Source organism: Paramisgurnus dabryanus, chromosome 21 (assembly GCF_030506205.2).
Source record: "Paramisgurnus dabryanus chromosome 21, PD_genome_1.1, whole genome shotgun sequence".
Lineage (NCBI taxonomy): Eukaryota > Metazoa > Chordata > Actinopteri > Cypriniformes > Cobitidae > Paramisgurnus > Paramisgurnus dabryanus.
In genome coordinates, this window is record NC_133357.1 from 21,502,413 (window position 1) to 21,717,527 (window position 215,115).

Sequence of the window (215,115 nt, forward strand, 5' to 3'; positions counted from 1 at the left end):
ACACCAAATGGTTTATTGACTTTAATAATTGGCTACACAAAATACTTTTACAATTTTTGCTTAGAGATTTTTAGTGGACCCTCTAGTCTAACTTTCTGGACCCCAGTTTGAAAACCCCTGTCATAGATGAACCATTTTTGGCTGTATGCATGAGAAAGGAATAATGAAAGTCTATAGAGTCATGCTTTTATTACTCATTAACATGTGGTTATTTTTCAGCACCTAATTTAATGGGAGGTAAAGGGCACCATTTAAAAGCATGTGTGGGTAAACTACATAAATAGCGTACTTTTAAGTTTATCTTATTCTTTGACAGACCATTAACTCTGTGCATACATTATATTTCTGAAGACTGTGTGTATCTTATTTGTTTTGTTATAAAGAAGGGCAGTCTGTCAATCATATGATTAACTTTCAAAGATGTTTTGGTGAAAGTAAATCAATATTAAAATATTGTTTTTAATTTCTACCTAAATTAAATAAAAACAATGCAATAAAATGTGTCATTTTGTTCACATTCATATTCAAGACTGTAGGCTACTTTTCCACTTCAGCTTCTCATCAGATTCCAGTATGTGAGGTCATCTAAATGCTATTGGCTCTTTTTAAAGGGGGAGGAGCTACTTAGTAAGCCCTGCCCTAACTTTCTTTATCAGTAGACATTACTTGAATGCATTGAACAAAGCTGTGCATTTAAAGGCCCTTCAGTGGGTCTTTATTAACTTACAACAAGGATCTCTGCGATCTTCTGATTTAAATGCAACAGTACAATTTACATCTCATTCCTACCAGGTTATACTGTAACTCAGTTGTAAAGTATTGCATTAGTAGTGCAAAAGGTTGTGGATTCGATCCCATTCTGATCAAATGTAGGCTACACCTTGTATTTTGCTTTGGATAAAAGTATCTGTCAAACGCTGAAATGTAATGCGTTTTGTATAATGACATGTCTAACGTACTGAATATAATATATGAAACATAAGCATTGAATGAGAGAGATTTTTGCAGCTAATGTTTGGCAACATTTCTACACCCGCAAAAACAAACAGCTGCAGAATTATTATGCGATCACCACCACACAAATCCTCTGCCTTGAATTACAGCCAAACTAATAAATCCATCATATCCACGCGCAATCATTGGCCGATTCTTTCTGTGAAATGACAATGGTGAATAATATCAACTGGGATGTTGGAGAAGAAAAACAGACATGGAATATATTTTCTGATAGGCCTACTTTTCCTGTTTTAACTCCATTAGTCTACAGATGAAAAACTGTTAAATGCATCTCTGGTTATCAGGACTCTCCTCCAGCACGACACATGATTTAGGCCTTATAAAGCCAATTAGTTCAGTAAAGGCCCATTAGAATGAGTAAATCATGCTAAAAATCTGCAGAGTTCACAGTACACTTCTTAAATTAACAGACTAAAATGCTTGGGGATGGCGTTTTATTCCTCTTATTGCTCTTATCTTGAGTCATTTCTGCTGGTGATTACACAGCAAACGCAGGCGATTAGGTAGGCCTAGCTGGGCGTTTGAGATAACCACGGTTCCTGTCTTTGACAAAACACACATAGAGGTCTTTCAGATACTGCTGATGAGATCATTTTAGTTCACCTCAGAACATAAATCGTTCTTAATAACCTACTTGAAGGAATTACAATGTCATCAAAAACACTTTTCATCTAAAAAAATCTGAGACCTGAATAGGGAACGATGTACAATAGCGACATCTATCGATATGGTAATGTATGCAGTTCTTAATGCAAACTGCAGGTGGCACTGTTTTGCTAAGTATAAGCATGGATTACATAAACCAGAATGGATCATATACATCTGCTTTTGTTTCTAGAAGGGATTTCCAAACTTTTCAGGTATGATCTATCTGAAATATTTTGAAATAGAAATGTAAAAGGTAAATACGCATTCATTCTCATGTTGTAGTAGGGATGTATTTATTTTCCTTGTGTAATTGCAATAACAAACTATCTTATGGTATGATTAACTGCATTTTTTTTGTCATTCACCAAAACACCTATGTAACTTTGCATGACCCAGCTTGTGGTAATGTGAGACCCACTGTAAGGTGTAATATAATGTGTTTAGTCTTGTTTCGTTTAGTCTTGTTTCAATGTGACAGGATCTTATGCGGCGCTGCAAGAACCGACAGCCGGATGACGTCAAAGCACTGCGAGAACGATTCGAGAAATCATACGAAGTATAATTTAGTCTCGCGGCATTAATTAAATGATTAAAAAGAAGACAAAACAAACATTAAAATATACTAAAAAGGCCCCTATCTATCACCGCGGTAAGTATTATTTGTACCTAAAGGGGCAGTTTCTCGGACAGGGCAACTAGTCCCAGACTTAAATTCATGTTTGCTGCTTTAATTTAAAAACAACTTGTCTTGACTAATTTTAACATATATCGGAGAATTGTTCTCCACACAGGCCTACTAAAGGGTAAATGAACAATAAATGAGGGAGAAAAAAAATTAATTAAATCTGATGCTGCACAAAAAAAGCATTATGGGGCGGTTTCCCGGACAGGGATTAGACTAGTCCTAGACTAAAACATTTTTAAGAGCTGTCCAAACTGAAAACAACTTGAACTGACATATCTTAAAATACACCTGTGCCCTTTGTTTTGCCTCAAAATGCACACAGGTAATGTTTTTAGTAAGGCATGTTTGTTTAAACTAATTATATTTCCTAATTAAACTAAAGCCTAGTCCTGGATTAAGCTAATCCCTGTCCGGGAAACCGCCCCTATATGTTTTTACTAATCTTTGACATGCCCAGAAAATCTAGTCCACAGTTACTTTTTAGATTAAAAATCAGTCTTTTTTTCCCAAATCAGTGACATCACTTATGAACTTGGCAATTAAAGAGTTAAAATCATGGAGTTTTTGTAACCATTTGGTAGTTTTGATCAGTACTGATCACGGATTTATAAAAAATAAATAAATAATAATAATTATCTGTTACATTTTTACAGCCATTTAATTTAGTGGATGTGTTCATCCACGAACAACATGAAAGGGTAAATTTGAACAATTCACAAGGGTTAAATGACCTAATATAAATAAGGCCGAATCCTGGCTTAACCCAAACCCTGTCTGGGAAACCACGCCAAAGAGTTCATATTAGTACCTCAGACATACATATTGGTACTAAAGAGTGCATATTTGTACCCCAAAGCTATTGGCACCAAATGTGTACATATCTGTACCTAAATGGAACTTTTTCTGGCCCTGTGACAGATTTTTTCTAGACCAAGCTCTAGAATATTTTATTAGGAGAAATCTTGAGTGTTGGGTCTTCAGATATTGTTGTGGACAATGGAGACATTGAAGTCAAAGAGGTTGAGATTCACTGCTCTACAGGCTTGTAAGGCAAACACAAAATGTATTATTTCCTTTTCTCAGTACACATGACACAATCTTATATATAATCCAACTATTATTTATTCAACAAACTGTCCGTCTAAGGTTAGGATTAAAATGTCAGTAAGAACGCGAAGGTGTGCTGCTTCAATGGAATTTAATCTTATAAATCTTGTTTTCGTCTCCAAGACTCTTGTACCGAATGCAAATGATGCAGGTTATTTCACTCTGCAATTCAAATATTTTGAAAAGATCATTTATGCTGCTTTCTAGAGCTGCTGTAGATTTGCAGACTGATCTAGGGCTCATATAGTTGAATTATGCAGTATACACAAGATAACAAAGCGGCGCTTCAAAAACATACAGTACACAAAAGCCTTGTAACTCTAATTTATGTGTTAATTCTCATGTATCCCTGTGTAATTCTCATTCAAATCGGCACTGGTTTGTAAAAAGGTTTACTTTTCATAAGACTCTGAGAGCACAGAGGGATTTGTGTCTCATGGCTGTCTCATCTCCGTCTCGCCCTTGTAGGATGCCAAGACCTTCAGGCAATAAGCACAAGCAATAAATCATGAAGTTTTAGCCTCACCTTAACGCAAGTTGGATATTTTCAAAGTGTATTGATTTTGAGGGCTGCCACGCTGTCATTCATGATAAGGGAGAGGAAATTGCCAGGTAAGCAAAAATACACCTTAAATAGCAGCATTTCAAAATCTGAGACCCACTTGTTGAAATTTGAAAAGGTAATATGATTTATTATCAAGTACAGTATACATGAGGAGAGTGACTTATAACACCAGAGGGGTAATAACCTGAACCAAGATTGACTTGAAGTTTTGTGCAGTACTTTATGTTCCAGATTATTTGGGGTCTGTTTTTGTTTCATTTATCTTTATAATTTATTATATTTTTTATTTCATTTTTGTACACTGTAAGACTGATTACTTGTTCCAGATAATTTAATAGACTGTTAGATACTGTGAGATCATTTAATAGAACGGACATCAGTGGCATTTAAACAAAGGACCAAAGCATGACATATACCTTTGACTTTATTGTTAACATTTTACAAAGAGTTTGTATATGTTAAAGGTCCAGTGTGGTTTTTTAAGCGGCATCTAGCAGTAAATTGCAAACTGCAACCAACAGCTCAGTTCACAGTCCACCCCTCAATTTCAAAACGCATAGTGAAGCTACGGTAGTTGCTAGTGATGCCCGGGTCAGGGTTTTTTCCAACCCACGGGTCTAGCTTTTATGAAATATTTGCCCCCCCGACCTGCCCCAGACCACTGTAGCCTATCTATTTTTACAAACCCGCCCCACACTTGCGACCATTAAAATAGACATACTAAGCATTTGTAATGTAAATGAAAAGAGGCTTTATTTCAGACTAAAAGTGCTTGGAAACCATTAGATTACATTGCCCTGTAAACTGGCAACAACTTACACTTATGAACAATAAAAAACAGCATTGTCATATTAACTCTTTCCCCGCCATTGACGAGTTATCTCAATTAAGAGAAAACATTTGCATAAATAAAGTGATACTGATGAATTTTTATGTTAATCTGCAATACCGTGATTATCCACCAGATGCAGCTCTTACTCAATTTATGAAAAAACTGAAGCCAAAAAGTTATGTACTAATTTTAAACTTTGTGTATGTTTTGATAATCGTTGAATGTGATTTCTAACAAAATTCCTTCACAAAAATGCAATTATTTCAGCTTTTTGCTAAAAAAATATTTTTGAAGAAAAATACCAATATTTAAGAGTTTATAGGCAGAGAAAAGCACTGTGATTGGTCCACCAGAACCACTGCCGTCAGGTAAAAAACTGCGTCATAGGTATTTCCGTTTGTGACTGTGGAAACAAAGATGAGCCAAGTTGACGAGTGATTTAACTCAAACTGCAACAAAAGTTTGCATCATTGCTGGTCTTCTCAAAACATACACAACAAGTTGCTGTTTCTTCTTCGTTTGTGGGTTAACTTGCCATGGTTCTTCTTCATTGACGGTCACGCTGCTACTGTGGTTACACGCGTGGATACTGCCTACCAGCGGTCTGCGCGTGTGTTTGTACGCGTCGCGGCTACGCCGTAGGACCTACGCACAACTTTAACGAGCCCTTAAATTGGGATGCACCCACTTTAGTGACATAACGCGCTCTCTGAAACCGTTTGTCCATTTAGGGCTACTATAGAAAATGACAGCGACCTCCATTAAAGGGGGCCCATATATGTAGGTAAAACGTCTCATACTAAGGTAATAAAAACAATACAGTTTATTTTGTAAGGTCTTTATACACCACTGACAATATAGTTATGTATATTCTATTGCATTTCTGTCAAGAGATCCTTCTAAAAGTTACACATTGCACCTTTAACATTATAGCTAGTTTTTCAGCATTTATTTATCTTTGTTAATGCCAATCAAACTATGTAAACATAAAAATGTAAACATACTGTAGCCTAAGTTACAATACTGTAGTCCCATTTGACATCCATCAGTAATGGTAAAGTAATGAAGAGTTTAATTACATAAAGATAGTTTTGGGCTTACATGTACCTGTAATGTTCCTGATTGAAGCTTCTTTATTTAGTAGTCAGATCTGTTGATAGGTGAAAATGAGGTGTAAATTTTTCTCCACGGTGTCCAGTCATTAGCTCACTGTCAGACTTCCTCTGTCATCACAGAAATGAGTGAAAAAAAGACTATAATATATAGGCTGTAAGACAGAACGCTCAGGTCTCATATGCAAAGTGGAAAGGGATAAACATACAAGCAGACATATTAGGGAAGTTCAGGTATCTTTTATAAGATAAGCATCATTTCATTCTTAATAGTATAAATGCTGTCAGAATCCTGCCGGATCCTGTTGGTATTTTAGTCTAGTTTAGCATGGCAGGGTCCTGACAGTACATATGTTCTATGTGGGAAGTGTGTGGTTGTAGTATTGGTTTATTTCGACCACGCATTTCCCGGGTCTCGTCACTTTTTCCCCGATCCCTTACTCGTGATTATTTTCAGCTGTATGTAATTTACTTTCTCCCTATTTAAGAGTCCTTGTGTTTGTTGTCCAGTGCACGTTCGTCTTGTTTTCATGCCTTGTCCCATGCTTGTTTTTTGCCCTGTCGGTTCCAGTAAGTTTGTGTATATTTAAGTCTTGATCTGTTTTATGTTGGAAAAGTTTAATGTTAGTATTGTTAGTTTAGTGTCAGTTTCGTGTAGTGCTGTTGCCCTTGTCTTGTTTTGCCCCCTCGTGGGTTTTGTTTTCCTGTTTTTCCCCTGTTTTTTGTAATAAATTCCTTTTTGTTACGTCCGCATCTGGGTTCGTGTTTTGTGTTCCCCGATTCCTGACAGAACGAACGTGCCAGAAAAGAACCCAGCGGACCTGTACACCGGTACTCGCCTGGCGAGACGGGGAAAGGGTTGCCGCCCCTCATACGAGTCGGGTTACGAGTCTTATGACCCGCTCGTATGCGGACCCGTAGCCAACGTCAGGTGGAACCCGACCCGAACCGCCGAACCCCATCGACTCCCGCCCATCCGGGAGGGAAGGACCGTCGGGATGTGGGGGTTCGGCGACCCTGAACTCTCTCCTCTGGCTCCAGAGAGCCGCTCCCCGCCTCCGTCCCTTCGAGGGAAGCGTGAGAGGAGGATCTCCTGGGAGTCTTCGTCTGGGGGGTCCTCCTCCGACTTAAGAGCACCACCACATCCTCTATCTGCTCCGCGACCTCGAAGGAAGAACAGGAGGAAGGGGGATCTTACCCAGCCACCAGAGCGCCCAGAGCCGTCGACGCAGCCGCCAGAGCGTCCAGAGCGCCCAGAGCCGTCGACGCAGCCGCCAGAGCGTCCAGAGCGCCCAGAGCCGTCGACGCAGCCGCCAGAGCGTCCAGAGCGCCCAGAGCCGTCGACGCAGCCGCCAGAGCGTCCAGAGCGCCCAGAGCCGTCGACGCAGCCGCCAGAGCGTCCAGAGCGCCCAGAGCCGTCGACGCAGCCGCCAGAGCGTCCAGAGCGCCCAGAGCCGTCGACGCAGCCGCCAGAGCGTCCAGAGCGCCCAGAGCCGTCGACGCAGCCGCTAGAGCGTCCAGAACGCCCAGAGGCTTCGACGCAGACGCCAGCGCAGCCCCAGCCGTGTGCGCCGCCCGCGCAACCCCAGCCGTGTGCGCCGCCCGCGCAACCCCAGCCGTGTGCGCCGCCCGCGCAACCCCAGCCGTGGGCGCAGCCAGCGCAACCCCAGCCGTGGGCGCAGCCAGCGCAACCCCAGCCGTGGGCGCAGCCAGCGCAACCCCAGCCGTGGGCGCAGCCAGCGCAACCCCAGCCGTGGGCGCAGCCAGCGCAACCCCAGCCGTGGGCGCAGTCAGCGCCACCCCAGCCAGACTTTGCCATTTTTGGCCATGGTCATCCCTGGACTCTCCCGAAGTCCACCCAGACTCTTTCCCCACCCTCCCACCATGGACCACCCCCTATGAACTTTTGTGTTCCCCCACCCCCCCTCCCTTGTTTATTATTTTTATTGTCCCATCCCAATCCAGTCATTGTTATGTCTTGTTTGCCCCTAATGTTATTTGTTATGTTTTCATGGTTCATGTCATGTATGCAGTCCGTCTTGTCCCGTGTTTAGTGTTCCCCCTTCGAAGGCGTCTAGTAGCCGCCTTTTGGAGGGGGGCGTACTGTCAGAATCCTGCCGGATCCTGTTGGTATTTTAGTCTAGTTTAGCATGGCAGGGTCCTGACAGTACATATGTTCTATGTGGGAAGTGTGTGGTTGTAGTATTGGTTTATTTCGACCACGCATTTCCCGGGTCTCGTCACTTTTTCCCCGATCCCTTACTCGTGATTATTTTCAGCTGTATGTAATTTACTTTCTCCCTATTTAAGAGTCCTTGTGTTTGTTGTCCAGTAGTGATGCAAAGTCCGATTCATTTTCGCGAACCGGCTCTTTTCGGACTGTTCGGCTCATTGAACCGGTTCAAAAAGCCGATTCACCGGTTCCTGACGTCATCAAGAAATGACATTACTATACGCATTTATTGTATCAATGAAACATTCAAATAAAGTCGTTTGTGTCAACACATTAAAACATTTAAATAAACAGTTGTTTTTGTGAAGGCATAGGTGATTTATTGCCTTGCATTCACAAGTTAGTAATGTTTGTGGTCACAGTTTAAATCGCGGATCATAAATAATAAATAAATATTAAATGCCATATATAACTGACCAGTTTTGACAAGCCTACAACTTGAATAAGATTCCTAAAAGACACTGCATGCACTATTGCGGATGTGTGTAAGTATAAATAATAAATAAACTTGTGTGTTAAACTCATTGGTCTTCCTTAAACAACTACAATATGATTTGCATGCAAAATAAATCGTATCAAAACCAATAAAACAAGCATATCAAGAAACTAATAAAACAAAAAACTTCGCGAATCAGGCTCGTTCAAATCCTTGGTGATTCACACGCAGTGTCAGCAACTCATTCATGAGAATCGTCGGCAATCCTCGCCTCGGCAATCATCGACAAACTTCGTTCGGTTCTATGAGTCCGACGTGCTATTTCGGCTGTGCGTCCTGCGTCATCAACCCGGAACCTGTGCCCAAAACTAAAGTTCGATTCAGTTCGATTTGCGAACCGGCTCGACCGGTTACTTCCTGAGAACCGGCTCAAAAGAACGATTCGTTCAAGAACTTAACATCACTATTGTCCAGTGCACGTTCGTCTTGTTTTCATGCCTTGTCCCATGCTTGTTTTTTGCCCTGTCGGTTCCAGTAAGTTTGTGTATATTTAAGTCTTGATCTGTTTTATGTTGGAAAAGTTTAATGTTAGTATTGTTAGTTTAGTGTCAGTTTCGTGTAGTGCTGTTGCCCTTGTCTTGTTTTGCCCCCTCGTGGGTTTTGTTTTCCTGTTTTTCCCCTGTTTTTTGTAATAAATTCCTTTTTGTTACGTCCGCATCTGGGTTCGTGTTTTGTGTTCCCCGATTCCTGACAAATGCAAGATATTAAACATGTATTTTGTTGATTAAAAATGAATTAGTTTTCTTAACTGAATTCAAGTTGTTTTTATTTTTTCATCCAGTTTTTAAATAATGATAATATTTTTATTTGGAATTTAAGGGAAAATGTTGTCAGTAGTTCACACAACGAAACAAAACTGAATGTTTTACCTAAACACATACCTATAAATAGTAAATTCAGAAAAACTGAGAATAATTTTGGAGTGGTCTCGTAACTTTTCCCAGAGCTGTATGTATAAACTACCAGGCAAATGTTTAGGATCACTTACTCAGTCTTTATTTATATTTTCAACATTACACACTGTAAAAAAATGCAGCATGTCGGAGCCTATGGTGTAGTGGGAAGAGCTCAACATGTGATGCTTTCGCACTTTCAGCGACCCGAGTTCGATTCCCGGCTTGTAGTAATTTGCCGCTTCAATACCCCTCTCTCTTCCCTGTACTTTCCTGTCCTCTCCTCTATCACTGTTTAAATAAAGGCAGAAATGGCCAAAAAATATATATATAAAAAAATAAAATCCAGCATGAAGTTAAAACAACTTGGTTTTGCAAGTCCATTCATCCTAGGCTACTATTTTTAATTTTGGCTCGTGAAAATTTGACATAACTTTTAAAAACAAGTAGAAATTGTTTAACTTAATTTTTTAAGTTAGAGTAACATAAAAATGTATGTTGATTTAACAAAAATGCTGCATATTTTTTACAGTGCAGAATAATAGTAAACTTATCAAAACTATGTCATAACTCTAAAGAGATGCAAAATAAATCAGATCTCTGTTATATTTAATATTCTTCAGTGTAGTCAACCTTTGCTAGAATTTGCAAAATCTTAATCTTGACATTTTATTAAGCTGCTTCTTGAGGTTTCACCCTGAGATGATTTTTAAAGGGCACATATTATGCCAATTTTTACAAGATGTAATATAAGTCACAGGTGTGCCTAGAATGTGTTTGTGAAATTTCAGCCCAAAATAACTCGCATATCATTTATTAAAGCATGTCCAAACTAGGGATGGGCACGAGTACTCGATTGCTCGAGTACTCGAACGTGGCAACGATGATCGATCACGAAAACGATGATCATGTGGGTTTATTTATTTATTTATTGTGGATATGGATGTCTGGTTAGCATTACAAGCGCATGTGGTAGTAAAGACTGGGTCTGGAGATGCTTGTTTGACGTCGTGTCAAGCTACGCAGACCGACGTATGACATCAGTAACATTACCATGCGTGATTCAAAAACAAACAGATAATTCCGCACGACCGCACTGCAGAAACCCGCCGATCCACGCAATGCGCGGCAGCCCGCCAGCCCCCCGATCCCGTGAAGCCAGCCACAACTCACATCACTGAGGCACTATGGTTTAAAAGGATGTCGTGATATTCGGAAATACAGTCAGTCAGGTGCAAAATGTACAGCGCCATCAAAAGTTCAATGGGTTATCATCTCATATTTAAACATCAAATGTCAAGAGATACAGAGAGCCATACGAGCATTACCATTACATCTTGACTGAGGTAAGAGGACGACACGACACAGCTAAACGCGCATGATAGCAAAACACTTAGCTGCTTAATGTTATGAAGCTTGAGCTTTGACTGGACGTGTTTAAAAGTGCGCTGTTTTTGATGCACATCCACAAAGGGAGTTAAACTTTCTTTTTTTTTTGATAACTTAGTTGAAACCTTAGTTGAAGTCTTGCATTTTATGCAGATAGATGCACGTTGTACATTTATGTTGTATAAAGGCTTAATATTATGCAGAGTGCGTCAAATAGAAAGGGCTTCGGTTTGTGTTTATTAACCCTTTAGTTTCACTTCATCACGCAGCTTTTCCTGTTAGAGGTTTCTGTTAAAAAACATTTGATTAATTAGGAATCTAGTATGTGTTCATTGTTCTGTCGTAGTTTCTTCAAAATTAAGTTTTATTTGAGTGTTTTAATCAAAATATTTTCATTTTCACCATGACGTGTACGCCCCGCCCCTTTGATTGCCCCGCCCCCAGTTAATCGAGTACTCGTTCTTCAGACCTATGGATTAATCGAAATGAAAAAATGACATAAATGCACATCATTAGTCCAAACTGCCCCTATATTTGGGTGGGAGCAAAAATGAGACTCTCATTGGTTTATTGCACGTTACAAAACACTCCCATTACTCATTAAAAGAATAGGAACAACACGCTCGGCGCACAAACCATTTTTCCCCTAGTTAAATGAGCAAAAGTGGATTATTTTCCTCTGTCCTCAACAGCACTTTCCACCCCATGTTATTTATATATATATATATATATATATATATATATATATATATATATATATATATATATATATATATATATATATATATATATATATATATATTAGTGATGCACCGATGTATCGGCCGCCGATATTTATCGGCCGATTTTTGATGATTTTGAAACCATCGGCATATCGGCAATAGCATGAGAAAGGCCGATACCGTTTGTTTATTAATTAACTGCATAAAGGCAATGAATTGCATGTCTGTTTTTCAATTAAAATGATTAAATGTTCTGGTGTGCACTATACTTAAGCACCGACAGAAAACCTTTGTTGAGCTGGCTCAAATGTCTTAGACAATAAAAGAAACAGACTGCACTTTAGTGGGGGAAAAGAAGTCCAACTTTTTTTGAAGTAGCAATATTTATACTCTATTTAAAGCAATAGTACTGGCATTATTTATGTTTATTAAAGAAATCCATTATATGTAAAAAAAAAAATAGTTAATGTTGTTAATAAAAGAAATGCTGAATAGCAAAAACCACCTTTAAAGGTTGTCATGTTGTCTTATTATATTTGTTTAGCTTAATTTGTGCCTCTCTTATTATGTTGGTCAGAATGTTAATCAGATCCAATCCATGTTCAGTAAAAATAATTTGATGCAGAAATAAACTAGCTAATAGACCAACTGTATAGTAGTGTATACAAGTGTTTAATATCGGTATCGGTATCGACCAGAAGTTGTCTGTTTAAAATCGTCATCTGTATCGGCCCCAAAAAAATCCTATCGGTGCATCCCTAATATATATATATATATATATACAGTCTTGTTCAAAATAATAGCAGTACAATGTGACTAACCAGAATAATCAAGGTTTTTAGTATATTTTTTATTGCTACGTGGCAAACAAGTTACCAGTAGGTTCAGTAGATTCTCAGAAAACAAACAAGACCCAGCATTCATGATATGCAGGCTCTTAAGGCTGTGCAATTGGGCAATTAGTTGAAAGGGGTGTGTTCAAAAAAAATAGCAGTGTCTACCTTTGACTGTACAAACTCAAAACTATTTAGTACAAATATTTTTTTTTCTGGGATTTAGCAATCCTGTGAATCACTAAACTAATATTTAGTTGTATGACCACAGTTTTTTAAAACTGCTTGACATCTGTGTGGCATGGAGTCAACCAACTTGTGGCACCTCTCAGCTGTTATTCCACTCCATGATTCTTTAACAACATTCCACAATTCATTCACATTTCTTGGTTTTGCTTCAGAAACAGCATTTTTGATATCACCCCACAAGTTCTCAATTGGATTAAGGTCTGGAGATTGGGCTGGCCACTCAATAACATTAATTTTGTTGGTTTGGAACCAAGACTTTGCCCGTTTACTAGTGTGTTTTGGGTCATTGTCTTGTTGAAACAACCATTTCAAGGGCATGTCCTCTTCAGCATAGGGCAACATGACCTCTTCAAGTATTTTAACATATGCAAACTGATCCATGATCCCTGGTATGCGATAAATAGGCCCAACACCATAGTAGGAGAAACATGCCCATATCATGATGCTTGCACCTCCATGCTTCACTGTCTTCACTGTGTACTGTGGCTTGAATTCAGAGTTTGGAGGTCGTCTCACAAATTGTAACCTCTTCTGCACATGCCTTTTTTTAACAGAGGGACTTTGCGGGGGATTCTTGAAAATAGATTAGCTTCACACAGACGTCTTCAAACTGTCACAGTACTTACAGGTAACTCCAGACTGTCTTTGATCATCCTGGAGGTGATCATTGGCTGAGCCTTTGTCATTCTGGTTATTCTTCTATCCATTTTGATGGTTGTCTTCCGTTTTCTTCCACGTCTCTCTGGTTTTGCTCTCCATTTAAGGCATTGGAGATCATTTTAGCTGAACAGCCTATCATTTTTTGCACCTCTTTATAGGTTTTCCCCTCTCCAATCAACTTTTTAATCAAAGTACGCTGTTCTTCTGAACAATGTCTTGAACGACCCATTTTCCTTAGCTTTCAAATGCATGTTCAACAAGTGTTGGCTTCATCCTTAAATAGGGGCCACCTGATTCACACCTGTTTCTTCACAAAATTGATGACCTCAGTGATTGAATGCCACACTGCTATTTTTTTGAACACACCCCTTTCAATTAATTTAACTAATTGCCCAATTGCACAGCCTTAAGAGCATGCATATCATGAATGCTGGGTCTCATTTGTTTTCTGAGAATCTACTGAACCTACTGGTAACTTGTTTGCCACGTAGCAATAAAAAAATATACTAAAAACCTTGATTATTCTGGTTCTGGTTAGTCACATTGTACTGCTATTATTTTGAACAAGACTGTATATATATATATATAAGCATTTTTTTGTGGTAATAGCTGGGATGTCTCCCTTTTAAACATCACATCCTGTCTGATAAAATGTATAATGCCAACTATAGACCATTTTGCAAGATGGTTGAGAAGCATTTCCATTTTGTATTAATATTAAGAATAACATGTTGTTCAGTATTAAAAAACTAAAACAGGAAATGGTTCTGGACCAGTGTTGTTTACATCTTGCAAAACGATCTATAAAAATATAAACATTTTATCCCACTTATGTAAACTACCTTTTAATACCTCAATGAACAATAACTTTAGTTTTTTTATTTCCATCTTCTTAGGCATATTCTTGCTATCTTCTAAGGAAAAGTTATGATTAATAAACTTTAATTGTCTGAGTTTTTAAATTGTAAAAACTCCTTATAAAAATCCGAAAGCGTACAAGCTTATTTATTTTTAGGCCCAAGTCACAAAGTTCAACAGATACTACAGGAATGACCCAGAACTAAAACAACCCAGTCAAGCAGATTTTGTGGTTTAGAAATGTTAATAACACGCAACATTACTTAATAGCTGCATGTGGAAAACCAAAAGAGCAATTTAAACTTTTACACATGGTTAAATTTTAGTATTTCATTAACTTAAGGGCTCAAAATGCACCACCTGTTCAAAACTACACCACTAACGGTAGCAACATTTACATCAACAGATACCTCGATCTTTCAACAGTGTTATGACTGATCTAACTCCATTTTCCCATCCACTGCTTTTGTCTTGGCCTTCACATAAAACCTTCATTTCTGTCTGTGCGCCTGCAGGATGATCAATTATTTACTTCTCATCACCGTTCGTTGTCCAAATCTGATCATCGCTATTATAGCACGCTGGGAAAAAATCTCATTAAACAGCTTTCCCATCAGTAAGAACATCATCCTGTCAACTGGCTGACTGGTCCGCAGGCCGCGGGAAATTGGATACATCGGCACTTTTTCAACCAGACACAATTCCAAACCTATTTCTCCTCAGTTATGGGACTTTACCTTATGAACAACAAGGTGTAACGTTCAGGGTTCTTTTGAAACATGTTAACTTTTTTGGTACGAAAATTCAACAATGATCTCTAAAAAATGAGACCCTGATGTTCCTCTGCAAACCTTATGTTAGTATAAAGCCTTTTTGCTCTTCTCAAGTGTTTGCAGCAGGTTGCACGTTTCTTCTGAATTACATGAGCATTGTTACGAGAGCTATCAGTCCAGAACTCATTACGGCGGATATGATCTGACAGTGCGTGTCAAAGCACAGACACCGCACACAAATAAAACTCAATGTGCTGCCTCAGCAACTCTCGTTCTCTCTCCTTTCAGAAAGCGAGCTGACTCAGTAAACGATAGAGCCATGGGTGGAATTAAAGGCCCTGTATTCATCTTCCAGGCAGGTGGACATAAAGACCAGTAGCCATACACAGCTCAACCATTAACCATGGTATACTGTGTGTGAAACAAAGAGTAATTAAGACAAATGAATGCTGCGGGCTTTCACTTGGGGCTTTGTATCGTTTGCCTTTTTTGTTCTGCCTGAAGATGCTACTGATGGTCCTGCAGAAGCTTAAATGAATGATGGGGTGATTATCTGAGATTTTACATTGTGTAAAATAGGATTCTTGAGGTTTTCCACACTCAAAAAAACAAAAAAATCATTAATAATAATCATTGTTTATTATTTATTATTATTAAGTTATTATAATGGGATTAGGAAAAAAAAACTATCCTAAAACCATAACAATCCCTAGAATTATCATTGGTATTACCATTATTATTGTAAATACTATTATGACATAATATACATGATATTATATTTATTATTATTATTATTATTAATACTACCCAAATATGTATTATCTGTTTAAATTATTATTACTATTTTTTTGTCTTATTATTATTATTATTATTTTGCTTATTATCATTGCTTCATAACAATATTATCATCTATATTTCCGTTTAATTTATTATCCATTTATTTACTATATCATTGAGCAGAACAAATCATTGTCACAATTGTTGTTTTTGTTGTCTGTTATGTTTTCGTTGTTTACTACTTAACTATCTGTTGTATGTCTGCACTTATAATAAAAAAAAAAAAAAAAAAACATGGTTGTTAAACAAGACCCATTGCAGGGTTTAAATTAACCTAACCTGGATTATTTCAACCCATGGTTGAGTCAAGTATGACATTTTCTAGGTTAAAGGTGCAGTCAGGAAGTTTTAGGGTGAGACTGTGAATTGCAACCAATGGCTTAGTTCACCTGTTCATTTCAAAACCCATAAAGAAGCGACAGTATGGTAGCTACCACAGGACAAACACGCCATCATCTGAGACAACATAGGTAGGGACGAAACACACTCTATAAAACAGTTTGTCCATTTAGGGCTACTGTAGAAACATGATAATGACTTCAATGTAAGGGGACCTGAAAAGTAGCATGCGCCAGGCCAGTAGTTGGCCATGCCACACAATGTCTGAACACATTGTATCTGTTTATACAAATTCACATTTGTGTTGTGTATATGGAGACAATGGCTGCATCCGAAAGCTCTGCCCTGGAGGCAGCATTCCAAGGTATAAAGACATCAAGGCACATCCGAATCCAATGTTTGTTTTACTTTCTGTCTCCTGGGATACCTTCATCTGATCGATTTTCGAAGGTATTCCCGAGCTGAAGACACTGCCTCATGAGGCAACAGATCGACTACCTAAGCTTCTGGACCCAGACAGTATCTGATTTCTAAAATATGCATTTTGAAACATTAACATTTATGCACTTAGCAGACGCTTTTATCCAAAGCCACTTACAAAGATAAGGAAACCAATTTTTACTTTGGGTTTCTGGCCCTCAAAACACTGTTGTCATGTAAATAAATGACCAAAATGTATAACGAATTTTTCATATTTAGTTCAAAACAGTGATGTGTAAACAGCTCCTTAAAGTAAGGCTACTGTAGAAACATGGCGGCGTCTTCCATGAAAGGAGACCTGCGGTGTATGCAGATAAAAATGGCTCACACTAAGGTAATAAAAACCATACAGTTTATTTTGTAATGTCTTTATACACCACTGATAATATAGTTATGTAGATTATATTGGATTTCTGTCAAGAGATCCTTCTAAAAGTTACACAATTGTTACAACCAACTGTTGGCTTTGTCCCTGTTTTTCCCAACAATGGGTAGAAATAACCCAGCAAAGCTGGGTACCCACCACAACATATTCAGGCTGAATTTCCCTCTTACGACAAGTCCTGATTGTCTACGTGGTTGCACCGATTATCTTAACAGATTTTCCTGTGGTGCATGGTGTGTTAAGAGCGTCTGAATCTGCTTGGAAGCATGTTGGATACGCTCCAATCGCAAATCGTAAATATTCAACATGTTGAATATTTACGAGCAGAAATCCTGTTGTGTGGGGGAAGCCCCGAAATGCAGATGAAAGATAAAACCATAACAACCACATGGTGCAGCATCCACAGTCCAAAGTGAGATGAACATTAGAGATGTAAACAAGCAGTCCATTGTATTAATTACATTTCTTTATGCCCGTTGTTTGTTTTCAGTAAAGTCACATTTGGACGCGAGAAACATCGCAAGATCTCCTGTGTTCTCAGCTGACTCACATTGTTTGTGAAGTTAAAGTGCCCATATTATGAAAACTCACATGCTGTTTTGAGTGAAATACAGGTTTCTGAATGTCCTCTGCCTTGAGTCTCAGATTGCATGGTTTCAAAATCAGCTCCGTTGTGACGTAACTAGCCATGTCGTCACATTCCGTTTTAATTTTCCTGCCCACCACTTCACTACCCAGGTCTCCACCCACCAGGTAGCTAGAGAGCAGTCACTTCGCTTATATCCTCCATGTTGTCACTGTGATATCCTACATATTGTTATCATGTCTCACTGAAATAACAGCGCTGTTTGGATATTATGGATACGTATTATATTCCCGCCTATTTTTAAAAACAAAGTTTTTATGCGTGTTTATGTGTTTAACGGAACCTAAAGTGTAATCTCATATACAGTGTTACGACGTAAATAGTTCTCAGATTGTATATTATATTCTATTACAAGACGTTCATGCGAATGCGCATTTGTGGACAAAAATGGTCATTGGATGTATTCTTATTTGACGGTTTTCATGGATTATTCACACATCTGAAACAGACTGGATTTGATTTGTGATCATTATATCAACACAAAGGTAAGAATTCCCATTTATATGTTGTCATCTGGACTTCTGTCACAAAATACTACATTTATGATGCTAGAGCATCTGTATCTCAAAACAGAGACCATACACTAATGCTTAACCCGTAAGTTATACATTTTAAACGATGTATAGCAATGTTAATATTAATAATGTTTGTAGACAGTAGGCTATATAGATATTGTTAGCAGTGTTAAAAAAAACTGACGTCATCCCGCCCACGAATCGGTGCACGTCAAGGGGGTGAACGTGTGTGTGTGTGTTTTAGCAGTCATTTGCCATTGAGAACGTGGTGGCTAACCGCTATGCTAGTTAGTTTGCAGTGTGGTTTCTCCTGCAAAGCCAGTGACCAGCCACCGTACTTATAGAAAATTATAAGAAATATTTAACTGCTTTATATTACAATTCTAAGTAGTAGTGTTTTGACAAATTCAAAGTGTTTGCCAAACTAACCAGGACCGGGCCTTACCGACACGGCTTTTCCGACAAGCCTAACGTACCCCCAAATCTCTATAACTTCCCAAGATACGGCAGACCTCCCGCTAGCTTCTAGCAATTAGCATGCTGTCCACAAGCAGTATACATCCCCCGGCTCTCCTGATTTTGCCAAGTGGTTGATGTCCTCAGGGCAACATTATGTGGACCCTGGGACAACATTTCAATCAACCAATCAGATTTCAGAAATATGTTTACAGTTTGTTTTAAGTTTAAGCTAACAACCAGGATAAGCTGTTTCTAGACCATTGTTTTTCACTTATCATGTCCCTCTAATTTTAGGGTTTGGTTATGGTTAGGGTTGGGGTTTGAGGTGGGTTTAGGTTTTTATTTCGAAAAATGTTGTCCTTGGGTCAACATAATATGATGCCCTGAGGACTTCAACCACTTGGCAAAATCAGTTCGAGCTACATCCCCCACCGGGTCTTTTCTGTAATTTGCGAAAATAATGCGTTTGAAAATGTTTTATAGCCTAACGGGAATATGTTAGCGTTGTCCAGGGCAAAACAAGTGTATTGTTGAGACTGCTGCATCTCAATTTACTCTTGAATCATTATGTGTCATGAGTTTCTTCTCCTGGAATGTACTTAGTGATACTTTTTTGATACAAATAATAATACAGTCTGCACTGCTCGCAATAACATTGCGCATGCGCACATGAGGTTAGTAGTGGGGTGTGGTCAAAGGAGCAGTAGCTCATAAATATGTAATGACTATTTCAAAACGGCACAATCTGAAATGCACTGAAACAGAGGCTACTAGAGATGGGTAAGAATATTTTCCTACAAGCTATTTCAAGCAAACAACTTTTGAAACATGTTTTATGGAACTCATACACCTATTTAACTTAAAATAGGCACAATATGGGCACTTTAATGTGATGTGCATGATGTGCTGTTATGACCACATAGCGGCACTCCACACACTATAGGAACAAACGTGTTAAATTGTCAATTTTTTCATCATGTTTGTGGTCTCTCACATTTTGAAAATCTGATAAGATTTTTTAAATCTTTTGGTGTGTACCCGGCCGGCTTAAAACTAAAAAAACATTGCCAATGCCAAATATTAGGCTGCTTTATCTTTACAGCAGGTTGTGACTAACACTGCCATGCATTTTTATATGAAGTATTTCCCCCAAACAGTGCATAAAAGCTGAAAATAGTGTAGGGTTGCCATGTCTCTGGTTTTCCTGTGGAACTGGGCTATTTCTAAACCGTTGCAGCAGGTTATTTATCCAGTGGGTTGAAGGTGGATGGATTTTGGTTATCAGCTGTCCATCTTAAGGCATGATGATTTTATTTCTTGAAAACAGGTTGTGTTAATGGATTTTTCAAGTAGAAATTAGGATGAATACATTGACGGTAAATTATGTATTTTAGGTATACAGTATGAGGGGCATATTTTGAGTATTTGGGGTCATTCAGCGATAGTTTTGACTGGCCATTGGACTGTTTGTGTTTACCAAACCTAACAAGTGGCCACCGAGTTGGATTGTAAAATAAAAGTTGGTTCAAATTAAAAAAGTAAGTTACCTGGTTGCCTTAAAAATGTTAATGTGTAAGTGTGTATAAGTACATATTAACGATATGCAAAAGGTACCTACCTCAAAGTAAACTACACAACAAAAGTTGTTGGACAACAACAAACACACGAATTGTAGTTAACAGGTTACTTCCTGGGATTGGTGATAAAGACCGACATTACCATTCTCCCCGCTTCGGATCCACAGCATGTAAGTTAACTCCTGTTAGCATTGCATTGTGACCAAATCTTTCAAACATGGTAACGAGCGTCACATTTCCAGCTGACGTCAGAGGTATTCAGACCAATCACAACGTTCAGATTAGCTGGCCAATCAGGGACACAGAACTTTTTAAATCCGTGCGTTTCAGAAAGAGAGTGAAATCTGGAGCAACAAAAATGTCCCCTATGTGGAAAATATTTTTTTACCATAAACCAAGCGAACACTTTGTATTATACCAAATACACAAAATAACATTTTTTAGCAATGAGATAGGTGCACTTTAAGTTGAATCAACTCAAAAGTTTAAGGCAACCAAGTAACTTACTTTATTAAGTTGAACTAACAAATCTTTTTTTACAGTTACTGTACACACTGGTCAGATATGGGCACTGCTTATCCAGAAAAAGCAGCAAGGTGGACCAGACTTTATGCGAACTGAACAAACAAAGGTCCTCCCATTATAATAGACCTGCTCATGTTCACAATAGCGCTTACAGACTGTGACATTTGAATAGTGCTCCTGCGATGAGTTACACGCAATGAACAGGTTTCAAAGCCTCTCCTGTTGCTGCGCTCGGCTACTTTCTCTAAACCCGCTGTCACCTCTGATTGTACAAATTAACTACTGGAGCTAAAAATCTGGAACAAAGGCTTAAAACGTGATATAGGGAAGGTGATAAAGCGACAGGCTTGCGGAACAAGATGCTCAGCTCAGATTTAATACACCAGGCACATCACACTGCCAGAAAATCACACCTCATAGTGAAAGAGAGAAAGAGAGAGTGGTGGTGACATATACTAAAAATAACCTGAATGTTAAATCGTAGCCTCATGGCTCAGGTATTTATTTATTCATTTCTCTCTCAGTTCAAACATCTGTTAGCTTTGCATCAACAGACAAAAGCTATAAATGAATCAATAGTAATTTAGAGCAGACCTTGAGGGTGTCCTCCGAAAAAGATTTCAGGATGCAGGTCTGTGAATTTAAAGAGTCTATTATTATTTGAAATCATAGATTCAGTGTTGCATGTGAGATCGTATATATAGCGTATTATGACTCAAAGATCGATTTTAGTCGCCCTGCCATAGCTGGATCTCACCTGGACGATTATCTTACTATCTGTGGTTGGTGTGACGCACATTCATTGCTTTTCGAATGCCGGTCATTTCTCAAGTATGATTACTATCTTCTGCAAAGGGCAAACGATGAATTGCATTTATAAAATATGTATTTTGTTCTGCAATGGTATCTTGACAGTGAAGATATATAAGATATACATTTCATGGTGGCAGAGTAATTATTTGTCTGGTGCTACAAAACATCAATCCCACTTCAGAGCTGTGATTTATTTCTTGTGGTAATTTAGAGATTTTTTAAAGAAATACAGTTTACTTAATAAATGAATGAAAGAAATGAAAAGCGTGAAATTATACATCTGTGCGATTTTAATGAATGGAACAACGTGAAACCATCACAACAAAATGAGTCGTGTAATGCAATACATTGTTTAAATAAAAATAGCTGTGTTTCCATCAAAACGTAAAGCGAATCTTTTCACAATAAAGATAAACAGCCCTATTTGGACAGGATTAGTTTTACAGGGGGACCTCTGAGAAAATCGTGCTTCTCAGAGGTCCTTTGTGTTTTATATATATATATTTTTTACTAACGCACGTATATTGTATTTCCCGAGTCCCATTCATTCAGATATGGATGTTTTTTCCCATTCGGCGAAATAGAATAATTTAGGGTGACCATACGTGCCATTCTTCCCCGACGCATCCCGTCCAGTATTTTGTGTTCGTCTTCCGGAAGTCGTATTTGTCGACCGCATACGTCATAGAGGATTATTATTATTATTACAGAAAAGCAACCGTTACATTTCAAGGTAAGAATGAAACTACGATTGTATATCTTATGTTTTTAACTGAATGGCGTATGTGGTCAACAAATACGACTTCCGGAAGACGCACTGAAATCCTGGACGGGATGCGTCCGGGAAGAATGGCACGTATGGTCACCCTAAAATAATTCAATCAAGACGAGCTGAATATCAAACACTGTTAAGACTGGCCAGTGTAAAATCAGTAACGTTATAAGGTAAGAAACACAGTTCAAACTTGTTCAACTCCGGAATGATAATGTTAATTAATAAAGATAATAAATTGTTATTAATAATTATTTCTTCATTTCTTTGGGTTTAAAATAAGCAGACAATTATATAAAACATGTAGGCTAACGTTACTTTAGTAGGATTTGTATATTTTATTTTGATTTGTTAAAATTAAATTAATAAATTATATGTTTTGTAATAATTTTACATTTAAAGCAAAATATTAGGCGAGGTTTGCCGCTTGCAGTCGAGGGAGGAACTGAAGACGGAGCCGTCAAGCCGGACACCTGCTGCTTGCCGTAGTGACGTGTGTGCCGTGTTTCCTTGTTTTTAATCGCAAATGAAGTGAATTAAAAGCTGAATTTGATAAAAACAAACCTTTTAATAAAAATTTGCAACCAGAAACATTTTATATCTAATATTTTAATTGCTGCTTATACTGTATACCCGAAAATAACGGGAAAGCCTATATTATTAAAATACCAATAGAGTTTGTTATTTTCATTTTTATTTTAATACACGACACAATATAACATATTTTAGCATATTAAAGTGTTTTTTCCTGTTTTAAAACATGAATTTATAACGTTTATTAGTGGAACTAAAGGTTGGATTAAACTTGAAACGCACGTGATCGTTGTCATCAGTGAGGCGACCAATCACGTAAAGCTGTTACGTCATCACAACTCCGGGCAGCCGCTCTGGAGAAGCTGCACCGGCTGAGCTAGCCGGCTACTCTCGAAACACTCTCGCGGTACTTAAAAACCATATGACACAGTCACGTGCATGCAGCGCCAGCTGAAGTCGGACAAAAATACTAACCGGAATGCACTGCTTCAAGTCAGCCGCCGATCGGTCTGCCCAGCGCCGCATGAAGTCGAACACACCTATTAACAACACGCGTTTTCATAGCACGTGATCTTTATAACAAACCAAACCATTTGAAAATCAGTAGAAAATTTAGCACGTTATGGTTATTAAAAGTACATGCACCATTAAAACACAATGCTACAAGTGAGCAAGCTGCCTGAGACAAGATGCCCACCAGGTGCGGATCTAGCCTTTATTATACATATCTATGGTCTCAGCAACCAGCCACCTCAGCTTTACCCACGTCCTGCCTCTTTACCCATTTTCGGTAATCCGTGAGTGATTCGCGGTGATGTGCGGACAAGATGGCGATGGCAGGCACCGCCTACTTTAAGCTTAAAAAATGATCTTATGGGTGACGTCACGGACACCATGTCCATCTTTTTTACAGTAAGAGCTATGTCCAATTTTTATAGTTTCTGCTAATGTGACAGTTAAAAGCAAACCAGAGTTTTTTAAGAGCAATCACGCTTTCATACTTGGGTGATTCTCACGAAATCCAGACTTAGAAAGTGTCCAGCATCAAATTTTTGTAAAAAGCGATTGAAGCCAATTTTTTTTTGCACATGAAAACTTACTATAACCATTATTTTAGAGGATTTCAAACATATTTCCTATAGAATTATTTACATTTTTTAGATTATCATTATCAAAAATGATCATTACCGCAACATGATATTACATTAAATATATGTATTTACAAACTCATATTTCGGTAATGAGAACTAAAAAGTTGTCTAGGTACTATGACAAACAAATTTTCAACTTTTATTTGGAGAGAAAAAATAAGAACTGCTTACCTGGTAGCCATCTTGAGTGTCACAGTCAATTATGTCCCTTCCAACAATTTTTGTTTTTGAAATGTTAGTTCCTTGAGGGCTAAAACAATGATTGAAAATTGTTGCGGAGGATCACCAAATACCACACGTTTCTTTACTGTAAATGTTTATAGTATAACATGCACTGAAGCTTTTTATTTTTTAGATTTTTTAATTATAAAGATTTCCATGTCAAAGAACCCCAAATCCAGTCATGGACACGTTGCGGTAATGCAAATTTTCTCCTTAAATTTGGAACAAAACAAAAAAATTGGTTTGTATGATGTCATTTGAAATCATTTTGATACTCTTACTTTGCATTAACTTACATCAAAATGTTTCATGACACCTCATTAGTCTAGTTTCTTGAGAATCACCCACTTGACTACCAGGACTGATTCAGTGGTCACCTAGCAAGATAAAAAATGCAGCGCACTGCTCTATATATACACAGCAAGTAGCACAATAAAATCACAACAACATAATAATAAACATGTTTTGATAAATTTTTATCGAGTTATCTCGTTTCTGAACCAAACTCTTCATATATTCATTCTTTCTGTTTTCAGATCATCACATCCTCATCATTACTTCTGCAAATGAAGACAAAAATGTCAACGTATAATAACCAGCATTATGAAAAAATTTGAGAGTTTTTCCAGTCATGATAGAAAAGGGTTCATGCACCAGACTTTTAATATTCCCCAGCATTGATTTAAAACCTAAAGAGCAGTTTTAAATTACGAACAGAAACCCTGAGGGTTACGTGCACTGTTAACTTTGGACCGAGAGAGATGTGGATATGGCTTTTTGCCTGTTTCCATCCAGGTCACACAGTTCAGATATATTTCAGGTGTAATATGTTCTCTGTTAATGATGCGCCACGAATCCAGACTCATTCGTTTCCTTATCTCTGGGCTGGGCAGGGATGCGAGTTGTGTTTCAAATGGAAACAAATGTCATGTTAATGACAAAACATGGACTCTGATAAGCTGAAAACATTTCTGTCCTGTTTCCAATGCTGATACAGTCAGATGATAGAGTTGTATGACATGATGCCAATTTAATTACATTCATTTGTACATGCATGACGGCTGAGGGTACGTTATCGTATAGGATTATTAATGGTGCTTAAGTATGTAGGACATTACACTTGCTACAGACGTAATGAAACCTACCTATCTGTAGCAAGCAATAGATGTAATTTCACCGTCTAGGTTAACTATAGACTCCATTTGGCCCATAGACATATAGATACTGTATGAGAGCTTTGACTAGTTTCTGCGTTATGTCAATTAACACGTTTACATGAACCCTTATAATGCGATTATTATGGGATTTTAGCAATATTGCGACTATACTGTACCTAATGTAAACACAATACTTTAATAAAAATAATGCGATTAAGCTCATAAATGGATATATGAATTTTCTTGGTGAAGGCAGCATATCTCTATAATGTGGCCAGTTATGCAGGATGCAAAGGTGATATGAGGGAATACATTGTGTACATGACATGTACAACAAAACCTGTCACAAAGAAATACTGAGCTGTGTTTGGTGGGTCTCATACACGCCATGTGAATGTGATCATAAACAGCTCTCTTGTGTGGATGAGCATGGATCACAGCACTGACCTCTTTAAACCCTCGGTTTAAGTGCGCAGGATTACCTGGTACTCTACAGCCATATGAGACAATTGATGAAAGAGGAAAAGAGATCTCATTCCTCATCCACCTTTCTACTTTACTTTCTTTTGTTAATGCAGTCAGTAATGCATTACTGACCGATTGTGTTCATTTTGAACGCGTGCCAGCACTCGCGCTACATTTGGGTTGGAGAGATTTTTTGGCACAGTGTGAGCGTGTTATCGTGAGAGCGCAACAATTTGTATTGCATTCATCTTGCGCTGTGAGTTAGGCAGCCTGCAATCTAAAACTCATCAGTTGTCAAGACTCATAAGACATGCTTAAAGGACTCAGGAAAATAAATTGAGGTTAAACAAGCATACCACTGGAATTCAACCACGTTAAGCATGCTACAGTAATTAAAGCAAATTAAGCATGCATTTGGTGATGAGATGCTTTGGATGTAACTACAAGATATCCAATCTAAATGCATTTATATTTACTGTAAAGCAAATTGATGTTTGATAATGAATGCAGTCAGTTCAAAGACAAAATTGCGAAATAATTTCGGTTTCACATATTTTCTCCGTCTTTCATTGTTTGGCCAAAAATATAGGCTGCGTCCAAAATCCCATACTGTGACAGTAGGTACTGAATTGGATTAAGTACCTACTCACCGACCATTAAAACAGTAGGTACTATATAGTATGGCTCTCCTGATTTTGCCAAGTGGTTGATGTCCTCAGGACAACATTATGTTGACCCTGGGACAACATTTCAATCAACCAATCAGATTTCAGAAATAAGTTTACAGTTTGTTTTAAGTTTAAGCTTAAAACCAGGATTAGCCATTGTTTTTCACTTATCATGTCCCTCTAATTTTAGGGTATGGTTATGGTTGGGGTTTGGGGTGGGTTTAGGTTTTATTTATTTTTAGAAAAATGTTGTCCTTGGACCTTGGGTCAACACAATATTTTGCCTTGAGGACATCAACCACTTGGCAAAATCAGTTCGAGCGTAGTTATAAGTACACTGGCTCACTATAGATTGGGACAACTTATTGACGTGACTATTAAAACACGTTGTGAGATATCACCACTGATATTTAAAAGCAGCATGCAGAAACATCTCTATGACTTATTAAAAAAACTGGTTACAATATAAAACACTTCATTATTCTGTTTTATGTAGTACTGACAAGAACAAATCCAGTAATAAAGCGAGTGAACATACAGTGGTAAGATTAAATGGAAAATCAATAGTATAGAAATATAGTTTTATAAACGTTAACCTCGCGCCAAAACAATAACAACACAAAAAACACTAAATGTGAATAAAAGAAACAATGATGTGAGTGTATGCTTAGGGATAGTTTGGATGAAGTCCAGGAACTTTCTGAGCCTCCACAGAAAACGATGCAACTCACAACTTTTAAGGCCCAAAGCAGTCCCTCCAAAAAAACGGGATTATGCAATCGCATGATTCAAGCATAATCAGCCAAAGTCTGCATATTTATGCGGGGCTGCATTTTTTCAAATACGCCGCACTTTCGCAGAATAAATTGCATGATTTCATAACCAATAGTGAAGTGATTATGTGACGTGAACATCACTGAAAAGCTGCAAACAGTTTTTATAAGTTCCCGCAATTTTTGCAAGTTCTCACAATTTCATTGCATAAAATTGCATAAATATCCCACATATTCCATTGCATTTACGTGCCGCAAGATCAAGGATTTTTGCCCGCAACAATCACAAAAAAACTCTGCGTTTTTCTGGAAGGACTGCCAAAAGATTCATGAGACCAAATACTGCTGGTTTGTTAAAACCTAAAACAAATAAAACCTAATTTTTGACCATCAAACATGGATACATCAGAGCCAGTGGAACATTATAAGTGTCCGAGATCAGGCTGTGGTCAGCGGAGTGAGCGAACACTGACGCCCGCTGCCCATGTCTGGATCTCACGTCCGAATCTTTCTAAGCAAATGTTCAAATAGGTGCTGTCTTTACTTATCGATTGCAGATTTGGATATTATACATATATACTCTCGACTGAACTAATCTTAAAACTACACTTTGTGACCAAGAAACGGTAATATTGAGAAACAGCTATTCCGTCTAGGGTTATTAGGACATTCAAAACAGCTGAAAGTGTTACCTGTCATTCTGAGCTCCAGATCCGTGGTGGAAGAAAGTAGTTCCCCAACAAACAGACTTTTAAAATCAATCGTTATTGTTTTCTAGTTTTTTTTTTCAAACGTTTGCCGTCGAATCACTGAACTGCGGCCTCGTGCCTCTGCCCTAATCACAGCCGTGATGATATAGATATTGCTTAAATATATACACAGTCATTTTGCAATGATGACATGTATTGGGATATGATTTTTTTATTTAATCTGCCAGGATTGTTTGTATTTATATAACACATTAGCAAATAACACACCCATTAATTAATTACATAATATAAAAAACACACAAAACAGTCATTATCACATTTTTACACAAGTACAAATGAAGAGTTCAGATGCAAAACAAGTGTGTCTTGCTGTTAATTAGCATTTTTTATCAGACTCTTAATGGATTCTGCCTAATATGGTTTTTCTTAATGGCCTGAAGGCGGGATAGACGCGAAAGTATTTAATGAACATGTGTAGTAAGTGTCAAGAGCTCTCAGTCAGTAACAAGCATTCTCTCATTTTTGACGGAGGTGGCATTTAGCGACTTTTGCATCTAAACTCAAACAATCAATTTATATGACGAAACAACGCAAAAATCGCCACCCTCTGTAAGTCTCAGATCTGGTGTACTCGTTCAAAAACTTTTCTGAAAAGAAGCAAATATGTCATCTTTGATTATAAAATTATTATTAAGTAAATAAGTATGAGGTGGCTATGAATTCGCATGATCTTTGTATGATTTGCTTTTGACCAGTGACGTTGGGTTTAGGGCATGGTTAGGGGTGGGATATAATTGTTGTTGTCAATAGACTGTAAAAAAAGATGGACGACGCGACGTCGCCTCCCTCCATTGTAATGAATTGAAGCCAAAAATGTCTGACCATGGTTGTCTCCATGTTACGTAAAAACTTCAGTTTGGAGCCAAGGCATGCACAGAAGGAATCGTCCGTGGAGCCAGAGGCAGAGCCGCAGTATCAAACTTCTGCGCGCCCAATTCAACCACACCAATCATAACTACATGCCCCATTTCTATAGCATCAAATTACTAGCTAAAAGAGGCTTCACTTTTCGAGACTTATGAGGCACACCCATTTTTGTCAAAAAAATCTTATGCTTTCATATGATTCAGTTTGTACGAATTCATGCTAATTAGGGCACACAAACAAAAAACAGAAATTTCACATTTTACACACTTTGGGCTCTATCATCTTACACCCGGTGCAATGCAGTGCAATGTGCGACGCAAGTGTCTTTTGCTAGTTTCCACCCTGCGCAATTATTATTTTTACGTTTAGCGCCACGTTGTTTAAATAGCAAATTCATTTGCGCCCCCTTTTGCGCCCATGGGCGTTCTGATCTAAAAACGAGGTGTGTTCAGGCGCATTGTTGGCGCGTTGCTATTTTGAGGCAACTAAAATAGACTACGCCATTGACCAACAAAAACCTGCTCTAAAGTCTAAAGTCAATGGCGCAATAAGTTTTTTGTTATTTAAAGAGCGCATTAGTAATATGCGCCTATAAACGGGACGACAACGCGGGTTTGCTTATCACACACATGGATGCGCAGCAGCACAAAAATGCTTTACATATGAAAGATTAAAGGATTGAATGTAAAAGATTATTATTGAGTCTCTTGGACATAAATGAGGACAGATTATTAGACGTTAGAAGACACAAAGAGCTGCTTCACCTGTAGCCTGGTAGGTAAATAAATGCTTTGCTTTAAACAAATGCATCTACTTTTAAATCTTTTTAAATAGTACCCCACGGTATATTGTATATGATGACACTGTTCCTGTGGATATGGTAAGATGAGAAACATTTTAAGTAATGCTTTGTAAAAATCCCATGGCGCTGTCCAAATGCTGAAACGCTCTAGCTCTTTGCACGTTTGTTTGTCTTTATCTCTTGTTTTTATTTTTAGAGTACAAACCTTTTCTTCCATATTTGCAAATTATTTTATGAGATTACATTGATTATAGGATATCAGTACATTTACAGCAATTAAAAGCCTGCTATTTGTACTTCTATGACTGAAAGAAAAGGCTTTTTAAGGTTTTAATAAAAACATACAATTTCAATAAAAATGAAAACAACACATTTTTTAAAATTATTCTTAAACTGGTGGTCTTCTTCCCCCGCTTAGTTTTTCAGTTTACTCTCATTGGTTTATTGCACGTTACGCCCAAAACACACCCATTTCTCATTTGGAAAATAAGTACAACCCTTTTCGACCGTGCTTTAAATTACTGTGCACCGTGCGCTTTAGACGATGCGCTTAGATTGTTAAAATAAGGCCCTTTAACTTTTATATTCTGAGACACACATTAGGTGTAATTGAATATTTTCATTATCATATTTAAAATGGTATTTTTAAAGAAAAAAAAGAAGAAATATATATATATTATATATATATATATATATATATATATATATATATATATATATATATATATATATATATATATATATATATATTTCTTTTTTTACTTCCCCTAATGTAATTACAGATAACTTTCTTTTATTCAATTGGATGGGTTTTGAATTGAATACAATGGTGGTTTATTATGACTCAACTTTTAATAAAACACAGCCTTAGTAAGAGTTTGACACTGATCATTTTTCAAGGACCATCATTTTATAATATAGTCACAATTTGAATAGATTCAATAGATATATTAGAAGGAAACAAGTGCATATGGTACTTTAAAAAAGGAAGATAAAATGAGAGCATATTGAAATATGCTTATTAAAAGGCAAAGTGTCATTCATCACATTTGTTCTGGTGTGAATTCTTGGCACTTAAGTCACAGTTCTGACGCTTCCAAAAAGTGTGAAGTCTAAAACCTTTCACGCACTCAGGAAATCGTGGGCAATTAATCCAATATGTGCCTAACCTCTTGTGCATGACCTTTAAAATATCATTCATGGAAACAGTTGCTGTGAATGGCTGTAGTGGGCTCCCCCAAAAACAGAACATCATTTCTATTTTTTTATCTTAACTTCAGTTCAGATGTGTGCTGTTGGCTTAATGGTTTTACTCAAAACAAATATTTGTCACCAAATTCAAACTGTGTTTGATTTTACAAAAAGAGACGAATAGAGATGAATATGGTACACATGCCCTAAGATCACAGCTGATATTATAGGACACTACATCAAAACAAGATTTTTACTTATTCTTACCTTTATGGCTCCTGTCTGCACAAAACTAGTAGACCAATATGATGTTTTGGGTGGTTGTTTACACATTTCAGTGCAGTAAAATTACAGGAAAGGTGGAAAGATTGGTTCAAAGCTGTCACTGGGGCAGTACCCTTTTGAAAGGGTCCTAATATGTACCATTTAGGTGCAGATATGTGTACATTTGATGCCAATATGTACTTCTGAGGTGCTACGCTTGAGTTTGTCCATATTTTACCCAGCATGCTTTACAGTGTAACTTCTGTCAGAAGTGGGTCTGTTCTCAAACTCCAAAAGTTCAACTCATACAGTCATATCTAGATGTTTTTTAAAACCATATAAAGATAAGCAGTGGAGTGAGGTATTGGAGGTCTGAATGGTGAGCATTCACTGTGCAGGCAGATAACAGGGTGCTAAAGCACTTACAACCCTCAAGATGAGAGGAGATACATTCATTAGTCCGTGACCTGCAAGGTCCTTCCGTGTCACAATTCCCTCAGATCCAAATCTCGCTTTATTGAATTCTACTCTGAAAAGCAATAAGCAGCATCCTCTTTTGGTGTGGCTGGGGACACGGATGTTAGACAACACGCCAATAATAAAGAATCACAGCTGAAGTAAATGAAATTACGGAGCCTCTTTCTTTGCCAAGAGTCTTCACCGACCAAACAACACAATGACCTCCTCCATTTTAGCTTGGGTGCATTTTCTGCTTGTGGTGCGGTGGAATTACAGCTGTAATGCTCCTCAGAATAAAAGCTTTGAAGAGTAAAAACACAAGAGAGAGAGGAAGACATGATTTTAGGACATGAATGATGACGGACGGATCAAGCACAGAGCAATGGGTTGTTTGAGGGTTAGGGTAAAGATATTTAAGTGTTGTTGTGGTCATTTAATGGTTTTGAGCTTGTTAGGTCTTGGAAAAGCATTTCTTATAGACTTTTTATTTTGCTCAAAGATCGATTTTCAGAAGAGAAGTGGAGAAAATGAACAACGTTCTTTCATTTGATTACTGGTCATTTTGACATCAATAAGTGCCTGTGCTCATTTGTTGGTTTGAATCTTTTGTCCTTAAAGGTCAAGTTCTTTCTGATCCTATTTTTTAAACCCTAGTTAGTGTGTAATGTTGCTGTAATAGCATAAATAATACCTGTAAAATGATAAAGGTCAAAGTTCACTGCCAGGCAATATACGAAACACATCTTGAGCTTTTTTGAGGAGACTAAAGTCCTGAAGTCATTCGTAGGATTTCATTTTATTTAGGTTTAAGAGATCCTGCAGTTTCCTGCTATTGCTCAAGTGGAAGGGGAGTTTACCCTAAATACTTGACACTTCAGCTTATACTTTTATACTGTTTTTAATACTACATAGTTTCCTGTATTTTCTAATAAAGCGACTGAGAAATAATTATATATGATCACTATAACATTGCAAAAACAACAAATCTAATGGTAGCATGGTGGCCTAAGACTTTTGCCCAGTACTGTATATTCTTGTATAAAGTTGGTACATCTGTTTTTGATATTGTCCTGCTCTTTTTTTTATCAGAATTGTTGTCTCTTGCAGTGTGTTTTTCCCAGCATTCAAACATTGTATTTGTATCGGTGAAGCATCTTATGAGAAATTTGATTTGATTTCAATATTTCTGGAATTGTATATGCTTGTTACGTACCACTGAAGTGTTGTCATAGCAATGATATTTAAATTCCTCAAGGGGAGATTACTTTTGACGGGTCGGTTATAATGCGAATTAGGTAAACCCACACAACACATGTATTGTGAGATAATATAACAATGATCTAACCTTTATCCTCCCAGTGATTTCTTTTCTGGCAGATTGTGTCTGTTAACTTTAAATCTCGTGTCTAATGCTGATCTCATGGGGTTTTCTTTACTCCAGTACTGTACTCTCCTGGGGGACAAACTTTATTTTTCGCCCTGTTTCTTCAGAAATCTCATGAGCTGTAACGGTTTCTTGTATAAATATTCCCCAAGACTCCATAGCTTTGGTATGTTAGTCATCATCTTGTGTTAAAATCCACCTTATTTACTTTGTTAATAATACGTGTTTATGGATTTATTGTGTATGATTCATTTGTACTTGTTATTCTGAAGAAAACTTTGACTTTCTTCAAAATAGAAACATGCATTCTCTCTAAAGCTGCTTTAAAACTATACTGAAAAGCAAAATATAATATTAAATAAAGCAATAAACCCTCGCGAAGCAGTGGGTTACCAGTGCATTTTATAACAGCTAAGGGGCGTTGTGCCTAAAACCCCTTAGCTGTTATAAAATGCACTGTAACCCCACTGCTTCGCGAGGGTTTATTGCGTTTATAAAACGGTTACTTTAAAATGCATAACGTTAGCGGGATTTTATAAAATAAAACACAAATAAGTTGTAATTATATTATTACAAATATTACTCTTCCGCCAAACAAAGTAGTTCCTCAGAATCAAGTGTGACTGAAACAGAGCGCAGTTCCCAACCAACAGAGATGCAGTATAGACACAATGAAAATATGATTTAAGACTGTGGTGTTTATTTTATAAACCAACATTCATGTAAAATATACATTAACATTTATATTGTGCAACTGTTGAAGTGATGATCAAATATGCTTGGAAGCATGCTGAACTCTTTCCCCGTCAGCGTTTTTTTTTTAAGTTGCCACCCAGTCTTTGACCCAGTTTTAGTTTAATGCCTTGCAGAAAAATTATCTTCTTTAAATAAACATAAAATATCAAATGAAAGAACAGACCATCCGCTTTCAAAAAAAACAAAAAGGTTTCATCCTACCTTCATTTGTTCTCTTATCACCTCTCAAATTTTTTAGCTAAAAGCGGAGATAATTCAATTTTTGTGAAGAACTTATGTAAGAGGTCAGATTCAAAGCCATCAAAACTTACACGGCTGTGTTTTCAGTGTTGAGTGAATGCGTCAGTGTTTAAGTTGGGTAAGATCGCCACCCAGTGGATAATAGCGGACGTATGAACTTGACTTATAAACTCCTCAGACAACGTTTTGTCTTTATCGACGAGATGACTCAACAATATTTATTGACATTTATCTGGAAATCGCCATTAATTGTGCAATTGTAGACAAATTAAAAATATGAGCCAGCAACAGTGGCGCAGTGATACTTATGTAATGTGGTCTGAACCATAGATATGTATATAAAGGCTAGATGGCTCAAGGCGGAGTCAGCTGTGTCGTCACTTGGCGGCCATCTTAGGTCAGTGCTGCCATAGTGCTGCTCCCTGCTGCTGTGGACGGAAGGTGAGTGACATACGCCAACTAAAATGCTCGTAACTTGCTGAATTCTTGACGGATTTACAAACGGTTTGGTTTTTTACAAACGTTATTAACGTGGCTATAATTATAGATGCTTTAACATGTTTCATGAATTTTTTATTTATTTTTAGTATACGTATTCAGTGTCATAGGTACATCTTTGACGTTTATAACAAACCAATCCGTTTGAAAATCGGTAAAAAATTAAGAAAGTTATGGTCATTTAAAAGTACCTGCATCATTAAAACTCAATGCTACGAGTGAGCGAGTGCCCTGTCCTAAGATGGCCGCCAAAATGCGGACGTTCAACTCAATTGGCCATCAGCGCGGACGAGCCATCTAGCCTTTATATACATATCTATGGTCTGAACCGTGAGGTTACCGGTGTATTTTATCACGGCTTAGAACGCATTTCAACCAATCAGAAAGAAGAACCAGAACTGCCCGTTTTATAACAAAAAATATTTGGATTCATTGTTAAAAATGTTTAAATTAAAAATTAATTTGAGATTATACATGTATTTTTAACTTTAAAAAAATACACGTATAATCCTGAATACATTCCGTTGTATTTTATTGTTGAGATTTTCACCATAAAATATATCAAAAAACAAACATTTTACTTTAAAATTTTACTGTACAATTTAATGTAAAGTTTTGTTAAAACTATTACAGTATTTAACTGTATATGTCAAGGTTTTTATTAACCAATTAATGGGTTTTTACGGTTAAATTTTCAATTTCTTCTGTCAAAATAACACAATAAACTGCAAATTTAAATTAAGGTTATGTCAGCTTAGTTTGCAGATAATTATTTTTATAGTTAAAATTGACATTTTTTTTTGTGAAATAATCCAATAATACCATGCATTCTATTTGCATACTTTAAAGTTTTTCCTTATTGTCTTTAGTAATACACATTTACTGTTAAGCTGCTTTGCAACAATGCACAATTGTAAAACAAATTATAGGAATAAACTATCAGGTCTGGCTACAGTTTTTTATATGTTAAAAACCCAATTAGCTCATGCATTATTTAAAACTGGTTTAATAGTAAAACAATAGATGAAAAAAAGCATCTGTCTAACTGGTGAGGCCCATTACACAATAACACTTATGCATAAGCATCAACACATACACACACAACATTACACTATAAAGTAGAGACATGGATATTGCAGATGTTTCACGTATGAAAGAGATAATGTTGAATTTATCAAGTGAACCACAGAGCAAAGGATAAAATCTGCTATATGAAAGCCACGGGTCATTTAGATCAGGACTCGGGAGACGTTTTTAATTGAAAAATTTGATCTAATAAGGCTTTGCTGCTTTCTCCCTTTAAATCACCTCTACGTGTGCCAAGTGGTTGTAAAATACTCGGTGCAGATATTGATCTGAAAGATTTACTTAAATGCCAGGTGCTTCTAGAGGCCGCTGTCATTGTTAAATTTAGTGAGACTCTTCAATAAACCCTCGAGGCATTTTCCTCACATAGCTCATTCCTATGAACTAATTGGATGGAAATGGAATGCAATGAAAACATGTGCATATATAATAAATTAGGTCATTTTTTAAAAATCGGTCTGTGAAATAACATTTCATTTTATATTTAGTGTGAAATAGGCTAAGGCCGAGGCGCTCGATATTTCCCAGGGTTCATGAATGTGTTCATTTCAGTACGGCAAATTAGAAACAAACAGATTGGCCGAAATGGCGGGCATGTTTTTTGGCTGACACGCCAAGCGTATCGCCATGGATAATGCTGGAGTTTGTTTGTTTGTTTGCTTTCCCTGTGACAGCTGTTTCAGATTCCACCACACGGCAATTTATGGGGCCACTATAGACGGTTTATCATAGACAGGGCACAGAGCATACAGCATTCATCACAGGAAGAGCCAGGACACAGCCAAGAGAACAAATCCAGGGGCTACCGGTTTGCAAGGCACCAAATGAATCAATGCCAGAGCAAATGCACGGAGAGGAATAACGCTTCAAAAAATATAGTTCACTCCAAGATACATAAAAAGTCACGTTGAATAGACTGCAGTAACTCTCCTGTACATCCTGGCATTTGAGAACGACAGCACGGGGGTAATGTAGAAACACTGAATACATGCCGCACGCCAGAGATCACGTCTATTAAAGATCAATTATAGTAAGAGTTACGACCCTACCGCACAGCTTGTGCCTTACTGTATAATCACAATCAACTGTTTCATTCAGATTAAAGCATTGCTGTTTCTGTTAAATAAATAGCTCCGTTCTTCTGAAATCTATTAGTGTTGCAAATAGCTTAAATAAAGCATTATACATTACCTCCAACTGGTAAAACATTGAAACAATGGCCAAAAGACAAATAAACAGAAAACCAGCTAAGGTGCAAGGGTCATGTTGTTGTCATTTCAATATCTGATGAGTATTTGAATAATATCAAACACTGTTAAATAATGAAGTCTTTTCCACAACAAAACGCAGTCAAAAGCAATATAATTATTAAGTGCTGCACTCATTTAACAATTGCTCATCAGGGTCTCTTCTGCTTTAACAACTCTTGAAATGAAACAGCAGTTTTAGGATCAAATCTTGTGAATATAACACCTGCAGGATGTGCTAATGATGTTCATACTGTGGCTTTCCACTGACTTACTTAATAATGCTTAAATAATAATAATAATACCCACAATAACATATAACATAAAACATGTGACTTAAAACACATAACATAACATAACATAACATAACATAACATAACATAACATAACATAACATAACATAACATAACATACTGTAACATAAAACACATAACATGTGACATATGACATAAAACATATAACATTTAACATAAAACTAATATAACAAAACATATAACATGTAACATATAACACATATCATATCATATCATATCATATCATATATGTTATGTGTTATTTTATATGTTATATGTTATGTGTTATGTTATATTTTATATGTTATAAGTTATGTTATACGTTATAAGTTATGTTATGTTACATGTTATGTTTTATGTCATGTTACATGTTATGTTATAAGTTATATTATATGTTATGTTATATGTTATGTTACATGTTATGTTATAAGTTATGTTATTTTATATGTTATGTTATATGTTATAAGTTATGTTACATATTATGTTATGTGTTATGTTATATGTTATGTTACATGTTATGTTATAAGTTATGTTATATGTTATAAGTTGTGTTATATGTTATATATTATGTTACATGTTATGTTATATGTTATGTTATATGTTATGTTACATGTTATGTTATATGTTATGTTACATGTTATGTTATAAGTTATGTTATATGTTATTTTATATGTTATAAGTTATGTTACATGTTATGTTATGTGTTATGTTATATGTTATGTTACATGTTATGTTATATGTTATGTTACATGTTATGTTATATGTTATGTTATATGTTATGTTACATGTTATGTTATATGTTATGTTATATGTTATGTTACATGTTATGTTATATGTTATATGTTATGTTATAAGTTATGTTATATGTTATTTTATATGTTATAAGTTATGTTATATGTTATGTTATATGTTATGTTACATGTTATGTTATAAGTTATGTTATATGTTATAAGTTGTGTTTTATGTTATGTGTTATGTTATATGTTATAAGTTATGTTACATGTTTTGTTATAAGTTATGTTATATGTAATAAGTTGTGTTATATTTTATATATTATGTAACATGTTATGTTATATGTTATAAGTTATGTTATTTGTTATAATTTGTTATATTTTATGTTATATTTTATGTTATAAGTTATGTTACATGTTATGTTATAAGTTATATGTTATAAGTTATGTTATATGTTATGTTAGATTAATTTTTATGTTAAATGTTATATGTTTTACGTCATATGTCACATGTTATATGTTTTATGTCAAATGTCACATGTTATATGTCACGTGTCACATGTTTTATATGTTATTTCCACAGTAGAGTATAGACTGATATTTTTCTGATGTCTAAACTCTATCATGAAGGGTTAAAGAAAATATAAACAGATGGTTCAATATAAAAATACTTTCAGATAAATTATTTAGTAATTTTTTACTTAAAATGCAAATTCCATAATGCAGGCATTGCTCATAACATAAGATAATCCTGACAGGGAGAACATGAAATATTGATTTAATATGTGTTATTAGCAAGAAATGCAAACCTAGTGGCTTTAAGCCAAGAAACATTCAAACAAGTTCAAACTTTTTTTAAATACAATCTCATGTTAATAAGTATGCATATTTAAATTTCATTGACTTAAAAGTATTAAAGTGCACCGGTAAAGATGTATCACAGTACCTGGATGAGTGGTTGTGTACTTTAATTTAAGGTGTCACTGTTACATACATTAAAGTAATTAACAACATGGGGCCTATGGGTTAGGATTAGTTGCATGTAAGTATGCATCATTTACTGTTTAAACATACTACTATATTATTATAAGAATTACATGTAACATAACAAAGGCACTGTAAAATAAAGTGTTACCACGGTGAATTATTAGTCGCAGGCTGTTATGGGAATAACAAATTTGTCTTCTAACCAATCAGAATCAAGCATTATAGATCTCTGTGTAATAATGCAATCTAATACATAAGACACATTTCTCAGGCTTTTGACATAATGGAGGTAAATCTCCAATAAGCGATTTTATTAAATTTTGTTTTAGAAAATGTACACACATTAAACAATCAACATGCACAGCGTAACTATACACAGTGAGTCAAAATCTTTCCAATATGAAAACAGTATTCTGATCAAGTACATCATCTCACAGAGATGAAAAGCAATGTATTAATACAGAGATATCAAAACAGCAGGTCAAGTGTTGTTACACAGATGAATTTAACACATTAAAACACAAGTTCATCTTGAACGTCTCATTATTTTAACCAGAAAAAGAGAAAGAAAAATTAACTTGACTTTTTTGCAAATCAAATTTCTGTTTTTGTTGTACCCAAAAAAGCCTATTTTGCACAACACTTGACCCTTTTTAAAAACAAAAAAGCCATTACAATGTTGATGAACTCATACAACCAAACAATACTTACAAAATACAAATCACTTTTTCTTTTTTTTAAGCAATCACATAAACCAATGAATTATTTTTAATCTATCTTTTTTATACATTTATAATAAGCACTTAAGGATCTCAGATGAAAAACTCTGAAGCAACTCTGAAGACAAAATATGAATAATATCCACAAAGATGGTCTGACGATCCAGAACAAAATACACAAAAGTCCCAACAGGCACCTAAATGTCAGCAGCCATTATCAAAGGTTAAATCAAAATCATGCAGCAGCCTTCATCCTGGACACAAAAGCATCCAAGAGCTTCGACAGAGTTTGATGTGACATCTATATTGTACGGCAAGTCGACGCGGACAATGCGACTTTTCTCTCTCAAAGACGGCGTGTTTTCATTTCCTTTCCTCTTATGCTCCTTTATATTTGACCTTTTAATTCAAAACCGTGGTCGATTGTGCGAGTGGCCTTGAACATTGCCCTGGCGTCTTCTCTAATGTTCGTAAGTGAGTGTCTTACAAATGCGCTTAAAGTGTACTTCTGGTCTCCAATACAAGTATGACACAGAAAATAGTGAATAAAATAAATGAGTTTGACATGCTCTTCATCTAACATCTATCTCTAGTCTGTCCTGATAACTATTATTACCTTGCAGATTTGGTCAAAAGCCCCTGCAGGGTGACCTATCAGTTAATAGGGCGGTTAATGGCTTCTACTTCAAGGCAAGGATCAGTCAAATCATAAAATGACTTAAAAGAGACCGAAGCGTTTCAGGTTCCTCATTTTTCCCTTCATGTGTTTTGGCAAAAAAATAGTTAAGCTGTATGTTTTTTTAATAATTGTGCTGTGTACAAATTAATAGTTTGTTCCTAAAGCATTTCTCAACATTTCAAGTGCTTGTAAGCAGATTTTCGCTCCAAAGTTTCCTAAACACATCCGATTCAGCTAATAAAGACCCTGAGGAGCATCTGGTAAGTGGACTCGAATTAGTGCCGCAGCCCACACTGTAATTCTGCGTTTACACCAGCCGCGGTAGAGGCGGCAAGCGCGGGTGATTTACATGTTAAGTCAATGCAAAGATGCGATTAGGCATCCTGTGGCGCGGTACACGCGGTAAGCGAATTGAACTTTGGCGGACTTCTGCGCCGCGTTAACCAATCAAGACCTTGCTGTAGTAGTGACATGATTACAGGAAGTGAACAGAGTAGCGGAGTCTCAGAAGCCCCTCCCATGACGCAAATTTCCGCGTGAATTTCTTGAATGACTAGAATTTCACGTGTGAATAAAGCGAGTGAATTCAAATGTTCTGTTTTTGCCGCCTCTACCATGGCTGGTGTAAACGCAGCATAAAAAGTGATGTCAAATCAACATATATTTTTAAGTTACTTTAACTTCACAAATTGAGTTAAACAATTTCAACTTGATTATATAAGTTATGTCAACTTATCACAAGTGAAAACTTAAAATAGTAAACTTAAAAGTCCAAAATGCACATACTGTCAACAAATAAAAACAAACTTTTGGGGTGAATGTGCTAAATATTTGCACAAACATTTTCGCAAATAACATTTAAATATATATATTTTTTAATTCAGTTCAGACACGCATCTGAAGTAGTCACGAAACTATTTGAAACTATAGTTCTGTTTTTATATAGCCTTGATATCTTCAAAGATTTAAATCAATGAATTAAACTCCTAATATAATCATTATGTGGCATTCACACCAGACGTGGAAGAGGCGACAAGTGCGAGTGATTAACATGTTAAATACGCGAATAGCCATCCTGCAGCGCGGATGGTGCGCTCCTAATGAATTGAACGTTGAAAAATCTGAACATTGGTGAATATTTGCGCTGCATTAACAGATCAGGAGCTTACTCTAGTAGTGACGTGATTACAGGAAGCGAGTGGAGTCACAGAAGCCCCTCCCATGACGCGGATTTCTAGGCTTTCATGCGCAAATGAAGCGAGTAAACTCATAATGTTCAGGTGTCCAAATATGCACAAATAACGCGTTTTTGGCAACTCTACCGCATTTGGTCGGAATCCAGCATTAGATTATGGACGGTTAAAAATATCCAATCATAAATGGTGGTTAAACACCCTTTCTGTATTTAAAAATTGCTGCGGTGGGGTGCTGTATAGTCCAAAAATAGATGGTTAAACTGTGTACAAGTTGTGTTCAGGGGTGACTTTATAGGCATGTTTATGCTATTAGCTAATTTGCATAATTCAAACAACAACACTTCCAAATAAACGGTACTAACAGAGGCCGCATTGCTTTCCTATTCCCATTCCTATTGACTGATGTTTGCCAAATAAACATAAAATACAAAGCAAAACTTAAAACATAAAAAACATAAAAACTTTCAACAATCACAATAGACATGGGGAGATGCATTCAGCAAACATTTAGCATTTTAAGTGTAGGATGGAACAAACATTTGCAGCATTCAACACACTTATGCTATCCACCCTATGCCCATGAATAACAAATAGGGCTGCAATTAAATCTCTACTGGTATCTGTATAACGCACACAGAAAGACCAGCATCAGGTCGACTTTTTGTTAACAGACAGCTCATTCATCTACTGTAGATCAGGGGTTCTCAAAGCAGGGCCCAGGGACCTCCCTTAGCCAGGGGGTCCGCAAACTCATTTGATTTGTATTACACAATTGTGCTTTATTATTAAAAAGGTCATAATTTCTTATAGGGACCATCTGCTAACTATGAGAGTCTTGCTTCTAGAAAAGCTTTTAAATTTGAAAAGTAAAAAGTAGCAATTTTGAGTCAAAATATAATTAAATTAAATAACCCTCTGAAAATTAAAACACACGTGGAATGAAGATGATTAAAGCTGAAATGTGTTTTTGTTTATCAGTAAAAACAAGTCTGAAGTATTCAGGTTGCAAATTGTGGTAAGCATATGCTGAATAACTTTTATAATTGTAAGGGAGTCCCTGACCCCAAATAGTTTGAGAACCTCTGCTGTAGATAATAACAGAGGAAAATAACAACTTGCATCCAATGCATTATCAGACATAGTAAACATAAAGGGGTGGTTTCCTGGACATGGTTTAATGAGACACTCCACTTTTTTTGAAAATATGCTCATTTTAGCATAGTCCATTGAATCTGATTAGACCATTAGCATTGTGCTAAAAAATAACCAAAAAAACTTGACTCTTCTGTAGTTACATAGTGTATAAGGTCCGACGGAAAATTAAAAGTTGCGATTTTCTAGGCAGATACGGCTAGGAACTATACTCTCATTTTGAGGCTTAATAATTAAGGACTTTGCTGCCGTAACATGGCTGCAGCAGGCACAATGATATTACGCAGCACGTGTTTGAAGCGTATAGCGTGTGTTTTCGAGGCAAACGCGCCACCCATATCGAGTCATTCGCATCGCCCCAAGCGAGGACGCGTCTGATCGCGTCTCTGCATTGACTTTGTATGTAATCTACTCGTGCAAATCGTTGAATTCGCATCTGGTGCGAACCCACAATAATGTACTGTGTCACATAATAGATGTTGTTAACAGCAGAGCTAACAGATGATTAAAATAAAACCAGTGCACTAAAATGTGGTCTTTAATTTTTTTGTGATTTCTACATAAAATCATCAAAGAACATTCAGTGAAAATATAACCTTGATATCTTTAATATTGACTGAATAAGATCATGTCAAAGATTTAAATCAATGAATGAACTTTGATGCTCAAAATCTCATCATTAGCATCATTAGATTATGAGACTTTAGCCTGGATTTCACAGACAGGGTCACATAATACAGTACTAGACAGAACCTGGAAACTGCAGGACAACATATGAAGTACTTCATATGAAAGAAAATCATAAATAACAATATTTAATATTTATATAATAAAGGAAAAGTAATGAAATGTTAATTAAGGATTTAGATAAAAATCTTGACTTATGATAAAAAAACTCATGGGTCATTGTAATTTTTTCCTCAAAGTCTTTGAAATTATTAATCTTAGTTCATATTCATGTCAGCATTAACTAATACATTCTGTAACATTAGTTAATGCACAATGAACTAACACAAACAACCGTATTGGCATTAACTAACATGAACAAAGATTAATAAATGATAAAAACACTATATTGTTCATTGTAATGCATTTCCTTGTTAAAAAGTGTTACCTAAAACTCTTCACTTATCTGAATTTAATTTTTTTCTTGTGTTATTAATTCCCATGACTCATAACACACTAATAACAGATGCCAAGCCTGTGCATACCAGTGGTGTGTTATATTTATGCATGTCGAGATCCCAAAAATAACCATCTTACCGCCTCCTGCTGTTAACACGCTTGTGAAAGGCATAAACCAAAACACACAATCTCCATAATGAGAATGTACCATTGTGACAATCTTAAAGTACCAGCGGCTTGTAGCTGCAACAATGGTGCCCGAAGCAAAGAAAGACAAGCCTTACGTACACTTAAACATAGATAAGGCACATAGACTCTTGTACAAGAATGAGTAAGCAGAGGCTAAATGTTATTAAAGACGTACTAATGAAGTACAAATCATTCACGACAAACAACTTAATACTGATCCTAACTACTTTGGCATGTACATGGAAATAAGGCATTTGTTTTGAGGGATTGGAGATGAAATCTCAGTGCAGTAATATGAGTCATCCCTCCTCGTTCAAAAACCTTCGGATAGACCTTGTTAGGGTCTCGGATCGTTTGCAAGAAGACAATGATACACCGTAGTAACATGCACACGAAATCCAACCGCTGTGACGTTGTTGTTTATCCGTCACGCTCCTCAAATGGCTCGCCGGCCATTGGCTCCGATAACTATGGAGAGATGGATCAATAATCTTGCCTCAGAAGCGTTTCGCTGTCTTTCTCCCATGATCCCACAGCGAGGAAGAGGACGGGCAATCAGACCTGGTTGGGGGATGTTCAATTCTTCAGAGTGTTAACACAAAGCCGGTCTCACTGTCGATAATGCGATAATGGAAAGCAAGGAGATGGGGATGGTATTGGCTCGCCAGGCTCTGGAACCTCGTACACTCATACCTGTAATAGCGAGAGAAAGATTTTAAGGCACTGGCTTTTTTCAAACAGATTAACTTGTGATTTATGAATACAAATAAACTAGGATACATAACGGCAGTAAAGGGGGCATCGCTGGGAATTGAGGGATGAAATTAGCCCTGTGATTTTATCACAGTTACTGAATATCAGTGTTCGGCTGTAAATCAGCGTACTGTACTGGACAGCCCGCTGCTTTGAGCGGATTTACATTAACTTCCCAGTAGACGCTCTGAGATACTTTTTCTTTCTAAATTACTCCAATAAATAACTGGATTTTCAGAAGAAAATGTGAGAGGAGCCTGTTCTCCCTTGCCATGGCGCTGTGGGTACTCGGGTGTTGCCATGCAGTAGTTAAAGTGTTCTGTGTGGTTACTAGGGCATTGCTATTCAAGGTTTTCTGGTGGGTTCTAGAGCATTGTTAGGGAAGTGTTTGAGGGGCTGCTACTGTAGGGCACTGCTCCCGTGTTCCGAGAGGTTGTTAGGGTATTACTAAGGTTTTTTTGAGTAGTTGCTAGGGCATTGCTATGTTAGGTGTTTAAATGTGTTGCTACGGCATTGCTAGGGTGTTCTGAGGGGTTGATAGGATATTGTTAAGGTTGTTTGAGTAGTTGCTAGGGCATTGCTATGGAAGGTGTTCTGACATGTTGCTAGGGCATTGCTAGGGTGTTCTGAGTAGTTGGCAGGATATTGTTAAGGTTGTTTGAGTAGTTGCTAGGGCAAGGCTATGGAAGGTGTTCTGACGTGTTGCTAAGGCATTGCTAGGGTGTTCTAAGTTGTTGCTAGGGCATTGCTAGGGTGTTCAGAGGAGTTGAGAGGATATTGTTTGAGTAGTTGCTAGAGCATTGCTATTTTAGGTATTCTGATGTGTTGCTACAGCATTGCTAGGGTGTTCTGAGTTGTTGCCAGGGTGTTCTGAGGGGTTGACAGGATATTGCTAAGGTGTTTTGAGTAGTTGCTAGAGCATCGCTATTTTAGGTATTCTGATGTGTTGCTACAGCATTGCTAGGGTGTTCTGAGTTGTTGCCAGGGTGTTCTGAGGGGTTGACAGGATATTGCTAAGGTGTTTTGAGTAGTTGCTAGAGCATCGCTATTTTAGGTATTCTGATGTGTTGCTACAGCATTGCTAGGGTGTTCTGAGTTGTTGCCAGTGTGTTCTGAGGGGTTGACAGGATATTGCTAAGGTGTTTTGAGTAGTTGCTAGAGCATTGCTATTTTAGGTGTTCTGATGTGTTGCTAGAGCATTGCTAGGGTGTTTTGAGTTGTTGCTAGGGCATTGTTAAGGAGTGTTGAGTTGTTGCTAGGGCATTGCTGGGGTGTCCTGAGGGGTTGACAGGATGTTACTAAGGTGTTTTGAGTAGTTGGTAGGGCATTGCTATTTTAGGTGTTCTGACATGTTGCTAGGGTGTTCTGAGGAGTTGGCAGGATATTGTTAAGGTTGTTTGAGTAGTTGCTAGGGCATTGCTATGGAAGATGTTCTGAAGCGTTGCTATGGCATTGCTAGGGTGTTCTGAGGGGTTGATAGGATATTGCTAAGGTGTTTTGAGTAGTTGCTAGAGCATTGCTATTTTAGGTGTTCTGACGTGTAGCTAGAGCATTGCTATGGTGTTCTGAGGTGTTGCTAGGGCATTGTTAAGGTGTGTTGAGTTGTTGCTAGGGCATTGCTAGGGTGTTCTGAGGGGTTGACATGATATTGCTAAGGTGTTTTGAGTAGTTGCTAAGGAATTCCTATTTTAGGTGTTCTCACGTGTTGCTAGAGCATTGCTAGGGTGTTTTGAGGTGTTGCTAGGGCATTGTTAAGGTGTGTTAAGTGGTTGCTAGGGCATTGCCAGGGTGTTCTGAGGGGTTGACATGATATTGCTAAGGTGTTTTGAGTAGTTGCTAGAGCATTGCTATTTTAGGTGTTCTGATGTGTTGCTAGAACATTGCTATGGTGTCCTGAAGTGTTGCTAGGGCATTGTTAAGGTGTGTTGAGTTGTTGCTAGGGCATTGCTAGGGTGTTCTGAGGGGTTGACATGACATTGTTAAGGTGTTTTGAGTAGTTGCTAGGGCATTGCTATGTTAGGTGTTCTGATGTGTTGCTATGGCATTGCTAGGATGTTCTGAAGGGTTGACAGGATATTGCTAAGGTGTTTTGAGTAGTTGCTAGAGCATTGCTATTTAAGGTGTTCTGATGTGTTGCTAGAACATTGCTATGGTGTGCTGAGGTGTTGCTAGGGCATTGTTAAGGTGTGTTGAGTTGTTGCTGGGGCATTGCCAGGGTGTTCTGAGGGGTTGACATGATATTGCTAAGGTGTTTTGAGTAGTTGCTAAGGAATTCCTATTTTAGGTGTTCTCACGTGTTGCTAGAGCATTGCTAGGGTGTTTTGAGGTGTTGCTAGGGCATTGTTAAGGTGTGTTAAGTGGTTGCTAGGGCATTGCTAGGGTGTTCTGAGGGGTTGACATGATATTGCTAAGGTGTTTTGAGTAGTTGCTAGAGCATTGCTATTTTAGGTGTTCTGATGTGTTGCTAGAACATTGCTATGGTGTCCTGAAGTGTTGCTAGGGCATTGTTAAGGTGTGTTGAGTTGTTGCTAGGGCATTGCTAGGGTGTTCTGAGGGGTTGACATGACATTGTTAAGGTGTTTTGAGTAGTTGCTAGGGCATTGCTATGTTAGGTGTTCTGATGTGTTGCTATGGCATTGCTAGGATGTTCTGAAGGGTTGACAGGATATTGCTAAGGTGTTTTGAGTAGTTGCTAGAGCATTGCTATTTAAGGTGTTCTGATGTGTTGCTAGAACATTGCTATGGTGTGCTGAGGTGTTGCTAGGGCATTGTTAAGGTGTGTTGAGTTGTTGCTAGGGCATTGCTAGGGTGTTCTGAGGGGTTGACATGATATTGCTAAGGTGTTTTGAGTATTTGCTAGGGCATTGTTATTTTAGATGTTCTGAGGAGTTGCTAGGGAATTGCTAAGGTGTTCTGAAGGGTTGCTAGGGCATTGTTGAGGTCTTCTAAGTGGTTGGTAGGTTATTTAGAGAGGTTCCAGGATTGTAATATAATTATAAAGTCCAAATAAATAATTGACTACATTTACAGTCTTTTGGATGTATAAACCTAAAGAGAAACCTTTTGAGTTTAAATGTATTCGAACTGCAGTAAATCTCTAGATAAATCTGAGAAAAATGGGATTGAATGTGAGATAAATAAAAAAATGAAGAAAGCAGAGATAAATGAAAACAAAAATCTGGGGCCCGCTTAAAGCCTAATTTTCAACCACCAGGAAAAATGGCACAACTTTCCTTAAGTGGCACTATTTTAATTACTCTGGTCTGTAGGACAGTAAACGGCAAGCAATGTATTGAAGTTGAATACTATGTGTTCCAGGATTGCCCACAAACATTTCTTGTTAAAATAAATTTTATTTTCGAAAAGCAATATACAGTCATGAGGCCCAGAATGCCTTGCTATGGCCTGCAGCACCACTACAAAAGATACAGTGTAATTGGTAATTGAAGTATAATGAACCAAGTAGTTTTCTATCATAATTATATTAGTGTTTAGCTCTAAATCAACATACAGGTGGATAGTCCAGCTTTCTGAATGGCTTTACATTAACTCCCCAGCAGATGTTCTCTGTGCTGTGAATATTACTCCAATAAATAAGTAATTAAAGCTAAAAGAGGCTGTGAAACCTCGCTGTCGGCGCTGCTAATAATTTCCAATATTAACAACCAAGAAAGCCATTGTTTTTTTTATGAAAGCTAGACATTGCAGACCACCGGATGAATAATGTTTATAATAAACCACAGAGAAAGGCGTCCTCCACCGTTGTGTCAGTCTGTAACGTTGTGTTCACGGGGGAGCGGAGACGAGCCGGCAAAGATAGATGGCCAGAGCTCGGGCTAGTTAATAAAGATAAGACTGCTTAGCCCAGTGGAGAATAAAAGGTGCACAAAGAGGACACGTCAAGTCTGTGAGAACTCATTTAGAGATTCGCATTAAACTCAGTAACCGAGCATCCACGCCGAAAAACTGCACCTGCGCCATCGGCACGGGGGAACGAGAGGAGAACATTATGAGGTCAACTGTGCATTGTTTATATTATACAGGCCCGTGTGTTTAATGTCCCTTCGGCACTGGATATTTATCTTTTACGTCATGGCGATGGAAATAAGAGGGCAGGATACACTTTAAACGTGTCGGCGAGTTGATCGATGCATGGAAAATGTAATATTGTGTAATGATGTAGACATTAAAAGAAAAACAACAGAATGGTTTGTTGTTAAAAATGATACAATCAATTTTTATATTTATTCATTATGCAGGGCTATTAAATTGAGGTGCTTTTTCTCAAGGGCATTGACGAAATGACGAAAAATAATAAAACAACAAATTTTATATTATAAAGAAATCAAAACAAACTTTGATTTTCAATAGCATTCAACCATTATTATATTACACACAGCACGTTACGATCACTCTCTCTGCTGCCATTGGTCGAAATAGCAAACATCCACAGTCCAAATTCACACCATTGATCCATTAAATTTATGAATTTTGCAGATACTTGTCTTTTTAATCATTATGTGTGTTCAAACCCATAACCTTTTGCGCTGCTAACCCAATGCTCTACCACTGAGCAAAACAGTTTGGCCAACTTTGTTAAGTCTTCAGATTGCAATACTATGTGGTGCCACTAATGGTGCCCAGCTGAAACGGTTGACGTGTAATTTCGCAAGAAAAGTGAAATCTTACTAAGCTTATGGATGTTGATGGGTTCAGTAGGGGTTCCCTCTCCCCCGTCGCTCAGCGCTCGGATCTGAATGATGTAATCATCATCGGCGGGTAAGGTGAGCTCCACCGAGGTCAGGTTTGTTGATATCGTGTTAATTTCTTTATGTCGGTTCCTCCTGTAAGACACCTGGAAAGAACAAATAGGAAAGGTGTTAACAACCACACGCTATTTCAGTCAGTAAGGGAAGTAAAATCAAATTATCATACACTGTAGGAGACCACGGTGTTTATTAGCACAGCTGTACCGTACAGCATCTATTTTCCGGATGCCGTGTAAATTCGTTTATTTTTAATTTCTGTTTCCTCTAAACTGGCTGATATTACAATGCACAAGAGAAATAATATATGCACTTTAATGTCAATGTTTTCCTAAATGCTCGAGGGAACCGAACCAACTAATACGGTTATGTGAATATAATGCCTTATAAATTGGCGTGGAGGATTACATTGCTGGGAAGCACTTACCTGATACCCAGTAACCTCTGACTCCATTTCCAGCGAAATGACGGGTTCCCAATGAACGGTGAGCTTGGAGCCAATCAGGTTCCACTCCACGTTCAAAGGTGGCTGCCCGGGTGCTGAGGGGGAAAACGGTGCACGTAAATAACCGACTGACTTCATTGAGAAAGCCAGCAGAGGCGCCTGGCTGTCTTTTATTTGATCTCGGACTAAACCATAAGTTTCCTACTTAAAGGAACCGATCGGCAACAAAAATGATGTCATGTGATGTCATCGCGCACCCTCATAGCTATACTGTAATGTTGTTTATAGTTGAATATTTAAAAAAGAAACACATATTTAGCTCAATGCTTTTAAGCGAATACTCACGGGACTTTCTGGTGGTCACGTTGATGGTGGGTGAGATGGGGCCGGTGCCCGCCGTGTTGAAAGCACTCACAGTCAGGAAATACTGAGTGAATCCTCTCAGGCCACTGATGTTAACCTTGTTTTGATTGGCAGACACTCTGACTTTGCCCATGGTCTCTGGTTTTGTATCATCCTCCCAGTACATCACCTGATTCCAGTAAAGGAGAGAAAGCACCGGATATATTACACCGTGTTGCCATTATGTCCAATGCAGCAAACAATGCAGTAGGACTTTTTTTAACACATGGTAGAGTTTCAGAGACAAATGTGCTGTGTAATGTGTTCTCCGTGTCCTTAAAAAGGACCACGAGAAGCCATTTGTATCATGCTGCAGTGAGGGTCGCCCATGCATACGGTACAGGACACCCTTTTTGATTTTCGAATGGAGCGTTTCCATGGGTACGGAGGGAACTTTAGGTGCAGCGTGGGAGATGACAGGCGCTGACAATACACACGATGCATTTCAAAACCGGACCGAGAGTCATTTCCATTTAGAAGAAGGTACGCACCTCGTAGCCCAACACTCTTTCGGGGGACGAGGTGAGAATGTGCCAGATCACTTCAATTTCAGTGGCAGAAATGCTTCTGGCCCACACGCCACCAGGAACGCCACTGGGCTCTGAGTGAAAAAGACAAGAGAAGGAGATGAATACAGAAGAGAAGAGAGAATAGGATAGGGAGAAGACTAACAAATATGTTATTAGAAGAGAGCTGAGAAGATGACAAGAGAAGGAAAGCAAAGAGAAAAGAAGAAAAATTCAGACTTTTAAAGGAAGAACTAAAAAAGATGGAGAAGTCCTCAAAAAAAAAAGAGGTAAACAAGTACAGAAAAGATCAAAACAGAAGAAGGGGGTCTTAAAAGAATAGTTCACAGAAAAATGAAAATGGTCTCAGAATTTACTCACTCCATCATGCCATCTTAGATGTATATGGCTTCCTGAAACTGGGGGGCACGAGATGGTGCCAGGGGGGCTACTAACCAACAGCACTACATTATAACATTTAATATGTTTTGTTTATTTTAAAGGGCACCTATTACCTTGCAAAAAACAACGTTAATTTGTGTATTTGGTGTAATACAATGTGTTTGCATGGTTTAAAAACACATTATTTTCCACATAGTGTACATTATGGTTGCTCCTTTATGCCCTGCCCCCCGAAACATGTTGCTCATCGTTTTGAAAGGCACAGTGTCCTTCGACTTGCCAGCTAATCTGTACATTGTGATTGGCCTGAATACCTCACTCAGCTGGAAATGTGTTGCTTTTTACCATGTTTGAAAGATTAGCTCACAATATTGCAATGCTGACAGGTGTTAATATCGTCTTTACTACCTTATCAATACAAAGCGAATCTGAGCCAGAAAATGCAGGTGACCAAGCTGATCGATCAACTTTGCCTGCGCGGCTTCTAACTCGCGTCATCGTTTACTTTGGGATTTGTACCTTTGCATATCCTTAACGTGTACTAATGCACACCAGAGGAAATGTAAAATTGTGAATTGAATAAGGTGCTCTTTAAATTCTTAGTTTGAGGTAGTTTTATGTCATATGTTTTTTTTGGGAGGAAAAAAGTTTTAAAACCACTGCTTCAGTTAACTCTTTCCCCGCCACTGACGAGTTAACTCATCAATTAAGGGCGCACTCACATTATCCAAACCAAACCATGCACCAGCGCGATTGTCACCCCTCCCCACTCCACAAGATGTACGCACTCACACTTTACTTTTTATCGATCCGAGTCCGGGCACGGTTTCGTCATTAAGATGCGATTGTTTTTAAAAAAGCAGGAAGTAAAGCTCTCTCTTAACACTGGAACCCACCGTAATGATAAGTCTGTGTTTTTTATTCTGAGTCGTTTGGTGCGCAATTACAGATGTCATCGGCCCTCTCACATGTCATCATATTGCTTAATTGATCTGTCACGTGTGCAGCTCGGACATTCACGTAACCCCGCTGCTCGCATCAAAAGGTTTTTACGGAGGCAGATGAAGGTGAGTGGTCGCGCAACTGACGTCTTCACCTTTTGAATCGCGCTCAGGCGCGATTGCGCTAACACCACAGCCTTCCACGCCTGAGCCCAAGTGATCCGCGCTCCAGCCCACCTCTGCAACCCGGCCGCGGCGCGAATAACCAATCCGCGCTCGGGCGCGGAACAGAGCGATCACACTAGTCAAACAAACCAGGCTTTGGGGGTCAAACGCGCCCGAGCGTGGTTTGGTTTGGATAGTGTGAGTGCGCCCTAAGAGAAAACGTTTCCCTGCCAATGACGAGTATTTCCGGCTTTCCGCTATAGCGCTATTATCCACCAGGTGGCAACTTATAAAACCCGGAAGTATAACCTGTATGTCCGTGTAAGTTTTGTGGATCGCTCTGCATCTGATCTCTATCAAAAGTCCTTCACAAAAAGAAAATTATCTCAGCTTTTTGCTCAAAATTTTGTGTTTTTAAAGAAACTACCCATCTTTGAGGGTTGATAAAAAAGTTTTTTGAAATCAAATGGTCGGTTTTTTATTTGATTTATTGTATGTTTATATATTTTAAGAAGAACATTTTCTGGAAGGTATTAAACCTTTGTGAAAGTCATGAAAAATGCTGGTACTGGCTGGCAACTTTAAAAAAAAAGGTTGCCGGGCAAGGAGTTAAACACAAACTGGATATGTTCACAAAATTTTTATTTTTTAAACACCTATACAGCCCAAAATTGTTGAAGTCTTTTCAGATTTCATTGGTTCAGGTGCCGCCAATGTTGAGTTTTAAGCTCAGATCTGCTTGCTTTGATTTTAAGTTGTTTAAGTCTAAGTTGTCATAGACTTGGTCACATTTGGATTACATTTATGATGAATGTATGTTTTGGAGACGTTTTTGGACCCACTATTGGTGTATATAAACTGACAGGTATTTATTTAAAAACATTGTGTTGAACTGAATAAAAAAAGGAAGTTATATACATCTGGGATGGCATGAGGGTAAGTTTTATTTTTAGGTGAACTATTCCTTTAAAGTTGGCAGACAATGAAGACAGGAGATGGATAAGAGAGGGACATCACACTTTTTCTACAAAGCTGAATCTCAAGTGCACAAATAAGGGTGAACGTTTTTATCTAAAACTGTAAATGACTGGTCTTTATGGTAATGGGTTAGTGGAGTGACACTAAAGAACATTATCTGTACAAAATTCAATTAATGCTGTAGCTTACTGACAGACCACTTTCTACCCGTCGCTCCATTGAGTAATAACTAATATCAAACTGACAATAAAGAATCCCATCTCATCCTGACCAGCTAAAAGATTCCCACACTGCCACTTTAAATGCCGAGCGTGCCACTCACAGGTTTCAACGTTAAAATCATCTGACATTTACAAGCACAACATTACATGCAGCTATTACAGTATGTCCTTTCATTTGTAATTGCTAAAAAGAAAAAATGTTTCTCGGACATTTCGGAAAGTACAAAAGACTCGATTTGTGAAATGATTTCAGGTGAATTGCGGCGAGTGTCAATGTTAAAAGAACAGAAAATTGCCACTCATGATTTCAGGAGAACCATGCTGGGTCACTTGTGGCTTTGGGCATTTGTCAGTGTTGACGTAGGTGTTTCAAACTATAAATGAAAAAAGTGTTTAAGTCACAATGAAAAGGAAGTAGCGATTATCTTATTTTTCTGGTGGTGACGTATATCTGAGTGAAAGGCTTTTGAAATGAAAATAAAGTAGGGCTGGAGCTGAATTTGTCTTTAGAGAATTGATTGGATTGTTGAAAGTTGGGTAATTACCTGGGATCCGCCATACCCCATGACCAGAAGTTAAAAGTGATTGTTTCGAGGAGGGGAGGAGATTTGCATATTCGATTAAAGTTCATGAGTTTGCATTAACATGTAATCAATACGGAATGAGATAAAGCATTTTTGGCGTGCTGTCCAAAGGGGAACGCTCCGAGCTTGGAATTATAGCCCAAACCCGGAGTACTCCCCCCACTTTAACTCAGATAGATGTACTAGCTTTAACTGGGATAGATGTACTAGAGAATAAGGCGATGGGGTGGAGGAGGGAAAAACTGTTATTGGACAAAAGTGAAGGACTGCTATTTATAGACACCTCTTCGTGCTGATTGGTTGGATCACAAGACCATGCTCTTCTCAAACTAAGTTAAATAAACTTCATATTATGAGGACACATGGATTTTTTTTAAAATAATGAACCTTACAGAAAAGTAATTCACAATAATTTATAATAAATAATACATATTTTTAAATAAATAAATGTATTTATAATAAGTAATTAATAATAAAGTTTTTAATTTAAATTTCACCATGACTTTAACTATTTCACAGTGACTTTAAGTATTTAGTGTGTAAAATAAAGCTAAATAATTAAATGTATATACTTAAATAAATATTTAATAAATATTAAATATGTATGTAATATTTTTAAATAAATACATGCATTTATAATAATAATAATAATAATAATAAAAACAATAATAATAATTTGTTACATTTATATAGCGCTTTTCTGCAGACCTCAAAGCACTTTACATATGAATGGGTATAAGTAATTAATAATTAAAAAAGTTTTTAATTTCAATTTCACTTTGACTAAGTATTTAGTGTGTAAAATAAAGCTAAATAATTTAATGTATATATTTAAATAAATATTACATATCTATTTAATATTTTTAAATAAATAAATATATTTATAATAAGTAATTAATAATAAAGTTTTTAATTTCAATTTCACTGTGACTTTAACTATTTCACTGTGACTTTAAGTATTTAGTGTGTAAAATAAAGCTAAATAATTAAATGTATATACTTAAATAAATATTTAATAAATATTAAATATTTATTTAATATTTTTAAATAAATAAATGTATTTATAATAATAATAATAATAATAAAAATTTGTTACATTTATATAGCGCTTTTCTGCAGAACTCAAAGTGCTTTACATATGAATGGGTATAAGTAATTAATAATTAAAAACTTTTTTAATGATTAATTATAAATAATAATTTAATGTATATATTTAAATAAATATTAAATATTTATTTAATATTTTTAACTTAATACATTTATTTATAATAAGTAATTTATAATAAAGTTTTTAATTTCAATTTCACTGTGACTTTAAGTATATAGGGGCAGTTTCCCGGACAGGGATTAGCTTAAACCAGGACTATGCCTTAATTTAATTAGGAAATATAACTTGTTTTAACAAACATGCCTTGCTAAAAACATTACTTGTGTGCATTTTGAGGCAAAAACAAAGGGCCCTGATGTATTTTAAGATAGGTCAGTGCAAGCTGTTTTCAGTTTGGACAGCTCTTAAATTTATTTTAGTCTAGGACTAGTCTAATTCCTGTCCGGGAAACTGCCCCTATGTGTGTAAAATAAACCTGCGTACACTGCAAAAAAGTTCAACATCAGGTTGAAATGTAGATATATTCACTTATATACTAGTCCAAATTTGAAGTGGACAAAAAGTTCATCAAAGTTGCCCTAAGACAAAAACAGGAAATTGGGTATTGGTTTCAAGACAACTTTTATGAATGATTTTGATCCACTACAAATATTGACAAGTGTGTTTACACCTTACTCACCATTTTCAGCTGAAAACACGATTGTTACAGGGCTGAACGGTCCCTGGCCTTTGGTGTTGTAGGCACCGACTTTCACATTAAATGGAGAGAAGGGAGGAATGCTCTCATTACGGTACACAAAGCGAGACTGTCCCGGCGCAGAGGTGACGGCGTGCGTCCAGTTGACCTCCCCCAGCGGCCGGAAAGCGATGATGTATCCGAAACCGTCTCCGTTTTGAAGTTCTTCAGGCACAGGCTAAGAGGGAAACATGAAACTATAGTGATATTAAAACATACAGACCAGATTCAGCCTCGGGTTCACACCCAGTGCCATTCCAAATCCTATCCGCGGCCCTTCGAGAGCGCAAATGAACCTCGTATGATTGCGCAATCGAATCTGAATTGAATGCCATTACGGGAGTGAAGGGCCCAGATGGAAAACAGGCTTGGCTTTGACTCGGGTAATAAACACCCCCATTCAATTCCATTTAATTAGCCCAAACTATTACCTCGCGCAGAGGGAGTGATAATATAGACAGATGACTTACCTCCCATGTTATCACTAACTCTGACTTGGAGCCGCCCCCACCTCCGACATCAGCGGGGGCAGTGTCGGGAACTGTGTGCAGGAAAACAAAAGAAGAATGGCAATGTTTTTGAAACATGTGTTCTTGTCGCTTTCTGTTTCTTTTATCCAAAACTTCAAATGAAACAAAGCTATTGCTTTTGTGGGCAGCATCTGAGTTAAATGGCGTTCAAGAGTCTCTTCACAGTAATGCAAAACACAAATTTAGTTCATAATACACAGAGGCACTCTAGCATTAAACGCATTAAAATTGTATCACGTTTGAGAAATATGAGCACTTAAAACATCGATAGACACAGCTTTACACGTCTCGCCATTCACTGTGATCGAATGTAAATTACCTTCTCAAAATGGCAAACTCCAATATGATTAGCTGACTTTACACCTTTTATGAGAACATGGGTACACAGGGTTTCTGATCAGTCCAAAATTTCCAGGTCCAGGTTAGCGACAGCAACATTGAGAATTATTCAGAGCAAGTAAGCAAATAAAGTGGAAACTAACATTTCTGCTCATGGACATCTGTGGTATGTCTGTATATAGCTACTTTTGAACAGTAAAAAATTATAAAATTATAAAATAAATGCATAATTTCTGTGACTTTACAGATGTTTTCTTGGACAACCATTGAGTCTGCTGCAGCATGCTAGTCTGATAATGTGGTTTAATTCATTACAAATAAACCTCACATTTCACAAAAAAACAAAACCGATCAAAAACCCCATTATGTCCATCAGGCATGCTTTCCTGCCTACGTAGATTTACACGACAACAATGTACTAAAATTGAAAAAGTTTTCCTTTAGGTTTTTTCCAACTGAGGCTCACTTGGCATATGATCCTCTGCCTACATTTCAGCATACGTTTCTCCTTTAACATATAGCTGCCTCCTGCATTGATGGAATGTCCACTATAGACATTACGTTCCTGTCACGGTTAGACGTGTGTTCTTTAATGTAGTGGGATGGTATGCTTTGGGTGATGTCATTATAAAGCCTCCTATGTAAGTTCCGCCTGCATACGATAAAAGGCGCGTCGTATGACGTAGACCGCTTCTCACACTGCGTTGGGTGATCAATAGCGTTGGGTGATCAATATCGTGTATGCCACCGATTTGTCCTGGATGTCTTGCGTTGTTTGATGTGGGTAGGTTTCTATCCTTTCTATATGTACACGAGATGCTTTTATTTGAGTGTATGTAATGCACGTTTGTTTTACATGCAGATATAGACTCTGTAAAATAGCAGTGCTTTGTTGGTAGGGTGCTGTTGGGTTAAGCTCTGTATTGTGCATTTTCCTTTCTACTTATCCATTGCATGTGAGGCTTGGATGATGTTTGGGGTAGGTGGCATTCATGATGTAAAGTTTGTTTGTAGGAGCTGGTAAAAGACCCAATAAGATGATGTGTGTAATATGATACTTTCTGTTAATAGCGAGAGCGGAGGAAATAACTAAGTTGTACAAGACGCTATATTAAATTTCTGCAAATGACTGTTTGTGATGCTACATCTCCAATGTAATGGATAGGAATTAAGGTAATTCAATGTTTGCATTTTTATAATTCTTTTTGTATGGAAGTGTTTATATAATAAATAAATATGTTTTAAATACAATGTATTAATCATGTAAAAGTGTGTTTGACAGAGTTAACTTGCTTGCCAGCTTGTAATGGAATGACCACTGTTTTTCCCAGTATTATAGAGTGTATGAATTGATTGTATTTCTTTTCTTGTACTTGTACTTGTATTTTGATGTGATTTGGTTTTGTTTGTTTTTTTATTTTTCTTTGTCTGGCTCGTTAACGGGACAGAATGATGTAGTTCACTCCGTGAATTAATACCAGCGTGGATTTGCTTGTAAACACTTAGGGCCCTATTATAACGATCTAAGTGCATGGTCTAAATTGGCTTGTCCAAATCCACTTTTGCTAATTTAACGACGGGAAAAATGGTTTGTGCGCCGAGTGCACGGTCGAAAAGGGTTGGTCCTTTTTTTATGAGTAATGGGAGTATTTTGGGCGTAACGTGCAATAAACCAATGAGAGACTTATCTATCATCCCCTTTAAAAGCCAGTTGCGATGACGCTATGTCTAATCCCTATTTAGATGACGGACTTTGTAAACTGAAAAACTAAGTGGAGGAAGAAGATCCCCAGTTTAAGATTAATGTTAAATAATTGTGTTGTTTTTCACTTGTAATGAAATTGTTATTTTTTTATTAAAACCTTTAAAACCCGTTTTCTTTTAGTCATGGAAGTAAAAAAGCAGGCTTTTAATTGCTTTAAATGTATGGCTATCCAATATCATCAAAAAATAATTTACAAGTATGTAAGAAAAGGTTTGTATACTCTAAAAATACTTTATCTGTAACAAACAGGAGATAAAGAATTTACAAACGGCTCTCCGCACGTTTCAGCACTTGGACAGCGACATGAGGTTTTTTTAAGCATTACTTAAAAATGTTTCTCATCTTACCATATCCACAGGTACAGAGTCATCATATACAATAAATCCGTGAGGTAGAACTTAAAAAAACATTTAAAAACAAATGCATTTGTTTAAAGCAAAGCATTTGTTTACTTACCAGGCTACAGGTAAAGCAGCTCTTTTTGTCTTCTAATGTCTCATAATCGGTCCTCATTTATGTCCAAAAGACTCAATAATAATCTTTTACATTCAATCCTTTAATCTTTCATATTTAAAAGCTTTTTGTGCTGCTGCGCATCCATGTGTGTGATAAGCAAACCCGCGTTGATGTCCCGTTTATAGGTGCATATTACTAATGCACTCATTAAATAACAAAAAAACATATTTTATATTGCGCCATTGACTTTAGAGCAGGTTTTTGTTGGTCAATGGCGTAGTCTATTTTAGTTGCCTCAAAATAGCAACGCGCCAACAATGCGCCTGAACACACCTCGTTTTCAGACCAGAACGCCCATGGGCGCAAAAATGGGCGCAAATGCATTTGCTATTTAAACAACGTGGCGCTAAACGTGAAAATGATAATTGCGCAGGGTGCAAACATTGCGCCGGGTGTATGATAGAGCCCTTAAAGTGGGTTGTGTTTTGATAGATGTGATTATAATAACACTGCTGAGAGTGACTAGATTTTATTCAGAGACTTGCCATCAATGACTAGGCCCGTTATTCTGGTTGCATTTGAGTATTCGTGTAATGTTTGTTTAATTCTTTGTTCAGTTTTCATTAATTTATTGTCAAACACTTCTACCACAAACAGTATACTTGCTGTTTTAAATTTTTTCTAATAAGAACAAACCGTGTATTATTACACGGTGTAATTGTTCATTTAATTGAACCCCTAGTGCGGGCGTAGTGCCCTTTTGAATATCTGGACGGAGGTCGAAGCTGACCCATATTTGCCATTTGTTACTTATTTAAAACCCCTATTATTCCTGAAAAAGGCTAAAAAATGCCTAAAAAGGACACAAATTGTACCTGCTGTGTTAAAACGGTTTACATCATTCAAATCACAAGAAGCTTTCCAAAGATATGTGAAATGTTTAGCTTTTTGTTTTTGAGTTGTTGTATTTGATGAAGTTTTCTGTCAAATAATGTACCCTGAAATTTTAAGGGGTTAAAGAGCCAGTAAGATGCCAATTTTAAGCATCATATCACTGCTTATAAGTCCCGGACAACAGTTTTTAATGCATGCAAGGTCAAAAAACACTGTAATTTTCTCAAAATATAAATTTAAAATTACCCCAATTATTAGAGATCCCCAAACGATTCGTTTGAAGCCGTTCAACAACTCAGTCTGCCTAAACCCCAACTTTCAATGCTCTGATTGGTCAACTGACACAGTCTCCACACAGACCACAGATCAGTGGCACAGAACAACAATAGTGCATGATGTATTGACCTAGTGCTAACATGATTAACTGAGAAGACATTATCGACATCAATACACAACATTCATAATTAATCCAAGCAATAAAAAACGATGACAGAAACTAACGTTTTTACACTCATTTAAGCATTTATGTAAGCTAACTGGGCCATAGCAAAAATGTAAACACTGAGTTAGTGCACATGGGTTAGCCGCTTGCTAACGTGACTCTCTGACAGTATATTAAGAGTTTAAACACCGACATCAATACACATCATTCATCATTAGTCCAAGAAAAAGTAATTTTAACCACTGATTCTTCACAGCCAAACGTTTAGTAAATCCCTCCTTGAAAAAGTATTTTTAACCACAGATTTCTCATATCTTCATCCTTTGGTAGAGAAAACAACACAAACTTGCATTTACAGCTAGTGTCTTCTATGATGTTTACACACTAACTAGCTAAAGTATCTGTAGGGAGGTCAAAGTTTTAGTTTCTCCAGCGGGCAAGGCTGTAGGCGGAGATTATTATGCAAAGTGTTGTAAAGTGTGACGTGGGTAAAGTCAGGCAGGAGATTCAATCCATATGACGACTCATTTCAGCAATTCAGAGTCGACTCCCTACTTTAAAAGCCAATAACTTTATTAATCGTGCACTTTTGGGTTCAACTACTTTGCACATTGTTTCCATTGATGGACAGCTACATGACACACTGCAATACAGGTACTTTTCGATTTTGGATCTGTGTGGCTCTTTAAAGTCATATGTGTGCAAATGCGTGTGCATGCCTAAGCAACTTAGGGGGCGTGGACACCAAATCTTTTACACCTGCAGCAAACGTACTGTATGTTTTCAGTTGTTTCCAATGGAAGTGCAGCGTTTTTCAAAAAAGCCAGCAGCAGTTCCACCTCAGTAGAGGATCCAAGCTAGCCGTACTTATACCGAAACATGACGTGTAAACTGCAGATCAATGATTAGTCAGAAACAAAAACGTCACTCCAGCGTCATTGCTAAATGCAAAATTTGCATACCGTTGTGCACAGTCACACAAACCAAGTGATGTCATTATCTGTGCTTTGTTGTACAAGTTCTCAAACTCCCTTTTAGTGGTGAACAACACCTGCAAAAAATCACAATCACCATTATGTCGGCATGCTCCATTGCTCCCGTGTTTTGATCATTTGTTTGTATTACGTTTATGAAGATGTCACGGCAGTAGAGGCGGCGCAACTGTAATGATAAGTCTATAATCCCACCCATTCTGAAGCAGCACTAAACTCTAATCCAGTGGTTTCAACTCCAGTCCTCGGCCCCCCTCCCAGAACATTTTAGATGTCTCCATATGAAGAGCTCTTTTCCAAAACGCTATAAATCCATTTCAATAGTTTTCAGAAAAAGTACATTTTTTACCTAGACCCACACATTTTGTGAATATTCAATTTATGCTGTTATAATGGATTTTTTGCTCAATCTGAACATGTTGAATAATGATTATTAAATCAAACAACAATATTGTTGATTATAAATTCAAAGTTAATTTTATTTTTTTTTCAAAACGCTATAAATCCATATATTTTTTTCCATAAATGTATATTTTTTCTTTAAAAACAAAACAAAAAAATAACAGAATATGCAACATATACTCAGGGACTCTTCATACTATAAATGAATAAGTAAATTATTCAGATTGTGATATACATTGGAGCCAGTATGAAATAAACAGAATTACACATAACTAACTTGCTATTACTCCCTCCACCATTTCAGTTTTCTCTTAAGCAGGGCGTTAGGAACCTCTTTTGCTTAATATATTTCACATCTCTCTCTCTCTTTCTCTCTCTCTCTCTCTCTCTCTCCCTCCCTCTCTCTCTCTCTCTCTCTCTCTCTCTCTCTCTCTCTCTCTCTCTCTCGTCTACACACAGTTGTATTAACCTCACACGCACACACAGCGAGCTCCCCTCGATCTGCTCTCAATGACATACCATGTAACAACGCGCTCATAATGTCCAATCCAAAAAGCAAAACTTTACAGATGTCCCTGCATTGTTCACTACCCACATTTTGTACTTTTGCACGACATTTGTCAATGTATCAAACGCCAGTCTGTCTATCAGCAGGCTATCGAACTATTCAGTACTTTTCATGTTACGTTAGCAGGCTTCTTCACAGGAAAAAAACTTTATCGCAAACGTACAAAACGGTATTAAACGAGCCAGTTCTGAAACTTAATTTGTACATACCAAACACTTTGATGAAGATCGCCTTGCAAACGGGTACCTTCTCCGGGTGCATAACATGACATTAATCCTCATTTTGAGTAATGAATGAACATAAACAAACATCTGTTCAGAGCGCCGCCATTGGATTGCGTCGAACGCTCATCGAGTTCTGATTGGTCGAGAGGATAAATCGCGTTTAGGCTAAAAATAGGCTCGGCGCTTATCGCGTTTTGGAAAAGAACGGCATCTTGTACCTACATTTTAACAAGGAAATGTAATGATTTGACATAAAACATTCATGGAGCAGTGAATAGGTTCAGTACACAGCCAAATGACATGACAAACTCATTTTTTTTAAAAATGGCGTTTATCGCGTTTTGGAAAAGAGCTCTTCATATATAAAACACCTGATTTAGTTCATCAGCTTGTTAGTGTGTTAATTAAGGAAACCCAAGGACTGGAGTTGTGACCCATTGCTCTAATGGAAAAGCAAACAGAGTCAAAGTTAAGCGAGCCGGGCCAAGCCGCGTGTTACTGAACTGCGTTGTACCACACAATAGAAAAGCCCCACATAAGTTTTTGACATACTTCAGCCGAACACGATCAATTCTGATCAGACATGTGATTGGCCAAGGACAAAAAAGAAGGAAGAAACCCAACACCATACAATAAAGAAAACAGCTCACTTTAGCATATTTGGCACTGAAAAAGTCTAAAATTGCTTACAAAATTGTTACAAACACGTGTAACTGATAAACTTTCTACATTACATTATTTGTGAATTATGCTTATTTGAGCAATTAGTGTCATGCACGATTTTTCTGCTTTCCCACAAAAAAAAAAATGTTGTCTCTTCTGACTGGGAGGACCAGCCATCTGTCAGCATCAGTTAATCAATTTGTATTAACTGTATTTGATGCAATATTTTGCAGTTTATGCATATTTACGTATTTATAGTAGGCTAGGAAACCGATGTGACAAGAGGATGTCTATCATTTGTTTTAAACCATTCCAAAAAAAAAAGAAAATTTGTTCACTTTGCAATGTGAGTCTATGTATATATGTTGTTTTATTGATATCAGAATTCTAGTGATTGGTATTACAGAGTTTTGTGTCTTATACTCGACTGATGACTTTACGTCCAAAACGTACACTGTAAGCCCGGATAAGTTGAATATACTTAAAAAAATGAAGCAAACTTGTTGCCCTAAAAACTTTAAGTAATGATTACTTAAACATATAAACTGTTCTAACAACAATTTCAAGTTGAATAGACTTCTTCCAATATTCCTGCACTCTTAACCCAGATTAGTTGACATTACAAAAAATTTGTGAGGAAACCCCTTGCATATAACTATAGTTTTTATCACTTTATATTGCTTTTGATGTTATAAATGGTATTATAACACAGAATTGATGACTGATTTTAAGTCAGTCATTGAATAAACGTGATTCTCCACAGAAACACACACAAAACTGTGTTTTTGACATGCATTGTCAGTACTGTGGAGAGAAATACAATAAAGGGTTCTGAACAGGGTTCATGTACGGAAACACTGATCACCTGAACGGTGACTTTACAAAATTATAATTTACAACAAAACAACATCAATAATATAAGAGCTTAAACCTTTATGACATTTTATTAACAAATATTTAAGTAGTGAAAGTTCTTATCAGTTTTTATTCTGTGAAAAAGCAGAAAATAATCTAAGTATTCAGGCACAAAGGATTATGGGTATTCCTCACAACATAAACTAATAATTTTAAGTTCATTCTACTTGAATGTTTTAGTATAATGGATTTTATAAGCTTAAAAGTTAAATCAACTAAACTTTTTTAAGCTTTGGCTTCAAAACAGAAAATATTAAGTGATGTTTATTTGATTGTTTAAGTAAAGACAATATCAGGGTTAACAGTGTAGTCGATATGCGTATCCTCAACAAGCATGTGTACGATTAATAACGCAGAGAAGACGGATGACATCAAAGTAGATGCGCAAAATGTTTTTTTGTTATTTAATGAGTGCATTAGTAATATGCACCTATAAACGGGACATCAACGCGGGTTTGCTTATCACACACATGGATGCGCAGCAGCACAAAAAGCTTTTAAATATGAAAGATTAAAGGATTGAATGTAAAAGATTATTATTGAGTCTTTTGGACATAAATGAGGACCGATTATGAACAAATCGGAATCAGACTCCTAATGATTTCTCGAATCACTCTCATGGTACTATGACGTTACCTCCCTGTCGGTTTTTGTCAAACAAACCTAATGTCAGGCTGACATTTGTGTTGAATGACGGTGAAGTGTGCATCTACAAACAGCGAGCCTCTACAAACAACGCGCGCATACCCCCTGACATCACAAAAATAAAACTTATCAGATTTACGTGATTAAGATGTCATCCCACCGAGGTCAGAAAATACGGAAATCCGTATTTGTACCGAAAAATCACATCCCTGCTGATGGTAAAGACATCAGATGAATCCACTAAAGTCACACAAGTATGAACTAAAAAATGTACTCCAATAACATTCAGTTTTGTCTGCTTTGTAACCTTGAATGAAACCGCATCAAAAACAGAGAAAAAAAGAACCTCCAGTAGACACTCCAACCAAAAAATGCATTGATATGTACCAGGAGAAACGTATTTTCCTAGGTAATCTACATGTGGTTTATTTTGGTTGTTATATAAATATACAGTTTGTTGTTTTTTATTCTTAGCGGAGATTACCAGAAGTTACATGTTTTCCACAAAAGCTGCTTGTTTATGTTGTTACTGCTGAAACCGTCTTATGTTTTTGTAGTTTACACTGAGACTATGAAGGTGTAGTTTAAAAAAACTGGGTTTTCTGGCCCCCAAAATAAACGGCCAAAATGAATCAATCGTTTTTAGCGACTCCTAAGTGGACGCCGTCAGCCAGGAAAGTTGCAGCATGGACAAGACTTTAGTCAAGTGACACTAAAGCATCGGTGACTCACCTGCATCTTCAGTCCTGGACTTAAGAGAAGCTGGACTTGGCTCGCCTACACCAACGCTATTTCTGGCCAGGACTCTGAACTCGTACTCCACCCATGCATTCAGATCCACCACTGTTGCTGTCAGGGTATTCCCGTCAATCACCTCCGGGACTGAGCGCAAACAGAAAAGCTGCGGCTTAACCACAATGACCTGGCTTACACAGTAAAGTCAACAACAGAAGCCTCATCCTGAGCCAATGTTTATAGTAAGCTTGGTATGTCACACACATATAAAATTGTTCAATTCCACATCTTATTCCAAGGTGGGATATTGTTTCAATGAATTCACATTGCCAGATCCAGATTAAGTCATTCTGCGTTAGCACTTACAGCTCCTTATATATACTCTAAAGCAAGCATAAGCTTCTTTTAAAAAAGCAGATGAGACCCACTATGGTAATTTCAGTCTCTCGCTGAATTGAAGCTTCGCTTGACTAGCTTTAGCTAATCCTGTATTGTTACCCGTGTTCACCGCCTGCCAGCCCACAGTGAAAGCCGTCTTGGCCTGGATGATATAACTCGTGATGGGGCTGCCGTTATCCTGGCCCGGTCTCCAGGAAAGCTGAGCCGTGCTGTCCGTGATCTCTTCCACTGTAATGCCATCCGGAGCTCCCGGGGGACCTGATCCAATCAGGCAATTAAGAGCGAGTTAGCAATTAGAAATGAAGTTAGCTTCAATGACGGGTAACCTTGTTCACCTCCCTGCAAGGAATCTTTTTGGCCGACCTGAGCTGTGTGGTATAAGGCCGATCTCAAAAAGCTGGTATTACAGATTTAGAAAGGCGAATCGTAGTAAAGCTGGATATCCAAAGGTTTATTTGTATGGGACTGTTTTCTTAACAGCTAAAGCACGACAGATTGCAAAGAACCAATTACAACGTGCAGAGAAATGCTAGACATGTCTTTGTGCTTTAAACTTCTGTACGCATTTAAATCCTGCTGGGGGAAAATATAAAAACTGAAGCAGGTTTTATCATGTTTAAAAGTCTGACAGGGTTTTTATAACATTATAAAGAAGAACTCGAAGCATGTCAATCTAATTTCAGTTAAAAGGTATTGATCTCTTTAAAACACATTTGATAAACAGCTTTCACATGTTCCTCTGTTTAACCTAAAGGGAACATGTATAAAGGATTGATGTAGTTATAACTTAGGTCGGTTCAATATATCTATATATTCATTATATATTTGCACATGATGAAATTTGGCATAGATTTTTTTTGTGAATTAAAAAAATAGTATAACACTTTAGTATGGGGACCCATTCACTTTTTAACAAGTTGCCTATTAGCTTTGGCTGTATATTAGTTTTTATAAATCACATATTAATGCATGACCATATTTTACATGCCTTAATCCTACACCATAAAAGCTACAACAACTACCATACTGAATATTAACAAGAATTAAAGGTGCAGTGTGTAATTTTTAGAAGGATCTCTTGAAATGCAGTATAATATACAAAACTAAATTATCATGGGTGTATAAAGACCTTTTTATAATGAATTGTTATGAAGATTGTTATGAAATGACATGTTTTTCCGGTGGCGGCTTCTGTAGCTTCTCTATGCATTTCAAAAACGAGGGATGAGCAGTGGGCTGATAGCCTAGAAATCTAGACGCACCCTAGCGCCGCAAAATATATTTGCTGCCAGGGTTTAGTCTAGGCACTCACAATACACTTAACCGGTCCAAAAACCAAAATTTGGTCAGGCCAATCACATCGTGTGTAGCGTCTGTGGGGCGGGCTTAACATGATGACGACAGAGCTGCAACGGTTCCTACTTGATAACAGAGAATGGCTGCTGCTGCTGGCGAACAGCTATCTTTTGAAGCGGCTTTGGCCGCGACTCTGGAGGACTTAGACTTATGTTTTTCTTTGAGAGAAGAGCAAATAAACCCTACTGAAGTCCTTTTTAAGCAAGAAAGATGTGTTTGGAGTTTTGCCGACTGGTTACGGTAACTACGTCACCTTCTTCGTTGCTCTGATCCGTCATAGCGCTATCCTATTGCGTGCAGAGGCATTTTGAGGGACAACCTTATATCCCGCCCCTTGCATTGAGCCGTTTGTGTGAAGAGTTGCCAGACCTTACATCTTGATGTAGGTCTGGCTAACCAGGCTAGTGGGCTGAGCCATTTGTTGAAATTCGCAACCTCACCACTAGATGCCGCTAAAATTTACACACTGCACCTTTAATTTTTAAGTTTCTTGAGGCAAATGTATACTCTGCAAGCCCGGGATACACTGCACGATTTTTGACGAGATAGAGATGCCTGTGTAACAGCAATGATGTACACATAAACACTGTACACAAAATTGTCAATTGTTTATACTGTATAATGGCAGCAAAAATTATTTAAAAGAATTTAAAAACTTTTTAATCACCTACTTCACTGTGATGTCACCGCTCTAGCTGGAAGCAAAACATATAAGTAGGAACTATTTGTTTTTCCTTGTTTCTTTCTTTGAACTATTAACAAAAATAGAAAAATTGTTACTTGCTTCTTTTCTAAATGTTTATGTCACAGTTTGTACCGATATTACATTTATATAATGTATATAATGTTAATACTGTGACCTTGTACTTTGTATTCTTCACTGTTTTCAATAATAAAAAAATAAATAAGTAGGAACTAATAGCAGGTGCGCTAAAAGTTTGAGGTTTTGACTTTAAAATGTCTTCTTGTGTTTTTGGCTGCCAGAATAGAAGGAACAGCACTTTTGATTCAAAACTAAAGTTTTACCGGATCCCGGCAGACATTCCTTCACAGACATCAAGAAGACAATTGTGGCTGAATGCAATACGGCGTACAGACTGGACGGACACGATCATAAATAATGCTCGTGTTTGCAGTGCACACTTCATATCAGGTAATATAATCTATGCATATGTACTGGTGTGTTGATTTTATATAGTACAAATCAGCAAGTTTCTGTTTTATATGTGAAATTCATAGACAGTAAAAGAAATGGACACAGCGACCCCATTGAATTCAACGGAGACAAGTGAAGTCAATTAGAAGCACGCACTTCCTGGGGGTCGAGCGTACTGCGCAGACTCAAACTGAGCTCAATGACGTAGATGTCACGTGAGCAACCTGTCTGACAATTGTAAGTCTTCTAATAAACGTGCCACGAGAAATCTGAATCACCCACCGAATCTTGCAGAGACGGCGAGCGTGAATAGGAGGACATTTTGGTAAGTATTCTGATTAATAATCTCCCTTGACTTTATGTCTCCCTTGTACACTGTACCCAGTGGGGAAAAAAGTGAGCTGATCCGACCCAACCTGTGGGGTACTGTGCAATGGAAAGGACCATTAGGGGTACATATTGGTACCACATAGGTACATATCTTTACCAAAATATATATAATAGGACCCTTTAAACTCTTGAATCACTTTTCCTAAGATGGTGAATATGTGTTCCCCATACTGAAGTGTCATGTATGCATCCTCATATCATTTCAAACACAACTGACTTTATACTTAGTTTTCCATCCAAATTCTACTAATACATTTCATCAAATGGGCACTTACCTTTCACAATTAAAATGGCTGCAACCGACAAACTCTCAACATCTGTGTCGACCACGCAGACATATTTTCCAGCATGTTTTAGTTGTATATTTCGTATCATCAGATCTCCAGATGTGCTCTACAGATATAAACACACACACACACAGAAATGCACATTACCATCCGCCTTATCAAAGAGGACTTGAAAGCGCCACTAAGAAATGCGAGTTGTTTGTAATGCTCCACATCAAGTGACACAGTAAGCGTGGACATCCCACTGGGTTTAGTGAATAAAGATGTGGCTGAACTCCACAGCTAATGGGCGACTTTTGGCAAAGCCTGTTTGAAACGTCCGTCATGGATAAACATTCCCTCCGGCCAACCCTTAGGCTTCTTTAGCACTGCACAGAATCTACAGTAGCTTACAAACCTACTGACTAATTGGCTAAATAGAGCTTAATTACATTAAAGAGGTAGAGGGATTGGATTTGGTGTGCCGACACCCTATGATACCGAAGCGGGGATGTGATGGAAACAAAATCTAAATACTGCAATTAATCTAATAAAGGAGGAAGAATGTTTTGCATTAAGATGAGGAACTTTGAAAGTGGAGCAGAAGCAGTAGTATAAAAAGGCAAGTTATTAAAGATATTATCATACTCACATATTATCATAATATAATAACACCTCTAATTATAAAGTTATGCAAGAAAATGTATTAAGACTGTGAAAAAAATAAATATAATTTTAGGCTAATTTATTCTTGAATCATATGTACGGTACAGCCTATATGGCTGTGCAAATTTTTTTTTGCGTCATTGATGTAACCCACAGTATCAATGCAAAAGCCGAAGAAGCAGCAGCTTGTTGTGTATGTTGTTGGAAAAGCATCAGCAGTGATGGATGTAAATAATAGACAGTGACTTTTATTGCAGCTTGAGTTGTTAACTCTTTCCCCACCAGCATTTTAAAAAATAGTTGCCAGCCAGCGCCAGCATTTTTTATGATTTTTAACCAGGTACTCAGGCCAAAAACATGCAAGTTAGGTGAATTGAATATACCAAATTGACCCCAACCTGTGTATGAATAAACTTGTCTGAATCAACTTGTGTATGAATTAACCGGTTCTCCGCATGAATATAGCCATAGATGCTGGAATGGCGTAAAGAATAAATAAAGAAAAAAAGAAAGAATGTATCAAATGAAAGTACAGACCCTTTGCCTTTTAAAAAAACAAAGTTTCATCCTACCTACATTTGTTCTCTTTTATCACCTTTCAAATATGGAAAGGTTTCTTCAAAAATAATTTTGAGCAAAAAGCTGACATAATTGCATTTTTGTAAAGGATTTAAAAAAAAAAGATCTGATTTAGAGCGATCCTCAAAACATACACAGAGTTTGAACTGTTTGCCCTAGGGGACTACTTCCAGGTTTATCCTGGTGGATAATAGCGGAAATACGGATTGTTGGAAAACTCGTCATTGGCAGGAAAGCGTTTTCTCTTAATTGACAAGTTAACTCGTCAATGGTGGGGAAAGAGTTAAATATCGCACATGCGGTGTGAAACCGGCATTTCATTTTTAGAGAGGTGCGCATCAGCTACGGTACTAATTACTTCTCACAAATAGTAACTGAGTTAGTAACTGTGTTGCAATATTATAAAACTAACTAATTACCAGGGAAAATAATTATTGCGTTACTTTAAAAAAATCCCATATTTCGAAATAACTTGGATGCCCCAAATATTAAATATGTTAAATGACTAAAATGGATACTAAAGAGAAATCACAAATTTTGTGGCAGCATGTAACAATGTGAGGTGCTTTATTAGATCAGAATTACTTGCCACAGACGTGGAAAGACATTTTCTTCCTGGGCATAAGTTGCACATTACACAAACATTCTTGCCTTTCACCTCAACAATGGAAAAGTAGTGCTTTTATCATTTGTGTTCGCGACCACTACCTTTGAGCTCGTAGTATTTGCCATCGAAGACCGGGCTGCCTGTCAGTGCTTTGAGATGGGGCACAGCAGCAGCACCCGCTTCTCGTTGAGAAGAGAGAACGACGCGTGTTTTTATGTCATTCTACGAAAGTCTCCAACCACGCCAGAAAAGATAGCTAGATTTGTCCTAGTCCCTTTTTGAAATAAAGTTGCTTAAGTGATAGAAAGTTGCTAAATCTAGCGACTAAGTGACCAAGTTGGCAACCCTGCTTAGACTTTTTTTTACACTGCGTGTGTGCTTGTGTGTGAACTCTGCCTCTGGTTGGCTAACGATGGAGATTAAGCCAATCATCATCAGCTATGTGGTTGTCCCACCTCCTCTAACACACACACACCAGTCATCATCAGTTATGTTTCTCCCAACACACACACAAGAGAAAAACAGTGTCTTGCTGAGAGAGCGAGCCTTACATGGGTAAAAATCACTTCAATGAGATCAATTTTAGTCACGCACAGCATTGTTATGTCAGTAACGATAACAGCGCTATAATGGGGGAAACAGTAATTGATTTGATTACTCGTTACTGAAAAAATAACACTGTTAGTAACGCCGTTTATTTATAAAGCCATTATTCCCATCACTGCTGATAACATAGGAAAATGTATTTTTACATATTTGCCTACTACTGAAGTTTGGGTTGCTCTAATGGTTCTTCAAGACAATCTCTTAAAACATTTTAATCAAGCCAAAACATTAAACCTCTTGAAAAGCACCCTCACTCTGGCCCAAACAATGAAAAGACCTACTTTCACTAAAATGGTTGTTTTTACTAAACCATTTAGAGTATAAGCATAACTATGGTATCATTAGGAAGAAGACATTTTGAGCTTCATTTTCCAGGTTTCAAAATTATTTTAAGTTAAAAATGAAAAATGTTAGAGTGGCAGAAGTACACTGGAATAAAACTTTTTTTGCATAACATCTTTTTTATTACTAAAAAACTTAATGATAAAAATGAGTGTGAAACCTAAAAATCCAATAATGCCAAAGCCAAAAGTCTAAAAAAGTTATGTTTCATGTTTCAGGTCAATAGGCCCACAAATGAGGTTCTTGGAAGGGTTTTTGTAAGACTAGTGCCTTTTCTAAGTGCCAGTCAGCCCCAAAATAAAAGTCTTTTGTTTACATGCATACACGTTCGTTCTTATTATTATTTATCCCTATGTAAGAGTATAAAATGCAGTTCCCTTTCAGTCGGTCACTACGACGTCACGTCGTGACCGACGAATTGGGAACTCGCTTAGAGAGACCAATCTGCTTCGTTTACTACAAAAACGCCAATGAACTTGGCATTGAGATATTTGCATAATGCTGGCGCCGCCCCGCCAGGTGCCTTTATAAGCAGCAGATGCAAATAGGGAAATTAGCTTTTTCGCTTCGAAAGCCGGCTTTATCTGCTACTGAGAAGCTACTCTCTGCTCTTCTGGGAACGGTTGCTGAAGTTGATTGACAAGCAGTACTAACACAGCGGACGCTCGCAGTATTCCACGGCTCTGCATCTTTTTTGTTTTGAGTTTAGTGTGTGCGTTGCCTTCCCTGTGCGCATCATCAGCTGAGCACCTAAAGAGTGATTTCCCTAAAAGAGTGATACGTGAGAGCTCTGTGTCTTTTTAAAGGCAGCCACTCTCTCGTATATGCGGAGATCAGCGTCCTTTTCAGGATAGCTTTTCGCCCGTGCGATCTTGGATGCGAGAAGTATAAGGGTTCCAGTGACGGTCACGAGCGCTGTCTTCGTGCTCAGGCATCGAGCACTCCGGGGCTGCGTTCGTGGAGAGTTTCTGTTCTCTCTGTGAGAGCATAACCCTCTTGGATTGCGGAGACGACTGTCGTTTCTACGGGAACGCTGTCCGCGCCTTTGCAGTGCTGACGCCGCCATGGTGCGGCTGTCAAGCGCTCGCAGGGCGCCCTTCGCGTCACTACGCTGAGTAGGACGGAGGATGCGTCCTCCACCTACCGGCCTTCTCATCCTCAGCCGGTTGAGGCTCCGGTGGAGACTGCAGAGTCGTGTTCTACGATGTCTGCCGAATCCATTGGACCTCCTTCTGGTCCCGTCACTTCTGCAGCATCAGAGGGGTGTCCATTTTTCCTCCGAGGCAGAGTCGTTCCGGAGATGGCGGCCGTGCCCGCGAGCGGCGGAGACGGTAGAGTTGGAAAGGTTAACCCCTCTCCGCCCGAACCGTCCCGCCCACATGATTGGTACTTCGGAGCTGCTCGGGCCTCTCGGTCCTCTCCTCCTGTGCCTTTCTTTCCCGCGGCACGAAGAGCTGACGTGATTTGCGGCCGTCCGGCCGTTCAGCTTCACCCCTCACCTCCCTCACCAACGGAGCCGCTAAGGGCGGGGACCCCTTCAGTGGAGCGGGATGCGTTCCTGGAGGGACCACCCAACCCTTTCCTCCCGTGTTTGTAGACAGTCGTCCGGTTACGGACGCTGCCCATCAGGCATGCCGGAGAGGCGGCTTCGGCCCTGCACGCAATAACGTTGCTGCAGGCTCACAAAGGATTTACGAGGGAGGCCGCGACCTTCAGTCGTGCGATGTCCACCACAGTGGTTCAAGATCGCCACCTTTGGCTGTGTCTGGCTGACATGACGGACGCAGACGAGAACAACTTGAATGCTTCTGTCTCACAGACCGGCCTCTTCGGCGAGCCAGGGGAGTCGTACAGCTCCGCTGCGCAGACTGAGGCGATCTTCTAGGTCATGCCCCGGCGGAAGAGAGCTGCCCTTGGTCCACCACGCCAGCTCCTCAGTCTGCCTCTCGCCGTCAGCGTCCTGCGGCGACCACCTCCGTTCCCCTCCTCGGACCCCATCTCGGAAGCACAGGGGAACCGGTCGTCAGCAGCTCGCCCCGCCCGCTTAGCCGCTTCCCGTGAAATTCGGGAGTTTAAGTGGCCAGTGAAGGGCGACCCGGATTGGCAGAGGATCACTCTTCAGGAGTTGGAGCTCCTTCCCCCGATAGAGGGTCGGGTGGAAAATCCTTGGTTTGCATATGTTCCACCGGCTGTTCGGCCGGTACCCACTTAACCACACATAAGAGTGCATTCCTCTTCCCTCTCTAGGTCTCCGGAGGATCGAGAGAGCCGTGAGCGGGTTCACACCAGCTCCCCTACCTCTCCTCTATCGCCAGCGGGTGACCTGAGGAGTCCGAGCGCTCCGCTGAGGAGACCGGACCACCAGCACCCTCATCGGAGTCTGCGTTCTCCGTAGAGGAGACCAGACGACCGTTACCCTCAGCGGGCTCAGGTCAGTGTCACACACACATACTGTAGATGTTTATGCTGTCACAGCAGACGCACCGGCAGTCCCACCTGTCTCGCTTCGCTGCCCCACCGCGGGTACTTCGGTAGTGTTGTTATTTCTCCTCGTACGGTGCCTGGGTGCTTGGCTTCAGTTCCCAGCCCGTTTCGTTGGGTTTCACGCACGATCCGCCTCGGTTACGAATCCGGCACTCCCCAAAATTCGGGCTTTCGTTTCACTGTGGTGAAAGCGTCCGATGCACATGTACTGCGTGCAAAAGTCGATATCCTGTTGGCGAAGGATGTTCGAGCCGGTCCCTCTTACCGAGATGATGATGATAGGGTTTTTCCAGCCTGTATCTCATAGTACCCAAAATACGCGGCGGGTTACGATCGATTTGATTTACGCACCGGCTCTACGAAGGTGTTCTTTTTGGATGATAACGCCGAGGCTCGTATTTCAATATTCAGATCGGTTTGCAGCCTTAGACCTGTAAGACGTGTACTTTATGTGTCCATCTCCCCTCGCTTTAGACCGTTTTTTCGCTCTGCGTCGGGGGGTGGGCATATTAATACTAAGTGCACCATTCGAGCTGTCTCTCTCTCTCCGTGTCTCCATAGTCACGGCTTTAAAATGTCAGAGAGAGAGCGTTGTTCGCATTCTGCTTTTAGCTACGTCGACTTATAATAGCCCGTTCTTGGCAGACGTGCGCGAACACAGAGAGTTAATGCTTCGGCATCTCGCTCGTTTAAGTCTTCAGGTCGACTGGGAAAGAGCAGCTTTGCCCCGTGCAGAGGATCCTTTTTTCTCAGTATGGAAATAAGACTCGATCGACTAATTGGCGTGTTTAACAAGAGCGCGCAACCAGTCAGTTCTGACTTGCCTCGGTTTAATTCGAGGGAAGTACGCGGTCCCTCTGAAACAATTTCAGAAGCTCCTGGACATATGACAGCATGCTGCGGCTGTGACTCCGCCCGAGCTGCTTCATATGAGACCGCTTCAGCGTTGGCTTACGATCGAGTCTCGAGGAGAGCGTGGCACACCGACATACACCGTGTAAACATTGCACCTGCGTGTCATTTCAATTTTTCCCCGTGGTAGACCCGGCATTTCCGATAGAAGATATGCCCCTGAGGGGTCTCCTGGCATTCTGTATATTGCAATGCCCTCAGCACGGGATGATCAGCCACGTATGACGGGCTTGCAGTCTCAGGGGTGTGCATAGCACCCCAACTGCCGCGAGCGGTGCGCTGTATATCTGGGACTTGTACGCTCCGCTATGGAGATGCGAGGGAAGGATGTATTAGCCGACACCAATAACATTGCGACTGTTGCGTTATTTACCGTTAAGGCGGTTTTGCGCTCTCGTCACCTGTCGCATCTCGCTCGTCATCTCCTCCTTTGGAGTCAGAAGCATCTGAGGTCCCTTCATGCCATTTACATCCCGGGTTCGCTCAATACAGCGGCAGACGCGCTTCCCGAGCTGCGCCCCCGGCGAATGGCGACTCCACCTCCAGACGGTCCAGCTAATTTGGAAGAAGTTCGGTTGTGCGTAGATAGATCTGTTTGCGTCGCCGGACGATACCCACTGTCGCCTATTTTATTCACTAACCGAGGGCAGCCTCGGCGTGGATGCGTTGGCACACAGCTGGCCGCGGGGGGTGCGTAAATACGCATTCCTTCCTGTGAGCTTTGTTGCGCAGACACTGTGCAAAGTCAGGCAGGACGAGGAGAGCCTTTTATTAGTCGCCCCGTACTGGACTACCAGGAATTGGTTTTCAGAGTTAATGCTCCTCGCGACAGCCCCTCCCTGACGATTTCCCCTGAGGAAAGACTTTCTTTCTCAAGGAAGGGGCACATTATGGCACCCGCGCCCCGACCTGTGGGATTTCCATGTATGGTCGTTGAGCGCGCGCAAGGTTTAGGTGATTTATCGCAAGCGGTATCTAACACCATCGACGCGGTTCGAGCACCGTCCACAAGACGGGCTTACGCGCTTAAAGAAACCTTCTCGTCACCCGGTGCTCTTCGCAACGCGAGGACCCCAGAGAATGCCCATTAACATTGTGCTTTTATATCTTTAACATAGGTTAGATGGTAGGCTGTCCCTCCGCCATTAAAGTTGATATCGCCGCTATTTCTGCTCATCACTCTCTTATCAACGGCAGATCAGTTGGCCAGCATGATTTAATTATTACATTTAAGAGGCGCTCGCAGGCTAAACCCCTCGCGCCCTCCCTCTTTCCTCCTGAGACCTGTCCATGGTGCTGAAGCCTTCAGGTCTCCCTTTTGAGCCTTTGCAGTCTACGAGTCTGAGGTTTTTATCAATGAAAACTCTGACCCTGATAGCATTGGCCTCCATGAAGAGAATAGGGGATTTACATGCATTCTCTGTTGACGATTCGTGCTTTTAGTTTGGTCCTGCTGTCTCACTGAGACCCAGACTAGGCTACGTGCCCAAAGTTCCCACCACTCCCTTCAGAGATAAGGTGGTGAGCTTGCAAGCGCTGCCCCCGGAGGACGCAGACCCAACCATGGCTTTGTTGTGCCCTGTACGCGCACTGCGACTCTACGTGGATCGCACGCAATGCCTCAGGACCTCAGACCAGCTCTTTGTTTGTTATGGTGGCCAGCAGAAAGGGAAAGCTGTCACTAAGCAGAGGATGTCTCATTGGATAGTTGATACTATCGCCCTGGCTTATAATCTTCAGGGTATTCCTTGCCCCTTTAATTTGAGAGCGCACTCCACACGGAGTGTTGCCTCATCTTGGGCTTTAGCTCGTGGTTCCTCGCTAACAGACATCTGTAGAGCTGCTGGTTGGGCGACACCTAATACGTTCACTAGATTTTACAGTGTTCGTATCGAGCCTGTATCCTCTCGTGTTCTTTCCTCACCAGGGGGAGCACGGAGAACAGTCTCGCAGGTCGGCTTGCAGCCTCCAACTGATGCTTCAGAACTGTGTCAGTATGGAAGGCCTTCAGAACAAAAATACGTAATGGTTTGAATTGTTCTTCCTCCGCTGCCTTGGCAGCCTTTGTTGCGGAGCATTGGCTGTCAGCCTTTCACTAGCTGTATCCTCGCGAACCTACGTGTCTGGCTCGGGCTCCACATTGTGTCCCACCGGGTTCCTTTGTGAGTATTTTTCCGTGGGGTTAATCCTACCAGCCCACGTTTCCCTTAGCAGAGCACTGCTTTGCTTACACAGCCACGGCTGTCTTTATTCCTCAACTACGGTTGACTTTCGCCCACCATTAGCCCTTAAGACGGGTGGTGGCTTCCGCAGCGTTCCTATCTCGCTCAGGTAGGGCGCTTCCCAGTCGCTGGCACTTCTGTGGGGTTAAAGGAACATCTAGTGCCCGGCCTTCTGCCCTAAAACCTATCTCCTCCTCCTTAAGTGGAACCGGAGGGCTTTACGCAGACACTGGAAGAGGTCAGCCCTCAGTGGCGTTTTGGTAGGGATTCCCAATTCGTCGGTCACGACGTGACGTCGTAGTGACCGACTGAAAGGGAACGTCTAGGTTACGGATGTAACCCTCGTTCCCTGAAGGAGGGAACGGAGACGTCACGTCCCGTCGCCACAGGGCTGCTCCCTGCTGTTTATCGACCGGTCACTTTCTCCCGGCTTTCTCAGCGAAAAGAAGCTAATTTCCCTATTTGCACCTGCTGCTTATAAAGGCACCTGGCGGGGCGGCGCCAGCATTATGCAAATATCTCAATGCCAAGTTCATTGGCGTTTTTGTAGTAAACGAAGCAGATTGGTCTCTCTAAGCGAGTTCCCAATTCGTCGGTCACGACGTGACGTCTCCGTTCCCTCCTTCAGGGAACGAGGGTTACATCCGTAACCTAGACGTTTCCACACCAGGAAATAAAACGTCACACAAAGAACGTTGGATTCGTTATCTAACTGCCTACAAGTTCTGTCTATCAATATTTTCCATGAAGGCATTAGAGAAACGAGCGAGTCACATGACGTCACGATTTTTGACAGCGCTGTTTGGATATTATGTATTATACTCCCGCCTACTTTTACAAACATTTTTTAATGTGTGTATGTGTTTACCGGAACCTAAAGTGTAATCTCATATACAGTGTTACGACGTAAATAGTCCTCAGATTGTATATTATATTCTATTACAAGATGTTCATGCGAAATATGATGTAAACAACAGACAATATATCTATATTTCACAGATTCTACGCATTTGTGGACAAAAATGATCATTAGATGTATTTTTAGACGGTTTTCATGAGTTATTCACACATCTGAAACAGACTGCATTGGATTCGCAATCATCATATCAACACAAAGGTAAGAAGTCCCGTTTATATTTTGCATGTTCTCATATGGACTTATGTCACAAAATACTACATTTATGATGCTAGAGCATCTGTATCTCAAAACAGAGACCATACATTGATGCTAAACCCTGTAGACCTTTTAAACGATGTATAGTTATGTTAATATTATTAATGTTTGTAGACCGTAGGCTATATAGATATTGTTAGCAGCGTAAAAAAACTGACGTCATTCAACCCCCGAATTAGTCTGCGTCGAGAGCTAAAGTGTTTAATTGGAAAAAAGAAGCAATCTGGACAGCTACAAATATTCTTAACTTTGTTGTTATTAGTTGTAATAAGTTGCTTGCACAAAATCAAGTAATTTTTGGAGAGGACGGCTCAATAACTGTATCTACACTATAAACAAAAAAATCTACAATTTTTTTCAAAGTTGCAACATATCACTTTGTTTTATACTATAGTATATTTCTTTAAAATATAAAATGCATCAATTAAACTTATGTTTTCAATTTGGTGGGTTAAAATATTTTACAGTGTACATTTAATATAAATGTCGGTCTGTAATTCTTAAATGGTCCAATTGTCAGATTGCATGTTTTCCTTTGTTTTTAGAGTGTTAAATGATGTCTGTGCACATAAAAGATCTGTAAAGTTGCAAAAATTAAAGTTTCAAATCCAAAGAGATATTCTTTTTAAACGTGAAGCCTCATCCACGCCCACCTAAAACGGCTCGTTTAACACGCCCATCCAGTTTGACGTCATACTGGTTTGAAAATTTTCATAACACCGCCCTCATATATACGCAAAGATAGAAGGTGTAACTTTCAATCACGCTGTAGTATTGTTTTTTCCGCCATGTCGAGCAGACGCTGTGTTTCGTTGCAAAACTACTTTGGTTGGCATTCCAACAGAGTAAACATTAAGAAACCAGTGGTTAGGTTTTATTTACAACACTGTTTCAGAACAGTACAGCCCAAATGTTCAATTGTGTGCTGCACATTTTAAGGAGGATTACTTTCTAAACATCGCGGAGTACAACCGCTGGATGTACACAAAGGCTTTGTCTAAACAGTGGAGCAATTGTAACTTTGCAACTACACTGACATCCTGTAGGTAGCCGATGTTTTCATATTTAATTAATTTCCTCACTGACGATTCAAAGACGAGTTTTGAGCAGAGACGCGCCTGTGTTTTAATGCATTTCCTAATGATGATCCAAACGCGAGATTTGAGAGCTGCAGATTAGTGCTTGTTTGTTGTTTCTACGTTCACAAATGCAAACATGGTTTATGTTTTAGTATCCTTACCTTACCATCTGTTACGTTCTGCTCACATCGCGCTGGTAAAGTTGATCTATTAGCTTAGCCATCCGTGTTTTCTGGGTCAGATTCAGGCTCGTGTTGATAAGGTAGTAGTAAATACGATAGTATCTTGTGGCTTTCACTATTGTTTTGGGAGCTCATCTTCCAAAACTTGGCAAGAAGCGTCATATATCCGATTACGTTACTGAGGTTTTCGGCCAATCACAATGCACTGGATAGCTGGCCAATCAGTTCACACCCGTTGACACTGCGCTTTCTCACAACAATGAGCTTTGTACTAAACGAGCTGTTTCAGATGGGCGGGACTTAGAGGTGCAAAAAAAATGTATGGTATGTGGAAAATAATGATTTTTTTTAACCATAAACCACACGAACACATTGTATTACACCAAATCCACAAAGTAATGTGCTTTTTAGCCCTATAATATGACCCCTTTAAAAGATTTTATTGCTGTCGTTTGTTGAATGTACTGTACACAGATTAATTTGGATGTTAATTGTGTCTATACTCAGGACTGGTCACAGCTTTACTGAAGCATTTGGCATGGAAAGCCACACTAATTTAATAAAAAGTGCTTAGATTTCAAATCAATTAAATGACGACGAGATAAGATGTGTGTTCTTATCGGAGGGTGACACTGTGGTTAGCAAACAATAGGTAAATCTGCTATTTCAGCAGTTCGGATGTAAGGCTACAAATTGAGCTACATTATGAAAATGAGTTAATCCATGCTATGAACTTCAGGGCCGTAATCCAAAATGACAGGCGACATCAGAGAGTTCAAGAGAACTGGAATGTAATTACTTAAAACAATCAAAGGCTTAAAAGAAGGCTGTGGGTGTTGTGCATGTGTTCAAAACATTCTCAAACATTTATTTCATCAATCTAGTAGTCTTAAATGATTTTGCTATCACAGTGCAGCAAACAGACTCACAACCAATCCCCCCATTTCATTTCCTAAAATGCATTACTAGGATTTGAACGAGAAATGATCGTTTCGAAGGGTTTGTGGATTGTGATTAATGAAACCATTTCAGGACTGCTCCGTTAAATATTGCACATCCAATATTGACCAGTCAGTCCTCATTAGGGCATTCTCGCCGTCTCAAAAGTCATTACCGTTTTTAGAAAGCACCATTACTTTCCAGAGAAATGTGACTTGTGATGTGAGATCTGACCATTCGAAAGTCACATGAGGACATCACACTTTAGATGGTTGAAGGTAGAAGTTGCGGTGTATTGATTTTTTACTCTGTGAAAAGGAGCTAAAGAGGCTCAAAGTAAATGTGCAGGGCTGTTAAGCAATGGAAACAACAGCTAAAAACCTCAAAAAGGAGGAATGAATTGATCCATGCCCAGTCTTCAAGCTTTTAAATGTGGGTCAGGCTTACAATATAATAAGAGAGGCATTATACAGTGGCCACTTTCCATCAATGTGGTACAAAATACGGAAAAATTATCAAAAATGAACATGCAAAATTCACGATATGCAGTTTAAAAACATAATCAGTTGCTCATTGCGTTAGCAGCACAAAGGTTATGGGTTTGATTCCAGTAAACACACGCACTAATAAAATGGATGGCTTGAATGCATTACAGGTCTCTTGGGGTAAAATGTGAGTTTGGGACCCAAACCATAATGATTTCCATAAACAAAAATAATTTGTTGTTAATATTTATATAGCATTAAATGTATAATACAGATAGATATAATATTTAAAAAATAACAACTAATGACTTACCCCACCCACATGCTCATAATGTTGGTCGAGTGTGTTAAGCAGCTGCCCATTAAAGGCCCAGGAGAAAGAAACATCCAGAGCAGGGTCACATGAGATCTGACAGGGCAGGACGATGCTCTCCCCCACAATGATCTCCATGTCCACTGGACCCTGGGTGATCTGAGTGGGATCTGTTCAAAATGATATGCATTTTTAATCAGTGACCTGTCATGACGTTTTTACATGAAAAATAAAACACATGCAGATCTTTTGATTGATTTTCATGCATTCATTACATCTAATTGGAAGACATAAGGTCTTAAGGGAGATTTTTCTTCCTTGTAGCTGTTTCAGCAAAAGAAAACATTAAAAGCATTATAAATTAGTTTTTCATCATCATCTCTGACCCATAAGCCTGACATGGTTTTTTATTATTATTGGTCCTATACTGCTGCTTTTTCTAATGTTATTGGTTGGCGGCATAACTGGCAAGAGCTTTTGGAAAGTAGCTTTTTGCTCCGTACTGACAAGGAATCAGTTTTCCTGGTGATAAAAAATAACATTCTAGAATTTTTTGTATATAAATTGCAGCACTTCATAATAAACCACCATACAGTACCACTAACAACATTTACAAGAATCAATGCATGAATCAAATTTGTTTAGAATGCCAATAATTTCTGACACATTTTTTTATTTTATCATTATATGTGGGTAGATACAAATCATATATTAGAAGGGAAATCGCTCCAAGCTACATTAACTTTTCTGACTTGCCAACGCTTGACTACAGTATTACATAAGGTCACGTAAGCTATGCTGTCTACACTTTTTTGCACTCAATTACACTGTTAAACTCTTTTTAACTTTGTTGTTTCAGTGGACATGCCCTAGTCCAAAGTCGATCTAGGTTGCATTTCCAGTACAATGACATAACTCTCTACTTAAACACCACACTACGATGTATCGCTGAAGAAACTAACAAGCTTTTCACAACTATTTCCTAAAAACATAGTAACTTTGCTGCACATCCGTCATTCCAACCACGTTGGGTTAACAACATAGTTAATGACATCATATGCATGTTGGAGTAAAATGTCAAACAATTAATCAGTTCGAGATCTAATTCAGTGATTTCCAACTGGGGGTATGCGTAGCCCAGGGGGTACGTGAAGAGTTTCCAGGGGGTACGTGAAGAGATTTAGATTTTGCATTGATCTCATTTACTTTTAATAAAATGTCTTTCGTTTGTCCAGTCATTGAGCTAAGATTGATTTTTGTGAGGAATGCATTGTGAAAAGGACTAGGCTACTTTAAATGTAATTTTAATCTTATCATTAATATCATTAGCCGTCGTGAGTAAATGCGCTGCATGCTCAAAACGCAATAGCGATGTTCAACTCAAGAACGATCTGATTATTTTCAATGAACCTGAATAGTTTCTAAAGACACAAAGTTTATTAAGTAAGGAATAATTGATGATGGGCCATTGAATTATAAGAAAATAATGCACACCCAAGGTGCAATGCGAAGTGGAGTGCCGTTACACCGCGGGTATGCATTATTTTCAAATAATTCAAAGGACCGGAGTCAATTATTCCTCTTATACCATGGTTACCACACACATTGCTCTGGTGCCTATTTTTAAGACATTTGACAAGTTAGGTGTGCGGTTATCAGAAATTAATGCATACCCACGGAACATTTCTCAGCCAATCAGAATACAGCATTCAAGAGACCCGTGGTATAACTATAAATAATGTTCAAATAATGATATTCATTCCCGCTGCCATTGCATTTTCAAATGACGCAAAAAAAAACCCATTTGCATTGTTTTTGGCTAAAATAGCCTATTTTGTACCGTATGATGTCTTTTGTATTTATAGTGAATGTATAAACACATTTTGTTTCTCTTTATATTGAACAATCGTATTTCTATTTACCATCACTACAGGGTGCCCCCGACATACTAGAGAGCGTACGCATATGTGCACTCATCAAAACCATCATATTAAAGGTCCAGTGTGGGTTTTAAGTTACTAGTGGTGAGATTGCGAACTGCAACCTACCTCAATTTCGAAACGCAAAGAGAAGCTACGGTAGCTGCCACATGACAAATATGCCATCTGAGACAAAATAGGGATGAAACATGCTCTGTAGAAAAGTTTGTCTGTTTAGGGCTACTGTAGAAACATGATGGTGTCTTCCATGTAAGGGGACCCACGGTGTATGTAGATAAAAACGGCTCATACTAAGATAATATAAACAATACAGTTCAGTATGTAAGGTCTTTATACACCACTGATAATGTAGTTATGTATATTACATTGCATTTCTGTTAAAAGATCCTTTTAAAAGTTATAAAATGCACCTTAACACAATAATTCTCTTGACAAATTTATGTATATTTGGAATGATGTATATTAAATGTATTGCTTATTTTACTCAATAGTGTGATCTGTGTACATCTGCATCTCATACTAACACAGAACTATGCTTCTAACCACAGCTCGAGATCGGTTACAACCCCACAAGTTTGCACTGCAGTTTCCAAATGTTCACTGGAACATGGTTTCGGGAAACATCCGAATCGTTGAACTGTGCTCTAAGAACCGACATGCTTCCATAGTTGTCTAAAGATGATTTTGGGAGACACACCCCAAATTGGTTGAATTCTACAGGATTTCTGGGAGACATGTTACGTTCTTTAATTTAAGAAACATGGCTAAAAATGTGATTGGTTGCTTTACGTGTCAGTCAGACAGCCTCTTGGGTGGCCTTTGGCTAATGAAACCTGCTATGGAGTCCAGACCTTCTGCCATCAGTCTGATGCCCAAACCTCATGCCATTGGTCGCTGTTGCTTATGTCATTGGAAATCACCATGGCTCACTGAAAATAACTTGCTCTTACTTTGTTGCTAAACGAGAGCATCAACAAAACTTTCAATTTAGATTTTCAACCTGATCTCACGGGAAAAACATGACTCTACGTAAGTTTTTGTAAATTAAAATGTCAATTAAGGAGATCCAAGGTATTTAAATAGGACCGCTTTATTGCAATACAAATATAGGCATTACAGTGACCTGAGTGATTTGAAGCTTTTCATCCCAAAGTTTCAAAAAGTTTACTGAAGTACAGTATATTAACAACCTTAGAGCTCACGGCAGGTCTGTCTTAAAAGGTTTTTACGTTATCGCTAAAAATCAATTTCTCTAGAGAGAAAATTTATGGACTTTTACTTCCAGAGCCATAATGTCATGCTCTACTCATTACAGTAAAGTTGTCATTGGAAGAAATGTGGAAATCTGTAGAGGATAAAAGAAATGTTTTACTGTAAACTATCTAGGACAGTACAGTTTTATTCACACCAATAGACTATTTCTCTCTTTCTCTGTGTTTATGGTACAGATTGATTGATACAATACCTTGTTTCTAAAGTAGCAGTAATGTTGATACAGTAGGTGTAACTGTATACTGTGTTGTATGAGCAGAATTTTTGTGTAAAAATAATTACCATACTACATTTATCGTATCAGCAAGATGGTTGCCAGATGGTGGTTGCCAGAGACTTTGACATGATTTGTATGCTGCCTGTAGAAAGTTATCTTAAAGGGATAGATTGCCCAAAAATGAAAATGAAACCATGATTGACTCACCCTCAAGCCATCCGAGATACATGTGTCCATCATCTTTCAGATAAATGCATTTTCACTTATTTTAGAAAATGTCCTAGCTCTTCTAAACTTTATAATGTATGAAAAAGGGGTCTAATACCTTCAAGCCCAAAGAATGTGCATCCATCCTTCACAAAAGTAATCCACACGGCTCAAGGGGTATGAATAAAGGCCTTCTGAAAGTAATCGATGCGATTTTGTAAGAAAAATACCCATATTTTTACAAACGAAAAAGAAGGATGGATGCACATTCTTTGTGTTCGTCTGAAAGATGATGGACAAATGTATCTCAGATGGCTTGAGGTTGATTACATCTTGGGGTAATTTTCAATTTTATGCAAACTAGTGCTTTAAGGCAGTCGCACACTGTAGTACAAAGTCGGGTCTAGAACAACTGACACCACACACTTTAAACATTTTTTGCTGCCTTACATTTTTTGGTTGAATCAACTCATATTTACAAGTCATTTCAACTTACTATTATTTTTCTTGACTAGAGATGAGTTGTTATAACTATGGATGAGTTGTTAAAACTTATAAAATGAAGTTGACTTTTTCAACTATATGTTATAAGTTATAGCAACTCATAGTCAAGATAAATAATTAGGGGTGTAACGATACACTAAGCTCACGTTTCGATCTGTATCTCGATGCTGGGTTCGCGATACGATACACATCACAGGGTTTTTTAGCAAATGTAAAAAATTTAAAGGCGCTCTATGCGAATTTGCGAGACGTCAGTTTTTGTTGATGTTTGAACTGTTTTCAAACAAACGGAGCGTAGCTAACTCCTCCCCCTGCGTGCTTTCATGAACGCGCCCAATCCCCACCCCCAAATCCTTTTTGTCGTTTATTGGCTGGAACACTTAGTTTTGTTTCGTGGTGCTAGGTTTGGCCACTGTGTTTATATTGAAGTTTGTGGAGCCTGGGCTGTCTACAGAGATCGCGTTTTTTTACAGTTTGATCAGCGGACAGGCAGCAAGCAGATAGTGAGGAGATGTTTGCTGTATGTAACAAAAAAAATTTATGGTCTAAAACGCGTGAATTCGCTTAGAGCAACTTTAAATTATTTAAATTTCAGATTAATTTTCATAATATTAACAATCGCAGTAACGTTTTTGTTGTACATAAAACTTAATAAAGAATTTTAACATTTTAAGGCTTAACAGAACCTTCTGTACTGCAGGTCTGTCACTGAAATATGGAAATTTTACATAAAATTAGAATTAAGGGACTGTGCAGGGGCGTTGTTAGACATAAAGCTCTACTGGGGCACAGGCCCCCTATTTTTCTGACTTTTTTGAAAACTTCTATACAATGTCCTTTGCTTAACCCACTATTCCTACATGTATTTACAAATATTTCCGTATCATGTAGTGCTGCCACTAACGACAAATTTTCTAACGACTAATCTTTCGACTAATTTTTCGAATAGTCGACTATTCTAAACGACTAATTAAAAAAAATTCAAGTGTTTGTTATTTCATTGTGTCCATTTTATTTGGAACCCACCGGTGTCATAAACAATATGAATAACTTAAATGTTACCAAATAAAAAATTACAATGTAAACAATATAAATAATAATAAAAACTTCCAGTGCAAAGTAGATGCTTAACAGAAATATGAAATGTTTCACTTCTACTCTTTGATCTTATATTGCATTTTAACACAACTGAATGCTATTTTACATATTATCTGTTCTGTTGTAGCCTATAAAATAGTGACTAAACATGACCCATCACCTCGTTTTTATCCAACCAGCTGTTTCTTTAACTGCTGCTAAAATCCTGATTTAGATATGCAAAAATCACCATACAACATTGTAGCTTTACTGCTGTTGCTCTTCTCATAATTGTTGTTGTGTTTTGAGCCATTTCTTGATTTTAAATGCGAGTGATATAGCGCAGACAATTCGGTGCAAATTCAGAAATATAAGAGAATACACTGTTGTTGTTACATAGACTACAGAACACGGCATACAGCATCATAGGGAGGGAGAAAGCTCGCACACAGACTCACACTACTGCTAATCTTTCCTCAAGTCATGTTAACTCGATCAGTCGTCTTTGTCAGAGACAAACTTTGGGTTCAAGCCAAAAAGGGCACAGGAGAAAGTAAAGTTGAGTTCAGATGAGCAGTTTAAAGAACCTAAGAAAATCTCTTGATTTCAGACAAAATATTATAACAGTTATCAGCAAAAAAGCTGTGTTCGCATTCAGTGAAATCTCTCCCTCTCTTCTCGAAGAGCATTGACAAATAGAACACTGAAGAAAATGTGAGTGGGGCTTGCAGTGGCAATACTCAGCTCACAAAATGTTACAGTGGTGTTAATGAGTCAAAAGAGCCCACCCCCATGTCTCTACGATGTTCTTATGCAGAAATATACAAATGCAAAAATGGTTGATAAGGTATTCTCATTGTTTGCTAGGGAGTTAATTGGAATGCACCAATGATTATACTTCAAACCATTAAAGGCTTAATCCATGATGACTCAAGGTTTTAGTTGTACTGTAGCAGTAGTTTTAGGCAAAAAATACCATAATTCTATCTCAAAACCACTAGGTGGCGCAATGACGAAATTGTGCATGCACTCTCAGATCATAACTGTGTTGCATCTAGTTAGTTTTATTAGTTTAGTGAAGAAACAGTTGTATGACCATAGAGTTGCTTGATTTCAAAGGTTTAGTTTAATTATAGGGCCAACTAGTGGTGCAAGCATACATTTTTTTTGTGTAGCCTCAAACTGTGGTCATACATCAGCCTATCAAATCTGGTGAAAAAATCTCTTTGCTTTACGAAGTTATAACCGTTAATGTGTAAAAAACACAAAATGTAAAGGTCATTTTTAGTTTTTCGCAAATTTCGGCCATTTCTGATGAAAATTTTAAAATAGCGCCAATAGAGGTTTTTGTTCAGAAGGTAATGTAATGTTCTTCCTATGGCGTTTTCGAGTCGATCAGAATAACGCTCATGGAGATATTCACGCATGTTTTTTAGGCGCTATTTTGCTGCGTAGGGCTAAGCGTAAGGCAAAACCTGGCATGTTTAGTATCGTTGGACTCGGCAACATTTCAGGAATACAAGGTAACAAGTCCCACTAAAATATGTCGACCGCAGCCAAAGTTATAGGCATGTAAACATTTGTCTGACCACTAGGTGGCGTTGTGACGAAACTATGCATGCACCCTCAGGTCCTGACTGCCATCACAAGTATCAAGTCTCGTGTCAACAGGCTTAAGTTTGGCGAAGATACAGCCTCAAATCCGTTTTTTAGCGTTCTACGTAAAGTTGGTTGACACGGTTTACGGAAACAGATTGACGAATCGACATGAATTCCATAACTTTTTGCATTGAGGGTCTATAGATGCTACATATCGATTTTCTTGACAATCCGGCAAAAGCTTTAGGACGAGTTCACAAAAGTAGGTTTTACGAATAATTCAAAATGGCGGAAAAATGTTCATGACGGAAAATGACGTCGTATGATCCATTCAAATTGTCTTGAGCCAATGAAACAGAGGAAACCTTTTGTTTCTAGGCCGTACGGATCAGAAGTTATAATTAAAAAACGTAAGTGCAACTTTGGACTGTTGGTGGCGCTAGCGTGTTTGATATAGAGACTCCAAATTTGCTGTGGAGACTTTTTGGACAGTTCTTTATAAGCATGCCAAATTTCATAACTTTCCTATGTACGCTGCTATGGGCTGCCATAGACGCATTGGCGGAAGAAGAAGCTGGAAGAATAATAAGAAAACTAACGAATACAATAGGGGTCTTCGCCCATTCTGGGCTTGACCCCTAATAACTTTTTTACAAGAATATTTTTACAATAACACTTTTTTAAGAAACCAGTCATTTTATGACTGCTATACTAAAATAATCTCAGTCATAGTTACTGCCAACTGTGTCCTACAGCTATACACTAAATATTAATTTCATATCTAAAAATACAGAACAGTATAACACATACATGTGTTGATTTTTTCAGCAACAATGCAATTCTATAGACTTGACAGAGGTTTACTTGAGATTTTTCCTCTAATGTTTGAGACCTGACTGGGTGAGGATTATTTATTTCTTTATTTTCAAGGATAACTCCTTGAGATGAACCATCTCATTTTCAAGGGGGTCCTTTACACTAATAAACTCCTTAAACTCATCATCTCTTATTTCTGCTTCCCTTTCCCTTTGATTAAGATTCCCGTTGAGTGACATGAAAACAAAATGTTGCCAGACGTTGGATTTAAAAGATGACGGGGCATCATCTATATCAATTTCTGTTTCTACCGAAGTCATGTTGCTGACATTCAGTTCAAGCTGCAGGTGATTCAAGAGATGTCTGTGTGACTGCGATGAAGCACAGGTGATGCTGGCGCAGAGTAGATCACGTGTTGACCGGTCAACTAATAAAATTAAAAGAACGTCATCGTATAAATATACCCATCATGCTACAATGCACACCGTGGCATTTTTATTTGTATCGCAAAGTATCGTACAGCGAAGTATCGTTACATCCCTATAAATAAAAGTGGGTTGACATGACTTGTAAATCTGAGTTAATTCAACAAAACTATTTAAGGCAGTAAAGATTTTTTACCGTGCACACTCTTGTTGAAACAACAACAACAACAACAAAACGACATGGATTTATGCAATTCATGGATTAATGCAGTCATCCAACCAATGTAAGAAAATAGTGAAATTTGTAAAGTGTAAAGTGGGCAGGCTGCAATTTACCTGGGTAAAGGTAAAGCTTATGTATGGGGAACAGTTAAACCGTTAAACAGTTTTTGCAGGCGAAATAGTTAAGTAAACCATCTTTCAATAATTGTTTCATTGCAAAGCCTGTATTAAAATGTTTCATTTACACAAAACCGACACACTGAAATAAATAAAATCTGACATATATTTAGAAAATGTTAATGTGGGCAGCCATGTGTTACTAAACTCATGTTTGTGATATCAGAAATCTAACAGTTTACACTTGGGATGCGGTTTGTTTTCAGTATGCTTTCATAAATGAATAAATTCTTGCATTTCTAAAGATCAAAGCAAAACATGCCATGACCCCTTTAAAAACTGCATCAATAAAACACTAAAAGTGCCTAATTTTACGAACATCTGTTGTATTTTGCTCAACATGCAGGGTTACTTTCATTCAAATTCATATTTAAATCTGTTGAAAGCTGCAGTAACACAACGTGACTGTAGTGATCTCAGCAAAACCTGGAGTGCAAAACCAGCAGTCTAGATTTTTCTTTGTAAATTGTGCACGCTCAACCTATAACCTGCACCCCTCACACACTCCATTAATGTAATCCAGGGTAATTGCAATGCCATAAGCGAAGCGTGAAAATGGGTAATTACAATACCACACAAAAACCCACTGTATCCTATCCCTGTTGAATTGAGCTGACAGACCAAACCTGCCAGTTGGAGAGCTGAACTGCTCGACTCGTCGCATTACACTAGAAGAGCACGTACGCTCCATAACGCAATCAAACAGCATTTCATTGTGAATGCATTATACTGAACTTCATGCAATAGGGCCACAGCAAAAGGATGAAAAAGGCTTAGCTGGTTCCGGCCTCCATAAAACCACCATGTGTTTTGCATGCTTACATAACAGTTCTACCGAACCCAGTCAGCCTCACTTACCAGTTAAATCTGACTCTAGTGCCCCTAGTGGACACTGCAATCGAAAACGCAGCGATATGTACTAAACTGCTAAAACCAGCGAAGTCTACAGAGATAAATCAACACTTTGAAGATGAAGGATATCTAGTAATTGTGTACTAATAACCCTCACCTGTTACCAGCAGTCTTCCCGTAGTGCTGGCTGAACCAAACTGGTTTCTAGCCAAACATGAGTATGTCCCTCCATCCATCTTGGTCACATTTGTGATTCGAAGCGTTCCATCAGGGAGAAGAGTTATCCTAAAGGAGAAACCACAATACCACTAAATGACCTGAAATCAAATCTAAACTCATAATGGAGCAAGATTCCGATTGCAAATGTTTTTTATCTTTCCAGAACAGTGGTAAGTAGGACATAATGTGTTTCTTCGAAACCGGACATTAATCTCTGTACATTGGACTCTCTCCACGGCTCTGTGCGTACAGCTGCCCGAGAGCCAATGAGGCTGAAAAATGTGTTTTCACACCAAACTTTCTTTCAAATGTAGCGCTGCATGAGCTATAAAAACGAAATCCACCACCCATCCACCACATTATTGGAATTTTAAGTTTGTAAAGTTTAAATATTCAGTACTGTGCAAAAGTCTTGCCACCATGCTAGCATTAGATTAGTTGATTTTGCAATTGTATAGTGATCATATATCATTATTTTTCAGTCGCTTTATTAGAATACAACCAGAAAATACAAGAAATGTGTATGTAGTATTAAAAACAGTATAAAAGTATATGCTGAAGTGTCAAGTATTTAGTTTAAACTCCCCTTTCACTTGAGCAATAGCAGGAGCAGGATCTCTTAAACCCTAAATGAAATTTAATCCTAATTTCTAATTCTAATCCTAATTGAATGACTTCAGAACTTCAGTCTCCTTATAAAAGCTCAAGATGTGTTTCAGGCCAAGAGAGGTCACACTAACACTGACTGATGCCTTAAGAAGACATTTAGTACTTAAAATTGTTGTGTTTTTATTTATTTTTGAACATATTTCCTGTATTTTCTGTTTGTATCTTAAAAAGTGTGAAAAATAAATATGGATGGACATTAAAACTTTGCTAAAACAACAAAGCTGGTGATGGTGGCCTAAGACTTTTGCACAGAACTGTACATGAAAACAATGCATAAACCATGTTTTTCATCTTTACTTTACTTAGATGCTTTAAATTTGACCTAGGTCAGAGGTCTTAAACTATTGACTTGTCAGACTATCAGCCTTTTTTTTCAGCTCTTAAGGGGTTAAAAGGTTACTCTTTGAGACATTCAGAAAATCTAATTTCACTTTCTGTAGTCACAATAGTATTTCTAATGCTGAAATGTTGGTCGTTATTCTTGAATTTACGTATCAAATACTAAACCGAATCTTATGCATTTTTAGTTTTAATTTCTTTGGATAAGTGACTGTTGCGATGCCACTTTATGATGTTTCTGATACCTGCCTAATCTGCAAGGAGAAAATTGCCGCTCTCAAGAAACACAATCACAGGCATCATTACTTCTGTAAAGAGGAGAGCAGTCTGCTTGCTGTGAGCGCGAGATGAGTCACTCAAAGTCTGTCCATACGTCAATAAAACCCTGCCAGCATATAGGTCGAAATCGAGCTTGTGAAAACATTTATATTTGTTGTTACTCTTCAACTGGTCCCTGATGGAGGGAGCCATCTGGCAAGTGGCCCCTAGATAATTTATTTTAAAACACCTGACCTAAATAATAAAATATAGTGTTATTTATGACATTAAATTAGACTAATTACTATTCATAATACAATTTCTACACTTTATGTTTAGGGGTGCGCAGGGCAAAAACTAACGCGGGGTTAGTTGTAACATGGACTGTTTACATTGTTGCACAGGGTTGAGCGTTTTGTTTTTACTTTTTTTTCACACTGCCAAAAGACGATCTCCTGCAAATTATTGGAAATGTATAATGTTTTTCCAGAGAGTTATTGATGAACGAGTGTTTTGGTGGCATGTAAGTAAATTTTTTATCATATGTTTTTTTTTCGGTTTCTAAGTTGGATGTGTAAGATACCAAATCCAATGCTATGTCATATTAATCAGTGTCTTGTTGACTAAATCATAGCATAGTTTTGAAATATGTCTGCAGCTCTGAGCAACCTTTTTTGATGGGCTTAAAAATATTTTCACCCAGCGGGGTTCATTGTAACGTTGTGTTACAACTAACTCCTCAGCACTTACGATATGAAAGCCGCTAGCGTTAGCATAATTCTTGCCGTTGTTTTAAATAGGCTACACACGAATGATTGCTGGCTGCCAACAAAATAAATGTGCCTGTTTTATCAAAAATCATTTGCCAAATGTATTTTTGTTTATATCTTTAATATTGATTGAATAAGGTCACGTCTAAGATTGAAATCGTAATGAAATGAATGGTTAAAATCAGACTTTGATGCTCATTATCTCAGAATTTGATTTTAAAACTGTAGTATGGTTATTACAGACTGGGTCACATATAAAAAATGTTTTGTTATAATTGTGCTGCTTTTTCTCACATATTTAGACATTTGTATTCTTTTATAATTGAACTATTGTTAGAAAGGGGCTGGATGAATGAATACAGTGTGGATACAAAATATATAAACAATGTCTACTACAAGTATATAGATAAAATAGTATTGAAATATTTGCCTGCAAACTTAATTTTTAACAAGTGTTACAACTAACCCCCTGCCTGTTACAATGAACCCCACCTATGGGGTAAGTTGTAACGTTTGCACTTCTGTCACGTTTGGTGTAATTGTCCAAGAATGGTAAGTAAAAGAAACAAACATCAAATGTTCATTTGTAGCAGAGATGTGTGTGTTGCTTGTGTAAAAATATAATTAATAAAACTCAAATATTTTTTGAATAATTGAGCCAAAACCAAAAGCATTAGGTTGTGCCCCGTTCTCCCCTACTAATACAAACTTACACACCAAAGGAAATGTAAAATTGTGAATAAGACCATTGGTGCTCTTTAACTCAAATTTTTAAAGCAACCATGTAACTTACTTTTTTAAGTTGAATCAACAAATATTTTTTATAGTGCACAAACTGATACAAAGTAAGTCCTTTTGGATAAGGCATAAATATAAATGTATTTCCATTGAACTAAATTAAATTTGAAACAAATTCAACATATTTTTAAACATAACATTGTTTTATAGTGATGTGTTATGTATAGTAATGCATATGTTAATCTGTCTGTGAAATCCAGGCTTAAGTCAATATTAAAGTTATCAAGGTTATATTTCTCTGTATACTAACAGATTTCAGCTTCCTGTCACTCCAAGTGACAAATAAATCGGTAAAATGTACGAAAATTTTTTTGAAGGCCTAATAAAAAACCGACCACGATACACATCAACATCTCAATGTATCATCCCGAGCAGCAAACAAAACATTCCTGTAATCCTGTACTGGAATGTTAATGCGCTAATGCACAATTCCCAGGCAATGCACTTCTGGTTAAATTGGACTGGGGGTGTCTCACCGAATGCTCTCAAAACAAACAACTGTGGGTTAATGCAAATCTATTGTTTTACGCAGTAGTTTCCCACCCTTGACAGAATTCCCCCATACTATTTAATCTAACTTCATTATAAAAAGAGCCGGGCTCACGGATCGCTGTGCTTCCTCAAGTGGCCTCCTACCAGGAATCATTTCATAGTTGACAGAGCCAACCCAAAACACGAGCAGCCTCCTGCTGTCCCGGCCTAATGGCCTGCTTCATAATTCATGAGTGTCATGGTCAGCGAGCTGCCACAATCGACGGCGCTGCTTTCTTTTGATAATTGTTAAGTTGTGCCGCAGATAGTGTGAACACAGCGGAATTGCTGGGTGTACAAGATAGATGGTCAAATCGAAGGAATAATGGGAATTAAAAATCAGAGAGGCAGCGACCACATTGCACAGTGATGTTTTCCCTTGTGTCTCATTTAAGATGATGTTATCCTGTGTGTGGCAGAATGAAGAATGAGAACGTTCTGTGTTCACTGGAAATATGTCACTGCATGAGATCTGATCTGATGATTCATATGTATTTTAAGCAGTTTCTAATTCGAACGAAAACTTACAAAATTAATCCAACAAAAACATACGATTACAAAGAACAAACATTAATGAAACCCCACTAATCATGCCTCTAAACTGAACGTCAAAGCAAATCATATACAAATTTACAAATGAGAATGTACAAAAAATTACGAACTAACCACCAAATAAGTACAAATTTTCAGGACATTGCATTATTGGAACACATTGGTGTAATTATTCGATTTTAAAGTTATTTATTGCTGACCAAATTTATAAAAACAAGTTATTACCGACCAGTGTAATTATGCAATCCATCAAATGTAATCTAATTACTTAATTTGTGATATCCAAATTACATGTAGCCTGTTGCTGTTCAAAACTTAAAAGGATAGCAAAAATTGCATTCATACCTCTCAGTGCCCTGTATCGGGTCGTTGCCTTTCCTCCACAGGATGATGGCTATAGGAAAGGCCTGTGCCCTGCACTCCATTGACACTGTGCTGCCTGCCTTGGCTTTAAGCAGAGCTCTGAGAGGGTTTCTGGAAAAGTCTGGGGGTGAAGCTGTGGAAAAACACAAGGTCAGCACAGTCAAACCACCACCTTGGCACAGATGTTGTATGACTGTATGCCTTTAACAATACATGTGAGCGGCCTCTATGCTAATAGCACCTTGCTTCTGTGTCCTAAGTTTTGGAAGCACAACTAATCTCTTTCATTACCCTTATGTAGCATTTATTGTACATGTGATCATTAAATGAAGTAATAAGTAGTCACAAGATTTCATTTTTTTACTATTTTTGCAAAAACATGTCTTATTCTATGCTTTTGGGGCAACTGTGGCAACATCAAATCAAACTTTTTTTTACACTAAAAGAAAAATCGAGGTATAAATCGTTCATCATAAACAGATACAGAGATATCAAATTGTAGGTATACTGCCAAGCTGTACAGGTAGGTATGGATTTGTGGGTATAAAATTTGACCTAATTTTATCTTTTAGCATTTTGCTCTACGAGCCTTTCAGGACGTGCTATTGGAAATGTGCTAATTCCCACAAGGCGTGATAACCCGCTTGTTGTGTCCAGGTGCTTTGTTGTCAGAAATAATGGAGGTCGCCAATTAATTGAATTTTTTTAGAATGTAATTTTTTCTAAAAATGTACTACTTTAATGAAAAGACAAGGCAATGAAACTCTGGTGGATAAAAACTAATAAAGCATACCAGCCACAGCAAAATTCATTTTGCACATTTCGGGAATTTGGTTATCAAACTTATTTCCCAACTTTCCAGAGGTAAACACATCAGACATCAGACGGCATTAATTAGCATTTTTGTCAAAATTAATCCAAGTGTTGCTTTGACCAGGTTTGAAAAACAGATACAATAGTTTTAAATTTGGTGTTCAGGCAATAAGAATTTTGAGTTTGAGCTGCACGATTAATCATTAAAAGATCATGATCTCGATTCGACCCCCTAAACCAGGGGTTCCCTAACTTTTTTTCCTGCGCACCCCCTTCTATGTCCCAACCGGGTTGGCGCACCCCCAATCCCCATTTTAAAAAAAATCCAAAAAAGCTTTGTTTTCTCACCATAAATACTCATGTTTAATCATGCGCAAATAACCAAGGGCCGGTTGCACTAGCCGGACGTTAAGAAGTTGGGTGTAATAGTCCTACGTCGGGCTTAGCTACGTCCAACATTGTGAAAAATATTTACGCCTATTGCACCATCTGAAACTACGCTCAGCGTAGATGATGCGCGCCCCCGTGTATGCGTTTAACCACTGTGATATTTAGACGCCATTCGAGTTTACTGTGGTAAAAAACGTACACTTACTGCCGTCAGCTAATAGATGACATATGAGAGGTTTCCTCATGTTTACCAGTGCGTCACGTGCAGACCCATCAAACACATTAACGAAAGCCTTTACTGTTCGCACAAAAGGTGTATAATAGTTTGCAGATTCATTATAACAGCTCAAGTTTGAAACAAAATTAAATGAAAGCTTTTAATAAGTTCTCTACAGTAAGTATTTATGTATTTTATTATATAATTCATTGGCGGTCTCTTTACCATGCATGAAAACACATTGCTCGCGTATCCTGTGCCCACCCTTACAGAAAAAGCACATGTATTTCACATGTGCAAAACACATGTGCTCACATGTGCAAAACACATCTGCTCACATGTGCAATACACATGTGGCCACATGTGCAATACACATGCTCACATGTGCAATACACATGCTCACATGTGCAATACACATGCTCACATGTGCAATACACATGCTCACATGTGCAATACACATGTGGCCACATGTGATCACATGTGTGTGATTTTGCACATGTGAAATTTAATGTGTGAACACATGTTAAAATCACATGTGACACATGAAAACATGTTAAAATCACATGTAGAACATGTGTTTTGCACATGGGAAATGTGTGCTTTTGGAACACTTTTGTGTGAATCACATGTGAATTCCCATGTGAAACACATGAGATCACATGTGAAACACATGCAAAATCCCATGTGAAACACATGCAAAATCCCATGTGAAACACATGCAGATTCACATGTGAAACACATGCAAATTCACATGTGAAACACATGCAAATTCTCATGTGAAACACATGCAAATTCACATGTGAAACACATGCAAATTCACATGTGAAACACATGCAAATTCTCATGTGAAACACATGCAAATTCTCATGTGAAACACATGCAAATTCACATGTGAATCACATGGGCTCACATGTGAATCACATGTGAAACACATGGGCTCACATGTGAAGCACATGCAAATTCACATGTGAAGCACATACAAATTCACATGTGAAACACATGCAAATTCACATGTGAAACACATGCAAATTCACATGTGAATCACATGGGCTCACATGTGAAACACATGGGCTCACATGTGAAGCACATGCAAATTCACATGTGAAGCACATGCAAATTCACATGTGAAACACATGCAAATTCACATGTGAAACACATGCAAATTCACATGTGAAACACATGGGCTCACATGTAAAACACATGGGCTCACATGTGAAGCACATGCAAATTCACATGTGAAATACATGCAAATTCCCTTTCAATTTCACATGTGAAATGTGTGCTTTTGGAACATTTTTGTGTGAATCCCATGTGAAACACATGTGAAATTAGTGGATCACATGTGGCACATGTAAAAAAAATGGTCACCACATTATGCACATGTGATCACATGTGTTTCACATGGGATTCACACAAAAATGTTCCAAAAGCACATATTTCACATGTGAAATTTATTGTGTGAAAACATGTTAAAATCACTTGTGACACATGAAAACATGTTAGAATCACATGCAGAACATGTGTTTTGCACATGGGAAATGTGTGCTTTTGGAACACTTTTGTGTGAATCACATGTGAATTTCCATGTGAAGCACAAAAAATTGTCATCACATTATGCACATGTGATCACATGGGTTTCTCATGTGATCACGTATTTTTTTACATGTGAACTTGAGAGTTAAAGTATATAAAGTAGGCCATACAATTGCTTATCATAACCCAGGACTCAAACTCACCCTTTGACCCCAAGGGTAAGCTATAATCTTGCTAAGATGTCGGTGTTATAAAATAAAGGCACCATGATGTGACTTTGACATAAGACACATTTTACTGTAAGGAAAAACTGATTCAAATGGAGAATTTATTTGCAAACATACAGAAAATTATAAGAAGTATCCAAACATATTCATAAAAAAACAAGTATCAATAAAATGCTGTCCATACAACAACAACTGTATATCTGAGTGTGTGTGTATGTGAGAGAGAGAGAGAGAGAGAGAGAGAGAGAGAGAGAGAGAGAGAGAGAGAGAGAGAGAGAGAGAGAGAGATGTGTCTTCATGCATGTCCATTGTTAGAGATGTGTCTTTATGCATGTCCATTGTTATATGTGCATCAGTCCTCAGATTCTCTTCCAGCAGGCTCCCTGTTTTAGGATAAAAAAAATAAATAAAGATTAGAGCAATTCAAGCATCAGTCTCTCTCAGGGATGCTTAACGATTAATCGCGATTAATCGTTAGCAGAATAAAAGTTTTTGTTTAGATCATATATGTGTGTGAACTTTGTATAATACCTTTGTATAAATAAATGTACACACATGCATGTATATGTTTTAGAAATGTTTACATGTGTATATACATTTGTATATTTTTGTATAATTTATATTATATATAAATAGAAATACTTAATATATAAAAAAAAAATTCTTAAAATTATACATGAATGTGTTCATATTTATATATATAAATATTTATATACACAGTTTACACACATATGTGATTTAAACAAAAACTTTTATTCTGCTAACGATTAATCGCGATTAATTGTTTAGCATCCCTAGTCTCTCTTGATAGCATTTACTTTTTCTTTTTGAATTTCAGGATTAGCTGTTTTTAGTTGTATGGTCTTTGTAGGAATGGCCACTCGAATGTGGCATCGACAATCGATTATGAAACCATGATCGTGTGGGTTTATTTATTTTTTGTGGTTATGGCAGCATTTGGTTAGCATTACAACTTTTAAATATTGATTATGATGAACTATGCATGTGCATAATGAAACACCTGTTCTTGTCGCAGGTCCTGGCATATACAGGTAGATACAACAATAAAATGCTCACTACTGTTTCACCATGCGAGAATGCATGAGAAAAGTCAGGAATCGATCAAAAGAATCAAAATGCGTGCATCGTAACGAATCCCCGGTTCTTTAAAGTTTTAATCGGTTCTAAAATGAAACTGATTCTTCATACCCAACCCTAGTAAGTATTGTTATTTGTATTGGTGTATGATCTTACTCTGCACTTATGGCGCTTTTCCATTGCATAGTACCCCACGGTTTAGTTTAGTTTGGGTCGGGTCAGCTCACCTCACTTTGGCGTGGTTAGCTTTTCCATCGAGTTTAGTATCACTTCCTAGTGGGAGGGATTATAGGGGTGTCGTTATATTTGCGCTGCAGACTGTGACATCATACAAGTGAGAGCATCATTGTACATTTCCATACATTTATTATTTTCTCAGTCCGCCACAAAATTAAAATTGGCCACCACAAATAGATGTTTGCACATCGCGTTTATCACTAACGTTACCTCTGTCTCACATGACAGTTTCTGTTCAAACACCGCGGCGTCAGTCGACGGCGCTCCGCTGAGCCTCAATGAAGTTGCATTTAAGCATATAATGCTGAAGTGCTCGATGTGAATGTTCTGCCAAAAACTGCAAGTTTGGAAAAAACTGTTATGGTGTTCCTGATTCTCAACTTGTGGATGTTTTTCATCCCTAAAAGGGAGTTTGGGAACTTATAGCAGAGCACAGATGACAACATGTTTGCTCGAGACAGCGCAAGCTAGCACAGGTAAAGCTAATCTACATTATAGGATGACGCTATTTTCTCAGACCAATCAGTGATCTACAGTGTTTTCGCATCACGTTTGGTATCAGCTCGGGTCGCTTTGAACCCCAACCGAGGTGGTACGAAAAAAAGTATCGGGTACTATGTACTGCACCCAATGGAAAAGCTCCAAAAAGTAAGCAGACCCGACCCAAACTAAACCAAACCGTGGGGTACTATGCAATAGGGCTGTCACTTTTTATTCGATATTCGAATATGCATTCGAACATGACGTGAAATATCCGTATTCGAACTATAAATAAACCATCCGGTTCTTAAAATGCCATGGGTTGCTAGATATTCGAATATATTCGGATACATTGCATGATATTCGAAACCGTTCGAATTTGATTTTTCTCAAAAGTGACAGCCCTACTATGCAATGGAAAAGCAACATTAGAATAGGAATGTAATAGTTAAAAAGAATAATATTTGTGTAAACAAGTTGGTAAACTATAATTTGCCCAAAACTCACAATATTGTAACATCCTTACCTATTACTAGCTTCACTTTCTCTGTCAGGACTCTGTCTTTGTTCACCAGTGGTCCCTTTTTTCCCTGTGACGGAGCATGTTGTCATTTTTTCTAAGGTGGAAATGGAGTCCATCACAGTTCTGGTGAGTTTCTTGTAATTCTCACACTTTTGGGCATAATCCAAGGTGACTGGGTTCAATTTAGTGACAGATGTGTTCTGTAAAGATAAAAAAACATAATCCTATATTAACAGGCCAGCCCACCTTGGAAAAATATTTTAAATACAATAGTGTAACAACTAAAGGGACAGATGACCCCAAAATAAACATTATTTACCAATTTACCATTATGTCAATCTTCAATATTGTGAGTAAAACCTTACATTCTGTTCATCTTTCAATCTGTTTATATTACTAGGTATTATAGAAATACCTTTCTTTGTGTTCCACAGAGTAACATAAGTGTATGGAATTGAAACGACATAAGGGTGAGTAAATGACAACAGAATTTTCTTGTAAGGGTGGACTTTGCCCTTAAAGGCCTGGAGAACTTTGTAGAATCTTTTGTTGCCCTGAAAGTAATAAGAACAAAACCTATGCTTCTTTAATTTTGCTCAGTACAACTAAGAGACAAACAAAGAATTGTGTTTTGTTTTCTCTTAACTTTTACTGCCTGTCTAAAATATACTTTTTTTGCACATTAAAGCAGGGGTGCCCAAACTTTTTTCTACCAAGGGCCAAAAATCCAACTTGACTAAGAGCCGAGAGTTTAAAGTAAATGTTGCTGTGTTATATATAGGGATGGGTATCGTTAAGGTTTTAACGGTATTACTACCGATACTGCTTAACGGTCCGGTACTTTAACGGTATTCTTATCGGTACTTTGGCCAATGTTAACATTTGATCATGAACCTATGTTCACATGATTAAGTTAATTATGTGTCTGCATTTCATCATTACAAATTAATTTCTGGATATCATTTCTAAATAATATACATATATTTGTTAATGCACCAGCGTGAAAGCTGCAGAAATAATACTCTAAATAAGATATTTATATGTAGGGTATTTTTTAAACTAACTTGAAGTGCTGAGCATTTAGCCAAATAAATGTTTACATACTGATTTTTCTTTATTTAGGATTTTAAAACAAGTAGAAAATATGTTGAATGCATAACGTCATTTCTCCCAAAAGAAATCAACAGAATTTTAACGTAAGGTAAGCAAACCAATTAGGGAGATGGTACATTTATATTAAATAAGGTGAACAACGTTGATTCAACATAGCATACATGCCTGACAGGCGCGGTGGGCGCGTGCAGCAGGTGACGCAAATTATAGGTCCTCCGAGGTTTAGACCGTCTCATTTCAGTTCTCTTCGCGGACTTCTGAGGCTGCCACCTTGAAAGACCAAGTGCTCACCTTGTAAGGTTGCATGCTTAGAAGGTCGCAGCCCTTGAATTGGGACAGTTTCTGACTGCACGTAATGCACTTCTGAAAGATGCTTTGACAGATTGCTTGTGTTTCCGCCCTTACATGCAAACATCTTGTTGAACTTACCTGTATGACAACGAGCGTTGTCTGCATCAACTCTAGTGAAGTATAACCACACTTTTGAACATTTTCCTCTATCCGCCATCGTCACTCTTTGAATAAAGCGGGAGTTGTGTGCTGTTGTACATTTGCGTGTGGCCGTGCGCCACGCTCGTTGTGTGTGACCGACAGCTTCCGCGGCGCGCATGAGAGATCTCTGATCTCACAGGCAAACGTCTTGATTTTATCGCAAATTAGAAATGTTTGGTGAGATAAAATGTGCACGAAAACATTATTAAGCAAGAATACATAGTACATTTATTTTAATTTTTTTCTCCAGGACCGAAAGCAGAACCGATAGCTTCAGATCTTACTGATACTACGGTCTTTCATAATTTAGCCCCGGGGCCAGTTTAATACCGGGTTTCGGTACCCATCCCTAGTTATATATTAAAATTAAAGTTGCCCTGATTCTCCTAATTTATAAATTTCTAATATTTAAAAAAATAAGCAAACATTACTTTGTTGCCAACAATTTCCCGATACGGTACATATCCAGATACAATGCCACGATACGATGCACATCACAATACTATAATATTTTGAATAACATTTTGTTCAGAATTTAGTTACATTATTATTATTATTATCTGTTTATTATACATTGAATAAGCAGTGTTGTAACTGTTGTGTGTTTGACATTCATTTATTAGCTTTTGGGGTAATTCGTAGAAATACTTTAAGTAATACCTAAATAAAGTTTTTTTTAAAGCAGATTTACAAATATAGTGCCTTACTCTAAGCATTATATTTGTCTCTCATTTAATTATTCTATATCTATGAATATATGTATACAAATGCAGTCAAACCTAATACTACTGTATTTAATAGAAGTTTGCAAGTTGTGCAGACCCGTGCGCCCTTTAACTTTAACTCTACATATTCCGCGAGTCATATGCGTATTTTCGATCAACAGCGATTCGTCATGCTACCTTCAAAAGTGCATCCGAATCGATACGGAAGGTGAGGTATATATGCGCGCATCGTCAGGCGTTCATGACGATGTATCTTCGTATCAATATTTTGAACACAGCACTACTGTTTATGCATAACTAATACAGTTTTATTTTCAAAGGTAACTGAGAAAATAATTTTGCCAATCATTTTTACATTTACATTTTCCTTTGTCTGTGTGCCACTCCCTCGACCTCCCCATTATTAGCCTATAGTGCAGGGTACCTGAGTTCGTTGAGTTTCGTGATGCACACCTTCAAGTATCCATGTACATTAAAAATAAATGTATTCATTTTAATTCCTTGCATTTAATTTCAATTTACATTTTTGTAATGTACAAATAAAACAAAAAAAATTACATTTTAAAAACTGTTTAATTAGAAATATGAACATCTGCGTCAATGATGTTTCCTTATCTCACGTGGCATGACATGCCAAATTAAAGGTCATTGGCCCTAGTTTGGGCACCTCTAAATTAAAGGGATAGTTCCCCCCAAAATGGTCATAATTTACTCACTTTAATGTTGTTACAAACCTGGATACATTTCTTTGTTCTGATGAACACAAAGGAAGATATTTTGAGTAATGTTTGTAACCAAACTGATCAGAGGCCCCATCGACTTCTAGTATTCTTTTTCCTATTATGGAAGTCAATGGGGCCTCTGATCAGTTTGGTTACAAACATTACTCAAGATATCTTCCTTTGTGTTCATCAGCACAAATAAATGATGCAAGTTTGTAACAACAGGAGAGTGGGTCAATTTCCCTAATTTTATTTTTGGGTGAACTATCCCTTTAAGCAAGTGAATGTAAACAAAACAGGTTCTGTTTTATTTGGCTTACCTTTCATTGCTTTGCAGTTGAGTGTGAATCATCCACTATCTGAAAAAGAAGTGTATGGAGTGTTGAGGTCAGCAGTATTTTAAATAATGATTATGAAAAATTGCACATCTATCAGCTGTTTACAAACCCAGGTATTGCTAGGGCAGGAGTTTTTTAACGGTATGATAGCTAGTACCCCATATGATAAAGTTTTAGCGAAAGACCCGTTTCCTAAAGCTTTTATCCATATTTTGTAAAGAAACATTGTAATTATGTTTTCAGCAATTTTTTTACAAACTCAAATACTTTGCTACTACTGTGTATACGTTTACCATTTTTGATTTGTCTTTTCCCTTGAAATTTGCTGGGGAATCTCTTACTGTACGTTCACACCGCCGCCGACTTGAGCTTCCAAAGTTACCGGAAGTCATTCATTTACAATGAAAGCTGACTTCTATCAGCTGCAAGGAGCGTCAAATCCATCGGCGTCGCGTTTTGAGCGACCAGAGCATCAATCAAAAAGTTGAAAGAAGCTCAACTTTATGGTAATGAGGTATGACGGGGTTCAGCGGCAAGCAGCAGCAAAACACCATCGGAATATAGCCTAGACATTCTTCGCTAGCTGATTCCGAAGAAACATTTCATGGTGACAAAGACTTCAGAGCGGCCAAAGCGTCAACAAGCTTCCACGTACTTATTGACAAATGTCCTTGACCAGGAGGCCTGAGCTTTTTTGGAAGCTCAAGTCGGCAGCAGTGTTAACGTACAGTTAGACCACAACCTGAGGGACCCCAGTTTGAAAAAACCGTGCTCTAGTGGACCAAACTGTCTATTACACAATGGCTCTGTTTACATGCACAAAATTTTGTCAATCCGACTGAATTTAATACGATTGAAAGTTACGACGATACAGTTTACATGCACCCTAAACACTGCAATCTGATTTAAATGTTCGTTTACATGTACATTATATAGAGTCCGAACCGACAGTCTGCACAAGCACACCGCCAGCGTTGCCAGACTCGCATATCAAAACCATCCGAATGGATGTTCAAAACTAGCCCAAAAGCCCACAGACTATTCACAGCCCAAATACGAAGAACTAAGCAACGAAATAATTTAATCTTTAACCCGCAGAAAAAACAACTGCTGGAAACAGTTTAAACAGTAGCCCAAATCTAAACTCGAAAAAAAGCAGAGGACTTGGCCACGCTACGCTGTGGACAGCATCTCTCGTCGAGTTCACGCTTTATCTCTGGATAAAAGTTAAAACTGAGTTAGAAAGTTGTTCTTAAGAAGTTTTCAGATATAGGTAATGAAAACACACATTTTAAAAGGCACAACGCTATATTAATTACTTTAAGTAGCCTAATGTTTTAAAAGTACACATAAACGCTGCAGAATTTAGTACATTGCGTGCACAGCGTGTGACCCTATTAACGTTACGTGATGCATTACCTTGTTGTTGCATGTTTCTGTGACGAGAATCATGTGATATAAGAGGTAAATATAATACTTGAACTTGGAGCACAAATGTTCAGCGCATTTGCACAATGTATTTTTGCATCCGATTTAGAAAATACTATGATTCACGCGTTTACATGCATACTTTTCTCCTGCTGATCGGATCACAGATCGGAGTACACCACTTCAATACGATCCAATTTGCATCCGATCGTCCTCAATCATATTGATTAAGGTGTTTACGACTTTTCAATACGATTGAGCCATCAATATGATTACAAACGGATTATTTGGTTGCATGTAAACGTCCCTAATTTGGGGTGATACCGGGTTGCATATTCACCTTATGGTTTGAAGGAGTCTCATCCTCTTCGTTATCATCTTCCTCACGAGCAAATGTAGCCTTACAAAACACCAAAGCACATTTAAAAGGACAGAGGACACATGAGAGTAATATATGAAAAGATATAAGAAAAGAGACAAAATGAGAGCATGACAACGGAAATGTATTAAATATTTAATTTGAAGGACAATATCTCTCAATTATATCATAACATACCATTTGTTTTGATGTCCACATTTTGTGTGTCTTTAACCACTGACTGGTACTCTGCCTTTTTTTGTCCAAGGCTCTCTGTATTGAAGTAAAGCAAAAGTGATTATACAACAGTATCTTGCAGAGTATAAAATAATAACATAAATGAAAGCATCAAAATATTTATAGACTTTCCTTTTTAATAAAGGAAATTTATTTGTTAAAAATAAGTTAGCTGATTAACTTAAACCTATTTCTGTCAGATGAACTTTCCTGTCAGTAAGGAATCACCTCAAAAATACATTGTTGTAGATATTTTTGCTATCAAACGACATTGTTTTTTAACAACTTTACTCACAGGTTGTGGTTTTATCACGTGTATCAATTCGGAGATCGGTCCTATCAGACTGCTGTGCAAGCGCTGGTCTGAGTTCAGTTTAAGGCGCGTTTTGTTATATTTCCCATTTATGTTAGCTCAACATTTAAAAATAGCAGTCTGCGTAGCATGTTAAACATGACTTATCAAATAAATATGTTTACCATGAGGCGACTTAAAACCTATAAAAGTTAAATAAACGAATTAAATGAAATTCACTTACCGTTCACGTTGAGTATTTGTGCTGGAAACGCTTTCCAACCGCCTTTAGGCGGTTTGTTCCTCGTTGTCCACAAGACCAACCGTCTTTGGGTCACTTAACATTTATTGTCCTTCGCATATTTATCCAAACCAACTCTTACATGGTTTTCTTTTATCCATTTAATGAGCAAGGTTCAACTTTCTCGTCTTATTTACCTCAGACAGCAAGTTGCAACGGATAAAGAGCGCGAATCACATTAAACCAGATCAACTGACAGACGTACAACGTCAAAGTTCCGCGAGAGCGATTTGAAAGCAGACTCCTCGAATCGCTTTCGCGATACTTTGACGTCATCGTCAGCCTGTCAGTTCTTTTGGCGCCGTATGAAGTCGAAAAAGCCTTTTGACTGGATGATCTGGATGAATGAATACGACAGACTGTAAAAAAAAGATGAATACACAGAACAGATTGGAACCGCCTAGAAAAAAAGAGGAGTGTGTGCGCGTGTGTGCGTGTGTGCTTGCGCATGCTCACTGGGATTGGTTAAATGCGGATCAATATACCCCTTATTTGCACAGCAGAGCCATCAAATAATTCTGTGTTCCTTGGATATGCAAGTTTGCAATTAATGCATATTTTTTTCATGCATATTTTTTTCATGATAATGCACTGTAACAGGGTGGCTTTTTTCCAGGTTGATGATGACAAGGTGATGACACAAAGGAGCTTCCATTGCCTTTATTGCAACTAGGACTGACAATAATGTCTGCAAACCCTTCTCCAAATATTAAGTCTTATTCTATTACAACATTGCCACCTGCCAGCAACCAAATATCTGTTTAAAAATATGTTGTCAATTTTTGTAAATAGATCATTTTGTCAAAATAAAGATTAAAAAAATCTGCCACCACATTTGTGTGTATATTGCCTTTATGCAGATTTCAAATGTATTTATATAATTTATCATTGGAACCAAAGTACACATTATCACACTTGTTGATGCACAGTAAAGCCGAAAGTTGATGTTTACGCAAACATTAGCCTACTTGTGGTTTGGTAACATGTGATCCACATGTTGAAACTATTGCATTATATAAGACATTTCTCACATGTGCTTTATGTTATAACATGTTCCACATGTGCGCTATTATGTTGCAGCATGTGGTGAGATGTTGTTCACACGTGGTAATATTGTCCACATGTGAGCACATATTTTCCACATGTGAGCATAAATTGTCCACATGTGAGCACATATTGTCCACATGTGAGCACATATTGTCCAGATGTGAGCACATATTTACCACATGTGAGCATAAATTGTCCACGTGTGAGCACATGTTGTCCACATGTGATAACATGTGATAACATGTGGTCACATGTGACCACATGTGAACAACATGTGAAAAACATGTGAAATGCATGTGCTTTTTCTGTAAGGGCATGTCTCGTCACATTTCATTATTTCTATTTTTGCCATAAAAAAGTCTCTCTCTCTTGGTCCCTCTCCTCCTTCGTGACTAACAACTTTATCATAAGACGTCCCACATGACAGTTTCCCTGATTTCAGTCAGTTAAGCATATTTATAATATATATGGAATGAATGAAACTAGTTGGCACGCATATAGCGGCTGCAGTGCATAACAGAAGAGCAGTGCGTAGAAAAAGACAGCAGCTGTCTTCTACGTTTCTATCAAAAACTAATAAATTATAGTTTTTTATTTAAAATAAAAGCGATTACAAAGGAAATGTTTACTGTTCATTTTTTTATTTATTTATTGTATGGAAAAATCCCACTTAAAGAAAAAGACCGCCATTACATTTTTCCTCTCGTGCACCCCCTGGTGGCAGCTCGCGTACCCCTGGGGGTGCGCGTACCACACTTTGGGAATCCCGGGCCTAAACGATCTTAATCCAGTCCATTTCGACGATTCAGGTAATTATCTTTTAAGGAGGAAAGACGCAGTTTTTTTATTTATTAACATTATGCCAGTAACAATTGACATTTGAGAACATAGTATTATACAAAAATAAGAACAAACATTCTGTTATGAGGGATTTACAATAATAATAAAAATAAATAATAATAATAATAAAGAAAAATAAATAAAGAAAATAAGGAGGAAAGACAGTCTCGTCAGTTGTCTCAACAACACGCAATCACAGCGGCTGCAATGACGTCTTGACATCACATTTATTATTGCGCAAGCCAGATGTACTTGTGTTCGCTCCACTGGTAAAGCGGATGCTTTTACCAAGAAGTTAGATAGAGAGAAACTTAAGAGAATAAGTAAGGCAGAGCAATGCGCAGATACGTCCGACAAGAACTTTGACGTTGTTTTAGTACCAAAAAGAGGATCTTATTCTGGATCTTATCCCTTCCAAAAGGATTTCTATCACAGGGGAAAACATTTGGCTGCGTCCAAATAACCACACTTGCTGTCTTTGCACTTGACCACTTTACAAGTTACATTACGTTTTCCTGTATTTGGTCCAAGTGTAGTGGGCGTGAAGATTAAGCGTGCATGTACATTTATTCACCCGATGGACGTTCATGCCACCAGTGAGAGCATCAAAAAATGCTTGAATGCATTCTCTGGAATCTTTCTCTCATAAGCGAGGGTTTCTGCCTTTCAATTGGTTGCCGCCGAACCACGTCATAGCTCATTACCATAAAGTAATGTTAATCCATGTCTACTTAAAATGTATATTTAAATTTTTTTCTTTAAATAAAATGAATACATAAACACAATTAACATTAACTGAAATGAAAGATTATCTACACTAAACTTTCAGAAGCATAATTCTTCGCACCTGTAAAAACTAATGTCAAACTAATGTTCAGGGGTTGTACATCTTTAAAATTAACAAAGTTCATGAGAATCGTGATCTTTATTTTAAGCAAAAGAATTGTGATTCTCATTTTATACAGAACCGTGCAGCTCTATTTTGAGTCAGATCTCAACGCAATCTACTAAGAGCAGCGCAAATTAGTTCAGGGTCGCAAATAAGCAGAGCTGATGATGTGGGGGTGATCTGCTCACGCCTGATGCGCTTGAGTTCAGCACCACGGACATAGCAGATGAAAATTCGGGATGTGAAATCACAGCTAACAAAGCCAAAGTATTCTACACTGAAAAGAACCAAAAGTACAAGAAGTTTTGAAACACCTGGTATTGTATGACTTCTCCTCCTGGCTTGGCAAACAATATTTTTGAATAATATGTTTTTCTGGAATTACAAATTAACTTTTACGTGTGGAAAAAATCCTCTGCCTTGTACTGACTCTGCCACATCTCCTTTTATCAGCTACAATTGCAGCTATTTCAGGCGTAAAATGATTTTAGACATGCTTTCTTTTGGTTTTAAATAATGGCGCAAATACCAGTAACATCATGCGCAAACATTAGTAAATCGCATTGCGTGAATCATTTAAATAATCTCCTCCTCTGGAAGGGAAACTCCTAGAAATGCATATGCAAAAAGGTCAGTGGCAAAAATAACTAGATCACACCTTTTCAGCACTAATTATCCGCTGTGCGCCTTTAGTAAATCCCGACAGTCGTTATTTAACGCCAAAATGATGGTGTGCGCAAGCTGTTAGTAAATCTGGCCCTTAGTGTTAAAAATATAGATACCAGAAATTGTGTTTTTTTTCTATTCATTAGATTTTTTAATATATATTTATTTGGTCTTTTTATTTTATTTGTTTTTTTATTTATTTATTTCTCTGTTTTTTTTGTAAAAGAGGGAAAAATTACACTTTGAAACAACTGAATACAATTTATATTTAAAACACAGCATGTAATTGCTCATACTTGTATTTGTTAAAACACTTTGAGATTGTAATGAGCATTATGTAAATTGAAATATACTGTGTGATTGTACTGAAATGAATTATCAAAAAAAAAAAACATAAAATAAAAAAAAATATTGATGCACTGTAAGTCACATTGAATAAAGGTGCAATGCATAAATTAAAGATAATGCAACTGGATTGACCAAAAAATACAGATTACCACAACGTTGTATATAATGCATAAACCATCTTTTGTTAAATTTGAAGCAAAACATGTTATGCAATGCATGTAACAACATGCCAAACATGTAACAAATTATATACTCCCCCTAATATCAAGCAATGCATGCATTTATAATGCATTTTGCACAGATAGGGTTTTACGGGGGGGATCCAGCATTTTAAAGTAGTCCTTATACGAACCATATATTTTCTGACAGTAATGACATAATGCTAATAGACTTACACTAATTGGGTTGTCCGTTGTATTTGCTCTGCCGAGAAGCGTCGTTATCCAACGCCGAAAATAAAGCTGCTTATTCACTGTCATAGTTAACATGCTAAAGCCTAAAGCATTGTTAAATAGCATCTCTATTACCTAATTAGCCCATTGAGGGCAGCTGGCCCCAACACAAACATCATTAGAGAGGGCCAGTGAAGGAATTGGCTGCTGTCAGAAAGCTGTCCTCTATGACCTCATCGAGCGCTCCACTTCTCTCTCTCTCTCTTTCTGTGAGCTGATGACAAAGGTCTCAGTCTGGCCTTTTTCACCGCCTGCTTGAAGGCTTTTCCACCGGTGAACCCCTCAGTCGTGGCTTTGTCATGTTGTCAACAGAGTGGCCACGGTCCCTCATCTCCCACCAGCCAATCAATACTGGATTAACATTAGTGAGAGCCACAGCGCCACGCCACCCCACTCAAAATGTTGCAAAATCAATGTTCTTATGGGAAATGTTGAAAAGAGGTGTGTGAGTCCATTTCACGTGTTTATGTGACTACAAAAGCCATAGGAGAACACCGGTGCGCAAAGACAGAGAGGGCTGTGTCCTGTTATTCATTATGGACCATATTGTGGTTTGGGCACGGGGTGTTACTTTGTAATCCAACGATACAGAGCTGCATAAAAAATACTCTCTAGAAATGTATACATTTATTACACAAAATAAAGTAAAATACAAGAAGAAATGGATGCTTTTACCTAACACCACCAGTTCGGCGCCAAAGTAAATGACTCCGTGTTTGTTCTCGGCCACACACTGATATATGCCGGCATCCGAGAGGTTTACAGAGCTGATGGTCAGCGCTCCGTTCTCTATGTGCATCCTGTCCTGTGACACAGAGGGACAGAGATGCTGGTCAAAGCATATTTAAATATAAACCATGCCTGCAGCTTAAACAAAAAATACTGAATTGATTGTATAATCAATAAAAGCTTTGTTATATTCACATATCAAAGTGATGCACTGCCTGTCCAAATATTATAATGCGATTTGCTCCCATATTCCTCGCTCTGCTTGCTGGTGTGCAGGGAAACAAGCCCTGGTTAAATGTGCGTTTCCATTTAAGATTTGAGCAAAACTTAAGCGTTATTTTCTAAATGTCGACAAAAAAAAAACTATTGTAAATTTCTAATAAGCAATAATGTGTCTAAAACGTAATTTTGTTGTCTTGCGATAAGTCATTCTAACAGGGATGCAAACTCATCAGGGGTGAAAAAGGCAACAAAGACAAAAGGTATATATATATATATATATATATTTATTTATATATACAGTGACTTCGGTTATCCCTTACATGACCTGGGACTTTACCGCACATGATGTTTCTTGTGTCTTTGCAATTTCTGTCAAGGCAAACAAACTAACGCGCCTTCATTTGTTGCTTAGTAATGCGTAAAGCGCACAGCCAATGTTGCCAGATTCGCGTATCAAAACCAGCCCAATGGACATTCAAAACTAGCCCAAAAGCATCTAAATGACTATTCACAGACCACAAACCCGCAGAAAAATATCAACTCACTGAAAAAGTTTAAAAGTAGCCCAAATCTGTAGCCCACAAAAAAGCAGATGACTTGGCAATGCAGCACACAGCATCTCTTTTCGAGTTCACGCTTTACCTTATAAATTTACATAGTAAAAGTTGAGTTGAACAAAGTTGTTCTTAAGAAGTTTTCAGATATAGGCAAAGAAAACACACTTTTCAAAAGGCACGACGCTATTTTATTGCTTCATATAATGTTATAAAAGACATGAAAGCTGCAGAATATACAGCATGTGACCCCATAACATTAATAATGTGTTGTGAGTTGAGTATGCATGCTCAATCTGCACAGACTGCTTAAACTTCGGCAGAAAATAAGGTGACTATAAATTGTAAACCATTACCCGCCAAACTTGTTTTGATTTGACATCATTATCACAATAGCTGGACATGATTTTCGTAATTTCATTCCCTGCGGACACCCCCCAACCCCCATTTTCAAAAACTCATCGGATCTAGACCTATTTTGGATCCAAAACGACGAATTTCGCCGAAAGGTGACAAGTTTGCACCCCGTTCTAAAAGCCATGGCGATGGGTGTGTTCGACTTCATAGGGCGCTGTGCAGACCGACATGCAGATGACATCAAACTACAGCGAATAGTGCTACAGTAAAAAGTATTTTTGTGATATACGGGGGTTTATGCGAAATTGCTGTGCATTTTATCCATTGGCTATTTTAATTTGCGTAATTTGAAGTGTAATGGAAATGCCGCTACTTTAAAAAATAAAGGTGATACAAAGGTTTCTTACAGCAATGCCATAGAAGAACCATTTTTGGTTCCTCAAAGAACCATTTAGTCAAAGGCTGATAAAAAGAATGATTATTTCTTAACCTTTTTCCACTACCATGAACCTTTTGTGAATCAGAAAGGTTCTTCGCCAAAAGTGGATCTTTTATGGCATTGTGTAGTACCTTTATTTTTTATTTTTTGTGTTAACACTGGAAAAGCTGCATTTAAGCATATATTGTGTACAGTGTGTTTACCATAGATTGTAAAAATTTGTACGTAGTGCCCGTGACGTCACCATAGGTTTGTGAAGAGCTCGCGGATAACCAAAAATGGGTAATGAGGCAGGACGTGGGTGAAGCTGAGGTGGCCGCAGAAACCACGCCTTTCTAGCTCGATTCTAGTGACAGCAGTGGCAGTTCACCTGTCACTCAAGTGGCCACACCCCAGTTATGCAGTAATTTAAGGCAAAAAAAATCGCTATATAGACCAAAAACACGTTTTGTACCAGGCTGAAAACATTATTTTCAACTCTAAAGTTGGACATTTTAACATGGGGGTCTATGGGAATTGTCTCCTTTTGGAGCCATACTTCCGTATTGGCTTCATCAAAGAGATCACAAGTTTTCCCCCCTGTGTTTACGCATACTTTTGAATGTGCAAAGAGGTGGCTTAAATGTATTTACACTGGAACAACAAGTGATGGAAACAATGCAACCCTCGGTCAGATGCTGATTCTCGTGCATAGTTGACAAAAACAAGACGCTTAATAACCATCATTACAGAGCTCCCGCAGCAAAAGCAAATTAAAAAAGTAAATGTTTAAGATAGCAAGTTAACATGATATAAAGTTACACATTATTTAACAGAGATCCAATGTTGAAGAGAGTGCAAATGTATGCAAATTTTCATATACAGTACAGCAAGTGACCCTGTCTGTGACAACCCATCCTATATAATGCAAAGCACATTCTGTTAAAATATAACCTTAATATCTTTAAAGAGTAACTAAACCTTAAACAAACTTTTTTTAGTTAATGATCTGTACGAATGATGCTTAATTAGTGCTGTTCATTGATTTTAGTAATTTTTTTGACATTTGGATAAAGTGTTTCAATACTACAATATATGGTGTAAAAACGTCTGAGTGCTGCCCTCTTCAGGTTGAACGGTGGCTACTGCAGTTGAATTTTCCCATTGGATGTTGGGTCCAAAAAATGACTCGTGACGTAAGCAGGTTCAAGCTCACCACGCCCTTGTTACGATCTCACCACACACTTGATACGAGCTTAGTTTGTCCCCTCTATCTTCGTTGGGATCTGCCCACTTTTCCTGCATTTTTCAAATATTGCCAGTGGGTGGAGTCAGGCTCTGACCAGGGGTTTAGTTACCCTTTAATATACTGACTAAGGTCATGTCAAAGATTGAAATCAAACTTGATGCTCCTAATCTCATCATTAGAATACAAACTTTAGCCTGGCTTACACAGACAGGGTCACAAATGATGTCATTACTTGTGAATAACCAGTGCTTGGCTCGTAGGGACGCTGACCGGCTCTAGTTGAATTTTACCTCGACTGGGAGTAGTTCTCCATTCTTCAGCCAGCTGTATGAAGGCTTGGGTTTGCCATTGGCCTTACACTCCCAAAAAAGTCTCTCTTCAATTGACAAAGCAGTGTCTCGCATCGTCTGCACCCACTGAGGCTTTGCTGAGGAGACAAAAGTACATCAATTATTTTTCTTAAGTCTTGTCTGGGAAACCACCCAGACAGGATATATGAGCAACCATTTAAAACATTATGGGGTGCTCTCCCAGACAGGACTTAAGGCTAGTCCCAGACTAACTTAAATGTTAGTGATATCTTGATCGAAAACAACTTCCTCTGACATATCTTAAAATGTATCAGTGCAAGTGTTGTGTCTCGAGGAATAAACCAGTAAGGTTTCTTTTAAAAATGACTTAAAAATCCTTTTTATAATTTATCTAAGGCCTAGTCCTGGCTTTAACTAATCCCTGTCTGGGAAATCTTCCCTTTGTGTTACAGCTGCATGTTAATTCTTTAGATATATTAATACCCCAGTACACAACACCATTACCTACAGCATCGTGGTGGTTAATGAAGATCTTATAAATGTTAATTTGGGGCGTTTAGTTTTGCAGTGACATATGTACAATCTTTTATTCAAAGTAAGGTAAGGTTGATTGAGTTCTCGCCAATAAAAGGTGACAGGTTTACAGTCTGATACTGGATTAATAATGGGACCCTCATATGGTTCAACCATTGACATCCAGACCTTCTGCATTGCTGATTTCGACCATTCGCACAAGGTTCAAGCTCAGATGTCTACAGATGGACCATCAATCAGCTAAAACATGTTTTTGTGGCAACTAAGCACTTAATTGATTGGTCAATGTCACATACGGATTGGCTCATCAAGAAAACCGATCAGCCTTTACTGTGTTTTGCCAGGAATTAATTAAATCCAGAGACTGTTGTTAAAGCATCTATAAAATGCACAAGCTTGACCAGCCTTGCAACTTTTTTGTTTTTCTCCGATTCTATCACCACCTTTTCTCAAAGAGCTTGGCAAACTGCATTACAAAAGAACTCTTGTGCTTTGAAAGCACTGAGAAGAACTTACATCTTTTTTTACTTTGTGAAGGACAAATCTTTTGAATGTTAGGTCAGTAATGCATCCGCCCTGTTAACCTTCTTAATAAGTCAAATGAAACCTTGAGAATGTGAATGAAATCATATTCATAATACATTAATTATGTTTCATTATGGTGTTTATAGATGGTTATATTCACATATTACACATTCATCAAATACTTTACTATAAAAATCCACTAAATCCCATCCTCAGGCCCTCAGAAAAGGTTTGTTAGCTGAATTTGTTAGACGCCACTTGGAAATGTGCACAGAAGAGAAATGTGAAACAATCGTAGATCACTTTTAAACTTGGGTCTCTTGAGAGTACTTGGACCTTAAAGGGATATTCCACTTTTTTGAAAATATGTTAATTTTCCAGCTCCCCTAGAGTTAAACGTTTGATTCTTACCATTAAGGAATCCACTCAGCTGATCTCCGGGTCTGGCGGTAGCACATTTAGCATAGCTTAGCACAATCCATTGAATCTGATTAGACCATTAGCATCGCGCTAAAAATAACCAAAGAGTTTCAATATTTTTCCTATTTAAAACTTGACTCTTCTTTAGTTACATCATGTACTACAGTATGACCGACGGAAAATTAAAAGTTGCAATTTTCTAGCCAGTTCCTTGCCATATCGGCCTAGAAATCGCAAATTTTAATTTTCTGTTGGTCTTAGTACACAATGTAACTAATGAAGAGTCAAGTTTTAAATAGGAAAAATATCGAAACTCTTTGGATATTTTTTTGCGCAATGCTAATGGTCTAATCAGATTCAATGAATTATGCTAAGCTATGCTAAAAGTGGTACCGCTAGACCTGGAGATCAGCTAAATGGATTCCAACACGGTAAGAATCGAATGTTTAACTCTACGAGAGCTTGAAAATTTATTTTTCAAACATATTTTCAAAAAAAGTGGAATGTCCCTTTAATACAACCCGAATATTTATCATTTGCAATGTTTCTAGATGCTGATTTTGCAACTGTTTACCATGTCTTGTCCAAAGAAGTGGATTTTTTTAGAAGTGGACGTTTTTGACAAAAATGTTTACACGCACTTAGAGGGTTTTGCAGAGAAAGACAGTCAAATTTGTTAATATTGAAATGACATTGTGAAAATAGGGCACTTTAATTACTGACTAATAACCTTTTCACTGCTTTTGTTTACAGATGCACTTAGAGGGTTTCTTCATATATTTATTTCATTTGAATGAATGGCATACCACATGCATAAAATGTTGCCATATATAGGACACAGAGTAGCTGTTCTGCTATCAATTAATGTGTGCAACGTTTGGTAATTTTACACAGCTATTCAATATTTTAACACGCCATGGCTAGCCGTACACGCTGTAATTTTACATGCAGTGATCCATAGTCACTGTGATCCAAGAATATGTCCACATCATTAGCTTGAGCTTTGTTCTTGTTATTCTGTCGATAGAAAATGATCCAAGGATGTAATGATTCTCTCATGCTTGCTTCTAGTACCTAATAACCCTATTGAATCATGTCTTATCACAGAAAATGGCCCTGCAAATGACACTGTGTACTTGCAAATATACCCAATATTTAATTGTTTTTGACTGAGCTCTCTTTGAAGCCAGTTTTTTGTGAGATTTTTGATCTTACAAAACTAAGATACAAATTAAAAATAAATTGGATAGTAATCTGCTGAAGATAATGAGAGGTGGCCTAATTGCTGTGCCTCAGTTGCTAATAATGAAAAGTGTTATAATGAATAACACAACAGAGGTTGCATAATGAGTTCATCATGCATCTATCTCAGTTGAAGGATGCATCAGAGCTCTCTGAAATAAAAACCTAGCTAATAACCAAAAGAAATGAATATCAAGTGTGTTTTAGACAATATTCAGTACATTTTAGACAAAAATTGGCCAGTTAGTCTGTGAATTTCTTCTCTGGCAAAGAAAATTGTTCGTATGGGATTTTAAAGAAAATTGTACTGCTAATTTCGAAAACTCACCCAAGCCTGTTTACTATTTGCGTTATTGTAGTATTTAAAATGTACAGTATAGATTTTAGCGGCATCTAGTTGTGAGATTTCGAATTGCAAGCAACCTCAATTTCGAAATGCAATGAGAAGCTATTTTAGCTGAACACACCCTACTGAAAAATCCAGCTAAGACCAGCATAAGCTGGTGAGCTGGTTTTAGCTGATCTCCAGCTTGGTTTTAGCTGGTTTTGCTGGTGTAGCAAGCTGGTCTAGCTGTGTTTAGGTCACTTTTTAAGCTGGTCTAGCTGGACTTAGCTGGTCAGGCTGGAAGACCAGCTGGCCCACCAGCATGACCAGCTCTGTCAGCTGGGAGGACCAGCGTAAACCACCTTAAACCAGCTTATGCTGGTCTTAGCTGGATTTTTCAGTAGGACAGGACAAACATATCATTAGTCCCTTTCACACATACAGTCTTTACTGGTAATTTACTGGTAAATTGCAGTTAACATGTCATGTGTGAACAGAACCTTTCCGGTAAATCAGTGCTCCCAATTTACCAGTAAGACAGGTTGTAAGATTAACGGTAATTTGCCGGTAAGCGCTGTGTGTGAACGAAAAATATAGCATTACCGGCATTTAGATGACGTCAGACCGCGCTGACAGATCGGGCGGGCCAATCAGAAAGTTTTTTATACAGGTGACGCAGACTGTTTACGGACGTTTCCACACACATGTTGCTTAAAAGTCGAGCACACCTGAAGTTAACATCCACATTTCTTCACCAAAGTTGTTTAAAACAGCTTACCATCTAATTGCCAAATTGCCGACGTCCTTAGCACACCATCTGTGCAGCCTAATGTGCAAACGCGCAGGTTCCGTGTGACGCCGCCTAACGCAATGTTGTTTGGTCACAAGCAACTTCGCGACCGTTTGCCACAGATGTGAAAACAACAAAATACGAACCGTGGATATTAAGTCATAACCCGCCGTTTACAAATACGACACGGACGGAGCTCGCCGGCCGCGCGCCACAGGTAACTTCCGCTTTCTCTCCGAATTTACCGGTATTTTGATACTGATGTGTGAATGATGTCTTACTGGTAAAAAGACGGAATGTCACTGCATGTGTGAACAGCACATTTTTGTATTTACTGGTAAATTCATTCTGGTAAATTCATGGTAATTTACCAGAATTACTGTGTGAAAGAGGCTACTGTCTAAGATGACATATGGACTAAATCGCTCTTTAGAACGGTTTGTTTGTTTAGGGCTACTTTAGGGCGACTTCCATGTAAGGAGACCCGCAGTGTACGTAGATAAAAACGGCTTATTCTAAGATAATAAAAACAAATCAAGTTCATTATGTAAGGTCTATATATACCAATGATGATATAGTTGCATTTCTGTAAAAAGATCCTTCTAAAAGTTACACAATGCACCTTTAAAGGATGTGACAAATAACAAAATCTGACTGTTTGAAATAATTAGCACGCGTTAATTTAAATAACAGAGGAAATTAAATTACAAAAATGAAATACTATGGCAAGGGCAATTATATATATCTCAAATTACAGATTTTTAAAATCGACTGAAAACACAGTGCCATAGGTAAATTCAACATAGAGTGTGCTCTACACAAAATGTTAAAGATTGTGTATGATGAAATGATTATACATTCAAAAAATATTAAATAGCAATATTATGTCCATGTCATGGCAAACCACCCCAATTAAGAACATGACTGTATAAACTAAATACTAGAAAAACCTTTTTTATCGTGTCTCATGAAGCGTCGGACATCACGCAAATTGACTCAAGTCATTTTCAAGTCCTCCTCTGAAACGCAACATGCTATTAAATATATATTGTTGTTAATGTTGATTGAGTTTGTCAGCAACTGATTATGAAGTGCACAGTTTTCAGTAACTCATGCTGGACTGATATGCGTCAGGTGATGACATCACTGAAGCCCACTTACATCCCAAGGCTTACTGCAATGCTGTGTCTTGCCTGTTGTTTTCATTCAAATTATTGTGTATTTTAATTAAACCTAGTATTTACTACTGTTTTCATATAATAGTTTTCTTCGACTTTACATTATTTAGATAAAACACTGTTAACTTTGATTCTGTTGCATAGAAATAGAAGAATAATATTTAGTTTTGTTTTATTTGCATCCAATTGTGATTTGTTACTTTCAGAAAAGTTTGACCATTTTATTCGTTTGTAGTCCAACTCAGATTCATTAAATTAATTAACAATTTTTCAAGTCATTTTGTGTTACATGTTTTAGTTTTCAATCCAAATTCATCATCCAAAATTCTTTGGTATTGTTTCGCCCCAGAATATATATATATATATATATATATATATATATATATATATATATATATATATATAGTGTGTTAAATAAGGCAGTACTATGTGTGAATTATCACACCATGTATTTTAGTACGCTCTAATACAAAAAGACTGCATGACACGTTCATACCATGGAAAGACAGTCGTCCTTGAACCGTGTTCTTTCCCATCTTGTTTTCTGCCACACATTCATAGCCTCCGGCATCCTCCTGCTGGAAACTGGGAATCTCCAAAACCACATTTGAGTTTTTCATCTTCACCTTGCTGGGAAACGGAACCCCATTCGCCCTCCTCCATGTGATCTCGGGAACCGGGCTTAAAGGAGGGGAAAAGGAGGTAAATAAAAGGGAAGGGACATATGTAAGTGAACGAGAGAGAGAGAGAGAGAGAGAGAGAGAGAGAGAGAGAGAGAGAGAGAGAGAGAGAGAGAGAGAGAGAGACAGAGATAGGAAAGCTAAAACCTCTGTGAATGGATACTGTATTTAATTGAATTATAGTGTAGATAACTGTCTTTTCTCCTCGGATCTCAGCTCTTACGTACTAAATGAGTTAGATTTCCTCATAAGACACCATCTTATTTCTTTTTGCAAGAAAATTGAAGAAAACGTATATGGTTCTTCCGCTAATGGGATCAATTGAGACAGTAAAATTGCCTGGAGGCAAAAAATAGACCGCTATACGCTATTTCCCAAACAGACTTTGACAAGCGTGTTTAAAAGGTGCAGAGAAGAGGTGGAAAAGGGCCGAGCCTGAAAAACACATTTAGCTCAGTGACAGAGCGCCATTAAATGTCGGGAAACCCGTAAAGAAAGACAGCGGCATCTCGAGCTGAATAAGAACTCCACTTACTTCCCCAAAGCGAAACATTCCAGTGTCACGATGGATCCCTTTGCAGCTGGAACCATGTCAGAGAAATGAACCTCAATTTTTGGCTCGTATTCACCCATGACACCTGTAAGAAACAAATACTGCTTCATTTTCCATTTACTGTACTGTATAATTTATGCATTGGTTGAGATCTCCACATGATCATTGCTCTTCATGCGGTACGATCTCAACAAACAACTCAAATATTAGATCTAATTGATGTGATGCCATTTTGGTGTCCTATGTCTCCTGAATTTTCAGTAATGCCTTAAACTGCTCAGATTGGCAAAGATACCAAACTAACAAAAGTGTATTCGATAAATCCAAGAAAGTTTTTCACTAGACACAAAAGCATCAAATAATTTATGTTTGCAAAGTACATTAAGGACTGTGAAAAAACTAAGCAGGGTTGTCTAGGATTTCAAGCTCCAAAACAAGCTGTTGCAACTTGATGCAGAGCTACAGTAATTTACACCGCCTCGTAATGTTTAATAAAGTGTTTGCACAGATAACATGCTGTCAAACAACATCAGATAAAGTAAGTGTTATATATCCAACCTACCTGTAAATACAATTGTTAGGTTTTAAATAAACAATGAATCTGCATCATCTACTGTACATGAGAAGATACATTGCAATTTACCAAAGCCAATGGATATACCAAGATGTGGCACTGCTATTACTATGAATAGGAGACAATGCAAAGCTCAATTTGGCCGCTCTGGCGACTAAAGTCCCGCCTTTCAGTTAAAAGAACCAATCATCAATCAATAAAGACTGAAGATTCTCTGGAAGAGGGGATTTATACAGAATCTCGTGAGGCACAGTAGCTAAAACAACCTTAAAAAAAAACAGGTGTTTTTGAGCTTAAGAAACAAAAGTTATGGTATAGTTAATCTCAGACTGATCAAGTTGTTGGTTAGAAATATGTTAATTGTGATTTTAGAATGCAATTTATTAAAATATCTTTCTCCATTCAAGTAGATGAACTGCCCAGAAGTGTTGCAAAGATGGCTGCCTAGGGGTGTAACAGTACATCTGTATCGATACATCAATGCCACACATAAAATATCGATATGAGGTACCTTTATTTTGACACTCTCCGTGTCCTCATTTCTTGACGTAACGTCCATCTACGCATTTCCACCAAAGCGCAAATTTTCCTTTATTTTCATGTGCTAATGTCAGCAAGTCAATGCAATGTAGTGATAGACCGATATATATCGGCCGGCCGATATATTGGGCCGATTTTTGCGAGTTTTATGTATATCGGTATCGGCCAATACATGGCTGCTGTGTTCGCCGATTTTTTCCGGCATTATTTACAGACAGAGTGCTGGAAGCCGCAAGCAATTGCAGGTCATGTGACTAAAAACAACAAACCTTTCCATGACAACATTGAAAGCTCGGCTTATCAGCTGATCATAGCTGGACAAGGAGGTTTTTTATTTCTCATTTCTATATATATTTGTAGTAGTAAAGTGCTAAAAATCAATAGCCTTTGCTGATAGTTCCTCTTCATCGTTGAGAGTGCAGTTCATGGTTCCATAGCACCCTCACTTGTTTTTACTATTTGTTAAATATAGGTTTTTAAGTTCAATAAATGTAACTTTTTTAAATTGAGACTTGTAACATTTGGCCTCATTGTGCCATTTTTATGATTTAAATTGATTGAGCAAAAGCAGTATCGGCTCCAAATATCGGCTGAAAATAAAAATCAGCAGCCTGTCTCGGTCATCGGCCAAGGCTGAAGAAACAAAAAATCGGCATCGGCACTAAAAAAAAAAATCCATATCGGTCGATCCCTAATGCAATGTAGCAACAAAGCGGTTGTAGCAGCGAAAACACAGAGAAGGAGACAGAAGATGTTGCGACTGCTATCGGACGCAAATCGTGGGTTTGAAATATTTCGTATTTGGAAAATGTATTGGAAAAACAGATTGGCAGAAAACCTTAGCATGCACCAGCAAAAACACTAAAGACGTTGGGCCGGTTGCACCATCCGGACGTATAAAAGTTGAGTGTAAGTCCTACGTCGAGCTTAGCTATGTCCGACATTGTGAAAAATATATACGCCTGTTGCACCATCTGAAACTACGACCAGACGCAGCTACGCTCAGCGTAGATGATGCGCGTTACCGCGTATGCGTTTAACTGCAGTGATATTTAGATGCCATTCGAGTTTACTTTGGTAAAAAACGTACACTTACTGCTGCCAGCTAATAGATAAATTATGAGAGCTTTCCTCGTGTTTACCAGTGCGCTCTCCTTCTAGATCCTTGAGTCACGTGCAGACCCATCATTCACGAAAGCCTTTACTGTACGCACAAAAGGTGTATAATAGTTTGCAGATTCATTATAACAGCTCAAGTTTCAAACAAAATTAAATTAAAGCCTTTAATAAGTTCTCTACAGTGTCTTTGTAAGTATTTTATTATATACTTCATATACTTCTCTCTACCATGCATGAAAGCACATTGCTCGCGTATCCTGTGCATTAGACGCGCCAATGTCTCGTCACATTTCATTATTTCTATTTTTGCCATAGAAAAAAGTCAATACTTTATACTTACGCCTACCCTTGAGTAAGTTTAAGTCTCAAACTTGCGCTACGGCTAGATGGTGCAACAGGTGTAAATTCTACATTCGACGTAAAGCGCATTTTACGTCTTACGACCGGGTTTATGCCCGTTGAATGTTGCCATCATAAGCTTAATTTTATGTGACATTTTTCCCTCATTATTATTATTATTTTTTTTTTTAAGTGTATTTTTTCCTTAGTTTGTTGTTGTAAATGTTCCAATTGGGACCGATTGTGACTATTTTATAGTGTTTCATTAAACATTGTTATATGTTATGGTTGCATTGGTGAGTTATTAAAAAGGTACTTGCTTAAAGTCGCCATGAAACGGAAGTAGCGATTGCCTTATTTTCCCCGTGGTGACGTATATCCGAATGAAACGGCTTTTGAGATGAAATAAGGCAGGGTTGGATTTGAATTTGTCCATCGAGATCTGATTGGATCGTTTGAAGTTGGGTCGTGTTGCTAATTGCTAATCACTGCGATCTTCTCCCGGACCCCGCCCACCTGCCATACTTTTGACCGGAAGTGAAGAGAGATCGTTTTGAGGAGGGGAGGAGATTTGCATTTTTGATTTAAGATTATGAGCACACACGAATTTTTAAAAAATAATGAAGCTCACAGATAAGTCATTTGTTAATAATACCACACTATTAAAAATACATATATAGTTTTTCATTTCAATTTCATTGCGACTTTAACTACGCACGTAATATTGAAGTATTGATAAATAAATCACATCTAATTCAATCTTAATTGCGTCGATGTGTTTGATGTAGCGGCAAAAATCGCATCGCTGGTGGAGATCACCGCTACGGTATCGTATCGCAAAGAACTGTCCGATTTACACCCCTACTGCCTAGTTCCCTGAAAGGACTTTCAATTGAAATGCAACAAATCACATCATCTCAAGATCCATAAAAACCCTGCAGAAGCATCACACTCATTCAAAGTAAATTTTTGAGCCAAGTGGATTTCAAAAACAAACAATCGAATCACACCTTTCACAAACAGTTTGCTGTATCCACCCTCATGTCGCTTAAAAAAAGCGTTCGCCTTTTTCTCATTCAACACAAAAAGCAATTTGTCAAAACTGCTCTTTTTCACACATTGGAAATTCAAGATCACTGCCTGTCAAGTTCAAGTTGCAATTTTGCTCTGTTAGTTACAAAGAAAACATATTATTTTTCATATCCCCAGAACAATTACCACTAGGCTAATGCAAATCGTGAACACAATATACACTTAGGTCTGTTTGATTTTAGTCATCTAGGGCATCGAGTGAGCCAAAACTGCAATTGGTGAATCTTTGCTTGGGTGACCTCAGTAAGTCCCCCTGTGTTTTTATGGTTGTTTATATGTCTATGTCAAAAGTATCTTTTCCTTAAAACTGCAAACACAATCTCACAAATGCAGTTTTCTTCATCACAAACATATTGTTACCAATCACATCAACATGTTGAAAGATTGGATCAGGCAGTCCGAGCTGGTGTGACCGAGTGGAGGCAGAACTAATTTGTATCTTCATAAATATTTAAGCACAGTATACTAAATTAAGCATGGGTATAGAGTTACATTCAAACTATTTTAAAGGGATATTTAAAAAAAAATGATATTAAACCCATGATTTACTCACACCCAAGCTGTCCGAGTTACATATGTCCATCGTTTTTCAGACAAACACATTTTCGGATATTTTAGAAAATGTTTTAGATCTTTCTGTTGATTAAATGTAATGTTACGGGGTCCACGACCTTCAAGTCCAAAAAAATTGCGTCCATCCTTCACAAATCAAATCCAAACGGCTCCAGGATGATAAACAAAGGTCTTCTGAGGGTAATCCGCGCGGTGTTGTTGTAGAAATATCCATATTTTAAACTTTATTCACGAACATAAATACCTTCCGGTAGCGCCGCCATCTTAGACTCCTCTGTATTAGCGTAGTGTACGCACTTTTCTTAGTGACGTATGACAAATTCGGAGGGCGGGGGCACAGAGCAGCAGCAGAGTAGCCTCCGTACGCTGCATAAGCTCTCATCCTGAATGCAGAAGCGACTAAGATGGCGGCGCTACCGGAAGGTAGTTATTTACGTTAATAAAGTTTTAAATATGGATATTTCTACAACAACACTGCGCAGATTACCCTCAAAAGAGGAAAACGATGAAAAACGATGGACATATGCAACTCGGACAGCTTGGGGGTGAGTAGATCATGGGTTTAATATCATATTTGGCCGAACTATCCCTTTAAAGGAACAGTATGTAGGATTGTGGCCAAAACCAGTACTGCAATCACACAACTGGTGGCCAATACACAACATGACAACATAAACATCAGTTGAGGGCTGCAACTTCACTTTTTAAATGACAATATTGTGGCCGGACCACTGTTGTCAGTGATATAAGTATTTGAAATGAAAATTATTTCTTAATGTCTAGTGACATGTCAGGGCTATTTTATGATTAATTGATAAACATTTCTTACATACTGTTCCTTTAACTTTCAAATATGTCATTTTGGTGAACAAACACGAGTTTTAAAGGGATAAAGTTATCGACTACGGGGGGCTTTAAAAATCAATGGTTCTTTCGGTTGTAGTCGACCTGGGAACTGGGAATAAAGTATAATCAGTGTCATGGCTCTTCCCATTGGGTAAATTATTGACAATTACCATCCGTCCGTAGCACCAGAGGGGTCGGGGAGCTCAGGACTTTGCCCTTAGTAATGCGATTTACCACCACGCACGTGTAGTTCCCCACATCCGACGGCTCCACTTTGGCGATGTAAAGGTTTCCCGTCGCCTGAGAGACAAAGCGACGATTGTCTTGCTGAACAAAGTAAGGGTACTCATTAAAGACCCATGCAAATGAGAGATCTGGAAAGCAGAGCACAGAGCAAATGTAATTCATTACAAAAACAAATGAACTGGGGTGGACAAACACAAACTGCTGGCTACTTAAAGGTAAAGCGCTCAATTTCTTAGATTTAAAAAACAACCCAGATAAATGTGCAAAAACAAAGTCGATTCCCTCGAAAGGTGTAAATGTGGGGTTCTGTACCTAATGACCAGCTAAATACTTAATCAACCAAACTAACTCAACCAATGGTACGAGGTAAAACCATTTGTTAAGCTGACTAATGGGCTATGTGGGAACTCGTCACTTTTGTATTTTATTTGTAGACACTAGAGACAGAAATTACATCATTCACATTACAGTACATTTCTTGCCTCAAGAAATCAAAAAAGCGTGCATACTTGGTCAAAAGAAAAAAAGTCTGTAAGGTACAAATATTTAAATGCACATAAATGCCCACAGAGCACAGTAAGTCTGTATTTTACTCATAAATGTGACAAATATGAAGGCACTTTAATGCTAAGCTGAAGTGTAAATCAAAAAAGTAACACTGTTATAGCCTTACCTCCGGCATATGATGGCGTACCGCACAGTAAAACCACCCCTTGGCCCTCTCGCACAGATACGGCACTTCTCGTCTGAGTTTTTAAATTCAAGTCTGAAAGGTATAAAAAATTCACAATATGCACATAAAATAAATCAGAGGCATGACACTTTTTATCATTGGGAATTGAAGTATTTTTCCCTATCCCGGCATAATATTCAAAGCCATATGTAAGTAAAGCCACTGCAGTAGTAATGCACAAGCGCAAAAATGTCTTTGTCTGATCTGATAATTCTATTTATTGACACTAATGAATCTAATAACTTCAGTTTATAATGCGTAAAATATACATAAAAAATTATATATTATGTAGTGTTCCAGTAGCTTAATTGGTAGAGCATTGTGTTAGCAGTGCCAAGGTCATGGGTTAAATTCCCATGGAGCACACATACTGATAAAATGTATCATAAATGCACTCTAAATCGCTTTGGATAAAAGCATCTGTCAGATGCATAAATATAACCCACCTATTCATCATAGCAATCACTCGTTTTCCAAAAAACAGATAATTGACTCATTATCTAAGCTAGGCCAATATTAGAAGCATGCACCTTTTTTAAAACAGGTTATCCTGAATTGAGGGGCTAACACAGTATGCTAACACACAGCTAATGTCTTACATGCAAATTGGAGGCTTGCTCTTCTACTAAGCACTGCTCCCAGTGGGTTGAATGCAGTGCACTGGTATATTCCTCCATCCTGGGACCGGTCCAGACTCCTAATGACTAAATTCCCCCCGGATAGCCGCCGACGGGAATCAGTCTTGAAATTAATCAATGTGCCGTTCAGAGTCCACCTACAGATGCACAAACAGACAAATAATAGAGTAAAGCTCAATATGTTGACATGGCCATTCAAATTGATCGATTTGATTCGAAATCACCTCTGAAATTGATTTTGTTTCGGATGTACCAGTGCCGAATCACTGTACTTGTACAGTATCTTATCAAAGTACTACCGATGATGAGATTGGCATTACAGATGCACAAAATTTGCTGTAAGAAATGAAATAGTAATATAATATATTTCCAAATGTCTAATCTAACCCTATAAAATCCATGAACTATTAAGCAGCTGGGTTAAAGCCCTGTGTTTCTGAACGATTTCCCCCAGCTCCTTTTGTCCTTTTCATTGCATGATGATTAGTGCTGGAGAGAACCATCAATTTGGTTTTCTCACACCTCATCTACGCCTATCATTAAGACCCAAGATCCGAGCCCACCTGAGGCCACAACCACTAGCGCGCGTTTCAGCGGCCAGCCCACTAATGCGGCCAGCTTTTCAAAGGATGTTGGATCATTTGAGCTTCCTGGGGTCTCACCAGTCATTTATTCTGACAGGGCATCAGCCGGGTTGAACTCCCATGGTTCAGATGTGTGTCTGCACACCCCAGGAACAGATGCCAGGGGCAGACAAACCAGCTAAGGTGGTTAGGCTGGTCTGTTTGAATGGTTTTAGAGGGGAAGATGGCTAAACCAATATAAACCAGTATATCAGACTGGTTAGACCTCTTTTCATGCATTTGTTTCATTGTTTAATTTTTTGTTCTAAAAAATCCATATCAATGTCGGAGTGGCATTTTTTGTATATATAATTTTTTTTTAAATGACATTATATATTGGCAAAAATCCTTTTTGTTGCCGTGTTTGGTTTTATTAGTTCCTATCATGTTACATCCTCTTTAAAATGTCTAGGGATGTGTTCACACTATGTGACACCACAGAAAAAAGTGTTATTAACCACCCAGACAAATTTGAAGGATTAAAAAAGCCAAATACATAACATAAGTTATCAAAACCTTGGAAAAACTTCAAGCTGGGTGCTTGTCGCATCTTAAACCATGTGACTCCAGTGCATTATTGAGCCACGTTTTAGCCCCACCCGAATAGTCCTGAAATCGTTGTAGCTTCACAATTCAGTACTACAGTACATAATTTACAGTCTTTGTAATATGTTTCTGCAATACAACATTTAAATCAAACATATAAATAAATCAAACAAAAGTCCCTTTCAACCATAAAGTCTTTACTGGTAAATTGCAGTTAACAGGTCATGTGTGAACAGAACCTTTCTTGTAATTCGGAAATAGATTACCAGTAATTTATCAGTAAGTGCTATGTGTGAACAAAAAATAAAGATTACAGGCATTTTGAACAGACGACGTCAGACCGCGCTGACAGCTTTGGGCCAATCATAATGTTTATCATAATACAGATGACACGTTTACCCCCGCACTGTTTACGGACGTTTCCGATCCAAACACGCTGCTTAAACGTCGAGCACACCTAAAGTAAACATCCACATATCTTCACCAAAGTTGTTTAAAACATGTGCCAATAACATTCTATGTGCCGAATATCCGACGTCCTTCGCACAACCTCTGTGAAGCCTAATGTGCAAACAGTACTGTTGTTTAAGATGCAGCCTTAGTTTGACGTCGCCTATTGCAATGTGGTAATGAGCAATTTTGCGATTGTCAAAGTTTGCCACACATGTGAAAACAACAAAATGCGTACCGTGGATATGAAGTCATAACCCGGTCGAGTTTACCGGTATTTTGATACTGATGTGTGAATGATGTCTAACCATGGTTTCACACCAGCCGCGTTTGAGACATCAAATTTGCATCTACCGTGCCTAGTTTGCCGCATGAACATTTTGAGTTCACTCGCTTCATTCACATGTGAAAGACGCGCGTGAAATTCTAGTTATCGAGACATTCACGCGGAAATTTGCATCATGGGAGGGGCTTCTGCGACTCCGCTCGCTTTCTGTAATCACGTCACTACTAGAGCAAGCTCCTGATTGGTAAACGCGGCGCATTTTTCAGCCAAAGTTCAATTTTTTCAACTCGCACGTTTCCCGCAGCAACACTTAATTCACGCCATTTTCGCAAACTAGACGTGCAAATGAGGCGGAATTGCGTCTACTGCGCCGCGCTAAATGCCTCATTCGTGCCGCGAGACCTCCAGACGCGCGTCAATGCGTCTTTACATTACTTAACATTAAAATCACTCGCGCTTGATCTTTTTTGTATTGTACTGTTTTTTATGCTGCCTCTTGGCCAGGTCGTCATTGTAAATGAGAACTGGTTCTCAATTGACTTACCTGGTTAAATAAAGGTTAATAAATAAATAACGAAAGGCACGACGCATAGCGGTGTTAATTTCAAATAATTTCAAATCGTCTGAGTGCTGCCCTCTTCAGGTTAAACGATGGGTACTGCAGTTGAATTTTCCTATTGGATGTTGGGTCAAAAAAATAACTTGTGACGTAAGCAGGTTCAAACTCACCACGCCCTTGTTACGATCTCACCACACACTTGGTACGAGCTTAGTTCGTCCCCTCTATCTCCGTTGGGGTCTGCCCACTTTTCTTGCATTTTTCAAATATTGCAGTGGGTGGAGTCAGGCTCTGACCAGGGGTTTAGTTACACTTTAAAGTCAGAAGTTGTTCCCTGGTCCCTGTTTATACCGTTATGAAGCTTGGAACCGCCAGGACATTTTCTAATATAAATCTGATTGTGTTTGTCTGAAAAGAGATAATCATGTCCATCGAGGATGGCTTGAGGGTGAGTAAATCTTTTTTTTTTTTTGCTCGAGTATCCCTTTAAACCAGCCAAGACCAGCAAACCTCCTTAAGCTGATTTAGTCCATTTTATTCAGTCATTCACCCTGACAGTGCTGAATACAATGAACCTAACAGAGGAATCATTCCTAAAATACACATCAATCCCACAATGCTCTGACGTAACACCTAAAATCCCATGAGACCGGTAAAAACGCAAAGCTTTGCATGCTCAGACACAGAGGGACATGAGCTGGTTTCGCCACCCACACTACAAGTTCCGCTTTAGTGAAAGACACAAAAGGTTAACCGTACATCATAGAGCAAACATGATGGAACAACACTTGACTTGATGCATTGGTTTCAGTCACAGCGGCTTAACATTTTCACCCATGTATATGTATTATCTTCTCGTTTTTACCACGTTTATCTCTAAGAGCAGCTGTACGTGTCACGAACGCGACTCGGATCAGGGTGAAGGCCAGGAACAAAACGCTCTTGACATCTCAGAAATTCGCTGCGATAGCATTTCCTCACCGTTCGCATCATCTGCCGCTTCTGACGCGAGGCCTCCCGCAAGCAATGCAAATAAGAGACACGTCAACAGGCGGCTTGCTGTTGAGTAAAAATAGTACTAAGGCAAACGAAGCTCGATCAAGGGCACAGCGGCGAATGGGTGTCACATCCGATAACGGGGAAAACGGAGATCGAAAACGAGAAATGGGGAGTGGGGTGTGAAGTGGGGTTATGCTCGCCTCAAGGCTTTTCCGGAAAGCGTTGTCTCTGGTGTGGCTAAGGTTGAACTTGAGTCGACCCTGCTGTTCATATCAATTTTGTATGAAGTATGTGGGGGGCTTCATTGATATGACTGTTGGTCCTGGATCATCTGTTCATTTTTCTTCTCGCCACGCGGTGCTCAGACCTTTAACACCTGTGGACTGCCCTGGAGACCTGTCTCTGGCTGTGGTAACCAGCTTGTGTTCCAGAGGAGCAATCTCTCTCCATACAAACACGCACACACACAACTGCTTAAAGACAACCAGCATGGGCACTTTCATTCAACAGCTTGAAAGGGTTTTTCAATATAAGGGTTTTTAAAAAATAAATGAAACATAAATATTCATAATTCATAACATATGTGAGATTATATTTTCTAACGATTAAACCAAATGGCATGTTCTTGCAGTCTTGTTTGAACTTTGTGTCTTGGCCTGAAGCTGCTAAGAAAGATGTTTGCATTTGTTGTGCTAATGAAATATTTCTAATCAATGTTTTGTGTCCAAAATTTACTCATGTTGTAAGTAGCAGTGAAAAAATTTACATCCAGCCAGTTTTCATCACGAAAAAATCCCTTTGGGGTGATACATGACCCCTCTGCTTCACGTCTGGATTTGGATCACCCTGTTGGGGTTTATTCTGTGCATTATTTTTGGCTGGATTAGTTTTCTGGATGTGCATTATTACTTACTTAAAATGACTCTTTAGACCCTCGTATGTTTAAATAGTGTCAAAAATAAATAAAATAAAAAACTAGAGAAATTTCTGTAAATGGGCAAGAATAACAATGACCCCTACAAAAGCTTTCTTTAAATGTTTTACACATATCTTGCTATTAACTGTTAACTCTTTCCCCGCCATTGATTAGTTATTTTTTCAATTAAGAGAAAATGTTTTCCTGCCAATGACGAGTTTTTACGGCAATCCATATTTCTGCTATTATAAAACGTGCAATGGATAAAAGTATGTAGGCAGCTATTGGTCTCGTTATGTATATAATGTAGTGTGCTAGTATCTAATATATGATTATGTAGCTTGCTATGAAATTACAAATAGAGCTTTGATATAAATGTTTCTGTCCAACTATCTTATGTATCATTAAAAGCCTACTACCATTCAAAAGTTTTAGGGTCACACACCGAGTGGTCAGGGGTGTTCACTGATATGCTCACACAAAAATCACTCCAAAAGATGCTTTCCAACAGCTGTTTTAGCATTCGTTGTTAACTTGTGGACCTATTTTTCCAAACGCCTCACACCCGTACATTCTTCCGCTTAGAGCTTGAATAATAGACACTCCAGCCCAGGTGGTGGCGCTAATCCGCCTTTGCCAATTGCAAGAATAGAAACAAAGTTCCCGGCGCGGAGTAATACCGTACCTCACAGGACGTCTAATACAGTCAATGGAGTTGGCAAAAACTACGATAAAACCTGTTGGAATGCTTCTTTTGGAGCGATTTTTGTGTGAGCATATCAGTGAACACCCCTGACCACTCGGTGAGTTTCACGTCTTTGTAAACGAAAGTTTAATGCATTTTAGGAAGGATTGTTCCAGTGCACCATTAAACCCATTGTAGAGGTCTGAGCTGAAACACAAACACGTGAAAATTCTCAGGGCAGCCGAAAATGTCGAAATTTCAGTCAAAACCGTTCTATTTCACCATAAACAATCTGAAAACAGGGCTTTAAGTCTAAAATACCTAACTTGTCCTATAAAATACAGCTACAACTTGAATGAAAGCTCGTAATTTTGTTATCAAATAATCCTGAACACAGAAATGTGGAAAAATCGTTTAACGTTCCACAATTCAGTACTACAGTAGTTCACAGTCTTTGTATTGTGTATAAGCAATACATTTTATAATGTGAACAATTCTCTGAAATTACTTTACATGGACTTTAATATAAAAATACTACTTTTGCTGATTTTGCTGTGTAAATATCTAATTTTTTTATTTATTTGCACACAGTGGGGGTTTGGTTGAAATAATGGTTCCCATGAATCAGATGTGGCTGTGTATTAAATACATCATGAAAAGGCAAAAAATACAGAAGTGAGATGCTATCAAACTGAAAGAACAATGTGCTTTAATTTGTATGTTTATTTAAAAAAAATTGGTATTTATACCATGGCATTAGGCTGTATTTGTATTCAGAAAAAAACACATCTATTAAAGAAACCCAATTTTTATGCAAGGATTAATGTAAGAGAGCAGGTGTTAAAACTCTAATAGAACTTAAAAGCTTGGACATTTTGAACTCAAGGCTTTGATGTATTCTTTTAAGTAAGTACCCTGTCATTTGCACAAATCTTTTTAGCAGCAGATTCATTTAAACGTCGCGGAGTGACTCACTTCAAAAACATATTGGTGTCTGCGATCGTAGTTCATTGAAGAATTTCTTACGGATTATATCAAATCTTTTTGGCAATTCACCGTTCATATCTTGTGCTGCCACTAAGCGCGGGGATTTGATGAAGTTTGTCAAATGTTCTCGCTTGGGGTTTTCTGTCAATATTTTTGCCGAGGTGTCAGGAAACTTTGGTTGGGAAAAATGATATTTTGACAGTAAAGGGAGCAATCGCCGCACACTGTTCAGGCTCAGGCCTGTGAGATAGTGGAGAAGTAATTTAAAAGTGCATCTACCTTCAGTTTTTATGAACCTTGTGGTTGTAGCGGCGCAATTTATTCTAGAGAGCTGACAACTCAGCTTCCCTACTCAATAGCAGGAAGGAGCTGGCGTAAAGCACTTCAGCTCTATTTGCACATCAAGAGAGGTGTGCAGGTTAATGCTCCTGCAGCGGCTCTGTGTGAAGCTGAGCACGGCGAGAGAAAGAGCAAAAAGATCATTTGAAGAAAGCGAGAAATGCGCAGGCCTACAAAGCATACAGTACGGCTAAACATCACCCGTATGCCTTGGATCAGCGGGGTGACGTGGGTCCCTTAACAGAGGTGAACCCAGAATTCACTCTGTATAGTGATTAAACCAAAAACGAAGATCTCCACCCGACACACTCGATGTATGCCTGCTGAACGTTTCTCTGTGCAAAAGTCAAAATAGGAAAAGCATTCTATCTATTTTCTAAGCTTGTTTTCATCTGCTTTTGAATAAAAGATGCACATATCCCATTCAAACAACCTAGTTTGAATTGAATGATGCATGACACATGTGGCGTGTCGCATGTGTAATTAATGCTAAATATGTCGATGCATTCGCTGTCGATGAGACACTTCTGAGCGAACCTGCTGTAAATGTAGTATTTTTACGACTCTTCTGTTCAAAAGGAGCTGGCACCAGAAAGTGAAATCTATAACCCATTAAATTAAAGGAACACTCCTGACTGACCATTGATATCAGATAATGCAGATGTCCGAATGTGACACAGTCTATATCTAATCTGTGCGTACAGACTGCTTTTTCACAGATGTTGCAAAGGGGAGAAAGCTGCGAAAACCGTACATCACAGTCAATAAATACTAATAATATCATTTAGCACTGCACGAATAAACACCCTTATGAATGACTGGTGATGCAGAATGATTCAAATTACAGTGGGGAGGAAAAGGATGAAGTGAAGAAGAGGCAGAGATACAGCAGCATACCTGTACTGTGGTGAAGGAATGCCTTTAGCATCACAGGTCAGAGTGGCTTCTTCCTCCAATGAGCCGACCGTGAGATCGCTGGGCTCCATCCGCCATTTTGGGCCGTTAAAGGATTTGTAATCCAGACACTCTGAGAAGCAAATGACAAAACACGTAAATTTACGTCTCATAAGAGTACAGTGGTTTACACAGAACTAAACAGATCAATGTAAATCGTAACTGATTCATGTTCAATTTAATTGATTTAAAGGGACAGTTCACACAAAAATAAAATGTATGCCATTTTTCTCACCCTCATGCTGTTCTAACATGAAGAAAAATACGAAGAGCTCACATGCAAAACCCTCTAAGTGCGTCTGACATGTTTTCTTGTAAATGAGACTCTTAATTGATTCTGAAAAAAAAACTGTTATTCCTGAATGACTTCATGCTGGGATTAAGTGAATTTTAAGCGGTATTTGATGAATGTATAATTTGTGCCAAGAGCATTCGGTTAACTCTTTCCCTGCAGTTAACTTGTCAATTAAGAGAAAACTCTTCCCTGCCAATGACGAGTTTTTCCGGCAATCCGTATTTCCGCTATTATCTACCAGGTGGATTACATAACGTATAAAAGCCAGAAGTATTCCCAAAGGGCAAACTCTATGTATGGTTTGATCATTGTTATGAATCTGATCTCTATTAAAAGTACTTCACACAAAGGTGATAAAAGAGAACAAATGAAGGAAGGATGAAACAGTTTTTTTGTTTGAAAGCAGAGGGCCTTTTCTTTCATTTGATATATTTTATGTTTATATTTAAAGAAAAACATTTCTGGAAGGCATTAGACTTTTGTAATAATCATAAAAAATGCTGGCACTGGCTGGCAACTTTTGTTTTAAAAACGCTGGCAGGAAAAGAGTTAATATCATTATCTCATTTTTAAAAGTTAAGTGGCATTTGCATATGAGCTCATATTTTGTAGGACTGCAACTAATTATTATTTTTATAATCGATTAATCAGGCGATTATTTCTTTGATTAATCGACTAATCGAAAAAAAAAAACATAAATATTTACTCAATTCGATGTTTTACTTATTATTGTTAAATAAGAGTAGTCACGTGTACTGTCGAAGTCTACTTTTAAAAGTGCAAAAAACACACAATACTACAGAGTTTTACTAATATTATCTTTTTGATTTTGATATTTTAAGCTTTAAATAAAAAAGTTGGTGCAGCTTTTAAATAGTAAAACATTTTTAAATATCAAAACATAAGTAACAAATTGAGTCTTTAGGGATGTGCTGGAGAGGAAAGTTTGCCAAAGATTTTTATTAAACTCATTGGGCTCTATCTTACACCCGGCGCAATGCAGCGCAATGCGCGACGCAAGTGTCTTTCGCTAGTTTCCACCCTAATTTTCACGTTTAGCGCCGCGTTGTTTAAATAGCAAATGCATTTGCGCCCCCTTTTGCACCCATGGGCGTTCTGGTCTGAAAACGAGGTGTGTTCAGGCGCATTGTTGGCGCGTTGCTATTTTGAGGCAACTAAAATAGACGCCATTGACAAACAAAAACCTGGTCTAAAGTCTAAAGTCAATGGCGCAATGTGTTTTATGTTATTTAAAGAGCGCATTAGTAAAATGCGCCTATACACGGGAGGACAACGCGGGTTTGCTTATCACAAGGTACATGAATGCGCAGCAGCACAAAAATGCTTTTAAATATGAAAGATTAAAGGATTGAATGTAAAAGATTACTATTGAGTCTCTTGGACATAAATGAGGACTAATTATGAGACGTTATAGGTGCAAAGAGCTGCTTCACCTGCAGCCTGGTAAGTAAATAAATGCTTTGCTTTGAACAAATGCGTCTGTTTTTAAATGTTTTTTTTAATGCTACCTCACAAATTTATTGTATATGATGACTCTGTACCTGTGGATATGGTGAGATGAGAAACATTAAGTAATGCTTAAAAAAACTCTTTGCTAAAAAAAAACGCTGTCCAAAGTGCTGAAACGTGCAGAGAGCCATTTGTAAATTCTTTATCTCCTGTTTGTTACAAATAAAGTATTTTTAGAGTACAAACCTTATCTTACATACTTGTAAATTATTTTTTGATGATATTGGATAGCCATACATTTAAAGCAATTACAAGTCTGCTTTTTACTTCCATGACAAAAAGAAAACGGAATCTTCTTCCTCCGCTTAGTTTTTCAGTTTACAAAGTCCGTCATCTAAAGGGCGATTTATAGTCGTGCGTAGGTCCTACGGCGTAGCAGCTACGGCGTAGGTTCCGCGTCGGTTTTCATTTATACTTGTGCGTCGCCGTCCGCGTCGACGTGCAAACACACGCGAAACCGCTGGTTGGCAGTAATCACGCGTGTAACCACAGTAGCAGCAGAAGTCGTCAGAGAAGAAGAAGCTAAGCAACTTAACCCACAAACGAAGAAGAAATAGCAACTTGTTGTGTATAATTTGAGAATACCAGCAATGATGGAAGTAAATAAACAGCGACTTATGTTGCAGTTTGAGTTAAATCACTCTTCAACTTGGCTCATCTTTGTTTTCACCGTCTCAACCGGAAATACCTATGACGCAGTTTTTTTACCTGACGGGAGGGGTTCTGGTGGACCAATCACAGAGCTTGCGGTCCGCGTAGAGCCGACGCGCTGTTAGGAATTTTGTGAGGTGCGCGTCAGGCTACGCAGAGCTACGCACAGGCTACGGATAGCCTACGCCGTAGCTACGGCGTAGCACCTACGCACGACTATAAATCGCCCTTAAATAGGGATTAGACATAACGTCAGCGCAACTGGCTTTTAAAGGGGATGAGAGCTGTGACTCTCATTGGTTTACTGCACGTTACGCCCAAAATACTCCCATTACAATAGGACCTACCCTTTTCGACCATGCGCTCGGCGCAAAAAACAATTTTCCCGTCGTTAAATTAGCAAAAGTGGATTCGGACACGCCCATTTAGACGTTGCGCTGTGCGCTTTAGACAATGCGCTTAGATCGTTAAAATAGGGCCCATTGTAATCTTCAACTTTAGACCTTGATGGGTATTAACATTGGTTATTATAAAAAATAAGCCATACAATATGAAAGTGATATACACGCAATGTTACAGTAATAAAAAAGCCTTACTTACTTTAAAACAGTGTTTAGTTTGTGGTTCATAACTATTTTTATGAAAACCCAAAAACAATTAAACAAATACAAACTCACTTATATTAAAGGACGAAATGAAACCTTTATTAACCAGCGTTCTTTTGCGCTTTTGCTTCCGTCATTGTCCTGTTAAGGTTTCCAGATCTACATAGCAAAACCAGCCCAATGGGCATTCAAAATGAGTCCGAAAGCATCCCAATGACTATTTTTACAGCCCAAATAACAACAACCAATGAAACAAATCCTTCCATCTCTAACCAGCAGAAAAACATCAATCTGCAGAAAGAGTTTAAAAGTAGCCCGACTCGCTGAAAAGGCAGAGGACCTGGCAACACTGTGGACTGGGCAACTCTGACTGGGCAAACGTGCATGCATGACTTTGAGCACATAGCTCGCCCTGTATGAACAAACAGTGTCAAACTTTAATTATGAAGCAGACCCCCGACTATGAAAGGCAATGGTTACCGTCAACAGTGTGTTTACCATCATTTATCAAAATATCTCCTTTTGTGTTCAACAGAATAAAGATACTCATACAGGTTTAAAACATCATGAAAGTGAGTAAATAAGGACAGAACTTAAAACTATCCCTTTAAAATGAGCTAATATGATTTTATTTGTCGCAAAAATGACTGCTTCAATGAAAGAAACAATATAAATGATTTTAGTTCAATTTAGTTTACTTAAATGATCTACTGATTTCTATACAAAAAAGACTGATCCAATGAAAGAATCTAAGAAAATTACTAATTGTTGTTCAATTTTGTTCATTAAAATGAGCTACCATCCACATTTTGTTATGAAATCAGTAAATGCTTTGTGTTGGAACTACGTGAATACTGTAATTGGTACTTTTTTACATTCATTGACAGCAACCTTTTCAGTCTGTGTCTCAGACAAAGCCACAGAATTGTATGGCTTCATTTTCATTTTATATTCATTCACTGAGTAGATGATTTTATTCAAAGCGACAGTATACTCAGAGACAAGCATCTTCAGAAGACTTGCTATATATTGTATGAGATGTATAAACTACTTTAATTAAACTTTTATAGAGCTTGACAGACCCAGGTCACTGTGGTTTCATTTACACCGCAGATCTTGATGCCCAATTCTGATAAGTTGACTATATACAATTTTTTAACGTCTTTTAAAAGCAAAGTGAATCTCTTTTCTTGGACAACAACAAACACACGGAATGTAGGCAACAGTTTACTTCGTGGGATTGGTGATGTAGACAAGACCGACATTATCATAATTTCACCCGCTGTAACTCATAGCCTGTAAGTTAACTCCTGTTAGCATTGCATTGTGACCGAATCTTTCAAACATGGTAAGGAGCAACCCAGTCTCACCCCATGGCGTCAATATTTGACGACACTTGACCATGCGTCAATATGTTGACGCGGAGGGTATACCTTTCGCGTCATTTTTTGACGAACTGGGGACTTCAATACTATTAAGTCCGTTGCATTCTCTTTCCTATTTTCTTACCATTGTCGCATCGGTTTAGGGTTAGATTTACATAATGACATCCCTACCCAAACCTAACTCTAACCCCAACGCCAGGTGACAACTGTTTAATTTCGCGTACCTAACTCTAACCCCAACGCCAGGTGACAACTGTTTAATTTCGCGTACACTGTTTAATTTTGCGTAATCTAACCCTAAACCGACGCGAAAATGGTAAGAAAATAGGAAAGAGAATGCAATATTAAATATTGACGCCATGGGGTGAGACTGTGTTATACGGAGCGTCACATTTCCGTCTGGCATCAGAGCTATTCAGGCCAATCAGAAAATTTAGGATATGTGGAAAATAATGCACACTGTATTATACCACATACACAATATAATGTTGTTTTTGTAACAATGATGAATAGGTGCTCTTTAAATACTTTTGTGAGCAAGGGCTACCACAATGAATAAAACAATCTGGAGAGCTACTTTGATTCATTTCCACATATGAATGAAGCCTGAAACTGATCTGAGAATAATATCGGAATCTATGTGCTTTTTCCTGCTTACACGTTCGTGGATCAGATCTGATCTGTGCCACATAAGAGAAAAAATCAGAATGAAGTCACTTCATACATGCGGTGTAAATGAGGGCTTTGTGCTTTTGTTGTACTTTAATGCATAGTTTAAAGGTTTACCTGAGAAAAATGTGAGAATCATCTCCTAATTGACAATCCCAGATGTATATGACTTTTTATTTCTTCAGCTGGATACAAACAAACAGTCTTATATTAAAATGCCATCATGTTACATTCTCGTTGGTTCGCATATAAAGTAATAAATGTAATGATGCAACCATTATGGCAACACGTCAATACATTGAATCTCATTGGTTCCTGTGTGTCTTGGAATGAAACAAATAGTTACGTACCACAAGAACTTATATGCTCACTGATCTATAGTATGTGTTTCGATGTATTCATGATGTATCGATCACTAAATAAGATCAAAAAGTATCGTTTCACTTCTGAATGAATGAATGAATGAATGAATGAATGAATGAATGTATGTCTGTATGTATGTATGTATGTATGTATGTATGTATGTATGTATGTATGTATGTATGTATGTATGTATGTATGTATGTATGAATGAATGAATGAATGAATGAATGAATGAATGAAAAAAAAAAAAAAATATATATATATATATATATATATATATATATATATAATTTAAAGGCTTTATTTTTTTATCTGGTTGCTTAAAAATAAAATGTATTTTGTCCAAGCTGAAAAGTTGTTGTTTGTATATGCAGAGATTTGAAAATGACACATTTTAGTGTTGCAATCGCAATAACGCAACACTGTGAAATGAAACCATTGCATTTTTGCTTAAGGGTATCATACCGGCAAAATCTCATACCGGCCCATGCCTACTTCAGAACACATTTATTAACGCACTGCAGTCATTTAGTTTACTTCTGGATATAAAAATACACACACGTGCATGTATATCTTTAAGAAAAAAATGTGTATATATTAAGTAATTACATGTAAGGGATAATGTAGAGGCAGCCGGTAGTTATTGGGAAATAAGCCCTGACAGTGTGATCAGGACCCGACGCGAAGCGGAGGGTCTTGTATCACACTGAAGGGGCTTATTTCCCGATAACTACCGGCTGCCTCTACATTATCCCGCTTATAACACGGCTACTTGTCACATAAGAAAAAAAACGGACATGAATAGGAATTTGAAACATTTTATTGGCATATTTGTTTTAAATTAACATTTTTATCCTTCCGCGAAACTTTGCACAGATGCATAAAATGATCGTAATACCTTATTAAGATCCTCTTCTTCATACTTGTCTGTCTCCATTTTTTCTCTTTTAGCCTGTCTTTGAGAAGTTTTAATGCCCATTCTGTATTTTTTTGTGTGTTGGCTTCGTATCTCTCATGCTCTATTTTGTCAAGTTCAGTCTCAGTAAGCTGTCTGTGTCTTGTCGTGGTTGTCCAGTGTTTGTCACAAGATGGCGCCAAACAGTAATCTTTATTGATCTTTATTGGCGCGGAGCGATTTCACTCGTACAAGAAGTACCGGCTATGCGTTAATACTTTGGAGCGGTTATTATTTGAAAAGAACGAACCTGCAAATGTCTCAACTGACCAATCAGAATCAAGCATTCCAGAGAGCCATGTAATAAAAATAAATAAACATATATATGTATTTTTTTTTAAATATATACGTGCATGTGTTTATATTTACACAAAGTTATTATACACAATGCACACACATATATATTGTAAACAAACCTTTTACTCTGCAAACAATTAGTTGCGATTAGTTGTTATGCAGCCCTACTTTAATGCTGAATATATATATATACAAGGTTTTTGGGGCTTTGCCAGATGCGCGTGTCAGGGTTTTTTCCAGTCCACGGGTCCCGCTTTTATGAAATTATTTGGCCCGCCCCAGCCCGCCCTGCACCACTGTATCTATTTTTACAACGCGACCGCACCTGCGAGCATTAAAGATGCTGTACGTAAAGATGCTGTTCTACTTAAACGAATCCCTTTTCAATTGCCTGTGTGCGAATGGGTTGTAATCTCACATTAAAATTATCACATTTGCAGGTTTGGCTATTACCTCTGAAAAAAAATATTATAATTTTATGGGAAAGTACTAGGGCTGTCACTTTTCGTTCGAAAATCGATTGCACAATCGATCGGACCAACCAAAAAAAGTTTCGAAAACGAAAATAGGCAATCGATTTTAACCAAATATGTACACTATTAATTTTAAAAGAATTAAACAGTTAAAAATATAGATGTAACAAAACTCACAAACAAGCAGAAAAAGAAAATAAATAATTCCGAAAGTGCAGTAGGTGTGCGAAAGCTAGACAGAAAATACCCAGCATTTTTACGCACCTATAGTTTCACGCTTTCAATCGCTGCATCTAGTGTTTTGCAAAGAAAATGGAGGACAACGTCAATAAACCTGTGCAACACGAGAGAGCGTCGAAATTGTGACGTTACAGGAGATGATGAGTTATGACAAGGAGCCACCCTTGCGAGCTGACAGCGACCCGCTTTTGTGATGGAAGATTGGCAGTAGGAAATACGCAGCTGGCAACGAAGTACCCGAGTTTCCCTGGGACATCAGTGCGGTGGGAGTGCGTCTTCTAAACAGATGGACATATAGTGAATGAAAAGCGCTCTGCTCTTGACCCCTAAAATGTTGATCGACTTGTTTTCCTGACCAATAATTTGTAATGGCCCGAGTCTTTTTGCGCATTTCATTATGCCTGCCTAGTGTCGGTTACGTTTAATAAAAAAATACACAGCATGTTCTCAACTTCAAGTAAGTCTATTTAAAGTTTCATTTTTGAACAGTTGTTTGAAATGGATCGAATCATTATTTAAAATAATTTTTGAATTGCCTAAATCATAAAAGCAGCCGGTTGAAGCCTGCAGTAATGTTTTTCATTTATGGCAGCAGTCCACTCTGCATATTTTTTTAGAGAATGTTGCAATACTGTTGCTGTTTTTTATTCTGCACGAAACTTAATGACAAAGAATAAGAAATATTGCTGACTTGTGCGTTTCAGGCGCTCACTTTACATTTGTCTGTACTTTGGCGTTGAAAATGGAAACGTCTTTTTTAGACATGGAAAATCGATTTTACAATCGATTCAATGAACACTTATATATTAAAAATCGAAAATGATTTTTTCACAAAAGTGACAGCCCTAGAAAGTACCGGGTCGGATTTGGCGCAAAATCCAGTGACGTCAACCGCATGCGCGTTCCCGAGCCTCTCGCCTCGTCTACTGACTATGCGCTCAACAGCGACGACACTGTCTGATAATAGACTGAAACGACCTGCTCCCAGCACAACACAGACTCCAACACAAACTCCACATATTGTGAAGAAAAAAAGTTATCTGCTGAAGCTCGTAAGGCCAAACGTGAATCGGATCAACTTCGGATTTAAGAAAAAACACGGATTAACATTGGCAGGGCATTTGAATTATGGAGAAACCTCCGCTTTGTTTTGGGTATAAAAACGGATCCGGAGTTGGCTTTCATCCTTTTGGACAGGTAAGCTAACATTACTACAAAGCATGTCAAATATATTTCGATTATGTGCTTTAGTTTTATAGACGTTGTTACGGTTTGCTAGCCTTCACTTTAGATTGTGTTCGCCCAGCCGTCGTAGATCCATGACGTAAAACTGCGGACGCGTTTGTTTGCGTACGTCCGCTTTTTAAAAGTCTTTAAACTCGTACAGTCTGACATTGATGGAAACTGAGATTATACAGTGTGACATGGACTTAACTACGATATTGATCGCACAGTGTGGCAAGCATCAAGCCTAAATGACTATTTAAAATAGCACAGTGTATACCAGGCTTTACTGTTATACTGAAATTGTTCAGTGTAGTTCACTAACTGTTTTCGTTATCTTACCGTAAATGTACCTACGTAAAACCACATTACATAGGCTAAATGCAGTCAATTAAACGTTGCAGTGGGAGTTTACCTGAGTTTCCAGCATGTTGTGTGATGCTTTCTCCGGTGTGTTACATCTCAGTCTGGCCGTCGCTTATGAGTTCGAGCACGCGCTTGTAAACTTATTGGTTGCAATCTGAAACATCACCGCTAGAGGCCGCTATAAACTACATACAGCGCCTTTAAATAGTAGGGCCCTATAATTTCCGGAATCACGGAATTGGCTAATTAACACGGAATCTAGTATTAACTCGGAATTTCACATATTTTGAATAAAACTATGTTTTGCGTGCATGGAGACGAACGTATGTCTGGGGGAAATCTGGGCGACACGCCCCCTCCCGTCGTTTCAGACCCCCTCCAAAACACTGAAACCATGACGAAGCGGCTCCCCACGACTTTCGTCAGCGAAAAAATTAAGAAATTAGACGCTAAGCACTTAGTTCCGAGCAGGTCTCACATGACTTTTATGTGACCGGAGAACTGTTATTTTGTAAGTTTTGCCAACACTCTGTTCACTGTGAGCGCAAAGATACATGCACTCTCTCATCCACGTCTGTCTCACTGCACCTCTCATACGTGCACGCGCTCACGCATCTGTCCGAAGTGCGAACACAAATCTTCAGTTTTATGCATTTCAAGCGAGCTGAGGCAAACTAACTATCCCTCGCATTTAAAATATAATCATCTGCATCATGGCGCCGCTCTCTGTCTCTCTTTCGCTCACACGTGCAAAGAGCTGCGTGCTCATGTATGTTTGTAAAGTTATATGCATTTCAAGCGATTGTGTGTAAAATATGGATCGCGTTCCGCTGGATTGATGTGTTTAAGGCACTTCTGAAGGCACCACTGCTTTGACACCTTGTTGTAGCCTCCTGCAACAACACTAAACAATGCATTGAATTGAGTTGTGTGTGTGTGCGTGTGCGTGTGTAAATGCATCTTTTATAATCATTAAGTAATCCTGTTATCCAGTTTTTCCCCAAATCATTTACATTTTAATCATTAACATTAAAGGCACACTCTTTTTATGACTAAAATAACAGTAAAGGGTAAAAAATATAATTGCCAAAAATTAAAATGGATAAACCGGAATTTGCAAAAATTAAAACAGAAAACGGAATTTGGGAAAAATAAAACGGAATTTGGGAAAAAATAAAACTGATTTTATAGAACCCTAAAATAGACACACTAGGCATTGAAATGTAAGTAAAAATAGGCTTTATTTCAGCCTAAAAGTGTTTGGAAACAGCCATTAGATTAGATTAGGGTTATGAGACGGCCTGTGCATCACTATTGGCTCCCATAAAAGATGGCATGATGGCGTTTTAATATAACATTTTTGTGTTTAGCTGAAGAAAGGAAGTCATATACATCTAGGATTTTATAATGACAAATAAACACAGAACATTTTCATATTTGGGTGAACTATTCCCCCAAATTCATCCAATTTGGTGAAAACAAGAACACATTTCATTTGCCGTGACTTGAAGCAGTTTCAAAAAAGACATTTGTTGGTAAAGTACCCTGCAGACGACACAACTTGCACAGTAACAAGCACGCGCAGAGACGGCACACACAAACACGGGCCATATGTGGTGAGATCACACCAGGTGTGTGGCTTCTAATCAAGTGCGCCGCTCGCATCTCTCAATCTCTGCTTAAGATGCTATCATAGCGGCAAAATCACAGGATTATTCACATTTAAGTGTGACATTCGTTTCGAAAATTGCAAATGAGGAGCTCTCAAACGACATTCATATTGCGTGAATCAAAATGTCTATCATCAACGACAGAATGAGGGTACGAAAATAATTCTCAAACAATTTGAGCCTTTTCTCCGCTGAACTAAAATCTCAGCTCGGTTTATGAGCGTGTCTTTGAGTATATTTCCAGTGAATTTGACTGGAGAAATAATTTCCACTCTCACATCTGTAGGGAGTCAAGCTATTAAGCGGTGACGTACCAGCTGTATTTCCTTGGAGGACACATTGTATCGAAGCCTCCGAAACCTTTTATGACACTCAATTCATTTTCAAAATGACTGCACAGCTTAATTGAAATCTCTACCACCACAGCCAAAACAAGTCCCATTCCTGTAAGCCTGATTCTGCACGTCAGGACCGTTTACTGTCCCACGCTCGTAATCGGCATATAGACTAATAACAACCAAATCTCTAACAACGGATTTGTTCCTGTCTGTTGTGGGTTAACCAATAAACAACCAAGTTAACCACACACAATGCTTCACTATACAACAGAACATTGAACATACACACGGTTTTTTGCTTTTGAAACTGCGACTGCCGAAACATCTTTACGCCTTAGAAATGAAGTTGATAGAGACATAGTTGTGAATATGCCACAAGAGCCACATGGGAAAAGAATTACCAATTCATTTTACCTGCAAGATACTCCATGATTGATAGCAGCAAAAACTGTTTCCATAGTAACGTCATCTTCAGCTGCCAGGGGCGAGTGTTTCTTGCATTCAGTGTGCCGTGAATGAACGGCTGCTCTTGAGGAAGAAACGCCTGACCTGTTGAAGACCAAATTATTTGAAGAATTAGAAAAACTCAAGCTGTTATATAGAGACGGCATGGGATTATAAGCAGCTGTTGCAGCCGCGTGCTAAAAATTAAGTATCACAGTATATACAGTGCTGATGTTGACTTGAAGATAAGTGAGGATTCTTGCCATGATGCAACTTTATACTGAATGGCAAGCTGAAATAATATGTAAATGATGTGTATTAGAAGATGTAGCCGTAAAGAAACAAAACAGGGTAGACAGTTGTGGTCATCAAATCCTCTCTGTAACCATCAAGGGCTTAAAGCATTGGGGGGTTTTCATGGTGGTCACACTTTTAATGACGAAGTAACAGACATTCACTAGTACAATAAAGACCCGAATTGGAAATGGACCAATCATGTTTCATATTACTAAATTTTAAACTATTTTTTACAAAAGATTTAATGTTAGTGAAGTTGGTTGGTTAAAGTTGGTCGGGTAACTCCAAATAGCAGAATTCAACACTAAGGATCTTTTGCAATAATTTATTTTATGGAAATATGGATTAATTTTCTTTTTAATAAGTTAGAGACGTTAGTCAAACAGGAGCAGTGAGTGATTTTCTCTTCTTATTTTGTTATTTAAAAACAGGTACTGTTCCCTTCAAGAATAAAAAACATGGCATTGAGTGCCATGAAAGAAAGCCAATCTTTATTAAGCAGACTTTCTTTTGTCCACAGAAAGACAAATACTACACACTCTTCCAGCCTATAATGAAATCATTGTACGTTAATATTCTTCACATATTTGTTTTTAACAATGTGCCGCACTGCCACACTTCAAAATAAATCAACTTATTCTCACGATTCGTGCATAAATAGCCGCACTGTGAAAAGTCCTACAACACATACACCAAATTCTAATTTTGCATATGATACGCCAGTCCTTCCCATTCACTTAATACGGTGTAACTTTAATGTCGTTTTATGTATTTTTAGTACAAATACATAAGTACAACAACTTTTATTTTGGGTTACAACAACTTTTTGTTACATAAAAGCCCTAACCCCAAATCTAACCCCAAATCCAAACGACCATGGTTTTAAAAATAGACAAAAAAATCTATTTAATAATATTAGTGTCATGACTTTGGTTTTATTGACTGCTGTATTTTGGTTTCTCTGTTGGTGTTCTGTGTTGTCAGTTTCACACATGCGCGTCTCTGTCACGGGTGTCATTAGTATCATTTCATTCACCTGCGTCCCTCACCTGCAGCTTGTTTTCATGCCCAATCGGTTAGTATTTAATCCCTGTGTGTTTTTCGTTCTTTGCAAGTTCGTCTTTGTGTGTACTCCCCATATACTAGCTCCGCTAGTTTCTAGTCTTGTCCTGTCCCGTCTCTGTTTCCAGTTTATTCTATTATCTCTCCTACCCCCAGTCTGTGCTCTCTGCTAGCCGGGAGTGTTTGCTGTGGGCGATTTTACTCTACGGCTCCCCTAACTTTCTCATCCTCCAGCTACTGACTGCTCTCTATCTGCCTGGTTGACTATCTGCCTGCCTACTTACTGCCTCTTGTGATTGCAGCAGCGCACACTAGCCGCGGCATTGCCGCTGTCCAGCAGGAGGGTCCTACAGCACATGTGCTGCCCGGCTTCTACCTTCAGCACCACTAACGCTCTCTCTCTCTCTGCCCGCCGCAGGATCTCCTCTTCCCATCTGCCTCGAGTGCCTGTAGCCGGACTGTCACTTTTATCCTGGCTTGCTGTGGTTAGCCCCCACATATACTCTCTCCCACCGTTCGCTGTCTGGCCGGAGCCTGAACGTGTGTGGCTCACCTCCCCGGTGATTGTGTGTGCTCCCCTCCTCAGCCGTCTGCCCTGGTGTGGCTTTATGCCCAGACGCGCTATTGTCTGTTTACACACATTATTATTTCAATAAACCTTTCTGTTAACTGCATCGGGATCTTCTGTTTTCTTTGAGCCTGACAATTAGGGGTGTGACGGTACGCAAAAATCACGGTTTGGTGTGTACCTTGGTTTTAATTTTTTGTTAAATCAACTCAGATTTACAAGTCATGTTAACAGAGATGAGTTGTCACAACTTATAAAATATAGTTGAGAAAAGTCAACTTAATTTTATAAGTTATAACAACTCACCTGTAGTTATAACAACACATCTCTAGTCGATAAATAATAGTAAGTTAAAATGACTTGTAAATCCGAGTTGATTCAACAAAAATTTTTAAGGCAGCAAAGTATTTTTTTACAGTGTTCTCTTAAACGTTTTCTCCTAAAACCATGCACTAAACTAACAAATTCAATTCCTGAATACATTTATGAACTATTAGCCTAAATTTTTGCCATCAAAATTTTTTTCTGTTTTGATTTATTTTGGATTTTTTAAGTCACAGTATTGAATTGGTTATGTACCATCTCTGTATAAAAATAATATTACTGCTCTATGTGTAACTGCATAGCAAGCAACATGATGATATACTTATTATACACTCATATTGAGATGAGTCAGTTGCATACATAGCTTTCTTTTATCTTTTGCACGTTTCTCCTAATCTTTGCTTGTGTAGCCAATGTAAGCTTAAACTAACGAACCCCTCCGCAGCTGAGTAACAGCTGAGTAAGCCCGGGTTACAGCTCTTCTCTGTCCCGACCAGATGAACGGATCGCATTGTGACAATGATATGATTGACGTGAGGTGCAGATGAAAAATCTGATCACGCATTCCGTTATTCTCGCGTGTCACAGAAAGCGCGGCTCATGATTGCGTTGCAACGAAAGACGCCCAACCTCTCACACACTTTTGAAAGAACAAAACAGCGCGGTTAACACGCGCTTTAAGACGGGAAACATAAATGTTTACAGGTACATCAATAATCAAACGAATATACAACTAAGTAAATAAAAATCTTTCTGCGTGCCGAATTATGACAGAAGACTTGGGCTGAACGCGGAGACTTCTGCCACTTAATATGTTCGTGTGGAAACACGAAAATTGACCTATGTTCTGCACACAAAAGATTGCATTCGGCGCACATGTGCACCGTGCCGAAATCCCTGTCCCAAAACGGTCTGGTACGAATACACGTACCGTTACACCCCTAAATAATATTCTAAAGCAAATCCCAAATTTAACCCCACATCCAAACGACCATGGTTTAAAAATAGACAGAAACATAGAGAAAGCTATATATTAAATAATATCCTAAAGCAAATCCGAAATCTAATCCCAAATCCAAACAACCATAGTTAAAACAATAGACAAAAACAGAGAAACCTATATATTAAATGACATCCTAACCCAAATCCCAAAACGACACGAAAAGATGTCGAGAGTAAATGGGAAGGACTGGCGTATCATATGCACGCAAAATTGGAATTTGACATATGTATTGCACACATATGTTTTGAGTCTTCAATTCCACAAACAACACAATATACATAAGGTGGCAACGTAATATTATGTACTGTGCGTCTGTTAAAATGTACCCACTTAAAATAGCTGAAAATAGTTCAATCTCCTAAGAACTTTATTTTTTCTCTCATGTAGATTTTTTATTTATCCACTCTCATGTGAATATTTCCATGTGAAGTCTCTCTCAAATGCAAACCGCATAAACTTCTGATAATAACGATGATCTGATTGTAAGACTGCAGGCGATGCGCAGCTGCGCAAGGGAGTCACGTATGATATATAAACCCACAAACTGTATGCTTACTGTATAACTGTCTTATATAATTTATATACACTATACATCATACCACAACATAAGCGCATATTCTCATTTTAATAAACATAAGTACTCTAAAAAATAACGAATGCTGCTGCTGGAGAATTGCCATTGGCTACTGTATTTGAAAAATTAATGAGGTGAGTCTATGAAAGGTTTAGGGGATGTTTTGATTAGGCATTTATAAATGTAGTTGTTTAATATAATTTTGCTTCATTTTTATGTTTTATTCTAACCACAGCTCGACAGCAAATTTCAGCAAATGCTGATGTTGAGTGCATATGATACGCTAGTCCTTCCCATTCACTTATACTGCGCATCTTTTGTGTCATTTTATGTATTGGTTTCTCATTTGTTTTCTGTTATTTTAAACTATTGTCGCTGAAAAAGATGAGAAGCCAACAAATAAAACTACATGAAAAGATGCACTGTATAAGTGAACGGGAAAAACTGGCATATCATATGTACGCAAAATTGAAATTTGGCGTATGTATTGCATGATTTTCATACTGCATGCTATTTTTATACGCTTTTTATGGGAATGGGCTAGCTAGTTACAACTATGCAAGTATGCGATGCAGTTTGCAAATGTCAACAGCAACAATGGTTACGGGAAACACCCGAATTGTTAAACTATGCTGAAATGGAACTTGCGACCATAGTTGGCTAATGCTATTGGGCATTGCACCTCAGTGTCTCAATGTTGGCGCCCACAGTCGTCTGCTGAAAGATTAACACAGAAAGTTTTCCATTCACAAAATTCTCCAGCCCTTAAGTGTTGGTTTATTAAATATTTAAGAACATTTGATTATGATGTCAGCTACCAGTAAGTCTACAGTATGGTACTCTCAGCTCTTAGCTTAACACATTTTATCACGTTTAAATCCATTTCCCCCCAAAATCAGCACGGAAAATGGAAAATCGCCTGCAGATTTCATCTGGGTCTGATTATGAGACAGAAATAATATAATTTAGGCAAATAAATGATATAAGCCGGTTGGACATCAACTCTAACTGTGATGGTTTGCAGAGATTTTAAAAAAAAATAAACACATAACATAACAGCCAGTGAGTTTTGATGGTGTTCAAATGGGATCAGTTAATTGTTTTCTATGAAGCCAATCTCCCATGCAGCTTTTAAATCAATTTATAGGGCCAAAAAATGAGAAAAAAAGGTATGGAGAGAATGGATGTATTACAGAAAATGATATTTGACGAGAGATTTGAAATGGTTTTGCTTCAGGATGCATATTTTTCATTAAGCAGCAACCCACACAGTACCAAAATTGTTTATTGTAGTACAAATGTAACAAAACTTGTCATTTATTAATATTACCATAAACTGCACAGCCCCCAAAATATGCAACACTATTAATATGGCACAGGCTAAGAAAATTTCTATTTTGCTTTCTAAATGTACAAATGTAAATGGTTTCATGCTCTCAGCAGCCAGTAATGCACTGTACAAAACAAAGTGTGTTTGGCACAAACCACTTATCAAACCATTTATCCTCACTGCAAGTGTATAACTGTAATATGAGTTTTCACCTTGAATAGATTTGGTTGTGGTTTAGAGGATGAAGACTTTTCCATATTTGTACGTTTGTTTATTTATTCTTCATGCTATTCCAGCATCCAGCTGGGGGGTGGGGAGAATTTGGCATCTCCAATTCACCTCCAATAACATGCATGTTTTTTGGCCCGGGGGTATGACACCGGAGTAAACCCACGCTGACACCGGGAGAACATGCTAACTTCACACAGAAAGACCTCCTGACCTAGCCGGGGCTCAAACCGGGGACAGAAGCATTTGCTGGCTTTTGACACCAACTTTTTTCCATTTCAAAAGTTGATAAGCCAGTTTATTTGCTACCCTAACAATGCATGATTACATGGTTAGACGCATTTTGTTATTTGCATTTAATGCTTTCCTCTCAAATCTGCACACTTAATCCAAACCAAGCCCAATGGCTTGCAACAAACAGTTGACACTGAGTCACTTTCTAATAACACACTTCATTAAGAATCATTAATCACAAATACCTTCTAGGGCTGGGCAGTATATTGAGTTTTGGTAATATATCTGTATTTTTTCCCCAGCGGGATACAGGATTAGACATTACCGTCTATATCGCTATGGTCTGATATGATCCTCCTTTGCAACAGAAGCTCTGACAGAAATGTAGCTTTCCAACCAGCTCGCATTTTGTGCAGCTGTATATTTTCAAACAGGGAGGAAATCCCTGTCTTTGCATTAGGGATGGACAGAATGTTTGACAACCAAAATGATTTGGCCAAATAGCAAACAAATTTTCGATGTTTGGCTGAACAAGTGAAAACTCCGAATAAATTTTACGCTTCATAAACACAGCAGCATTTCAGGTTTCAATTATAATTTAAAATCAAGACTGTGCATTCAACCGTGCGTGTACATGCGCGTACACTTAAAAATAGACTATACTCTGGGCTTAAGCATTGTTGCAAGTTCATAAGTTGGAGTTATGAATTTGTAATTGCATTTTCAATTTTGATAAAATTTGATATTTTATATCTAAACTTATTTTCTCAAGTCATTTTGCTCTTCGGTGGGTGCCGTATTTCTGTATCTGTGAAAAGCCTTTGACACGGTAAACCACCGTGTCCTCATGTCTAAGCTTTCTAAGTATAATTTGTCAATGGAGACATTGCATTGGATAAAATCATATATTTCAAGTCGGAAGCAATGTGTGAGGGTAAAAAATGCATTGTCCTCTCTGAAGTCCAGCACAACTGGGGTCCCGCAAGGATCAATTCTAGGCCCCTTGTTGTTCAGTCTTTAATGTACATTAATGATTTTCCGGATGTGTGCAAGGTTGTAGATATCATCATGCTGTCATCTACGTACATGGGAGGGATATGGATCAAGTAGCCACTAAATTGTCCTCAGCTATGGACAAAATAAGTAATTGGCTTAAATCATCTTGTTTAACATTAAATGTTGAAAAAACTGTTGGAATGTATTTAAATAAATAAAAAAATGCATCTTGATTTAACCATTTTTAGACATATGTAAGAATTTTTTTTTTTGCAGTGTATATCTTGTATCATTGTTTGTATGACTCTCTTGCATTTGCAAGTGACTTGTTATACACACAGGTCGCAGATGTTGCATTCCTTTAAACCTTCTGAGTTAATCAGTAAAGCACAAACAGCAAAGTTACCCTACACGCAGTTGGCCACACGCATTAGTCAGCACATCCAAATGTGTGTGTTTGTGTATGCTGGCGGATGCTAAATACACGTGGCGGTTGTAGCTTTGCGCGCGTCTCGTCATCCTCCACCACCCATCCTTGGGAAGCTTTTCTTCTTATTTTTTCATTGGCGGGTGTTGTTTCAGTGATATGTTATAGATATACTGCCGCCTGCTTTACCGGAGGTGGATGTAGCAAACATCAAATACAGCCAGTGGAATTTCTTTATAGATAGACTACAAATATGGGAGAAATACGGGAAATTATTTAAAGGGGATGATGGTGGGAAAGAATGGTAAAATACGAGAGAATCTCAGCAAAAATGGGAGGGTTGACAGGTATGCATTTTGTGCAAGAAAATAGAAGACCAGATTAAAATCCGTTTAGCGAAGACTAACTTATATGGCTGAATTTAAAAACAGTTTGAACCAATCAGCTTTCAGATCAGTGTAGTGACCAGGTGTAAAAAGCCCCTATAATGTCTGCGGGAATATAAAAAAGTTAATTGTTAATTGTTAAATAATGTGAAATTAATATGGTAAAAATGAAATTTTGAAAATGTAACTTATGCAATGGTAATAAAATTGGCAAAATAATTAGAAAAAAAACATGTTCAGTTGTTTGGTATTCGACCTTCGGCTGAGTGTTTCATTTTATTCGGCTTCCACCAAGAATTTTCCTTTCGGTGCATCCTTACTTTGAATTAAATTTTTATCATATGCTGTTTTAATAAAAGGTAACTGTGGCGGCATCTCATGTGAGGCTTTGACTTGAAATGTCATATGAACATTTAATGCACTTTGTAAAATATTCCAGGATATTTACAGTGTACCGCTATTCATACCAAAATTTTGGTCAATATCGCCCAGCCCTAATACCTTCTATACAAGCTACAGTTTGGTTTCAACAGTAAAAAATGTGTAAATGTTAATTAAAAGAGTCGTTTGCAGTTGTGCAAAGAATTACCGCATGTCATCCTGAAATCCTTAAAGGCAGCATGCCTGCAATCCTTTTCTCATCAGACTGAATCGTCTGTTTCCCTCCCATAAATGAGAGCGTGCGTTGTGTAATTACAGGTTTTGTTATTAGCAGTCTAATTTAGAGTCTTTTAAACAATTCAACATCCTCCGAAAAACACCCTGTAGATGCGAAAATACCGCAGTTTAACCTTCCAACTCTCTAAAGTGAAGGCTACATTAAAGAGCCATCATTACAAGACTACAAACAACTTATTTTTTTTGATAGTGTTTTTCTGTTCTTCTACTAACATAATAAGGGATCAATAAAAAAATATGTGTACAGATCTTCTTCAGCAAGTGTCTTCATTCTTCTGAACTTGAGTGGGAAATACATTAAGTATGAACTGCACCCGCTGACAGCAGCATTACCAACTGCATTCAAAGTAACAGTGCACCGTTAATTGTGGCACGCAAAAGAGCACAGTATTTTGTGAATAAGGTGCAATCTACAAAAGGCCTAATTTAGACACTAACTAAAAAAAAGTTTTGTTAAATGTGCATAGCAATATAGCAGCACATGACTGGTTACACAATGGACTGCATTGTAGCTTTTGCACTGTAGCTATGAGTTTGATTCCCAAAAAAACTGTTAAAATATATGATTATTGAATGCACTGTACTGTAAGTTGCTTTAGGTAAAAGCGTCTGGCAAATATAAAATGTAAATTTTATTTTAAAAAAAAACATCGTAAATGTAAATGTGATGCAACATTTTGGTAAATCTGTCCCTTGGAGGAAACTACTGTATAACTATTTTTTCACTGCCATGGCAGTTCATAACTGTTCTAATCCGTGCCGATTCGACCGATCACCCACGGGTATGGTTTCATTTTTCACTTTATCGTCTTTAGAATGTAATACAAATGTATCAGTCATTGCCTTGCTAGCTTAAAAGTTTACACAGGTTATGCAATGTAAAAAGCAAGTACATTATGGAGGGTGATGATTAATTATTTTATTTTTAGGACTACTTTTTACCTGACCTGTATTTTGCACAAATAACAAGTATTAAAAGATACAAATAGAAACTTGTAGCCAAGCAACTGAGCGGTGATGCCACTACATGAATTTTTTCAGCGTAATACAAAACGGTTACACAAATTACTTATATACTCTGAGTATTTCCGGCCGAGACCAGTATGCAATTTTGTTGTGCCAAACCAGGATCAAGTGGAAAATACTGTAAATAACACTTTCTTACCGTTCTTAAAGGTGCAGTGTGTAATTTTTAGAATGATCTAATATACAAAACTATATTATCAGAGGTGTATAAAGACCTTTCATAATGAACTGTTATGTTTTTATTACCTTAGAATTAGACATTTTCATCTATATACAGAGGGTCCCCTTGCATAGAAGTCGCCATTTTGTGCCACCATGTTTCTACAGAAGCCCTTAACGGACAAACGTTTTTACTAAGTTGTCTCTGAAGATGACATGTTTTTTCGGTGGCGGCTTCTATAGCTTCTCTATGCGTTTCAAAAGCGAGGGGTGAGCAGTGGACTGAGCAATTGGTTGCAATTCGCAACCTCACCACTACATGCAGCTAAAATTTACACACTGCACCTTTAAACTTGTTTGGCATGATGGTTGAAAAGCGCTATATGATAAAAATGTAGCAGTGAACTGACTTGCAACTCTTCATCCATTTTTGGGACAATATTTAGTTAATAACAGATGTGACAAAATGTATTATGAGGTTTTATACATAAATATAATAATGATATTCCTATAAACAATAAAATCCATTAGCAATAAAATTCCTATAAACTACAAATTGGATCAAATGGTCAAATTGTGGAAAATGCATATGTATACAGATTAGTAAACTAATGGCATCATACACAGCACTTTATTCTGTATTTCAAAGTGATGAGATCTTTGTGTTTTGATCATTCTCTGTGGGGTATAAGAGCGATTATTGTGTTGCTGGCCAGCCTGACTGATTTTCTCAATTACAAAACTGTTGAGTGCAGTTTAGCGAGGACAGATGTTATATTTGTATTCATTTATTTCATTATTTTACAGGGTGGATGACACGTGAAATGAGCCTGAAACAAGCAATGAATATCTATTATGTCCTATACGTAAGTATGCAGATATAAATGGCATCAGGTGGTACTTATCCAGGAACTTGAGCACATGAGCAGCAATACCTTAATCTCTTAGGCGTCACCCCACCCTATTGAGTTAAATCTACACTCTTGGAGCTTGCAAACGATATACAGTTTGTCATGATTAGATAAGAATTCACATGCAAACATTGAAGTACATATAGGCTTCCTGCTGGTGGGACAGTGACATTTAGCAGGATATAAATGTTTTGAGGCCCACTCTCTTGTACTGTACACTCTCATACTGTATGTGAACCGTTCTGGCAAAATGAGTTTATTTTTGAGATGCAGGGAAAAGAAAGTAAAATGTCAATTAAAAGTACATTAAGCCCTCGTCTAGCGATTCCAATGCTCTTAATAGTAATTAAACATTTAAAAATTAAACATTTAAAAATGATCTTTATTTGTATGTTTTCTGAGAGGTGTACTGATCTAAACATGCAGGAATGAGATGTGCATGACTTGCTTGATGTTTAAAGATTTATTAAGAAAGATAAAGTTTGGCACCTGATTGATGTCAAAAGAGTTATTAAGAGCCATAAGACATGAAAACGATCTTCCTCGCGCTGACTGACAGATCTGCGTGCAAAATATACACTTATAAACTCAATTACAGTTTTAAAGAAAACCTGTTTTGACAAGAGTTCACGCGGATATAATCTGTTATGTCTTAAGTGAATGTTCGGTTAACTGTTGGGGAAAATATATGATTTGTATAATTATATTAGATCCTTGCATTCAGAGCCTGTCCTCCCTATACGCAGAGTAGGCAAGGTGCGTAGGGCCCCGAATCACTAGGGGGCCCCCTTGCTCTTAACGTCATCCAGCGCTGCACAGACCAGATGGTGAGTGACATCATTGTGCTGCGAGAGCCATTCAAAAGCATAACAAGCAGTATAATCTCACAATACTTTAATTCATGTCAGTTGGTCTGTGGAGCTCCGCATGCAGTTGACGCACCTATTGACATGCGTCCTGATATATGGGTTTGGGTTAAAGATATCCTTCCAAAACAGAAAAAACTAAAAATTCTTATTTAGTCTTGACTTACCTTGCAATGATTTATTACACTCAGTCCAAATCCCCAGGTTCAACATTAGTCCTGTGTGTTTTGTTAGGAATGTACGCATGAATAATCAAAATCTTTCATAACTTACGTGTTAAAGGGGACAGAGAATGAAAAACCATTTTTACCTTGTCTTTGTTGAATAATGGTAGTCTACCCACATTCACAAACATACAAAAGTGCTAAACATGCTGAACATCTCAGTCTCATAGAAATTCCTCTTTTAGAAATGTCAGCCAGAAAACGGCCCAATCTGAAAAACTGATGCTTATGACATCACAGGCATCTAACTGCCCTTCCACTTTAAAATAATTGGCTACATTTTTTGAGTGGCAGCAAAGTCAGCCAATCAGTAATGAGATTGCAAGTTAAGCCAGTAGGGGGAGCCAAATAGGTGCAAAACCACTTGTTTAAAATCCCCCACCCTAATAGAGCAATCTGAGAGAGGTTTTTAGGAAGCTTCTAAGGCATTACAGACCCAAACAAAAAAAAAAATTGTCTACATGTCACATCACAGAACAAGGATAAATACTCTGTTCAATCATTCTATGTCACCTTTAAAGAAATAAACCCATTTATTCATAAAAGCTGTTTTGTGACTCCTGTTAGCATTTTAAAACAATGCACATTACGTCTAAAGTTTGCAATTTTAGAGAATTATTGATGTATTTTGGTTTGTTTACCTCTGGAGTCTGATTATGCCTTAGTTTTAGCAAATTAAAAAAATCTGTTGAGTTGTTTGTTATAGTTTCCTAAAATCTGTTCTGGTTTTATTGTATCCATAATTTTACATTTGTTTGGCTAATGTTCTGCATCTCTTGAATATATTTGGCAGTAGACCTTGTTTTGTAAATACCAACTTAACCCTTACGAAAATTACCATGTTTTTGTGGTAAAACTGTACTAACCATGTTTGTTTGCCTGCTGCACACAGGTCAAAACCGTTTATGATAAAAGAGACGCTCACTTTCACAAAATACACACAAGACACTCCCTTAACAGTAAACTCTGATTACACATGAGATTATGTGAGTATCTGGCAAAAACCAGCGTCTCTTTTATCATAAACCCTTCAGACACGTCTGCAGCAGGCACCTATTTTGACAAGACACATGATGCACACAGGATCACTTGAAGCGCAAAACACATATTTTGAAATTACGAACCACACACATGACGGGCTACATACATGTTGTGACGAACTTCGCATCGAGCACCCTCTAAGTCACTGGTCGCCACTGGGTTTAAATACAGTTTTTGAAAACCATTGTTTACAAAACCATATGGTTATTTTGTAGGGATGTAACGGTATTATAAATTTCGTGGTATTGCGGTATAAAATTTTGCCGGTACAACCGTGGTCGCGTGATTCGGTAAAACATTAGGTCTTCCGAGCAACACGTGTAGTTTTTTTCCGGCCAAGTGCAGCGAGTGGAGGGACGCGGGAACTACAATTCCCATAATCCCATGCGTGCCACTCTGATGCCTCTCTACAAGTGGAGCAACAATGGCGGAAGCAAAAGAAACGCGGATTTTAAATCTGATGTGTGGAAAAAGTTCGTGTTCGCTATGACAAGAAACGAGAAAAGACAAAATGTGATGGACATACAAAAAACAAATGTAAGTAAATCCGTGAATGAGGAGAGCGTGTATGCCGTTTCTCAATTAGAAGGCAGCCTCCTTAGGTCGCTGCAGGCTGCATCTGTCATTACGCGCCTGGTGTATTTAAGTTAACTGAGTATTACATTCGCAAGTCATAAGCGTGTTACAACAATATACGATTAAATAAGAATAATTGTCAACTTGAAAAATGTTAATATTCTGAAATAAGACGGTCTTCATGACGTATGCAGCCTACAAATGCGACCTATGGAGGCTGCAGACTTCCGATTGAGAAACGCACCCCTGTATTGAGTGAGCGGACCTCAGCTCTAGGTCCAGCTACAATAAGAAAGCTGCTATTTTCATTTTTACTGGGTTGTTTTTGTTTTCAGAAATAGAAACCCATCTTAAAACCCATCATCTTTTCTTGATTCTACAATCACAATCGTTGTTTTCATAGGAGTATCAAGCATTAGCATTAATAATAATAATAAAAAAATAGGTCAATTGAGGGAGTGACTCAATTCTTAAAACCTGACTGATTGGGAGTTGTTTAAAGTTGACAAACTAAACTGAAACTTAATTTTTTTATTTTATTACATGGTCTAATTATTTTTGTCCTTTTTATGAAAATTGTAAACACTACGCTACGCTACACTTTGTACATTGTAATGTTCAGTCTTGTTTAATGAACACTTATGGCAGTTTTTCCAAGTCTTCATTTGTTTTTTCCTTCCTGTAAATGTTTCAATAATTACCGTACCGTGGGCACCCCACCGAAATACTACCGTACCGTGAATTTTTGATACCGTTACATCCCTATTTGTGGTAACCATGGTTTTACTACAGTAACCATATTTTTTTAACTGAAGTAAAACTATGGATATTTTTGTAAGCATAGGGCTTTTCAGAAAACATGTGTTGATGTTATAATTAGGAAGTATTTTGAGTGTCACAGTAATGTCCTTCTGGCAAAAATGTACAGCTAAAAAATGTTTTTGGTTTTTGTTTAATCTACATTTAAGCAGAGACAATGAGTACGTTTACATGCACAGAATAAGCGGATAACTATCAAAAATCTGCTTATTACAGAAAACTGTTTTCATGCGTTTACATGCAAATCAATAAGCCGGCTATGCAGACAACTGCGTTTACAAGGGAATTGAAGAATTATCAGTTTTCTCGCAGGCAGTGACGTCACCACCTATAGTACATAGTAGTCGATCAAAAAGTCAGCAGCATATCTGTCTTAAGCTGTACTGTTGTATCTCTTCTCTTGTCTGCAGAACCTGTAAATGTAACATGAGCTACTATTTTAAAATTTTCTCTGCCAACTGCTTTAGTCGAGCGGAGACTTTTATGCGTTACTTTGCGCTTACTTCCGCATGTGACGTTTATCTTTCATACGCGGAGACATGCGCACATGGACAAAACTGTGAGAAAGCCGATAAAAGGGGTTTACATGCCACGCGAAATCGGCGTAATGAGCAAAAAACTACCTGTGCCGATCGGTTTTTGCTTACCCCGTTTATGGGCTTTCCCATTATTTGATAATAAAAGAATGAAAAAAAAATTATATACTATAGTATTGTTTTTGACTTTATAAGTGCCAAATCTAATAGTTTTACCAGTGATTTTAAGGTACGAATGCGGTGATTTTTCTCAAAATTAACTTTGCTGACTTTATCAACTTCAAACACATGTAGCTCTGTCATTTTTTGTCCGATTCCAACAATTCATACATTATTTTAAAGTTCTTTATAGAGAATGTCAAAATATAAATAACATCATTTTTTAAATTTTGCTCATTCCGACACAATTTGACAGCACAGGTCACATATGTAAATTGATGCTACATTCTGCAATTTCAGACACATAACTGCTCAATGTATACATGTTCTGCGTATTAGCAGCACTAATTTATTTAAGCACTGTGAGCAGTGCATGTTGGCGTCACAGAAGTAGAGCTTAACAGCTGTGCTGCAATCGTTTTAGCGCAAGTCTATGCACCATTCATACATGACTCAAAAACTACTGATCCACTTTTTTAACTGTGTTGCTGTGATTGTTTACATATTTGTGACGCAGGAAACCGAGACAATTTCAAACCGTGGTTTTGAAACTCTCTTTGGCAAACTCAGCAATGGGGTTGAATGATGAATTTGCACATGGATTGTCTAAAGGTATAGTTCAGCCAAATATTATATTAAACCCATAATTTACTCACCCCGAAGCCGTCCGAGACGCATATGTAAATCATTCTTCAGACGAACACATTTTCAGTTATTTTAGAAAATGTTTCTAAGTTAATTAAAGTTAAAGTTAATAAAGTTCAGTTAATCAAATGTAAAGTAACAGGGTCCACGTCCTTCAAGTCCAAAAAATGTGCATCCATCCTTCACAAAATAAATCCAAACGGCTCCACGATGATAAACAAAGGCCTTATGAGGGTAATCCGTGCCATTTTGTTGTAGAAATATCCACATTTAAAACTTTATTAACAAAAAGTTAGTCGCGTCCGCATTCAAGATGAGAACTTACGCAGTTCACGGAGGTTTCTCTGCTTCTGCTCTATGTCCCCGCCCTCCGAATTAGTCATACGTGACTAAGAAAAGTGCGTACACTATGCTGATACTCTCTCCTGAATACAGAGGAGTCTATGATGGTGGCGTTATCACAAGCTAGTTATTTTCGTTTATAAAGTTTTAAATATGTGTATTACTACAACACAGCACGGATTACCCTCAGAAGACCTTTGTTTATCATCGTGGAGCTTGTTGGATTTCTTTGGGGACGGATATATGTAAATTTTTTGGACTTGAAGGAGCTGGACCCCGTAACTTTACTATTTAGCAGCTGGAAGATACAGTATAAGACATTTTCTTAAATAACTAAAAATGTGTTCGTCTGAAAAATGATGGACATATGTATCTCGAACGGCTACGGGGTGAGTAAATCATGGGTTTAATATCATTTTTGGCCGAACTATCCATTTAAAGCATATTAAAAACACCACACAGACATATAAAAAACTATAAAAACCTGATTTTCCCCACAGGGGGACTTTAAAATACACAAATAACACCACCAGTTAGGGCTGGAAAGTATATCGAGTTTTGGTAGGCTATGGGTATTTTTTTCCTAAGTGGGAATCAGGATGAGACAATACTGTCTGTATCAGTATGGTCTGATGACTCTTCTTCTTTGCAACAGAAGCTCTGCCAGAAATGTACAATGAAGTTAGACATAAGCTTTCCAACCGGCTCACATGTTGTGCAGCTATTTATTTTCAAACAGCAACGAAACCCCTGACTTTGAAAGGTATTTTCTTCATATGCTGTTTCAGTAAAGGTGACCGTGACATCTCACAAGGCTTCGCCATTTATCCCAAAATTACAAAAGACATTTTGGTCAATATCACCTAGCCCTTCGGCCATCAAAAGGTTTGTTGCAGGGATTTTATCTTTAAGCAGAAAAATAGCCCTGAATTTGCTCAAATGTAAAAAAAATGAATTTCTATTAAAATGGGTGTCCTAAAATAGCAAACTAGCAAATTTGGAATATACAGCACTGCAGTACGGCACGGGTTAAAACCCCAACGTAATAATAATACATCAATCAATATCACCCAATAATGCAGTATATAGACTGTAATCAATGTCATTCACCTACTGATCGACCAACTATGCAGCTGATGCCCAACAAACAGAGAGATACGGCGTTTGAGCAGGGTATGACTTTGAAAAATAGCCATAGCGGAGCTAAGAATATTAATCTCAGGTAGTGACGAGTGAGGCTTTCAGCTCAGCTAAGACACAAAGCCATTAATAACATCCTATCAATTGCTCTCTCTCTATCTCGAACCACAGAGTGGCCTCTACGGGTACTGGAGCACATCATCAAAATAGCAAATGAGGCTGGCAGCGGAAACAATACACAGAGGCGCGAGATTTGTGATAATCGTCATTCACTCTCTCCCTTCGCCTGTAGGCACTTCACATCAAAACAGATGACAACTGAATCGCGTTGTGACATGTTAGTTTAACTAAATGTGTACAAGACAGAGCGACTGCTGTGTACCGACACTGGTACACATAAGAGTGCGTTTCCCATACACTTTAGGTACAAAAGCTGTCACTGGGGCGCTAGTACCATTTCAAAAAGTACCCCTGCATATAAGTACCTCAGAGGTACATATTAGTACCTAAATGCTTCATATTTGGATCTTTTCAAAGGGTACCGTCCCAGTGAAAGCTTTTTAAACCTTAATTTCTGAGAGTGTAGTGTGTGATGCAGCTTGTGTCTTTTGGGGAGGATCCAGGATCTCAGGGTATTATTCTTTTCGAAGCATTAACATTTCAATACGCAGGATAAATTTATTGCGAAGAAGCAAGATTCAGTGTTCAAAACCATAACTTTCAAAAAAATAACAATTGTAATGCCGGCTTTCGAGCACACTGTTAACGTGCCAACTGTTATGGTTTTTTGCGAGTGTAATCTCAGCCAAACTTAATATCCAGCCAGCCTTGAAAGCTTACATGAAGCAACATAAAAAATCTCATTAAATGAGTTGAGTGTTAACAATTAAACATATTAAATTTTAACCAGTGATGCTCCTATTGATCGGCCGCCGATCGGTATCAGCTGATAATGGCATTTAATGACTCGATCAGGACTCGCTAAATTTGCCGATCTCATGAACCGATCTTTCTGTTTACTTTTGTCATCATAGGGATCCTGAATGTGACTGCAATTAAGAAACTATTTTTTACGCTGTGCGAGCATCTTTATAACCCGTTGCTCATGTGTGACGTAAAGATTTGGATTTCTTTTTCTGTCTTTACAGAGATATGTGTATTTTCTATGAGGACGCGCTCCGGTCAACAGTGCGACGCGTCTTCACATCCCCATCAAACAGCATTTACAACACATATCAATCGAGGACAATTTCTTCCTCATGCCAAAATTTTAAGATTTGATCATTTAAACTTTAATTTCCTGTGTGCTTGTCTGCATACACCCGCGGCGCGCACACACAGCTGCCTGTCATCAGTGCACGTGAACAGAGCGATCACTCTCACGTCTTAAAGGATAATTCTGTATTTAACACTTTGAGTCTCATTTCTGGTTTGTTTTGGATGAACTACAGTGATGGACACTGAAATTTTGACAATGGGTCGTGTCTTGAGTTTTTGACTCGTTTAGATGCGTCTCTTGACTGCTTCAGAATGGAAGTCAATGACCATGCACAAACATGTCATTAAAACAACACTTAACGTTCATTTTCAAAACTGTACTACTCACCGAGTGGTTCGTGGTGTTCATTGATGATTAAAAACAAATATATTGGCGCAATGTATGATTTCAATCCGTGTTATTTGCTAGTGGAACTATTTTTTCAGATACCTCACAACCGCGTATATACTTCCGCTCTATATTTGAGTCTGAAACGTTAGCACACTCTGCGTGCCTGTCACGCGTCCTGCGAGAACAGCATTAGTGAAACAAAACACAGGGGCAATACTTTTAATAAGGTAGCCTAACATTTTCTAACAAACAAACATTCCTGTATCAGAAATAAGCAGCACAGTAATTACTGACAACGTAAAGGGTAGGCTATTTAAATAAAACAACGAAAATAAATGAACGAAGTTCAACAAACTGTAATAAAACGGTAGCATACTTTCAAAATCAAGTTTATTTATAACACTTACACCATCCAATATGTTTTTTCATCAGCAGAACAATAAAGAAGATATTTGCAGAAACCCCAGTGCTCTGTCATGCAAGTCAACCGATCCGCACACTTTAAGAGCTAAAGCATATATATCCAATACAACAGTAATCCCCCATAACTCCGTGTGACATATTGACGTCGTGTGAAGCAAATCAATCAGTTTTTGCAAGAAACTGAACGTTATTTACAACACTATTAGCGTGAATGCCAAAGCAGGAAGCGCGCTTTCCGTTCGAGGCGATCTCTTCCACTGGTGGCGTTTGGTGGCTGTTGGCTATGGATGTTGGTCTCTCTGCACCACCTATAGAGCGGGAGCGTGAAGCGCACTTCCTGCTTGGCAAAAGCTCTGCATTAACGCTGTAAAATATTTATATATATATATTCGAATCTCAAAACTGAAAATCGAATGTCAACCCACGGAACGAATATTCGAATATTCTGGTCCAGCAGCCCTACAAATATGGGGGAAAAAAAATTCTGAGAGAAACCGAGCGAAAAAACTACAACCACATGTAAACAGACCCTTTTCTGTTTCCAGGCGGCGGAGTGATATATCAGCGAGCAATGAGTCTTCCAAGCGATGAAATTTTACAAAATGCCAAATAAAACACGACAGAAACTGTATTTTGCTACACAACTTGTTTTTAATCATCAACGAGCAACACGGACCACTCGGTGAGTAGCACAATTTTGAAAATGAACGTTAAGTGTTGTTTTAATGACATGTTTGTGCATGGCCATTGACTTCCATTCTAAAGCAGTCAAGAGACGCTTCTAAACGAGTCAAAAACTCAAGACACGACCCATTGTCAAAATTTCTGTGTCCATCAGTGTAGTTCATCCAAAACAAACCAGAAATGAGACTCAAAGTGTTAAATACCGTAATTATCCTTTAAAGCTACAGTAACCTAATTCATCTCTCATAAAATCACTTTCTGCTCTTCACTAAGGAACTGTTTATACTTCATACGAATGTGTGTATATTTAATTCATACACTAAAGACGTAGTGTTTAATTTTAATTTCTTTTAAGAGACATAAATCTTTTTAAAGCAAGACCAAAAAGTTTTTTTACCTTAAAATAACGTTTCCAAAAAAGTTTCAGTCGTTCATCCACTCGAAACAGGGTGAACGGCACTTTCACATTCGCTTTGCAGCCCTCTAGGGGCTAAAACCGCACTAAAGAAGTTTCCAACCGTCGGGTCGCGGTCTTGTAGTTCGAGTGAAAACTACAAAAACTTGCTTTATGGCAAGTTACAATCCAATCAGAGCCAGCTTTGCTGCAGTAGGCTAAATTATTCACGACAGTGGTAATGGACAATTCCACTTCCAACCTGTAGGGGGAGCAAAGAGCAAAAACTCTTTAGTGTTGCTTTAAAGCAGGGGTTCCCAAACTTTTTTTCCTGCGCACCCCCTTCTATGACCCAACCGGGTTGGCGCACCCCCAATCCCCACTTCAAAAAAAAAAACCTCTAAAAAGATTTGTTTTTAAAGACTCATGTTTAATCATGCCAAATAACCAGGGGCCGGTTGCAACAGCCGGACGTTAAGAAGTTGGGTGTAAGTCCTACATCTAGCTTAGCTACGTCTGACATTGTGAAAATATTTACGCGTGTTGCACCATCTGAAACTATGACCAGACGCAGCTACGCTCAGCGTAGATTAATGCGCGCCTCCGTGTATGCGTTTAACCACTGTGATATTTAGATGCCATTCGAGTTTACTATGGTAAAAAACTTACACTTACTGCCGTCAGCTAATACAGTGGTTCCCAAATCCAGTCCTCGGGACCCCCCTCCCAGCATGTTTTAGATGTCTCCTTATATGAAACACCTGATTCCACTCATCAGGCTAGGTTGGAAGGATCCTGATGAGTGGAATCAGGTGTTTCATATAAGGAGACATCTAAAACATGCTGGGAGGGGGGTCCCGAGGACGGGATTTGGGAACCACTGAGCTAATAGATGATATATGAGAGTTTCCTCATGTTTACCAGTGCGCTCTCCTTCTAGATGCAGGCGTAACGTGCAGACCCATCATTCACGAAAGCCTTTACTGTTCGCACAAAAGGTGTATAATAGTTTGCAGATTCATTATAAGTTTCAAACAAAATTAAATGAAAGCCTTTAATTAGTTCCCTACAGTGTCTTTTTAAGTATGTATGTATTTTATTATATAATTCATTGGCGGTCTCTTTACCATGCATGAAAACACATTCCTCGCGTATCCTGTGCATTAGACATGCCCATGTCTCGTCACATTTCATTGTTTCTATTTGTGCCATAAAAAGTCTCTCTCTCTTGGTCCCTCTCCTCCTTTGTGACTAACAACTTTATCATAAGACGTCCCACACTTGACAGTTTCCCTGATTTCAGCCAGTTAAGCATATTTATAATATATATATATATATATATATATATATATATATATATATATATATATATATATGGAATGAATGAAACGAGTTGGCACGCATATAGCGGCTGCAGTGCATAACAGAAGAGCAGTGCGTAGAAAAAGACAGCAGCTGTCTTCTACGTTTCTATCAAAAACTAATTAAGTATAGTTTTTTATTTAAAATAAAAGCGATTACAAAGGAAATGTTAACTGTTCATTTTTTTATTTATTTATTGTATGGAAAAATCCCACTTAAAGAAACAGACCGCCATTACATTTTTCCTCTCGCGCACCCCGTGGTGGCAGCTCGCGTACCCCTGGGGGTGCGCGCACCACACTTTGGGAATCCCTGCTTTAAAGAGATATTAAATATCTATTTGCAGAAGAAATATTTGTTGTGCTAATTTATTTGATTGTTTATTAAAATAATAATATACCTAATTACAGCAAGTAATATAACAAAAGCAACATTTGTGGCATTACTTTATCTATAAAAAAAATTTTAACAGTTACAGTCATCAAAGAGATTGCATATCAGCTTGAAAAAAAAACGGTATTGGAATCGGTATCGGCCGATCACAAAGATAACAAATCGGTAATTGGTATCTGCTGCAAAAATCCTGATCGGTGCATCCCTAAGTTTAACGTTGTCAACTATAATAACTTTCCTTACGATTGGCTTGTGAATAGTAAAGCGGTTTTAAATGGGACATTTCACAAGACCTTTTTGAGATAGGGTTGTGACGTTAGATAGGCCTGGGGCAGTAACCGGATTACCGCCATACCGCGGTTACGTGACCCATGCCGCGGGTCTGAGCTCCTCACCTTCATAACCGTAAAAAAAAAACACTTGAAACATTGGTCTGCACTTGTGTGTATATGTGGGGATGTTATACACGCAGCTTGTTTACAACCGCAACTTGTTAACTGAACATTAACTGATATGATTTTAATAATAAATTGTCATTGAGTAGAAATACAGGTGACGTTGTCTGTCACTCGTTAAAAGTAATACAAACATTTTATCTAATTTGAACGTGCAAACAACCGCAACAGATCAACAACAGAATCAGGTTTCATACATTATCAAATTTTCACGCAACATAAAGAGCACGCGATCAGTCCGAGGATTAATATCCAAAGAGGTTAGATCTCAACTCTCCAAATCCTCGGTTCGGTTACATTTTCGATTCTAATGTCACTGTTCAATTCTCGATTTTTACTTTTTTTTGAAAGACAAAAAATGCTATTCCATTATTATTTATTATTATAGTTTCACATTAACATGGACATTTCGTGCTTTTCCTCGCATGAGGGTTTGTTGGCTTCTTGCACGCTGGACCGATGTTTTTAAAGGCACCTCTGAGAGGTTTTTCCCCTGGTTGGCAAGCCGACCAGACGTGACATGGGGGCGTGGCATCATCGACAATCCCATTTTTTAATTCGAAGTTCGAGGTTGTGCCTTAATTTCGATCAATTTCGATTTAAATTCGAAATCGTGACACCCTTATTGACGATACTATCGGTATCGATGATGCTGCCTTTATCGTCAATACTATTGTTTATCAACGATAATCAGATATATGGCCGATAGCGAGCTTTCATGATGATAGTTGCCGATAGTTATTATTTTTATCATTATAGTTTCACATTAACATGCGCATTGCGTGCTTTTCCTCGCATGAGAGGGTTGTGGGATTCACCGCCTATTCCATGTCAGTTTTTGGCAGTTCCCAACGATTATCTGTGCTGCCTCCACAAGTCGCTAACCTGAAACTTCTGAGGCAATTTACAGTACTGTTAACTGACAAAAATCACACTTTTCATGCAGTGGTGAGATAGTTTTAACGTGCACGGATTTCATCTCGCACCTGGACTTGTAATGCGTCCATCTTGGACTCTTGCTCGGACCTGAAGGTGCGCTGTATGGACTCCTTCTTGCACCTGAACTTGTAATGCACATGACTCTGACTCTTCCTTGCACAAAAGCTTGTAATATGCGTGGCTCTACCATTTCCTTGGACTAGAGAGCTTGTTAGGCGCACAGGGGTTTAAAACCAGTGAGTGTGTTGTTTCCACTCCCTGCCATGCAAGATATTTCAGAGGACCTAATGATGTGCCCGGATTAATCAGTTTTAAGAAGGTTGCGGTCATGACAGTGTTGCCCTTTTTGTCCATCAGTCAAGTGGCTTGTCATAAATGAGTGAAAAATTAACATATATATAAATGAGTAAACTATTGCCCCGCACCTCGATACTACTGTGTATCGACGATCTCACAATGGGGCTTATCGCACAACACTTTCCCATGAAAAATATGTAAAATATCATATAGATCATTTATTATAACATAATTTGCCACTTTGTAGGTGTGAGCAAAAATGTGCCATTTTTTGGTGTGTCCTTTAACATGCAAACACTGATCGCTATGATGGTGGTTTGTTGAAATTGAAATTCAATTGCGCTCTCAATTATTTTCTCTCTCTCGCACTAAATGACAGTATTGTGGTTGGATAGTGCAGATTAATGGGCGGTATTATTATAATAAGATCCCCTTCTGACATCACAAAGTGAGCCAAATTTCAATTACCTATTTTTTCACATGCTTGCAGAGAATGGTTTACCGAAACTAAGTTACTGGGTTGATCTTTTCACATTTTCTAGGTTGATAGAAGCACTAGAGACCCAATTATAGCACTTAAACATGGAAAAAGTCCCCTTTAAATGCCATCGTTTTTTTCATTCCCTCGTTATTTGTTGAAGAAACCCAAAACGATGTGCTTGCGCCATATAAGCCACATACACTGTAAACAGCTTATTTGATTATAATGGGAGATATCAAATTTCATTCCTTCGTTCTTGTCTCGTGTTTTGTGTTTATATTAATTGATCATTTTACTGCCGAGGCCACACTGGAATACTTGCTGCTTGTGATAAATTAAAACGTTACTTTGTGAGTTGCTACAAATTACTCTTGAGAGCTGATCACAGAATAGTAATGTAATGAAACTGAGGGGGCCGTTGATTTATTTTATTCCTAGATAGATATCTTGGGGGGCTGTAGGATTTAAAAACACACCGGTGAAAGATTTAACCCAGGACAAATGTTCTGAATCATTGCACTTCTGACTGGTAACTGGTTCAGTGTGACCTTTTTAATCACAAATAAACGTTTGGCAAACAGCTTGGTGAACAGATGAATTGTATTAAGCAACAGGTGAGGCTCAGAAGATCAATGAATGCAACCTGTTTCTAGGGACAGCACAAAACTATACAAATCACAGTGCAAAGATCAGAGATGCAACAAATGTTATTTTCATTAACGTCTTTCTTTTGTATAAAATAAGTACAAAAATTATTACATTTTGGTTTGTCTAAATTTATATTAAAAAAAACATAAACAAATAACGTGAGACTACACCGAACAAATTAGTGCATTTCTCAAAGGATTACTGGATATTGTTTCAAAAAAGTTGTTTTCTCTGCTACTTTCTTTCCTAAGCACTGTCCTCATTTAAGCTTACTTTCCAGGTTGTTCACAAAGAGACTATTAAAGTCCATTTAAATATCCTTTTGGGGATCTAGAGAGGCTATTAGGGTGATTTTATGGACAAACAATATACTTCAAGTCATTACACAAGCTCCTTATGACCAAATATATATTTGCATCATCATAAAACCTATTGTTTCTTAAAAAGTTTCAAACTTTACTCATTAAAAAAATGGCCTCCATCAGGATTTTTGCTGTGCTGTTATGTGCTAAAGTGTTGTAATTAGAATAGGCATGCATTTGTCCCTAAATTATTTGCTTCTTTTCAGCCCAAGTCAGAGACACTCATTAGGATAACAAATAGCAGCTTTGGAAAAAGGTCTCAGGATGCCGAATTATTCCAATTCCTACATGAGCACACGGCTAATAAGTCTCATCATGGCTGCTCCCTGTCTTCAACATTTTTTTTTTAAACAACACTTTACCATCTTTTGCCTGTACGGGCAGATGTTATGTTTGTTTGTTGATATATAACATACACTGTATCGTTTTTGAATAAACAGAGGTACTTGCACATATATAATGCAGGTAATTTCAAAAACATTACACTTGTGCAATGTGACTTACAGCGTATGTTGTCTGTGGCTATAACTGTGTCGATGAATGACTTCATTTCAAAACTTCAATATTATTAGAGGCCCACAGATTTTGTTATACCACAAGCGTGCAGTAAAATGAGCCATATGTCACATTCAATCCCAGATTCTCCTCACATGCAGAATTTGTGCGTGTGGATGACCGTCCTTGGCTGAATTTTTATCGTGGATTCATGTTGAATCGGCGACTGTGAGATAAAAGGACACTGGCCACATCCATGAAGCATGAAAGGGACGTTTCTTGACTTCTCTTGACTTACGGTGATAGCACGGGCATCTCATATTGCATGCATACTCGAGATGAATAATTCATGTGAAATTAAAAACCGAAAGTTCACATTAAAAATGCAAAACCATATTACAAGTAGCATTTCTGGAGGAAGTGGTTAGGTTCATGAGAGTATGATATCGGTTAAATCACAGTGCATGGTTAAGTACCAGCTCATATGAGAAAAAAATCAAGGATTGGACAAGGAACTAGTTTCCTTTTTTATCACTTCTTACATTATAGCATTTGTTACATACTTATAACAATGCAATTACATAAGCATTAGAATAAAAAACAATCTATATATAATTAATTTATTATTACTAGGCTACCTTTAGGAAAAAATAATAATAGTTTAATTATAGTAAAAGTATATCAATATTTTTTTTAATGTGACTGATTACCAGGTTAAAGTCTCATCATGATCATTATCTAAGCTTGATTTTTTTTAAATAATTGATTTCACTTTAATTTCTATCTTTCTAAGTTAAATTAATATATATATATATCAAGGTTATATTATCACACAATGTTTTTTTTACGTTATGTAGGGTGATTTATGTAAAAAACAGCAAATCACAAAAATAACTTTATTTTGGTTTTCACATACTGTGTCACTTTTGCATTATTAGTATATTTGTGCTACATAGCATGGTTGACTTGTGCTCACTATGGTTTTACTACAAATACTATAGTAACTGTAGCAAACCATGCTTAGCATAATACAACAATTCATTAAGTACAATAAATAATAATAATTACTTATTATAGCTATTAAATAAGCACCTTACGCCGTAGTACATGCAATTAAGTGTAACATGCATACTGTAATGTACAGTATACTTTATTTTGGCTTCAGGGTCTTTCCTGCACCCCATCAGAGCACCTGTGCATTTCTGCAGGAGATGCGCAGATACCTAAACTTCACACTGCAGAAAACCAAACCCCAGAGCTCCTTACATCCACATCCCTCAAATGACAGCGGGTCAAAGCCCATATATCCCACAATACACCGCACAACAACAGCACGAGCTCGTTAATGAACTAATACTTGCCCGCTGATAGAAGCACGCGCCTATTGATTCGTTAAATGAACGACATAACGCGAATGCACCTGAGACGCGTGCAAGGAGAAACAAAAAGCTAATGTAATAAATAATGTATACAACAAATAAATGTATACTTTACCCCAAAACGCGTCTTTTTTCCTCTCAGTGTGTGTGTATTTCTTCAGTCTGTGCTCCACACGAGGCGGATGAGAGGTGCTGACATCGCAGTCACTGGGATTTCGGGAAAACCATTTTGTCCAAGTCCGTGAGTCCAGAGAGAGGGAGAGAAGAGGGAAAGCGCAGTATTAAGGTGGGTTTCGCCCTTTCTCTTTTGGTTTTTCACCCCCAAATATATTCCAGTCCTCGTAATGTGTGCGCAAAACACAATCCTTCTCCTATGCCGACCTCACCTCGTTGCATTCACTGCCACACAGAGAAAGAGAGAGACGTTGTTTGTGGCCAGATTTACATTCAGCGTGTCAAACCACCGCTGAATGAGAGAGAGAGAGAGAGAGAGAGAGAGAGAGAGAGAGAGAGAGAGAGAGAGAGAGAGAGAGAGAGAGAGAGAGAGAGAGAGAGAGAGAGAGAGAGAGAGAGAGAGAGAGAGAATAAAGATGCACACTTTATGAACAATAGCGCCACCATCCGAACCAATTATAAACAAGAACACGAAAACTACTGTGTGAGTTTCCATATGCAGTGCATCAAAATAATTTTTTACCATTTAGAAATCATTCTGGTGTTATGAATGTGACATTTTCATTCAAATATTTAAATATAATTTCTCAGAGAATGTATTTATTAACAATATATTGAACCATTCAGTCCAGACATTAGAAAAATATAATTATTAGTGTTTTGTATTTTAGATAAGGCAAATGTGTTATGGATGTGACAAAATAGGACAACATTTTTAAGGAGATAACATACTTTATAGAAATTCTGTGAATTAAATGCACAAACCAAAAGCAATAATACCCAACAAATGGAGAAGGAATGGCCATTTAAAGCTTTAATATTTTTTTATTTTAATTTTCACGTCCGCATTTATGAGAGTGAAAAGTTAGTGACATTTCTCTGTTATGGGTGTGACCATTTGATGACTTTTTCCTTGCAAAGGGACTCTTATTTTTTCAGTAATTTAATTCTAGTCAGTTCTGATGTAATTGAACTAAATACTGTGTATGGACTGTATAACAATTTTATATATAATACAATAGTGGATTTAACATCAAACTTTAAAGTCTAATCTTAAAATGCATGTTTTTTATGTATCATTCTCACTTTAAATACTTTGGTGGTGTAATAAGAGTAAAGGTAACACTCTAGTGTAGTTTACAATTCTCACTATTAACTGGTTGTTTATTAGCATTGTTATTTCTAATATTTTGGCTGTTTATTAGTACTTAAAAGCACATATTAATGCCTGATTCTGCAAAAGCTTATTCTACATCTTTAATCCTGCCCAATTCCTACCAATAGCCTAACCTTACTACTACTTTACTAAGTATTAATAAGAAGTAGTTAGGAGTATATTTGGGCAAAAGTAGTTAATCATTAGTTAATTGTGAGAATTAGAGCTTAAAAAGTGTGAGCAGAATAATTTATACTTTTATATGATTTATTTGAGCCATTTCAAGCCTATCTTTGTATTATTTAGTAAATAGGATTTAGAAAGTAATTAGTAGTAAGCAATTAACTCTTTTCCCGCCATTGACGAGTTATCTCGTCAATTAAGAGAAAACATTTCCCTGCCAATGACGCTTTCCTGACAAGTTTTTATGGTAATTTGTAATTCCATTAATATCCACTGCCCAATTTATAAAAAAACTGAAGCAAAAACTAAATTATCAAAACATACACAGAGTTTAAAATGTTGTTAATCATTCTGAATCTGATCTCTAACTAAATTCCTTTACAAAAATGCAAATATTTCAGCTTTTTGCTCAAAATTTTGTATTTTTGAAGAAACCATACCCATATTAAGAGGTTGTAAAAAGAGAACAAATTTTTTTGGTTTGTTTGTTTGTTGGTTTGAAAGCAGAGGGTATGTTTTTTTCCTTGGATATATTTGAATGTTTATATATTTCTAGAAGAAAATTTTCCTAAGAAGGCATTTTGTGAAACTTTTGTGAAAATCACAAAAAAAAAAAAAAAAATGCTGCCAGGCAACTTAAAAAAAAAGGCTGGCTGGGAATGAGATAAATACTTTTTGAAGAGATTTATATATATATATATATCTACATGAATTCCTTTTTTTTTTTTTTTAACTTTGACCAAAACTGGTCCTAACACCCCAGTATAGTGATGGGTACAATACAGGTATACTGTCAAAAAAGCACTTTCAGATGAGAGGTTAAACCAAGGTCCTGACTCTCTGTGGTCGATAAAAAACCCAGAATCCCAGTACAAATAAAGTAGGGGTGTTCCCTGTTGGTTGCTGTGATTTCACAAAGTAAGATTTGATCCTGGATCAACATCTTTCGTTTGTCCTGGATTAACTTTTTAATCAAAGATACCCCAACTTACCCTTTACTCAAACCCTACCCATTTTTACCCCTTCAATTAGTGTGAAATAATAGTTTGAGAATAATTTTTTTAAAGCCACTAACCCAATCCTTAACCTAAATCTAACATACACCCTAATCCTAATCATGCAATCGGATTGGTTAATGAAAATGTTGATCCAGGACCAACAATGTTGTTGATCCAGAGTCACATCCAACTTGATCCTTATTTGATCCTGGCTAAATTTGACCATTGGCCTACTTATCATTCCCATATATATACTGATTGGCTACATCACTCTGCCTCCTCTCCACTAATAAGGTGTGTGGTGGGCGTTGTGGCACAATGTGGCTGCTGTCACATCATTCAGGTGGATGCTGCACATTGGTGGTGATTGAGAAGAATCTCTGTCTCATATGTAAACGCTTTGAGTGCTGCAGAAAAGTGCCATATAAATGTAATGAATTATTATTATTATTATTATTATTATTATTATTAAAACTTTTGGGAAAAACTTATTTTTTATGGTAAGGTTGACATTTGCATGGAATTGATCTCTTCCAGCCTCTGTAAAGTTATAAAAAAAGTTAAAAAATAATATTTTACATACATTTATAATTAGGTACAGTATGTGTAGTATCATCTGATCAGCTGATATATCATAGGTGGCCCTGTAGCTTAATTGGTCTTGCAGTGTGATAGCAACGCAAAGGTCAGAGGTTCAATCCCAATGCCCAATGAATAAACTGAGTCCATGTTTTTGCTTTTGGATCAAAGCATCCACCAAATGCATAAATGTAAACATCATGACATCAAGACAGTAACTCTTCTTTTCAAAGCATTTCAGCTTTTTTTTTGAACCCTCTAAATCTGCTACAATATGTTGTGAGAATGACTAACACACTATCTGTTATGTTTCATCTTGTTGTATTTGTTTACAATTGTATGTGCTCCTGCATTAAAATGTTTGCTCTCCTGTACATTTACCAATTTGATGTTAAATGGGGATGCGGATGTTACCAAAAACCATGAAAGCACCATCATACCTTAATGTTAGTGATCGAGGACTGGGTGGGAGTTGACACTTTTGGTTAGGGATGCACCGATACCGATACTGGTATCGGGTATCGGCCTCGATACCACATTTTCTAAAGTACTTGTACTCGTTAAAAGTCCCCCGATACCAGGGATCGATACCACGGTCTGAGAAATGTCTATGTTTGAGCGGCGTGTAAGGGGTTAATGCCTCTGGTGTTGTCCAAAGAGGCAGAGTTTACAACAAACTGGAAAACTAGTCCCTTTTTTTTGTTGTTAAATTATATGACTAAAGCTGTTACCTGTAAATTTAAATCATGTTTTTTATGAAGTACTCCGTATCGGCAAGTACTGAAATGCAAATACTCGTACTCGTATTCAAAAAAAGTGGTATCGGTGCATCTCTACTTTTGGTTACATAGCGTTGCTGCCAATATCTATTAATTTCAATGAGCCATATTCTATCTTGTCATGATTCTGCCCTCTTGTCCTTGTTTTAGTATTAGTCTTGAGGCAGGATCATGACAGGCCTATGTTTTGTGTGAAAGCACTGGCTTTGTTTATTCAAGCCATGTGATTTCTGTCTCGTCTCTTGACCCCGCCCCCTTGTTTCCTCGTTTATTATCCCATTATTGTTTGATTCATGTCACCTGTTCCCCTCTTGATTTGCTCTCCTATTTAATGCTCTTGTGTTTGCTGTCTTGTGCTGAATCGTTTTGTTCTAACCTGTACTTACCTGTGTGTTCAAGTCAAGAGTATTTGTCAAAGTTTATGATTCTATTTTATTGTTTACATCCAAGTCTTGTTCCTGTCCTTGTTAGTATAGTCTTCATCATAGTCTTAGTCATTGCCTTGTTTTACCCCCTCGTGGGTCTTTTGTTTTGTGTGTCTTGTTTATAACAAAAGTCTTTGGGCTCTATCTTACACCCGGCGCAATGCAGCGCAATGCGCGACGCAAGTGTATTTTGCTAGTTTCCACCCTGCGCAATTATAATTTTCACGTTTAGCGCCACGTTGTTTAAATATCAAATGCATTTGCGCCCCCTTTTGCGCCCATGGGCGTTCTGGTCTAAAAACGAGGTGTGTTCAGGCGCATTGTTGGCGCGTTGCTATTTTGAGGCAACTAAAATAGACTACGCCATTGACCAACAAAAACCTGGTCTAAAGTCAATGCAATGTGTTTTTTGTCATTTAACCCTCGTGTGGTGTTCATATTTTTGTTACTTAGACAATGTTTGAGGGTCTAGTGGACCCACGGCATTATTCGTATCCTAAAACAATCCAGTCATACAAATTTATGTATAACTGTTTACAGATGTTTATTTTAGCCTTATTGCAAGTAATATAGGCAGAATTTATGGTTAATATTTGTCATTTACCACTAGTAGAGGACTATTTATAGATTAAAGTGCTATTCGTTTTTGTGATAATATGAAATAAGAGAAGAAAATTCTATTCTCTCCCAGATATTGGGGAAAAACATGTTTATCTAAAGTAAGTATTTATCACCTTTTCATCTCAAACACGTTTTTTATCACTTTGATGTTTAAGTCTTTGAACTTAGTTTGAAATTGTACACATTTGTGTCAGTTTACATAGCACAAGCCCCATCTGGAAAGATGCTGTATCATAACACATCATCCACATTGAACACATAACCTGTTCATGCCAGCCTACACAACACATAAGAAGCAGATTTTTACCATGTAGCTGTGTTGCATTTGCATTTCTTGCATTTTATAGACATATACTGTGTCGTCCTGTCCATCTTATGTCCACACACACTGCAGTAAAATGTGTTGCTATTGGCTACAACCTAAAATGATAAAAATGCTTGGATATAAAATTTTACTTTCTCTATTTCTACTTCTCTATTTACTTTCTCTCTCTCACGCACTCATACACACACACACACACACACACACACACACACACACACACACACACACACACACACACACACGTGCGCGCACACACCTTAGGTTTTGTGGTAAACCCATGGTTTTACAAATGGTAATCAATACACCAATTTGCCATGATTACTACACTTTTACTATAATACAAGCATGAATATTTTTTGTAAGGGAGATAATGGGAAAATGTAGAATGGTTCCTGTTAGACAGAAGGTAAAGTGTTTGGGACAGTGGGGCCAGATGAGTGTTCATGCTTGATATATAACATGTTGTATCCTTGCAGCATTATAGCAAGTGCAGAAGGACAAAACTCTGACATGCATCCATCACATATGAACAGACATAAATACAAACAAACTCGTGCACTCACAGGAGTCCCAGATAGAAGAAAAATAGAGTGAAGTTACATAGCACATTCAATTTTTACACTCTTATTAACCCCGGGTCCATTGGACCCGAACACCACATATGTAATATAAATGCGTAGGGGGGTGAACAGTGTACAGTCATTATAAATTTGTTTATTTTTATGTTCTTTATAGAAAATGAGCCAAGGCCAATGAATCTGAGGTTGAAACAATAATTAATTGCATAATTTTTCTTTTAGTAAACATTAAAAACGGGTCCCACAGACCCGAACACCACACAAGGGTTAAAGAGTGCATTAGTAATATGCGCCTAAACGGGACGACAACGCGGGTTTGCTTATCACATACATGAATGGCAGCAGCACAAAAACGCTTTTAAATATGAAAGATTAAAGGATTGAATGTAAAAGATTATTATTGAGTTTCTTGGACATAAATGAGGACTTATTATGAGACGTTAGAAGGCACAAAGAGCTGCTTCACCTGCAGTCTGGTAAGTAAATAAATGCTTTGCTTTAAACAAATGCATCTATTTTTAAACGTTTTTAAATGCTATCTTACGGATTTATTGTACATGATGACACTGTACCTGTGGATATGGTAAGATGAGAAACATTTTAAATAATTCTTTGTAAAAAATCCCGGCCATATGGCGCTGTTATAGTGCTGAAACGCTTCGGCTCTCTGCGCGTTTGTAAATCCTTTATCTTTTGTTTGTATTTTTAGAATACAAACCTTTTCTTGCATATTTGCTAATCATTTTATGCGATTACATTGATTATGTAAGATATCAATACATTTAGGACAGCAATTCAAAGCCTGATATTTGTACTTCTATGACTAAGAAAAAGAAAAAGGCTTTTAAAGGTTTTAATAATAAAAAAATTCAATAAAAATGAAAACAACACTTTTTTTAACATTATTCTTAAACTGGTGGCCTTCTTCCTCCGCTTAGTTCTTCAGTTTACAAGGTCCGTTATCTAAATAGGGATTACGCACAGCTACAGCGCAACTGGCTTTTAAAGGGGATGAGAGCTGAGACTCTCATTGGTTTACTGCACGTTACGCCCAAAACACACCAATTACTCATTAGGAAAATATGTACAACCCTTTTCGACCCTGCGCTCGGCGCACAAACCATTTTTCCCGTTGTTAAAATAGCAAAAGTGGGATCGGACACGCCCATTTAGACCGTGCGCCGTGCGCTTTAGACGATGCGCTAAGATCGTTAAGATAGGGCCCTTTGAGTTCATCTAGGCCTGCGCCTGGGTTCTCACCCTTTCTCCTTTTGGAGAAATCATCACATATCTAACATGTGACATGTTTAGATTCAGTTATTTCATTTTAATGGCAATGAAAAGGTTATTAGTCAGTAATTGAAATGCCTTATTTTCACATGTCACTTTAGTCATTTCATTAGTATTTAACAAACAATAATGTTTTTCTACTGCAAAACCCTCTAAGTACATGCAAACATCTCCACTTCTAAAAAAAAGTCTCCAGTCTTCAGTGTCCTTTCTAAACAAAGTTAAAAGGCTTAAAAACCTTCACATGTTCCAGCGTAATTCTCAAACTTTTTCAGTGTGCGGCCACCCTTGTGTACAGTGCATCCCTTCATGGCACCCCTAAAGAAAATTTATGGCATTCTAAAACTTAAAATTTAAATTAAACAAAACATAAATAATACAATGTAGTGCTGTTGCCTTGTTTTTTTTTAGGTTTAATAACACAGATTTCATGATAAATTAATGTATTTTATAAAATGACATTAAACTGGGGCCCACCTGGCACCATTTAACAGATTCTGCCAACCAACATGTATTTCTGAATGGTCTAAGGGCGGGATTAAGCGGATTTGAAGCGAAAGTATTTGATGATACTTGAGAGCAATACCATTATCTCATTTTCAGAGGACACAGCTTCATTACTTGAGTAAAAGTACAGATACCCCTTGCTAAATTTTACTCAAGTACAAGTAAAAGTACTACAGTCAGATGTCTACTTAAGTAAAAGTTCTACTTTTTTCAGTAGTAATGGGTACTTACGGTTATGGATAGAAATGTAGTGGAGAAAAAAGTACAATATTTGCCTCTCAAATGTACTCGAGTAAAGTCATGAGTACTCCTCAAAAATGATACTCGAGTAAAGTAGATCCCTCAAAATTGTACTTAAGTACTGTACCCAAGTAAATGTATACTACTCCGTTACTGTCCAACTCTGCTCATTTTTGACAGAGGTGGTGTTTAGCAGCTTTTGCATCTGAGCCCTTCATATGTTATCCATAAATAAAACCTTATTTTGTAACTGTGTGAATTTGTCAGCTGGATAGGCAAAATCAAGAAATCAGCACTGCATGAGTGAAGAAATTATTGCGACAACTCAAAAAGCTTCCTGCATCAGGTTGCTTTATTTATTTATTTATTTTTAACATTTGTTTTACAGTAAAACAAAAACTCATACTGACACAATAAAACAGGACATGAAACCAAACGCAAGGGAGCGATTTTCCAGACAGGGTATAGATTGATCCAGGAATAAGCCTTCGTTATATTAGGACATTTTTTACAATCATACCTTACAAAAAAACAATAGGTGTGCATCTTCAGACAAAATAATGGCACTGATATATAAGATACTGTATGTCAGTAAAGTGTTTTTAAATGAAGGCATCTCAAACATGCATTTTAATCTGGGACAAGCTCTGGCCGGGAATCTGCCCCCCCAAAAGAAAGTTTTAGTAACAGGTGTAAGACAAGACAACGTGATCTCATAATAATATGTGTGTGCACCACACGTACATGTAATTAAGTTTTTATACACACTGAAACGTATGATATCAACGTGTTGACAGGACTTATATGTTAATTATTTACATATTAACAGCTTTACAGATGTATAAATCCTATTTATAAATTCACAAATAATCACCGGCATTGCCGTTTCTTACTCATATTAATGACATGTTTTCTGACTTATTTCATTTACCTTATAAAATGTTCATGTCTTTCAGAAAAGCACACAATAGTAAACAAGACTACACTTTAAAACTTTAAAATGAACAACATTTCGCCCCTGCTTCACTTTACTTATTGTTCCTTTACATTTTTTGTATAAAATAAGGTTTGGGTTAAGGGTAAGGTGGTAAATTATCACTAAAATGGTTATATACTATAAAGGGAAATCATATAGAAATATTTGTAAATGTTTGACATTTTGTAGCTGTAAAAGTGTAATAATGCTACGATTAACTGTTACAAATATGTCAACATTGTACACTTCGGCATCTATTTAAACATACAAAAACATATGTTGTGTGTTTTTGAAAGTTACGTTTTAATACTACATATTAACAGTGAGACCAGGGGTGCGTTTCCCGAAAGCATCAATAGCCAACTACTGTCGTAAGTTTCGTCGTTACTGACAAATTTCAACGAATTGGTGTTTCCCGAAACCATAGTTCAATCGAACATTCGCAAGCTGCATCAGAAACTTGTGTGGTTTGAACGACAGCTCTTCACCTTCATTCTAAATATATTAAAATTTTATTTTACGTCTTCAAGTTTGTAAACAGAATTAAAGCACTGCATTTGAAAACTGTGCATGTGCACAGTCATACGAGCTTTAAGACCCTGGGGAATCCCTGGGAGGAGTGACGTAAGAGGGAACTTGCGGATGAATTGAATATCTTGAAAATAAACAACAGATAACTAAATCACAATAACAAAATCAGTCTTCCGATTCAATATATGTTATTTACAGCAATAATCTGACATTAAATCGATTTGCGCAGATTAATTAGTACTTCACCTCCCAGGCTCCCACGTGACATCATCAACCATGTTGTTTAACCAACATGGTTCAAACGACGAATATGCAACAAAGTTACTATGCTTTCGGGAAACAGTCGTGACAAGGTAGCTCGTTTCTCCAACTATGCATCTATGTTGGTTCAGCAGTGAGTTACGTTGTTTTTCGCAGTGTTTGGGAACGTTACTTTTAAAAGTAATGCATTACAATATTAAGTTACTCCCCAAAAAAGTAACTAATTGCGTTACTTAGTTACTTTTCATGGAAAGTAATGCTTTCGTTACTTTTAAGTTACTTTTGCGTTACTTTTTCTTACTTAGCTGAGGCTTGATCTCTTTCAGGTCTTGCAGGTGTTTTTTATGATCGCAAAAATGTCAAGCTCTGGCCTGCCATCTTGGTTTCTGAGTCAAACTGTTCCCGCTCAGGCGCACAGAGTGCGTAATTCTACGTTAATGTGTTCAGTTTAATTCAGTACATTATTTAATTTTTAAATGAAATTAATTAAACTGAAAAGTAACTTGCATTAAGTTTTTTAAGAGTAACTCAAATATTAATGTGTACATTTATAAAATAATGCGTTACTTTACTCGTTACTTCAGAAAAGTAATATTATTACGTAATGCGCGTTACCCCCAACACTGGTTGTTCGGGAAACGCACCCCAGGCCGGACCAGACAGGTGAGAACAGAACTAAATGATAGTCCACATAATAAAAATGCTAGGACAAACAGATGCCCTATGTTACAGTTATAATTGGTTCAGTTTACTAAATATGCCCTACTTTTTGTAACCCTCACAGTGTCAGTCTGACATTAGCATACCAGCGAAAAATGCCCATGTTACAGTGCCGTTCTGTCTCCCTGCATGCAGTTTTCCCTTTCAATGTCACTTGCACTCCATTTCCCATCATCCTCCACTCTCCCTCACCTCATCATCATTGTTAATCATCACCACCTGTCTATTCCCTTATCAACTCCACTATATATATATATATATATATATATATATATATATATATATATATATATATATATATATATATATATATATATATATATATATACATACACACTGGTGTTTGTCTTAATCCTGTTCATTCTTGTTTATGTTATGAGGTCTGTGTGCTATGTATGTGTAAGCTGTTATCGGTTTATTAAAGTTATTGTTTATTTTACATTCATTGTCGTCGTCCGCCTTGGTCTACACCCGATCCCATAACAGCCCAGCTCTTCAGTAGATATAACACTATAACAATGGTGCTTAATAGTACTAAAAGCTCGTAATCATAGGGGAACCACGTTTTGCACTATATAGCACCTCTGTAGAACTATAAATGGTGCTAAGGCATGACTATAGCACACTTATGGTTCAACATAGCACAATATGGTGCTACACACGTGCGGTTTAGCACAAAATAATTTCCCCCTATGATTACGAGCCAGTGAATCACTTTTAGTGCTATTTAGCACATTTTTTTTTAGAGTGTATGCAACCCACGCGCCAGTATGAAGCTGACAATCCTGTATCAGCTAGTTTAATAAGAATAAATTGTTTAAATATAAACTAAATGAAATTGACTTTAAAGGTTACATTTGTATTAGCAGAGGCAGCAGCTGTAACATCCATAGTGATTTTCTTTAACCAGTTAGTAATTAGTAAGTGGGTGTCAATGATCTGAATATATTAATTTAAGAAACTTTAAGAAGAAGAGAAAAGAAACCAAACTGCTATATCATCCACATACTCCTTAAACAAACCCACTAAAAGTCACCAATATTGTCTACCTGCATCACCGAACTTGGCTTTATGTGAAAAATGAGAGGCTGGCATTTCTGTCAAATGTATTTCCGTCCAATGCTTTGACGAAGATTACACGTCTGAGTTGAGTGTACTCAAACTGACCTACATTACAAGACCGGTCAATGCTCCTCAAGGATAAATGACATGACTCTGCGGGTGCCACCGCTTGAGAAGAACAACTGCTGTTGGACCTGGTGTCAAATCCTGGCATCAAATGTGTCATTGAAAGTCTCTGAGGGTAAACGTCTGCTGCCGGCTGAACTCTTTTAGTCTTTCTGATTTCAGCTCCCAGCGGTTACACGGCTACAGCAGTTTAACAAGCATTACCAGCAATATCCCAAGACTTCCACCTCAGCATGCACACAAACAAATCAGGGTTGAATTTAGTATCCACTGCTTTGCCTCAAGGTCTCGCATAAAAGCATCGCTTGTCTGTCAGCGTATACCCAAAAGACCTGCGCTGAAGAGCTAAAACACTCAGAGGTTCGCCTGCAAAATATCACTACGTTTTATTAGCACTTCCCAGACATATCCATCCATATCACACCATTATAATTGTTGTTGGAAATAAATCTCCAAACATCACCGGCAGATTAGTTGATCTTTGGAAAGGTCGAACAGCATTCCTCGGGGTGTTGAGAACAGGTCAATTCCAGAGACAAACCCTGTTAAAATAAGCTCTCTTTATTAAAGCCAGGCCTGTGTTCTTCCCTACTGCCATTAAACACACATTAATCATGCCCACTTCAGCCCAGGATACTTTAACACAGCCCAGCCATCATTAATAACGCTCCATCCATTCCCGCGTTGACATTTTCTTTAATTATCTCCGTAATTTATTCATGTACTGTATCGGTGGCGCTTGTTGTGCGAAGCTGCCTGCGAGGAATTTTTACTCAACCCTCTTCACGACACAGGATTAACTATGCTAATGAGGAAGCTGGGAGGCATGACTGCTATTTGTGCGTGTTGGGCTAGGTGACCATTAGGCCCCGGATCCACACGCGACAAGTGAAACAGGTTGCAGTATGTTACTGTGCCAGAAATAGTTTATAGCCTTGTGACTCAAAGGCGATTTTTTTTTTTTTTTTTTTTTAGACATTTAGATTGTTACTTGTCTAGGTAAACCTTTTTTTTTTTAAGTATACATTTTTCAAAACAATATTTTGCATCCACCATCTTGGACTTAGTTATTTGGATGAGGGTGACACCAAAAGCGGAAAAAAAAATGCGCATCATGTTACTCACTCTATATTACTCGTGGGATTACTTATTTTTCCCGCCAGTGCTCTTTTTTTTTTCATTTTATGCTCTTTACTATTTGGCTTGCACATCAATGGATCATGCGAATATTAAGCTCAAGCTGACATGTTTCAACTTGCACAGAAGGTGCAGTTAAGGTGAGTATTGCACTGCGTCGCCTCAATCGTACAATTTGCTGTGCGTGAATTTGCGTATTGTCTTCTTTGCATTTACTTTTGCTGCCTTCATGTGCAATGGAAAAGATGATATTTTCCATTTGTAAACTGGTATTTACCAGTTGTGTGTGTTGTGTTCAAGTGCTTTTGTTGTCATAGTGTAGGGAAAATACATTCACGTTAGTAAATTGCCTGGTCGCTCATTACTAGGAGGATCCTATTGAGCTAGCATCTGCTCTGGGAAGGTAACACCAAATCATAATGGTATTTTTAAAATTGACAATGAGTGTTAATGCATTATATTACAATTTCCAATGACACAACATTGTAGGATACAAAAACTATGCTCTAACAGTAGCAAAAAAAAAACGTTTAGTAGTGTAAAATGCTTATCATTCACATCTCTTCTGTTGGTCTCCGCCATTTTGAAAAGGTCAAAGGTTATCCCATCTCAGCAACTCGTGCATCATCATATTCTACGAGTTGTCCAGTTGAAAATACCACATGAGGGGGTGTTCATGTGCTTTTTACATGTCAGCTTTTGTGAGAGAAAACAAACGTATAGTTTTGGTTAAGAAGACATTTATTACCGCTTTCTGATTACTTTAAAGATCGATGTTTGTGTTTTTTGGAACTTCACCATGTAGTAGAGCTGGGCAAAAACAAATCGATTCTCATGCGTGTCTCACATAGACTGTAAAAAAAGATGGACGACGCGACTTCGCCTCCCACCATTGTAATGAATTGAAGCCAAAAATGTCCGACCACGGTCGCCGCCATGTTACGTAAAAACATCAGTTTGGAGCCAAGGCATGCGCAGAAGGAATTGTCCGTCCAAACTTCCGCCCAAACGCTCGCGCGACCAATTCAACCACGCCAATCATAACGACACGCCTCGTTTCTATAGCATCAAATTACAAGCTACAATAAAGCTTACCACAATAATGAACACTTGAACATATATCAGCGTGATAACAACTACCTGAAAGGACCAAAACCATCTTTCGGAAACTTTTATTGGAAGTGTAAATAATTTTTTTATTTAGAGCAGAGTCCCATTCGTTTGAATGGAGAGGGCGGGGGTTATGACTTGTACTGCAGCCAGCCACCAGGGGGCGATCAAAGAGCCAGAGGCTTCACTTTTTAAGGCTTATGAGGCACACCCGTTGTCTCATCAGTAAAGCAGGTTCGGTGATTAGTAGTAAACCACCATCATCAGATGGAGTGGCATTTACTACACAGAGCCGTAAAGAGGGTATTCAACGACGTCACTTTTTCACGTGACCACCCCAGAGCTTGCCCTGTTAAAAGTCAAAACATTCAACAAAATGTCTGGTTTTCATAGCGGCTGCTGCGAAAACACCAGTAAAACTGACTATTATCAGTTTAAAATGAATTTGGTTGGCCTTAACAGTGATCCTAACAACTTGCCAAACAACCAGTAGTCTGTGAACTTTGGCATATGGCCAGACATTGCTTTTCCTGACATATATGTTTGTCTTGCCTAACAATATTAAACCATCCCACCTTTGTAGAACACAAGGCTCATCATAATGAATGTTTTTAATGAAGGCTCACTGACAAAATTTGCAATTACACAGATTAAGAGTATTCACTGGTGTATTTTCATTGGATTTTTTTATCCCAAAATTTTACATATCTGACATATTTTCAGACTTCTCAGACTTTTTGCCACTCAGTGGGTGTTACCGCAGTCACTTTCGCAAAGGTGACGTCACTTGCATACCCTCTATTTCACAGAGAATCGCAGGCAATAGGCTTTATGCCCAGCTGCACTACTTCCTGAATTCAGCCAGCTACTTGTTTCCTGTCTGCCATTATTGGACAAACTGATGAATCCAGGTGTGCCTGACCTCAGTAGTCACAACAACAATAATCAGACACACCTGGATTAATCAGTTTGTCCAATAATGGCAGACAGGAAACAAAGAGCTGGCTGAAGTTCAGGAAGTAGTGCAGCTGGGCATAAAGCCTATTCTTTTTGATTTTTTCCCAGCTCTTCCATGTAAACCCCCATATATGGAGATAACATAATGAGGAAATGAAGGCATATACTGTATATCTGGTGAGTACATTATAAGAAAACTTGGGTGAACTATACTGTACCTTTAAAACACGGCAACATTCTGTAGTTCAATCCAATCCAACACAGTTTGCAGCACTGCATGCCAAACATTATAATCACTGGAAATCAAGCCCAGTTTAGCCTATGTATAATTACACTCTCTTGCCTTTAGCTTAAGTTTACTTACGCGGTGTCAGGAGAAGCATTTCCGTGAAGGCCATAACAGCTTCTGGCAAGACTGTCAAACCATCTGGCATAAAGAACAGGGTGACAAAAACAAACACAGACAGGGACTTGGTCTCCATCCAGTTTGGAAGAAATACAGAGAAAACCTCAACGCTCCAGGCAGAGCTTACTCAGCAGTTTACTAAAGAAAACACAAATAAGGTCATCATGCGCAACACCGACCGTAGATCTCCTTTAGATGCTCGGACAATATGACTGTACAAATGCAATTTCAGCTCTATGGCGATCCGTATACTTGCCAGAGGGAGATATGAATTCTAAAAGCGGTGTTAGGTGGTAATTTGCGTTTTGAATTGCTGTTCATTCCCTCCATGGACACGTTTGCCTAATGGAAAACATCATAGATCATATTTAGCATCGTGTGAACATGTTCCAAAATTCAAATCTCTTGGTTTATCACTGTTTTTTAGTTGCACCGTAAAAGATATAGCTCATTTTCTCAGCGGATGACTCGGATCCGAAGAGCGCGCATGCACCACCTCCTACCATATTAAAAATGACAGCCATTTAATAACTGAGTAAAAAAGGCACAGATACAACTTTTGCCTTTAACAGCCCATATAGTGCACATTTATAAACAAACTGAGCAAGATGCTCAGAGCCGTGTGGCAATTTAAAGCCCCGTCACGGCGTTTTGCCTTTACCTTGCCTTGAGGCTATGCTCTTAAATGAAAATATGCTCTCAACACCAAGTGTCTAAAATTCCCATAAATGAATGAATAAACAAACAAATAAAGAAATATGTGAACAAAATATATATTTCCACTCAATAAGCAGTGAAAAACTTTTTTATGTCCTTCCTTGTCAGTTAGAGACCTTTAGTCTTCATGGTATTTGTCTCCTATGGTGAATTTACCTCTGCAGCACGAGTCTTATTTCCTCTGGGTGCCCTAACCCTCTCCTCAGTTCATTATCCTGCCTGCTGCTAGTCAGCCGGCACAAGAATAATTGCTCTCTCATGGTTCTTATTGCACACTGCTTTGGATTGGTGGAGGAGACTATTACTGAACAGGTTGAATTTACCTTCTCCAAGAGAGTCCATTGGTGACCATAATGAGTAGGTAACATCTTAGACATAAATCCTTTTATTCCTCTGTCCGTATAGTTGGTCGGGTGCGAGATGACGGTCGGATCACGTGACCTGCGGAGACACACAATGGTGATAAGTTATCCCGGACAGATCGCATCACCGTCTGTGCGCGGGTTCCCGAGGAGGAAAACGAGCAGGGAAGCAGGTGGCGGGTCTAAACACTTCCAAATGTCAATCTGGCCGTGAGATTTGAGGCAAACATGAGCGAGAGTCAAGCAAAGCTTTACTGACTCAAGTAAATCGAGATTTAATCAAATTGTTCTTAATTGAAATCTTTTCTCCAAACAGTGTTTAGTTTGGCCTGGTGTTGGGGTTTAGCTGTTATTGTGAAAAAAAAGTCAAAGAGGTCTTTGATCAGTCTCAAAATGGTATGTTTTATTTGGTCACATGGTGGACATGCATCATTAATGCATCACTAGATTAACTTGATTTGACAAACTCAACAGATTCAGGTTTCAGTTAATCAAAAATCAGTTGGGTCGGAAACGACCCAGCATAGGTTCATTGAAATTGTATTTTCGACCTAAAATTGAACGTACCCTGCCGTTGGGTAAAATTAACCCAGAAAATGTTATATTTTACCCAACAATAGGTTAAAACAGCCTAACATTGGGTTGAGTTTGGTCCTTTTTGACCCAAAGCTGGGTTGAAAATAACCCAGCATTTTTTGGTGTACAATGTCTGGGTTTGTGCACATTTTACCCATAGTTCAAACAACGCAGCGTTTCTTCATAGTAAAACCATACAAATATACAAAAAATAGAAAAATGTTTTCCCCTTTTTGCAATGGGTTAAAAGGGGACAAACCTGGAGTCGTTGGGTTACATTAACCCAGAAAATGTTTATATTCGAACCAGCAATAGGTTAAAACAACACAACATTTTGGTTTGAAATGAGCCAATATAGGTTAATTGAAACCCATACTCTAAATAAAGTAGTGTTATTTTCGACCAAAAATTGGACATACTTAGCCATTGGGTTATATTAATTGGGTTATGATCAATTTAAAGCTAAACTTAAGACATTCTTCTTTAACAAAGCATTCACATAAAATGTCCAGTAAATGTACTTATCCCGCAATAGTTATTTTGTCTAGAACAAAGCATTCACATACCTCATATGGGTAATATACTATTGCCGCAATAGTTAGCCTGTCTGGAACCGAGCGGATTTTAAACCACTATAATGTATGACACTTGCATTACATCCGAACGGCCTCTACACTGATAGAATTCAGTTTTTCTCTCCCTGTCTCGTCCTCGACCCCGAGGACAATGAGACAAACAGACCCAGTTCCTGTTGCTGTGAAGGTCTTCACACCACTGATCTACTGGCTTTCCTTCAACGTGATGCCCAGCCGATGCGCGACCAACGACCACCGGCTGAACCAGTTTAATCCGCTTACCCGCTTCCTATTCCTGTTTATATGGCGGAACAGCACTTTTGGGAGTACTTCGACTCGGCGCAGTAACACTCTCCCTCTCCCATTATGAGAGGGAGAAGGGGAGCGGATTTTTCAGGCGAGTTGAAGTACTCCCAAAAGCAGGGACGTGCACAGGAATTTTTAGGGGCAGTTGCTCTGACCTAAATAAAGGGCACCCCCCCCCCTAATTTTTTTTTTTTTAACTCATGGCCTATATGAAGGACTGAGAATAACAGGGTCTTTATTAAAATCAGCAAACATGTTTGCCTAATGCCTACCAAAAAAATTGTAGCCTAGGCTGCTTGTCTGCAAGCTATGATAGATAGCTGCTACCTGTCTGATTATTTAGGCTTAAACGTGACAAACTCAGCCTAGATTCATGAAGATTTTAACAGAGGTGGAAAGAGTAGCCAAAAACTTTACTCAAGTAAAAGTACAAGTAACTAAATAAATAATTACTCAAGTAGAAGTAAAAAGTATGCAATGAAAATAATACTCAAGTAGCGAGTTACTAGTTACTCATGAAAAAATAAATATAGATATACACGCGCGCACGCACGCACGCACGCACACACGCACACACACACAATACAGTGCCCTCCATAAGTATCAGAACTGTAAAGACAAGATTTTTCTGTTTGCTGTGGAGACCAGAAATTGGTAAGATGAATATCAGTATGTCAGAAGTTTAGAATGTCACATTTTATTAACCTTTGTTTATGTTTCAACACATACATGCTTTAACAACAAAGAACAACAGCATTAAATGCTGACTTATGTGTGTTGTACACAAATGCACATAAGTGAATCAAACTGATCCTACACATTTTATATTTTTCATGTGTAAACAATCAGGACACAGTTCAGTGACCATTAAAAAAAAATAATGTGGCAGATTCTGTACTTTTGTCTCATGTTCATCTTTTAATGTTTAGACATTTCTTGACTCCACAACAAACAGAAGAAAACTTAAGGGCACTTCTACAGTATGTGTAAAACTGCAACATACACAAACAGTACAGAAAAAAGAATACAAACACAGAATAGACAAGCATTTCAAATTAACAAATTAACTTTAGTCTCAATGTTGATGTTGCTTATAGCTGAAATATCAGACAAGTAAACTGACAACAGTTTTGCATATGTATAAAGTTAGAAATCTCCTATGGTCTGAGGACATTGACAGTTTACACTTACATAAAAATGATTTTAGACAAAACTCATGTTTTCTTACGTTGTCATGTCACGTGTGTTTTGTGAGAATCACTTACATCATACAGTACAGTATACAGCGAATCAGACGTCAATCATCGATGGATTTTCTTCAATCTGTGCTACAATGCTTTTGGAGGTTGCACGCGTTAACTGTGTCTGACGACGAACAGGTTGCGTTTATGTAATGGCGGGTACATGTGTGAAGTTTTGCTTTTAGTTAAAAGATTGGTAAATTCATTTCTATGTCACCCAACACTGGTTATATTCTGCGTGTTTCTACATAGGTTACGATTAAAACAGCTTCGGACGATTCCGTTTTTGCAGCGATCTGAACAATTCATTGAAACTGATTGGCGAACCAATTTAAAACGTTTGGCCCATTCGCTTTGTAAAGAATCGACTCAAAAGACTTGTTTATTTGCAACACTTTGTAAGGAATCGACTCAAACGATTCATTAATTCGCGAATGCGCCAGAAACACAAGATAGCAATTTAAAAAAAATACAATAAAATACAAATTTCGTAATTAATTAAAATACAGTAACGAAGGAACGCTGCATAGTGTAAATGAAGTAAAAGTACAATTTATTTTTTTCCACCTCGGAAGGGCAACTTGAGTCGAGAAGGGCATATGGGCAGTTGCCCGGGCAACCTGAGCAACCCCCCTGTGCACGTCCCTGCCCAAAAGTGCTATTACGCCATACAATATAGTTCCTCTTTTAAATCCGCTTAGAAAAGCACTAAGTTTTATTTTGTACCACCAAACTTGCTCGTATAACTACTCGTCTTAAATAGGAAAAACGTTGATGTGTTTGGTCACTTCTAACTTTATCTCTGAGTGGTACCAGTGAATGAATGGGGCTAAGCTAAATGCTATCGAAGTGTAGCAGCGCGCCCCAGCGCTTACGTGCACGCACTAAGATGATAGAGGGATGTATCAACTCTTCTTAGTTAAGGTAATAATAACATATTTTAATATTGAAAATGAGTAGACTATTCCTTTAACTTAGCACTTTACTGTATACGTTACATTATTACTACGCTCGATTGTACGGTTTATCCTTAGCCGCTATATTCTACTTCTTATACTATGTATTGATTTTCAGTGTTCTCCTCTACATCTACTCATGTAAAGCTGCTTTGCAACAATTAACCATTGTGAAAAGCGCTATATAAATAAAATTGAATTGAATTGAATATTAACCCAAAACATGTTATATTTGACCCAACAATGGGTTAAAAAAAACCAACATAGGGTTTTTTTGTCCCTTTTTGGCTTAACACCCAGCGTTGGGTCAAAAGGGGACAAACCCAGCAATTTGGTTATTTACCCTAATAAATGTTTATATTTATATTTAAAACAACCCAGCATTTTGGTTTGAAACAACCCAGCACAGGGTTAATTAAAACCTACACTTTAAAAATGCTGGGTATTTTCGACCTAATTAAAATGGGACAACCCCAGCCGTTGGGTTAAATTGACCCAGGAAATGTTATGTTTGACCCAACACTGGGTTAAAAAATAAACCAGCATTTTTAAAGAGCAACGGCTGGGTTTGTGCACATTTTACCCAACAATAGGTTGAAACAATACAGCATTTCTTTACAGTAAGTAAATAAACGGAAATTTGCATAAACAGAGCATTGGGTCGAAAAGGGACAAACCCAGCCAGTGCCGGTCCTTCCTAAATGCAAATTACGCAATTTGCTTAGGGCCCCCCACACTAAGGGGCCCCCTTGATCTCAAATAATTTTAATACCATGAAACATAATTATAATTTTGATTTGGTATAATGTAAACAAGATTAATCTGCAAACATGCAGACTTATGCAGGTTTTTTAAAATACTTAATGATTTCTTTAATCACTGATATTTACTCGGACAACATGCAGGCCGTTTTCCAATCCGAAGGCTGCAGGTCGCATTTGTACGATGCATACATCATAAAGACGCGTTTCAGAATATTAACAATAAAAGTGAATATTATTCTTGGTTAATGGTAAATTGTTATAATATGCTTATGCCTTGAAAATGAAATGCTCAGTTTAAGGTGGGATGCATGATCTCTGAAAGCCAATGTTGACATTTGAAATCACCTCAACAAATACGCCCCTACTCCAATAGAATCTGGACCTTCTTTTGATAGACCCGCCCCACACAACCCAGGCAACAATGTCGGTTAGTAGACAGACACCCCCCTTACTACTGATTGGCCTAAAGTGTGTTTTGGTACTTGGCCCGTCTCCCTTTTCCAAAGTGTTTTTCAAAAATCATGCACCCCGCCCTTTAAATTTTTTTTAGTGAACCAAGCTTGATGATGTATGCAGCGTGCATACAGTGTATGCGACCTCCGGAGGCTGCAGCCTTCAGATTGAGAAACTGCTGCCGTGCATGACGCAGGACAATAATGTCCTTACAGTGCGCATGTCATATGCACACTATGGCTTCAAAACAGAGATATCCGTCTGGAGCAGAAAAAGGAAAAAAACGTTAAGCAAGGGAACAAGAGGAAGGTATGTGTTTGCAATATTTTAAAGTCTTTTTTATTGCCAAACAAAGCAGTGTAATATTTTCAAAATAATACTCCAATACAGATTTCACATTTCCACATTGTTTCTTTTGCCCTTTATGACAAGCAATTTGCAGGAATTAAGTTATCATTTATGTCAGTAAATAAAGTTAACCTCATTAATGCCCTTTAATGTGTTTGTCTTTCAGTTTGTTTACATTTGGTAAATGGGTATTTTTAACCTTTACTGTATTAACATTATCTATTTATATTTAATTTGATTAATTAAATGAATTTAAATTTAAATCAGGTTTAATTTGAGTGCTTCTCACAACACAATTTATATCAAAACAGCTTTACAGCAAATGCATGTCTCATTTATCAGTCAGAGGTGATTGTCTAAGTTAGGTCCATATGGAAATAATATACAGCTGTAAGATAATACAATATTTGGTTGGTTAACAACTAACTAAGCAGAAACATTGACTATTAAATTACCCCAATAAATGTTTGTATTAGACCCAACGATGGGTTAAAACATTCCAACATTTTTGTTTGAAACAAAGCTGAAAATGTAACTTCTGTTCCACCCTTTTTCACATGCTGCAAAAAAGTGTTATGTGTTCAAGTATGAGATTTTTTGTGAAATGTCTTGCAGTATTGGGTTCTATTGTGTGGTTTTTGATATATTTAATGACCTTTGATCTATACACCATTGTATTCTTCAGTATATCCTCAAGATATGGCATCCCTGTAATATACAGAAACTAGAAAGCAGGGATTTATTAAGTGCTCCATTCTTTCTTTTCCGTGTTTACACGGCCGTCCGGCATTAACCAGAGCTCAATTATTAATCTGCCTACTCATTGAGATGGATCAAACTCAAATCCATGGTCAGTAAAGCTGAATATGCATCAAATATAAATAATTCAGCACTTCTTTTCAGGAGACTGCTCATTTCTTTGCTTTACTGCTGGGCCTTGGTGTTTGTGTATGCATTTCTAACAGTGTAACAATACGGCCATGCAAAAAGTGTAAAGAACATAGGATCAATGTGATAATGTGTTGCAACAATAACAGCAGGCTTCATCTCAGACCGGATCTTGTTTTTGATTTGATTTTAAAGCAAACATTCACAGCTGGAAAGAAAATATCTCACACCATACAAATGTGTCGTGCAAAGGTCTATAACGTTGGCAATTTGTGATGCAACTTTGAGTAACCGGAAACACACGGCATTAAACTGTATGTGGTTCTTAATTACATGAATGATCTCCATATGAAATGCCCCCAGGGCTCAAAAGAGGTGCAAGGTTGTGATACTGCTTAAACCATTAGGAAACATTAAGCTTGCATTACCAAAGAACAAACTATATTGCAAAGATTGCACGGTTTTATCATTATCATATAGATTGTACTATAAAGAGCTTTTTCTGGAAAGCTCTCCGAAAACAATAACATTGCTGTCACAATACAAGTTTCTCCATGATTAATTACTGAAATATATTGATTTACATTTATGCATTTGGAAGACAATTTACCCAAAATGACTTACAGTGGATTCAAGGTTGTTATCACAGTGTGTGTATAACCTTACAATATTTCAGCGGCATTTCATGGCAATTCGTAAGTATTTTTACGAGGTGGCTATTTTGTTTTAAAAAGTTACTAAACCCCAAACCGACTTTTTTAGTTAATGATCTATAAGAATGGGGCTTTAGTCGTCTGTTCACTGATTTGAGTAACTTTTTTGACATTTGGGTATAAAGTGTTTCAATGTTACAATATATGGTGTAAAAACATCTGAGTGCTGCCCTCTTCAGGTTGAACAGTGGCTACTGCAGTTGAATGTTGGATGTTGCGTTACTGCGTGATGTAAGCGGTACCACCCTATGTAAGCAGGTTCAAGCTCACCACGCCCTTGTTACGATCTCACCACACCCTTGGTACCAGTTCAGTTCATCCCCTCTCCAATCTCCATTGGGGTCTGCACACTTTTCTTGCATTTTTCAAATATTGCCAGTGGGTGGAGTCCAGGTTGACCTGGTAGTTGACCAAGGTCTTGGTAGTTAAACAGTTTAGTTACTCTTTAAATCGTAAGACCACATTCATAAATTTTTGTACAATTTGCCTGGACCCCTGTGACGTTGGGGTTTGGTAGTCTCAGCCTCAAACGTCACGCCCACAGACTGTTGGCTAAACGTCTGATATTTTTCTTACACTTTTCTGGAAACCCTTGTGAAAATGTCAAAGTCGTCTTTGATTGGTTAAAATAAACCGGATTTCCAGGAGACGAGAATGTCGCAATTAGTTACGGTCCCTGGAAAACAAAGCTCTGCCATTCCATTGAGGAAGAGAATCAGTCGTGTTCACGTGGATAATGACCAGTTATCATGATTAGCTGGATTCTCGAAAATATGGAAAGTTCGCAGCATAGACTCTCTAAAGACGTCCAAGAGTTTAGCTTGAGGCAGTTGGTGGAGAAAAATAGTTTGGTTCTCTTGAATTGCTTGTAGGTGTTACAAAGTGGAGAGATATGCTTCAAACAGACGTTTAATGGAAGCATCTCATTGGTGTGGCTGTTGATGAAGTGCACAACGTTGTTCTATTGTGAGTAACGTTGTTTATTTGCGGCTGGTTATCTCAATAACTGACTTGTTGCCAGACGGCTCATTGTGGGGAGTCCAAAACGCGATGCTACAGTAGATGAAACAAACTTTGATTGGTTGTTTGACATGTCGGTCAAACAGCTCTTGAGCAGGCTTTGTCCAGAAAAAGCAGCAAAAACACCGAAACTACGGGTTTGCATCGTACGCTTTGCACGATTAACTTCACGATTTACTTGCACGAATTCATACAAATTAGCCAACTCGTAAAATATGTACGAATTCTTGTGAGATGAGGCTGGAACCACATGGAATCCAAACGTTAACCTTAATCCTCTCCGTGCCACAAGTCGCAGTAGGTCTAGACATTTTCTTTCCATTGCTTCCTGTTCTTTGCAGCTTGTCCTGCTCTCTCCCACGAAGGCCGCACCTCTCTATCTCTTTCCTTTTCAACAGATCTACGCCATACTGTTTTTGTTTGTCCTCTTCTCCTCCTCCCTTCTGGCCTCCAACACAAGGCAACAGCACAGTCACTAGTTGGATGTTTCCTCAGCCCGTGATCAATCCAGGTCCATCTTCTCCTCCTCACTTCATCTCGGACTTTCCCAATTCCCGTACCTTTTCATTTGTGACTTGTTGCTGTCAGTGAATCCTGGGGAATTTATTGAGGCATTTGTTCTACAGGGTAGCCAGTATTTTCTCATCCCTTTTGGTCAGCTTTCAAGTTTCACACCCATACAGTAGTGTAGATAGCACCAAAGTCTTGAACAATGTCACCTTATAGCGCTTTTCCATTGCATAGTAACCCCCGGTTTGGCTCAGCTTACTTTTGGGGGCTTTTCCACTGGGTGCAGTACAAAGTACCCAATACTTTTTTAGTACCACCTCGGCTGGGGTTCGAAGCGATCCGAGCTGATGCCAAAACGTGACGCTAGAACACTGTAGATCACTGATTGGTCTGAGAGAAGCGTCACTACCAGCGCCATCGCTATAATGTAAATGATTAGCTTTACCTTCATGCTAGCTTGCACTGTCTAGAGCAACCTGTTGTCATCTGTGCTTTGTTGTAAGCTTCCAAACTCCCTTTCAGCGATGAAAAACATCCACAGGTTGAGAATCAGGAACACCATAACAGTTTTTTTCTAGACGTGCAGTTTGTGGCAGCACATTCGCGACGCTAACGTCCGCATATGCTTAAATGCATATTAAATGAGGCTCAGTGGAGCGCGTCGACTGACATCACAGGTGTTTGTACAGAAACTGTCATGTGAGACAGAAGAAGTGATAAACGCGATGTGCAAACATCTATTTGTGGTGGTCAATTTTAATTTTGTGGCAGACTGAGAAATAAATGAATGTATGGGAATGTACAACGACGCTCTCACTTGTATGATGTCACAGCAGTAGGCAGCACAAATATAACAACACACCAAATAATCCCTCGCACTGCGAAGTGATACTAAACTCGATGGAAAAGCTTACCAAGCCAAATGCAATGGAAAAGCGCCATTAGTCTTCCTGCCAAAGTCTCTGACATAAAATATTTGTTAAAAACTGTACTGGTCAGAGCTATTCTCCTCTGGATGTCAACTGTGCCACCTCTGTCATGGGTCATGTCTGCACCAAGGTATGTCATTTTGCCCTTCTCGCAGTGCACCCTTCTCCTTGTTGTTCAGTTTCATCACCTTGCACTTCTGGGCATTCAAATGAGGTATTAGCTAACAGGCTAATAACAAAACAGATATTATGGACACATTGCACTGCTCTTATCTCAAAACTTGCAAATGCTCTTTTGAATTTCTCCAGTCAACTTCTTGAACAGAGCAGAATTTATTCCAGGAATAATTCACTTCTCTGTGCATGACTCAAATGAAATGTTTACTCGTATAAGCAGGGGATAATATGGTCTTCGGTTTTGTTTATTTTTCAGTTAGAATGTGATGAGAACAAACATTTCATTTATTTAGTTAGTTAAAGCCAAACTCTTACTCCTCATAACACTTCACTGTTTTGGGTGCAGGTTAAGATGCATTACAATAGTTTATGCAAATAAAGATGTTTCTTTACACTTTGTTCTACTTCATGTACAAAATCTCTTTATTCCTTTTATATTATCAAAGGCTCAACAGATGGAAGATTTTTTTTCTGTAATGAAAAGTCTTCAATACCAAAATGGCTAAACATGCTATATTTCCTACACTGTAAAAAAAATCCGTAGAAATTGCAGCTGGGTTGCCGGTAATTTACCGTAGATTTACATTTATGTTATTTACTGGCAAGAGTTTGTTCAAAGTTAAATGAACATTAAACATTTACAAGTCGTTGTCTTTACAGAGTAAAACTAAAAAAACAGCATCAAGCCAAACATTCTGGGAAACAAAATCTGAAGCAAAAAACAGAAAAAGGTTGATGATGATTTCTGGTTCCCAGAATGCTTTGCATGAGGCTGTTATTGTATAGTTTTATTCTGTAAAGATAAAGACTTGTTAATATTTAAAATGTATTTAACTTTGAACAAGCTCTTGCCAGTAAATAACATGAATGTAAATCTACGGTAAATTACCGGCAACCCAGCTGCAATAACATTGAAATTTCTACGGATTTTTTTTACAGTGTACAGTACGTGTTTGAGTCAATGATTATTAAACTGAGGTTACATGGCTGCCAGTGAGCTGTCAATCATACTAACACATGCTGGGTTTACACATGTTAGGTACAGAGCAGCAAGTCATATTTACCAAAGTGTTGACACTAAAAGCTTTTTGACAGCCACAATGATCGGTCACATACTGTTAGATAATAAATATATTTGGTTGGTTGTTAAGTCTCTTGAATGCTCTTGTCCATGTCATCCCTGCTTCTTCTCAGATCTTCACATTTACAGGAATAGTTTACCCAAATATGAAAATTATATTATAATTTACTCACCATCATGTCATCCAAGCAGTGGCGGATCTAGACCATTTCAACTGGGGGGGCCAATCTGGGGCCAGTTGTACTGTTAGAGGGGCCAGTTGCATTAAGACCTTATTCTTGTCATATTATTTTCTGCATTGCACTGTAAAAAATTATTTTCAAGAAAAAAAAAACTTGATATGTCTAGTTTTTAGACTAAATGTATCAAATGTAAATAATTTTGTGCATAAAACAACCAAAGAAATCTGCCAATGGGGTAAGAAAAAAATCTTACAATTTTTTCTTAAACCCTAAATACATGTTTTATGCATAAAATCACTTAAATTTGATATTTTTGGTCTAAAAACTAGACTCATTTTCTTGGGTCGTTTTGCTCATCAAGAAAAAGCATCTTAATTTAAGAATTTTTAGATATTTTTACTGAAAACATTAAAAAAATACTAAGATTTTTTTTCTTGAAAATCATTTTTTTGCACTGTGCACTAAAGACATTAACAGGCCAAATACTATGTTTATGCTACTGTCTAATTACGGATGTAAAAAACAACGATCGCAAAAAAATTGTAAAAATAATTTCACACCCCACATTTAGGGGGGCCACAGGGGGGTCCAAGCTTGTTGTCACAGGGGCACTGGCCCCCGCTGGCCCCTCCCTAGAACCGCCACTGCATCCAAGATGTATTTGATTTACTTTCCTCAGTTGCACACAAATAATTTAATATTAATTTGCTGTTATGTTACAATATCATATTGCACTCAAATGCCACATCTCAGATTGCTAAATAAGCTTAAAATATGAAATGTCTTTATTTCACTTCAGTATACATTTATTTACCCACTGCAATCTTTGGTTTACTTTAATGATGGATGCTTGTGCACTTCCAGTGAGCTCAAGTATCTGAATTCACTCACTCATTTTGATTCACTCATTCGAGTGACCTAGTGAACTAATGTAGGGAATTGTAGTAAATGAGGGCATAAGGGGCTATTTCGGACACAGCCCTGGTTTTTGTAAACGTGCATACCTTGTACGCGTAGGTTGCACATGCGCATACAAGTGTATGTATTATCTAGATTAGGAGAGGTATGCGCATGCATCGAACGGCCATTTACAGGTCTAATAAACTATGCTTTGCAAGGCTTGTAAAAAACAGTACGATTATACTCCAGGTTCAACAAAGGAGGCCCCATTTTTACCCTGTAAGTGCATGGTCTAAAGCCCACGGCGCAAGTGCACTTGAGAAGTGTCTGAATCCACTTTTGCTAGTTTAACTATGGGAAAATGGTCCATGCGCCTGGCGCACAGTCTAAAAGGGTTGTTCCTATTCTGGGTTATATTATGAGTAATGGATGTGTTTTGGGTGTAATTGCAATAAACCAATGGGAGTCTCAACTCCCATCCCCTTTTAAAGCCAGTTTCAAAGTTATCATATACAATAAATCTGTGCGGTAGCATTTAAAACCTTTCAAAATAAATGCAACATTTGCACTTTCAACACAAAAAAAGGCTTCAGGTGAAGCAGCTCTTCACGCCTTCTTAAGTCCTGTAATCGATCCTCATTTAAGAGGCACAATAATAATCTTTTACATTTTAATCCTTTAATTTTTTATATTTAAAAATATTTGTGTGATGCTGCGCTTTCATTTGCATGCAAGTTTATAGGCGCATATTACCAATGCTCTCTTAAAAAAAAAAAAAAAAACATATTGCGGCATTGACTTTAGACTAGGTTTTAGTTGGTCAACGGCGTAGTCTATTTTAGTTGCCTCAAAATAGCAACGCGCCAACAATGCACCTGAACACACCTTGTTTTCAGACCAGCACCCCCATGGGCACAGGAATGGGTGCAAACGCATTACGTTGTGCTGTATGTGAAAATGATAACTGCGTCGGGCTGAAACTAGCAATAAACACTTGCGTCACACTTTGCGCTGTATTGCCCCGGGTGTATGATAGGGGCCAGGGTTTCCCAAAGTGTGATTTTCAATCCCCTGGTGGTTTGAGAGGGAATTGCAGGGAATTCAAAGATTAATTCATTACAAATAAATCATAAAGTGTAAATAAATCATCTGATTCCTGAAATCCAAAAATAGTAAAAAATCAGAATAAATAATAAAAAATCTAAATAAAAATTACTTAAGTTTGAAACCCCCTGCTGTAACATGACAGCATTTTAACATGAAATTAATTTGTTTTGAACTAAAGAAATGAATTTATATAAATCCGGGATAACATTAAGGTGCATAAATTAAAGAGAAATATAAAACCGCACACAAATAAAGAGTGCCGCAGGGACCTGCTTTCATCGATGGCAAAAATGTTTTCTTTAACAGTGCCATTGGTAAAAAGAATTGATTATATCCTTACAAACAACAAAATGTCTTTTCATCTGTTGTGCAGTGAATGCCGTATAATGCATTAGAGAAAAGAGAATAATTATTGCCACCTAAACAGTTGTTACCATGGTTTCTTTGCTTAAGTGCTACAATTTAAACCAATACTGGATTGTAAGTCTTTCAAGCAACAGATGGCCTGAATCAAACGCTTTATTGCCACAAATCTGAAGGTTATAAACAAATCGTGGCAAATGTACAAACCACTGTGTTTCTGCCAATGAAGTTTGTGGCACAAATATCATCTTCAGAGATCAGCAACCATCATCACGCTCGTGTTTCAAAGAAGGTCCAGGATATTTTGGAGGTGAAATGAGTGTATAAGTAAGCTCTCGGGATGTGGAGTGCACTGTTAATTATTACTGATGACTTTCAGGCCTCTGATTGGCTAATGTGAGAACAAAGAAAAGAATGAATTAAGCAGTTCTTAAAATAATTAGAAGTGGCGTCGGTCGTCCCAACAATGGAGGAAAGGCAGATCAGAGACGGCTCCCTGTGAGTGCTTTTGTTTCATCAGCATTCAGCTAATAAGAATTCTCTGCATCCAATCCGAGACGCTCCAGCTCCTTTCAGAAGCAGCAGACTGAGACCTGGGCTATGACACGACGGCCAGCACCGATGTTCATTTGCTACGTTTTCATTTTACATGAATAATTAACTCAGAAACCCTTCATTAAATAACTTATTAAACCTGATGGATCTGAATGACTGTATGTTTTTGTTCTGCTTCATGATAAATCTTGAATAACACTTGCTGTACAGTTGCTTTTGTTATAGACACACACACACACACACACACACACACACACACACACACTTTTTACTCACTACTATTACTGAATCATTTATGATGTTTAGTTGTTTTTCAATTTACAAGTTTGCCATATTAAATCATTTGCAGGCCACTGAGATGCATTACTGTGGAACTATATAAAGATTTACAGAACACAGTCAACAGAACAAGAATTACAATAAGAGCTGCGAGCACAGATTTGTGCTGGTTTATTATTTGTGAAGAATATGAAGCGTGCCATTTCTGTTGAGTGTTACTGAAAAAAAAATGCATATTTAAATACTGCACTGGTATTGTTTGGACAAACAGTTGTAACACCTTATACCACAAAGTGGTACCATAAAAAATATGTCCGTAGTTTCCGTGACGTCACCCATAGGTTTGTGAAGATCTTGGCCGTGCGTCACCAGGCATCACTTGCGGATAACCAAAAAAAGGGTAAAGAGGTGGGACGTGGGTAAAGCTGAGGTGACTGGTTGCTGAAACCATGTACACCTAGCTAAATGGTAGTGACAGCAGTGGCATTTCACCTGTCGCCTTTTTTTAAACCCTTAATCAGTGTTCAAAAAGGATTACGTTTTTGGTGTTTGGGTTCTGATAGACCCAAACTTTTAAAGAGCGATTGCATAAGGAAATATACATTTTTTATATTGAAAACTATATATCATTTTATTATTTACTTCTTACCTATACATTTATGTTGTGTTTTTGTGAAAAAAGTTTTTTACCTATTTATTGAACAATTACTTAACTAAGCCATAAATTGGCTCATGAAAAATTACATTGAGTTTTTAAAGAAAAAAATCACTTAAATCACTTTGATCTTAATTAAATCCAAATTGTTTTTGGACATTGCTCTATGTGTTAGGAATAGAATACTGATATTCTGCTGGTTTGTATAAAGAAATTATAATTAAAGTTCAATGACCACATATATCCAATAGAGTTCCATAGGGACTCATTTCATTTTCACTTAATTTTTCTTGATGCTTCAACTTCTCCTCACAACTTTATGATATATATTTTCTGAATATATATTAACACATTCTGAAATACATTAAAAATCTGTATTTTGTGTGTGTGTATGATATGGAAAGTTTGTTCCACTTTTTATTTATGCTTCAGGACCAGACCTGGTTTATATGTAGAAATGTAAAAAAGGATTTTTTTTATTTTCCTATTCATTCAAAACATTTTTTTTCCCCATATTCATTCAAAACATAATTTTTTTTATTTTCCCATTCATTCAAGACATAATTTTGTTTTCCCATTCCTTTTCAATGTGGGATCATTTTGACCCCAAACACCTAAAAAAAATTTGTACACACCTTTAGAACAACCAAATCAAGCCTAGTATTTTTTGTCCATGTTTAAATGGATTATTTAGGAAAAGTCGCTGAGTTTCGTACCCACGAGATGAAGGTAACACTTTTAAAAAATTAAGGAAAAGTCCAGTGGGGTCCCCTGGGACAACAAACACTGATTAAGGATTAAAAAAGAGCAGTGCGGAATGGCTTTTTATGTTGCTAGGCAACCTCCCAGGCAGCTGTCCTATCCAGTGTTGGGGGTAACGCATTACAAGTAACGTGCATTACGTAATAATATTACTTTTCTGAAGTAACGAGTAAAGTAACTCATTACTTTATAAATGTACACAATAATATTTGAGTTACTTTTAAAAAAAAGTACTGAATTAAACTGAAAATATTAACCTAGAATTTACGCAAAAGTAACTTAAAAGTAACGTAAGCATTTCTATCCATGAAAAGTAACTAAGTAAAATGTTTTGGGGGGAGTATTGTAATGCATTACTTTTTAAAAGTAACTTTCCCCAACACTGGTCCTATCAGTCAAATATTGAAGCGTGAGCTGTCTTTTGCTGTTAACTGTCACATTTAAAGGAATTTAACTGAAACTTTAAAGGAAGATGTTTGCTCTGACCTTGTTTGAGGGTGAGAGGTACACAAACACTGTGTGACTGAGAGGCTGTTTACACTTGGCATTAACATGCGTTTTCGTAGATCGGATCACAAGTGGACGACGTTAATGCCAGGTGTAAACGGTGTCCAAAACGTATTGAACGCGTCCAAATTCGACCACTTTCAACCACATTCAGAGGTAGTCGCAACCACTTTCGATCGGATCGCTTTGGAGTTGCGGAACGCAAATGTGGTTGAATGTGTTCGAACAGACACACGCAACCGCCTTCTCATTTATCTAATCTGAGGTATTAAACACAAGTTTTACGTCTTTTTTGACTTCTGGTGTGAACATACGGTGAACAGCGCTATTTTTAGCCTTTAATTGATAAAACTACTGCGGGTGTTCTCCGTAGTTTCGTTTTGAAAGCGTGAAAGTTGCGTGATCCTATTTCATCAATTGCGCTGAAAATTCAGAGAAAGCTCCAACATATAAACGTACAAAACTCTGTGCAGCATGTATACTTGCTAAACAAGCAGCGGACTCTGACATAATATTAGTTTGCGTCCATATAAACTCATAATTACTCCAGCTCACGTTTGAATGACAGCAGAGAGACTCACCCACTGTCTCACAGACCGTCCCCTCACAGTATTCAGGACAGAAGCGGTCGAAAGTGGATAAAAGAGACGGATTTAAATACCAGGTGTAAATGTAATGTGTCTCTCTCGTCCACTTGTGATCCGATCAATGAAAACACATCTTAATACCAAGTGTAAACAGCCCCTGAGAGTGACTGATTGAAGTCCGGTTGTTCCAAGCAACTGCAAACTTCTTTCATCACAACGAAAGGCCCGCCTCTCCTTTTATTCGATTGGATAATGACGTGGGGGGATTTTCCACTCTGAGCGCCCCTTCAAAAATGCGTGGTGTGGCAAAAACGAAAGCCGTTTGGCGCGCCTAAACAGTGCGCATAACACGCCTTGCCCATAGAAATGTATTAAAAAAAGGTGCCTGCAACTGCCATAAACACGTTTGGTGTGATCGGCACCTTAGTCACTTCTGTATTGGCTTCATCAGAGAGATCGGAAGTTTGCCACTCGGGAACTCCCTGGCTGCAAAAAGTTTAAGAACCCCTGCTTTAGAGTATGAAAAAAATGGTTCCTCTAGCACAGGGATTCCCAAAGTGTGGTACGCGCACCCCCAGGGGTACGCGAGCTGCCACCAGGGGGTGCGCGAGAGGAAAAATGTAATGGCGGTCTGTTTCTTCAAGTGGGATTTTCCAATACAATAAATAAATAAAAAAATGAACAGTAAACATTTCCTTTGTAATCGCTTTTATTTTAAATAAAAAACTATAATCTCTTCTGTTATGCACTGCAGCCGCTGTAATGCGTGCCAACTCGTTTCATTCATTCCATATATATTATAAATATGCTTAACTGGCTGAAATCAGGAAAAATGTCAAGTGAGGGACGTCTTATGATAAAGTTGTTAGTCACGAAGGAGGAGAGGGACCAAGAGAGAGACTTTTTTATGGCAAAAATATAAATAATGAAATGTGACGATGAATTATATAATAAAATAATACATAAATACTTACAAAGACACTGTAGAGAACTTAAAAGCTTTCATTTCATTTTGTTTTAAACTTGAGTTGCGAACACTTAAGGCTTTCGTGAATGTGTTTGATGGGTCTGCACGTGACACGCATCTTGAGGGAGAGCACACTGGTAAAAATGAGGAAACTCTCATATATCATCTATTAGCTGGCGGCAGCAAGTGTACGGTTTTTACCATAGTAAACTCGAATGGTGTCTAAATATCAAAGTGGTTAAACGCAACACGGGGGCGCGCATCATCTACGCTGAGCGTAGCTGCGTCTGGTCGTAGTTTCAGATGGTGCAACAGGCGTAAATATTTTTCACAATGTCGGACGTAGCTAAGCCCGACATAGGACTTACACCCAACTTCTTATCGTCCGGCTGGTGGAACCGGACCCTGGTTATTTGCACATGAGTCTTTATGGGGAGAAAACAAAGCTTTTTGCTTGTTTTTTTTTTTTGAAGTGGGGATTGGGGGTGCGCCAACCCGGTTGGGACATAGAAAGGGGTGCGCAGGAAAAAAAGTTTGGGAACCCCTGCTCTAGCAGTTGTAGTGCTCAGACACTCTTTTGGCGATCCAAATTCGATTCTCAAGGTCTTTTGAAAGTCACATATACTTCTCCCTCTACTTTCCTGTCTTTTTTTTGTTCTTCTAATCTTTGACTGAATGGTTCTTTGAGGAACCAAAAATGGTTCTTCTATGGTAAGATCCTTCTTTATTTTTAAAATTGAACCTACAAATGGCCTACTTACAGTAGAGCTGCTTCTCCATTATGCTTGGACAAAAGTAATATCCAATAAAATTCACACTTCACAATTATGGGACTTACAAAGGAGAACAAAAGTCTGTTTCTATTCTACAACAACAGTATTCTTCAATATTTTTATGTGCACCTGTGGAATTAAATTCAAGACTTTATTGCGCTACATGCTGTACTATAAATAGATTGGAAAAGGTTAAATGTTTCTCTTATATAAGGCAAGTTTGTTTTAATGGATGTGATCTTCATCATTACAGTAACAGTGAAGTTGGAGAAGATGAACTTAAAGCAAGTGAGTGCCCTCTAGTGTACAATATTTTGTCTTGCGTAGCGCCTCGGGTTCTCCAGGAGTGAATGACAGCTCAGAATTCACATAAACAGATTGTCTAGAATTAAATTTAGCTGTGATCTTTCCAATAGCATCACAGACAGAGATAAATGGCAGTTAAAGACGACAGACCGCCCTGGGTAAAGCTCTCTTGATCACATGCATTTCATTGCTTACTGTTCACATTCAGTTTGCAAATAGTACCACTTATGTATTTAATACATTAAATGGATTGTGAGCCTGGGGTTACTTTGCTTTACATTGCATTATGCTCAAAAAGGGTGCTGCAAAGTAGCATAATTGTTAGATCTGAACTAATATTCCCTCTATTATAGGTTAAAATCCATATATCTACAGCAGTGTCTCCTAAACAGGGGGTTGGGGTCCACTAGGGGGCCTTAAGGTGACTTAAAGGGACAGTTCACCAAAAAAATAAAAATGCTAACTTGTTACAAACCTGTATGAATTTATTTGTTCTGATGAACACAAAGGAAGATATTTTAAGGAATGTTTGTAACCAAATCAATCAGAGGCCCCATTGACTTCAATAGTATAGATAAAAAGATTACTATGGAAGTCAATGGGGCCTCTTATTGGTTAACACAGTTTATATCAGATAAAATTTGTACAACATGAGAGTGAGTTTTAGAAGCATTAAAATAGACTAAAAATCAAGATAATTATTAGTGTTTGGATATTCCCATAACAAAACATATTTCACCCTCTCATCGAACACCCAAGCTTTCAAAAGCGTCCCCACCCTCATCAAAAACCACATCCAACTCTGTGTCTTTCTCCACATGAGCGACTGAGCCGTGCGACAAACTCTCTGCATCACTATTCTCCTGACTGTGTTATCTCTAACAACAGCTTCCTGCTCTCACCAGAGTCTCCAGCACTTCAAGTATGTTTTAGCAGTGTGCGATTGTTGATACTGGATGTGCCGTACATGCATAAGTGCCCCTGTGTCATTTTTGTGTGTGGTTTGTTTACTACACTTACACTAGGGGGCAGTCCTACTGTATAATACAGGATACGAGGCATGTCATTAAGTAGAATGTACATTATGGTATAGTAGCAAAAGTCATGAGTTCGGACCAGGAAACACAATACACACAAATAAAGGTAGTACACGATGCCATAGAAGAGTCAGTTTGGCTGTATGGTAAATAACCTTAATTAAGACTTTAAGAACACAAGAAATAAATGTTTTTTGGTTCTTTTATGGAATCACTGTGAAGAACCTATTGTGCCATCTTTCATTTTAAGAATGTACTGATGAATTCTTGAATGCACTGTAAGTTGCTTCAAATAAAAGCATCTGCTAAATGGATAACATGTACATGTAAAATTTGTGTTCAATTCTCTGCTATAGTAAATTTTAAATACACTTTTGGTCACAGGTGCATGACCTAAAATGTTTTTAAAATATTGCCTTTGTATCTCAGTGAAAAGCATTCAAGTAACCCACAAGAGGTCAGAGTTCAAAGCAATACAAAGCAGTGTTTGTGGTCTCACTGTAATGGCCGAGAGGTCGTCCGAAATGCAGAAAAGACAAAAGGTTTAACTAAATGCAGAGATGAGTTTATTCAAAAGCTGTGATTGATGTGTCTTAATAAGTTCTATCTATATTCGCCCGGTGCCGACTTAAAATATACACATCAGGCAGGATTTACAATGGGATGAGACAAACCGCACAGCTCATTAAGTGACTGTGTGCATACCACAGTCAACATCACCATGACAACAAAAAAGCCATTTTAAGGACAATAGTGGTCTAGGCAGTGAATGAGATTTCAGAGCATCCCTCGTGATCCCTATCTGTGATCCTTCTAATGCAAAACTGTACTATGCAGAAAAGTAGAATCTACACATTGGTAGTCAGATATGCAAAACGAATGTTCCCCGCTGTTTTCCTTATTGATGTATAAAAGGAATTTTAGGGCAACATATTGGTAAATAAAATGTGATAAAAAGTGATTGCTTGATAATGTTCTATATAGCTCAATTGGTAGAACATTGTGTTAGGAGCACAAAGGTCATGGGTTTGATTCCAAGGGAACACACAATACTGAAAGAAGGCCACTGTATAGCTTAAAGGAACATGCTCATATTTGGGGATTTTAGCTTATTCACCATATTCCCCAGAGTAAGATAAGTCCACAGGTACCTTTTCCATCTCCGTGCGTGCTGTAACTCTGTCTGACTCACCCACCGCCAGCTTAGCTTAGCACAATGACTGGAATTAAATGGCTCCAGCTAGCATACTCCCAATAAGTGACTAAAAAAACGCAAACATTTTCCTTTAAATATGTTGTGATGTATATAGTCACACCGTGTACAAATAACAAGGTCATATGAGACACAGCCATCTTTTAAACGTATACATACTGGGAACTATATTCTCAGAAGGCAAAGCACTGCTACGTGGGCGGAGTGATTAGCACAACTCCGACCGAACTCTCTGCTCCTCACCAGGGGGCTTCTCGGGTGCTGCGAGCAAATCACTCCGCCCAAGTGCCAGTGTCTGTGTATCATATTAACTTTGTTAATTGTAAACGGTGTGACTATACAAATCACAAAATATTTATAGCAAAATGTTTGCATTATTTTGTCACTTATTGGGAGCAGTATGCTAGCTGGAGCCATTTACTTCCAGTCTTTGTGCTAAGCTAAGCTAGCCGTGGGTGCTTCAGACAGAGTTACAGTATGCACGGAAATGAAAAAGGTATGTGTTGACATATCTAACTCTGGGGGATATGGTGAATAAACTAAAATACAAAAATATGGGCATGTTCCTTTAATTAAACTGTATTATCACTATGGATAAAAGTATCTGCTGAATGCATGAATATATATGTACATAATATTTATAAATTGCTATAAAACCCACAAGTCCGGTAATGTTAAATTTTTATTTTGAAGTAACTAATGGCTCAAAAAATTAATGGGCCTTCTGAGACAGCAATCCAATCAGGTTTGAGGGATATAGTTAAGGTGAAGTTTAGGCTTAAAACCAGGATTAATGTGCACTGTCAGAAAAAATAGTCTAATAAAAATGGTCCAGAGCTTTCACTTGGGCAGTGCCCTTTAAAAAGATCCTAAAATGTGACCTTAGTCATAAGTACGGAGTACAAAAGTACACATATTTGTAGCAATAGCCAACAATACATTATTTGGGTCAAAAATTTAATTATAGATTTTTTATGCCAAAAATCATTGTAGGATATTAAGTAAAGATCATGTTCCATGAAGATATTTTGTAAATTTTGTAACTTTAAAGGTGATTTCCTCAATATTTAGATTTTTTTGCACCCCCAGATGTATCTTGGCCAAAATATTGTCCTATCCCAACAAACCATTTACCAATTGATCAATGGAAAGCTTATTATTCAGCTTTCAGATGATGAATAAATCTCAAAAGTACGTTTTTTTCCCTTTATTTTATTTTCCTTTATATCCTTTATTTTAGGATACATTTTTTTCTGACAGTGTACATTAATCCTGGTTGTAAGGCTAAACTTTACATGTAACTGCATTTGGTAGCAATATGTAACTCTGAGGGACTAAAATGAACAGCTACCATTTTTTCTGACAGTGTTTTTTCTGACAGTGTAAGTGCTTTATGTCATTGTTATTCACTTTCAATTTCATGCAGATTTTAAGGAAATGTTATAGGGATAAGGTTTGACACAAATCTTGCTCCTAGGTCAACAAACTATGGTGACTGAAAGTACAGAATAAACATTGACTTTGTATTATAATAATCACAGCATGCCCAGATACGCAGCACAAATACATGAAATACATGATTTCAACAATAGCTTCATTTAACAAAACTGTACTTGGTGTCAGAATAAGATTTTAATAGTCTTCACTTAACTACAAGCTATGAAGTTTCATTTTGGAAATGAATACCTGTAGGGTTATATAAGCTGATCATTCAAATTAGTATTGCAAATAAACACTACTGTATGAATCGTGACAACATTTCTGTAACAGAAACGAGCAGTCCAACTAGACTCAGTTTTAACCCCTGCTATAGTTTATGTTCAGGATGAGTAAACAAAGTAAATGACCAATCTCATAGCTAATATGAGAGCTCTCAACCATAAAGCAATGTGTCCACCAAAGCGTTTAGGCCTGTATTTTTTATTGCTTTAATAAAAACAAATTGTTTTCCCTTTTTTTTGTATTTTATATGCTTCATTTACAACATAATACAATAACATAAACACAACAGAGAAAAGAGTAAAAACTAAACAAGAATAAGAAAATGATATAGCGACATTCAAACCAAACCACTAGTGAACAACCATAATGAAAATCTCTACAAAGTTGAACACACCTTATGTAAATTGATTGTTGAACTATGAGCACAAATGTAATATCTACTTCCTGACAGTTTTTCTGAAGAAAGGTTGCGTCTTAACGTTTAGAAAAGACGCTTGAAATGCTTTGGTGGACACATGACTCTACCTTCCTCTCTGAGGACGAAATGTCTGGACCACCACCACCACCCCCTGCATACAGAATCACACATTTAAATCCTTAACACAGTCATATAAACACATCACAGCTTTGAAATGAAAGCCAATGGGATAAGCAGTGTGCTCACTAATGTCCCGTGGAGCGTGCAGTTTAAATAGACTCGGTTTAAACAGCTTTGAGAGAGCACTCAGACGGACTGCAGCTGCAGTTATAATGAGTTTGAAAAGCTGTGGATGTGAGTGCAGCTCACTGAGAGTGCAGGGGTGGCATCCAGCACTTCAAACTCAGGATAGGAAGTTACTTCATGTCAAGTGTACACTTTCAGAAAAAAGGTACAAAAGTTGTCACTGGGATCATACCTTTTCAAAAGGTCCTAATATGTAAAATTTTGGTAGCTTTGAGGTACCAGTATGTGTGCATTTGAGGTAACAATAGGCACCTTTTATGTACAAAAGTGTACTTTTTAAAAAGGTACCACGCAGGGGCGTAGCCATGAGTGTGCCATGATGTGCCGGTGCCACCCACAGTGGCAACTGACACACCTAAAATTGTGTGCAGAATATTTTTTATAGTCTCAAAAAAGGTTTACTAAACTTGGGCTATTGTTGGTTACCTGTTCAATTTCTCATTAATGCAATTATCTAATCAACCACTCACATGTTAGTTGATTCAATGCATTTAGGGGTGTGGTCCTGGTCAAGACAATCTCCTGAACTCCAAACTGAATGTCAGAATGGGAAAGAAAGGTGATTTAAGCAGTTTTGAGGGTGGCATGGTTAACAGGCCGGTCTGAGTAATTCACAATCTGCTCAGTTACTGGGATTTTCATACACAACCATTTCTAGGGTTTACAAAGAATGGTGTGAAAAGGCAAAAACATCCAGTATGCAGCAGTCCTGTGGGCGAAAATGCCTTGTTGATGATAGAGGTCAGAGGAGAATGGGGCGACTGATTCAAGCTGATAAAAGAGCAACTTTTACTGAAATATCCACTTGTTACAACCGAGGTATGCAGCAAAGCATTTTTGAAGCCACAACACGCACAACCTTGAGGCGGATGGGCTACAACTGCAGAAGACCCCACCGGGTACCACTCATCTCCACTACAAATAGGAAAAAGAGGCTACAATTTGCACAAGCTCACTAAAATTGGACAGTTGAAGACTGGAAAAATGTTGCCTGGTCTGATGAGTCTCGATTTCTGTTGAGACATTCAGATGGTAGAGTCAGAATTTGGCGTAAAAAGAATGAGAACATGGATCCATCATGCCTTGTTACCACTGTGCAGGCTGCTGCTGGTGGTGGTGTAATGGTGTGGGGGATGTTTTTTTGGCACACTTTAGGCCCCATAGTGCCAATTGAATGGTGTTTAAATGCCACGGCCTACCTGAGCATTGTTTCTGACCATGTCCATCTCTTTATGACCACCATGTACCCATCCTCTGATGACTACTTCCAGCAGGATAATGCACCATGTCACAAAGCTTGAATCATTTCAAATTGGTTTCTTGAACATGAAAATGAGTTCACTGTACTAAAATGGCCCCCACAGTCACCAGATCTCAACCCAATAGAGCATCTTTGGGATGTGGTGGAACGGGAACTTCGTGCCCTGGAAGTGCATCCCACAAATCTCCATCAACTGCAAGATGCTATCCTATCAATATGGGCCAACATTTCAAAAGAATGCTTTCAGCACCTTGTTGAATTAATGCCAAATAGAATTAAAGCAGTTCTGAAGGCGAAAGGGGGTCAAACACAATATTAGTATGGTGTTCCTAATAATCCTTTAGGTGAGTGTATGTGTGTATATATATATCTTCTGCCTGGTTCTCGTCACGCCTTTGCCTGACCTCTTATATTTCTAATTCCGATACTGACCTTTGCCTGGCTTATTTGTCTAATAAATTGTTGCATTTGGATCTGCCACTGCCTTCTCACTCATAACATTTTTGGTTATACTGTAGAATGGTTATATGCTTATGGTTAATAATTTTGCACAGTAATATGACAATAAATGTGACACACCCAGATTTTCAGATGCTCACCCAGTGTCTTTTTTCAAGCTACCCTACATGGTGCCACCACAGTGACAACTTTTGTACTTTCTTTTATCTTTGTTTCTGAGAGTGTATTGTACTTTGAACTTGCTGTACAACTCTAAACTAATAAACGCTCATTTCCTATTACAGTATTTATGTTAGCAGGTTTCTTAATAGGCTACTGTATTCTTAATTACATGTGATGAGAACTGCCACCTGTTCTGGGTGTTTCTTTGCCTGAGGGAAAAGTGGTTAGATGATGGATTTATGGAAGTAGGTGATGATTATGTTAGGAAATGCAGGGGCAAGTTGTCACACAAGTGCTATATGTCAGTCATTTTTATGTTTTAGGTACAATGTGTAAAATAGTTTCTGTTAAAAAATGTTAAATTGTTTTTAATCGTAGAATATAATTAGAAAACATT

At 37.9% G+C, this 215,115-nt stretch overlaps 1 protein-coding gene and 2 long non-coding RNA genes across 3 annotated transcripts; 1 reads left to right on the plus strand and 2 right to left on the minus strand.

The window, feature by feature from the left end:
* Positions 1-39,182: 39,182 nt before the first annotated feature.
* cntn3a.2 (contactin 3a, tandem duplicate 2) lies at positions 39,183-173,892 on the minus strand. Its single transcript, XM_065286248.2, has 23 exons — positions 173,556-173,892; positions 146,939-147,073; positions 135,407-135,536; positions 128,081-128,256; positions 127,422-127,514; positions 126,673-126,876; positions 121,402-121,504; positions 120,683-120,867; positions 115,152-115,288; positions 112,008-112,137; positions 95,549-95,699; positions 91,225-91,352; positions 81,760-81,929; positions 69,179-69,296; positions 66,101-66,259; positions 65,600-65,749; positions 56,503-56,573; positions 55,976-56,210; positions 50,883-50,992; positions 50,335-50,521; positions 49,972-50,084; positions 49,468-49,633; positions 39,183-44,718 (listed from the first exon to the last, which is right to left on the minus strand). The coding sequence occupies exons 2-23, from the start codon at positions 146,991-146,993 to the stop codon at positions 44,618-44,620; spliced, it is 3,072 nt and encodes a 1,023-aa protein (XP_065142320.1). The 5' UTR covers positions 146,994-147,073; positions 173,556-173,892; the 3' UTR covers positions 39,183-44,617.
* Positions 98,484-107,660, minus strand: LOC135775774 (uncharacterized). Its single transcript, XR_010543936.2, has 5 exons — positions 106,459-107,660; positions 106,243-106,302; positions 104,457-104,495; positions 101,088-101,284; positions 98,484-99,129 (listed from the first exon to the last, which is right to left on the minus strand). It is a non-coding gene; the product is annotated as an uncharacterized lncRNA (long non-coding RNA).
* Positions 99,828-108,288, plus strand: LOC135775775 (uncharacterized). The gene is made up of 4 exons (XR_010543938.2): positions 99,828-99,964; positions 101,116-101,210; positions 101,519-101,554; positions 107,707-108,288. It is a non-coding gene; the product is annotated as an uncharacterized lncRNA (long non-coding RNA).
* Positions 173,893-215,115: the final 41,223 nt, after the last annotated feature.

Coding starts and splice junctions, on each gene's coding strand:
- cntn3a.2 (XM_065286248.2), bottom strand. CDS start 146,993: ATGACGTTACTATGGAAACAGTTTTTGCTGCTATCAATCATGGAGTAT. Junction 50,522..50,882: donor AAAGAGTGTTGGGCTACGAG/GTGCGTACCTTC, acceptor TACTGGAATCAG/GTGATGTACTGGGAGGATGA. Junction 50,085..50,334: donor CGTGACCACCAGAAAGTCCC/GTGAGTATTCGC, acceptor TTTCCCCCTCAG/CACCCGGGCAGCCACCTTTG.